The 259,620-nt window shown below is 39.8% G+C and overlaps 1 protein-coding gene and 1 non-coding gene across 3 annotated transcripts; one reads left to right on the forward strand and one right to left on the reverse strand.

Annotated features, from left to right (window-relative positions):
* Nucleotides 1-6,014: 6,014 nt before the first annotated feature.
* Nucleotides 6,015-231,749, forward strand: DTNB (dystrobrevin beta). Of its 2 annotated transcripts, XM_069495024.1 has the most exons (21): nucleotides 6,071-6,207; nucleotides 27,014-27,081; nucleotides 35,688-35,768; nucleotides 41,634-41,847; nucleotides 62,832-62,917; nucleotides 72,785-72,939; nucleotides 86,388-86,493; nucleotides 89,290-89,456; nucleotides 121,502-121,626; nucleotides 159,045-159,122; nucleotides 174,137-174,226; nucleotides 177,715-177,802; nucleotides 189,881-189,966; nucleotides 190,820-190,933; nucleotides 196,343-196,439; nucleotides 201,697-201,717; nucleotides 222,042-222,201; nucleotides 223,025-223,114; nucleotides 226,441-226,494; nucleotides 229,880-229,914; nucleotides 231,698-231,749. In XM_069495024.1, the coding sequence occupies exons 2-20, from the start codon at nucleotides 27,015-27,017 to the stop codon at nucleotides 229,882-229,884; spliced, it is 1,884 nt and encodes a 627-aa protein (XP_069351125.1). In that variant the 5' UTR covers nucleotides 6,071-6,207; nucleotide 27,014; the 3' UTR covers nucleotides 229,885-229,914; nucleotides 231,698-231,749. The 2 variants fall into 2 exon arrangements, with proteins under 2 accessions (XP_069351126.1, XP_069351125.1); XM_069495025.1 differs by lacking the exons at nucleotides 121,502-121,626; nucleotides 159,045-159,122; nucleotides 174,137-174,226; ... (8 more) ...; nucleotides 229,880-229,914; nucleotides 231,698-231,749 and adding an exon at nucleotides 105,576-105,789 and having other exon boundaries at nucleotides 6,015-6,207.
* Nucleotides 58,954-59,060, reverse strand: LOC138400379 (U6 spliceosomal RNA). The gene has a single exon (XR_011236274.1). It is a non-coding gene; the product is annotated as a U6 spliceosomal RNA (small nuclear RNA).
* Nucleotides 231,750-259,620: the final 27,871 nt, after the last annotated feature.

Consider the following 259,620-nt stretch of genomic DNA (forward strand, 5'->3'; position numbering starts at 1 on the left):
AAAGCAATATGTATTTTTCCATAACCTCATCAACAGAGTATGGGTATCCAGTTGCCCCAACATCATTTATTAAAAAGCCTATCTTTGCCTCAGTCATTTTGACTGTTCATCATCTACTGGGTTTTCATATGTAGTAGGTTAATTTATGGATTGATTCTTTCCTTCTTTTCCTTCCTTCCGTCTTTCTTTGTAGGGATGGGGTCTCACTCTGTCACCCAGGCTGAAGTGTCATGGCATCATCATAGCTCACTGCAATTTCAAATTACTGGGCTCAAGCAATCCTCCCACTTCAACCTCTCAAGTAGCTGGGACTACAGGCATGCCCTACCATGCCAGGCTAATTTTTGTATTTTTTGTAGAGATGGGGTCTTGCTCTTGCTCAGGCTGGTCTTGAACTCCTGGCGTCAAGCAATCTGCCCACCTTGGCTTTCCAGAATGCTAGGATTACAGGTGTGAGCCACTGCACCCAGCCTCACATTCCTTATAATTCACCCATTTAAATTGTACAATTTAATGTTTTTAGTATATTCAGAGTTGTGCAATCATCACCACAATCAACTTTAGAATATTTTCATCATCTCCCAAAGTGACCCCATACCCATTAGCAGTCACTCCCCATTTCCTCCGACCCTTCAGCCCCTGGCATCCACTAATTTACTTTCTGTCTGTATAGACTTACCTATTCTGGACATTTCATATATATAATCATGTAATATGTGGTCCTCTGTGACTGGCGTATTTCACTTAGCATAAAGTTTTTAGGGTTCATCCGTGTTGGAGCATGCATCTGTACTCCATTCTTTTTATTGCCCAGTAATATTCCATTGTATGAGTGGATTTAGATTTTGTTTATACATTCATCTGTTGATGAAGTTTTGAGTTATTTTCCCTTTTTAGCTATTGTGAATAAGGCTGCTATGAACATTTGTGTACAGTTTTTTTCGGTGGGTGTATGTTTTTAATTCTCTTGGATATATAACTAGAAGTGGAATTGCTGGGTCATATAATAATTCCATGTTTAACATCTTGAGGAACTGCCAAACTGTTTTTTATAGCAGCTGTGCCACTTTATATTCCCACCAACAATGTATGAACATTCCAATTTCTCCACGTCCTCACCAGTACTTGTCATTGTGTGTGGTTTCAATTATAGCCATCTGGTAGGGGTGAAGTGGTATCTCATCGTGATTTTGATTTGCATATCCCTCATAGTTAATCAAGTTGAGTGTGTTTATTTGCTAATGGTATATATTTTTTGGAAAAATGTCTGATCAAACACTTTGCCCATTTTTTAACTGGGTGGTTTGTTTTAAAATCGTGCAGTAATTATTCCTTACATATTCTGGATATAAGTCCCTTATTATAAATATTATTTGGAAACATTTGTGCCCATTCTATAGGCTATCTTTCTACTTTCTTGATGGTGTCCTTTGATGCATAAAAGCTTTAAATTTTGATAAAGTTCAATTTATTTATTTATTCCTTTGTCATTTGTGTTTTTGGTGTTGTATCTAAGAAAGCTTTGCCAGATTCAAGGTAATTAAGATTTGCACCTATGTTTTCTTCTAACAGTTCTACAGTTTTAGGTTTTACATTTACGTTGTTAAAGTCCTAATCCCTGGTACCTCAGAATGTGACTATATTTGGAGATAGGGTCTTAAAGAGGTAATTAAGTTAAAATGAGGTAATTAGAGGTGGGCCCTAGTCCAATATGACTGGTGTCCTTTTAAAAAGAGATTAGGGCACAGACATACATGGAATACAGAAAAGGCCCTGTGAAGACACAGGGAAAAGTTGGCACTCTGCAAACCAGAGACAGAACTCAGAACAACCAGCCCTGCCAACACCTTGGTCTTGGACTTATAGCTTCCAGAACAGTGAAGAAACAACTGTTCTTTGAGCCTGTACACCAGTCTGTGTACTTTGTTATGGTAGCCCTGGTGGACTAATATGTAAATCCCATTTGGTCATTCTATACTATTTTCCTAAATCATATGGGCCTTGTGCTTTTTTGTTAGGTATTTCCTTAATAACTTTCTCTATTTCTTTTTTTCTAGCATAGAGGTGGCAAACTATAGCCCATGGGCCAAATCTGGCCTGATGCCTGTTTCCTTACACATGATTTTATTGGAACCATATCATCCATGGTTGCTTTTGTTTTACAATAGCAGGGTGGGATAGTTAGGCCACCAACCTAAAACATTTACTAGCTGATGCTTTAGAAAAATTTGCTGACCCTTGCTCTAGTACATACTTACATGGGCTTATATGTATAGTATTCCTGGAGTTCTTGCATTTCATAAAGTTTTTTTTTATAGCCTTGATGCCTGAAAAACAGCATAGATAGATGGATATAAAATCCTTATCTTGCATCTTCTTTCCTTGAGTTTCTAGAAAATACTGAAAATGCTGTATCACTATTGCCTTGCTTTGTATGTTGCTCTTGAGAAGTCTGATGCCAGATATCTTGGTTATCAGACTCCATAATAAACTAGCTACCCTACAAAAATAATGGCTTCACATAATAACCATTTTGATTATAATCTCATAATCTTCAGGATGAAGAATTTGGGTAGGGCTTGGCTGGATGGTTCTTCTGTTCCACATGGCTTCAACTGAGGTCACTGAGTGGTGTTCAGCTAATGTCTAGACTAATGTAGAGCATTCATATGATTTCACTTACATCAGCAAGGATCAGCTAGGTCCTGTCCCTCTCCATGGAGTCTCAGGACCTTTCCACAGGGAGTTAGATATTTTACATAGCAGCTTAGGACTTTAAGAGCAAGTGTTTCCAAAGACCCAAGTGCATGCTTCAAGACTTCCCATGACCTAGTCTTGAAAATCCCAGGACATCACACATTCTATTGTTCAAGCAATTCAGTAAGGCCAGCCTGGATTAAAAGAAGTGATAAAAAATTTGCAGTCATCTTTTTAATGCACTGAAGCCCAATTTTCTTACCCTTTTATTTTATTTTTATTTATTTATTTTTTGTACAGATGGGATCTTGCTATATTGCCCGGGCTGGTGTCAAACTCCTGGGTTCAAATGATCCTCCTTGGTCTCTCAAAGTGCTGGGATTATAGGTTCTTACCCTTTTAAATAATTTCAATTATGTGCCTAGAGATATTGAAGGTTACTGTTATTATTTTTGTCTAATAGTTTTAATAGTATAGCTCTAGAGTTGATTATTCTTTGGCAATTTCCCCAGGTACATTTGGACCCTTCCATTATGTAGGTTTACATTTTCTTATTTCCAGAAAGTTTCCTGGAATACAGCTTCAACATGTGGAACTTCAGCTACATGTATGCTAGACATTCTCTGCTTATATTCAAATGACATTCCAAACAAAGAGAGAAACACAGAGGTATGGAGACAAGGAGAAGTTGGAACATTCCAGGACTTTGGATGGTTTGTGTGTAGGAAGCAGCAGGAGATAGAGTGGAGAGATAGGCCAGGGGTAGATTAAGGGAAGTGCTAAGCAGTGACACGAGGGGTGGTAAGTTTTTGAAAGTTTTCTCTTATCTGTAGTTTGGAAGATAGATTAGAAATGATAAGACTGCAGAAGGAAGACCACATAAAAGGCTGCTGCATTAGAGTAGGTGAGAGGGGCTGAGAGGGGCAGATTCTACAGTAGTTTTGAGGTAGAATCAATGGGACTTAGTGGTTGTTGGGTGTGGGGTGAGGGAAAGGAGAAGGAATCAAGGATGGCCCCCAGGTTTCTGCATTAGGCAAGTAGGTGGACAGTAAGGACAAAAAGTTCACATATGTAGAGCTGGAGGTGTCTCTAGGACCCCAGTAGAGAAGTCTGGTAGGTTTTTGTGAAAATGGAACCCACGTGAGTGGTCTGAGCTAGAAATGGTACACTTGGGAGTTGTTGATGTACATGGCAAGTGAAGACAAGGAGTGATTGAAATGGCCCAGGGAGAATGTGTGACTGAGACGCGAGTTGAGGACAGAATCCTGGAGACTGAGGCATGGTCAGAGGGGTTAAGAGGGGGGTCACATCTTGAACCCAGGGGAGATTCAAAAAGAGTGAAAAGTGCTCTGTGTTGTCAAATGCCACTGAACGTTCTAGTAACATGAGGACTCAAACATGGCCTGTGGCACTTAGGATCAAACAAGACATTCATGGCTGAGAGCAATGCAGTGATGTGCTGGGGACAGAAGCTCCACAGCCATGGTTTGAGGAGTGAGAAGCTGCCGAGGAGGGAGAGATGAGTGTAGACTATTTTCAAGACATTTGTGAAGGAAAATACAGAGGGAGCAGCAACTCAAGCAGAAGCTAGAGGGACAGAGAAAGGGTTTCTTTCTTTAAGACAGGCACAGTTCGAGCATGTATAGATGATGAAGGAAAAAGACAAGAAGGTAAGACAAGTTAATAACTTTAGAGTGAGAGGCAGAGAATGATTGATAGATGTTTGAAAAGTTTTCTGCGGCTGTGGGAGTTGAATACAGAACAGAGATGGAGAGATGCCAATACGAGTGAACTTAAAGCAGTTAATCCCCAGAATAGCTTACAGGAGTCTAGCCCACATATTAAAATTACTTTGGTTTCAATTAATAGGGCAAACATATTAAGCAATATTTACATATTTATTTTACATTATCTACCCATCTTTTCTCCAAAGGACAGAATCAATGTTTTACCCTTTCAATGTCTCCCACATAGTGGGTGCTCAATAATGGCAGATGAATAAACTAGATGTCTCTTACATGTATTCAGAGTATCTTAACATGTTCAGAACATAGCCAAGGCCCTGCAGACAAGTGAAAAGTTCTCGAACATGCAAAAATACTTGCATCATGTGTGAAAGGTGATGCCTTTTTCTGAGGAACCTATTTACTCTCTCTTAACAAACTTGGTTATCAGCACTTCCTTAACCATAGCAGTTTAAAAATAGGAAGATGAGAGGAGGAGGAGGAATATGTTCTAAAGGCAGGCAGGCAGGCAGACAGCAGCAGGAGGTGGCACGATCTTACCAAAAGGTGCCAAAAAAGCAGTAAAAATCAGAATCAAAGCCTATTGGCCTGGGGTCACTTAGCTTGGGGGCTCACAGCCTTCACTCGCCACTCACTTACCAATAGCCCTTAACGGACGTTGTTGTTTTGAGCCTTAAATAACGTCGAGAAAAATGACCATTTGGGCCATTAAAAAAAACTTAGCTGTTCCTAACTTGGCACCATCTCCTATATTTCACGTAGTTTGGAAAGGATTCTATAAAACGTGGATAATACTGAAAAACAAAAAGCTGGTGCTGAGATGGGGAGCCCGGCCACCCCTGCTCCTTTGCTTAAGCTGTTTCCTAGGCTTCTGCTCTCCCTTTTTCTCTCGGGACTTTTCTCTTCCTTGAAGGCTGAACACAAATGCCGCCTCTTCCAGGAACCCCTCCGCGTCTTCCCAGCGGAAGTAATCTGCGCCTGTGCCCTCGCACAGCATCTTACGGTGGCTCGGCTTCGCGCGGGTCACCGGCCCTGGTTGTTTACACCGCTGTCTCCCCGCCGAGCTGTGCGCTCCTCGAGCCCAGGGCCGTGACCGTGACCGTGACCGTGACCGTGCACCCACACGACTCCTGCCAGGGCGCCAGGCACACGGCCACTGTTCAGTGAGCTCGTGGAGTTGAGTTGATTTGGAAAGTCACTCAGGGCAGGATCTTAGGCTCGAGGCGCGGATGAATGATTCACGGGGGTGGTTCTTTGCATTCTTTACCTCGTAGTCACGTCGGGGAGCATCCAGCTGGCCGGCAGGTACCTGTGGAGTTGAGACGCGCCCCGCTGCCGGCCGCGGTGACAAGCCCTGAGGGGGCGAGTTTCCCGCCCGGAACCCCGCGGGCCCGGGGGGTGGCGGGGGCCGGTCCCGCGAGGCCGCAGGGCGGGGCTCAGGGGGACTCGGCCCACGTCCCCGCCCCCTCCCCGGCGCGGCGGAAGCCCCGCCCCCGGCCGCGCGCCCTCGCTGGCGGCGCGCGCCCGCGCCTCCGCCCTCCGCCCTCGCGCCCTCGCGCCCTCGCGCCGGGGGCGGGCTCGCTGCGCGTGCCGGGCGGGGAAGCGGCGAGAGCCGGGAGCCGGGAACGTTCGCCGCGGGGGCGGCTCCAGGCCTGAGCTGGCGCCGCAGCTGCCTCAGTGAGGGGGCCGGGCCGGAGCGGGCGGAGGAGGCTGCGGCCGCCGGAGACCTTCCCGACGCCCCCAGCTCCGGCGGGAAGTGAGCAAGGTCGGGATCTGCGGCGGCCGCGGGGGGCTGCGGGAGAGGGGACCGGGCTGCAGCCTCGCGTCCTCGAGGAGCGGGGAGGGAGCCCGCGCTGCGCCGGGACCGCGGGAGCCTGCGGGGTGCGGGGCCGGGGGAGGCGGGGCCGGCGCGCAGGGGGCCGGGGCCGCTGCACCGCGCGGGGCTGAGGCGGGGAAGGACGCTGCGCTCGGCCCCGGTAGGGAAGCCGAGGGGATGCCGCGAGCCCGGGCTGAGGGGCAGTGGGGTCGCCGGGGTCCCGAGCGCGCCGTGGGCTCGGGGCGCGGAGCCGGGTTGCGGGCGCCGGGCTGATGCTGCCGGCTCGCTGGGAGGAGGCGCTGCGTTAGGTGCTGAAGGGGCGAACGAGGCAGGTCCTGGCAGAGGGCAGGTGAGGCAGGCAGGCCCTGGCAGAGGGAAGGGAATTTATTTCAGATCACCCCAAAACACTGTTTTCTGAGGCGTGTAATAACGAACTTGTCCACCGAGGTCACCCGCGAAAGGAAAGTGTCCTGAGAGGAGGGAGGATGCAGCTAACGAATGCTTGCTGTTAAATTCCTGTGCCAGGCCTTGGGATTAGGAAGATCTTCCAGCATTCTTAGCAAACGTGTATTGATTAGCTCCCATGGGCAGAGAACCGTAGTCAGCACTGGGGCCACGAAATAGTATGAAACGCAAACATAATCTGCTATTGAGGTGCTGACAATTTGGCTGTCGAGGTATGCGTATAACGTACAAACAAGCGTTGGGTTTTCTGTCCTGTGCCCTGTTCACTTTAGGTTCCTTTTGTCTTTTGCTAGTATTGGGAAATTGGAGCCATAAATTGCTTGGTTTCGGGGATAAAGTAGGAAGGTCAAAGACGCTTGTGGGAGAAATTTGGGAGAGTTTTGAAGGCCCTTCTGTGTAGCATTTAAAGGAGGAGAGGGGGGAAAAGGTATTTGGAAAGAGAAAGGAAGTTTCCTTCCTTCCCAACTAGAATTAAGCTCCATGACTAGTCACTGTTAAATCCTCAGAATGTTGCCTGGCTCACAACAGTCGAGCCATAAACGTCTATTGGATGAATGAATGAAGGAAGCAAGGTTTTGCTACATTTTACACGGAGCGGTATCAATCGCTCTAGCGTTAGGGATGGATGGTTGATGGACTTCCCCCATTCCTCAAATTCTCCTTTCTTTTTTGCCATGTGAGGTAGTCCAGGTTCTTAGGTTTGGGCATGTTAATGCAACGGCTAAGGTGGTGAAATCCTGATTTCTTGTGGCCATGCTACCACTTTGACATGTTTCTTGCATGTTGGCTGTCAGGAGCTTGCTACTTAGACTGTTGCTTGAGGTCATTCGTCCCTTTCTGTTCCTACTCTTATTGGCTTCTTCTGTCATCTGAGGAGGAAGGAGAGTACATTTGTCTAGAGAACACTTTTTCATTTTTGTCCTTCTTCTTGGATCTTAGATCTGTGGTAAGAGAATGTTTGTGTCTCTGCTCTTCTGTAAGGGCTGGATTTCTACCTGTCTTCTGCCTTGGTTGGGTTTCTGAACTCTTGAGCTCCAGGCTGCTGTTTCAGTTCCCTGGGTTGCAGTGCCTGTTGGGTTACTTTGTCTGCCAAATTAAAACTTGACCTTTTATGAATTCTCTGAGGCTTTTTATCATACATAAGTGGAATTGCCTTTGAAGGGGGTTGTGCAGTCAAGGTAATGCTCACAGAGTTTTTGGGTGTCCACTATACCTGAGAGGCAAAATTTCTACTTAGAGTTAGAAAATTAGACTTAGAACCAGTAGAATTTCAACTTACCATTTATGTCTTCAATATTAATCTCTCAGGGCCTTAGTTTCCTCATACAAAAAACGAAGCTGATATTAATCTAAATTTGGCATTGTGTAGAAAGCATTGAAAAAGTAAATTAATTTCTTTTTTGTTTTAGAACTGGAGGGTGCAATCAGCAGGTGTCTGCTAGTTCTTGTTTTGTGGTACCTAGGTTCTGCAATTTTGGGCACCTAGTTTCAGGCTCTCTCAATGATATTTATTTACATTTATTTTAAAATCAACTTTATTGATGTGTACTTTACACATGATAAAATTCACAGATTTCCTGTGTACAGGTGGATGAGTTTTGAAAAATGTATACAGTAGTCTCCCCCTTATCCTTAGGGATATGTTTTAAGACCCCCAGTGGATGCCTGAAATTGCTGCTAATAAAGAAACCATATATATGCACTATGTTTTTCCTATACATTCATGCCTATGATAAAGTTTAATTTACATATTAGGCACAATAAGAGATTAACTTCTCTTTGGCATATATTTGGCTTCTTTTTGGCATAGCCCAATTGGCAGCATAACTAGTCTTGCCCTTTGGGTTTATTAATAAGTAAAATAAGGGTTACTTGAACACTGGCACTGTGATACCACAGTAGATCTGATAACCTAGATGGCTACTAAATGAGTAGTTTATACAGCGTGGATGTGATGGACAAAGGGATGATTTACATGCCAGGTGGGATGGAGTGGGACTATGTATGATTCCATCACACTGCCCAGAATGGTGGGTGCATAATTTAAAACTAAGAATTGTTTATTTCTGTAATTTTCCATTTAATATTTTTGGACCATAGTGGGCTCTGGGTAACCAAAACCATGAAAGCAAAACCGTGGATAAGGGGGGGCTACTGTATACTTTGTAACCAACCACTGTTCCAGTAAAGATACGGAACTTTCCATCACTTCAGGAAGTTCCCTTATGCTGATTTGCAGTTAATCTCCTATTTCCCCCTCCTTTTATTTATTTCTAATTACACAAGCATCAGAGCTGTGGCTCTAGTTGTGCAGGCTGTATACTGCCCAGCTTTAGGGGGTGCCATTCACGTTGGAGTCCCTGTGCGTGGCAGCTCCTGGAGTGGCTGTGTGCTGCAACTCTGCAAGTGGCTCAGAATGCACACTCGCTTATAAAATACTCAAGCAGTACAGACAGAATAAAAGCCCCCTTGACAGACTCCCTTCCCCACAAAACTGATTATCAGTTTGCTGTGATCCTTCCAGACCTTTCTCTATGCATTGTCATATTTATATAGGTAATACAGGAAAAAAGCAGAACCCTCCCCCCCCCACACACATACACATTAATGACTTCATACTGTGCATATTATTCAGCAACTTTTTTTCCTAACAAATGTTTTTGAGCCTTTCCATTTTGGAACATAAGGATCTACCTGAGTCTTCTTAGCTACTGCACAGTCTCTTATGTAGTATGTATTGGACTATGTAGTAGTTTATTTAATCCTCTCCTCGTTAATGCCCATTGCTACAGTGAATGAAAAATATAATTGCTGGGTCAAAGAGGTGTACATTTTAAGTTATAATTGATGGAGCTTTAACCATGTTGCTACTTGTGGATCTAGTCCATTTCTTTTTAACTGCTGAGCTATTCAGTTGTAGACTTAAATCACCATTTGTGTATCCTTTCACTCACTGAGAAACAATTGAGTAAGTTACTTTGTATAGTAGTTCTTTGATGGGTATATGTGTTGCACATGGATCCTGCAAGTCTGAGGCTTTTCCTTTCTCTTTGTTACCAATGTCTATGGTTGTATATAAATTTTAAGTTCTAATGTAATATTTATGAAAAATTTCCCTTATATGACTTGTCTTGTGTGTGTGTCTGGTTTAAGAAAATTTTCTCTACTTTGGGGTATGAATTATATATTTCTGTATTTTCTTCTAAAAGTTTTGTTTTTAATGTGGAATTTATTTCTATGCATGGTATAAGGAAGTGATACGATTTTTTTTCTGTTTGGATAACCAGTACTTTAGCACTTTTTTCATAATTTTTTATTGTGCTAAAATGTACATGACATAAAATTTATCATTTTAGCCATTTTTAAGTGTACAGTTCAGTGGCGTTAAGTACATTCACATTGTTGTGCATCCATCACCACTGTCCATCTTCAGAACCTTCCTCTTCCCCAGTTGAAACTTTGTACCAGCTAAACACCAACTCGCCATTCTCCTCTACCCTCAGCACCTGGCAACCACCATTCTGCTTTCTGTCTCTATGAATTTGATTACTCTAAGTACTTCATATAAGTGGAAGCATGCAATATTTGTCCTTTCATGTTTGCCTTATTTCACTTAGCATAATGTCTTCAAGTTTCACCCATACTGTAGTAAGTGTCCAAATTTCCTTTTTAAGACCAAATAATATTGCATTGTATGTATATACTATATTTTGTTTATTCAGTCATTCATTTAGGGACATTTGGATTGTTTCTACATTTTGGATATTGTGGATAATGCTGCTGTGAACATTGGTTCATATATTTCTTTAAGCGTTTGCATTCAATTCTTTTGTGTGTATACCCAGAAGTGGAATTGTCAATGATATATATTTTTAAAACAATGTACATAACTCAGTAAAAGTAGATCAATATAACTTTGACCAAAATGGCTGGATAGTACAAAGAGTTCCCGTATACTCTCTCTTTCCCATGCAGGTTCCCCTATTATTAACATCTTGAATTAGTGTGGTACATTTGTTACAATTGGTGAATCAATATTGATACTTTATTAACTAAAGTCCATAATTTATATTAGGGTTCACTCTTTGTATTGTATAGTTCTGTGGGTTTTGGCAAATGCATAAGGTCATGTATCATTAATGCCATTACATGGCATTACATGTAATGTCATTATGGTATCATGCAAAGTAATTTCACTGCCCTAAAAATCCTTTGTGTTCCACCTATTCATTCTTCTCTCCCTCACCCTGAGCATGGCAAGCACTGATGATTTCATTGTCTATAGTTTTGCCTTTTCCAGAATGTTACATAATTGGAATCATACAGTATGTAGCCTTCTTAGACTGGCTTCTTTTACTTAGCAATATGCATTTAGGGTTCCTTTATGTCTTTTTGTGGCTTCATAGCTCATTTCTTTTTAGTGCTGAATAATATTCCATTGTATGGAAGTACCACAGTTTGTTTTTTCATTCACCTACTGAAAGACATCTTCGTTGCTTCCAAGTTTTGACAATTATAAATAAAACTGCTATAAACATCCATGTGCAGGTTTTTGTGTGGATATAAGTTTTTCATTCACTTGGGAAAGTATCTGGGAGAGCAATTGCTGGATCATATGGTAAGAACATGTTTAGCTTTGTAGGAAACCGCTAAACTGTCTTCCAAATGACTGTACCATTTTGCATTTCCACCAGTTTTTAAAATTTATGTCTAAGCACCCTAAATATTCTTTTTTTTTTTTTTTTTTTTTTTTTGAGACTGAGTCTCACTCTGTTGCCCGGGCTAGAGTGAGTGCCGTGGCGTCTGCCTAGCTCACAGCAACCTCAAACTCCTGGGCTTAAGTGATCCTCCTGTCTCAGCCTCCCGAGTAGCTGGGACTACAGGCATGCGCCACTATGCCCGGCTAATTTTTTCTATATATATTTTTAGCTGTCCATATAATTTCTTTCTATTTTTAGTAGAGATGGGGTCTCGCTCTTGCTCAGGCTGGTCTCGAACTCCTGAGCTCAAAGGATCCGCCCACCTCGGCCTCCCAGAGTGCTAGGATTACAGGCGTGAGCCACCGCGCCCAGCCTAAGCACCCTAAATATTCTTAAAAAATAAATTGTCGTCAGACTTTTCTGGAATGAATTCATATTCAATTGTTTCTTTTGTTGGCTGCCTTTCTTAGCATTGTATCTCTTTGTGTGTATTGAAGTTTTGGATTACAGACTCATTTTGAGTGTGTGTGCTTTTGATTTTGTTTTCTTATCTCTATGTTCACCGTTCTCTGTGTGGTGATATTTTAGGTGCTTCACCTGACCTACTGGACCGCATTCTGGAATCAGATATAATAATGGTGGGTCAGGGGTCCTGCTCTTTGAGGTAATTGGGCTATTATAGGTGCCCTCACAGAGTGTGTGTCTTGATTCAGTTCGTGATCTTGAGGCTGTGTTTGTATCGTCCCACTTTTCTAAGCCCAGAGCATTATATAAACTGAAGTTCTGGGCAGAGATTGGCAGCAGTGTTTTTCAGCTCTCTTTCAGCTCCAGCATCATCCCTGGCCTTATGCAGTGAGTCTGGCTCAGCTGTCTCCGGTTTCTCCATCCTCCTTTGCTCTGTGTCTTTATTGCCCAGCAGGAGGTATGCACCTGGTCTGGACTCAGAATCCAAGCAAGCCTGTAGCCTCAGTTGTGCTCCAACTTTGTGTATCTGTTCTGTTTCTGAAACAAATGGAGGTTTATCCATTTGTTTTTGAGACTTCTATCTTTTATCAGTTTTTTAAAATTATTTTAAAAGATATTTTAATCATTACTATGTATTTGGAGCAGAGGGGATGTATCAAAGTATGTACTTACTGGGCTACTTTGACTAGAAGACTTAATTGACCAAGCTTCCTTCTCCTTTATTCAACTAATTTTTTTTTTTTCTGTTATTGCATTGCCTAGGCTCTCCTGTACAAGAAAGCAGTGATGATAATGGGCATTTTAATCTTTTTCTTAAGTGGGAATGTTTCCAGTGTTTCCCTATTAGATATGATGCTTACTGATGGTTTTGGGAAGATGTCTTCAGTATATTTAAGGAAGTTTTCTTCTGTTCTTGGTTAGTATTTTATTTGGTATTGAAATTTTTTTTTGAGACAGAATCTCACTCTGTTGCCCGGGCTAGAGTGCCGTGGCATCAACCTAGCTCACAGCAACCTCAAACTCCTGGGCTCAAGCAATCCTCCTGCCTCAGCCTCCCAAGTACTACGGGCATGCGCCACCATGCCTGGCTAATTTTTTTCTATATATTTTTAGTTGTCCAGCTAATTGCTTTCTATTTTTAGTAGAGATGGGGGCTCCCTCTTGCTCAGGTTGGTCTCGAACTCCTGACCTTGAGCGATCCTCCCACCTTGGCCTCCCAGAGTGCCAGGATTACAAGCGTGAGCCACTGCGCCCAGCTGGGTATTGAATTTATTGAGAGCTTTTTTTTTTGGAATTTGTTGAAATTATCATCTTTTTTTTTCTCTTTAATATGTTAAGAGTAGGACAGATCTTTCTGAGTTGTAGGTAACTGAGAGAAACAGATATATTGTATGTTATTTACTTATTAATTTATTTTTAACAACAACAAAAACACAACCTGTAAAGAAAACACATTTTGATCTTGAATTTTAATGTATTAACAACATTATATATAAATTAAAAACAGGACTGAAATGCTGTAATAATCAGGTTTGGACTAAACATCCTTGTAACAGAACTTCAGTATATTCAAATAGTGCTCTATAATAGTGTACTATAATTAAATAGTACATAATAATATCAGTAATGATAGCTAACATTTATTAGGCTCTTATTTGATGCCAAGGATTGTGCTAAATGCTTTACATGATTTATTTAATAGTTACCGCAGCCCTATGAGGTTATATTTAGCTCCTCAGAGCTCTTTGTTGTAGTGGAGTACAGTTATTGAATTATTTTTACTGGAACTTAGAGAACCCTCTTGATTTGTAAAAAGCAAATCTCTAAGGTTTCCTGAACATTTATTTTCCCTGGCCTTTTTTTTTTTTAATCTGAAAGAGAAGAAAAGAAGTATTAGAGGAAAGATACTTGAGAATTTTCCTGAAATAAGCAAGGAAATTAGTTGTCTTTCAATAAAGTTTGGATAGTTATAGCTAGGTATTTAATATTTATTAGTGATAATCTCAGCCCTCACTGACTTTTAATTATTTAAATGGACATCCAGAGAAATACTGACAAGGGCTTTGCAGGGAGATGGTGAACTTACACAAGAAATTTTGATACCTGGATGCTTTGATGTAGCTGAGACCTGGAAGGGTTAAGAAACTACCAAAAAGATTCAAAGGAAATGAAAGCTATTTAACACTGAAGTGCAGTACAGAGACATTCTGGAAGTATTTCCAAAGTCTTCTCTTTCCTTTAGTCTTTACCGTAGGAGTTACTTCTGCCTACAGACTTAGTTCAGTTCTGAAACACATTGTCTTCCTAGAATAGAACAGACTATAAGGACAAACAAGGGTCTAGACTTTTTGTTGCACTATCTTCTAGACCCCATGAGCTCTGTGACGTTAAGGTCTAATCCAGCACAGCAGTTTTGGGACAGATACTCCTTCCTTAGTCCTTGGTCCTTCGGTTTGCCCTGGAGGGGGCAATGTGGCACAGTGCAAAGAGAATGGGCTTTAGTGTCAAGTCAGTGCCTAACTCCACACTTTCCTAGCATTGTAACCTTAGGTCTAAGTCACCTGACTACTTAGGCTCTCAGATTTCTTCATCTACTTCTAACATTCTTAATCCTGATTTGTTCCTCAAGACTAACACAGTATTGTCTTCTCACCTGAATTTTTTAAAGAGCAACATCCTCTAGGCAGGGTATAATAAGAAAATATGAGCAATTAAGTTTTACCAATATTTAACCTGTAGATTGACAGTCTACTCCATCTGTATGTCTGATATATATCAGGTATGATAAGCTCGGGAATCTGAGAGAATCGTGGGAACAACACAACCTGGAGGGATCAATAATATGATCTTTCTTATTTGTTTGCTTATATTGTGTTAGCCCATATTATAGTTCACTCTGCTTGGTTTTGTGGTCTTTCATATCATGTTATCTGATGTGAATGAAATGAATGTTACCAAGTAGGTAAATGGCTTAAAAAGATCCTTGCAAGGAAACTGCAGGTTGAAGTTTCAGAGTCAACTGAAGATTGAAGTATTAATGCAGGCACACATGAACAGCAAGAAAAAACAGTTTGGTGTCAAACTAAAATGCATTCTTTGTTAGCAGATATTGTTGGGATACTGATAGAAGACATTGCTGAAGATTTGATATGATGACCATTATACCAAATGATAGAGTTTGTGAGAGTTCATGTATATTTGGATAAAAAGTACAGAACTTACCATATTTGGTATACTGTTTCAATAATAAAATATATGGAGAACTGCTTCCCACCTCCCCAACCCACTCAGGAAAAGATTTACCAGAGAATATACTCAAAGTAAATGACCTAAAATTCTATAATGAAATAGGACATATAAAGCATAAACAATAATATTAGTATATTGTACCTAGAACCCAGCCTAACAAATAAAAGAGAGTTGATATCCCTCTGCAGTCATGTGATTCTGCTTTCATCTCTAGAGATATTCATTTTTCTGAATTTGGTGATTATTATTCTCATGTACGTCTTTATACTGTTGCTATATATGTATGAATTCATAAGCAATATCTTTAGGGCCAGGGCTAGGGTGAGATGAGGAGGCATCTGGGACCCCAATATAAGGACACCCTCACTCTTGGGCTTGCATGGCCCCAAGAGTGATGCTTCCTTAAATTTTGCACCCCAGGTACCCCACTTGCTTCACCATCATCCTGGTCCTGTTGCTATTAATGTGTATGTTTTTGAGCTTTATATAAATGGTATAATTTTGCATGTATTCTCTTGCAATTTTTCACTTAACATTCTGAAATTGATGCAACTCAATAAATGTAGCTCTGTTGTATAGTATCGTGTGATTGACTGTACTACAGTTTTCCTATTCCTTTATTGATGGCTGTTTCTGATTTTGTGTTTACAAACAATATTGTTGTAAGCATCCTTGTATATGTCCCTTTAGGACATGGTTGTAGAAGGGGTACTTTTGGGTAATCCAGTACACACATTTTTAACTTTACTAGATACTGCCTTCTGTGTCCAAAGTGGTTATATTTATTTGTATGTTCACCAGGAGTATATGGGAATTCATGTTGGTTCATATTTTCACCAATATAATGATATTTTCAGAGTTAATTTTTTTCTTTGATGGATGTGATGCATAAATTATTATATTTTGTAAACTTTATATTACAGAACAAAACATATACTAAAAAATTATAGCTTAGTGAATTATCATACAGCAAACACTCTAATCACCACCCAGGTGAAGAAATAGAATTTCCAGCTCTCCCTAAAGCCTTTCCATATATCCCATCCCAGCCATAGTCCCTTCCTTCCCTCCCAGAATAACCACTGTCCTGATTCAGATGGTAACCACTTCCTTGGATGTCTTTGTGGTTTTTATACACAACTGTGAATCCTTAAATATTATAGTTTAGTCTTGAATTGTTATGTACAACTTTATATATATTTGTTTTCCATTTCTGCTTTCTGCTGGTTTTTCCATGAATTGCCTACTCACATCTTTGGTCAAATTTTCTTATCTGCTTGTCCAAGTTGGTTTTTTTGTTTTGTTTTGTTTTTTAAGACAGGATCTTACTTTATTACCCGGGCTAGAGAGTGGTGTGATCATGGCTCACCGCAACCTCAAACACCCCTGGGCTCAAGCGATCCTCCTGCTTCAGCCTCCTGAGTAGCTGAGACTATAGGTGTGCACTGTCACCCCTGGCTAATTTTTAAATTTTTTTTTGTGTAGAGATGGCGTTTCACTTTGTTGCCCAGGCTGGTCTTGAACGCCTGGCCTCAAGCAATCCTCCCACCTCAGCCTCCCAAAATGCTAGGATTACAGGTGTGCGCCACCACACCTGGTTTGGTGCACTTTAAAAAACAGTTTGGCAATTCCTTTTTTAGGTATGCACCCACGATAAACTCTCACCCTTGTGCAGCAAGAGACAGGTACAACACTATAGCAATGCTGTTTGCAATAGGAAAAATCCTAGAAACAGCCTATATTTCCCTCAGCAGGAAGTACATTAAAATGTAGTGTTTGGAATTATACAGCAGTCAAAAGGAATGAACAATAACATGCAATAATAGGATGAATCCTAGCAATATAATATTTGGTGAACACAATTCCCAAAGCATTATATTTAGTAAGATATCCTTTTTCTGTTTGAGATATAATTCACCTAGCATATAATTCACCCTACAATTCAGTGGTTTTGAGTATGTTCATAGAGCTGTGCAACCATTGCTATTATTAATTGCAAAACATTTTCATCACCCCCCCCCTAAAAAAACCCTGTACTTATTAGCAGTCACTCCCTATTCTCCATCTTCTCCAAGCCCTAGAAACCAATGATTAATTTTCTGTTGCTATGGATTTGCCTATTCTGGACATTTCATATAAATGGAATCATATAATATGTGGTCTTTTGTGACTGGCTTGTTTCATTTAGCATAATGTTTTCAGGGTTCATCCATGTTGTAGCATACATCAGTACTTTATTCTGTTTTATGGCTGAATAACATTCCATTGCATGTATATACCATAATTTGTATAAATATACTGCAATTTGATTCTGGCACCACTTGTTGAAAAGACTATCCTTTCTCTACTGAATTGGCACCACTGTTGAAAATCAAGTTGCCCATAGTGCGAGGATATGTTTCTGGACTCTCAATCTGTTGCCTTGATTCATATTGTTATCCTTGTGCCAGTACTACACTGTCTTTATTACTGTGGCTTTGTAGTACGTTTTAATACATTCACGGTTTTGATTTGCTAACATTTTGTTGAGGACTTTTACACCTATGTTCATGAACATTGATTAGATTTCTTTTTTGTGCTACCTCTTTTGGGTTTTAGTACCTCGGTAATGCTGGCTACAAATGAGTTGGGTAGTATTTCCTTGTCCCTTGTTTTCTGGAAGAGATCTTGTAGCATTGGGCCTGGAAATTTTTTTACAAAAGGCTTTTTTTTTCCTAAATTACAAATTCAGTTTCTTGTTATTCTGATTATCTATTTCAGCTTGTGGAAAAAAATATTTCAGCTCATAGAGTTTTGGTAATTTGTAGTTTTTGAGGAATTGGTCTGTTTTATCTAAGTTGTCATATATATATATATATATAGAATAGAATTGTTTATAGTATTTCCATAGTATTTCCTTTAATGTTCATGGGTTCTGTACTAATGTCCTCCCCTCTTTCATTAGTTATTTTGGTAATTTGTACTTTCTCTATTTTTTCTTTGTCTATCTTACCAGCTTTATTATTATTTTTAAAGAACCAGCTTTTGGTTTCATTGATTTGTCTCTTCCTCTTAGTGAATTCTTGTTTCAATCCAATGTGGTCAGATAACATAGTTTGTATAATTTTAATTCTTTTGATTTTGTTAATGTTTATTTTATAGCCCAAGATATATGGTCTTTCTTGGTGCATGTTTGATGTGCACTTGAAAAGATTGTACATTTGTTATTGTTGGGTGGGACATTCTGTAGTATCAGTTATATTCAGTTGGTTGATGTTGCTCAGTCCTTCCACTTTGTTGTCACTACCTTTTCTCCCACCCTCTTCATTGAGGTTGTTTCATACACTTGTAATGTAGTTGGATTGTTTTGTCACATTCCACAATTCATTCTGGGATCCTCTGATTTTTAAAAAGTTTGCATACATAAAAGTTCACTTTTTGTGTTGTCAGGATCTATCAGCATTGACAAATGTATAATCTACCACTATAGTATCATACAGAATAGTTTTACTGCCCTCAAAATTTCACTGTGCTTCACCTAGTCAAGTCTCCCCCATGTCCCCCAAACCTCTGGCAATCTTTGCTGTCTGTATAGTTTTCTCTAGAAGGTGATAAAATTGGAATCATACAGTATGTAGACTTTTCAGACTGGCTTTTTTCACTTATCAATATACATTTAAGCTTCCTCTATGTCTTTTCATGGCTTGATACTTCATTCTCTTTATTGCTGGACAATATTCCATTTATGGAAGTACTACAGTTTATTTGTGCATTCACCTACTGAAGGATGTTTTTGTTGCTTCCAGCTTTTGGCGATTAAGAATAAATCTGGTATAAACATTTGGTTGCAGGTTTTGTATGGACATAAAATTTCACCTCAATTGGGTAAATACCTAGCAGTGTGATTGTTGGATCATATGGTAAGACTATGATTCACATTATAAGAAACTGCAAGGTGTCTTCCAGTGTGGCTGTTTGTGCATTCTCACCAGCAACGAATGAGTTCTTGTTGCTCTACATTCTTGTCAGCATTTGATATTGCCAGTTTTTTGGATATTAACCATTCTAATACATATATAATGGTATCTCTTTGTTGTCTGAATTTGTTATTTCCTAATAACAAATGATGTTGAATGTCTTTTCATATGCTTATTTATCATCTGGATATTCTCTTTGGTGAGGTGTCTGTTCAGATCTTTTGATCATTTTTGATTAGACTGTTTTCTTGTTGTTGAGTTTTATGAGTTCTTTATATAATTGGCATACAAAACACATATTCATCAATTAGGTGTTTTGAAAATATTTTCTTTAACTCTGTGGCCTGTCTTTTTATTTTCTTAATAGTATCTTTTGCATAACAGTTAATTTTGATAAAATCCGACTTACCAATTTTTTATTTCATGGGATTGTGCTTTCCAGACTCATTCATTTAGTTTGGGTTTGGGCTTAGGACATTAAACAGCCTCTTCTAGGAACTTCCAGTTTCAACCCCTTTTAGATTTAAGAAACTTTGCTTACATTCTCAAAGCTAGGACTCTGGTCTTCTTTATGCTTTATAGACTAAAGCTATGCCCTGGTTCTTTAAGTTGTGTGAAATGAAGCTCCTGAGTAGGGTCATTGGGATCCACTGAAGATCAGATTTGTTTGAATAAATTTACCTAGTGTATTTCTCTGTATGTCCGAAGAATGAATTGCAGGAGGAAGGGGGTGGAGAGTCCTGAGATCACAAGGTCATAGGATTTTATTTGTGCATTAATGTGGACAAAGATTTTGGCAGTTGAAATGGGAAAAAGGGGTGGATATGAGAGTGATTATGAGGAAGGAAATGGCAGGGCTTGAAATTAGAGTTAGTATGTGAAGGAAATGATATTGGTTATCTCTAGATTATGTGGCTAAGGAAAGGCAGAGTGCCAGGAGTCCAAGTGGAAGGAAGTAGAGAGATGTGCTTACATTCATGGAAGTATTGATCTTCAAGGTTATAACAGGATGGCAAGGGCATATAATCAGCTGTGCTAGTGGGATTAGATAGATTCTTTTGGGTATGGAACTGTTAAAAACATAATTACAAAGATGCAGGTATTAGTGTACAAAAAACACTGGCATGGAGTCACCTATTAGTAGGCGTAGAGAAATAGTATATATTAATCTCAGTTTATGTGTATCCCATAAATTTGGATTTTATGTACTCTGAATTATAAACTTGGTTGAAATGAAATGACTTGATGTCTTAGTTCCCCAGTAGCTGACTCTTAGACAAGGATGTGAATGCAAGTATATATATATATTTTTTGGAGGTTATCCTATGAAAAACCAGTTAGGAGAGTGTGACGTGATATAGGAAAGGGAAGATAGCAAAGATAGTAAATAAAGGGTTTGTTATCCAACTAGTTACCAGAGTGAGTAACTACTAAAGTTTACTCCCACTGGGAAACTCTAGGAGCCAATGTAATACATATGTCTTAGATTTACAGTCCTTAAGGGGGCAAGATAGCTAGAGTATTTATTATGTATACTGTCTCCATTGATCATCAGTTAAGATTGTTTCCAGGAGGTGGTAGATCTGTAGTATTTTAGGCCTGCCATGCGGAGAACAAAATGGGCTCTCAAAGTTAGAGAAAGCCCTCAGGTGCTGTTAGTCCCAGTGTACAGTTTAGAGGACATGGGAGGGTACCTTTTGACTCCTTAATACCTTGCCATGCAGTTCCAGCTCTTCAATTCATTTTCTATAAGCCATCATTTAAAAAATTTATTTCAGACTTAAATGAGCCATTCCAGCAGCATGTTAGGCCTGGCTCCAGACATTGTTTTTGGAACATTAAATCCTGAGTCATGGGATTCAGTAAACTTTTCTTTACCAGCCTTATGTTTGGCCCCCAAATTCAGCACTCTCAAGATCCATTCCCAGGTATGTTCTTCTAGTTCCTGCCAATACATATCTTCAGGCCTAGCAGCTGTTCTGGTGAATCAATTCTTTTCATCCAAAGTAAGGACAATACCTCCCTATTCTGGCAATGTCAAGACTTGACCTTAGTTATTAGCCTACATGCAGTGAGGGAGATAGGGATAGATCTTGAAGAGGGTGAGCATCTTTTGAAGCATGCGTCTCAGATGAGCCCTTTGCATAGTTTTTGGACAGAGGAGACTGCCATCTTGTAGCAAGAGGAAGAGAGCCACTTCTGGCTTAGAGGGTTGGGAGAATCTTGGCTGGACTGTGAATTGAGTCTTCTTTGTGATTTACCTACTTTCACAATCAGAACTTGGGTCTAATATTTAGCACGGTCTGCCTTCAAAGAAATGCAGGTGCTGGCAATTGGAAACTGCTCAGTTATACCTTGAAAGTAGTATGCGTGATGGAATAAAGGCAGGGTCTGCTCTACCTGCTGAGTCAACAGATAATGTCAATGTTATGGCTACTGTGGAGTAACAAACTTTTTTTAAACACTGGTTTGGTAAACCTTAGGAAACACTTACTATGTGCCGGGAATCGTTCTAGCATTTGCTGTGAGTACTCACAACAATCCTATGAGAAAGGTACTCGTGATCATCACAGTTTTGCAGTTTTGCATATCATGAGTCTGAAACTCAGAAGGGTTAAGTAATTTATCCACAGCCCAAGTGATGGAGCTAGCATTTGAAATTCAGCTTAACTGACTTAAACACAGTCTTTTTGTTATTCCACATTGCTTCCCAAAGGTATCCACATCATGTCCATTTGACTAGTGATGAACTTGAGATACAGAAATTGAGTGACAGGTGAGTTTCAAGGCTAAAGATAAATGTAGTTTAGAATTCAAGATGCCAACTCTTCTGCTGTTGAATACCATATTGAACAAACTAAGTTTAATACTGGCTGCTTTTGAATTTTTACTGTATTTAAAACTCCATTAGATAGTCTCTCTCAGGGTTCTCAACCTCTGCCCTATTGGTATTTTGGACTGGATAATTCTTTGTTGTGGGAGACTGTCTTATGCATTATAGAATGTTTAGCAGCATCTCTGACCTCTGTCTACTAGATGTCAATAGCACCCTCCCAGTTGTGACACCAGAAATGTCTGTAGATATTACCAGATATCCCATGGAGACAAAATTGCCCTGGTTGAGAACCAGCTTAGTCTCTGAAGGTGATTGTGTAATGACGGAACTCACTTAGAGTAGTTTAGGAATTTGCTTTGTGAGTAGGGAGCTGTATTGCTTTAAGATGGAAGAAGCACTGTATGGTGGAAAGAGCACGGGCTTTGGAATCAGATCGAATTGGCTTATCTCTCAGCTTTGCCACTTGTCAGTCTTGAATAAGGTATTTGTCTCTGGTGTGCTTTTGTTTCCTCATTTCTAAATGGGCATGATATCTATCTGGTAGGGTTGTGGTAATTAAACTAGATGATGGTAAACATGGAAGAATGAGGGGAAAAAGAGAAAAAGAAAAGAAATATAGTAGAAGGACATGAAGGGAAGATACAGAAGGGAGTTGGTAAGAGAACAAGTGCGAGGTACATTAGGAAGGTCTAAAATGGCAAATTAGTGCCACACCTGCTATCTTCCCACTTTCCAGTCCCAATCACTAAGTCTGAAAGACAGCTCTGTGAACAGTTTCTCATGTATTCTTTCAGAGATTCTCTTTGTACACAAGCATTGAAGACGTGTGTGTGTGTGTGTGTGTGTCTTTGTTTTTAAAATTTTGATCATACTGTTTTAGGTTTAGTTCTTTAGAAGCAGAGCCTGAGTTGGGAATTCTTATGCAAGAAATTTATTGAGGTTGTGCTGTCAGGTGAAATCTGTAAGGGAGTGAGGGAAGCAGAAGAGGGCATAGGAGCAGGGCTAGGCCAGGGAGTTCTCAAAATGTGGTTCCCAGACTCAAAATGTGGTTCCCAGCATCAGCACTAACTGGAACTTATTACAAATGCAGGTTCTCAAGTCCACTGTAGACGTACTAAATCAGAAATTTTGGGGTGGGTCCCAATAATCTGTATTTTAATAGGCCTGCTAGATAATTTTTTTCTTTAAATAGACTTTATTTTTTAGAGCAGTTTTAGGTTCACAGCAAAATTGAGTAGAAGATACAGAGATTTTTGCATATACTCCCTGCATGCACACTTGCGTAGCCTCCCCATTATCAACATCCCCCACCAGAGTGGTACATTTGTTGCAGTTGATGAACTTATCTTGATACAACATTGTCATTGAAAGTCCACTCTTTATATCAGGGTTCACTTTTGTCCATTCTGTGCATTTGGGCAAGGGTATAACGACATGTATCTACCATTATAGTATTGTACCGAGTAGTTTCACTGCCCTAAAAATCCTCTGTGTTCTGCCTGCTTACTCTACCACCACCACCCTCGTAACCAATGATCTTTTAACTATCTCCATAGTTTTGCCTTTTCCAATGTCATATGATTGGAACTATGCTGTAGGTAGCTTTTTCAGATTGCCTTCTTTCATTTAAATTGCATTTAAACTTCATGTCTTTTCATGGATTGATAGCTCAATTCTTTTTAGTGCTGAATAATATTCCATTGTCTGGATATAACACAGTTTATCCATTCCTCTTGGTTGCTTCCAAGTTTTGGCAATTATGAATGAAGCTGCTATAAACATCTATGAGCAGGTTTTGCGTAGACATACGTTTTCACCTCCTTTGGGTAAATACCAAGGAGTGTGATTGCTGGATTGTATGGTAAGAATATGTTCAGTTATGAAAGAAACTGCCAAACTGTCTTCCAAAGTGACTATACCATTTTGCATTCCCAGCAGCAATTAATGAGAGTTCTGTTGCTTCATATCCTCACCAGCATTTGCTGTTGTCAGCATTCATGGTTTTGGCCATTCTAACAGGTGTATACTGGTATCTCCTTGTTTTGATTTTCAGTTCTCTGATGACATGATGTTGAATATCTTTTCCGATGCTTGTCTGCTATTTGTATATCTCTTTTGATGAAGTGTCTGTTCAGACTTTATGTGTTGCTTGATTTGAGTTTGTGATAATTGTCTGTGTGATTTCAGGATACCATCATTTTGTCAGTTATAATTAAATTTCTAAAGTATCTACTTTGTGCTTTTATTAGTTTCAGAAAGTCCAAAGACTTTCTTAAAAGAAAATACATCAAATCAAATAATATCTATCCTTAATTACAAATGAGATTCTCCTTGCTAGATTTATAAACTACTTGTGTAATAGTAATTGTAATAATAACAAAAATAGCAGCTACCATTTGATCTGTGCTTAGCTCAGGCCAGGCACTGTCTAAATGCATTACTACATTTAATCCTCTCACAAGAATGGAAGCTACATGAAGGCAAGGACTTTGTCTTTTACTCACTGTAGTATTCCCAGTACCTCTAGCTGCACCTGCCACATAAGAGCTGCTTAATGAATATTTGTCCAATGAATGGTTAATGGAGTATATATAATTTTTATGCCATTTTAGCAATGAAGAATAAATTTTAGAGTGATTAAAGCTCTTCCCCGAGGGTAGACCTCCAGTAATGGAACTGAAACTCAAGCCCATGTGAAATAATTGTTGTCATTTTGATAGTGGGGACATGCAAACTTGATTGCAGCCAGACATACGTAGATATTTAATATTAGTAACTATTGCTTTAGGTCAGATTGGCAAACTTTTTCTTAAAGGACCAGATAGGAAATATTTTAGATTTTGCAGGCCAAATGCTTTTTATTGCTACTACTGAAGTCTACCATTGTAGCATGAAAGCAGCCATAGATAATACATAAATAAATGGGTGTGGCTTTGCTCCAATAGAGCTTTATTTGCAGAAACAGGTGGCAGGTCAGATCTGGCCCATGGTAACATAGTTTGTGTAGTTTGCCAACCACACTGCTTTAGGTGATCTCTTGCCACCTTGCCACAGGTAATTACGCATGCAGGCATGGGCCCTCAAATTGCATGACAGTATTTGTAGTATGGTGGTCAACCAGATGATCCAGGATATATTTATATTAATTTTTTTCCAAGATTAATCTGGAACTAAAAACAAAATTTAGAAAATTGTCATGAAGAACTTAGGGGTCTCCAGGAATTCTTATCCCTGGAGAAGGGACAAGAATTACTTTGGAAAGAAGTACTGTAAAGGAATAGTAAAAGTAGAAAAAAAGTTTAATAAATCAGATATATTATAAAGGACATATGACATTTTCTGTTTTAATCTGTGTTTAACTTTTAAATTTGTATTACCCGGTGAGAGACCAAGATTGGGGAGAAGCATGCTTTTGAATTATTTTTTTCTTTGTAATTATAGGCTACTAGTACCAACTCCTGTTTTTTCTTTAGAATCTAGATTTTATTAGATTTTTCTGTTTCTTGTTTTTTTCTTTGACTTTCTGTTTAAAATTCTTTTGTCTTGGGGCAAATTATTAAGTAACCATCATTTGTGGTAAAGCCTACTTGGTAACATTTCAGTGATGTAGGAGAGGGCCAGTATTAATGATAAAATACTAAATACAGAATGTTAAGGAGTATATTTACATTTTTAATTTTCTCTAGGATATAACTAAACTTTTCATAAGCAGGTAACTTGCTTTAATGGATATATAATTTATGGCCATGATATAATTTGTGATTCCAACATATTTGAGAATGACTTAGAGCAGTTTAATCTATAACATTTTAATCATACTTGAGAATGGTTTACAACAGGATAATCTACTTAGGGAAATTATTTGGCTTATGCACTTTGTCTAGATATTTTTTTTCTTAATAGGGTAAGGCAAACTTCAGCTGAAATTGTCACAAATTTTGCATCAATAGGGTCCATATAATAGGCTTGTGTTCTAGCTTTTCAGGCATAGAGATTTGAAAATATGTTATCTACAAGTAACAATTACGTAAGAAGTTTAAGAGTTAGGATTCCACTCTACCACTTTTGAGTTGTGTACTCTTGAGCAGGTTAGTGTTCTTTTCTAGGCATTTGTTGCTTAATTTATAAAATGAAGATAATAATAGATGATCATGGTAATACCAGCACAAAGGTTTTGTGAGGATTAAATGAGATAATGCATGTAAAGAGTTTTAACAGAGGCATAGCCTAAGTCTGTCAACGTAAGTTATTGCCATATGATAGAAAATTTACATTTAGGAGGTCTTTGGGTTTGGGGATGAATACCTTTTTTCTTTAATATAAAAATAGGGCTGAGCATGGTGGTTCACTCCTGTAGTCCCAGCACTTTGGGAGGATGAGGTCGGAGGATTGCTTGAGGCCAGGAGTTTGAGACCAGCCTAGGCAACATAGTGAAACCCTGTCTCTACAAAAAATAAAAAAATTAGCCGGGCATGGTGGTATGCATCTGTAGTCCCAGCTACTTGGGAGGCTGAAGCAGGAGGATCCGTTCAGCCCAGGAGTTCAAGGCTGTAGTGAGCTATGATTGCGCCACTTCAGCCTGGGTGACAGAGTGAGACCCTGTCTCTAAAAATAGAAAAAAAGAAAAAAGATTTTATTTATTTTTTTTTATGTATAAGCCAACTGTTCTTATGTTCTTTATTGCAGCCTTTCATTATATTTATTTTCTAAATTGTATTTAGAAACATGTTTATCTATCAAACATGTTTATTTATAAAACAGTAATGATATGGGAAACTGTCTCAACTAATCCAGGACTCTGCAGAGAAAATAAAGTTAGAAATAAGACAGCCCCATATTTTCAGCACAAGAAGCAAGTATACAAGCTCAATTAAGTATTGACTTATTAATATTTTAGAAGCTATCAAGTAAAAGTACAATAGTCTACCTTTTTTTGTATCAGGCTTCCAGTTTATTTTTACTGATATGGTCTTAAAATGTGCATTTGCAACTTGGTTTCCTGTACCTCTTCACAGTAGAATGATTAGCACTTGGTTGAATTGTCAAATTATACAGTGGTTTATTGTATCTTTCTTTGTCTCTAGGATGATTGAGGAAAGTGGGAACAAGCGGAAGACGGTGGCAGAAAAGAGGCAGCTGTTCATAGAAATGCGTGAGTCTTGAGTGCTTCTGGAATCTTTGTTCCTGTGTGCAAGTTCCCAATTTTCATCCCATCCCTTGTGTGTCAGTTCCCAGCAACACTGAATTGGCTTTCCTGCAGATGGATCATGTTGTTTCATGCCTTTGCTAAGGCCATTGCCTCCACCATCTGACAAACTGCTCCTGCCTACCCTTCCAGACTTAGAAGAGGGGTCGTCTTTCCCATCCAGCTTTTAATGCATTTATTGAGGATCTGCCATGTTCCAGGCACTATTCTAGGTGCTTGGGTTACAGAGGAGAACAAAACAGTTCCTGACTTCACTCATTTTAGTAAGGTGAAGCAGACAACATTTTCCCCTTGCTAAAATCTTACTTAGCTAAAATCTTATTTAGATCAACATCACCCCCAAACCCCAGCATAATTACCTTCTATGGATGCCCAAATCACCTTTTTCCAGCCTTATTACTTGAATGTATTATCTAGGTATTGGATTGATTTAAGTATGTCAATTTAGAATCTAATAATCTTTCTCAACTCTTTTTTTAGTCTTAATGATGCTTAGTTTATAGATTTCTACCTAAGTAGGTAGCTATACCATTTTTTAAAGAAAGATGATTTTGAATCATCCTCCCACGTTGGCCACCCAGAGTGTTAGGATTACACGTGTGAGCCACTGTGCCCAGCCTCTAATTTATGTTGGTTTACTAAGGCCATTTATTTTCAGACTTTTTTTTATGTAAGCATTTAAGAATAAAGTTTCCTGTGTGTGTCTTTTTTTTTTTTTTTTGCATCCCAAGCATTCTTATGTTTACTATTTTCATGATGAGTTCTCTAATTTTCATTATGAATTATTTAGAAGTATCTCTTTAAATTTGCTAATAAATATTTTAATTAAAAAATCTTTGTAGCTTAATTGAGTTATGGGTCAGGGAATGAGGGATGATCTAGAATCTTCGATGATATTTATTGATATTTTATGTTTTTCCAGATATTCCATGAGTGCTTGAAAATAATGTATATATGATTTCTGCATTATTTAGATCAAACTTGTTGCATATTTTATTTAAAAAATCTTTTTTGTCCTTAGTGATTTGATTGCTTGATCTTAATTGCTGAAAGATGTTAAAAATCTCTGCTTTGATCGTAGATTTTTAAATTTCTCCTTATGTATAGTTCTGTCAGGTTTTGAAGCTTTAGTTCTTAGATGCATGTACCTTTAAAATGTTATGTGTGCCTAGGAAAGTGAATCTTTTGTCATTATATGGTTACCCTCTTTTTCTAGTAATGCTTTTTTTGCTTTGAAGTTTATTTTGTTATATGTTAATGAAACTGTGCTGGCTTTCTTTTGGTTAGCATACGTAGTACAGTATATATATTTTCATTCTTTTCCTTTAAAATTTTTTGAGTTCTTGTGTTTTATTTTGTGTCTCCTATAAACAGCGTAAGTTAGATTAGTTTTTAAAAATGTGACAATCTACCTAGTCACTGAAGAGTTTATTCTGCTTAACCTTTTTTTAAATGAATACTGATATATTTCATTTTTTCTATCTTATTTTGTGCTCCAATTTTGTCCTTTTTTTTTCCCCTTCTTTCTTGCCTTCTCATAGATAAATTGAGCTTTCTTCCTTCCCTTCCACTCTTCCTTCTACTTGGCTTTGAATTGTATGTATATTTTTTCTGTTCTTTTTGTGGTTAACCTAGAAATACTAACATCAATTAAAATGAAGTTTAAAGCTTATCAATATTTATAACTTTGTTCAAATAATACAAGAATATTAGTCTGTTTTAGAGTATCTCCTTTATGAAATATATGCTATTTTTAGTGTTATCTTTTTTAATCTCACAAATTAGATTTTGTTATTATTTTATATAATCAGTTTTCATGCAATCAAATCCATTTAGTTATCACTTTCTTTGCTTGCCATTATTTTTTGCTAAATCTAGATAAGTTTAATCTAAATCTAGGTGGAGCCAGGCATGTGTCCCACCATTTCCCTTTGTAGGAATGTTTTTTCTCTGCTTTTCCTCATTCACCCACTGAGACAGTCATCCTTCAGTGGTCATGGCTTGTACCTTCCTCTCTGATGGAATCTCTGGCTTCATCTCTGTTCCTCAGGGTTTTTATTCCTACTGTCAAGAAAAAAATAAGAAAGTCATTTATGTTACTTATTTGAACTAATATTCTTTGAAAGTTTTTTTTCTTATTGGAAATGCTTGTAAGAGTTTTCAGGCAATTCAGAATGCTATTATACTTACATCTGCTAAATGTGTAACCTTATCTCCCCTTTCCTTCCTTTTCTCCTCCTCATCCCTCTTCTCCCCATTTACATTGCTTTTTGACAAAATACACTTACTTCCTTACATCTCCCATTGGCTTGCTGAGCACTTCTACCAAACCTATGGCTCCCTAGAACACAGTTTGGAATCCTGTGCCCTACCTGAAGGAGGCTAAAAGCATGGGGTGGCTTCTCCACTATTTTTATCATCTCCCTCTATCAGCCTATCTTTGCTAGTGTCCAAAATTGTATCTATAGTTTGTTTAATCTTTTGGTATATTTTTGAGGGAAAGTAGATCAGAGTTTTTTGTACAAGGAACACAGAACTTGCCTAATTTTCACTTATTTATTCATTCATTCAGTCAATATTTCAAGTGCTAGTTTTATTATATCTTAGTTTTAGGTGTATCATAATGAACAATAACAACAAAAAATGGCCTCTGCCTTCATGGAACTTAGTTTCCTGGAAATGGAAACAAGGAATGATGAGGCAGTTGGAGCTATAAAGGGGAGGGCACAGGGGTCCAGCAGGGGTCTCGGAGAAGAGATGTCCAGGCTGAGTCAGCCTGATGACCTGTGAAGGGAGTGCTGGGACAGTAGTACTTATAGGAGCCTGGAGATGAGTGGGCTTGGCCCATTTGGGTAATTATATGTTGTCCAGACTGATTGGAGTTGGATATGAGATGAAATCTGAGCCAGACCTTTTTAGTTGAGTGGGGAAATCCTGTGTTTCCTCAACCTAGCTTGATTATAAGACTCTCTTGGGGCATGTGTTAAGAATGAAGAGTCCAGGCCAGGTGTGGTGGCTCATGCCTGTAATCCTAGCACTCTGGGAGGCCAAGGCAGGAGGATCACTTGAGGTCAGGAGTTTGATACCAGCAAGAGGGAGACCCCATCTCTCCTAAAAATAGAAAAAATTAGCTGGGCGTGGTGGCACACGCCTGTAGTCCCAGCTACTGGGGAGGCTGTGGCAGGAGGATTGCATGAGCCCAGGAGTTTGAGGTTGTAGCAGTGAGCTATGGTGACTAGCCAGGGCGAGAGAGCGAGACTCTGTCTCAAAAAAAAGAAGATTCCAGGTTTCTGTCTAGAAATTTTGATTTAGTAAGTAGATTTGGAGTGGGGCCTGGAATTCCATATTTTAATATTGTGCCCAGGCAATACTTATGATCAGATGATATTAATTAACTCTTAGAATCACATCATTATCTTCCACTGTGATTGTACTTAGCAGATTTAACTTCATATCCTTCTGCCTTCTCCTATTGCCACACACACACATGCCATACTGGCTATTACTTATCTCATATTTATTATTTATATCTCCTTACTTATAAAAAGACTTGGAAGTTGATCTTTCTTCCACATTTGTCATTTGCCTAGAACTGTTCCCCTGTCCTGAAGTCTAAGGAGGTGTTTGCTGTGCAATAAAATCTCATCTGAGATTGCATTTTTCTTCAACATTTTAACAAATAGAACTGCATCCTCCTTAGTGGAAGTATAGTTACACAAAATATAGGAAGCTGTCAGCGGGAATCAACTTCAGAGTGATATCTCAAATAAATGTTTTAGAAGTAATTGCAGAGTTTTATGAGGAGTGGCTTTTAACAAGTGGCTCAGTGCTGTTCTCAAGGTTTTCCTTGTTGCTAGAGTGGCATTTCTCATGGAATTTTAAGCTTTTGATATAAGCAGGTACAAAGAAATCCTTCCATTTGTCTCTTTGCTTTCCTTGGGATTTGATTATACTATATAACATTCATATCCCATTCTCATAAATGAAGAGATGTAATGTGGACAGAAGTTTTAGTATCTTCTTATCCTTTTCCCAAATTTCTCCCATACCTCTTGGGTATCCAGTGTTCTTGTGTTGCCCTCACTTGCTCAGTAGCTTCACTGGGCTTTCTAACTGGGGATAGAGTTCTGCCTGTGTAGTTAGTTAGTACCCTTTGTACCATTTCTTAAAAAGCTTAAAACATACTGTCATTAGTATTAACACGACACTTACTGTATTTCTTATAAAGAAGTGAAGGGTAATTATTTCTACTTCAGAAGCCCAAAGGGCTAACATAATCATTTTCAGTGGTTTTGTTTTTTGTTTTTTTTTGAAGCAGAGTCTCACTCTGTTGCCCGGGCTAGAGTGCCATGGCGTCAGCCTAGCTCACAGCAACCTCAAACTCCTGGGCTCAAGCGATCCTCCTGCCTCAGCCTCCCGAGTAGGTGAGACTATAGGCATGCGCCACCATGCCTGGCTAATTTTTTTTTTATATATATGTTTTTAGTTGTCCATGTAATTTCTTTCTATTTTTAATAGAGACGGGGTCTCTTTCTTGCTCAGGCTGGTCTTGAACTCCTGAGCTCAAAACGATCCACCTGCCTCGGCCTCCCAGAGTGCTAGGATTACAGGCGTGAGCCACTGCGCCCGGCCTTTTTTTTTTTTTTTTTTGCTGAGGGCTTTCTGTTTTCTTTTGTATGTGTCAGACTACAATATTTCTTCATTGAGGAATCAACCTGACCCTTACATAAGGAAAGTATTTAAAAAGTGAAGGCTGTCCTTAGTGGCAGTGGATGACGATATTCCTTACAGAAACCAGGAAAGATGACTGCTCTGAAAGAAGATAGACATATGGGTAGTTTTAGAACCCAATTAAGTAGAATGTTGGCACTGTGAGATTTTGATAAGGTTCTAAGATTATAGATTATATCTTAACTTTTAGAAATTATTTTGGGATTTGGATTGCCATTAGGTTTTCAGAAATTATATTATGGCCATGGTTCCCTAGAATTTCTGAATCCTGTGCCATCCCACTGGTATCTGTACCTTTTCCCCACTGGGTTTTAGAGTGATATGTTTTCAGAAGGAACAATGGCAAAAAAAAGAGTGACACTTAATTCTTGACTAGTACCTGAAACTTTAGTATAGCGATCTCTGGCAAACTGGGCTGGAGCATATGGAGTTTCTTATTTTCCTAAACTATTAGTAGTTATTTTTGAACTTGTGTGATATTTGCTCTATTTCATCTTTTGCAGTACCCAAATCTGACTCTAACTGCACTGGAGAAAGGGTCTGAAGAAAGTGAGTTTTATACCAGGTGCACTGACTTTTTCCTATAATTACTTCTTCTCCATTAGCAAACATGGCCTAATAAATGATCTGCAGTCTGATCAATCAGATTAGTAACCTTTCTGTTTGTCAGTTGGGGATGGAACTTTCCTTTCCTAGCTGTTCATATTCATTTTCTTAGTATTTCCCATAAAAATATTTCTTAAAAAATAGACATTAAAATTACCCACAGTGATTTAATGACAGATTATTTATTAAATGCCCTTGAAAAATTTGTCAGTATTTTTTCTTTAAATTATTGATTTGGTTTTTGATCTATTTATGTTTAATGGTTCCAATTTAAAATATTTAGGTTGAGATAGTGATATATTAAGAAGCTAAATGAGTAAAAGAAAATAGAACTGAATAAATTTAACAAAAGAAGTATGGATCATGTACCTAAATGTAAGAGCTAAAGCAATAAAACTATAAAACATTGTTGGAAGAAATTATGGAAGACCTAAACAAATGGAAATATATTCTGTGTTAATGGATTGGAAGACTTAATGTTGTTAAGTATTAAGTAAGGGTCAGCATTCTCTAAATTGACCTGCAGATTCAATGCAATCCTCATAAAAAGCCAAACTGGCTTCTTTGCAGAAATGGATGGGCTGATCCTAAAATTCATATGGAAGTTCAAGGGACTCAGAATAGCCAAAACAATCTTGAAAATGAAGAACAAATTTGGAGACTCATACTTTCTGATTTCAGAATTTACTGCAAAGCTGTAATAATCCAGATTGTGTGCTACTGGCATAAGGATAGACATACAATCAGTGAGATAGAATTGGAAGTCTGGAATTAAACCCATGTATCTGTGTTTAGTTGACTTTTGACAAGGGTGCCAAAACCATTCAGTGAGGAAAGAATAGTCGTTTAAACAAATGGTGCTGGGACAACTGGATATCCATATGCAAAAGAATGAATTGGACCCCTACCCCACACCATATAATAAATTAACTCAAAATGGATCATATACCTAAAGTAAGAGCTAAAACAATAAAACGCTTAGAAGAAAACATAGGTGTAAGTCTTCTTGACCTTGAATTAGTCAAAGCCTTCTTGCACATGACGTGAAGAGCACAAGTGACAAAAGAACAAATAGATAAATGGGACTTTATCAAAATGATAAACTTTTGTGCTTTAGTGTATACCACCAAGGAAGCAAAATTCCTGCCCACAGAAGAGAAAATATTTGCTAACCATGTATCTTGTAAATGACTTGTATCTAGAATATATAAAGTACCCTTATAACTCAATAATAAAAGTCAATCCAATTAAAAAGTAGGCAGAGTGACTGGTAAGGGGAAGAGGTTTCTTTTTGGGATGATGAAATGTTGTAAATTGATTGCAGTAATGATTGCATAACTCTGTGTATATAGTAAGTAGCATTGAATTATATATACACTTTAAATGGATAAATTGTATGGTATATGAATTATATTTTAATAGAGCTTTCATATTTTAAAAAAAAGAAAGGACTATATATCTACAGAAGGATAGAAATTTTGTGAGGATCAGGTGATGGAGGAAATAATTTTATTCCTGAGATTAAGATGAAGGTTGATTGAAGAGAGACTAATACACTTATTCATCTTTTGGTCAATAAATATTGCTTTCACCAAAAACGCAGAAAAATTCTTCCTCTCCCCACCCCCCACTGCCCCTCTTTACCATGAAATGAACACAAATGAGAGATGCCCTTAAATACAGGTAGAAGATAATTTGTGCCAGATCACTTTCCCCTTATTGAGTAAAAAGTTGTTGCCAGATCTTATAAAGGATAGATGAAATAAAAAACTCACACTAGGGGCCAAACCTATCTAAAGTGGCCTTAAAATTTAAGGAGACTTCATTTGCAATAAATTTTGAAATGAGAACAAGGTGTGATTTATAGACTCATGTAATTTTAGGCTTTGTTCTATTTACTATGGCTGTATATCACTTACCCCTAAACAATCATTTATTTTGTTTATGCATTTTGTGGGTCTGGACTTAAAATAGCATCCAGTGCTGATGAATTGACTTTGCTCATGATGTCTGAGGTCTTAGAAGACTCAGAGGCCCAGGGCTTGAATCAGGATCATTTGAAGGTGTGCTTATGTGTGTGTTTGACAATGGGTGCTGTCTTTTGGTTGGTAGACTCTCTCGGTGGCCTCTCTAGCTAGTCTGGCTTTCTCACAATGTGGCATGTAGGCTCCAGAGCAAGCATCCGGGAAGAGCAAGAGCAGGGCAAGCTGTACCATCTTCTATCATCTGTCTTCAGAAGTTGTACACTCTACCTTCTGTGGCATTCTATGCATTAAGGTTGTCACAATGTCCTGGTCAGATTCAAGTGGAGGGAAATGATTTCTAGTTCTTGATAGGGAGGCGTAACATACTAGAAGCACATGCAATACTGCTCTGGAAATGTCACTGTGGCCATTTTTAGGAGAATACAGGATGCCACAGACCTGGAAGGGGACCTTAGAAGCAGCTGGTCAGTTCCCTCATTTTATAGACCCGAAGTCCGAGGCTGCGCAGAAATGGCAGCATGGCCATAGTTGTATTCTCTGGTTGGTGGTCAGGCTGGGACTGGAATGTAGTTTTTCTGACTCCAGGCTAGGGTCTTCCCTACAGTACCAACCACTCCCCTTTCCTAATCATGTAGTTGAGTGGTCCCAAACCTTTTTGGCACCAAGGACTGGTTTCATGGAAGACAATTTTTCCAAAGCTTGCGGGGGTTGGGGGGCAGGGAGGCGGAGCTCAGGCAGTGATGCTAGCGGTTGGGAGCGGCTGGAAATACAGATGAAGCTTCGCTTGCTTTCACGCTGCTCACCTCCTGCTCACCTCCTGCTGTGTGGGCATCCCAGGGTCTTAAGTTTCATAGAAGACAATTTTTCCACAGATGGTAGGGGGATGGGGTACTGTGGTCAGGTCCCTAACAGGCCCCCGACCAGTATGTAGTTCATTCACACACATCATGAGTGTTCCTCCATCAGGTTTTCTCAGACTAGCTGACAGGATAGTATGGGCAAAACTGACAGCAGAGTGCTGACGTGCAGTGGGCATGCAGGAGTTTCCTAACCCTTCTTCCCTCCATTAAAAAAAATTTTTTTTAATTGACCCTCTGTTTTTGTTTTATCAGAGGAAGGCCTAGTTGATATGTTGTATACTGTGGTAACACAGTGGAATGGAGTCACTTTCTAGCATTTAGAAACTAAATGGTAAATCCAGTTGAGCATTTTTATTTGTGCTTTTTTCAGGTGCTCAGAATTTTGATGTCATACGACTATCAACTTACAGAACAGCTTGCAAATTACGATTTGTACAAAAACGATGCAACCGTAAGTGATTTCTCCTGATTTCTGTGATAGCTGGGTAGAGTTCTCAGTATTATAAAATGAAAGATTTTAATACCTTTTAATTATATTGTAATGTTAATTGAATTAATTTTGTTTCAAGTATTTATCAGAATGTAAGCTTTGCAATGGAAAGAACTTGTCATTTTAGTCCTTTGTCTCAAAATATTTAACAAACTCAATAATGTAACTAGTTTTGAAGTTGGCATAGTATTAATATTCTTTAAATGGGAGAATTGATTTTTCGCTGTCACTTTTTATTAAGGAAATGTTTTATACAAAGTTAATACAATTTATCAGTTTCTGAAGGAAAAGAAAAACAATGTTTTTGATAAAGGTATAATAAGAATTGGTTTTCTTGATTAAGCTTCATGTAACATGAATCAACCTCTTCTGTAAGTAACTGCTACCACGTGGATTATAAAATAAAGCATTGTGTGTGTGTGTGTGTGTGTGTGTATGTATTTGTATGTATGTTTAGATGTAATCTTTCTTAATTTCCATGAAGATTAACTTATGACAGAATTATTGTACTTTTCATGCATATGTGTGTGCGTGTGTGTATTAATGAAAAACTGATTTCAGTTTAACAAAACTTTAAGTTCTAAGAAGATTATAACCTTAGAATTGAAAAACCGCAGTTTTAGAACTGGTTTTGCTATTTATTACAATCAAGTGACCTTGGGCAAGCCACTTTGTATCTGGCAACTTCTACCTTACTTTAAGTCTTACAAATCCTAGCATAAAATTCTCTCCAAAGAGTTTATCATGCCATCCTAGATTGAAGTCATGGCAGTGGTTTCCAAAGCATCGTTTTTCAGATTGAGGGTTGTGACCCATTAATGCTTCATGAAATCGTTTTGGTGGGCTCTAGCCAGACTTAAAACATGTAATGGAAAACAAAGAAAGAAAAAGAAAATTTTAGAATGCAGCTTATGTGGTAAGGCTAAAAAGTGATTTATGAAACTTTTGTTTTTTTATGTATCTATTTTGTTTTTTATATGTCTAAGGCTAAAAAGTGTTTCATGGAACTTTTTTGTATATCTATGTGGTAAGGCTAAGAAGTATTTTATGAAACTTTTGTTTTTGATATATCTAGGGGTGTGTGTGTGTATGTATGATGATTTAAATACATTACTGTGGGTTGTGGTCAACAAGTTTGAAAACCAGTACTTTAGAGCAACTCTCATTTTTATAATTTTTCCCATAATTATTCTTGAGAAATAGTAGTCTACGTGTGAAATGTTGAGAGCCTGAACTAGGCTAGTGGCATTAGTGATATATTAATAAAATAAAAGATCTGTTGTTCTAAAGGTTTTATTTTGTTACCTTTCACATATGATTTACAGCCCACCTGAAATTTTTTTGAGTGTGGGTATACAGTGTAAGTAGGAGTCAAATTTCAAGTTTTTCCAGATGTGTGTTCAGTTGTCCCTTCACTGTTTATTGAAAAGGTCATCCTTTTTCTTTGCTGCTAAAGAATCTTCTCATATTCATTAGGAGAAATATACAAGAATGTTCATAGCAGTGTCCATACATGAGAAGTTCTACTTTTTGACTCTCTTGTGTTCCGTTGGTCCTTGTACCAGTAACACACTGTTCTAATTACCACACTGTTTCTTATACCAATAAACACTATTAAAGCTTAATAAGTCTTGATATTGGGTAGAACAGGCCTTACTACTTTGTTCTGTTTTTGTTTTTGAGATTCTCTGGAACATTCTTGGCCTTTTACATTTATTTTCATATAAATTTTAAAGTCTGCTTGTCAATTTCTAGTAAAAACAAAATAAAACAAAGAACTCTATTGGGATTTTTTTTTTTTATTTCTTTTTTCAAGTATAGTTTCCATATAGTGGAATTCACTCTTTTAATGTACAGTCATACTGGAATTTTGATTGGGATTATATTGCATCTATACATCAAGTTGGGGAGAACTGACATATTCCCAATACTGAGATTTCCTCCTGTGAACATGATATATTCATTCCTATATTTATTTAGGTTTTTAATTTCTGCCAGTTATACTTAAAGCCTTCTTTGTAGAGATGTTGCACACATCCTTTATTGAGTTTATTACTAGGTGTTTGATAACTTATGATATTGTTTTACATAGTATTTTAAAATGTCATTATATGTTACTCATGTATAGAAATACAGTGATTTTTATATTTTGAACTTGTTTCTAGCAATTGTTCTAAGCTTATATATAATAATAACTTATCTGTAGAGTCTTTATGATTTTCCATGTGCATAGTTTTGTCATTTTTGAGTAATGACATTTATATTTATTAATACTCACTTCCAATACTTATATTGATTATGAGTTTATCCTCCATATTTATGTTGGTCTGGCTTCAAGTACAATAGAAATGATGATAGTGCACCTTCCTTGTGTCATTACCATTATCAGAGAGAAGACTTTCAACATGTTACTATTAAGTAATATGTTTGCTGTAGGTTCTTTGTAGATAGCTTTTGTTTTAGTCTGTTTTCTTTAGCTTATAACAGAATACCTGAAACTAGGTAATTTATAAAGAAAAGGAATTTATTTCTTATAGAGGCTGAGAAGTTCAAGGGGAAGAGGCTACATATGGTGAGGGCCTTCTCCTGGTGTGGACTTTCTGAAGAGGCTCAAAGTGGTGCAGAGCATCACTTGGCGAGGGGGCTGAGTATACTAGCTCAGGCCTCTCTTCCTTCTCTTATAAAGCCACCGGTCCCACTCCCATGATAACCCATTAATTCATTAATCTATGAATGACCCAATCATCTTCTAAAGGCCCCACCTCTCAATACTGCCACATTAGGGATTAAATTTCAACATGAGTTATGGAAGGGACACATATTCAAACCATAACAGCCTTAATATGATTAAGAAAGCTCCCTAATAGTGTTTTTCATTATTTTTAAAGATAAGGTTTCTTTTAAAAGTTTTGTTTTATAATTTAATAATTTAATTTTGATCAGAGAGCATGGTTCATGATTTTAATCCTTTGAAATTTGTTGAGTTTTGCTTTATGGCTGAGGATATACATATTCTCTAGTCAGTGGGGGCTGTACTCCACACAGTGTTTATCATGCCTTCTGTGTCAGTTGTGAAATTTCATTGTCAGTATCCGTACTTGTATTTTGTGTATGTTTGTGCCATCACTAACTAAGAGAGGTGTGTTAATATCTCTCACTAAGCTTGTGAATTTGTTTATGTCTCTTTGAGGTTCTGTTTATTTTTATTTTATATGTATTGAGGCTATTCTGTTAGATGTAAATAAATATAAAGTTCTTAAATCTTTCTTACGAATGAAAACTTTTAATCATTATGCAGTGATTCTTTTATATTAATATTTAGCAATATGTTTTGTCCTACCATTTTAAAATAGAGATATATATAATTCATATACTATAAAATTCACCCTTTTAAAGTGTATAGTTCAGTGGTTTTTAGTATTCTCACAGAGTTGTACAACTATCATGACTATCTAATTTTAGAACATTTTCATCACCGTTGGAAGAAACCATACCCATTAGCAGTTCCTCCCATCACCCTCATCCCTTGCCTCCTCACAACTACTAATTTACTTTTTTAATGGATTTGCCTCTGATGAACATTTCATATAAATGAAATCATACAATATGTGGTCTTTACTGTCTGGCATCTTTTACATAGCATAATGTTTTCAAGGTTTATCTACATTGTGGAACGTATCAGTACTTGCTTTTTATGGGTGAATAATATTCCATTGTATGAATGTATTATATTGTGTTTATCCATTCATCAGTTGATGGACATTTGGGTCGTTTGACATTTGGCTACTATGAGTAAAGCAGCTATGAACATTTGTGTGCAAGTTTTTGCATGAACATATGTTTTCAATTCTCTAGGAATAGAATTGCTGGGTCATATAGTAACTCTATGTTTAACTTTTTGAGGTATGGCTAAACTGTTTTCCAAAGCAGCTGCATGATTTTACATTTGCATCAGCAGTATATGAGAGTTTCAGTTTCTCTATGTCCTCACTGACACTTGTTATTTTCCATTTAAAAAAAATGATAGCCATTCTAGTGGATGTGAAGTATCTCATTGTGGTTTTTGTTTGCATTTTCCTAATGACTAATGATGTTGAGCATCTTTTCATGTGCTTGTTGGTCATTTGTATATCTTTTTTGGAGAAATGTCAATTTAAATTATTTGCCCATTTTTTAGTTGGATTGTCTTTTAGATATTTGGTTAAATTGTAAGAGTTTTCATACATTCTGGATCCTAGACCCTTAATGAATATGTGGTTTGCATATGTTTTTTCCATTCTTTAGGTTGCCTTTTCACTTTCTTGATAGAATCCTTTGACACACAGAGGTTTTTAATTCAAATAAAGTGCAATGTTATCTATTTCTTTGGTTGCTTATACTTTAGGGTGTTTGTTCCTGATACTGAGTTGAGAGCTTTCAGTCCTTCCCCATTAAGTGTAACGTTAGCTGTGGGATTTTTTGTAGATGCCCTTTATCAGGTTGAGGAAGTTTCTTCTAGTCTTAGTTTTCTGTGTTTTTATTATGAAAGTGTGTTGGATTTTGTCAAATGCTGTTTCTGTGTCTGTTGAAATGATCATGTGGTTTTCCAAGCCCATTTTTTTGTGTACTATAAATAAAGTTACATCAGTTTTCTTTTGGTTAGAGGTTGTCATCCCAAGTAGCTGAGGCATGTGCTGTCACACCTGGCTAATTTTTTTTACTTTTTGTAGAGGTAGGGGTCTCACTATGTTACCCAGGCTGGTCTCGACCTCCTGGCCTCATGTGATCCTCCCATGTTGGTCTCCCAAAGTGCTGGGGTTACAGGCATGAGCCACCACGCCTGGCCTAGTCTTGTGTCTTTTAAGTGGTACATTAGTATATTTATATTTATTGCAATTACTGATATATTTGGATGCATACCAGCCATTTTATTTTGTGCTTTCTATTTGTGCTACTTGTTCTATGTTTCTCCACCTTCTTTTGGATTGATCAGTTCTATTTTCATTTCAGTTCCTCCCCCCAGTTCTTTAGTGTTGGAAAGTATACTTTCAGATTTTGTTTATTTGAAAATGTTTTTCTTGATCCTTTTTTCTTGAAAGTTTTTTCTGCTTAGTATAGAATTTAAAGTTGGTGGTAATTTCTTTTTAGCACATTAAAATTATTTTTCAGTCTTCTGCCTCCTTTGTTGCTTGAAGTCAAATGTCATTCTTGCTATTTCTCTTTCAAGGAAATGTCTCTTTTCTGTCTGGTTGAATATTGTTTATTTTTTTTCATGAGTCACCAGTGCACTAATGAAGATGTTTTTATGTTTCATCCAGGAATTTTAGTTATTTTCAAGAGAAGGGTAGACCCAGGTACCTAGCCCACCTTATTTCTGGAAAATAGTGGTTTACTTAATGCAGTTGTATTTTTTTATTTTTAGGGCCACAGAGAGAAACATTTGAGTTGTTAAATGTTGCTGAAGTTTCTAGGCTGAAGTAACATAAGATGAATTCAAGGTGATGTAGCAAATTTCTAAAAAGGCTAGAAGTTCTTATGAGTAGTTTTTCATCTTTTTTTCCTAATTACCTGTCGTTAGGAATTGCATGGGTCACTATTTCCATAGACCTGAAATACTAGTTGTTTAAATATGAACTGTGAAGATAGTCAGTCCCGGACTGCTGTGGTGGCTCCTTGATGTCGTCTAGGATGAATGTTCTTTATTCTGCCACAGAATGTTTTTCTCATTGTCGGCTAAAGAGTTTCTTTTCTTTAAACTTAAAAATTAATTGGCAAATTCAAGTGTCCAATTGTGAAGGTGGTACCATGCTTTAAAATTGTTGAAAGTTTATTTTCTTTGTCTCTTAGTTCATCTTGTTGATATCTGGAACATGATTGAAGCCTTCCGAGACAATGGCCTTAATACTCTGGACCATACCACTGAGATCAGTGTGTCCCGCCTGGAAACTGTCATCTCATCCATCTACTATCAGTTGAACAAGCGCCTTCCTTCTACTCACCAAATCAGTGTGGAACAGTCTATCAGCCTCCTCCTCAACTTTATGATTGCTGCATATGACAGGCTAGTATCTTACATGCCTACTTCATTTTAGGAATGCTGATCTCTTAATCATTCTGCTTCCATACTGCCTTGCTAAGGGTTGTCAACTTAGAATCACAGTTAAAAGGGAAATTATTCAGTGTAAGTCCCTTCTAGAGACTGGTTAACGTGACTTACTCTCCTGGGGTATGTCATATATTAAACTCATTATATTATGGAGTATCACAACACTTGAGATGTATTGTTTGGTAAAATTATAGGTACCTTAATATAGTTGTTATCTATCCAGTGAAATATAGCTAAGCTTTGAATTTTATTATGGGGTTTTCTGTTTGACTCTTAAGACTAATCTTTCTTCACTTTGTAATATCAAATGTCCTTAGATTATAGTATCTTATTTTCTCTTTATTTATGTCTAAGAACCTATTTAAAATTTTTAACGTAGAGCATTGTCTGCATTAAACAATTACAACAAGAGAAGAAAACTATTTAAATATACTCAGAATTAAAACAGAAATTATATGCTTTATATTTGTGGAGAATTAAGTTGATATTATAAAAAAAAACAAAAAATAAATTGTAAAGGACTGATTTATGATTGTGGAATAACAGAGATTAATGGTTATATTCTCAGAACCCAGAGTTCAGATTTCGGATACCTGCTATGCTATTGGGCATCTGATTTGAATGGGTTAATTGTCCCTGCTTCATTTTTTTCTCTCTGTAGACCTACTTTGGGTTCCTACATTTGTGAAATGCTATTATAAATATCTTACAATTGTGAGGATTCTGTGAATTAGTGGTAAGACTATGGAAGTGTCAAAGGCAAGTCATAATTTAGGCACTAACTAAATTTACAATATTTTAATAAGCTGTTATCAAGTTAGATATTATATCCATTTAATAGAAAATTATTTAAAGAGATTTGAATTTATTTATTTGTATATTTTTTAGACCAGGTCTCATTATGTTGCTCAGGCTGGTCTTGAACTCCTGGGCTTGAGCGATACTTCTGCCTCAGCCTCCCGAGTAGCTGGGACTACAGGCACATGCCACCATACCCAGCTAATTTTATTTTTTGTAGAGATGGATTCTCACCATGTTATCCAGTCTAGTCTCAAACTCCTGGCCTCAAAGGATCTTCTTGCCTCTGCCTCCCAAAGTGCTGAGATTACTGATGTGAGCCACCACACCCAGCCCAGAAATTTGAATTTTTAAAATAAGAGTAAACAAGAATCAACAATAAGTTAGAGTATACTTTAAAATGAAAGAGTGGAATTGGAATGTTCCTAGCACAAAGAAATGTTAAATGCCTGAGATGATGGATACGCCAGTTACCCTGATTTGATTAATTCGCATGGTATGCCTGTATCAAACATCACATGTACCCTATAAAGATATACAACTATTATTTACCCATAATAAAAAAATAAACAATAAATTTAAAAAAGAGTGTATAAGAGAAGAGACGTAAGTACCAGAATTCTAATGCCATCTTTTAGTAACTTAGATTAGTGACTTCATAAGGTTAATTTTATCCTGTCCAAGGATTGGCTTTTTGATTCAAAGCCCTTAGTGAAAATTATTACTCTGTGGTAAGTAAGCAGCTCTTATTATGACACTGACTCACTGAATAAATAAATTTGAGAGTCACACAATTCAAATTAATTCAAGAAACAATTTTTTAAAAAGTCAGAAATAAAAATTATCTTACTGTCTAAAAATGGTAAAGCAGAGATTAAAAACTTTGACTCCATAATCATACCAAATAAGTTAAATACTATGATGTCTTAGTTCATTTGGCTTGCTGTAACAAATACTAGAAACTGGGTAACTTATAAACAACAGAAATTTGTTTTTATAATCCTGGAGGCTGGGAAGTCCAAAATCAAGGCAGACGTGTCTGAGGAAGGGCCTGCCTTCTGGCTCATAGATGCCACCTTCTTGCCGTGTCCCCACATGGCAGAAGGGATAAGAGGTCTTTCTAGAACTTCTTTTATAAGGGCACTAATCCCATTCATGAGGGCTCTGCCTTCATGACCTAATTGCCTCCCAAAGGCCCCACCTCCTAACGCCATCACTTTGGGGTTAGGATTTCAACGTGAATTTTAGAGGAACAAAAACATTTAGACCATAGCATATGGCTAAAGAAGGGAGGGGAAGGAAGAGTGAAAAGGTACCAGAAGGGAGAATGGGAAGACCAAACTTAGGAGCAGAAGGTACAAAGATATCCTGGGGCACATTCAAAGGAAGCTAGACATGTACAGAGAGAGACAAAAAGAGTGAATGGACAGTGAATCATATGAAGGCAGATGAGTAGAAAAGCACACTAAAAAGAACTAGCCAGTACGAAAAGAGAAGAATAAGAAATGTAGTATGTCAGTAGTGTTGGGTAATTTTCAAGTCAATATGATTAAAACTTTGACCATGGTAATCAGAATAAATTATCACATCTTTACTAACCTGGAAATCTTTATAAGGGTTTATTTAGCTATCCAGAAATTTAAAATTGGCCTTATTGTACTGGAAAAAAGAAAGAGACCTGGTTATCAGAATCTCTTGAAAATCAGAGCATTTTGTTAAATATGTCAAATATTAGTCTTTTTATTCATTGGCCACTTTATTACTTAGGTTGGAGAGTTCCTTTCACACATAGAATACCTAGTTATTTATTTTAATTAAGCCTTTCAGGCTTTATATTTCATGATTCCTCAACGTTAAAATTTGAATGCAAAAATTGTTTAATCATAACTTCCAAATTGTAGTCAACGTTTTTGGCCAGATAGTTTCTGATTATTATAATGGATTAAAAGACTGTAAAACAGCAGTTAGGAGCAAATAGAATCTGAGACTTTTCATTAAGTCACTATTTTCTTAGGATTTAATTTTTTTAATACTGAGAGTTCTGAATACTTTATATTTTGGTAATGAAAAACATTGAGAAGTACAGAGACCAATATTACAAACCTCTGTGTGTAGGACCTTAGTGAAAGCCAGATGGAGTAGTGAAAACGTTCTGGTAGTTGCATTACATTTTCCTCTTGGGTCCTCCAGGACAATAGTATTGGTAGTCCCATGGTCTGGTGTAATGATACAACAGAAGGTACTCTAACCAATATAATAAGGATATCCACATTCCCAGCATGAGGGAGAGGAGGTCTTCCTTACTCTTCTGCAGCTGAGCCAATTTCACATTTTAAGGTTTGTTGCTTAAAACCCCCCTTTCTGTTTCCAGCCTTTGTTCATTGTATTTAGTTCTAAGAAATTGAAAGTCTACTCACGTGGGCTTTTATAATAACAGGGGTATAGGCTCACGTAACTGAGGGGTCCAGAGGCAGGCCAATCCCTGATCTTGGTTGCCTGGCTTCATTTCTTTTAGTGATCTTGGCTTTGCTCTCCTCCTGTATCAGCTTCATCCTTAGGCTGACTTCACAAATGCCTGCTAGCAGCTATTAAATGCTTCCTCTTTCGAGGTGAGGTAAGGGGAGAGAGTTGACTTCTTTCAACACCAAACAGAAGTACTGAGTTTTCATCCAGAATTATGTGCTTGGGCCAGGTATGTGTAGGTGTTATGCTCGAGAATTTGTGCCTGTGGAGCAGGGGGTAGTTTTGTTTTTACCTTGACCACATGGTGCCACATAGTGGGGGATGGATGGTGGACTAGGTATGAGGGAGACACACCGTGTTCACTAAGTTTCATGCAGTGCATCATGAACTAGTGGTTCTCTTTCTCCTTAGGTGTCCCCACTATCCACGTAGATCCTTGAACCTGAAACCTGAGAATCATTTATAACTCTTCCTTCCTTCTCAGTCCCCATATCCTTTACCAAGTTCTATTATTTCTACCTCTTGAATCTCTCTCAAGTCTATGTGCTTCTCTCCATCCCAGGGCTGCATCCCAGATCATCTCCATCTTTTTTCTGAATTACTACCATGGCTTCTAATTGATCTTTGTACATGTACTCTTTCTTTCCTCATTATTCATTCTTAGAAATAATAAATATCCATGCACCCATTGTCTCACGTAGGACCTTGAACTTTGACAGTGGCTTCTATTTACCTCTCTTCTCTCCTGCCCATCCCACTGACCTGCACCTAAGGTAAGCACTCTCCTCATTTTGTGTTATATTTTCTTCTTTTTAAAATTTTTTTCTTTCCTTTTTTTTTTTTTTTTTGTTTGGTACATTCCAGAGAAGGAATGTGTCAACCCCTGCAAGTAGAGGAGACCTGATTTTTTAAATTGACATAATAATTGTACATATTTATGATATACAGAGTGATATTTTGATGCATATAATGTATAGTGATCAGATCAGGGTAATTTAGCATATCCATCATCTCAGATACTTATCATTTCTTTGTGTTGGGAACATTCAGTATCTTCCTTTTAGCTATTTGAAGTGATACATTAACTTGAGTTATCCTACAGTGCTACAGAACACTAGAATGTATTTGTTCTATCTAGCTATAATTTAGCATCCTTCAACCAATATCTTCCTGTCTCTCCTTTCCCTCAGCCTTCCCAACCTCTAGTATCCTCTGTCCTTTCTTCTTAAAAAATGTTTTTTCATATATATAGGCTAAACATGTTTAAACATTAAACATGTTTAATTTTAATTATTTTTGTCAATTATAAAAAGGATGTCATGCTGTATGTAGTATTATCTGATTTACTTTTTTCATCCATTAATATATTTTAAAGATTCATTCTATTGCCTGTAGCTATAGTTCAATTATATTTTCACTGTTGTATAATATTCTATGTGTTACTATACCATTTTGGTTTTTTCCGTGTTTTTGCTTTAACAAACAACACTGTTTGCAATATTCTTATATGTGTGTCGGTACATGTATGCAAGTATTTCTCTTGGTTCTATGTTGAGGGATGGAATTGCTGAGTTGTGCGGTATATGAAAGTTCAACATTAGAAGATAATATCAATTATTTTTCCAGGTTGTACCAGTGCATAAGAGATCCTTTTGATCCACATTCTCTAAGGCTTAGAATTGTCAGGCTTTTTAGCTTTTGCTAAATGACATCGTGTTGTTGTCATGATTTGCATTTTCTTGATTGCTAAGTGCGACTTCATATGTTTATTGGCTATTTGTTTCTTCTGTGAAATGCCTCTTTGTGTCTTTTGCCTGTTATTCCAGTGTGTTGTTTTTTTTCTTTTTGTATTGAAATGTTCGAGTTCTTCATATGTTCTAGATAATCTTTCTTGGTTCTGCATGTTGTGCTTATCTTCTCCTAATTTGTAGCTTAACTTTTAACTTAATGTATCTTTTTCTTGACATGCTTTTTAAAGGAAATTTTCAAATATTTACAAACACAGAAAGAATATTGTAATAAAACTTGACATACTTATCACTCAGCTTCAACAACTATCAACACACAGCCAGTCTTATGTCAGCTCTACCCCTAGCTCTCCACCTCCCCTACCTCTTTCCTTCTTCCCTGGCTTATTTGAAGCAAATGTCAGATGTCATGGCATTGCATATATATAAATATTCTAGCGTATGCATATCTCTGAAAGATGGGACTCCTTTAAAAAATTATCTCACTTAAAAATTAATAAATATTCATTAATATCTTAAAATATCTAGTTTTCCCATTTCACTAATTCTCTTATAAACTTTTATTTTTTAATGTTTTATTTGACTTGAGATCCAAATGAGGTTCACGTATTGCACTTGGTTGATATTCTCTTAAGATTCTTTTCATCAGTAGGCTCTCCCTTCTTCTTCCTGTCTTTATCTTAGAGATTACAGTATGCAGTTTTGATTTTTTTCGAAGTCTATTATGAATTTGGTACCATTACTCTCTTTCTGCATAATGAAAAGACTATGGGATTCTTTAATTTCATTTATCACTTCATTATGGTTGTGTATTTTTATTTTATATATTTAATTTATAGGTAAATCTGTGGGTAAATTAAATGATGTTAACTGCATAAAAGAATAATAGGGTCTGCTTGATTTTAAACATATAAGTTTTGTTGTTTTTCATTCCTTCTTATATTTGCAAGCCTCCATCAGGAATTATTTTCCTTCTGCCTGAAGAACACCCTTTGGTATCTCCGTTGTGCAAGCCAGATTGTGCTACATTTGCTTGGTTTTTGTTTGAAAATTTCACCTCCATTCTTTTTAAGGGTATTTTCATTTGGAATACAATTCTTGATTGACAGTGAGTTTCTTTCATTTTAAGGATGTTGTTCCAGTATCTTTTTGCTTACATTATTTCTGTTGAGAAGTCAATTGTAGATGTAATCTTTGTTTCTTTGGTGGTGATCTCTCAATGCTCTCTGGCAACTTTTAAGATTTTGTTTTTGGTTTTAAGCGCTATTACTATTGTATGTCAGAGTGTGATTTTCTTTGTATTTACCCTACTTGTAGTTCATTGAGCCTTTTGTATATGTAGTTTGATATACTTCATTGTTTTAAAAAATTATTGTTTTCTCTTTATATGTTGTTTCTTCCCAATTCTCTCCTCTCTTCTGGGACTTTAAATACATGTATAGTATATGTTGTTACTATCGTCTCAATATTTTCTTACCATTTTTTGTCAATTGGCATCTTTTTCTCTCTCTGGGCTTCATTCTGGGCAATTTTTCCTATAATATATCTCCCAGTTTATTTACTCTCTCTTTACTAATGTCTAATCTGCTTTTGAACCCATCAAGTTCTTAATTTTAATGATTTTTTTTTAGTTTGGAAATTTATATATGGTAGATTTAACTGTCAAATATCTCATTCTTGTCTCTTATTCCTTAAATACTACTAAGCATAGTTACTTTAAGATTTGTGCTTATAATCTAATATCTGGATTTTCTGTCGTTCTTTTTGTACTATTATTTATTGTTTCTGGTTCTCACTCATAATGTCTTATTTCCTATTTGCCTTGTTATTTTTTATTATATGCCAAACATTACATAGCAAAGTTATTTTTTACTTTTTATTATGTGCCAGACGTTATATTGTAGAATTATTTGCAGGAATAATTTGAGGCCTAGGTTTTCTTCCAAAGAGGACATACGTTTTCTTCTGCGAGGTGCCTGGAAACCTTAACAATCCAGATCACCTCAGTTCAGTTTCTGATTCATTCCCTGTGAGGACCTGTTTACATCTGGACACCATTACTTTTAGGTGCAGCCTTTGGGCTCTCAACCAAAAGTACCAAGAGTGGGGTTTGGCAGTTTTACCAGGATCCCCTCTCCCTTGGCAGGTCCAAGATTCCATGTCTTTCTAGCTCTCAGTCCCATGAAAGAGTTACTGTGTACTTCAGTCTTTTTGCTTTCTCCTCTGAAATCAGAAAATCACTTGCATGGAAAAGTGATTTCATCCATTGCACTCACCTCCTTGGGCATCCAGCCTTCCCTGCATTTGGTAACTCTGTTGTTCTCATTTGCATTCAAGGAGACTTTTACAGACTTTTCCCATCTTCTCTTTTTTTGCTCAGAGGAAGAGTTGATCAGAATCAACTAGTCTGCCATTACCAGAAGCTTATTCTTTTTTCATATATCCTCTTGTGTTTTTATTTTTTGTTTTTCTGACTGTTGGCATTATCTACTGTGTTCTCTTTATTAATGTTTTTCACATATAGTTCAATTTCTTTAACTTTCTCTATTTCCTTTTAGAACAGTTTATCAGTTTATATTTCTATTTACTAATTTATTTTTCATCTGGAGCCATTCTACTGTTTATTCCATCTATTATGTTATTTTTTAGCTATTGTTTTTTCCATACCTAATATATTTGATTGATTCTTTTTCATGATTTGTGGTTCTTGTTTCATGTTAATAATGGCTTTTAATATACATTTATTATTATTTTAATTCTTGGTCGATTTGTTCTAGTACTTATACTTCTAAAAATGGTATATGTTGTCCTTTTTTTTTTTTTTTTTTTTTTTAAGTAGAGTGCCTCTATGTCGAAGGACTGGCCAACAAGTGGATATTTATTGTGGATGTGGGCAAAACTTTGATATGTGGGCTGGGAGTATCCCTGTGCAGGCATAGTCCTTTGAAGTAGGGGGTGTACTGGAGGTGGGAAGGAAAGGAGATCAGGCTTTCCCCATGTGGGAATGTGAAGTGTCTTATGATTCTAAATTTGTACTTGGCTTTCCTGGTCACTATAAAGGTATATTAATCAAGGTATAAAGTTAGGAAAGTATTCTGGTTGATAATTTGTTAGCTTGATTGATCACTTTAAATATTTAAACATATTAGACACACGGCCCTCCATTTGTAATCTTGTTGCTATAGGGGCAGGCCTGTTGGCAGCCTTTGATTGGGTCATGGTGATTTCTCAAAAAAGACTTACTTTTTAGAAGAACTATCTCATTTTAAAATGCTGTTCTAAAGTTTTCATACATTAATCCTGATAGGACATTCTTCTTGGACAGCTACTGTGTTCTATGTTTTTCACTCCCCCTGTAAGAAAGGAAAATGTTCTGTAATGCGTTCCTGAGAAATTCCTCTAATAATTTATTTCTGACTATTGAATCTTATTTTTTCCACTTATGTTTTTCATCAATTTCTGTTATATAAGTAAGTCTAAGGCCTTCACCAAAAGTGTTGGTTTGGAGGTATAATGAAATTCCACCTTAAAAATGGAACACACCTGTAAAAACTGGTATCTGATGAAATTAGGTTTGGATAAAATCTACAAAATACATGTAAATTAAAAAAATAACAAAATACAGTATTGAACACATGATTAAAAGGCCCAGGGTTATTGTTTGCCATCTAAAATAATACATAGTAGAAAACATTCTTGCTAATTTGAACAATCTAAAGATTTCTTCAGTATAAAGACTTTTGTATATCTAATTTATGATGGATTTATATGAAAAAATTTCTAGGTAGTTGCAAATATGGCTAACAGTCATTTAAAAATCTTGTTTTAGCAGTTTAATTTTGATACCTTTAAAAAGTTCCATAGTTCCCTCTTAATAGTGAGTATTTAAAACAAAATATAAAACAAATCAGAAACCAAGTAGTCCATTTTAAATAAAAGCAAACGTGTTCCTTAAATTCTGAATCTGCCCAGTTAGCATATTATGGAATGGACATAGCTGAAAAAAGATAATATTAGGTTACAGTCTTCCTCATTAGTGTTTTTTAAACAAAACTATAATTTCCTGGGAGGCACAAACATTTCATGTATTTATGTACAGTATTTACTTACATCCCTGCTTGTTCTTAGAAGAATTCAAGATGATGAGAAGAAAGTCAGCCAAATAAAATCAGAGTGCTAGTGCTGAATGGGACAATTTTCCACAATTGTAGCACATTTAACTCTTAAAAGGATCTGATCATAGCTCTTTGAGGAAATTTCCAGGGGATGATAGAGAATGAGCTAGGGGTTTTGAATGTTTTAAAATAGTGAAATCCTGAAAGAGAACCTAGTGCAAAATGGAGAAAAACAGCTGCTCTGAGGGGGAGTGGAGCCCAGCTCTCTGCACTGCCTCCCTGCCAGACTGGTGCCACTGTCCATGGATGTCCTGATCATGTGTGACATGATGCCACCGAGACGACTTTGCGGAGCTCCAGTCTACCCTAAGTGCAGACATGAGTGAAGTCGAAGTATGCATCACATATTTACTCTTTATTTTGTAGCTTTTCTCCCAGTAGAAGTCATGAGTGTGTTCTCAAACAAGAACAATTTCAGGATATGCAGACCTTGCAAAGGGTTCACCATTAGCTAATACTTCAGATTTTTTTTGGTTTATTCTTTTGTGCTTATTTTCTTTCCTTTTTATAAGGTTGTTTTTTTTTTTTTTTTAAAAGAAAGGGCAGAAAGTAACGTACTTTTTCTGAGTGTACTGCTTTTTCCATGCCTTTGTTTTTTTCCTGAAACTGAGTAGAAAGGTAGTAAGGAGTCCAGAGGCTTCTCCAGTCCATTCATACCTCACCTGCAAAGTAATCTGATTAAGACTCTATTTTCATCATGTAACTTCCCACTTCAGAAACCTTCGAAGACTCCCAGTGGTTTTGAATTAAGCTCGTATTCCTCAGTTAGGTCTGATGACAGCAGTCCTTGCCTCCCTGCTCACACCAAGCTCTAATTAAGCTCCTTGAGGCACTTTTCAGTCTTCCTAGTCTGACGTGCTCATTTTTCCCTCCACACATTTTTATCTTCTCTCCTCGACCCCCAGTTGCCGCCCCATCTGTCTGGGAATACTCAGCCTCCTTTTCTTCTTCTGTCCCAATCTTTTCTATTTCTCAGGATTCAGGCTAAGTTTTTACCTACTCTGTAGCCCATCTTATTATCACCAATCCCATTTTCATCCCTTTCATGACCGCTAGTTCTTCTTTGTACCATTTTGACTTTTAATTACATAATGTTGTCAACTGCTTCATAAGTGTACAAATTAGATTGAAAGTCCTTGAAAGCAGAGATTCTACTTTATATTTCTTTGATTCCTCAATAAGTATAATGCTAGATTCTTAATAAGTGTTTGTAAGGTTAAAATGAAAAACAGCAGGCATTCTGATTGTGATAAAATTGAATAATATTCTAAGTTGATTTTACTTGATTAAGCTGTTTGACGTTTGCCAAATGGATTCTCGATTTGCAGTTGATTATTGCATAATCCATTAACTGAAGTTTTGTAAATTAAGATTAATTGGAAAAATATGAGTTTTTGAAAATCAAAGAGAAATGCTCTTATTACTTTCAGCTACATGTGATAATTGGACTGGTAATGGTGTTTCTAAAACAGAAATCTATTTTCATGTGAGAAGCACTAATTTATGGTTGGCAGCATCCACAATTGTTTGCTAAAAATATAGAAACAGCTTGTTTTCTTAAGTAAAAAATGCTCCCCATAGTCTTGTTTTCAAAGGTAGTAATTTGAATAGCAAACTCAAAAAATAGTGTAAAGCTAGAAACATCATCCAGATTAGGTTAAATATTGAAAGGTAGGCAGAATTTGAGATTTTATTGAACTGAAACAAACAAGTTCCCATCCAGAGGGCACAGGTGAGGATTGCAGAGGCTTCTGAAGGTACCTGCATGTTAAAACATAACAGTGGTTATTCAGGGTGACTCACTGTCTGCTTAGCTTGGCACAGAGCTAATAATGGTGTTTTCTCAATGTTGGTTAATAAGAACTCTTTTTAGAGTCATGTGCATAGTTTGTTTTTCAGACTGTAAAATGATAGGTCTATGGAAATGAATCATGCAGAGGAGTCTGAGAGAGAATCTTCATGTTCCTTATTGAGGGAGGGTGCTCCCTGCAGGGCTTCTGTTTGGGTGGGGTTAAAATAACAAGTTTCTTCTCTCCTGTTATCCTCAACAAATATTACCTGTTTATCTTTTCATTTTAGTATCTTGATATAATGGTTAGTATTCATTGTTAATAGTATTATATTTTAAATGTTGACCTGCTAATCAACTCTCATAGGCCAGATTTTAAGTGAATTATATTATTTGTGATTAAACCAGGTTAAATTTTCTAAATCTTGTTTGAAAAGAATTGATTCTGGTATAAACTTGATTTTACGTTGGAAGTAGTAAAAACATGGATGTTCGTGAGGTTATATGTGCCAGGGCCAGGGTCAGCTAACTGTTCAGTTTTATATGTAACTTGACCGGTGTATACAGAATAATTTAAGATGTCTGGTGGGAAGGATCAAGAATGACTTTTTCCAAGAAGAAAGAATCAATTAGGTAAAGAACATAATCATGGGGTATTAGCCTACTAAGTAGCTGCAGTTTTCTTTCTGCTTGCCTCTAATTGCAGAGGAAGAATGCTGGAGCTCTAAAGAAACATTAGAAAAGTAAAAGTGCCACTTTCTCCTCGCTTTGTTTGGGGCAGTTATAGGAAGCTGTAGTTAGGCTTAAAGTAAGTAGACTGAGGGATTTCAATGCCAAGAAAAGTATTCAGAGCCAAGGAGTAAATGCTGAAGTTTGGCCTTCAAAGCAATTAGTTGAGAAGAGAGAGCTAAGTTTTTTTCTTTTTGAAGGGAAAGATACAAATAATGTGATTTGAGGAAGCAAGGATTTTGAGAATATCCCTTCACTAATTTTATTGGATGATTTTTTTCATGCCAAGTTATACTTAGATTTTAGAATAAGTATCTTTAATAAGTATCTGTAGCTATCTTTAAATATACCGTTTATTAATTTTGTGTATTTTTTGTTTATATTAATATTTCCTTTTGAAGAATGAATAAACCTTTTGATAGTACAAACTGTGAACCTAAAGTTATAAATGATGGTGTGATAAGTGGGGAAAATCGGTTTGAAATTAAGACCTGAGCCCACTCCCTCATTCTCAGGATGCATAGTTACTTACTTATAAATGTTCCTTTTTTTTTTAGGACAATATTTTATTTATTTTCTCTAAAATCTATTTTATTTTTTTAATTTTTATTTTTAATTATTATGGGTAGATAACTGTATATATTTATGGGGTATATGTGATGTTTTCATATAGGCATATAATGTGCGATGATCAAATCAGGGTAATTAGGGTATTCATCACCTCAAGCTTTTATCATTTATTTGTGTTAGGAACATTGCAATTCCACTCTTCTAGTTATTTTAAAATATGCAATAAATTATTGTTAATTTCATTGTGCTACTGAATACTAGATCTTATTCAGTCTATCTAACTATACTTTTATACCCATTAACCAACTCCCTTTAACTCCCTTTCCCTGCTACCCTATAAATATGTTATTATTTTTTTCTTTTTTTGATATAGAGTGTTACTCTGTTGCCTAGGCTAGAGTACAGTGGTGTCATCATAGCTCATTGCGGCCTCCTGGGCTCAAGCAGTCCTCCTGCCTATCTAGAACTACAGGCACGCACTACCCTCCACCAATCCCCCGCCCCCACCAGCTAATTTTTAAATTTTTTGCAGAGACGGAGTTTCACCATTGCCCAGACTGGTCTCGAACTCCTGGGCTCAAGCGATTCTCCTGCCTTCGCCCCCAAAGTGCTAGGATTACAGGTGTGAGCCACCGCACCCAGCCGATATATTCCTAAACATAAAGACTCACTAAAAATTTTCCTGAAATCTCTTCTGTTTGTAAATGTATCCCCCTCACTTTTACTATCATCCTTAATTTCAGATACTTCTACTTTTACCTGAACTTAAAACTCATTCAACTTTGTATGTTCTCTTTATCCTATTGAGTTACACATTGAGCCTTAGTTGCATATCCCCCCATTCTTAATAAAGCATGTGATATGAAGCACACATTCATTGGGTATCTGAAAGTACATACTGGCTGAGAGGAGAGAAGAGCCATGGTCTGTTGGATGGGAGGTTATGTGTGGAGACTTCTGTGTGGCTGATGTGAACAAGAAAAATGGATCTAAGAAATGATGTATTAAGGGACCACACATTACTGGAAACAATTAGTTGAGGGGTTAGTGAGTCCTTTTATTACAAGGGATTGTTGTATGCCTGATCTAGGTTATTCTGTAAATGAACAGACTCCTTGATCAGAGACCAGCCCTCAAGACTAGTAGTAATCCTAATGAATGGAAAAGGATATAAGTGTTTTAGTGCTGATCCAGGTTAATTGAGAATTATATTTGTTATTCTATATTTGAATATAAGACATTCTGCATCCAGGACTATTATTTGTAACAGTTGAGTTAAAGAATATTTTGAATAAGTATGCAAAGTGTTGTAAAATACTAGTGTTTCTAAAACCTATTGGCGATTAGGAAAAAATGTTGTATAAGTGCTAATTATTGTAATAAGTTTTAGAAGTAAAGATGTCATAGTACCCATTAAGACCCATTGTATGGGGTTTATGGATGGATACTAATGGGGTAAGTCTTCACTAAAGAGTTGAAAGTGTGACCTGGCTTTCTTGGTAGTATGCTGGGCTCTGCAGCATTTTGTTGTCTGTCTGCATAGATAGCATCAGTTTCTTCTCTGAAGCAAGGAATAGATATTATTTTGTCTCTTGGAAGGAAGAAAGTGAGATTTCGAGCCAGAAAGATTTATACAAACACAGTATGATTAATTTTCTTTAATTTTTTACTATTGCTTTTGATTTATCATTGTCAACACAATAAAAGCTAAAGACTTACTATTGCATTCAAGCTCTGTGTTGGTAGTTCTCAGCTCTGGATGCATATTAAAATAACATGAGGAACTTTTTCGACGCAACAAGGGCAAGATGGAGTTTAGGCATCTGAATAGTACCTTTATTCTCATACCCTACTGAGAATTTGTATGGGTTTAGAACTCTAAGGACACACAAAAAGTTGTCTTGTTGATTTCTACAAAAATACACTATTGTGAATTTGATCAGGATTTGTGAAATATTAATAATAAAAAAATATACATATTGGTCTCTGCCCCCAGTCCCTAGCACAAAGCTTCTGAAACCTATGTAATTTCCTGAGCAGTAGAGGTGGTAGGACAATCTTTTGTTATAATGTTTGATCTATGCCCAGGTTCCTGAGACACAGCTCCTAGTACCCTTATAGATAGGTGCTAGCAGAATCTTTTGTTCTAATATTTGAGCTTGGACCCCAGTTCCTTACACTGAGCTCTTGATACCTTTGTAATTTTCTGAGTTAGAGGAGCATTTTTTGTCCTAAGGAGGCTACTCTTGGTGAGCTCCTGGATAGCCTCAGGTTATGGGTCAGTTACTGGGGGAACCAACCAGGTGATTAGAGAGTTGGAACCTTTCCGCCCTATCCTTTAACTTCGGGAAGAGTAGAGGGGCTGAAGGCTGATCACCAGTGGCCAATGATTTAATCAATCACATGTATGTAGTGAAGCTTCCACAAAAGGATTAGGTTTGGAGAGCTTCTAGATAGCTGAATATATTGAGGTTCCTGGAAGGTGGCATACCCTGGGAAGGCATGGAAGCTCCACACCCCTTCCCACATATCTTACCCTATGTATCTCTTCCATCTGGCTATTAATCTGTATGCTCTTAATATTCTTCATAAATAAATGTGTAGATATAAGTGTTTCCTTGAGTTCTGTGAGCCTGTCTAGCAAATTAATCAACCCATAGGAGGAAGTTGTGGGAACCCCCAATTTTATAAGTTAGTTGATCAGAAGTATAGGTGATAACCTATTACTTGTTACTAACATCTGAAGTTGGAGGGCAGTCTTGTGGGACTAAGCCTTCAACCTTTGGGATCTGATACTATCTCCAGGGTAGACAGTGTCAGAATTGAATAAGATTGTAGGACAGCCAGAGCTGGTGTCCTCTGGAGAATTGCTTGCTTGCTGGGGAAATAACCCCCTACACATCTGATGTTAGAGTGAAGTGCTGAATAAAGTAATGTGTAAGAGAGTAGGGAAAAACAGTTTTGTTTTGTTTTTTTTTCTGTCTACTAAGAAGATTGCATTAAATCACAACAGGATTCTGATCAGTTTATAGAAGATTGGTCTCTGCTCCCATAGTCTTCTGTTAATGGACATTTTGATTACATTTTAACTATATTGAGTCTTCTGTTTTATGAACATGGTATATCTCTCTATTTAAGTCTTTTTTGAGTTCTTTCATCAGTATTTTGTAGTTTTCAGCATACATTATCAAACAGAGAAAGTTCCCTTCCTTTCCTAGTTTTCTGAGAGTATTAGAAATCAATGTGAATTTTTTTCTTCTGCGTCTATTCAGATGGTCATATTGCTTTTCTCTCTTGTTTGTTCAGATGGTGAATTATATTGATTAGTTTCCAAATGTCAAACTAGTCTTATGTTCTTGGGATAAAGCTCCCTGGGTTGTGATTTTCATCCTTTTTTTTTTTATATTGCTACATTTGATTTACTCTCATTTTATTAAAGACGTTTGTGACTGTGTTCTTGAAGGATACTGACTTATTGTTTTCCTTAATCATAAAGTCTTTATGTGTCTTTGGTATCAGAATAATGCTGGCCTCATAAAGAGTTGGGAAGTATCCCCTCCTTTTTTAATTACCTGGAAGAGTGAGTGTGGAAGTACAATTATTTCTTTTTTAAATGTTTGGAATTTTCTAGTACATTCCTCAGAATGAAGAGCTTTCTTTTTTAGAAGGCTTTAGAGTACAGATTCAATTTCTGTAAGGGATATGGGCCTATTCAGGTTATCTATTTTTTCTTGAGTGAGCTTTAGTAGTTTGTATTTTTCAAGGAGTAATTTATATCTGTCCAGTTCATCCAAGTTGTTGAATTCATGGACATAAGGGGTTTTTTGGTAATACTTCCTTATTTTTATAATGTCCGTGGAACCTGTGGTGATATCCCCTCTTTCTTTCTTGATACTGGTAATTTTTTTCTTCTTTTTTTCTTAGTCTGTCTAGAGATTTATCGATATTACTGATCCATTCAAAGAACCAGCTTTTGGTTTCATTGATTTCTCTCTATTTTTTTATTTTCAATTTCATTAATTTCTTCTCTTATTTGTAGTATTTTTACCATTTTCTTCTTTTGTGTTTAATTTGCTATTCTTTTTCTAATGTCTTAAGTTGGAAGCTTAGATTATTGACTTGAGAATCTTTTTCTTTTCTAGTATAAGCATTTTAAATATTTATAAGGTGAGAAGTGCCCACCTTTTCGTTCCTCTCTTTAGGCTGCATACTTCCCACCCTGGAGCCAAGCAATGTTGTTATTTTCTCAATATCTTTTGAGAGGTAGTTTATACATATATGAACAAATATATAAGAATATTATTTTTCTCTCTCCTTTTTAATATAATAACTAGATAGCGTTCCAGCAATTATTTTGTTCTCCATCTTGCTTTGTTTTTTAATTTTTTTTATTTTTAGCGGTTACCTTGGATATAATTCTTTATCTTTCACATATTATTTCTTATTCTTTTTAACAATAGCATAGTCAGTCTTCTATAAATGGACATTTTGATTACTTCCAGTCTTTTGCCTGTAGAAACATGCTGCAAAAAATGACTGTGAATATGCACATTTGAAGACATCATTTCAGACTTGTTGAGTGTGTAAATTCTTTGGGAAAGGAAAGGAATAGTTTTCTGCCACTTTTTCCCCCCTTCTTTTCTGTGTTTAGATAATGTGCTGTCTCTTTTGTTGAAGGGCCTAGTTGGAATAGAGAGGTGGAAATAATTGCATTTCTACACTAACTGTTCTACTTGGTATATCCAAATAACTCCAGACATATCCAGACTTATTTTCATTTTATTTTTTTTTTTTTATGGAACGCTTCACAAATTTGTGTGTCATCCTTGCGCAGGGGCCATGCTAATCTTCTCTGGGTCGTTCCAATTTTAATATGTATGCTGCTGAAGCGAGCACCAGACTTATTTTCATAATAATTCCTTTACTTAAGTATTAGAACCAACAATAATAATCACTTTCAAAGTCAATAGTTTCCTGAAGGAAGGCATTTTCTAGGTGCTGAGCTTTTCCTTCAAGACTGTTGTCAATCTCTTCAGCATTACCAATACTCTCCATATCTGCAGGTTCTGCATCCTTGGATTTAGCTAACCACGGATATGGAGGGCTGAGGGCCAACTAAAGGATTTGAATATCCTTGGATTTTGGTATCTGCAGTGGTCCTGGAACCAATACCCCTCAGATACCAAGGGCTGACTGTACATAAGCCTTAGAATCTTATCAGTTCTTGTGCCAGTGGTTTGGTGTTTACCAACAAGTAGCCTTCTATCTTTCTCTTTTTTGGTAAAGAATATCAATAAATCAACAAGTATTTATTCATACTTATAGTATAGGCAATAACTGATATTTTGTTTGTCATGCTCATGGAATAGTTTAAAATAGAGGGTTTGAAAATATTCCTCCATAAGAGAAGGGATAAAATGCAGTATATGCATATGACAGACTACTACTAGCAGAATGAGCCAATAGTATATGTAACACCATGATAAATCTTGCAGATATTAGGTTGGTAGAAAGAAGACACAAAAGTGACCACTGTAAGATTCTGGTTATTTGAAGTTCAAGAACTGACAAATCTGACCTATGATGCTAGAAATCAAGAGAGGTTACCACTGTGGAAGGTGGTTTTAGGAAGGAGGTGCTTCCGGGTGCTAGTATTGTTCTGTTTCTTGACCTGACTCTGGTTACATGGATGTGTTCATTCAATGAACTTTCAGTGTTCATGAAGGAACATTTTATGGAAGTTCACTTATGAATTATGTACTTTTTTGTATGTTCATTATATTTTAATAAAAAGTTAAAAAAAAAAGACATCATACAGAATTAACCAAAGGCATATTCACTGATCATGGTTAGAGCTTAATGCTTAATAAAACCAGAGACATGACTTACTTTTTTCTGGCCTATATATTTTCTCTTTTTAAACTGATACTTTTTTTGTTTTTTTGAGACGAGTCTTGCTCTGTTGCCCTGGCTTGAGTGCAGTGGCATTGTCATAGCTCACTGCAACTTCTAATTCCTGGGTTCAAGCGAACCTGCTGCCTCAGCCTCCCAAGTAGCTGGAATTATAGGCGCACGCTACCACATGTGGCTAATTATTCTGTTTTTTGTAGAGACAGGGTCGCACTGTTGCTCAGGCTGGTCTCAAACTCCTGGCCTCAAGCAATCCTCCTGCCACGGCCTCCCAAAGTGCTAGGATTACCCAAAGTGAGCCACTGCGCCTGGCCAAGATTCTTTTTTTTTAAGCAGTTTTTTATCAAGAAATTTAAGACATCTATAGAAAAATACATAAAACAAAGTACAGTTTAATGAGTTGTTATAAAGCAAATATCCGTATAAATACTACAGAGGTCAAGAAAGAGAGTGCTGTCAGCACTCTAGAAGCTCCTGCGTGTCCTGTGCTGCAGCCCTCCCTCAGATATACCTAATAGCCTGATTTTTATGGAAATCTCTTCTAAGATTAATTTTTACTTTTTTTCCTTAGTGGGATTTCTTGGATATTCTTGCATCATGAAATTTGTATCTGCCAAACATGTTTTGAGCAAGTTTACCTTAAAAAATGTCAATAGCTGTGCAGCAAGGCTCGATCTCCTGTCCGTGAGCACTTCTTCTTCATTCTTGCTCTGCTGGTCATCAGACACTCTAAATCCTGCTCCGGACTTCAGCAGTAGTTTCTCTTGTTGCTTCATCTTTCTGGGCCACTTTATTTCAGGATAAAAACTGTATCCATCAGAGTTCTTAAGTTGTAAGTAATAGAAAGCATCTCTGGCTAATGTATTAAAAGGATGTAGGTGATCCACAGACTCTCCAGGAAGGTTGGGAAAGTAGGCTTGAAGACTACAACACTAGGAGCAAAGCGCAAAATCATTCTACAAAACTGTCTCATGAAGACACCTCTGCCACCTCTCTGGGCACAGACATTGCTGCTTATGCCCCAAACACATTGACTCTGGGCTCTGGGCACTGCCCTAAGAATCAGGGTCTCTGGCTGCCTCAGGACACCAGACATAATAGCTCCTGTGCTGAATCCCCAAGAGGTAGATTCTTCTGGAGTTCCCGCTTCTTAAAGTGAATCATTTCCTAGTGAAGTCTAGAGTGAGTGCATCTTATTGGTGGAGCTGTGTCATGTGGCCATGTCCTAGTTTTGAAGAAAGATGGGAAAGCAAAGATATGGTTTTTTTTCTTTCTTTGTACTTTAGTAGAGACAAGTGTACTTGTCTTGTATACTCAGCATTTGGATGTTTGGTTAAAAAAAAAAAAAAAGGCCACAGTAAAAGCTCTGTATCAATCTTAGAAATCCATTCCTTTTTACCTAATGATCTATCTTAGCCACTGACTTTTCTCGTCTGATGCAGTGGATATTTGACACAGGAATACTCCTTAGCATTTCCAGGTGTCATATTGCCCTATACATGGAGCAGTATCTTTATTTCTGAAGAACTATATATTTTAAAAACCCCATCCTAATTTTAGCTAGTTGTGGGATTCTTATTTTATTTTATGAATAAACTCAAAGAGATGTAATAGTTAACAATCCTACTATAACAAACATTGGTATTTTCTGGTGATGTTTGCACAGAGAACCTTCTGGCTTATAGACCATTTGCCTTTTTTCAGGTGTGATCATTCTGTATACAAAGATAGTTTGGAAAATGAGGACCATTAGTAAATACAAATAAGATGATACATGCTTTTCAAAACCAAGGCACTATAGCTCTCTTTATTGCAAAAGTATTTTACCCTAAGTTACTATGAAACTTTCTTTTCTCTTGTTTTTTTTTCTTTTTTTTTTTTTTTGTTGAATCAAGGATGCCAAGTTACTATGAAACTTTATGAACAGAAGCTTTTAAAAATCAACATAAAAGTCCATTGTTAATTTATTACATACAATAACTTTTCACAACCAGCTAGTGGCTTTTATCTGCTATGAAACCTGGGCATAGTCGAATGGATGAAGTCATGGACATGTTGGGTCTGGGGGCCTTGGTTCTGCTGGTGGTGTGCAGCATTACTTTGGGCAACTCATTTATATTCTTCTACATTTCATCTTTCTAGTTCCTAAACAAGAATTAATATTACTATCTCTTCCCCTTCACATTTCTCACGTGGTATATGAGAAGATCTGAGACAGATGTGATTGAGCTTCTTGGAATAAACATATGGTAACATAAACATTGTTATAGTAAAAACTAAGATGAGTGTACTATAAAATCTTTATAGCAGTGTGTGCTCTGTTGTTTAGTACAGAACAATAAACTGTTGTTATAATATCCTGATATAAGGACACCTCTCTGCATTATGTTCAAACCAGGTGGCACCTCAGTTTTGAATACTTAAAAACTGCGGATGTAGATTTAATGGGTTTAATTGATAAGAAATTTGCTTCAGGTTCTTCTGTTTGGCCTCTGCCTGCATAGCCAATATAAATTACTTTACAGAATGTTTCTAAAACTCACTTCCAGATAATTCAGGTTAGCTTTAGCATTCTTCACCTAGCATAGATGAAGCCTTAATTCTACAAAGGAAAAAAAAACCTGGGTTTCTAAATGTGGTAAAATTGTAACATATAAGGGCAGGAATCAATTTACTGGTTGCTCATTATTTAGTGATACATTTGATTGCTTTTGTGGTTCCAGATAGCAATTATTTCTAATATAATTTATTTTTCAGTGAGGGCCGAGGCAAGTTGACGGTATTTTCAGTTAAAGCTATGTTAGCAACCATGTGTGGTGGAAAAATGCTGGACAAATTGAGATGTAAGTATTTTCATATTATTTGAAAAATTTCATTTTCAAATTAGAACTTTTAAATAGTTTTAAATGAATGTTTTCAGAATTTTAGATGATGCTAATATTGAGCTTTTTTTGTTTATTACCACATCACACACCATGCAGCAGTTGGCTCACAGTGTGTAAATTTTTCAAATGGAAAAATTTATTGTTAGTGTTTTTTAAAATGAGAAAAATGAAGAGATTCAGAACAGTGATGTTGACACTTTAAAAATTCTTTTTAAAGTGTTTTCCATATTATTAAAAATTGTGCTTGAAGATAATTATGTTGAGAGCTTTTAGTCAGAAAATACATTTGATTACTTATACCAGATTTGGTCAAGTTTAGCCCTTTTCTTAATCATTCCATTCTTCATCAGGTATTTGCTGTGATTAAACTCTAGTACCTTAGAGTCAGGCTCAGTTATTTAGAAACTGATAGCCTGGATTTTTTTCCCCCGAGTTATTATTCCTATTGTTTTTCTTACTATCTTGGCATTTTACTATTCACTGGATACTATCTACTATTCACGATACTATAAGAAGGTGGTTAGATTAAATCACAGGAGATGAAATTCACAACTATTTAATTTTGCTGCTAAGGTTTTTATTCAATCATTAGATAGTTACTAACTGCTGAAGGTATGCTAAGCATTGTGCTAGGTGCTTTACATATATTTTCTCTTGGAAGCCTTAAAATTCCCTTGAGCAGCAGGTGGTATTTTCTTCATTTTATAGATGAGTTAACTGAGTGGGCAAAGCTGGAATTTCAACTCAGGCTGTCTAACTTCAGAGCCCCATTCTGAGCTACTTAGTTGTACTCCACTCTGTTAGTGCTGTAATGGGAGACACACATGTAATTTCAGCACAGTGTTTAGAGTGCCATAATACAAGTAGCCATAGAGTAAGAAACTCAGTGTCAGCTTTCAGAGGGATGAGATTGAAGTTGTGGGTTTTAATGAAGTGTTGAGATACTCTGAATTTATTTGTTGAAAAAATTGGGTTGTCCTGTAGCATTTCTCTTAGACTGGATGTGGATGATTGCATCCTTGCGTTGTTCCTCTGTGCTCTACTTTTTTAAATTGAAAGATATAGAGGGTTGATCAAATTGAAGTACAAGTTTTTGGGCAAGGTTACTTCATAGGTGAGTTTGTTTTCTGTGCTTTTTCTTACGTGTTACCATGACATTGAAAGTTGGAAAGCTAGATAGCCCACTAGATATAGATTTAGATAATCTAAAGAAAGACCTTAGATAATATATTTGGCCAACTGTCATCTAGTTTATCTTCATTTCAAAATTACCAACATATTTTTTGTAATAAAAATTATTTTTTTATTTAAGTACTCCTCTGAGGTTTTTCACATGTATCTTAAAATATTACTCTTTTGGGCTGAAATTTCTTTCATATTTTCTTAATTCAGCATGATTTTCTGAGGAAGATAATAGAATATAGATGAAAAATTATATTTCATTCAAACACAAAGAAAAGGAAAGTTGGAATCTTCTCTGTTTTTTAACAACGATGATACCAGATGAAAATACATGTACCATCTTTATTAGTGTTGGGGAGACTGGTTGAAAAATACAGTAGTAGAAAATTGATTATATAAATGCATATTCTAGATGACTCTGGAGTCTTTAAGTTTCTATGATTAAATCTGCTACATTTACACAGAGCCAGTTTACCTGGCACATAGTAAGTACTTAAAATTTTGCCAAATATAAATTATTGATTTAATACTAAAATTACTCCAATTCTCTGTTGTAACTGTTAGTGCAAAAGTGCAAATTCTAGTACTGTATGAAGTATGGAAGGGATCCAGATGATAGCAGTTTTTTTGATGTGGCTTCTGAACTTTTTGGAGGAACACAAAGTGACCAAGATTCAACTGGCATGAAAGCACACGTGCCAAGGCAACATGTCAGTGTGCTCAGGAAGGCAGGTCATTGTGCACAGTGTATGGATGGATTTGATGCAAACTGTGCTAGGGTGCTTATCTCACTCATAAATTTTTCAAATGTGGTTTTGTCTTTTTCATGCTCAAAATTATAGTTTCTCTACCAACTATAGCTCTGTTTCATTATTTTTATTGTACTGTAGTTATTTTGGCTTGGGACTGAGACATCTGACATATGTAAAATTTTCAGATGTTGAAGCTATCTCTCTACTTTTTAATCATCCAGGATGGAAAACACTTTACAATGTGGTCTTTCCCTTCCATCTTAATTAGACAGAACTCTCTGATCGTGATTTAAACATTTTCTTCTCTTAGGGATGTCATTTTCTGATGCATTTAGGGCTGATCATGAAGCCTAGGGTTGTTTATCCCTTCTCCTTATATTTTGAGACTATGTTCTTTTTCAGTTCTTGAGTTTCTTGTTGTTGCTGGTGGTGGTGTGTGTCCTTTATCACTTGCAAATGTGATGGTATTTTCAGTGTAACAGTTTCTAGAAATCTCTCCTTGCTTCTGATTTACTACTTTTAATATGCTACTGACAGAGAAAACATAACCAAACTTCTTAGCCTTCTATTTAAAGTAAGGATTTAAAATTATTATGAGAGAAGCACTGGAACTTGCATTATATGATTGTCAGTTTTGGCTATTGTGAGAACCTTTTCCTCCTTCTTTTCTAGTTCTCAGTCACTTACTTAGTTGAGGTGGCTGAATAATGGTGCAGCCAAAAGGAAGATATAACACTATATTGTATCATCAAGTGATATTTGACCATTTATTCATGTTCTTCTGCCTGTTTATTTCATTGTTTTAGTTCTTAGTTGCTCCAGCCTCTTCCTACTGATTGCACTCTCTGTTATCTTTATTAATGTTCTCATTATATAAGATTTTCTAATCTATGGAATATGTCTTAGCATTTCTACTTTTCTTCTTCTTCTTCTTTTTAGATAGGGTCTCACTCTGTTGCCCCAGCTAGAGTGCAATGGTGCAATCATAGCTCATTGCAGACTGGAACTCCTGGGTACAAACTATCCTCCTGAGTAGCTGGGATTACAGGCATAAGCCACCACACCTGGCTAATGTTTTTCTCATTTTTTATAGAGACAGGGTCTGGGTATGTTGCGGAGACTAGTCTCAAACTCCTGGCCTCATGCAGTCCTTCTGCCTTGGCCTCCTAGAGAGCTGAGATTACCGGCACAAGCCACCGTGCCTGGCTTGCTTTTCTTCTTTTTACTTTGATCTTTCTGCTTTTCACCTTCTTAGGATTTCTCCTACTATTTTCTTCCCTCTACCTTTTTTTTTTTTTTTTTTTTTGAGACAGAGTCTCGCTTTGTTGCCCAGGCTAGAGTGAGTGCCGTGGCGTCAGCCTAGCTCACAGCAACCTCAAACTCCTGGGCTTAAGCGATCCTGCTGCCTCAGCCTCCCGAGTAGCTGGGACTACAGGCATGTGCCACCATGCCCAGCTAATTTTTTCTCTATATATTTTTAGTTGGCCAGATAATTTCTTTCTATTTTTAGTAGAGACGGGGTCTCGCTCTTGCTCAGGCTGGTCTCAAACTCCTGACCTTGAGCCCAGAGTGCTAGGATTATAGACGTGAGCCACCGCGCCCAGCCATGCCTTTTTTATTTGACTATTTTTTTGCTTTATTTTAGTGTCAAGACAGCATTTGAAATGACTTAACAAATATTTGTGCTTTCAGTTTGAAACATTTCTTAGATTTTTTGGATTTGTCTTAAGAGACTTTCTGTCTCCAGGTATCATTCATTTATAGAAACGGTTCACTGTTGTGGCCATTAGGAACTGTAGCCTACAGTCAGGGGTAACTTACATCAAGATTCTAAATACCAATAATTTATAATCAGAATATAGGAAACAGCTTATCAAAACTCAATAATGTCAGAAACTCAAAATGTAACTCAACCCATTATTTATTAAACCATACTCGTCAATTAATTTAATTATGGAATTTATTTTTCTAATTCTGCTATTTGTTTTCTAGGAAACTTAATCTCCTCTTATTCAAATTGCACCTAGTTGCACTAAAAAATAAGAACAAATGATTCATAAAATTTATTTTAAAATTCATTAAAAAACGATTGCTACCATTTTCAAGGGCAATTTAACAATATGTATCAGGAAGGCTGTAAAAATATTAATATCCATTCATGCAGTCTACTTCTTGAGTTATCATAAGAAATTAAGCAGAAGTGTAACACAAGTTTTATGTATATTTGTAGCAACACTTTTTGTTATATATGAAAACTTGGAGCAGCTTTAGTGCCCAAGTGAGAGCAAATTCAGTTTTGGGACACCCACGTGATAGAATATAATGCCTTTAAAAATATGTTTCAGATCACAATGTGTAAGTGTAATATGGTTTTAAACAAAAATTTGTTATGCACATAAAAAAAGAAATATACCATAAAGATAACAGGGATTTTCTCTGGGTTGTAACACAATGGTTTTATAATAATAATAATTTATATTATTTATCTTTTTGCATGTTTTTTGAATGACTACACTTTCAGTAGCCAGAGAAAGATGTCCTGAGGTTCTTTCTACCTGTTTTTGCCCAGAATGGCCTGTTCTCATTGACATTTCAATTGTATGTTTCATTAACGTACTGTAGAAGGGCCACCCTTTGAAGTTAAACAGTTTTTACTTGTTCAGAATTTAGCCTCCTCCACTATAGTCTTTTAAGCACCTGTTGCTGCATTTTTATCCTCACTGGTTTGTGTTAACCATCCCTTCTCCTCATTAGAGGGAAGTGGTTGTTGAATCTGAATGGATGATACCCATATTTACATTTTGCAAATAACTAAAATGTTTTAGAACTGGAAGCAAGTAAGAGATAAGCCCTAAATCTGTATTTAATGAATAAGAAAAAAAAGAAGAAGAATAAAAAGAAAAACAAAAATCAAGGAAGGTCTGGAGCCTTATCAAAGGTAGTTCCTTGGCTGAATCAAGCCCAAGTCATCCTGAATACCACCCCTCAACCTCATTTTGACTGAAGGAATGATATGGCATATTAATGACTTTGGGAATACAGTACACACTTGGACTTAGTTGTGTATAAGTATTTATAAACATACAGATGTGTGCCCATATTTTTGTGGGTTAGGTTACTCAGTGATAGAAAGATGACTGGAGGTGAGAGTCATTTGCCAGAGAAAGCTCATGTGTAAAAGAAAATGGCTTTCCATTTATAGGCTTGACTGTTTAGTCCAACAGCCCTATCATCTTACAAAACAAGTATATAGTTGCTCATCTGGGGATGAAAGGGGAGTGCAAATAGATGGATAGATGCATAAAACCAGGGTCATTATCACCAGAAAACAAAAATCAAAACATAAATAATACTGTTAGATCAGTGGCATTATTTTCCCCATTGCACAGAGGATAGAATATTTTAAACATTGTATACACACGTACATTTAAGGGCTTGATTGTGAGTTTTTCACAAGGGAGAAAGCTACCCCTTTTAGCTGGAAACAACTATTGGGGAATTAACATACTTTCTTTCAGAGGTGTACAAATAGAAAGAGAATTACTGGGGAAATTAATGGGGGATCTGGGAAGTAATTTAGTACCTTAATGCCAGAAGGGTTTAGGGCTTTAATTAGAGGACTAGCTTAATTTTTTTTTGATATTTTTGTTAAAGGTTATTGTTTTATTTACTTCTTTGGTAAGATCTTTTTATATGTACATAGGTAAACTATAATAACTTAGATTCATTGTTAAACTTCATTTAAGATGAAAAAATTAGCAATATTTATTATTTTTCTTATAGATAAGGGAAGCCTATCTAAAATAAAAATACTATTTAAGCCAGTATCTCAAGAAGTAATAAATTACTTCATTGTGCCTTCGATTTTTGGGTCTAGTAGTATTTCTCTTATTAAAACAAATAAACATGTTTCTGCTTGTTCTCTTATTCTAATATGGGTTTATTAAATTATAGTTTCTTTTTTATGAACTTAATTTTTTTACTATGAATCTATTAATATGACATAGTAACTAAGTATAACTGAAAATGATACTTCTTTTGTGGGGATGGTTGGTCATTTCACTATCCAATCACTCCCTTTTATTACTCTGAATGAATGAGATGTAGACTTGTTGGTGCGGGTGTATACATGTATATTTTTGAGATTGTGAAGCTATACAAATGTATATTTATGTACTTTGTAGCTGAAGTCTCCAGTCCTGAATGGCCACAAGTTAATTACTTGTCAGTTTATCAGTTATGTATACACTGAGTAGCAACAGAAAACTTTTAACTCACAGTGGCTTAAGCATATTGGGATTTATTTTTTTCATGTAAAGATAAGTCCAAAGGCTGGTCAATTTAGAGTTGGTACCATGACTTATGGATGTCATCAAAGACTTCAGTTCTTCCTGTCTTCCTGTTCTGCCATATGGCTTTCTTCCTTACGGTCATAAGAGGACTACTTTATCCCAGGCCTCATGTACTCATTCCAGGCAGAAAGAGGAAGAAAGTGCCTCTATTAGGAAGCAAAAGGTTTTCCAGAAATCCACTCCAGATTCAATGTGCAGAGGGGGCTGGGAATTCATTTTTTAAGCAAGTATACTCCCATTCCAGAAATAGGGCTCAGTTAGTGAGTGAGAAGAGGAAACTAGATATTGAGTAGGCACCTTGTAGTGTCTGCCACCTCCCATGTTGGCCCTTTGTTTTCATTCAGATTTAATGAATGGTTATTTTCTCCATTACAAGAATAACAGCCACCTATTTAAAAATTAAATTATTTATGTTCTTCCCTCCTTTGAGGAGCATTAGTTATTCATGTCATTGATAACATTTTCACAGTTCTCTATCTGCAGTCTAGAACTGTGGCCCAATACTTTGTTTCTGACTTTCTGCAGGATGATTCCACTTGAAAATTTGCTGATTAGTTCAAATACAGTTATGTTCAAAGCTAAGTATAATATCACTATTTTTTATTTGTTTATGTCAATCAGAGTTGTCAGCATTTTCCCAAGCTAGAAATTTAGAATAATCTTAACTTTTAAAACTTCTTTATTCCCTAATCCAGTTTGCCATCAACTGTAGTTCCTTGCATTGAAATGTCTTAGATTTGACCTTTCCCCATACATAGGGTCCCTCCTGTAATCCAGACTCTCCCAACCTCATTTGTGCATTTTTTTCAAGGTTTTCTAGTTGGTGTCTCCAATTCCATTCTTTTATTATTATTATTATTTGTATCAGTCATTAACAGTCTAATCTTCCTGAAACCTAGTTTTCTAAAAATTTGGTACCTACTTAAAAGATTTTAAGCCAAATCCAAATTGCTTTCCTCTTTCAAAGTTTTCTTTTAAAACAGAAGTGCTCTTATTCAATCTTTATTTTCCATTATTTATCAGTATTAATTGTCAGCCATAGAATATTCTCTTCAGTGCCCCTGTTTCCTGTTTATCATCGATAACGGTGGCACTCTATGTATTCCTGTCCTAGAGACTTTTAATCCTACTCTTATTTAGTGTCTCCCACTCCCTGCCCCCAACCTGTTTTGACCTTATCCTTTCAAATCCTATCTTTCAAGGCTTACCTTCTAAATTCTTTTCTTTTAGAACTTTCGTGACAGTTCCTGCCTGTGTTTTTGTATCTATTCTAAATTATATTTTGAAGGAGTGTGATGTAATGGAATTTATTTTGGAGTCACAAGGTATGGGTTTAAAACTCAATTTGGCCACTAACTTTTTGACCTCAAGCAAGTTAACCATTCTAACCTATAATTTCTTTATCTATAAAATTTAAGTGATTATGTATGTGAACATGTACACACTCACACCTCTTTATGAGAGTAAAATGAGATAATGTTTGGTAAAGTATGGTAGCAATTAATATTAGGGTTTGTTGCATGAAAGCAAAATCCCAGAATAATAGTGACTTAAATGATGTTTATTTTTCTCTTACATGAGAGAAGTCTAGAGGCAGGTAGTCCAGGGTTGGTATGGTGGCTTCATGTTCATCTGCGACTCAAGCTTTCTCTGTTTTTTTTTTTTTTTTTTTTTTTTTATGTGTGTGCCAGTCTAGGGTACAATTTCTACATCAAGATTGATATTACCACATAGTCCAAGGTGGCTGCTGGAGCTCCAGCCATTGTAGCTGCATTCCAGATAGCCAAAGGAGGAAGGGAATAATGAAAAAATGGCATGCTTTCCAGCTCAGTTAGCTTTTCTTTAGCTAGTCTTCTTGGAAGGTTCTACAACCCTCTGCTTATAATCTCATTGGCCAGAACTTAGTCACATGACCACAGCTTGTTAAAAGGAAGCTGAGATGTTTAATCTGTTAGTTGGGTACATTGCTGCATAAAATAAAATTAGTGGTCTGTTACTAAGGAAGAAGAGGATAATGTGGCTACTGGCAGACTCAGCATAGTTACCTATCATGATGCCTGGCACATGGTGGGGCTTAACAAGTATCTTTTTGCCTCTATTCTTTCTGTTGTATTTAGAGTAAGTTTAGCTCTTAATTCTTTATTTTATATGTATATTATTTTTTGCAGCTACATTGAAAGTTTCTTGGGGGATAAGGACCATGTGTCATACTTACTTCTTGTGCTTCAAAACACCTAACAGAATACTTGGCACTTGGACCACATAATAGGAACTTAGTCTATATTTTCTAATTAGTTGATTTGACTTTCTACTAGGACCATACTTCTCTTATTGGATCCCTCCCGTAGGGGCAGTTAATATTTTTTCTTCAACTATGCTAGCAGCTATCATGAGAGGATATACTGAAGATTTTCATTCCTTTGATAATTTCCTGTTTTCTAATGCTTTAAAAATTACCCTGTGGCGTTCATAACTTAACATTTTATCTTTCTTTGATTAATATATTTAAAAAAGTTTTTTTCTTCACCTAATGCTTTAGGATAAATTCCCCAAATTGAACTAAAAAAGTAATGTATATGTGTATATTATATATATCTATTATATAGATATAGATCTCTAATATACCTGTTCACTATGAGTATATAGAATATGAATTTTCAAAATGCTATGTTGGAAAAGTCCTCTGGAAATGATTTTTCTGGGCATATTTAACTTACTAATTTGTTTGTAAAGCAGCTTGATAGTTTGAAAAACAGCTTAGGTCACATTTCTTTGTTGTTTTGGAGCTCCTTGTTATTCTTCTTTTTCTCTCCAACTATGGATGAGAAGAGAGGAATAACTGGAGACAGGAACTCTCTGCAAGAAGATAAAGTAGTACTAGTATTACTGGAAACTTCTTTCCTGTCTGCCTAGCCCCAGTTAATGTAAAAATAATATCAGAGTATCTTGGAATAGAAGAATATCAAAATATCTTGGAATAGAAAAATTTAGATGAGTTTTTTTAATTCTACTTTGGAACTCATTAGAGAAAATATTGTAAACATACTCTGTTGTCTTCAAATTTATTCCTTCACAGGTATATATCATCAGTATATGAATATACAAATATAATTTCTTTCGTACCCTATCACCAGTATGCTAATATATTCATATACTCAAACATGCATATGTATTATATAAACAATATACAGATACTAAGAGATAAAGGTATGCTGCTACAAATTCTTCTTGGGAACAAAGTGAAGTATAAACAAATAAAATTAAAAGTTATATATCATCCAGTTATAAAAACTCAGAGTAGGTAGGTAGACATACATGGATGGTTATTGATCTGATGTTTAGTGTTAAGTGAGTGGGAGAGAGGGGCCTTGTCAACGTAGTAACCACACAGTGTTAATAAGAATGAGAATAGTTTTAATATTGACTAAAAATCATAATAACTCATGATACTTTTTGAGTGGTATACAAATGACATAGAGCCATTTATAAAAAGCTGATATTTCCTTAGAGTTTGACTTTATTTGGTTTTGTTCTCATAGATGTTTTCTCCCAGATGTCAGATTCCAATGGCTTAATGATATTTAGCAAGTTTGACCAGTTTCTGAAGGAAGTTCTGAAGCTCCCAACAGCTGTCTTTGAAGGGCCATCTTTTGGTTACACAGAGCACTCAGTCCGCACCTGTTTTCCACAGCAGGTAAGGACAGTTTTTTAGAATCTAGGACTAGAAGAGCACTCCTCCATCCTTCTGCCTTCTGACAGGTTTCACCAGATTGGTTCCAGTGTAGGATATAAGGTCTTGAATAGGGGAGGAGAAAGAGCTTTGAAGGGGGAGGGGGTGGATGAATAAAAGGGGGAATAAAAAATTCACCTGACAACTCTTTTGTGGGGGAGAGGGGATCTTTTATAAAAAGACAATAACATTTGAAATATTTAAAAGAAAAGTGTTTAAGAAGTGTTTACATTATTGCTAATAGACATATGTTACTTTTTAAAATGATTTTTTAAACTGTGAAATATAGGAATTTTGATATAAAACTCTATAACAATACTGGATCATTGTTTCCTGAGCACTGTAGACAAGGAATGCTGTGTAGCTCTCAACTTCCAGGATAGAATCCCTCAAGGGTACACTACCATTTTCATATTAAAAAAAGATAGATTGGATTTCCTTTTGTTGTCTTGACCTAGAGGATTTCTCAGGTCTTAACTGTGTCTCAGAGAACTGGGAGCAGAGTAGACACTGGCTATAGTATCCATTTATTAGGGTAGATATTACATAAAAGAAGCTTAATGTTAAACTTACTTAGAAAGTTCTGGAAAGTGGGGAATTAAGGATAAAAAATCTTTGTTAAAACCAATGAGTAAAAAATTAATGGAAACAGGATATTGACATAGTCTAAAAGTATCTCCCTATAAGATATTTATTAATTACAAAAGGAACATAGTAAACCTTACAGTGGAAAAACCTATCAGATATCACTTTACCAAGTGATCAAAGTCCCTATCACTACTAAAGGGATAAACTGATATCATACGCCTCCTAATAGGGTGCACTGAGAAGTACACAATATCACTTCTTTGGTACTCTTGCCAAAAAAGCACAACCCAAATCTAATCTTGAGGAAACATCAGACAAACGCGAATTTTTGCAATATAACTGTCTCTTATGCTTCAAAAATATCAATGTCATAAAAGATAAAAGATTGAGGAAATGTTCTAGATTAAAGTAGTCTAAAGAGACATGAAAACTGAATGCAACTCATGATTCAGGATTTTCTTTTGTTGCACAGGACATTATTGGGACAATTGGAAAAGTCTGAATAAAGTTTATAGACTAGACAATAGTATTGTCAATGAATGTTAATTTCCTAACACTTATATTTGTATATAATTATGTAAGAGAATGTCCTAGTTTTTAAGAAATTCAGTATGAAGTATTTAAGGGTAAAAGAATATCCCTTCTGCAATGTTAACATTTGAGGAATCTGGGTTAGGGGGAAATGGAAATTTTGGTAATCTTCTTACAGTCCTTCTGTAAGTCTGAAATTATTTAAAAATAAAAAATTAAAATATAAAAGGAAGAAATCTAAAGGTTTGAGAACTGAAAGGACATTGTAAACTAGATCCTGCTGACCTGTGATACTTTGATTCACATAAGAACCGAAACACAGACACACGTGTACACACACATATGTTCCTTTTTTCATTTAAAGTTAAGAATTTATGTTTCTCTGAATTCAGACTTTCAAACAATATTTTACAGTTTGTTTAGAGGTTACCCAGCTTTAGCACTGAAGGTGGCACCCATAAAAATGGACAATTATTTTTAGTAACTTGTGAGGAGATGTTCTTCCCAAATTTGTGCACACTTTGGCTGATTGATTTTGTGCAAATTTGCCTCTGTACACTATTTATTTTTTCTCTTAACATAAATGGCAATCAATATTAGCTTTTAGCATATTAAAAATATCTCCACACTTCAATTTATTCTAATAAAATGTAGTTTGTGCTTTTTCCCTGAATATACATTTTCAAATGATGTGCGGCTATCGAAACATATCCTGGTATAAGGATGTTCTGCAGGTATTTATATGCCTTTAAGGGATATAAGTGAGGATGAGTGTGATGAAGACCCTACAAACAGCTCTCTGATGTTTTTCATTTGGAGCTTGTCTCATTGCTGCTGCTTTGGTGGATCATCACCTCCCATGGTGGCCCACACGATACTCTGGGGTAATCTTGTGTATGATGTACACATGGCTTTTCACACTAGATGCTTCCTGGAGGTCAGGCTAAAAGTTGATCAAGTTCTGGAATGCTACTCTTAAGTAAAATTGTGGCAGAATGGGGAAGGGTATTTATACAAAAAGTACCAGTGAAGAACACTGACAAATGGATGACAATTATTTGCGGTACTAAACCTGAAGTAATCTTTGATTTAATTGCAATATGAGTGTTATGATGAGAACCTAATGTTAGAATAGCAGTTTAAAATGTTTAATAAATTTAAAAAATTGCAGTTATTAATTCCAAGAATGCCGTCTAGGATTCTGCAGATTACCTTATGACATTTGTGATTGCGAGGCCTTTGAACTTATAGTCTGATTGTTGCTTTTTACCTGCTTCAGATTCCTGTAAAAAAAAAAAGAAAGAAAGAAAAAAAAAAAAGAAAGAAAGAAAGAAAAAAAAAAGAAAGAAACAAAAAAAAAAAAGCAAGTCTGCATTTTGATATATGTCAAAATTTGGAAAAGTCAGAGAAGTTGATCTCAGTCCAGAGGAAACTTGAGTTTTCCCAAGTCCATGAAAAAAAAAAAAAATCCTCAGAAGAAATAGAAACTACTGCCAAGAAAGGAGACAGTTTGGATAAAGTTTCATGGAGCAGTAGTTAAATTCAATGACTTTTGGGTTTCTTTTTGAAAATGGGCTTTCCCCATCCAGAGTCTTCCTCTGTCACCCAGGCTAGAGTGCCGCTGTGTCAGCCTAGCTCACAGCAACCTCACACTTCTGGGCTCAAGTGATCCTCCTGCCACAGCCTCCTGAGTAGCTGGAACTACAGGTGTGCGTCACCACACCTGGCTAATTTTTTCTGTTTTTAGTAGTGACAGGGTCTCACTCTTGCTCTGGCTGGTCTTGAACTCCTGACCTCAAGCGATCCTCCCACCTCAACCTCACAGAGTGCTAGGATTACAGGTGTGAGCCACCACGCCCAGCCTATGTGTTTCCTTAATGTAAGCTGATTCATACGTCATCAGACAGAGAGAGAACAATGTCAGTGTAAAATAGAAATTGTGCTGTTGGTTAATGTGCAATTTTCCCTGGCATACTGATGTTCTGGGCTGAACAAAGATGGGATAATGATTAAAGAGAAAGTATGAGTATTTTAAGAAAGAAGCTGAAAATCCTGTAGTACCTTCTTTTAGTGAAAGAAGCTGGTTAGGGGGTCCAGGAGCTGCTTCACTTACCACAGTGCTGTGATGATGAAGCTGTGGGCATGAATGAAAAAGGTACGGGGTTGTTTCTCTTCCGTGTTCTAATAATTGATTGATGGAATTAGCTTTCCCTGGATCCAATATTTAGTTTTGATAAAACTGATCTATCTTGAAAGTTGTATGCTCTTATGTAGAAGGAAAAAAGGCTGAAATGTATCATCTGACAGGGCTCTTAGTGGAGATTTAATTGCACTGATACCATTATTTGTCCTCTATTTAGAAAGCCACATAGGTTTTTAGTGGTTATTTTAACCCTTCTTTTCTTATATATCTTATGTTTTATTTATTTATTTATTTTTGCTCATCAGTTCTAATTTAATAGTGAGTACATGTGGTGTTTGTTTTTCTATTCTTTAGATACTTCACTTAGGATAATGGTCTCCACTTCCATTCAGATTGTTGCAAAAGGCCTTAGTTCGTCCTTCTTCATGGCTGAAATGTCTTATTTTTTAAGTCCACAGTTTTGTGCTCTGTACAGCTTTTTAGTAATGTATGTGTTGCATTACAGCAGAAATGCTTTTTGTTAATGATACAAAGAGAATTACATATTGGTGTATTTTAATATAGTTTTAATTATTTTTTTAAACACATTTTTCCCTGAAAAACTAACCCAAAATAAGGTCTGTGAAATTATGTAGTTTAGTAGTTTTTAAAACACACTAAAAATTTAAAAGCATTTATAAATCAATTCAACGAACCCCTTTATTAGAATAGCTAATGTTCAGTTACTGACACCAAATCTTGGTGAAGATTTGGAGCATCTAGGACTCTCATACAAACAAAAGCACTTTGGAAGCTCTGGTTGTTTCTTATAAACCTGAACAGATAACTACTCATGATGCAGCAATTCTACTCCTAGGTTTTTCCCAATTGAAGTGAGAACTTATCTTTGTAAAAAGACTTTTACAAGAATACTCTTATCAACTTTATTCATAACAGCCCCAAACTGGAAGCATTCTGGATGTCCATCATAATAAAATGTTGGAATAAAGTTAATTCAAGAGATCATACTTCTGGAATTTTCTTTGAGATGATGGAGATTGGAGAGAGAATAAAAGCATAGATGAAACAAAATTAGTCATAAGTTAAGAATTTTTGAGACTGGATAGGCATATTACACTATTCTCTTTACTTTGGAATATTTTTAAGACTTTTAATAATAGGAAATTAATTCTAATTGTAAATTTGTGATTGTGATTATTGTCTGAACATAGTACAATGTTATTGTAGTACCCCAAGCCTAATACTTTGGTGAGTAGGCCAGATATATTAAGATTCTTCAGTGTTTATAAATTAACAAACTGGTGTTAGAGGCTTAAAAGTTATTGAAAATAAGCAGTGAATATATTTAAATTTCTCCCTAATTTTTCCAAATTTCAGAGTTTTGGGAAGTACTATATTTCTCCTTAGAAAGATGATTGCTATTTGTTTTATTCTTTATTTTTTAGGTCTTCATGTTAACTTTAGTTTGAAGAGTTTGACCTACCTTGCAGGAAATTTTTAATTTGATGCTTATCTTTATGAAGGGGAAACCTGAATAAACAGAGTGGAGAGAGAGGGAGGAGAAGAGAGTGAGACAGGAAAGTAGATGTATTCTTGCGGTTGGTGTACGCAGGAGATAATGTTGATGACACTTCAATGGACACTTTGCCACCTTCGCCTTGTCACGGAGAACATGGCAAGTGTGTAGAAATTGGATTATGTTATTTCCGGCTGTTTTGCAGAATAGCAAGAATATTTCATGCCTGGAGGTGTCCTCTGATTATACTTTGACAAAATGTCCTCTCCAGCCATATGCCAAAATGGCTTTTCTTCCACTTTGAAGTGAGACATTTTCTGGATATTCTGACCTTGTTTTCCTGAACATTGAATAAAGTTTGGCAAGAATTGCCTGGCACATGTATATGTGTTATTTCACAGGTATTCTAATTTATGAGATTTTACAGTCTCCATTAGCAACCGTTCATTACCATGTAATCTGGTGTAGATTAGTGCCATGTTTCATTGATTTGAAGACAGTTTTTCATATCTTAATCTCTCTGAAGTAAAGATATATTATACAGCCTATGACATAACTGCAGTTGGTTAGGCAGTGGTTATGAAGGGTTGTCATTTCCTGCACATGGTGAACTTGATCTTAGCTGCTCATATTGTTGTTACTTCAAATGAAGTATGCCCACTTTTGGTACTATATGTGTTGTCATTTAAAATGTTTTCAGAAAGAGTATACTGTAATTCAGCATTAAACAAAATATTGTAAACACAGAAAGACATGGACATAGAACAGAGAGAAAAAACTTTGATATTAGTAAAACAAATATTCATCATTACAAGAATTCTCTATTTTATTTTATTTTTTTTGCAAAGCAACAACCAGTTGCTTTACAGAACCTTTTTTAAATGGCAGATATCCAGAAACAGGTGAAGCTTTATTATTTTTTATTACAGCGATATGACCAAAATAATTTTTTGTCACACCAAAGCATTACATTCGAAATTGGACAAAACCACAAAGTTCCTCTGAATAGATAAAAGAAATTTCAGTTCAAGAGGCTGGTGTGACCAATTCACATGTCATGAAAGAGTATAGTTAATTAAGACATTGAGTTAGTTTAATTGGCTGAGTATTTTTCTTTCTTAGTGGTAGAAAAAAAATAAAAGTGCATCTTACAAGTGCATTTAGATTGGATGAAATTCAGTGTATAGAATGGGTTTTATTATGATCAGCTCTGTGCTAATGAGGCCTGTCTCACTGGCATTAATTAGATTGAACAAAATTGTAGAGACCTAGAAGTGAGGTTTTGTTCTCTTGGGCCTGTGGAGGAAAGTGTCTTACTAAGTGAATCCTTAGATAGAAACGACAGTGGCTCCAAGGTTGTTTTCTTTTTAGAGAAAGCTTTTTGTTAGTTACCAATGCTTGCTGTCCACATGCTATAGGAAAGACTCCCTCTCAGTTGTGACTCATGCACTGAAAGCAGATCCTGATGTGTTCAGTCATGTTTCTTGCCTGCGGCCTGTGGGATGTTGGGGCTGTGGGCCAGCTCCTCCTCCGTGTTTGCTGGTGGCACAGTCCAGCTGTACTCCCATTCTGGACCTCTGATGTCACCTCTGCCCTACTGTCTATGGTTTGCTAGTCTACAGGTGAAGCAGAAAAATTCATCACCCAACAAACATAAGACCCTGGTCTCCTAATCGCTGATGTAGTGGCTCAATGGCAGCCCAAAGAAGAGGACTATATCTGCTCAGACATTACTTTTGTTTTATTATTCCTTTTAATCATAAGCATATCTGAGTTTAAAACATCATTTTAAAATATAGCTCTGCTGATGTCCCTTTTTTTTTTTTTTTTTTTGGAGACAGGGTCTTGCTCTGTTGCCCAGGCTGGAGTGCAGTGGCATGATCATAGCTCACTGCATCCTCACACTCCTGGGCTCAAGGGATCCTCCTGCCTCAGCCTCCCAATAGCTGGGACTTACAGGTGCGCACTACCACACCTGGCTAATTCTTCTATTTTTTTTTTTTTTTAATTTCAGCTTATTATGGGGGTACAAAAGTTCAGGTTACATATGTTGCCCATGTACCGCCTACCCCCCCGAGTCAGAGCTCCAAGCGTACCCATTCCCCAGACAGAGCACATTGCACTCATCATGTAGGTATACACCCATCCCCTCCCCCCACCTCCCACCTCCCCGAGTCAGCACCTTCAAGCGTGACCATTCCCCAGACGGTGCGCAATGCACTCATCGTGTAGGCATACACCCATCCCCTCCCCCCACCGCCCACCTCAGTCTGATATCCGATTGGTATCATTCCCAAATGTGCATTTAGGTGATGATCAGGGAAACCAATTTTCTGGTGAGTACATGTGATGCTTGTTTTTCCATTCTTGGGATACTTCACTTAATATAATGGTTTCCAACTCTCTCCAGGAGAACCAAAGAGATGTCGTATCATCGTTATTTCTTATAGCTGAGTAATACTCCATGGTATACATATACCACAATTTACTAATCCATTCATGAATTGATGGGCATTTGGGTTGTTTCCACATCTTTGCGATTGTGAATTGTGCTGCTATAAACATTTGAGTACAGGTGTCTTTGTCATAGAATGACTTTTGTTCTTCTGGGTAGATGCCCAATAATGGGATTGCTGGATCGAATGGTAGGTCTATTTGAATCTGTTTATGGTATCTCCATAATGCTTTCCACAGGGGTTGCACTAGTTTGCAGTCCCCCCAGCAGTGTATGAGTGTTCCTGTCTCTCTTCATCCACACCAACATGTGTTGTTTTGGGACTTTTTGATAAAGGCCATTCTCACTGGAGTTAAGTGATATCTCATTGTGGTTTTGATTTGCATTTCCCTGATGATTAGGGATGTTGAGCATTTTTTCATGTTTGTTAGCCATTCTTATATCTTCTTTTGAAAAATTTCTATTCATGTCGTTTGCCTACTTTTTGATAGGGTTGTTTGATTTTTTCTTGCTGATTTTCCTGAGTTCTAAATAGATTCTTGTTATCAGTCCTTTATCTGATGTGTAGTATGTGAAATTTTTTTCCCATTCTGTAGGTTGTCTGTTTATTCTCGTGACTGTTTCTTTGGCTGTGCAGAAGCTTTTTAATTTAATCAGGTCTCATTCATTTATTTTTGTTGTTGCTGTGATTGCCTTAGGGGTCTTCTTCATAAATTCACTGGGTCTTGCTCTTGCTCAGGCCTATCTTGAACTCCTGACCTCAAATGATCCTCCCATCTCAACCTCCCAGAGTGCTAGGATTACAGGTATGAGCCACCGTGCCCAGCCCCTGTTTTTCTTAAAAAATTTCACTAATTTATTGCCTCCTGGATAAGGTTCTTAGCATGACACTGTGGCTTATCAATCCAGCCATGGCCTGTTGTTTCACCTTCATTCCTGATACTCCCATACCCTCCCACATCCTCCGTGACCTACTCTCACCCTTAGCATGCCAGGGCTCTCTTTAGACATTGTCACATTTCCTCAGGGGTTGTGCTGTTTGCATTTCCACCAGCCTTGTATAAGAGAATTTGTCTCTCCACAGCCTTGCCAACAGCATATGTTCTTACACTTTTGAATTTTTGCCAATCTGATAGGTGAGAAATGTTATCTCAGTATAGTTTTGATTTACATTTCTCTTGTTTTGAGTAACCTGCATTTTCAGTAAGTGAAAGCAGTCACACTTTGTGTATTTCTTTGTGCTGTTAGCCCTCACTGGAATGCCAGTAACCTCTTCCCCCCTCTCTCCCCTCCAATAAAGACCTCATATTTCACTTCCTTTCTTCTTTGATGTTTTTAATCTTTCGATGTAGGATTGTTTCCTCCGATGTACTCCCAGGGCATGTTACGTATATAGCTCAGTTATGCCCTGATGGGAGGGACCTTGGTCTCTTTCCATTTTATATCCCCAGTGACTGACAGTGTCTAGAAAATAATCGATGCTTACTAAATATTTGTTGGAATAATTGAATAATGATTTTAAATTAAGTATGACATAAAAAATTAGTATTTTTGGCTTGAATTCTAATTGAAAGTTTAAAGCTCACAGATGTACTTGTAACCTACTTGTTTTCATTACATCATTCCATGATTTTCCCAAATGAAATAATGTTGCAATGAGAGAAACACAGTATTTCAGAATTTCTGAAGTTTTTCTAATTTTTCTTTTAGCTATAATAAATAAAAGGATCTCTAATAAAAAGCACAGCAGCATTATATTGTAGCATTATAAATTAGTGTTATTTTCAAAGTCCAGAATAAATCTGTGATACGGATAAATTTGGTGTCTGCTAATATTTGAAAGACAGCCCCATAGCACTGGCCCTGTTACTCTAGTTAACGTATATTTGCCCCTGTCAGATAAAATATTTCTATAACTGTACATAAAAGTTTGTATAAAAATATTTTAATCTGAAAGCTTTAAAAAATGCCATTTTCAAGACTGTTAATTAAATGTCTTACATTGTGTAAGTGATAGGGCAACAGATAAGAAATATTTATTAATATATGTTACCTATAGGAAAGGAGTTTTTGTTGCAAATGATGAAATTGGAGATTGCAGCAATGATAATCTATTGCTAAATTATTTTACTTATTTTATCATGTTATTTTAGTGATACTGGATTTCTCATTTTTAAGGGATGGCTCCTTCTCCCTTTAAAAAAGGGAAGAGGTAGTCAGGGTAGAGGAAGGGAGGTAAGAATGGCATAAAAGGTAATTATCAGTCTGGAGGATTAGAGGAAAAGGAACAACAGACAGAAACACTTGTTTCTAAGAAAAAATAAGACCTCGTACAACGATAGAAACAGTCTCAATGTTTTATAGAGGAAGGCATAAATAAATCATGGTGTTTTTGCCTACTGGATCAGGCAGCTGTTAAAATGCTTAGAAATGAAGACCTTGCACAAAACAAAATGCTTAATAAAATGTTGAGTGAAAAAACAGATTTTTTATATCTACTCTTATGTTCATAAGTATGTAGAAATAGATATACCTCCGTAGGGAAATAGAGGAAAATGAGAATTGTGGTGGGAATGTGTATTATTTTCATTTTTATTATAATTTTTATTAATATTGTGCTATAAAAAATAAGGAGAAATGCAAAGAATGTATTCAACTCGAGCAAAAACAAAACAAAAAGATAGGGAGAAAACAGCCAACTACTTTTCACACAATTATTTATTGAGTCATGAAATTTTACACTTGGAATGTCTCCCCCAACAGTTCTCAAAATTTTTGGTCTTAGGATCTCTTTACACTCTAAAAATTATTGAAGGCCCCAAAGAACTTTTATTTATGTGGGTTATGTCTGTCAATATTTCCATATTAGAAATTAAAATTGAGAGGCCGGGCGCGGTGGCTCACGCCTGTAATCCTAGCACTCTGGGAGGCCGAGGTGGGCGGATCGTTTGAGCTCAGGAGTTCGAGACCAGCCTGAGCAAGAGCGAGACCCCATCTCTACTAAAAATAGAAAGAAATTATATGGACAGCTAAAAATATATATATAGAAAAAATTAGCCGGGCATGGTGGTGCATGCCTGTAGTCCCAGCTACTCGGGAGGCTGAGACAGGAGGATCGCTTGAGCTCAGGAGTTTGAGGTTGCTGTGAGCTAGGCTAACGCCACGGCACTCACTCTAGCCTGGGCAACAGAGTGAGACTCTGTCTCAAAAAAAAAAAAAAAAGAAATTAAAATTGAGAAATTTAAAAATATTAAGTCATTTAAAAATAATGATGATAAACCTATTACATGTTAACATAATGTTTTTATGAAAAATAACTATATTCCAAAATGAAAATTTAATGAGAAGAGTGGCATTGTTTTATTTTAAAAATATTTGGCTCAGTAAAAGACATGGATTCCCATATCTGTTTATCCATTCAATCTGTTGTGATATGTTGTTTTGGCTAAATTATAGGAAGAAAATCTGGCCTCAAACAACTAAGTAGTTGCAAAGGGAGGAGTCTTCTAATAGCATTTTCAGATAATTGTGGCCACATCACATTGCCTCTTGAAAACTCCACTGAACACGCACGAGAGAATGAGATTGAAAAAGACAAATAATGTCTTCATATTATTATGAAAATAGTTTTAGCCTCATGAACTCCTTGAAAATGTTTAAAGACCTTCGAGGGGTTGCTGTGATCACAGTTTGAGAACCACTGTTCCAGCCCTTGAGAGATGAGAAAATTGAAACCCAGAAATGTTAAGTGATATTCCCCAAATCACATGGTTGGTAGAAGACAGAGCACTGGAACACAGTTCTTCTAGTTTAATTCGTTATGCTTCTGGAGAACTTCAAATTATATGATATCGAAAGATAATTGTACCTCTTCATCTTGAATATTTTAAAAAACCTCCAGGGTAGGCAAACCAAAACTTTTTAGAGAAAGTAGTATTAGGATTATCAAAATAATTTTTAACAAATATAAGAAGATGTAGAAATATTAATTTAAACATTAAATTTACAATAAAGGATATGATATTTAATTTTTGTTTATAAGCTCTTACTTGCTAAAAATCTTCCTAACATCTTCTATCGCAATAATTTAAATGGTCATTATTTCACTTTGTCTTGTTGTTTATTTACATGGCCATAATACGAGGCACTTTCCATGTCTAGTCCTCTACTCAAATGTTAGGTGACTTTCTAGTTTTTAATGTTGTTCATTTATTCGTCCCAGATTCCACTGAGGTCTCAGAAACAGTGGTAACTTGAGTGCCTGCGACGGAAAACACTTTGGATAACCTTTCTTTAGTCTATTTGAGTGGGCATTTCTCACACTTTATCATTAGCACACAGCGATGTGTAGGGGACTGTGCATGCTGCTGTCATCCTCAGTCAGCCCTCTCGCATCTATCTCAGCTTCCTCCTCCTCCTAGAGCCTCCCCCCAGCCCCTGGCAGTTCTGGCCTGAAGTCTAAGCCTGGGTCTGAGACTCTCTCTCAGCTTTCCTCATCTTTTCAGGGTTTTTATTGCAAAACTTCCTGCTATGCCTTCTACTGTACCTCCCTTTTGTATTCCCTACTTGCCAGTTTCTTCTTTTGACAATTGTTCTCAATCAGAATGACTGGAATCAAAATTCTCTCAGTTGCCAGAAAGATACACAGGAGCAAGTCTGTGTAGTCTAGAGCCTTGTGTGATGCATCATGGTGGGTGAGATGGCCATCCTGGAGGCGTCTCTCCTCCTAACCAAGCACCAGCACACCTTCACTCCTTGCTTCCGGTTTATGTTAAATATATTAGTGGTAAAAATCAGAGTTACTTTGTAATCAGCTGGCAATATCTTTAGGTCAGCTCTAACCAATTTTATCTTTTCTACCTTTTTTCTCTCCTAAAATAAAGTATTTAAAAGTTTTATGGGGAAACACCCATATTTTTTATAGCCTGTTATTCACTTTAAGAAAAGTGGTGGGGCTGAGAACACAGTTACTTGGGATAGAGTGAGATGAAATTCTAGGGGTCCTTTTGGCTTCACCCCATCCCCAATCCCTAGCCCCTACCCAACCTTTGAACAGTGGGACCAAGGTGTGGAAAAGGCCTGCTTACAGCTGTGCAGCTACTGTTGTGTTTGCTTTTTTGTCTCTGCTCTTGTTTTGGAATAAAGTTTGAAGTGGGGGCTTCGTGTCCAGTTTATAGTTACAGAACTCTCCTGTCAAGTTGTATGGCACTGCATTTTCAGCTGTTTTTTCTGTTCCCTTTGGCGAAGTAAAGGTATGTTGTGGGTTGGAGAAAATAAAAAGAAAATTCATTAATTTGAAATATTGTACAGGATTTGTTCTATCTACAACATGTAACTATTTCTATCTTCTCTTTCTAGACTATTTTCTAATTTTCTGTGTCCACATGGGACATAATTATTTCAGTGTTTCACATACAGTGGAAGCTTACAATAGATTTGTTAAAAAGAAAAAGAATCAAAAAATGTAGTCTAGCTGGGGAGACGGTATGATGGAGGGAGTACTATGATGGGCGTTTGGATATTTACATTCTGATGTCATCCTTATAACTATCTCTGCGACTTTGTCAAATTACTCAACTACTCCAAGCTTCTGTTTTCTCTTCTGTAAGTGAGAAAGTTGTTAAATGGTGTCTAAGAGTATTTGCCCCTTACTTTATTATTTATTCAACAGTTACTTATTAGGTGCCTGTTGTGTGCTGGACACTATTATGAGTGCTGGAAATACAGTAGACAACCAGACAGCCATAGTTCCTGCTTTCATTGATGCTGTTTATAATCAGGTGGGGATGTCTGTCTCCCCCACTGGACAGCAGAAATAGTAATCTGAAGGACAGTCCTGGGTGTGTGTCTAATTCGTGTAGGGCCGCTATACAACCTTTAAATGCTCTGTTCCTTTACTTTCTCAGCTATGAAATGAAGACAGTAATATCTAACCTGTTTACCTTACACAGTTGTTTTAAGACTAAAATAAAATAATGTATGTGGGAATATATTTGAATATAGTCATAGTGTAGTACAGTGTGTAGTAGTGTCTATAGTAATGTAAAATACTAATGTTGCTTTAAAGTTTCACATGTAATTCATTAGAGCTTGCATGGGAAACCCCTAAATTAACTTAATCTTGGAATTTAGAGATAATTGAAAAATATAAAGTATCTTTGTTTTTCTTCTCTTCACAGAAAAAGATAATGCTAAATATGTTTTTAGACACAATGATGGCCGACCCTCCTCCCCAGTGCCTTGTCTGGCTACCTCTCATGCACAGGCTTGCCCATGTTGAGAATGGTAAGCAGAACTTTTATCGTTCAATTGCTCACATTATAGGACGTGCAGGAACTGATTATTTGCAATGTCCTTAGCTAGTCTGTCATTGAAAATCATACTTGACATTTTGCTGTCACTCTATTGTTTGAATTTGTGGTTTTGGCTTTCAAAAGAGGAATATTTATTTCTTTCAAAAAAGGGGCGAGGCTTATTACTTAGGATACAAAGAAGTAGTAACACCAGGTCATAAGACTTTGTGGTTCCAACTGTAGGCTTTTCTTTCCTCAGATTGCAGATGGTTGTTTTCTGGGTAAGCCTACCTAATTTGGTTATAACTTCCTTTTTTCCCCCTTTAATTTATCAAAAACATAGCTCTAAAAATTGGGTATGTGCAATATCAACTGCTAAAACTGTAATTATTTTGGAATAATTTAAATAAAAATAAGTAAGATATAATTTAGTACTGGATTTCACACATCTTTTATTTTTTTCCTTTACTATTTTGCCTTGAATGTACTCTTGGTGTCCTTCCCAGTAATTTGACTTAAATCTCTTTTTTGCTTTGAATTGAAATGTTACTTATCTCTGAGTAACTTCTTTATTTTTTCTGTTATTGCCATCAGTTTATCTCCTTGTTTAGGTTGTCTGAATTTATTAAGAAGAAGGCCATAGTTTTTCTGGCAACCTCCCTTCTCTCAAGGCTCTTGCCTGTTTTTCCTCATTCCACAGAAGAGAACAAGGAATAGCTGAGAAGCCACTAAAAAGCAGAGTCCTCTTTTTCCCCTTGTAAGAATGAAATATACTTTCATACAATTTTTATTTTCTCTCTCTCCTATCCATACTTTAAATTTTTTTTTTTTTTTTTTTTTAATTTCTCAGCCTGTTACCCAACTATGGCTTTAGTTCACAAGTCCCTCAGATTCAGGATTAGTTTTCTTAAAGGACCAGAATCTCTTGACTAGACTAAAACAGCTACATTTTTGAAACAGGATTTTTAATAGAGATTTCAATTTTGGGGAGCAGTGTTTTTATAGCCTTAAATATTTTAGTAGTTTTGTATGCAGTTGATTTTTTTTCTTTTTTTTTTTTTGAGACAGAGTCTCACTCTGTTGCCCAGGCTAGAGTGAGTGCCGTGGCGTCAGCCTAGCTCACAGAACCTCAAACTCCTGGGCTCAAGCAATCCTACTGCCTCAGCCTCCAGAGTAGCTGGGACTACAGGCATGCACCACCATGCCCAGCTAATTTTTTCTATATATATATTTTAGTTGGCCTACGGTTGATTTTTGTAAAAGCATTTTGTATCTGCTGTACCAAGCAGAAAGAGCCTCGTTTGTCAAGATGTATTGTTATTCATTTTATTCTGATTTTGTATGTAGTGTATTATTTATTGATTACATTCTTATGTGGTCAGTGATGTTATTTTTCTACTGAGAAATACAGATATATGTTATGAAATCATTGAAATATCTAGAAATAAAATGTCACCTATCACACTAACATTTGTCTGTATGTCTTAATTTTAATGGTGAGAAACAAGTTATAAAATTGTAGTATTTCTAAGTTTTTTTGTTATTTAGACCCTTTCATTCCTATGAAATTCATCACTTGAATTATTTTGAAGTTACTCTTCATAAGGAAAAATATTTACTTGTTCAAGCAAAGTTATACTTTGTATATTGGTTTAGTAACCCAAGTGTGTAGTATGTAAGAAGGTAACTACTACATAATGCACTTGATTAAAATCATACTTTTGCCAGAACCTGAATAGTTCTTATCTTTCTTATTTATAATTGGCCCAGGTTGATCCTTTCTTCATTCCATTTCTCAGCTTTTCTACTTGGTCACCTATTTCACTGACTAAGCACTGGCTCTTTACTGATTCAGAAGAGAATAAAAGAAAATCACATAGATATACATACTTAACCAAAATTATCATACCATATTTGATAATTTAATATTAATATACATGTATCATTTAATATTAACCCAGATTGCTTAGAATTACAAATAGTGGCTGCATGATGTTGATGGCATTGATGTTAGCTCTAGATTGACTTGGTAGTCCTGTTCTCTGGAGGAACTATACTATATTGTATAGTTTTAATTTGGAGCACACACTCTTAATTAGCACCTTCAACATGCCTTGGAAATACCTTGATGGCAAATAGCTTGAATTTTTCAGAGGAAGTTATGTACTTTGGATTTTTCATTCCTGATTTTACTTTTTTTTTAGTCCTTTGTGATCTTGTTGTTGCTTTTCTTACCTAGTGCTCAATTTTTTTTTGAGTCTTGATTCCCTAATTAATATACATTTTTGGGAGCAGGGCTAAAAATCATTATACTTGAGATAAGGTGGGGATTATATACATGATACTAGAAAGAGTTATTCAGTGAAGATTTAGATAATATACCCTTCTTTCCTATTGACTTCCATTTCTTGTGTTCAGAATTGAATTGCCAGAGGAAGCAATTATGTACCAACATTTAGAAGTATAAATAACAACCCATCATATACAGTTGTGTATTGCCCATGATAGCATATTAGAATGATTATTAGATTGGAATGTAATAGTCTTATGTTGAAAATTTTTTTCTGATTTATTATGTCTTTTCCTTTTATTCTAGTAAATGGCTGATTAGATGAACAGACAATTTAGATTCTTCAGTTCTAATTTTGTTTTCACCTTTCCTTTTATATTAATATTGTATTTGGTTTTCTTCTGTATTGACTTTATTATCCAAATGAAAATTCTACCTTTTTTCTTTTCCATCCCTCCTCCCCTCCCCTTCTCTCTCTCCCTTTTCTTCGGTCCACAGTCTTCCATCCTGTGGAGTGTTCCTATTGCCGGTGTGAGAGTATGATGGGTTTCCGGTACCGATGCCAGCAGTGCCACAACTATCAGCTCTGCCAGAATTGCTTTTGGCGTGGCCATGCCAGTGGCCCTCACAGCAACCAGCACCAGATGAAGGAGCATTCCTCTTGGGTAACTGCTTCGTGTTTCCTCTGTGTCCCTGAGTGTTCATCTGTTTCATCAGTAATAGCACATAGGCCAGTTTCCTGATGGATGCCTACCAAATAAGGATGTAGTATAATAAAATCTTAATACTAACATTTATGCTGGGGTTGCCAAAATGTTATGCTTCTTCACTTGATTTTAAAAGGAGAATTTTAAAAAATTCTAGGAGATAAAGATATTACTACCTTTGAAATGGTCCCTTTTATTCAGTAAAATGAAATATTGCAGTGCTCTCTTTCCAAAGTAAAAAGTTTCTTCTTATTTATTTTTTACCTACAGAAAGTCTTTTATTAATAGTATATTTTGATAAAATATGAAAACAACTCAAGTTCATTTTTTCAAAATTATAATGTTTTCTTATTCTAAAACCAACAAGTTAAATCATTGAAAGTATCTAATGTGTTAATATTTGATAAATGAGCGTGTGTTTTCCCCTGGTTTATAAATAGCTTAATATCTACTTTTAATAATGAAATTCAATACAGTGTTTTCAGGGCCCTTTCAAATTTGAGCTTGAAAATGACCAGTCTAGCACCAGCTTCTCAGTGTACAGCAAGTATTATGATGTTCAAAGTGATAAAGTGATTTTAAGTGTACAGTACAATATTGTTAACTGTAAGCACATATTGAACAGCAGATCTCTAGAACTTTTTCCTCTTGCATGACTGAAACTCTATATCCATAGAACTCCCCATTTTCCCCTCCTTCCAGCCCCTAGAAACCATAATTCTACTTTCTTCTTCTATGTATTTTACTACTTTAGATACTTCATATAAATGGAATCATAAAAAATTTGCCCTTCTGTGGTTGGCTTATTTCACTTAACATAATGTTCTCCAGTTCCATCCATTTTGTTGCAAATGACAAGACTTCATTCTTTTTTGGGACTATATGATATTCCATTGTGTATATGTACCACAATTTCTTTGTCCATTCATCCATTGATGGACACTTAGGTTGATTCTAAATCTTGGCTATTATGGTTAGTGCTGCAATAAACATGAGAGTGCTGACATCCTTTTGATGCACAGATTTCCTTTCTTTTGTATATACATCTAGCAGCGGGATTTCTGGGTCATATGGTAGTTCTATTTTTAGCTTTTTGAGGAACCTCCATACTGTTCTCCATAGGGGTTGCACTAATTTACACTCCCCCCAATAGTGTATGAATGCTGCCCGTTCTCCACATCTCCAGCATTTGTTATTGCCTGTCTTTTGCATAAAAGCCATTTTAACTGGGGTGAGATGATATCTCATTGTAGTTTTGATTTGCATTTCTCTGATGACTAATGATGTTGAGCATTTCTTTCTTTTTTTTTTTTATTTTACAAAATGGGATTGTATTATATTGTTCTCTCTCTTTTTTTCCAGGATATCATGAGGGTGCAAACATTTTGGTTACATTTTATGTCTTTGCCTCACCCAAGCGAGGATTAGAGGCATGCCCTTCCCCTTCTGCGTCCATTAGTTGTGAGCTTACCCCTGCCAACCCCCTAATCCCTGGAGAATATTACTACCATGTGAGCATCATCATGTTGATCAGTCAGTGCCAATTTGATGGCGAGTACATGTGGAACCTATTCTTCCTATCTTGTAATATCTCCCTTCCAATAATGGGGTCAAGCTCTATCCAGGAAAATATAAGAGGTGCTAGATCACTGTCGTTTCTTATTATTGAGTAGTATTCCACAAGGAGTTTAAGAGAGAGTATGAAAGAGAGTATGAAACAGGCTGCCAGGGCTGGTCAGCTTCGATGTTTTCCTGTTCATGCTGGGCACACACCTAGACTACATTTCTCAGCCCTCGGGTAGCTCAGTGGGACCATGTGAGTAGTTCCTGCTAGTGGAATGTGAACAGAATGATGGGTGTCTTCTCAGAACAAGACAGTTAATAGCAAGGTGCCTTCTCTGCCTCTCTGCTACCTTGGACGAGAGAATGCCATTTGGACCCAGTGGGGGGTGAAACCATAAAATAAAAGGAAATTGGGTCCTCAAATGGAGAAGAATATCCACCAACCCACATGATGGGGGCTTGATAAAAACTTTGCGTCAAGTCCCTGAGGTTTTAGTGCTAGAAATAGAGTTCTGTTAAAGCCCTAACATTTGTGGCATTGGCTTAGCAGTCAGGTGGCACACTGTTGAGGGAATGATATTGGAGAGGAAAAGACAGAAACCCATATTATGTAGTGGTAACTAATTTGGGAAATTTGTCATCTGTGATGACTTGGGAGGCACAGCTCACGCCAACTGAGCTCTAGGTCAAGTGTTGGAAAGGATCCGCGTGTGAGACTATTAATGGTAAGGTGATACAAGCAAGAGATGAGCTTAGAAAGAATTGGCTAGTTTGCAAGCTGTAAACAAAAGGAAACAGAGAAAGTTCTGACACTTTGGGCAGTAAACGGAAAAACAAAGAACTGAGAGCTGAGAAAGGCTTTAAGCAACACAGGCCTAGTGAACTTTCTCAGTTGAAAAAGGTGACTCAGTCCCATGGCAAAGATCAGATGAAAGGCATCAGTTCTTATTCTCAGCTGCTTGTCAGAATCACCTTGGTCCCACCTATGGAGTTTCTGATTTATAGGTCTGAGATATGTGAAACCTGGACATAGACAGTTTTTAAAAGTTCCCCAAGCGATCTTGTTATACTGCCAGAGTTGGGAACCACTGACCTTGTTGTTTCATGTGGCCTCCAGGTGGCTTCTATTAATTGAAAGCAAGAGGTGTGGAGGCAAAGAAATACATCAGTCTTGAGAATTATGTCTAGGAAAGAACTTTGTGTGTGGGTACTGGCACATGGAACTGACTGGAAACAAATAGATCAAAGGGCTCCTAAGTTTCTGAGGGAATTATGTTGGCAAAGAAACCATGAGCCTGGACTGAACAAGCCCTTAACTATTTGAGCTATAAAACTAGTATAAAAAGAACCCAGAACTTGCTCTGGCAGGTTGTAAAGCTGTGCAGCCCCTCAGGAGCCTGTGCCAGGGCCCACTTGGCCAAGGAGGGTATTGGTAGGGAAGGACCCCCCCCCCCCCCCGATCCTGTTCCACCATTATATATTGGGAGTGGGAAGGGGGCATGCAGGTAATTGCTGTTTTAGTGCATAGATTGTATCTGAAGAAGTTACACATGATCCTTGTGAAGATGAGGCCATGTCCAGAGAGCCTGGATGCACTGACTGAATGGGCCTTCAGATTTTCTCTCTGGGCGTGTGTGGTGTGGTGGGAGGAGCTGAGTGTGTTCTGTGTGTACAAAAGGGGAGCAAAAAGGTATCTGGTGATTGAAGTGTATTCATGTTTTCCTTTTTGTAAACCAATTCCATTGGTGAGAACTAGTCATGTGGTCCCATCTGGAGGATGGGTGATACTAATACTATATAGATATATGTGTGTGTGTATAAAAAACACTTCTCAGCCAAGGCAGTTTAAAGCAGGCCTCTCTATCTGTACCCTCCCACACTGATATACATTGACAAATGGAAAGGTCTCCAAAGCTGTGGCAGGAGCCCTTAGATGGAAGGAGGCCGGGTACCTGCTTGAGGGAGCGCAGCCCTCTGCCAGTCTGCATAGGACGCTACCATGAGCAGAAATCAGGAGTATAGGGGTGGGGAGATTGGAGATTGAATACAGAGATCATATAGGCCTTGCTGAGAAAGTGAGACTTGAGCAAAGACTCAGCAGTTGGCCAGCAAACACCTGGGGAAGAGCAGAGGTGTTCAGTGTTCAGGCCCAGGGCAGGTGTATATCTGTAAGTTTAGGGAAGGGAAGCCAGTGTGGCCAGAATGAAATGAGCAGGAGGAGGATTAAAGGAGGGGAAGTCAAAACATTAACATAGGATTCTTGACCATTGTCAGACTTTTAGTCTGAATGAAATGAGCAGTCTTTAGAGAGTTTTGAATAGAAAAATAGCATGATTTGATTTATATTTTAAAATTATCAGTCTGGATATCACATAAAGAGTAAATCGTAGGAAAAAAAGAAGCAGAGAGACCATTTAGGGGAGATTATTGAAATAATTACAACAAGATATGGTAGGATAGTAGCAGTAGAGGTTGTAGAAAGGGTTGAATTAGGATGTTTTGTAATATGGCCTAATGGGTTGGATGTGGCTTGAGAGAGAATAGCCAAGGGAGACTCTAATATTTTGTCCTGAGCAACTAGAAGGATGGAATTGCCATCGGCTGAGATGGGGAGTCTGTGGGTGGAGCACGGTTAGATGTTCAAGGGTCCAGTTTTGGACTTGTTGAATTTATGTTGCTTATTAGATGTCCATATGCAGTTGTCAAGTAGACCGTTACAGAGTTTAAGAGAGAAGTCTGAGAGAGAAGTATAAATTTGGGAGTCACTGGCACATATTTAAAGCCATGAGACTGAATGATACCCCAAAGAGAATGAGTGAAGATTAGAGAAGAGAGAAGAGAAATAAGATAGACCCCCGGAGTTCTCTAATATTAAGAGATCTGAGGGAAGAGGAAGATCCTGCATCCAGTGAGGAGGGAGAAAAACCAGGAGAGTGTAGTTCTGGAAAACAAGTGAAGAAGGAGTTTTGAGGAGAAGTGTTCAGCTGTGTCTAATGCTGTGGCTAATCAAGTAAGCAGACTGAGGACTGACCCTTTGTCTAACAATGTGAGGTCATCTGGAGAAGAGCAGTGTCTGCGGAGTGAGGGGGGACAGAAACCTGGTGAAGGTCAGTTCAAGAGGGAAAGGCAGGAGAGTTGGGGACAGCTGGTGTAGACAGCTCTTCCAGTGAATATCTGTTTCTAACACTGTCTCTAATAGTGGTTCCTATTGGGCTTCTAGAGGACCCATTAATCCCACTTCACTTTTCCCCCAGATTGTAGCCAAGAGTTGGGCGGATGGCAGTCTGTTTGAGAAGTGGCTTCAATTATGAGGAAACAGTGGACTTGCCAATAGCCCCTGAATTGAATATACCCCTACCCAACTGCCAGCCTTGCTAGCAGGGAGCAGACCCTGAAGGCTTGTGGGTCTGGGGTGCAAAGGAGAGTGTGTGCTCTCTGTGGAGTTTGCAGATCCTAAGAATAAAAAGGGAGAGTTGGCGCTAAGTGAAGCATGTTCAGTTTCTTCTCTAAAACCAACCAGTCTGATTAGGAGAGGAGCAAGTGAGGGGCAGAGAGGTCCCTCCACCTGAGAATAAGAGAGTGGACAATGTAACTCAATATTAATTTTTGTGTTCAAACGTGCCAGGATATATTAGTTGTCTTGTCTGAGATACTGGGTATATATTTGAGTAACCTTGCCGTCAAGACTGTGGTGCCCATAATGTTTCAGTGACTCTTGCTGCATAGTAAGCCACTCTAAAAGTTAGTGACTTAAAATACCAGTCATCTGATTATACCCAAGGACTTGGTGGCAGGAGTTTGGGTGGGGCAAAGGAGTTGGCTTGTCTCTGCTCCATGCTGTGTGGGTCCTTTACTGGGATGACTAAAATAGTGGGGTTAAGTTGGGGGTGGCTGTGGCTTGAATGCCTGGAGTGTTCTTCCTTCCAGTGTCTGCTGACCACCAGGGCGGGATCAGCTGGGATGGTCGGCTGGAGCCACCTATGTGTGGCCTCTCAGTGTGGGTTGTGCTTCTCAGTGCTTGGCAGCAGTGTTTTAAGAGAGAGTGTCCCTAGAGGAGGCATCCAGAGAGTGGTGGTCCAGGAGAGCTGGGGCAGAGCTGCAAGGCCTTGTTCACCTCTCTGTGGGAGATGTGCAGCCTCACTGCTGTGCTTTGTGGGTAGGAGGAGTTGCTGAGGCCAGCCTGGAATTGAGGGAAGGAGAAGTAGACTTCACCTCATGATGCCAGGTGGTTGAGGGAAGTCATTTTGCAAGGGAGCCCCTGTGAGTGGGTCATTGTTGCAGTGATCTCTTGCACAGTGTCTGTTCAGAAAACACAGTCTGCCCTACGTAGGAAAAGGCTGGTAATTTGAAGAAGGATTCCCATTTAAGTGGTTAATTTAGCCATAGCAATTATCATGGTTTTCTACTAAATTATACTTTAAAAAAGAGCATTTTATTAAAATAACTAGGTATAATATTTGCTGAGATTTTTATTATCACATTTAAATGATTCAGATTTGGAGGAATTTTTTTAAGTAAAGTATTTTGGAGATAGGTTTTTGTTTTGTTTTGTTTTGTTTTTAAATCATTGTTAGGATCTTTAACCTTAACCTTCATTTTCCTTGGTCTGGGCATCCATGCTTCTTTGATTCACTTTAAACCAACCAAGCTTCTTTCCTGCCTCCCTGTCTTCCTTCCATGCTTCTATTAATTGTGGTAAAAGATATATAAAATAAAATTTACCCTTTTAACCATTTTTAGGTGTACAGTTCAGTGGCATTAAGTACATATATATTGTTGTGTAACCGTCACCATCATCCATCTCCAGAACTCTTTCATCTTCCCAAACTGAAACTCTAAACCTTTCATGATATGTAAGGAGGGCTGGAAACAAGCCTACTTTTCATTCCCTGTCTTCCGCTGTCTTCCATTCAGATCTCTGCTTACCCTTCACTTTACCAAGATAAATCTTATTCCCACTTAGTTGTTCCATAGTAGGAAGTCTTGAGGGGTGCGCATGCGTGTGTGTGTGTGTGTGTGTGTGTGTGTTCATTTATACACTTGTACCATATATACAGTTTGTTAGTACAGTGGAGGTAATTATATAACTCTGAGGTCCCCAACCCCCAGGCTATGGACTGGTACTCGTCCGTGGCCTGTTAGGAACCAGGCTGCACAGCAGAAGGTGAGCTGTGAGCGAGTGCATGAAGCTTCATCTGTATTTATAGCTCCTCCTCATTGCTTACATCACTGCATAAGCTCCACCTCCTGTCAGATCAGTGGCGGTATTAGATTCTCATAGGAGCTCGAACCCTGCTGTAAACTGCACATGTGAGGGATCTAGGTTGCACGGTCCTTATGAGAATCTAATGCCTGATGATCTGAGGTGGAGCTGAGGCAGTGATGCGAGTGCTGGGGAGCAGCTGCAAATACAGATTATCAGTAGCAGAGAAGTTTGACTGCACAATAAATGTAATGTGCTTGAATCATCCCCAGACCATCTCCCTCACCCAGTCCCCAGTGTGTGGAAAAATTGTCTTCCATGAAACCAGTCTCTGGTGCCAAAAAGGTTGGGAACCACTGATATAAGTGACTGATTGATGGTACAAAAATTTCACCTTTCTTCCCAGCAGATGGCAGAGTCTACCTCTGAACAAAGTTACTTATCGTTGTCTTTAAAATCTTCTATGGATGAAGAAGTATTTTGGATTTAACAATCTTTGGTAAACAAATACTGGTTTACTTTTAAAAAAACAAGTGTTAATGGACAACTCACATATGTCCAGCATAGTTGTTTGGACATTAGTAGCAAAATTAAGCCATTTACTTTAAGGAGTCAGAGCTAATTATGTTGTTATAGACCTGGAACAGTTGAGATTGTTGACTTAACTTTGTCAGAAGCAATATTTATTAATAATTTTCACGTAACTAGTGTCCCTCTCCTCACATATCTTGAATTCTAAAAGATAATTTCATATGTATTCATGGGGAAAAGGTATGTATGCTTATTGGGCATGCCTCTGTCCAGTTTTAAATAATCACATCATAATTAAACAGTTACTTTACGCAAAGTACAAAACCAGACAGGAGCATTATTTTTTTTTAAGTATAAGACAATAGCCCCACTGTGGCAAGCAGGAGATAAGACATACACATGAAGAAATTAAAAACAAAATCTACAAAATTGAGTCCTTTAGCCCAGTGGCCAGCTCTCCTCAAGGAGACTGCTGAGGCTGCATCTGCCATGGCTGTTGCCTCTGCTTTTATCAGTCAGCATCATCATGTAAGCTGTCTGGCCACCCTGTCTCGTGTGACCCAGTGTTTCCATCATGGTCTGCACCTCCTGCACACCCGGCCTTCTCGTAGGCCTGCACAGCTCAAGTCCTTCCAGCGCTGCTCCTCCTTGGTCAGCAGGAGCCCCATGTCCAGCTGCCTCTCTGCTTGTTTCTATTGAAATGTGGCTGCCCTTGTCTCTAGAGCTCTGCTTATCGTGCAGCACCTTCAGGTGGTGGCTCTTTATTCTCTCACACCCCCACGTGTATTTAGGGGTTGGCATTTTGGTTAGGGTAATCATATAATTTATCATCTAAACAACCCACTTGAGAGTGAAAGGGGGCACTATTAATTATGAGGAATAACATGCATAAACTGAGATTATCTTGGGTAAACGAGGACTTACACTCATTATTTTAATTTTCTTTTGCTGCATAACAAATTACTACAAATTTAGCAGCTTAAAACAATGGAAATTATCGTCTTACTGCATGTAGGTTAGAAGTCCAGGTCTCACTGAGCTGAAATTAAAGGTGTCCGCTGATGCTGTAGTTACCCCCTGGGGCTTGGAGGTCCCTTTGCCAGTTCGCTGGTTGTTGGCAGAATTCATTTCACTGCAGCTGTGGTACGAGGGCCCCATTCTCCTGCTGGCCGCCAGCTGAGGAGGACTCTCAGCTCCCAGAGGCTGCCTGCAGTTCCCTGCCATGGGGCCCCCATAGGCAGTTTACAGCATGGATGTTTCCTTTCTTCTAGGCCAGCTGGAATGCATCTCTCTGATTTCCTCTGCAGCCAGCCAGAGAGACGCTGCTTTTAAAGGGCTCACTTGATTGGAGTAGATGCACCCAGGGTAGTCTCCCCTTTGGTTTATGATGTAGCATCATCAAAGGAGTGATAGCTTATCATATTCATAGGTTCCACCCACACTCACAGAGCATGAGATTGTACAAGGATGACATTTATTGAGGGTCTGCTTGGAATTCTGCCTATACTAGTCACCCTGATTATTTTTCTCTTTGCTTTCCAGTTTGCCACTTCTAGACCATTACACTTTGAATCTCTTAGTTAAAAAAAAAAAAAAAAAAGCAAGTAAGATACTTCTTTGAGGCTTATGCCATTTTAGCTCTGCGACCCTCCTTTTCTAATTGCAATTATTTCCTGACTATAATGGTCATGCCCCTTCACTCCGTGTGTTGGATGGATTGGTTGGATTGGTGCCAGATTCATAGTCACCTCATGGTGGTTTCAGTGTCTGTGTAGTTGAATGTTTTAATGTCCTGACTACACAGTTTCTTGACTTGTGCAGGAAATCTTATGATCTCCTCCACTAAACCTCAAACATCTGTTCCCCCATTTATACCCTGGACATTTTTACCACCTTTAACTGCTCTACTTCCAGAATCACTGATTTGACATCCCATTTTCTGTTGACAACCTGTTGTCATTATTACTGACTTGTTCAACTAAACTCACTAAGATCGTCATTTAATCTTCTTCCAATCTCTAATCTGTTGACCTATTTGCTTACTCCCTGTCCGTCAATCCTCTCTTCTTTTCTCTTCTCATCCATTTTAGATATGGTCCTTCATTCTTGTAGCACAAACTCCCTTTATACTGTGACTTTTTAAAATTCACCTCTCTGTCAATCAATTCATAAATGAACTAGTTTATCTGCTTTCCCCAGGTACTTACAAAGAAAGCTGTATAATAGAGCAGAGTCACATTACCATATATTTGTGGTCACCCATCTCAAACTGGCCCTCAGCATTGCAGTCTTGTTGAATTTCTCTGGTCACCTTGCTTTCCCATTCTTTGTAATGGTCAAAGTCCCCATTCTTTTAAATAGTCTACCCTGACTCCTTCCCTCTGAGTGGATGCTGTCCTTTATTACTACAGAGAGAAAACAAAAGCCATCAGAGAGGAACTCTCTTAGCTTTTTGCTGCTAGGTTTACTCACTTGTTAATATTAATAGTTTAGTCAACAAATGCTATATAGCAGGCACTGTTCTAGGTGCTGGGGTTACCTAGAACCAGTTAGAACCAAGTCTGTGTCTGCATGGAGCTTACATTATAAAGGAGACAGATGGATAAGAAGTATAAAAGGCAAAATCCCTAAAATAAATGAACAAAGAAGATACCAAGTGATGGTAAACTCTATGTAGTGAAGTAAAATGTAATGATATGACAGAAAGAGGACTGAGTAGCTACTTAAGATATGGTAATCAACAGACTACTGAAACTGACTTAAGAGGAAATAGAAAATCTGAATAGACCTATAACAAGTAAAGAGATTGAGTTAGTAATCAAAAATCTTCCCATAAAGAAAAGGCCAGGCCAACATGGCTTTACTGGTGAATTCTACTAAATATTTAAACAGTTAATACTGATCCTTCACGAATTTTCCAAAATAGAACAGAACATTTTTCCATCTCCTTCTATCAGACTAGTGTTACCCTAATACCAAAACAAAACAAGGATATCAAATGGAAAGAAAGCTAAAGACCAACATCTCTTGTGAATATAGATGCAAAACCTTCAACAAAATATTAGCAAACGAAATTCAGCAGCATATAAAAAGGATTATACAATATGACCAAGTGGGGATTACTCCAGGAATGCAAAGTTGGTTCAACATGCAAAAATCAGTATAATACATTATATTAATAAAGAACAAAAATAAAATGATCATCTCAATAAATGTGAAAAAAGAATTTGATGAAACTCGATACTCTTTCATGATTAAAAACAAAAACATGCAACAAACTAGGAGTAGAAGGGAACTTCCTCAACCTGATAAAGGACATCTGCGAAAAATCCGCAGTTAACATCATATTTAATGGTGAAAGACTGAAAGCTTTCCCCCTAAGATCAGGAACAAGACAAGGATGTTTGCTCTCTTGCCACTTTTATTCAACTTTGTACTGGAGGTTGTAGGCAGGCACTTAGGCAAGAAAAAGGATGAAAATGCATCCATATTGGAAACGAAGAAGTAAAACTACCTCTATTCACAGATGACGTGATCTTGTATATAGAAAATCTTAAGTAATACACATGTACAAAATATTAGTGGTAATAAGCATATTTAGCAAGATTACAGGATACAAGATGAATACAAAAATACAAAAATTAGTTATATTTCTCTATAGTAACTAACAGTGAACAATCTGAAAATGAAGTTAAGAAAACAATTTCATTTACCTAAATATCAAAAAGAACAAACTAGGAATAAATTTATCCAAAAAAGTGCTAGAATTATACACTAAAAACCATAAAACATTGTTGAAAGAAATTAAGACAAAGGAAATGGAAAGACATGCTATGTTCTTGGATTAAAAGACTTAATTTTTTTGTTTTTTTGAGACAGAGTCTCACTTTGTCACCCTGGCTAGAGTGCAGTGGTGTCTTCATAGCTAACTGCAACCTCAAACTCCTAGACTCAAGTGATCCTCCTGCCTCAGCCTCCCAAGTAGCTGGGACTACAGGCATGCACCACTATTCTCAGTAAACTTTTCTATTTTTTGTAGAGATGGGGATCTTGATCTTGCTCGGCCTCATCTTGAACTCCTGACCTCAAGTGATCCTCCTGTCTTGGCCTCCCAAATTGCTAGGATTATAGGTGTGAGCCGCTGCGCCCGGCCAGAAGACTTAATATTGTTAAAATGGCCGTACTCCCCAAAGTGATCTACAGATTCAATGCAATCTCTGAAAATCTCAGCTGCTTTTCTGCATAACCCCATAAGCTGATCCTAAAATTCACATGGAAATACAAGGGACCCAAAATGGTCAAAACAATCTTGAAAAAGAACAATAAAGTTGGAGGACTCACACTTCCTGATTTTAAAACTTTAACAGTAATCCAGATGGTGTGAGCAAGACACTCAGATTAAAATAAAGAAAAGGGAAAAAAAAGAAACAGTATGGTCCTGGCATGAGGATAGACATGCAGATTAATGGATTAGAATTGAAACTCCAAAAATAAACCCTTATATTTGTTGTTGATTGGTTTGCAACAAGGGTGACAAGACCATTCAATTGGGAAAGAATAGTCTTTTCAAAATACAATGCTGGGACAACTGGATGTCCACATACAAAACAATGAATTTGGACCCCTACCTTATACCATATAAAACATTAAAAATGGATTATAGCCTCCTAAATGTAAGAGCTAAAACTATAAAACTCTTAGAAGAAAATACAGATATAAGTCTTCATGACCTTGAATTTAGTGCCTTCTTAGATATGATACCAAAAACACAAGCAACAAAAGAAAAATAGATAAATTGGACTTTTAATGAAATTAGAAACTTTGGTGCTTCAAAAGATACCTTCCAGAAAATGAAGAGACAACCCACTGAATAGGAAAAAATATTTGCAAATTATATCTGGTAAGGGATTTGTATCCAGAATTATAAAGAACTCTTAAAACTCAACAACAACAACAACAACAACAACAACAAAGAGCTCCCAAATAACCCAATTTAAAAATAAGCAAAGGGAAAATAGAATGGTGGTTACCAGGGGTTGTGGGAAGGAGGAAAAAGGAATTGTTTAGTGGGTATAGAGTTTTGGATTTTCATAATGAAAAATTTCTGCAGATCTATTTCACAATAATGTGAATATACTTGGTACTACTGTACACTTAAAAATGATTAAGATGGTAAATTGTTATGAGTTTTTACCATGATAAAAAATGTAAGTTAACTTGGGGGAAAAATGGACAAAGGATCTGAATTGACATTTCTCCAAAGAAGATATATTAATGGCCAATATGCACATGAAAAGATGTTCAACAAAATTAGTCATTAAGGAAATGCAAATCAAAAACACAATGAGAAGTCATTTCACAACCACTAGGATGGCTAAGTAAAAAAGACTAATGATAACAAGTGTTGACAAGAATGTGGAGAAATCTGGAACCCTCATACATTGCTGGTTGGAATGTAAAATGGTGTAGCCCCACTGGAAAATAGTTTAGCAGGTTCTCAAAATGTTAAACATGGACTTACCACATGGTCCAGCAATTCTGTGCCTAGGTATATACCCTTATGAATTGAAAATATATGACTGTGCAGAAACTTATACATGAATGTTCATAACAACAAGCTATTATTCAAAGTAGCTAAAAAATGGAAATAACCTAAATGTCCATCAATTGGTGACTAGACAAAGTGTGGTTTATTGATACAATGGAATATTGTTAGGCAATCAAAAGAAATGAAGTATTGATACATGCTAAAACATTGATTAACCTTAAAAACATTATGCTAAGTTAAAAAACCAGATACAAAATGTCACATATCATGTGATTCCATTTATGAGTTGTCCAGAATAGGCAAATGCATAGGACAGAATGAAACGTACAGAACAGGCAAATGCACAGAAAGTAGATGAGTGGTTGCCGGGGGGCTGAGGAGAGGGAGGGATGAGAAGTGACTATGAATGAGCATTGGATTTCTTTTGAGGGTGATAAAAATGTGCTGAAATTAGATATTAGTTATGGTTGTACAACTCTTTGAATATGCTAAAAACCACTGAATTGTACAGTGGGTGAATTTTATGGCATGTGAATTTTATCTCAATAAAGTTATTTTTTTAAAGAAAATTGGATGGCTGAGGAAAGCCATTTTGGGGAAGTTGACATTTAAACTAGCATTGGAATGACTAACTTGAGGTTGGTGGTTATAAATTCAAAGTCAGACCAGTCAGCATGGTTGTGTGTTTTACTCCCACCACACAATGTGTGGGTAGAGACACAGAATGGATAGGATTGGGGTTTTGACAGAGGAGTATGATGAAGGAAGAGAAATGGCAAGGGGGTTGGAGAGTATGCAAAGAAAATATAATAATGAACCATGGCTTGTGGGTTGGTTCAAGAGAGAAATAAGGCTTTGAGAGAGACAGGGTCAAGATGATAGGCTCAATGCAGTATAGGTCCAATGGGGATTGAAGTGTTGTTGGAGGCAGGGTACTAGAAGGAATGGGCTAGAAAGATAGAAGTGGGTGTGAGAGTGGGTGCTTGAAACTGAGATTTTAGATAGTGTTCAGTAACTGGCAATCAAGTGTTCTAGGAGGTGACTGGAAGTGGTGGCCGACATGGAGTGGGGGGACAGTTGTTGAAGGAGAAGAGTTCAGGAAAGATAGATATATTCATTTCCTAGGGCTGTTGTGACAAATTACCACAAACTTGGTGGCCTAAACCAACAGAAATTTATTCTCTCACAGTTCTGGACACCACAAGCTTGAAATCAAAATATCAGCAGAGCCATAGTCCCTTTGGAGGCTCTAGGAAAGAATCCATTTGTATTAGGGTTTTCCAGAGAAACAGGTCCAGCAGGGGTGTGTGTATGTGATTTATTTTGAGAAATTGGCTCACACAGTTATGGAAGATGACAAGTCCCCAAATCTGCAGGGTACATTGGCAAGTTGGAGACCCAGGAGAGCTGATGATGTAGGTTCAGTTCTGGTCTGAAAACTTGAGAACCAGGAGAACTGGTGGGGTAGTTTTGGTCTGAAGGCCTGCAGGCTCAAGACCCAGGAAGAACCAGTTTTTCATCTGAGTCCATAGGCAGGAAAAAGCCAATATCCCGGTTTGAAGGCAGTCATGCAGGACTTCGGGAAGGGTCAGCCTTTTTTTTTTAATTCAGACATTTAAATGATTGGCTGACACACATTCACATTAGGGAGGGCAATCTATTTTACTGTCTGCCAGTTTAAATGTTGCTCTAACCCAAAAACACCCTCAAAGGAATAATGTTTGACCAAATATCTGAGCATCCATAGCCCAGTCAGACTGATACAAAATTAACCAACACACTGGCTGTTGGCATTCCTTGACTTGTGGCTGTATCACTTCAGTCTCTGCCTCCTTGGTCACATTGCTGCCTCCTCTTCTATCTCTTCCCCTCTGTATGTCTGTCTTCTAAGTATACTTGAGATTGCATTTTGGGCCACTCAGGTACTCCAGGATAAACTCTGCCTCTCAAGGTCCTTAACTTAATCACACATTTAGCCATAGAAGGTAATATTTACTCTTTTGCCATATAAGGTAATATTCATAGGTTCCAGAGATTAGGATGTGGACCTATCTTTTTGGAGGCTGCCATTCAACCCACTACAAGCAGATTACAAGATCAACTATGTGGCTGTTGAAATCAACAGTTATGACAGTAGTACTGTTGGACTCCACTAAGGAAGGATAATAGGGTTTTGATCTGATGACATGACATTCAAAACTGGTGTTTTAAGGAAAAGGGAAAATGATCTGAGTGGCAGTGAGGTTCTAGGAGGACATTTCCTCCACCTGGAGACCCAGCTATTTGAGGGGTATGAGAAAGAAAGCTGCTACCCCTTGAAATGGCTGCAGCAGAATCTGAGCCTTCAGGGAAAGCCAGGTTTCCTCCTAGAACCAAAGGTGAAAGCCACATTCAGAGAGGTTGATGCATAAGCTCAGCCAGAGGAGAGATTTTGCTAACGGTGGACTGGGAAGTGAAAGGGTTTTGAGAGTTGAGGCTTAGTGTGAGATGGCGTCATGTGAGGAGATGTGCAGAGCGTTAAGGAATAAGAATCCAAGTGAAAGTCTTGGATTTCTTGTGAAACAAGCATAACCTGATATAACCAGATAGTCTCCAAGGCAGATCACGGTGCTGCAGCTGTGTGAGCTGGGAGAAGGGTGTTGGTACCAGGAGCATGCAGGACTCTGGGTTCCTCTCTATGCTTCTATTGATGGTGACATGGAGGCCTGGGGAGAAGTGCTCTGAAGTTCTCTCGACCAGCAGCTGACCTAGAGGTAATTGACTGGTTTGTTGACCAAGGGCCTCCCTTTGAAATTATGGACCTTCTGGAGGCATCTGAAAGATAAAGGGAATGGGCTGGGGTATCCTGACATTTATTAGCATTTTCAGTAGGTTGCTGCGAATGTTTTAAATTGCCCAATTCTACCGTGGTGTGTGGCTGCACTATTTATTCCTAAACCCATTTACAGCTGCAAAAGTGCTGAGTTTAAAATGAGAACATTTAAAACAGACCCAGCTGTTTAAAAAGATGGGTCTATCAAAGAAAGAATTGGTGTGTTGTCTATGAAACAATAAGGCATTTTTTTTCAACTGTAGCCTGATTATTCTTAAAGAGATGACAGGGAGGTTTTTCCATTGCACAGTGTATGACTTACCCTAAACCAAGCAGTTCTTCCAATGAGCAATTTCCTCTGGCAGTTGTCACTTGCCCACAGCCCTTTCTTCAACTTTAGATCTTTGTTAATTCTTACAGATGGCCACCAGAGCTGCGCTGGAGAGTGGGGATCTTCCTCCCATGTGTGGGGAAGATCAGTGGGTTCTGTATCTTCAGCAGTGAGAATTGTGTTTCTGCATTAGCTCAAATATATCAGTGATTATTGCCTGTATATTAATACTTAGTGCTTTCTGAGATCTGCAGATACAGATTTAGAATAGAACTTTTTCTCTAAATAAATTTAATACATGTGGATTGTATGTTGCATATCTCCATTTAGTGACTACAAAATGTCCAATTTTGAAATACTCATGTGGTATTTATTCATTAAATCTTTTGATCACCTTAAATTAACCAGAAATTTTGTTTCCCAGCATTCTCTCCTGAGCTGTCTTTTCTTCTCTTTTCTTTTCTTGCAGCGCCTTATGTCTGATTGTTATAATACAGTTCCAGGTAGATGTCTTCCCCTTCCTCTGCCCCTGACACTGATAAATTTATGAAGTTTTGTTTTTTTTTAAGAGACATGGTCTCACTCTGCTACCCACGCTGGGGTGCAGTGACATGATCATAGCTCACTGCTACCTCCAACTCCTGGGCTCAAGTGATCCTCCCACCTCAGCCTCCCAACAGCTGGTACTACAGGCGCACACTGCAACACTTGGCTAATTTTTTTTTCCCATAGAGACAGAATCTCTCTATATTGCCCAAGCTGGTCTCAAACTCTTGGTCTCAAGGGATCCTCGTGCCTCTGCCTCCCAAATCTCTGGAATTACAGTTGTGAACCATCGTGCCCGGCTAAATTTCTACAGTTCTCAATTCCAGTGCATGCTTCTTGTCTGGGTCAAGACTCCTGTATTCAGTGACATTATGGACATTTCCATCTTGAGGTCTCACTGGCTTTTTAAATTTTATTTATTTACTTATTTATTTAAGTTTTTAGAGACAGGATCTCGCTATCTTTCCCAGGCTGGATTTGAACTCCTGGGCTCAAATGATTCTCCCGCCTCAGCCTCCCAAGTAGCTGGGACTACAGGTATGAGCCACCGGCCCAGCTCTCACTGGCTGTTCTATCAATACATGGCTCTAAAGGTTTTTCAGTTTCTTTTCTTGGACTTCTAGGTTGATAATTATATCATCTATAGGAAACAATAACTGAATTGCTTTATAATAGTTATACCTCTCTCTCTCTTTTTTTTATATTTTTGTATTGGTAAGAACTTCTAATTTTTTGGAAAGCAGTGCTTCCCAAATTTTCCTGAAAAGAATCATCTGGGCTGCTTGTTAAATATACAGAGTACCAGGCCTTCACCCTGGGAATATTAACTTAGTAGGTCTAAGTAACTGCTTTGTTTTGTTTTTCTAAAGAAGTGCTTCAGGAATTTTTGATCTTCAGACAAGTTTAGAAAACACTGTTTCAGAGCAGTGCTGAATAATGGTTATGATAGTCTTTTGTTGCTGACTTTTGGTGTGTCTGTACTATGTATGATATCAGTTGACTGCTGGCTTAGTTCCTTTCTTGATCTGTGGTAGTATTTGTGATAGCTTTGGAGATATTATGTGCCCTAGTGTAGTCATACAATGGGCAATCTGAGCCAGGCAGAGAGCTTTCATTCCTGGTGTTCATTCAGTAATATATTTAGTGCCTGATATGTTCTAGGCCCTGGAAAGTGCTGCCATACACAAGTACACGGGAGGTCCTCTTAGTTTGCCAACCCTTACACTCTCTTTAACACTATGATGTTAAATGCCTGTGAATCTACTTCTATAGCACTTGTATGTTCTTCTCTTTTTTGTTTTAGCTGACTAAACGTTTTATTTGCCAAAACTTGAAGTACTGGTCACACTTCTCCTTCCTAGTTGTGTTCTGTCATGGAACCTATTACCGCATTTGAGTGCCAGAGAATTATCTGCTCAATGTACACCAGAAGCAACTTCTAAAACAAAGATGTTATAACACACTAAAGTTTTATCTTACAGAGTAATGTTTTGAAAGCTTTTATAGTTATGTCTTTGGTCTGAGACTTTTATTTATATCTTTCACTCCCAGGCAGCGTTATGACAGTATTAAACTATTTGCAGTTGTTTGATACACCATATTTTCTTACTTTTATGTCTTTGAATCTGCTGTTCTAGTTGCGTTTGTCTCCTCTCCTTCCCATTCTCCAACTTTCCCCTTGTCAACCTCTTTATATCCTTTAAGAATTAGCTCAGGTATCACTTCTTTTTCTGATCCCCTAAGCTGATTTTTACATCTCTTCATGATCTGCTACAGCACACTGAATACTTCTTTCAAAACACTTACCACACTATCGTAATCACCTTTACATAATCTGTTCGTCTGTCTGTATGTGCCATTAGAACATAAGTCATTAGTATATTATTAGTCTTTATATTCCAGTGACCTGGTACACATAGTCAGTGTTTATTAAAAAACATGAAAGTTGGCATTTCCCACTTGTTCCAGTTTTAAATTACTTTTGATGATGAAAGTAAAAATATTCATTTTATGCCCACCTACCTGCAGAAAATGTAGGAGATTGATAATTTTTAGCAAGGGTGTAGACAAGAGGACTCTTGAAGATTCTTGGTAGGAGTGTGAATTGTACAACATTTGAAGGACAAAATTTAAAATGCATGTAACTTTTAACCCAACAATTCTCCACATAAGAATTCTCCCAGAAAGACACTAATACCAAGTATACTAGGATTTTTGTAGGAGGATATCACAGCAGCATTATCTGTGATCACCCAAAAAATATATATATATCCATCAGTAGGAAAATGGTTAAATTTATTATGGTATTACATACTGTGGAATTCTGTGCAGCAGTCATAAGTGAAATAGATCTACATGTACAGATATGGAAGGAGTCCATAATATATTATTGACTGAGAAAAGCAAGTTGTGTAGCAGTATATATAGTGTATGATACAGTCTCACTTTTATAAGAATAGATTTGATTTTGCATGTGTTTATCATTTTTCTTATTTATGCATGGGAAACTATCTGGAATAGTATGAAAAGGAAAAAAAACCTGTTTATCAAGTTATATTATTTAAATGTTATATTGCTGTATTTGATTTTTTCAATGATATGTAATCTTTAGTAAGTATTCATTTAATTTGTCTTCCCTTGGAATCTCTGAGTTGCCCTTTTATGAACTAGCAAGTAATTTCTTATAAAATATTTCAAGCATATAGAAAAGACTTTATTGGATTTTAGCATTTTGCTAGATTTTCTTTAGATCCTTTTTTTTTAAGAAATAAAACAGAAAAATTAGAAGTCCCTATATATCTTCCAAAACCATTTTCCTCGGAACCTCCTCAAAGATAACCTCTATTTTGAAAATGGTGTTTAGTATTTCCATTCATATTTTTATATTTTTTATTACTTATGTGTATGTGACCATTAGCAATAGTGTTGTGTGTCATGTTTTTAAACTTCATCAAAGTGGCATCATGGTGTGTGTGCCTTGCTACAGCTTTCTTTTTTCACCTCATTGTTTTTAAAATGATCTCCATCTTGATAGGATTATTTTCAATGCTATGTATTATTCAGTTCTATGAATATACCAGACGTATTTATCCTCCTGTTGATTGATATTCAGCTTGTTTCTAATTTTGTACTTTTTCATACACAGCCTCAGTGGATTTTCTGGTACAGGTCTTGTGCAGTGTGGAGAGTTTTTCTAGGGTGTTTTTAGGAATGGAATCCTGGAACAAGAGGAGTGTCCGTTTTCAGTTTTACTGGCTATTGCTAAATTGTTCTTCAAGGTAACTTAACTACTTTATACTCCTACCAGCAGTGTATGAACTTCATTGTTTATTCATATCCTCCTCACTTATAAGTAATATATTACTTTTAATTCTCTTATAAAGCAACAGCAGTCTCAACAAATTCTTTGGAAAAAAATGAGAATATGAACTGTCAGTTAAAACCCTGTAGAAAAAGGGAATGCTGTCCATGACACTGGACTGATGCTTTATTGGACACTCTAATACTCACTGCAGCCTTTTTCCCTGTTGTGTATACTGTGAAGGGTGCCAACGACCCCTCTGCTCCAACTGAATGCTTCCTACTCAGGCCAGATTGATAGGACAGCTCAATTAGGAGCAAAGTTTGTCCTTGAACTTTGGCCAAAAGCTTTGTTTTTGCCTATACGCATTCATAACTACTTTATTTTTAAACTACTAGCATTTAATGTAGCAATTGTTCATACTTCAAGGGTACCCCTCTTCACCCCAGGGTTGTTATGTGTGGAACTGTAAATACTATATTGGCTGTCATGACATACCTAGAATGTCAGTCTATTGAAGTTGAATTCCAATAAATCTTTTTATTCTTTTTTTCCTGAAAGGGCAGCTGAAGCTATTTGCTGCTCAGTGCAAGACACTGCTATTCTTTGGCTTGGCTGTTGTTGAACCAGTTGAAATAGCAGTGGCTTCTTTTCTCTGGGTTAAGGAGGGTTTGTAATTTATAAGCAAGTTTCAGAAGCCATATGTGAACTAATTATATTTTATTCTAACTAGCCATATTTTCATAATTGTCAGAGAGCTAATACTCTTAAATCTTGGAAGATTAACAAAAATTACATGGATTACTTTTCTTTCACACATTAATCAAAATTATAGCTTTACCAGTTAAGTTAAACTGGAGCTTGGCAATTCTAATTTTTCACTTTGTAAAGCAGTTATTTTGAATCCTTTTAAAAAATAGTATGTCTGCCAGGTGTGGTGGCGTGTGCCTATAGTCCCAGCTACTTGGGATGCTGAGGCGGGAGGATCACTTGAGCCCAGGAGTTTGAGACTAGCCTGGGTAACATAGTTAAACTTGGTCTCTACAAAAAAAAAATTAAATAATAATGTGATATATCACAACAGATATTACAAAATTTTCAAAGTAAATGTTTATTAACTTTAATTTTAAAAAAATAAATAGGAATTCCATTTTAAAGTGGCAGATGGAGGACATGTTACATAGCCTTTCCATCTTGTTCCTGATACATAGAAATGATAGATTTAGAATTTTTAGAATTAGACATGGTGGCTCATGCCTGTAATCCCAGCTATTTGGGAAGCTGAGGCAGCAGGCTCACTTCAGGCCAGGAGTTCAAGATCAGCTTGGACAACATTGCAAGACCTCATCTTTAAAAAACTTGAAAAAAATTAGCTGGGCTTGTGGTACAGCTGTTCGGGAGGCTGAGGCAAGAAGATTGCTTGAGCCCAGGAATTTGAGGCTACAGTGAGCTATGATGGTGCAGCTGCACTCCAGCCTAGGTGACAGAGTGAGACCCCATCTCTAAAAAAAAAGGCTACAATTTTAAAAATAATCTGCAAGTACACTAGAGGGGAAAAAGAAGGGAAACTCTTAGTAGGTCCCAGACTGTGAAGAATCTCCGTGAAAAATAAATGAGAACCATTTACAAGGAAACTTTGGTCAAAAACAAGGATAGGAAAGTATTGCTGCTTAAAGATGGGAACTGCATTTCAAGTGTTCTCACTTGGAAGTAGTTACTATGGGGAGCTGTGAGAGTCTCAGGGCAAGTGACAAGGTGACTCCAGTACTGTAGCATGGTGATGGAGATTGTCTCAGGCAGGTGTAGTATATACGGGAGCTTGGATTGGAGAGACAGGGCAGAGTTCCAGGTGCTTGATGGATTCCAGGAGAACAGGAAGCTCCTTTGCTAAGACTAGCTACAAAGCTTTTCCATGAGGTGGCACCTTCCGTCCCTCTCCACTCTCACTGAAGACAACTCCCATTCCTCCCCTCCAGGTAGGCAGTGCACACAGAGTAGAACATCTGACAAGGAAGCCTTGACTACAAAGATGACCACTTAGTTACAAATCACTCAAAATGAGAGGAACACAAGCTGAGAAGATAACAGAAGAATTTTTCTCAGAAATAGAATTAATAGAATAAGCAGAACTAGATTTTACATGAAGTATAGATAAATCCTTGGAGAGATATAAGCAGTTATATTTTTACCAAAATCAATTAAGCATTGATCTTGTAAGTTAAAATGTTGATTATCAAAATAAGAAATTCAATAGATGAGCTGATTAACAGTGTTTATAGCTGAAGATCAAATTTGTGGGCTGGAAACTAGAGCAGAAAATTGTTCCTAAGCTTATCGCTATTATAAAGTAATAGAAAAAAATTAAAGCATGGGGGATAGATTGAGGAGTATCATCCAATTAGAGTTCCAGATAGAGGCTAAAGAGAATGCAGAGAGATAGTATTTAAAGAAGTAATAGATCCAGTTTGAAGATGGTTGACCAAACACATCCTGACCTCTTCCCCCTTCTATACCAAACCCATAGAAATGATAAAGCATTAAGTTGATTAATAAATCTTCTTTCAATATTAAAAGCAAGAAATGTTCCATTCCTGAAGTTATAAGACATCTTTAAGTGAAGGAGGTGTATGTTAAATTAGAAGTTACAGCAAGGAGCTGCTTGCACTGCCTGGTGGAGGCCACTACTGTTGGGACCCTGAAGCTGCTCTGTGAACTCTTTCAGAACATATACCATCAAGGATCTGTTTAGGAGGCCGTTGTTGACTAGGACTGCAAGTAGATGGTCCTGTGGGATGTTTGCATGGCCAGGAACCACAAAAACCCAGGGGAAGCCTAGCACAACAATATAAAATATGAACATATGAAGTTTAAACATATGAAATGTAAAATATAAAGAGCTTCTCTGTACTCTAGGAAGTAAAGCAATCAGAAGGAAACTTTAGATATAGGTACATATGATTTCCTTAGAGAACCAAGGACAGATTTTCATGCATAATACAAGAAGTAGAAATTATAAAATAATAAACAGGCAGCAGTGGAAATGAAAAATGTAGTTAAAATAAACTAATTGGATAAGCTGCATAGCAAATCCGATGTGGCTGAAGAACAAATGAGTGAACTAAAAGATCAGGGTGAGAAATTCTTCCAAAACTCAGCATCAAGAGACAGGAGATAGAATATGAAAGAGAAGTTGAGGCATTTAGGACAGTGTGGAGGTTTCATTTATCTAATGGGAGTTGTAAGTAAGAAAATTGATAAGAGACAATGTCTGAAAAAATAACGTCTGAAAATTTCCAGAACTGAGAAAGTGTGAGCCTTCAAATAGAGTTGTAAGTAAGAAAATTGACAAGAGAAAATATTTGAAAAAAAATCTGAAAATTTCTAGAACTGAAAAAGTGTGAGCCTTCAAATAGAGTTGTAAGAAAATTGACAAGAGAAAATTTGAAAAAAATAACGTCTGAAAATTTCCAGAACTGAAAAAGTATGAGTCTTCAAATAGAATATGCATCATAGTTACAATGATGAAGGGAAATTCCTAGGAAACACTAGAGAGAAAAAGCTGATGGCCTTCAAAAGAATGAGAATTCCAATGGTAGATTTAATCACTGGTTTTAAGCAGACAGTAGCACAATGTCTTCAAGGTGCTGAGAGAAATAAATTTGAACTAAAATTCTGTTCTCACCCATACAATCTTTCAACAGCAAGGGTACCACAATAGCATTTTCAGAGTTTAAGGACTTTGAATGCCCTTTGCTGAAAGAACTATTTAAAGATATATTGCAGTAAGGAACAAATGAACCCAGAATGTAGTAATGGTATCCAAGGAAAAAGAGGGAAGCAAAGAAATCAGGAAAACAACAATGTTCCATCTAAGTAAACACTGGTTGTAAAATATAAAGTGATTTTTAATAATCAACAAAGTTAGCAACATAGAATTTGTGGATAGGTGGAACATAAAGAGAAATAAAACATAGAAAAGAATTCAGGAGGAGAATATAAAATGCAATTAACTCTAACTTGTAAGAAAATATAATTTTAAGTATGCATTAAAAATTTAAGGGTAACTTCTGGAAGAATTAGATATAAAATATAAAACCTTCAAACTATTAGATGAAAACAATATAAAAAAAACAGCCTTGACCAACCTAACAGAAGACAGGAAAGTAGAAAAAAAGAAAATCATGGTAAATAGAAGATACAAAATAAATTGCTAGGAATAAATTTAAACATACATATCAATTGTCAAAATAAATGGAAAAAATTAAACTCATCTACTGAAAAGTTAAAAACTCTCAGGTTTAGTAAAACAACAAAAAATCACATTTATGCTATTTTAGAGAAAGATGTAAACAGTTGACAATAAATATTACAAATACCAACTGTTACAAAATATTAACATGAGACAGAACAATTCGAGGCAGACAGCATTGGAAGGGACCAAGGGAGAGTTCAAAATTGAGCCTGTTTGTCCTGCTCTTAATGACATTGCATGTTTGTGTATATATATGTATGTATTTGTATGTAAACATGTATACATAAATTATTACAGAGGCTTTCTAAATGATGTCCCCAATTCTGCCCTTGTCCTGTCCATCTGTTCTAAATATAGCAGCTAGAATGATCCTGTTAAAAACATCAGATTCTCATCTGTTCGATATACTCAGGCTAGAAGCCACAGTCCTTACGGTGGCGTCAAAGGCCCTACAGACCTGACCCCTTACCTCTCTTACCTCATCTCCTGCCCCATTCTCCCGCACTCTGCTCCAAGCACACTACACTGACGTCCTGCTGTCCCTCAACATGCCAGACAAGTTCTCATTTTAGAGCCTCTGTACTTGCTTTTCCTTCTGCCTGGAAAGCTCATTCCTCAGATGTGCATGTGCACGCCTGCCCTTCTACTCTTTACTCTGAAAGAAGCCTCCCTGACTCTAATGCAGTATAACTAGAATCAACAACAGATAGGAAAAAAATAACCTGAACACACATCTGGAATTTAGAAAGAAAATAAACTTCTAACTTTATGAAATAAGGAGAATTTATAATCAAAATTAACAAAATTAAATGATCAGAAAAGCACAATGTGTCTAAAGCTATTGAATTTCTCAAATGATATTCAAGGGAAAAATTATAACCTCAAATGTACTTTCTAATAAAAAGATTGAAAATAAACAAACCTAGATGTCAACACTCTGAAACTGAAAGAACTACTGATAAACCTAAAGTAGAAGAGTAATAAAAATGAATGCAAAAAATTAATGAATTATTGAAATAGAAATAAGAGGTAAACTTGACCACTGTAACAAAAAGATGGTTGTTTGAAAAAATTAGTAAAATAGATATAATTTATTGATCAGTTGTAACTTTTTTAAAGTGCAAAAATAATGTCAGAAATAAAAATAGGGATTTGGGTACAGACAGTTTTGCTGTTTGTAATTATACGAACAGCTTTATGCTGATGAATTGGAAGACTTAAATGAAATGTACAATTTTCTAAGAAAATAGATATTACCAAATTTGATACAAGAAATAGAAAATCTTAATAGTCCACAAGTGAGTTAAAAATATTGGAATGAGAATCAAAATCTACACCCCAAAGAAAGCATCAAGCCCAGACTGTTTAACAGGTGAGTTCTCTCAAACCTTCAAAGAACAGATAATTTTCATTTTATACATGCCATTCCAGAGCACAAGATTGGAACCTATCCAACCAGTTTTACTAGGCCAGCATAACCTCCATCCCCAAATAGGCAAGAACAGCACCAAAAAAGAAAAACTATAAGCTATTCTCACTTAAGAATACAGGTGCAAAAATTCTACAATAAAAAATTAGTAAATTAATTTGAATATGATCAAGTAATTTGAATATGATCTAACACTTATCCTAGAAATGTAAAAACAATTCAAGTTGCATTTAGGATAATTGAATAAAAGGCCTATCCATTGTACCAGGCTAATGACTAACTCAGTAATATGATAGACTAAGCTAAATGTAGCCTCCTTTCCTTTATGACAGAGATTTGCATGTGGGTTAAATATAACAACAATAGCAACAGTTGAAATGCAGAATTGAGCTTGAATAAAAGTGAAATCCCTGGTTATCAGAATTATACCCAAAAGTGTGGTGTCTGCGGGCTCTATCAGACTGGATACTGGATTTCACCCCAGAGATTGGGGTTTAGTGTTTCCATGACATAGGGTCCACTCAAGGTAAGTAGAATTAATATTTCTGTAAAGGCTTAGGACTTTAGGTGAGCCGCCTCCTTAAGAAATAGGGGCTAGAAAACCTCACTGGGCCCAGAGAAAGTACTAAGGAATATGCAACAACAGCCAGGCTCTGAGAGAAAAAAAACAAAAAACAAAAACAAAGTCAACCTTGAAACACTGAAGCCATAATCTTTGCTATGCAAAAATGTCAAGTACAAACTTCAACTACTAGGGTGCATGGAAATTCTCAAATCAAAAAACAACTTAACTATTTACCCAAGACAAATGAGACCTCAGCAGTACTGTCCAATATGGTAGCCATTAGCTACATGTGGCTATTTGATTTTAAGTTTAAATTAGTTAAAATTAAACAAAATTTTAAATTAATTTCCTCAGTCACAGTAGCAACATTTCTAGTGCTCAGTAACTACACATAGCTAGTGGCTACCATGTTGGACAGTGCAGATGTAGTACTTTTCCATCATCCCTTAATGTTCTGTTGGATAGCAGCACTCTGGGACACCTACTGGAAGCAGACAAAAAACACCTCTGTAGCGATACCACTTCTACAACTTGGGTCAAATGAAACTTCCATACAGAAAACAATCCCTGCTATAGGTGAGCTCATTATCAAAAATTATAAACCCAATCATTAAAAAATCTATGGGGGAGAATCAGCAAATAAACACAACAAACAGGTTTCGCATGCCAAGAACCTTAGAAATGATACATTTAAAAAGTTAAAGAAGTGAAATTAGGAATAGTGACATTTAAAAAGGGAATAAGCTAATATGAATAAAGGCCAAATTGAACTTCTAGAAATAAAGAATATTAAAAGTTAAGCTCACTGGAGGGGTTGGTTAAATAGCAAATTAGAGACTGCCAGAGTGAAAATTAGAGACTGGAAAATAGATCTGACGAAATTAACCAGAGTGCAGAATACTGAACATAGAGAGAAGGAGATGGAAAATGTGAAAGGCGATTAAAGGATTTGAAGGATAGAATGAACAGACCAACCCAGAATTCTGTACCTAGCTAATCTATTCAGGAGCAAAGACGAAAGATATTTTCAGAGAAAGCCACAATGAGTTTGTCACCAACAAACCATTGCTGAAGGAATTAATGAAGGATATACTTTGAAGAAAAAATAATTTGAAGCAAAGGAAGAAATGGTATACAAGAAGAAATGGTGCATAGAGGAATTGATAAATGTGGACACATTTAAATAAGCATTAAGTGTAAATAATGACTAATTTTGGTGGGCTTTTAAGATTCAGCTAAAGTACTAAACAACTATGACATGAAACTGGTTGAGGCATGATTAGATTTAAAGGATTTTAAGTTACACAGACACTGATTAAGATTGTGGCAAGTGTTCATATTAAAATAGTATTCATATTAAAATCATTAAAGAAGCTTCCTGACTTGTCTGAGGATTTGATGAGCTTTGCACCAAGAATCCTCCACTACGATATATTTTTCTGCCTGTATCCCCTCAGACGGTGTGTGTCTTGGAACTCAGGGTGATGTACTCAGAGAGAGTAATTGGAAGCGAAAATGACGGGACTGGCCTGAAAGGCACCAATCCTGAGCTTTTTCATTAGGCTGTTAAGCTCCCAAGTGTCAGGGCCTGTCAGCATATACCCTGAGCTGAAGATTGTGCTGTGCAAGGAGTTAGCTTGGGGCTGATTGAAAATACAGTGATCTGAGCTCAAGAAAAAAAAATTTCAGAGTATCCTAGTGCTTGGTCATGGTTGTCTGAGAAACAAGAAGTCTCAACCTTGGCACAGGAACACACGCAGCAGTCACAGCACAAGTCACCTTCTGCTCTCCACCTTGGAGTCTGCCCCTCGGTTGGAAACTCTGTGTCCCTACCCCTGACTTACCGTAATGACCTGTCCCCCCCCCCAGCACCCCCAATGTGGTACTTGGTGTCCCCACACTGGGCCATGGGTGTCTGTTTCTTTCTAACTCCTTGTTAGAATGCCTCACTGTCCTGAGCTGTCTCTCCCAATCCCTGTATGTTCTTTCTGAGTAATTTTACTGGTTAAGGGGCTGTGTTGTACCATGGAAAGAATAAGACAGGCCTAGTTATATGACCTTAGTTTCTGAACTGAGTTTTAATTTCTGTAGCTATAAAATAGAGACTGTTAACATTTAATTTATAAACTATTGTGAGGGTTAAATGAGCCTGTGTACATGTGAAAAGTACCTGTCAAGTCTCTGACTATAAGTTCTGTATGAATGTTACTTTCGTTTAACAGCAACAAAAAAGCAGCTGCCAGAAGAGTTGACTCAGAGTATAATTGCCAAAAGAGGAAAATAAAATGAGAAAAATAAAACCTTAAAAGGACAAAAGAGAAAAAAATGAAATAATGGCATAATATGCCATAATAATGAATAAAAATGTGTTAGTGGCCGGGTGAGGTGGCTCACACCTGTAATCCCAGCTCTCTGGGAGGCTGAGGTGGGAGGATCGCTTGAGCTCAGGAGTTCGAGACCAGCCTGAGCAAGAGCAAGACCCTGTGTCTACTAAATTAGAAAAATTAGCCAGGCTGGTAGTCCCAGCTACTTGGGAGGCTGAGGCAGGAGGATCGCTTGAGCCCAGGAGTTTGAGGTTGCTGTGAGCTAGGCTAATGCCACGACACTCTAGCCCAGGCAACAGAGTGAGACTCTGTCTCAAAAACTTTGAGTGAAAGAAGCCAGATGTAGAAGAATACATATATGTAGGTTTATGTAGGTTTTAAACATATCCAAATAATGTATTATTCATACATAATTGCTAAAATAATAAAATCAAGGAAGTGATTAATACAAAATCCAGGACAGTGAATATCAGGAGAGGAGGAAGCACTGTGGGAATGGGATGTAGCATTAGGGTAAGGGCCCATGACAAGGCTTTGGAGTGACTGTAATGTTCTATTTCTTAGGCAGAATAGTGGGTAGTTTTGGGCATTTGTTTTATAACTTTTTAAACTGTACATACACATTTTATACCCTCCTTGTATATTTAAAAAATATAACCTGTAGTATTTTTAAGAAAATGGTAGGAAATATTTTGAAATTAGTTAAAGTGGATTAAAGTATTGAAAATGCAAAAAGATTGAAAATTATTGCCAAGAGTATTTAGAGATTTGATTTGCTAAGTTAAGGCCTCTCCATTACATCAGTTTTAGAGTCCAGGTTGGGGGAAAGTACAGAGACCTCAAAGAGCATCTCTGTCAAAGCAATTTAAATGAAGTGTGGAAGATGCCAGTTCCTGCACGCGGACTGCTTTGCTTTCTTGATCACTCCTTCTTCTCTTCCTTAAATATTTAGTCATTGACTCCTAAGTCCAGGCCTCGTCCTGGGGCCGAGTAGATAGAAGAGATGATGTCCCTGTTTTGGCACTTTTGGTATTTTTCACAGTCATACTTGAAAGCTTAGTTAATGTTAGACTCCTAAACTAACCCTTATCAAAATTCACTTCAGATCTGTATCGTGAGATCTTTTTAAGAAAATCACTTATTTATATGTTTAGACAACCTAATTGAATGCATAGCTTTAAATTTTTCAGGGTAGTATCCTTTTTGGTTTGGTTCCAGACTTTAATTAATAGTCCAATTCTTATATGTATTTATTCCAGTTTTTTTTTCCTTCCCATACAAATCAAGCTTCTCTTTATGTGGTTTAATTATTTGGAATTGACCTTGATATCAATTTGATTGATTGATTTTACCTTTCTATCTATATTTTTGAAGCTTGAAATTGGATCTAATCCTAAATCTAGACCTTGACTTAAAACAGTATTTTCAAGAGCATCACAAACATTCTGCTAGAGAATATTAGGTAGTGCAACGGCAAACATTTTTTATTTAATAGTCATGTAGTTATTTTAATGTTTATTATAAAAAAAACACATGAAACCTGTGATTTCATGGCTACTATGGCTTGGGATGTAGCTAAAGTAGTGTATATGATAATCCATCTCACATAGATTATATGAATTAATGGTCCTGGAGGTTCTCATGTATAGCAAAAAGTCATTAAATTAATACCTGAATTATAAATGTAGTATTTAGTTATAAAGAGGAATTAAGATATTCTCTTTGATGTCCTCTGTCTCTTATAATTCTCAAAATATAAAGTTGATGCGATTTGAGAAAAAGCAATCTGGAAAATTCATCTAAGCAAATAATTTGTTCAAATATATATTCTATTGTAGGGCAGGTTCTGGAAATGCAAAGATAAATAAGATGTAGATCCAACCCTTCGGAAGCACCAGTATAACAGAGATAGGCAAATAAATTAAAAATTGCAATGTAGCATGGTAAGTGAAACAGTGTAAATACCTACAAGGTAAATGGGTAGCCTGAAAAGGCAGTTGGTGACTTAGGGAACAGTGAGGAAAGTCTTCCCAGAGAAAGGGATACTTGCAAGCAGGCTTGAGAGATGAGCAGAAAATTTACAGAAGGATATGGTTGGACAAGGGAGACCTAGGAAAGGTACGTGCCAAGGTACAGAGACCTAAAAGAATGTGGTGTGTTGGGTTAACTGTGAGCTGCTCATTACGTACGCAAGTGGAAGGAAAGAGAAGCAGGAGCCAGGTGTGAAGGCTCTTGTATGGAAAATGAAGGCGTTTATTTAGATCTCATTCTATAAATGATTATCAGCCTTTGAAAGATTTTAAGCAGAAGAGTGATGTGATCTCTGGGACAGTGCAGAAGGTGGATTAAAAGGGAAGAATCAGAGTCACATTGCAGCTAGTTATTGGATAGAGGGAAAATGGAAAGAAGTTAGGAAAAAAGTTCAGCATTTCTGCTTTGTTTAGCTTTATATGATTTGCAGGAAATTAGGTTACATCTTGACTTTTCCCAGAATTGAATGTGTTGAAGGGGATAGTGGTAGGTGATTTGGAGCCAATGTGTGAAGTTTATGAAAAAATTGTATTTTTCAGCCTTTAATATAAACAAATACTAATTTACTTTGCCTATATGGTCTTAAAGGCAAACAGAGTCTTGTTTATTTTGTGTTAAAATACTACAGCAAGCAGCATATAAAAGTCAAGCGGAGACGTGGTGTTGATGAGGCGCATGGCTGCAAACGAGTTTTATTTTCCAATTAAAGTGGCACATATGGTAATAAACTGCAGAGGCAGAAGAATGAAGTATTTAAACTTCTTTGCAGTTAATATCCTGCCAAGAAAATCTCAGACAACAGTGTTATTTTAAGGGAATTGGGTGGACAATATAATCTGTATATAAAAGACTCCTTTAAATATGGGTTTTAGAAATGAATGTTCTATTTAACTTCATTGTGGTATATTGTTTACTTTTGTGCATACTTACTATTAAATCTTAGTAGTCTTTGGATTTGGTGTGTATTATTCTACCTTCCAGAGAAGTGCATTGATATGCCAATTTATTTTTGTGCCTTTAGTGTATCATAATATAGAGTCACAGTTCTGGGGCTGACTTCCTATGTGTGTGACTCTGTATCTGTCTACAGAGCCAGACGCTTAATATAAATGTTCTGCCTCACATTTGTTTGGGAATATCCTAACATTTTGGGACGTAGCTTAGTCAGCTAATTTGCTAATGTATGTAAGTCATGTCCTCTTAGCTTTTAGTATTGTAGCCCATCAAAAAGTTCTGACTCTGATTGAGGAATTAACTTTAACATCTTACCAGAAATGACTCAGAAGCATCAAAAGGGTGAGGTCATGCAAAGGGTACATAGAGATGTCCAGAAAGACAGTTAATATTACTTGATAGTGTGACTTTGTAATAGAAATGATGTAGAAACTGCAGAAATGAAGGAACCACAAATGACCTTGGAACAACTGCAGATTCCTTTCTGCAAGACCCAATAATATTGACCATTATGAAACTTGATTTGTATTTGAAAAGATACTTTCTACACTCTTGTCACCAAGTTCTTTTGAAAAGTTAATTCCTTATTTCCTTATTTTCTACTTTGACACAGAAATCCCCTGCAAAGAAGCTGAGCCATGCAATTAGTAAGTCTTTGGGGTGTGTACCCACAAGAGAACCCCCGCATCCTGTTTTTCCTGAGCAACCAGAGAAACCACTTGACCTTGCACATATAGTGTAAGTATACACCTGGATGTGGATCCTGCTAAAATGGGGGCCTTTGGATCAAAACTGAATATCACCAGAAATGAACATTTAACTTTCTGGTTTTCAGTTTCCTTTTGGGGAACTTAGACTTGAAGCGTCCCTCTCTTTAAATCACCATAAATATCTGCATGGAGACCTGGCTCCTGATTCCTAAAGCCTAAGTAATATAGTAGTTTCCAGAAACATGAATCCATTGAAGAGTAATGATTATGCTAGTTTTAGCTGGATTGCCTTTTGTTGTTTGTGTGTTATTGCCTTAAATCAGTGGTAGAGATCATTTCTTCTCTGCAGTAGTAATGCCCATAGCAACTTAAATTAATTTAGACAACATGGAAATGAAAATCAACTTAATTTGCTCTTTTTGTATGGAAAGAAAATCAGGAAACATAAGACTATATTTTACAAATAAAACTAGAGTGTTATATATATATATATTTAATTGGATATTCATGCTAAATAAAGCAAGAGTAGAGGGGAACAAAAAATTAGAGAAATAGAGAAAAGTGGAAAGATAAAAAGGAAGAGAAACAATGAAGGGTAAGATTCAGTCTCTAAACTGGTTTCTTCACTCTGAATTAAATGATGATGCTAAGTTTGCTCTGCTGGATAAAGTTGGTAGAGTTGTGGATCATTAGTCTTTATCAAGTATTTAGAAGTTTTTCTGTTGGAGTGGACATCCATTTTCTTTTACTTAGCTGTTAGATGGTAGTTTGACTAAATGAGCTCTTGGGAATCTTAATTTTTTTTCTTTCAATTATTTAAAAACCTTTTATATTTATTAAGATACGATGTGCATGTGGATTAAAAATTTAGTCATACAGAATAGCTTATAATGAATGCAATACACCCTTCCACATTTCACCGTCCTTTGGGTTTACTAGTAGTTATATCTCTAAAAAATATGTATAGAATGCTATTTCTTGACTTAGTGGTTTTAGACATTATTGGATTCCTTTTGGGGTGTAAGGAATCAACCTCATTTATAACTCTACATACCAACCCATCCCAGTTTTTCATAATTATATCACCATTTTTAATTAGTTACCTTTGCAATTTTAAGTAATATTCTTTAAACTCTATTTCTTGTAACTTCTTTCCACTTCAGCTGGGTAAACTGAGAAAATTTGTATCCTCTGTCTACTTCTGTCTCTGCTTGCCTCCTAACTTCTGCCATCCATGCCATTACTTTTATATAGTCAAAACTGATAGTATTTCTGTTTTCTTCTATGACCATAACTAAGTCTTCTGAGATTTATTCGGGGTTACATCTAAGAGTTGAAAACCAAATAACAGCATTTACAGTTAATATCATTCACTACACAAATAGTGTGCTGTGATTCTGTGTATCCTTTTGTGTAGTTCACTGTCATGATCCCTGTGCAGTTACTCTCTCATCGTAGCTCACTGGGCTCTTCTTTCTTATGTACCGTTGATGGCTCAAAATCATGCCTGTTGGTTTTCTAACTGGGTTGACTTTCTTGTACAGTTTTGTTATTGTTGTTTTTCCTTCGGTTTCCCGTTGCTTTCTTCATGTTGGGTGAAAATGCACTCTCTCGGCTCCCACTGTGTTCTGTAGTGAAATTTATCTATTGCTTATAATCCATATCTATTGTTAAATTTGTTAATCTTTTCTCTTTTTGGTTAGTGTTTAACATGTACTAAAAAAAGGCCATGCCTGCCTCAACATTGCAGTGGTTTTCTCCTTTTTTTTTTTCTTTAAGTTTTGAAGATGTCCCTTTCATATAATTTTTTTAATTATCTGGAATGGATTTTTGTGTATGGTGTGATATAGGATATCCAGTTCTCTTCCTCCCTTTCCCCCCACCCTGATTTGAATAGTAACTTGTCTGAGGATGATTTACTGGGTCCCTACTGACCTACAATCCCAGCGTTGTCAAAAATGAAGTTTCCAAGTATGCACAGGCTTGTTCCTGGGTTCGTTCTTCTGTACAAGAGGTACAGTTGTTGAGTCAAAAGTTATGTGAATCTTGACCAGAACAAGTACGCTGGGGAATCCAATAGTTTAGTGTAGACTTTGGTTAATCTCTTCATTTTCATCTTTACTAAAGGTGGATACAGTTTGGCTTGGAAAAAAAAACTCTCTTCATTTTCATTCAGGGACCCTACGCCTACCTTTACTTGATGTTTCTGAGTTCAGAGACTTTCTGATCAGTTTGACTAGAGAGTAACCTCTGGTTTCCTACTGGGCCCAGAGAAAAGTGGTCATCTGGCTGTGTGGTGTTGAGGAGTGGGGCCGGAAGAGGTAGAAATTTGATGGGAATTTGCTACTTCTTATACAGACTTTCAACCAGTCCTCTTATTTTTAATGCAGCCTCTCACCACTCTTTCAGAGGTACCAGGTGTCTCTAATTCCTGAGCATTCCTGGAATTAGAGCCTCAGGAATTAGAGTCAGGAATGTTCTTGGCTCCATTCTGCCCTTTTAGGGTGAACTTGACCTCAGGCTTCTTCTCTGTTTATTAAAAAAGCGCTTCCCATACATAGTTTCTGTTAGAGATTTAAGTGGAAATGCCGTCTGGGACTGAGAACTAAGAACTAGAACCTGAATTTTTTCTTTATTGGTTCTTATTTTATTAGATTTACCTTGTATCTTTTTTTAAAATAAAAACAATTATAGATTAGATAAAGCTATGGTCCCATATGTTCCTCTTCTTGATCTAATTACCCTTTCTCTCTCCCAGAGGGTGGCCACTAATACTTATTTGGTATTTATCACTCTGTACATGTATTTATGCTTTTACTAGATGTTTATGCACCCATATAATCAAATTTGTTAAAACTATATAAAAATGATCATGCTCTACATATCCTTCTGCAAGTTTACTACTTTATTAAATAGTATGTTTTTGAGATTTATCCAAAATCTCAAATGGTATTCCATTGAAAGACACATCACAAGTAGTATATACATTACAATTCTTATACTGATAGACATTAAGATTATTTCCAGTTTTTAGCTACAACCTGCAATACTGCTGTGATCATTCTTGTACAGAGAAATTCTCTAAGGTAGGAGGGTAACTATGGTATTCTAGGAAATGAATATTTCATAATCAGGACAGAGCAGGTAATAATGTAGTTGCAAATTAACCCCCAAATCTCAGTGGTTCAACTCATAAATGTTTATTTGTCACTCATACAGTCTGTGGACTGGATGACTCTGGAGCAGTGGACTCTGGGTGGTGATTCAGTGGTCCAGGCTGCTTCAGTCTTCTGGCTTCACCAGCTTAACCGGAGGCCTGGGTGATTGCTGCAGTGGGGAGGACAGTGTAGGGAGAGCTCAGAGCCATTCTTCTGTGCTGTGGTTCAGAAGTGACACATGTCACTTCCCTCGCAGCCCCACCTAATTTCAAGCAAAAATAGCCTTCTGTGTACCTAGGAAGGAGAGGAGAACTAGATACTGGTCAGCTCTAGTAACACGCTCTATAAGTGTCTTCAACTCTATTAGATATTACCTAGAATTCAAATTTTATAGTTTATTCATGAAGCTGAATTATTCCCAGGTGGAGAACATAGTCAGCAGGCCACTTGGAAAAGAGCTGTGATAACTTCCCTTTTAGATTCTGATGAGATTTTGAGCAATTAATCCTATTTAGCTTGACTAGATAACATTTAAAGTCTCTTTCAACTTTGAGTTTCTATGTCTTACAGATTTTTTCTATATTCACCACATGTTAAATTGTTCCCAAACTCAGCTGATATCAAGGTCACTCAGAGAGCTTTAAAATTTAGTACAGATTACCAAGTTACTTCCATTCTAAGTCAACTTATTATTCTGGGAGTGGTCTGGGAATCTACCTTTTGAAAAAGTTCCCTAGTTCATAGGATCAATTTATGGAACCACTGCATTAGAACATAAATGGTTTTATCTATATTCACAACAAACTAAGAATTAAGTATTAAGCATTAAAAAATATACAAAGAATACAAATAAATGATAAACATGTAAGTAGCAATTTTTAACTCCTGCTGAGATTCTTAATTATCCATTCATTCAGCAAATATTTACTGAGGACTTTCTGGCTACTGTGCAAGGTGCAACAGTATTCATGTAGTACTTTGCTTATTTGCAAATAGGTTTGAGTAAGAATGAGGAAGTCAGTTTTATGTAGTTGCAGCAGGCTGTTCTGAACTTAGTTCATGAGACTCTTTTAATTAAAGGTTGATCCTGTTCATAGAATTTTCTGAGAGGCTCACCAATATTTCCTATTGTGTGTAGCCTGCAAAATAAAAAATTAATACAAAGCAAATTCTGACTACTCAGAAAATGAGTGGATACTAGGGTTTGCACATGTCAGTATTTATGGATCCCAAAGCACTGGGGATTATACTTTTCCTCAGAAAAACACAGAGGTGTTGTCTTCCTCTTCAAAAAGAGTGGATGTTCTGAATCATTTATCTTCAGCTTTTTCAGATGTCAGGAAGCAACCCTCCATTTTTATGTAAGTATGATATTTTTCTACATCCAACAATAATGACATCCTAATCTTCATGAGTTTTAACTGTCTGGACACCTATAAGAAATCTGCAATTCTCCTAAATGCTCTGAAATTGGATATCTTCATTTCAGAAGCACCCTGCAGACCTAGGGAAGCTTTATTAAAAATGTTCCACTGTAATGACTTGGACAGTGCAGCTTGAAATTAGAAGAGGTGTAAGTTGCCTATTTAGTGGCATCATCAGTCACTTCAAAATTAAGTTGTATTTTTTTTTTTTTTTTTTTGGAGACAGAGTGTCGCTTTGTTGCCCTGGCTAGAGTGAGTGCCGTGGCGTCAGCCTAGCTCACAGCAACCTCAAACTCCTGAGCTCAAGGGATCCTCCTGTCTCAGCCTCCCGAGTAGCTGGGACTACAGGCATGCGCCACCATGCCCGGCTAATTTCTTCTATATATATTTTAGTTGGCCAGATAATTTCTTTCTATTTTTAGTAGAGACGGGGTCTCGCTCTTGCTCAGGCTGGTCTCGAACTCCTGACCTTGAGCGATCCACCCGCCTCGGCCTCCCAGAGTGCTAGGATTACAGGTGTGAGCCACCGCGCCCGGCCGTAAGTTGTATTTTGTATCAGATAACTGGGGCCAAATAAGTGCCTTCTAAAGAGGTCTGAAATAGTTTTACTTGAAAGCATAGCTTTAGTTAGCTTAAATGTTTGTCAGTCGTCAGTCGTGTGCCTATGATACTGTTCTGGTCTAAATACTGGGGAAGGTTAGGTATTTCTTTAAAGTTCCTAAGAATTTCTTTATTGGTGTGATAGTTTCTGACCAGTTTGAAGATTGTACCATTGTATCCAAAAGAAATATCCTACTAATCTGAAGCTCTGAGAAATAATATAAATCATATATTCAGCCTATACATGTAAAGTAGTTCTCTAACCAGATGTCTTAACCTTATGATCTGTCTTTTTCATGTTGGCAGGTTAAGCGAAGCTTTTGTGGAAAACGACATTTCCAGTAAAACCAGAGGATGAGTAGGAGTTAGCCTGTGGAGGGTGGGGGAAGACCGTCTGGCAGAGGGCAGCAGGGCCGGAGCCCCCTGAATAAGGGTTAGCTGCCTAGGCCAGCAGGGGCCACCGCAGAATGTGGGACTTTATCTTTAATTGAGGAGTTTAAAACTATCACTACCTGCTGGGTGGAAATAGGGAGTGGGACGAGAGTAAAGGAGAAAAGCCCAGCTACAAGGTTACTTCTTAGGCCAGGTGAGAAATGCCGGTGGTTTGGACTGTCATGGTCATAATGGAGACAGAAATAAGTTTGTAAACACATAAAATATCTTATGTTTTACCATTATTGTATGCCCAGAAATAAAATTAAAAGCCAGTAGAAATTTGGGGCAAGAATTGAAACTAAGTATGAGATAAAGTCCTGTATACTTTAATGTTTTGCTGTTGGCGCAGAGTAGAGATTTTTTTCAGATCCTCACAAATTTGAGATTCAAGTGTTGTTAATATTTGTTGAGACCCACAGTGTTGCAGGCCCTTGGTTCATCTCTTCTGTATACATTATTTCATTTAACCCTCATAGCAGCCTTTGCAGCATAAATACCATTAGCCTATTTAATAGATCAGGACACAATATTGGTGAGGTTGAATGCCGTGCCCAAGATCACACAGCTGCAAAGTGGTGGCTTTGGGACCAGAGTCTAGGACTCCTGTCTCCACTCAGCCTTCTTTCCATTGCACCTGTCTCCTAACATGCTGGCACTCTTAAAAAATTGTTATTACAGAAACATGCAGTAATTGAAGTGTTGTTTGAACCCCTATAGTTTTATAATCAAGACAGAACATTAAATAACTATAACTTGGTTGGTTGAATAATCCAACGGGGGCAGTGGGATATGATAGTAGGAAAACTGGATTATTTAATAAAAATCAGGAGACTGGGCCGGGCGCGGTGGCTCACGCCTGTAATCCTAGCACTCTGGGAGACCGAGGAGGATCGCTCAAGGTCAGGAGTTCAAGACCAGCCTGAGCAAGAATGAGACCCCCTGTCTCTACTAAAAATAGAAAGAAATTAGCTGGACAACTAAAAATATATAGAAAAAATTAGCCGGGCATGGCGGCACATGCCTGTAGTCCCAGCTACTCGGGAGGCTGAGGCAGTAAGATTGCTTAAGCCCGGGAGTTTGAGGTTGCTGTGAGCTAGCATGACACCATGGCACTCTACCCCGGGCAACAGAACAAGACTCTGTCTCAAAAAAAAAGAAAAATTAGGAGACTGCAGTTTGCTTTTCTGTAAAATGGTGGTAATAAAACCTATCTAAATTATCTCAGGATATTGTTTAAAGATAATGTATGTGAAAGTGCTTCTAAGAGGTTAGGATGCTATAAATAACTTTAAACTTTTAAAGTCTTTTCCTCCAAATAAAGTAAATCATATCACAAAAATGTAAACTCCACGAAGGCTAGAGGCTTTGTCTTGTTCTCCGCTGAATTCCCAGTGCCTAAGATAGTGCATGGTGCATGGTGGGCACTTAAAATATATTGAATGTATGAATGATACTAAAGATGACTTATATAAACAGGCATCTAGCTCCTCCCCCTTTTGTGAATGATTTTGTGTTTTGATTTGTTTTTATTTTTTCTTTCCGAAAGTAATGCCTGTCATGTACCTACAGTTTCCTAAAGCTTCCACTAGATGTCAGGCATATTTCCTTGTGTTGCTTTTTAGGGGGCGAAGGGGTGTTAAGAATAGTGAGTAAACAATGTTTTTCAAATAAACCTCCAGACTTACATTCTAAACAAAACCATTTCATTTATCAACACTATAGCAACTTTTCATACTTCTAAGTCTCTAAGAGAAATTAGTTGCTTCTTTTGGTCAAAACATTTTTATATAACCTCTAGCTTTTGATGTCTCTGATAGGCTTTCTGCTATCCTAATTCAAGCAATTTGCTGTTGCTTAGGACCTAATTATCTAACCACAGAGTCCTTAAAGCTAATCTCTTTAATTAGTGGTTAGTCACCCTTACATTTCAGTTTGTGGTTATTTATTTCTTAGAGAAAGCATAACTTCCCAGTCTTGGCTTAGTGTATATATTCCTCTGAATTCCAGCAAGAAAGAGCACAACAGTCTTCCACCACACACACCTGGAATTCATCTATTTTTTTAACAGAGGCTGACAAACCACAGCCTTCAGGCTAAGGCCAGCCTACCACCTGTTTTGGTATGGCCCACGATCTAAGAAGACTTTTATATTTTTCAATGGTTGAAGAGAAATAAAAAGAATAATATTTTGCAAAGTGAAAATTATATGAGATACAAATGTCAGTGTCCATAAATAAAGTTTTATTGGGACATGACCACACTTATGTATTATTTATGGCTGCTTTCTGTCTACAGTGGCAGAATTGAGTCATTGGTGACTGACACCGTATGACCCTCAAAGCCCAAATTATTTACTCTCTGGCTTTTTACAGAAAAAGTTTGCTGCCCTCTGCTTTTAAAGAAGAATGGATAAAAACTGCAAATTTAGGGTACTTTGTGCTTCTTGATATTCTTTTTCTGAATGCTCATCATCATCTTTGGTTTGATGGCCCAGATTGTTTTTCCACCCAGTGGTAAAGGTTAATTGATAACTTCTTCTGTTGAAGCACTCAGATAAAGTTTGTTACCTAGAAACCAGACTGCCTCTTATTGACAGAAACTCCTTTCTTTGTTTCTTGCTGCCTATGCATACATAAATATATAGCATGTTTGAACAGTTAAGCCAACCAATTTTTTCTATACTTTGCATCAAAACAGAATTAACCTAGACAATTAAAAAACTGTTAAACTATACTATAATTATAAAATTATAATTAAAGTAATACTTTAATGTGGCTCTAATTTGTTCTATTTTAACTGCTCTTTTTAATACTTAAACTCTATATATGCATTACTTTGATCTAAAACATATCTGTTCGCTTTGTTATTTTTTTCTTTTACCATCCTCATATTCTTTTTGAACTTTAGACAACTATGCTTTAAGCATCAGTGCTTTCAGTGTTTGTGAACTTTTTAGTATAACACAATAAATCTGCTTGTTTTGTACTTTATTCATAATGACTTTAAGCAAATCAGAATTCACCAGACCAGGTGTAATGTAAGACCATTTGTAACCCTATGAAAAACAAATCTGGCTTCTTGTTTATGTTGTTTAATTATTAAAGCACACTTTTGTGACACTTCTTTAAAATAATGGATGAATCCAGAGTTGGAAATGGCTTGTGTCACGAGGGCACTTCTGGTGAATTGCCTAGCTATTTGCATCTTTTTTTATAAGCCAAATTTGGTTTTTTTCAGAGAGAGTTATTAATTGATTTTATTGTATTCCCAAATTGTCAGATGTTATGAAATTTACAATATTCATGTGTTGGTCTGGGTTGAAACCACTATCTTCCACAGTATTTGTTGAATGTGTCTTGTGAGTAGGGCTCTGTTCAGTGGATAGAGTCTTATTTGAGAAAACTGACGGGGATACTTTCCCTCTTAGACTACTTGGTTAATCTGATGTTCTAGTTGCTTGAAAGGAGTATCGGATTCATTCTGGGTATCTTGGTCTCCTGAGAGTGAACCTATTTGGAAGATTATAACCTTGTACTGTTTCTGACAGGTTGAACATTCCAAATCTGAAAATCTGAAATCCAAAATGCTCCCAAATCTGAAACTTTTTGAGCACTGATGTGATGCTCAAAGGAAATGCTCATTAGAGCATTTCAGATTTTGGATTTGGGGATTTGAGATATTCAACTGGGGTAAGTATAATGTAGATATTCCAAAATTCAAAATCTGAAATACTTCTGGTCCCAAGAATTTCAGATAAGGGAGACTCAACCTGTACTTTGATTCTTAGATGATAGCTCATCTAATATTAATTCTATCTTGCATTTTGCTGTAATGATTTTGAAAAACCTACCCTTGGTAACATAATCTGCTCATGAGTGGGCTATTAGGGACCTAGAATTGAAGGTTTATATAATTTGACCTTTTGGAAAAAGAAAAGTTGCTTTTTATTCTCCAATTTATATTGCCTAGAATGTGAAGGCTCTTAGGTCATAGCTCATCTGATACTAGTTCTGCATTTTGCTCAGATCAGTTTGAAAATCTAGCAGCTGAGGAATACAGGATTCCCCTGGAGCCTTAGGGCTTCAGTAGGTCCTGGTTTCAGTGTTGTCTGTTTCATTCCATTTCTGTCTGAAGGTCCCAGAAATCATTCTTTTCTGAGCTTAGGGTTGCTAAGATGTTGCCTAAACCTTAGTGTGTGTGTGTGTGTGTGTGTGTGTGTGTGTTTGTGTTGGGGCAGGAGAACTTGCATACACTCATGGACCCACATGTCTAAGTATATGTGTGCCTGTGTACGTATGTGTGATAAAGAGGGATGGTCATGTGAACAGCAAATATGATGATTGATTATGGTGTAGTAAGGAGAAATAGCATTATTTAATAAACAAAACTCAGAACCGTCAAGCTTTAATCCCAGGAGGATAATTATTCACAAGTGGCTGTGACTGTCTTCTGCTGAGTGTCACTCTCCCTTGGGATTTTCTCACCCTGTTTATCATTATACTACTAGAGAGCACTCTGCTTTTAAACTCTAAATCTTACATGGCCCCAAATCATCATCCCTTGGTTTTCTTTTCTCTTTTTATTGTGGTAAAAAAAATTTAAAAAAACCATAAAATTTACCATCTTAACCATTTTTAAGTATACAGTTCAGTAGTATTAATTATATACACATTGTTAAACTGAATTCCAGAACTTTTTCATCTTGCAAATCTGAAACTCTGTACCCATTAAACAACAATGCCCTTTTCCCTCCCCTCCCACCCTGCTACTCCTTGGTAACCACCATTCTAGTTTCTGTTTCTATGAATCGGACTACTTTACATACTTCATGTAAGTGGAATTGGTATTTGTCTTTTTGTGACTGGCTTATTTCACTCAGCATAATGTCCTCAAGACTCATCTTTGTTGTAGCACAAGACAGGATTTCCCTCCTTTTTAAGGTTGAACAATATTCCGTTGTATGTATTTACTACATTTTGCTTATCCATTTATTCACCTGTGGACACTTGGGGGTTGCTTTCACCTCTTGGCTACTGTGAATAATGCTGCTGTGAACATAGGTGTGTAAATACCCCTTTGAGATCCTGCTTTTAATTATTTCATGTATATATACCCAATAGTGGGATTGCCACATCATATGGTAGTTCTGTTTTTAATTTTTTAAGGAACCTCCATACTGTTTTTCCTAGAAATCGTACCATTTTATGATCCTACCAACAGTGCACAAGGGTTCTAATTTTCTGCATCCTTGCCAGCACTTGTTAATTTTATGTTTTGTTTTTATAGTGGCCATCATACTGGGTATGAAGTAATGTCTCATTGTGGTTTTGATTTTCTTTTTCTTTTTTTGATGGTTTTATTGAGGTCTAATTTATGTACCGTGAAATTCACCCACTGTGACTATTAGGATTTTGAGTAAATTTATACAGTTTTGCAACCATTGCTATCATCCAGTATTAGAATATTTCTATCACCCAGAATGTTCTATTCATTTATAGTCAATCCTAGCTTTAACCTCCAACCTTAAAGCAACCACTAATCTGCTTTCTGTTTCTATAGTTTTGCTTTTTCTAGAAATTCATATAAACAGACTCATACAATATGTAGTCTTTTGTTTCTGGCTTTCATTTAGCATGATGTTTTTGAGGTTTTTCCATGTGGTAGCAAGTAAATAGGTCATTTCTTTTTAATTTTGAAAATATTTCATTGTATCATATTTGTTTATCCATTCACTCATTCATGGACATTTGGCTCATTTTCAGTTTTTGCCTATTATGAATAATGCTGCTATGAACATTCATGTCCTCATGCAGACGTATGTTTTCATTTCTCTTTAGTAGATACCTAGCAGAATTGCTAAGTCATACAGGGTAAGTGTATTTTAACTTCTTAAGAAACTGCCAAACTGTTTTTGAAAATGGTGGTATGTTGTTACAGTCCCACCAGCAATACATAAGAGTTCCTGTTTTTCCACATTCTCACCAACACTTGGTATAGTGTTGTTCTTTTGGATTATAGCCATCCTAGTTAGTGAGTAGTGGTATCTTACTGTGGTTTTAATTTACATTGCTCTAATGACTTGTGATGTAGAGCACCTTTTATGCACTTCTTTGCCATTCATGTCTTCTTTGGTATAATTGTCTTTCTAGATCTTTTGCCCTTTTTTTTCTTTTTTTTTTTTTTTGAGACAGAGTCTTGCTCTGTTGCCCAGGCTGGAGTGCAATGGCATCATGATAGCTCACTGCAACCTTGAACTCCTGGATTCAGGTGATCCTCCTGCCTCAACCTCCCAAGTAGCTGAGACTATAGGCACATGCCACCATGCCTGGCTAATTTTTCTATTTTTTTGTAGGAACAGTGTCTTGCACTTTCTCAGGCTGGTCTTGAACTCCTGGCCTCAAGCGATCCTCCTGCCTCAGCCTCTCAGAGTGCTAGGATTACAGGCGTGAGTGACCACACCTGGCCTTTTTAGATCTTTTTGCATTGAATAGTTTTAGATTTACAGAAAAGTTTCATAGATAGGACAAAGAGTTCCCATATACCTTGCATTCAGTTTCCTCTGTTGTTGACATCTTATAAATGAAACAATATTATTAACTGAATCCCATATGTTATTAGAATTTCATTTATTGTTTTTTTTTTTTTTTTCTCCCTGATGTTCCTTTTCTGTTCCAGGGTTCCATTCAGGATACCACATAACATTTATTCATCATGTCTCCTTGGGCTCCTCTGGGCTGTGGCAGTTTCTTTTGCACATTTTTTAATTGGGGGTGGTGGTGGTGGTGGTTGTGCTGCTGCTGCTGCTGCTGCTGCTGCTGCTGCTGCTGCTGCTGCTTCTCCTCTTCCTCTCTCCTCCTCTTCATCTTCCTATTCATCGTCATCACAGGATCTCACTCTGTCACCCTGGCTAAAGTTCAGTGGCCTCATTATAGCTCACTGCAACCTCAAATTCCTGGGCTCAAGCGATCTCCTGCCTCAGCCTCCTGAGTAGCTGGGACTACAGGTGCACGCCACCGTGCCCAGCTGATTTTTCTATTTTTTGTAGAGATGGAGTTTCACTCCTGCTCAGGCTGGTCTCAAACTCCTGGCCTCGAGCATTCCTCTGGTCTCGGCCTCCCAGAGTGCTAGGATTACAGGTGTGAGCCACTGCACCCAGCCTCTTGTCTTCTTATTACTCAGTTTTTAGAGTTCTTTATATATTCTGGATACGAGTTATATATCAGATATATGATTTGCAAATAATTTGTCTCAGCTTATGTCTTGTCCTTTCATTTTCTTTATTTCTTTTCGTTTTTTTAAGAGACAAGGTCTCTCTCTGTCACCCAGGCTGGAGTTTAGTGACTCAGTCATAGCTAACTGTAACCTTGAACTCCTGGCCTCAAGTGATCCTCCTGCCTTGACTTCCCAAAGTGCTGGCATTACAGGTGTGAACCACTGCACCCGGCCTTATCTTTTCATTTTCTTAATGATCTTTTGAAAAGCAAAAGTTTTTAATTTTTAAGAAGTCTAGTTTATCAGTTTATTCTTTAATGGATTGTGTTTTTGGTATCATATCTAAGAAATCTTTGCCTAACCCAAGGTCACAAAGGTTTTCTCCTAGAAGTTTTATAGTTTTAATCCTTACGTTTCAGTCTATAATCCATTTTTGTGTTAACTTTGAGTTAATTTTTATGTATGGTTTGAGTTGGGAGACTAAGTTCCTTCTTTTGTATGTGGATATCCACATATGTTGAAAAGACTATCATATCCTTTGCCCCATTGAATTGCCTTGCCATCTTTGTCAAAATCATTTGACTATAAATGTAAGAGTTTATTTCCAGACTTAAGTTCTATTCCATTGACCTATATATGTCTCTCCTTATGTCAGCAGCACATGATCTGGATTACTACAACTCAATAGAAGTTTAGAAATTGGATAGTTTAAGTTCTCTTCTTTTTCAAAATTACTTTGTTTATTCTAGGTCCTTTGCATTTTCATATAAATTTTAGGATACACCTGTTAATTTTATCAAAAAAACCTGCTGGGATTTTAACAGGGATTTTGTTAAATCTATTGATCAGTTCTCTTCCTTTCTTCCTCCTCATATCCTACCCTCCTCCTTCCTTATTTTTTGTTTGTTCTTTGATTTTTGTTTTATTGCCTTCTGTGTTTGCATTTGAATAGCTAATCCTGTCTAGGACACAGTCATCTTATATGTTTAACAAATCCTTAGCAGTGACCACAACCATGGATATATTCTCTTTGATTCAATCAACTTTTATATCCTGCCTTAATGATAATATTAATGAAAAATCCTTACAAGACTTTTCCAAGATGTTTCTTTTTGTTTGAACTTACAATACAACTCTTTATAACAGTGTCTAGATGTATGTAAAGAAAATTCAGGTCAGCATCATCTCTCCCCAAGGAAAAGAAAAAAAGAAAAAGAAGAGAAAATTCAGGGCTGAAAATTCAGAGCTAGTAAATTGGTTTAGCATTGTAATATATCTGTCCTATAATATAATCCAGTTCATGTCATGTTTTTGGTACTTACTCCTTCAGTGACTTCCCATTACATTTAAAATAAAAGTCAAAGTCTGTGTAATGATCTGTACAAGGCCCCATAAGTTCTGGCTCCTGGCAACCTCTATGACTTTATTTCCTACCACTTTTCCATTGGTCTCTGTGCTCTTTTGTGACAGTGGTTTTGTTTATTGCAAATACTAATTATGTTCCCATTCTAGGGCCTTTGCACCTGCTTTCATTTGCCTGAAATAATACTCATACTGATGTTCACGTGGCCTATCCCTTAAATATTAGCTTCAGGTCTCACCTTAAATGTTAGTTTCTCAGAAGGATTTATGTAACTCCTTTACCTAAGATAACACCATCAGTGCTACCCTGTATCCTCTTATGTTGCGTCAGTTTCTTCATGGCACTTCCCATTATGTGACATTATTTTATTCATTTTCATATCTGTTTATAATCTCTTCCCTACTAGATTGTAAGCCCCTTGAAGACAAGGATTTTATCTTGTTTCCCGCTGTATCTCCAGATATAGAATGAGACTGGCAAATAGTGGACCTTAAATAAATGCTTATAGAATGAATGAATGCATGTATATGTTTATGTGTCTATGACTTACTAATAGCACTGACACTGAAATGAAATCAGTATATCAGGAGGAGACAGCCTTTATTTCCTATATTTTTACAGTGCTAGAGCCACTAATATAAAAATTGGGCAAGAGGTTGAGGCAGAAGGATCACCTGAGCCCAGGAGTAAGAGGGCACAACTGTGATCATGCCATTGCACTCCAGCCTGGGCAACAGACCCCGTTTCAAAAAAGATGCGGTGGGGGGAGGTTGGAAACAATGGTTCTCCATAAAATAATTATTATGATTATTTTTTAAATTCTTGAAAGTAATCATTCTTCATATTGGAGAAATCTGTTTTCTTTGAGCTTTATTTCTTCCTTATCTAAACCTAGAATATACCTGTTAAGTAATTTATATAATTTCTTGCAGACATTGAGCCTCAGAATTATATTATATTGAGTGGAATTTCTTTTTTTTTTTTTTTTTCCTTTTTTTTTTTTTTTTTTTTTTGAGACAGAGTCTCACTCTGTTGCCCAGGCTAGAGTGAGTGCCGTGGCGTCAGCCTAGCTCACAGCAACCTCAAACTCCTGAGCTCAAGCGATCCTCCTGTCTCAGCCTCCCGAGTAGCTGGGACTACAGGCATGCACCACCATGCCCGGCTAATTTTTTCTATATATATTTTTAGCTGTCCATATAATTTCTTTCTATTTTTAGTAGAGATGGGGTCTCGCTCTTGCTCAGGCTGGTCTCGAACTCCTGAGCTCAAACGATCCGCCCACCTCGGCCTCCCAGAGTGCTAGGATTACAGGCGTGAGCCACCACGCCCGGCCCGGGTGGAATTTCTTGATAGGATTTGTATGCTGTAATTTAGAATAATCTGAATATTTCTTAGCACCTTTACAAGTCTTTATATTGCCCACTTTTGACTGGTACCTGAGTTTAGATTCTACTATATTAGCCCTTTTCATTCTTGTTAAAACTCTAATCTGTTTACATAGTTCTAACAAATTAATCTTCTTGACTCACTGCTTTTGTCATATTACTTCCCTATTTAAAAATATACAAAACCCTGCTGCCTATAGAATTACAGAGGCACTCCTCATGGTGGAATTCAAGGCCCCTGTGTAATCGGGACCCACCTTACTTTTTGAATCCTATCTTCTGCTACTAATTAATACAGTACAAAGCCTCTGCTTTGGCCAGAACTGCCTCTTTCCTACCTTTTAAAAGTTTTATATCCTTTCCCACTGAGCTGGCTCCTGATATCCCAGCCCAGCTATCCCCTTTCCTGAATGCCCTGCTTGCTTCTTTCAGGTTTTTACATGTTTTATATATCTATGAGTCCAGCTTAAATTCTGCTTCATCCAGGAAGCCATCCTTAAGTCCTAAAAGTAACTAACTCATATGAATCTCTTCTTTCCGTTCCTAAATTCCTTGTGTTATTGCATTCCTAATTACCGTTTTTTGTTTTATCAGTCATTTGAGCACCCAATAAAATGCTGTCTCCTTCTTTAAGGATTTCTGGAGTATGTATTAAACCTAGACTTCTTGAAGATTATAAGCACCTCCGTTGTACCATCAACTTCTTAAGGGCTGAGATTGTATATTCTCAGTGCCTGGCAAATTCCTTGTATTTGTGGGACTGAACTTTATACAGACTCAATTGTAAATTCTAGTTGAATTAGGTTAAATTTGGCAACTTTCTTGTAGTCTCTCTCCAAGGTCACATGATAGGACCTTGCTTGTTTATTTGATATTCCTTTGCTGATCTTACTGAAGCTTTGGAAAGCAACCAAAGAGAAGTTACTCATATTGTAAAAATCTGTATTTTTTATGAGTTCTTGGAGAGTTCTTCTGGTCAAGATAAGTCAGAATAAGACATCTTCCCCTTTGGTGTAAAGTGGCCCTTCTCTTTTGTCTTACTACTTTTGCCCTTTGGACAGTGTTAATGGAATAATCTTAAGCATAAAACTGGATACGTTGGCTCCAAGCATGAATTTAAGGAAATATTCTGATAAATTGTATTAAATAATCTGCCTCGTTGGATTTTCACTTGTTTAGTAGAATTCTTTTTGGAATTTAAGGGGACTTCTTATTTCTCTTTAGTCATTTCTTCCAAGCTATTACCATCTCATGTTTAATTCTGTGTAAATCCAGCTGTTATTTTTCACTCATTTCCTGTGTCCAGTTTATCACAAGAAGCATTCTTTTTAAGAGCTTTTCCATAGAGTTTATTGAGATGAATATTTAATGTCTTCATTTTGAGAAATCACTTAAACTGCTATTAATGTTACCTGTCTGAGCTCAGCCCTTTTGAAACTTAAAAATCTAAAACTGGTATAATGTGGAAGGATAAAAAAGGTATCCCCAAAATTGAATCAACATGAATTAATAAAACCAATTTGTATTAACATTATAATATTTATTTTACACATATATGAACAAATACAAATAAATGGTATGATGCTGAATACATTTTAAGCATTTCTCCATGTTTTCACATGGATTTAGGACATTAACATGTACTATTCATCTGATTCTATGGGCATTTTAATTTACAAGTTGATCATTTTCAATTCCTTCCCACATTTGCCAAGTTGTCAAGTAGGAAACACAAACATTTTATTCCTGACCCTTTGAGAAAATGAGCAGTTGGAGCATAATTTATAATTATAAGGAACAAGGGCTCAGAAGAGAAATTCCTAACCACAGGCCCACCTTCACAAGGGTTTGAAACCAGAATTTATACCATTGTTTTGGACCCAAAATCCCAACTTAAAAATTAAACTTAAAGTTGTTATTTTGGGCCAGGCGCGGTGGCTCACGCCTGTAATCCTAGCACTCTGGGAGGCCGAGGTGGGCGGATCGTTTGAGCTCAGGAATTCGAGACCAGCCTGAGCAAGAGCGAGACCTCATCTCTACTAAAAATAGAAAGAAATTATATGGACAGCTAAAAATATATATAGAAAAAATTAGCCGGGCATGGTGGTGCATGCCTGTAGTCCCAGCTACTCGGGAGGCTGAGACAGGAGGATCGCTTGAGCTCAGGAGTTTGAGGTTGCTGTGAGCTAGGCTAACGCCACGGCACTCACTCTAGCCTGGGCAACAGAGTGAGACTCTGTCTCAAAAAAAAAAAAAAAAAAAAAAAAGTTGTTATTTTGGGGTAGTTCTCCCAGAAACCTGTCATAAGCAATCATAAGTTCTGTTTGGAGGAATGTGCTTAAAAATCTTAGCTTTGAATAATCTTCACAGATAAAGATCTAAAGAACTTGAACTCACCCAAAAAAGAAAAAATAAACTGGCATGAGTGAGAATTAACAGAAATAATGCATTAAAGTCCCACAAGAGTTTTAATTATCAAATACAGAATATAAAATAAGTACCTTTTTTTTTTAAAAAAAGGAGTATATTAAAAATATAAAGAAACAAAAGACTGAAAATTTGAAGAAGAATCACAATTTCTAGGAATTGAAAAATAATTCAGAAACCTCAATTGGATAAGATAAATTTTAGATTAAACTTTGATAAGGAGAGCATTGGTGAACTGAAAGATAAATCCAAACAGATCATTCAGAATATAGCACAGAGAGACAAAAAGATCTTGTACAGATAATTAGAACTCCAGAAGGACAAAACAAAAAAATTAGAGGTGAGGCAAAAAGATAATGAATGCGAGTTGTACCAAGTTGATAGCAAATGTCAACAAATCACAATTAAGATTTTAATAAAAGAAAATCCATACCAAGACACATCATAGTAAAGCTAGAGGACAGCAGAAACAAAGAGAAGATATTAAAAACAGAAAAAGGATAGATTATTTGCAAAGAATTTACAATTTCACAGAAAGTTGTCTTTTCAAGAACAACATTAGAAACCAGAGGACAGTTGGAATACTATGTTCAAAGAACTCAGAGGAAAATAACTATAATCCTACAATTGTATACCCAGTAAAAAATATCTTCCAAGAAAAAGAAAACAAAAAACATTTGCAGATAGATAAAAACAGAGTTTACTACTAAAGGACCCTCACTAAAGGCATTTCTAAAGGGTATACTTCAAGGAGAAGGAAAATGATGCTGGACATTTAACAGAATTCAACCGTCATTCATGATATCTTTAAAAACTCTCAGAAGACTAGGAATTGAGAGGTCGGGTGCAGGGGCCTGTAATCCTAGTACTCTGGGAGGCTGAGGCAGGAGGATTACTTGAAGTTGAGTTTGAGACCAGCCTGAGCAAGAGTGAGACCTTTCTCCATAAAAAATAGAAAAAGTTAGCCAGGACTGGTGGCATATGCCTGTAGTCCCAGCTATTCGGGAGGCTGAGGCAGGAGCATCACTTGAGCCCAGGAGTTTGAGGTTGCAGTGAGCTATGATGATGTCACTGCACTCTAGCTGGGGTGACAGAGTGAGACTCTGTCTCAAAAAACAAACAAACTAGGAATTGAGAATAATTTCTTCAACCTGAAAATGCACATCTATGAAAAATCTATACTTATTGGTGAAAGACTGAACACTAATATTGGGAATGAAGCAAGAATGTCACTCTCAATATTTCTATTTAGCATTTTACTGGCAATCCTAGCTAATGCAATAAGACAGGAAAAATAAAGGCATACAGATTGGAATGGAAACATTAAAATTGTCTTTATTCACAGATGAGGTGATTGTGTACATAGAAAATGCTAAAAAAATACCTACAAAACAAACTACTAGAACAAAAAAATGAAGTTAACAATATTATAAGACAGAGGTCAATATACAAAAAAATTAATGGCATTTCTACATATTAGCAAAAATGAAATGTTAAAAATCAATACCATTTATAATAGCATAAAAACATAGGAATAAGTATAATGAAATATATGTAAGAACTATAAACTAAAAACTATAAAATATTACTGAAAGAAGTTTTAAAAGACTTAAATAAATGAAGAGATATACTATGTTTATAAATTGGAAGGCCAGTGGTGGACCTAGCATATACAATATCCAGAATGGGTCATATTTAACAGTCCTTTCTTCTGTATGTCAAAATTATTTTGAGGTGTGCTGTGCCACATGCCTGTAGTTTCAGCTACTCAGGAGGCTGAGGTAGGAGGATTGCTTGAGCCTGGCAGTTTGAGATCAGCCAGGGTGACATAGCAAGACCCCTTCTCTGAAAAAAACTTTAAAAACATTTTTAGTAACTACAATGAAATGAAATAAATAATTACCGATTTCTGCTTTTGCCTTTATTTTTTCGTTCCTAATTTGGGGGAGATTTTCTCTGTTTATATTCATCAGATATTTATTGAACTCTCAATATTTCCAGATACCACTCAAAGAAAAACAGACAAAAAAATCTTTGCTCTCATGGAGCTTGTTTTCTAGTGGTAGGAAACAGACAAAAATCACAATAAATAAATAAATTATATAGCATATTATTCATAAAAGGATAAGTGCTATTAGAAAACAATAAAACAGGGAAAGAGAGATGGAAAGTACTAGAAGTAGAGCGGTTTACAATTTTTAATGGGATTATCATTTTAGGCCTTAATGAAAGGTGACATTTGAGTATAGGCTTGAAGGAGGTGATGGAGTGACCCTTTTGGGTGTGTGGGGGAAGAATGTTCCTTGAAGAAGGAACAGGTTGTGCAAAGGCCATGCAGCCAAAGCATACCTGGTATGTTCAAGGAGCATCAAGAAAGCTGGTACAAAGAAATAATGTATACATTATGAGGACATACTGTATCTAACAAGATATACTGTTAGACTCTTTGATTCTGTAAAATTAAATTGTTATCAATGATAAAAAAAAAAAAAAAGAAAGCTGGTACAGGGGGTGCTAAATTAACATGGAGGAGATGAAATCAAAGATCTTATAAGGGCTTATGGTGTAGGGTCTTACAGGTCATTGTAAGAACTAAGTGAAATGAGGCCACTTTTAGACAGTTTTGACTCATCTGACTTCTATTTTAAAAGGATGCTTCTTCTGGCCACTGTGGAGAATAGACTAAAGGAGGGTCATGATGGAAGGAAGGAGTCTAGTTACGCAGCTTTTGAAAAAGGTGAGAGATGAACTTGGGTGGACTAGGTGGATAACAGAAGAGGTGGATAACAGAAGATAACAATGAGAATTGATCAGATATAGTATCCCTGAATATATTTGGGCCAATGGTATTTGCTGACAGACTGGATATGGAATATGAGAGAAAGAGAAGTCAGACAACCGGAAGGATGGAGATGAGGATTACTGTAGTTAGAACAAGTTTGCGTAGGTTAAGAGCTCCATTTTGGACATGTTGAGTTATTTTTGAGTTATGTATGGTTTGGAAATATAAGTTTGGGAATTGGCAACTTATAGATGGCATTTAGATAGAGAAGAGAAGCCATGTAAAGACCAAACCCTGTTACTATTTAATAGTTTCTTATTTCTTTAGATGATTATTCAGTTAATTGATTTTTAAAAATTCTTTTTTTCTAATATGCATGAATCCAGATTGTAAAGTTAAGGCAATTTTTTAAATTTCTAAATACATGAGCCTTTTTTTATATTCTTTGATGCTGTCTGATATTATTGAATTTTGGTCAGAGGTGATATTCTATATGATAATTTTTTTTAAGAGTTTTCTTTCAGGGCCAAGTATCTGAACAATTTTTCTAAAAAATTGTGCTTAAAAATCTTCTCAAATGGTTAAGTGCAGGGTTCCCCATATGCCCATTACATCAAGTTTATGTGTGTAAAAAAGACATTTTAAAAATATTTTTTATTGATACAGAATGTTTATATATTTTGGGGGGGTTACATGTGATATTTTTGTACATTCATAAAATGTGTAATGATCCAGACAGGGTACTTAGGGTATCTATTGTCTCGAATATTTATCATTGCTATGTATTGGGAACATTTCAAGTTCTCTCTTCTAGCTATTTTGAAGTATACAATACATTTTTTTTTAACTGTGTAGTCATCCTGCTCTGCTACCAAAGATTAGAACTTATTCCTTTTATCTAACTGTATGTTTGTACCCATTAACCAACCTGTCTTCATCCTCCTTCTTCCATCCACACACCCTTCCCAGCCACTGGTAACCATCATTCTACTCTTCTGCCTCCATGAGATCAACTTTTTTAGCTCCCACGTATGAGTGACGACATGCAATATTTCTCTTTCTGTGCCTGGCTTATTTCACTTAATATAATAACCTCCATTTCCATCCACGTTGCTGCAAATGATAGTATTTCATTCTTTTTCATGGTCAGGTAGTATTCTATTGTGTATACATACCACCTTTTCTTTCTATTGACAGTATTAGATACAGAAGAGTTGTTTCTAAAACAATTTGTACAGTAAAAAAGATGATGTCCTGTGGAAAATTGTTTGCTGACTCAGAGAACTTCTAGTCATGATGAAGACACTGATGTCAAAGATACATTTAAAGACTTTGGATTAAATTGAATCATGAAACTGAAATAAAGCTGTATTTCTAAATTTTTGTTATTTTAAGTGTTATCAATAGCAGTAGAAGGCAATGAACACTATTCGGGTGATGGGCACACTAAAAACCCTGACTCAAGCATTATAAAAGATCTGTGTAACAAAAACATTTGCACTCCTTAATAGTTTGAAATTAAAAAAACCATTAGCAATAGAAGGAAGAAGAGAAATAGGATGCAGTAGGAGAAGTACAAGTGGCAGCAAGCTTTTAATTTTTTTTTTTAAATAGAGGACACAACCCCTAAATAGAAGATAATCTTTCCCAGGGAAGGATCTCTATAAACTCGACCTTGTAAACCTTTAGGGTTCTAAATCAATTGAGCCAAATGTCTCATTGATGTGGGTGCACTGGAATAAGTTACAAATGAAAAAGTATTGGTGGATCCAAAATTTACCATCTTCAAAATGAAAAACACCCTCGACCCCTTCTAACATACCATCAAGTTCACTTTCAGCTTTCTGCCTATGGTAGCATTCTTCAGCTTCCTATGAATGCACTCATTTATCATTTTCCCCAACCTTTAAATGGGGACAGGAGAGAAATAGCAACAGGGAAGACCCAGAGTGGAGAGACTGTAAGAGTGCCATTGTCAGCTGTACTTCCACTTTGGACACTCCAACTGACAACAAAAATGAAGGGGCAAGGTGTGAAGTGAGCTCACAGCAGTGACAGCGATGCCAGTTCAGACAGTTACTTAGAAAAGCTTCACGATCTGTTGGTCAATTTTTACACAGTATTTAGGCTTAGAAACTTTTCCAAAGCCAGTAATTTCAGATGTTAATTATGGATTTCTGTGTTACTGGATAGAATAATGGATAATTTATGAATATCTCTGAACCTTTAAACATAAAGCAAACTAGCCCACTTTGAAATTGGGAAGTATGTATTTTCCAAATTTGTTCTTCTTCTGGAAGATGATTTTGGCTATTCCATGTGTCTTGCATTTCCACGTGAATTTATTAATAGAATCAGCTCATCAAGTTCTGCAAAAAAGGTAGCAGTAATTTTGATAGGAATGGCATTGAATCAGTAGATCAGTTTGGAAAGTATTGTACCTTAACAATATTAAGTCTTCCAGTCTATGAACAAGAGATGTCTTTTCATTTATTTAGATCTTCTTTAATTTCTTCCAATGATGTTTTATAGTTTTCAATATACAAGTCTTATACTTTATACAAATTTATTTATAGGTATTTTATTCTTTTTGATACCATTGTAAATGAAATTGTTTTCTTAATGTTCAGATCACTGCTAATGTGTACAGAAAAACAGCTGATTTTTGTATATTGATTTTGTGTCCTGTAGCTTTGCTGAACTTGTTTATTAGTGCTAATAGTTTTTTTGTGTGGATTCTTTAGCGTCTTCTATATGTGAGATCATGTCATCTGCAAATATAGTTTTACTTCTTCCTTTACAATTTGAATATCTTTTGTTTCTTTTTCTCATCTAATTGTTGTGATGTACCCTCACTCTTTTTTTTTTTTTTGAGACAGAGTCTCGCTCTGTTGCCCGGGCTAGAGTGCCGTGGCGTCAGCAACCTCAAACTCCTGGGCTCAAGAGATCCTTCTGCCTCAGCCTCCGAGTAGCTGGGACCATAGGCATGTGCTACCATGCCCGGCTAATTTTTTTCTATATATTTTTTTAGCTGTCCAGATCATTTCTTTCTAATTTTTTTAGTAGAGACGGGGTCTCGCTCTGGCTCAGGCTGGTCTCGAACTCCTGACCTCGAGTGATCCCCCCACCTCGGCCTCCCAAAGTGCTAGGATTACAGGCGTGAGCCACCGTGCCCGGCCTAGCCTCACTCTTATATGATAATTTAACTGGATTTTAGAATCCAGCCAAAATTTATTTTCCTTTCCTTCTTTGAAGATATCACTCCTCTATTATTTTGTAATTAGTTTTGCTGATGACAGTCTGATTCTCCTTCCTTTTGCTAGTAACTTTTAGGATTTTTTTTTATACTTTAATAATCTGAAGTTTTACTATAATCTGCATATAAGCTTTTTATTTTAAGTTTCTTTCTATTAAATTTTTATTTTATTTTTAAATTTTATTTTATTTATTATTTTATTTTATTTTATTTTAGAGACAAGGTCTCATCTGTTGCCCAGGCTGGGGTAAAGTGGCATCATCATAGCTCACTGCAACCTCAAACTCCTGGGCTCAAGCAATCCTCCTGCCTCAGCCTCCCAAATAGCTGGGACTACAGGCATGTGCCACCATGCCCTGCTAATTTTTCTATTTTTTTGTAGAGATAGGGTCTCGCTATGTTGCCCATACTGGTCTCGAACTCCTGGCTTCAAACAGTCCTCCCACCTCCACCTCCCAAAGTGCTAGGATTACAGGCATGAGCTGCCATGCCCAGCTTTAATTTGTTTTAATACTCCAGATTTTTAGTCTCTGAAGTCTCATATCTTTCATCAGTTCTGAAAAATTCTCAGCCATTACCTGTTCAGATATTATTGCCACTCCTCCATTCTCTTTAGTCTGTGTGGAACTCTGAGATAGACACTTTAAAACTTCTGGATCTAGGTTTCATATTGCTTAACCTTTTTTTTAATGTCCCACCAATCTTAACTGTATCCAGATTTTTTGTTTCAATAATTATGATTTTAATTTTTAAAGTCTCTAATTGGTTACTTTTGGGAACGCTTTATGAATGCTGTTTCTTTCTTTAGGTATCCAAGGATATTAAATATACTCATTTTAAAGACCTTTTTAGATGCTCTGTTTTTCTCTGTTTGTGGGGGGGACATGGGTGTAGGAGGACAGAACTTAAGGTCTCCTCGCCTCCTCAAAGGTGACCTACAGTCCTTGTGTATATCCCATGGCTCCTGAGAAGCAGCCTTTGCTGACCACTATAGCTTCTTTATTTTCTTCCTTGGAGGGTATGTCTTCATTTCTTTATAAGGAGGAACTCTTAAAGAAAGTTTCCTTTTTTGTTTTTATTCTAGCTATGCATGTTTGAATTTATTTTTCTATCTTTAAATCATTTTTCTTGGTACAGAAGGATGAGCTCTCAGCATGTGCTCACTCTGCTACCTTGAACCAGAAGTCTCTGGACTACTTCTGCAGCTGATTTAGTTATAAATAACAGTTCATTGTCATAGCACTGTCTCCCAAGGTCTCTGTGTGGCCTTTTCAGCAGGAAGTTTGATACACATTTGAATGAAATGGTGTGTGGTTCTTTATTCCCCTGGCAAATTCCCTAATGTATTAGGGCATTTAAAATTACTTTTACATTCTTTTGGCCCTGAAATTAAATACCAGAAGTGATTTAACAGCATAATTGGCCTGATGTGTTTGGTACCTATGAGGAGCCCTGCTGCTTCCAGGTGTTTGGGTGCGCTCCTGCTTAATCATTGTTACTCCTCTTGAGAGTTTTGCCATCCCAAATGGCCTGTTGGTCTGCTAGCTTTCTGTGAATTCCCTGTCTGGACATCTTTTCCATTTAAAATTCAGTTCACCTACTGGTGAGCCTTTCACCAGTAGGCACTATTGGGCTTCAGCTCCTATATTGTTTGAAGTAGTAAGAATCATAAAAGCTCAGCTATGAAAGAGACTGATTCATTTTTGAATGAATATTTATTGAGCGCCCACTATGTTCCAGTAGTGTTTTTAGGTATGCAGTATGAATACAATGAATATAGAGGTGATTTGTTCCTGCTCTCTTGAAGCTTATAAGCTTGAGTGAAACCAATCAACAAATAAACATTAATGATATGTACTTGCAAATTGTGAGAAGTACTATGAAAGAATGGGATACTATGAAAAAATATAACAGGGACTTCTAATTTAAATGTTATAGTCAAGAAAGGAGTTTTCAAACTTTTAAAAAAAGCAGTGGAATATTTTATTAATATGAAATCTCATGTGGAATGGGAGTGGAGCTACTCTTTTGGAATGAGGTTGGGGCCTGATGCCCTTGTTTGTACCCCTTGCTCTCCACTGTGATTACTGAGGCAACTTGTGGCATCCTCAGATCCCCAGTGAGCAACAGGTGAAAATCACTGCTCTAGAACCAGCCCTGACATTTCACAGACCAAATTAGCTGAGGCACAAAGGACTTCATTGTCCACAGTCAGGCAGGTCCCATAATCCACTTAGTATCAGAGTTGGAGCAAGAGCCCAGTTCCAAACTTGTGTTCTTTCCACGCTTTATTGTCCCCTTTTTCCCTGTCTATGTGTTTTTATTAAAAATTATGGTATTTCAATCTCAGACATTCTGTAGGTTTTTTCCTACAATTGTTACCCATTGTTCATACTACCTACCCTTCACATTCTGTGCTATGTCCCTCTTGTGTATCCTTAAAGTTTGTAGCATGTTATTTTGTTTTTGTTATATTTCTGATATATGAATCAACTCTTTCATTTTCTGCCAAATATTCTAACACATGCATCAATTTTATTTTTTAGGGCTTTATTTTTGATATCAAAGTGTTTATATTAACCCTCACACTAGTTAGCTAAGGTTAAAATGTGTTGGGTTGGCTTTTCTTGCCTCTTCATTTATCTAAGTAATAATATTTAGTACAATTCTTTCCCAGTTACTTAGGTTTTTAGTCCATGTTTCATTTTGACTTCCTCTGTTTTTAGTGTAAATACTTGTGTAGCTTTTATCATTTTGTTTTTGTTTCATTGTGTCAGAAAATTGCAAGACCTTTGTTTGAACAGAGTAGTCTGCCCAGAACACTTAGAAAGTGTAAGGAAGTGGTGAAAATTAAAATGGACCAAGAGGCTGCGGCTATACTGTCCAGGCAGTGACTGCACAGAGAAAGATTTTTGTCCTAATCTGGGAGACTAGTGGAGAATTGATGATTTGGGGCAGAATGGTGACATGATGAGAGCTGTGCTTAGAAAAGTATTTTTAGCTGTGAGATATTGGGTAACAACAGAAAGGTTCTCTGGACACCCATGGACCACTGGAAACCTTATAATATTAAGTAACGCTAGCCAAATGAGGGCTGCAATGTGATGGTAGCAGTGGGGATGGAAACTGGAAACACTGATTTAAGAGCTGTTAACTAGATGAAATAAATAAGAGGCCACAGAATGATTCTGAGTGGCTGAGACATTCTCATGTGTCTTGTCTTGCCAGAGGTGCCCTTCAAAGCCTGCTCAGCAGCTCACACTATACACAGCCCTCTTGTTTCAGCTGCCCTCTGATGAGCTGCCTTTATGAATTAAGGAGCTCTTTGCATCAAAGTGCTAGATAGACACCATTGTCCTATTTTTTCACCCTGCTTTCATTCCCGTTAACTCCTCTTCAGCAAAACAAAAAATCAAGCCTTACTAGTTCCCCCTACCTCCCGATAGCTATCTACCTAGATTGCTTGGCAGACACAGTACTGCAGGCTACTCTTTCATCAGGTAGTTGGCAATTAAGAGAGGCCCTTGGAGACAGGTGGAATGCTCCTTAATGTCCTCATCAGAATGGAATTGCTGGCTGGGTTAATTGGGTTGCTGATTTGCAGCAAGACGTGGATTCTACTGCAAGTGAGTATGTTTCATTTTTAAGCTTCCAAGGAGTGTTACCTACTCTATGTGCTGCATCTGTCTTCCTGTTATTGGCTGCATTGAACTGCTTTGTGGACCTGCTGTGGAGTGCAGACATGTTTGTCTTCTAATGAGTTGTCCTCTTACACCTGCTCTTGCCCAAAATGCCCTGTGGGGTAAACTACCTTGTAGAGAAGATCCTTTGTCATGTGATTGTTCTGTTTCCTTAGAGACAACAGCAGCGTAGTGCATTAAATGCCAGATCCCTAGAGAAAGACGATGCATTTGCTACAGAGCGTAAAGGTTTGATAGCTTTTCTTTGCCGTTATGTTTTTGCTGCTTGAGCTGCTGGGCTGATGATGATTGTATTTATTTTTGGCAAGCTGCTAGAACCCCCGGAACTTCCCAGGGAGTTAGTAGAAAAGGGGCAGCCCACTATTATCTTTTCCTATCCAGTAAAAATACATGAGAGTCAGACTGTCTTCTATAGCAATGTATTTGTTTCCATTTTTGAAAACAGATTTCAGCTAATGACAATGTGAGCAGGTCAGGAAATGGCATTGCATTGTGCATTTCTTTGACCTCACTGTGAGCAGTAACTTGAAGCATTTAAGTTGCCATCTTTTCCCATCTTTCTTAAATACAGGAGTTAACATCTATATAAAGTAGGGACAACTTTTTCTCTAAGTTTCTCTAACGGAACAAGGAAGGAGGGATTCATTGTAAAGGTTTTTAAAATAAAATAGTACATTTCTGTTGATGTGGTCATCTGGTTTGTAAAACCGTTGACTGCTTTTTCTTTTTTTTTTTTTTTTTGAGACAGAGTCTCACTCTGTTGCCCAGGCTAGAGTGAGTGCCGTGGCATCAGCCTAGCTCACAGCAACCTCAAACTCCTGAGCTCAAGCGATCCTCCTATCTCAGCCTCCCGAGTAGCTGGGACTACAGGCATGCGCCACCATGCCCGGCTAATTTTTTCTATATATATTTTTAGCTGTCCATATAATTTCTTTCTATTTTTAGTAGAGGTGGGGTCTCGCTCTTGCTCAGGCTGGTCTCGAACTCCTGAGCTCAAACGATCCGCCCACCTCGGCCTCCCAGAGTGCTAGGATTACAGGCGTGAGCCACCGCGCCCGGCCCGTTGACTGCTTTTTCAACATAATTATGTTAAACTAAGCATTACTATGAGGTCGTTAATTTGCTAATTATTGTCTTGTTTTACAATTCTGACCCTTTCTAGAGCTAGAGAGAGATACCTGGATTCCTCTGCATGTCTCTAGATACTGTCTGACACTGTCCAGTGGTGAAAGTATAAGAATGAGTTTGTGGTAAACCTTTCCTTCCTGAGAAATATTTCATTAAACAAGTCTTATAGTACACATGGCTATGCTGAACAGCTAGAAATGTAAATTGAGGCATGTGAGTCTGTTAATAGGGTTTTCTTAAAATACATTAACAAGTTGGTTAATTAATTATAAATAATCAATATAGTAAAATGTACTTCCTAGAAGTCAGAGAAACCTCATTGTTAATATGTAACATGATATTTAGGCTACATTTAAATACCATATGGTTGGTTATTTTTTTTAACCTTGTGGTTTTCCAAAAGGTGTTTTTTGCTTGTTTGTTTGTTTAACTTCTTTGCTTTGGCAGATAACCACAGAACCTAGTGAAGTAACAGGAGATGGTTGGTTCAGTTACACAGAGATAAATAAAGAGCAAAACATCATGCTGCTCAAGGAGGATAAAAATGATCCACACTTGTCATAACCTTGCGTAGAGGTAGGGTGCTCTCTAGAGAATGATAGAATCATAGCATTGAAACTGCTTTTCGAACCTGCCCTCCTTAATATTTCACCAGCACTACTGTGTGCCAGCATTATAGATCAGTGTAAATCTCATACGTCCTCTTCATCATAATGGGAAATAAGATAAACTGGTTTTCTGTATAGGCAGTATATTGTTTCCATTTGGGGATCCATGAATAGGTTTATAGACTACTAAATTTTGGAGGGTAGTGACTAAGGAGAGAGGAACAAATACCACCTTCATCCTAAAGCCTTGTGCAGCAGAGATACTGATGTGCCTGCATGCTGGACACGGCTTTTGGACACTTTTCTTTTGAAAAAAATTAATCTTTAAATATGTGAACATTTTTTTGTTGATTTGCTCTGCAACCTTCCTTTTTTTTTTTTTTTTTTGGAACAGTGCTCTCTTATTTGGAGACCTGGTCTTCTCCCCACCCTAACTGTTGTTGTAAGAGGACTATCAGTCAAAATATTGGGCCTGTTGTCCACCGGAGTGGGTGGATGATTCAAGGCAGGTCAGAGTCTTTGGTAGGAATTTTCAAATTGGAATGAGGCAAGAGTTTTGTTCTTCTCCAATGGTGAAGCTACAAGATGTTAGAAACTGTTTCTTCTTAAGTGTAAAAAGCTGTGGGTTCTGTGTAGAATCTGATCCAAAATGAGATCTCAGCAAAGATAACAGTGAATGGCCTAATGACATTCCAGTATTCTGGAAGCTAGCTTCACCCCTACTGTTCTAGTTATGAATTTAGTTTTCATTTAGTTATGATGCTCAGTAAATTCCTTTTTTTCCCCTTCTAAACTACTTCAAGTTAGATTTGAAGCTAGTGGTCTTGAATTAAGGCAGTGTTTCTCAAACTGGAGAACTCATTGTGTTCTGAAAATTCTATTCTGAAAAATTCATTTGGATAATAGAGATGCCTGAATTAGGAGAATGTGTGTGGGTTTGTTTGATCTATACAGTGGCTTTAGAACCAGACAAAAGTGGATTCCAATACTCGTTCCTACCATATGAACTTGAACACATTGATTATCCTCTTTGACCTTTATTTCTTTATTTGTAAAATAGAAATACCATCATGAGTAGTGGTGTGAATTCAGATAATGTATCTGAAGGACCTGGCTCAGTGCTAATGCATTGCTCATACTCAATAAATGCTCATGCAGTATCTTCCCCCGCCCCCAGCTCTCTGCAGTGTTCTAAAAGCAAAGAAATATATGCAAAATACACAAGTCCTGTAACAGTTAACTTCATAGGATTTTTCATATTCTTTTGCTGTATTGGTCTTTGTTTATATCAAATAAAATAAACTAAGTTATAGTTTTTATTACAAGTGATCTTATATGTTTTTGGTTGTACATGATTATCTTCAAGTAGGATTTGATCTAAAAATTGTAATATGTTAAGCTAAAGCTTAAGTATCTATTATTGCTATGACTGATGATTATGTTGATTGATTAAATTGTAAACTTCTTATGGGTAGGGACAGTCTTCACTTGTTTTTTTCTCAAAGCTCCTAACAGTGGTAGGCATGAATTGGCCATATATTTTTATTTGTTTGTATGCTAAGGTCCATGTTTATTTAAATGGAGCTTGTAATCTGAGGGGCTTTCTAGAGATGCTGAAATTTCAGGAGCTGTTTTTCTGATCAAAGAAATGAGAAACTGTGTAACCTTAGCAAGTCTGTGAAGAAGGACATTCCAGGATCAGTACCTGGATGAAGAGTTGAAATGTAGGGGCTTAGAAGAAGCAAAAGAAGATAAAAGAATGAGGTAGTCTATGGTGTGGGTTTTGCATTTGTTTTAAAGTGTGATATCTGCTGCATGACTTAAGAGAAAATTATGATCCAAGCAAGTAGAGAATATAATTTCAGAAGTAACACAGGTATCTAGAACTGGAGGCACAAGAGCTGGCTACAAAAAAATTAATAAGAGATTAAATATATTTCACTAAAAGGGTTACCTCTTATGTAATCTCTTATGTAAAGCATTATTGTAGGGAATACACAAAAAGAAATCAAGCAAATGAAAGCATTAGGGCATAATAAAATCTTCTTCCCTTTCATAGCAACAGTAATAACCAGACCAAAAAATCTGCTAAAGATCCCCAAGTTCGTGGCTGACAGGTAGCTCACTAGGTAAAGGGAATTGCAGGGCACTAACCTTAACCTTATGAAGAAGACCCCAAAGGCAATCACAGCAACAACAAAAATAAATAAATGGGACCTCATTAAATTAAAAAGCTTCTGCACAGCCAGAGAAACTGTCATGAGAGCAAACAAACAACCTACAGAATGGGAAAAAATTTTTGCATGCTACACATCCGATAAAGGACTCATTACTAAAAATAGAAAAAATTAGCCAGGCGTGGGGGCTGGCCCAGCTAATTTTTTCTATTTTTAGTAGAGATGGGGGTCTCGCTCTTGTTCAGGATGGTCTCAAACTCCTGAGCTCAAGCAGTCCTCCTGCCTCAGCCTCCCAGAGTGCTAGGATTAGACGTACGTGAGCCACTGCACCCAGCTGTAAGCATTATTCTTTAATGATAGCATATCATCCTATAATTAGGGATATACTGTGGTTTGCTTTTTCTTTTCCCATATTTGAACGCTTAGGTTACTTCCAAAATTGTTCTATCCTAAGTAATATTTCCCTGAATATTTGTTAATATAAATCTATTTTTATATTTGTAATTATTCCTTGGAACAGATTCCTAGAAGAAGAATTACTGAGTCAAAGTGTTTGAATATTTTTTAAGATCTTTGATGGACATATTGCCAAATTGCTTTCTAGAAATTTGGCTTGACTTTTTACTTTCACTCTTCAGTAGTAATAAATTAAGGACCTGTGTCAGTAAACCCTCTTCAGGCTTAAGAATTGCCTTGAAAAAAAAAATCATTACTTTATAAGGGAAAATGGTCTGTTTTTAAATAAATTTCTATTGAATTATTTGTATTTTCTCTTTTTGAAGATGTATTTCACTTTGCCCACTTATCTAATTGAAATCCTAATAATTTTCTTATATATTTGTGTGAATCGTTTATGTATTAAGGCATTTAATTCTTACTGTGTCACATTTATTTGGGTAGTTCCTCATGTTTGTTTTTTTCTTTGCTGATATTTTTAACAGTTCAAATTAGTCCTTTCTTTCCTAATTTTACCATTGCTTTTAAGATTAGAAATCCTCTCAGTTCATACACCCATATATTTTCTACTAATTTATATAATTAAACATTTATATTTAACTCTTTAACACCCTGGAAATATATTTTTCTTTATGAGGTGAGATGATCTCAATATTTTCCTGTGGCATGTAGCAGTTTTTCTTACTTCTATTAACTATATTGTAATTATTTTTTCTGAATTTTTATTCTTTGTAAGACTTAAGTTTTCATCTTTTTAATTTTTATCCCCAGAAGCTAGCACAGTGCCTACCACTTGATGGAGACACAAAATATAATTTGATAAATGAAAAAAGTACACAGGTTCTGTCCTGAAAAATTTTTAAAGGCATGAGTTGTTCATCATCTATTCTTAGAGATAATTTTAAAATCCTTAAGAGAGATTTTGTAGAAATTTTAATTTCAAGTTAGTCTGTCTTTCAGGGTATCCACAGAATGAATTGAAGTGGTCTGATCACAAGGGAAATGATCTCTACCACTAAGCTAAATTTTTACCTTGTAGTAGTGTGTCTACCCAATAACTAGAACTTCTGTACCCATTTTCTAAGCCGCCCTCTTACTGGATGTTTCCACAAACCTATCCTACTCCATCTAAAAACAGTAAATATAAATGCACCTTTATAGTGATCAGAATACTCAGATAAATAGCTATTATTTAAATGATGACACTCAAATATTTTCAAACTCAACATTTCACCTGAGTTCCATTCTCCTATTTCTAGCTGTTTTCTAGACATTCACTTACCTGTACTTACCGATGGCACTTCAAACTCAACAATTTCAAAACTAAAATCCTATTCACTCATATCTACCTGCTCATTCTGTCCCCCACCAATCCAACACAAGATTCCTGTTTCCTACTCTGGTGTTTCCTAATGAGGATATTGACATCAATATCCACCGAGTAGCCAAAGTAAAAACCTCAGTTATTCTTTACTCCCCAACCTGTGGACTTAATCAGTCACCATATCTTTCCTTTTGTCTCTACCCCACCTTTACTACCACTGTCCACCCTCATAATCACTGATCTGGACAATTGCCATAACCTCTTACCTGGCCTCCCAGCTTCCATTCCCTCCTCCTTCCAAATCTATACTCCATAAATGATTTTTAAATAGGAGTTCTTTAGAAAGAATCCCCTTTCCCCTAGAAATTCAGATTCACTAAACTGAGGGTAGGCCTTGGGTATCTTATTTTACAGAAAGCTTCCCTGATGATTTCTATGCGTACTCCTAATAAAAACCAATATTCTACAAGCTTCTAGAGTTACCTTTTTAAAAACCCAACTATAGTCACATCATTTTTTGGCTTAAAAATGTTCAATGCCTACAGTGTAAAGTCCAGTTTCTTAGCTTGTGATAGAACAAGCTTCATTCACATCCTGGCCCTAATCTACCTTTCAAGATGCATTTTCAACTACTCTCCTCCAGGTGCCTTTGAGTCTAACCAAGTAAGTTAGACCCAATATGCCATGTGCTTTTGGATTTCTGTGCTTTTTTTCATACCATTTCTATGTAGGGTGCCCTTAACTTTTTTCCCTTTATCTGGAAAACTCTTCTCCTCAGCATTATTTCACCTCTGAGGCTTTCCCTGACTGCTCTCCCCTATCATTCCCCCAGGCAGGAGTAACTGCTCTTTATCTGTGACTCCTCAACACGGTCTGTACAGTCGTCCCTCAGTATCCATGGGAGATTGGTTCCAGGACTTCCATGGATACCAAAATCCAAGCATGCTCAAGTTCCTTATATAGAATGACATAGTATTTGCATATAACCTTTGCACATCCTTCCATATACTTTAAATCATCTCTAGATTACTTACTATAATGCCTATTTATCACTTCATTTGTGTGGATTCAACATAGTACTTGGCACATGGCATTTCAAGTTTTGCTTTTTGGAACTTTGTGGAAATTTTTTTCCCCCAAATATCTTATATCTGAAGTTGATTGAACCAACAGATATGGAGGGCTGACTGTACTTGTATTGCTGTGCTCATTACATGGCATTGTGATGATTTGTTTGCATATTTCTTTCCATCTGTATATAGTTAGGTCATTGAGATAAAGATAATATTTTATGAATAAGAGTGCCTCTTTCCCTTTGATTAAGAAGTAACAGATTTTCTCCAAGTCTAAAACCACCTCTTCTGACTAGCAAATTACCTTCTGCCTATATTATCTATCTGCTTCTATCTCTTCATTGAAAAACAGATTGGCATGTCTTATTAACAAAGAAGGAAACTCCCAAATTTCTGGGCCAAGTGATTTTTGGTGGCCATTTGGTATCATGGAACTCATTAGTGTTTAAAGGTACCTTGCTGAGATCTTCACCAAAGGAAGATGATGAACATCTGGTGACATTTTCAGTGTATTCAACTGGTCTTAAATGTTAAAGATTAACAAAACTGATCTGATGAGTTATGCCAGTTCTATCTTTTTAAGTTTCTATAACTTATATCATTAATGTCTACATTACACCTGGAAGTATTCTTTTTAGCTGTGTCTTGCAAGAACCATGAAGTGGTTTTTTTGAGCCAGAAGTCATTTTTGGTGTGTTACACTTAAGAATGCATCTGAGCTATTGGCTTGTACAGTGAATTGTGGCTCTAGTGGAGATCCTATGGTAAAGACCTTTAAGTTTGCACATGCCTCTTTCATCCTGAATTGCAAACACACACCTGTCCCTCCAGCAAAACATGGTAGGAGTTCAGAAAGGGTATGACATTTAGGGGCAGTTCTGATGAGTTTACAGTTTACAATGTAATCATTACTGTCTGGTTTTGAATATGAAAGAAGAGACTTTGATATGTATGTGCTATGATAGTTGAACATGATTTCTGCCAAGAGATGGAGATAATTATAAAAAGTTTTGTGGCATTAGACCAAACAAAATGTTACACATCATGAAATTTTATTACATGGATCCATGTTTAAGGAATTAAAAAAAATTATTATCATTTTTTCCTCTGAGGATGTCAGAAAGGAAATTGAATGCAGTAGTATCTTTAATATTGAAATATACTAGGTAACTGTATTAGATCTGAAAGCAACATGAAAATATCCTTATTTTGAAAATGGGTTGCTAATAATAATATTTAATAATACATTAAAGAACCAAAGCCCATTCTATTTCCAGGACCAGAAAGCTGTTATGATAGATTTGGTTCTTTCATAGGAATTGTCTCCTTGTTGCAGTTGGACAATTAATTTAAAAGAACCAAGGCAAAAATATAAATTTAGGACTAAAAGTAAGCTAATCTCTGTATTCACTTCCATCATTAGTCAACCTAAAACAATTGATTAATTGATTATAACTGAGCAAAGCCACTAGCATTAATAGGCCTGAAAGTTTGGGGACATAATTGGATATCTGTCTGAAAGACAGGTAGTTAGATAAATAACTTAGAATTGAATTCTAGCCTAGAAAGGCACATTTCAATTCTGAATGTCTTACTTAGGGACTTGTCACACAAAGGGAGAAATGAAGAACAATAAGTGTTAAGTATGGCTTAAAAATCAAGAGACCTAAATCTGTTGCCTGCAAATTACTTTCCATCTTGGGTCATCTCCATTAGATGGGAAATAATTTAAAAACAAAATCCTAACTGGAAATGAAATTGGTTATATTTTGAGAAATGCATTATTAGGCAATTTCGTATTGTGGGAACATCATAGAATGTACTTACACAAACTTGGATGGCATAGCCTATTACACACTTAGGCTATATGGTGTAGCCTTTGCTCCTGGGCTACACACCTGTGCAGCATGTAACTGTACTGAATTGGAGGCAATCGTAACAAAATGGTATTTGTGTATCTAACCATATCTAAAAGTAGAAAAGGTATAGTAAAAATGTAGTATTATAATCTATTGTATGCAGTCCATCATTGACTTCACTGTCATTATGCAATGCATGACTGTACTTCTTCCAGTTTAAAAGAGGAAGTGAGAGATTTCCCAGGAGGAGTATTTACCAATGGTCATGTGGCTTCCAATGCAAGACAGAAACTTTTCTAGTGTGGAGGGAGAGGGGTTGAAGAATGGCTGGAAGGCAAGATAATAAGCTCCTTTTGATAATTTGGATTCTTTTATTCAGGGGACATTAAGAGGGAGAAATAGACCCTGAGTCCAGAAAATCAGCAGCTAAAGACAAGTTACCAAAAGTGCTTACCTTCAAATTTAAATTTGGATTAGGTTATAAAACACAGCATTCTAATTAGGGTATAAGTGTATAATTTGGATTCATTGTTAAGATTTGAATAAAGGATTGATAAAAGCTTGTTTGTTTCAGAGTCTTATTTTTGAATTTGATATTTAACACTTCAATTATTTTAGTAAAAAATTTGCAAAGTAAGTCTGAGGGAAGGCTATGAGCTCTAACCAAATCTTGGGAAAAGCATGCTCCTTGATATTAGGACCTTTGTAATGTACAACAAATGCCAAACAACTAGTTATCCTGTACCTAAAATGTAGAGAAATTAGCTGTCTCAGAATTCAGATTCTTATGTACTAAAACTACAAAGCAAAAGCCACCCACGTTACATCCTACGGTAGTGAATTTATAGTTGCTTCTCCTGGTGCCCCCCAGCGCTATGGTCCTGTGGCTTTGTGAGAGAGAACCCCTTCTTGTTGAATTTACTTAGGCTTGAAGTATCGATTTCCACCCCTGCTCCCCGAGGTTCACACTGTGCTTATCGGGAATGATAGTTGGTTCCTTTGCCCTTATCACTTTTTCATTTGTTTCCCTTAGTCATGTTGGTAATTATTAATATAAGGTAAATGTCTTTTCTTTCAGTCCTCCTCGCCCTCTGACTAACATGAATGACACCATGGTTAGCCACATGTCCTCTGGAGTGCCCACTCCCACCAAGAGGTATGTATGTCTGGTGCCTCTGAGTTGGGTCTAGGCCTCTGCTACTGATTTGCAACCTGCCCCCCTCAGAAATGAGGCCTGAGAAGCAGATCGTTCCACAGGACAAAAAGAACTGGCTTGCTTTTTCTTCCCTTGACTGTCGTTTAATATTATTTTCTACTTTTTAATCTTCCCTTTTTTCTCCCACTGACTCATAAATATAGCAATTGAAGTTTGGCTTTGAGTGGTCTCTCGGGTGGAAACTTCGTTTGTGACAAGCAGTGAACAGAGTGTCAAAGCAAATTAGGCATGTTTGACATCTTTTTTTTTTTTTTTTACCTTAAACGATATTTTGATAATCATGAGTTTCAACAGTTTTTCATTTGAGTTCTTTGAGTGTCGAAGATCATTTCTGCTTTCTGATTAGACTATGTAAATTGAATTAATCCCTTATAAAATATTCTCCTAAACCATTCTGTATATGAGTCATAAACATTTAAGTTGAAGGGCCTTTTGAGTCCCACTCTCTAAGTATAGGGAGTTTGCTTTAGGGTCCTTCAAGGAATGAGAAATGTGTACTTCTTTCTCCTCTTTATTTCATTTACTCTTCTCCAAAATTCTCTTAGGCAAGACTTAAAAAGAATGATATGAAAAGGCTTACTTTCTATTTGATTTAAGCTGTTCCATGACCAGAGCAATGCAGAAACTTCCTCAAGGGCACAACCATTAAAGAATTCTTTCTAACAGTCATCACTCCAAAAGAAGAAAAACCACAAAAGACATTCCAACCCACCCAAGTTCTTCTTGGGGGGGGAAAAACACTTTGTTTTGTGCCATATGTCCTGATTGCTTTGGATTAATTCAGCTGTAGAAATGTCATCTGCTTAATGATATTTTGACTTAGTGTATAGTACATAAGACCAACAATGTTTATTCTCATTGGCTAAAACTCCTAGAACAACGTTTCTCAAACTTGACCCTGAGAAGACTCACCCAGGTCACTTGTTAAAAACACAAATTTCTTGGGACATCAGACCCAGTGAATCGGAGTCTCTAAGGATAGGATCTTGAGAAGCCACATTTTTTCTTTCTTTCTTTTTTCTTTTTTTGAGACAGAGTCTTGCTCTGTTGCCTGGGCTAGAGTGCCGTGGCATCAGGCTGGCTCACAGCAACCTCAAACTCCTGGGCTCAAGCAATCCTTCTGTCTCAGCCTCCCGTGTAGCTGGGACTATAGGCATGCACCACCATGCCCGGCTAATTTTTTCTATATATTTTTAGTTGTCCAGCTAATTTCTTTCTATTTTTAGTAGAGACGGGGGTCTCACTCTTGCTCAGGCTGGTCTTGAACTCCTGACCTTGCGCAATCCTCCCACCTCGGCCTCCCAGTGCACTAGGATTACAGATGTGAGCCACCACGCCCGGCCAAGAAGTCACATTTTTAACAAGTGTTTCAGGTGATTCTTATCATGGAGCAAGTTTGTGAAATAGCCTTAGAAGAAAGCTAAGGAGTAAACTAAAGGGCTACCCTGGAAGAGAGGGTTTAAGTGGGACTTAATAAATCAGAGTGACCTGATGGTACAGCATTATCCACATGGAGACTCGAGCTGACCAGGTAAGAGCACTTGCCTGCAGCCTGGTCAGGACACTTCTAGCAGGGAAACAGCCAGCTGCTGCTTTGGGCACAGTTGAGTGGTACAGTGCATTAGAGCATAGAGTTTTTTTTCCCCCTTCTCCTGGTATCCAGCACTTAAAGATGGAACTGGTGGATGGGAAGCTGTTGGCACTGAAGATATGACACCAAGGAGCGTAGACTTTCGAGCCAGGCTGAGTTTGAGTCCTGGCTCTCACCGGACCTTGAACATGTTCTTATCTTCAATTCTTTATCTATAAAATGGGAGCAAAAATAATATCTACCTTGTGGGATTTATATGAGGATTTAATATTTTTATTATTTAGTAAGTAAACTGGAATGAAAGAACAAGTGAGGAAGAGACAGAATGATTTACGAATAATACCCTTTCAAGGAGGAACAGAAAATTTGTGGAAGAATACAAAGCAATTAAACCTGTCCCACCTACCTAGATATTATAATAATATCCTTGCTGTCCTTGGTCTTTAGTTTTTTGTGTTAGACCCAGACTCCAAGTCAGGAATGTTTCCATTTCAAAACCAGGCAGGTGAGGTAGATTAGTGAAAGAATTCAGCACTTAGGTTTTATGTTAATTTTAAGAACACTGTCTATTAAGTAGGGTTTTACTGAGTTCTTCTCATCATTTACTCTGATGAGAATTGTTTTGTCACTCTAAGTCACCTAAGTACATGAGAGTCCTAAGTGCCAGTGATGGGGCACCATATGTAATATGTGCTACACTGAGTGACCACAGCTGAATGTAGCTGCTGACGGCTGTTAGAGGGAGTACAACTTTCTGGACAATGTTTTATTGCTTAAGAAAACTAAAAGAAGGGACTCAGGAGCATTAATAATCACAGTCACCTCTGGAGAGGACTAACCCTTAGGCTTGCTATATTAAGCTCCAGGCTTAATTATAAGTGGCCAGCTGTGATTGTCAGTCACAAAATGGTATCTGCCAGTTTTGAAAGCTGCTTCAGATAATCTAGTATAGCCTAGATTAAGATTTTATTTTAAATTCAGCATTTTAGCTAGCACCTCTTTCTAGATGGAATTAGTCAATCCTAGAGGTGGTTATCATAGCCTATCTAAGGACTAACCAGGTTGAGCTCTGTAACGGATCAAGAAGAGCAGTGACTTAAGTAGGGGCTACATGGGAGCAAGATGCCCCTACCCTACCAATGCAGTCCTTAGGATTTTAGATTTCATTTCTGTTCAGGATGAGATTGTGATATACCATGTGGACATTAATTACATAATTCATAGACTTGGCTTTTCATGGCCCCAGTAACCAAATAGTATAAGTTTCCAGATAGCATTCTATTTATATCTTCAGGGACACCTCAGTTTGTCTTCCCTCCTCTGAATGTGGTCAGACCTGTGTGTCCAGAGTCTGCTGCCTGTGAGCGAGGAGCCTCACCCTACTGAGGCAGGGATCCTCCAGGGGGAAGAGCCATTTGCCAGAAATAAGAGGCTTCCTTTAGAACTCATCATGAGACATAAATCACTGAATTGCATAAGAACATGCACAATAACAAAGGTGCAGGAAAAATTGAAGAGATCCAGTTTCTACCTTTTCAATAGGCAGTGTATATAAAAACATTATAACCTCAGTGGTCAAAAGTAATGCTGTATTAGTCCAAATGAAAGACGATCTCAATGTAAGGGTTCCTTTTTACAGAAGAAGACCTTATAAATGGCAAAGATGCTAGCTATCAAGTGAGATCCTTCTGAGGTTCTACTCTAGGGATTTGCCCTCCATAATATATATATATTTTTTGAGACAGAGATTTCCTTTGTCACCCCAGCTAGAGTGCAGTGGCATCATCATAGCTCACTGCAACCTCAAACTCCTGGACTCAAGCGATCCTCCTCCTGCCTCAGCCTCCTGAATAGCTGGGACTACAGGTGCATGCCACCACACCTGGCTAATTTTTTCTGTTTTTAGTAGAGACAGGATCTCGCTCTTGCTGGTCTCGAACTGCTGACCTCAGGCGGTCCTCCTGCCTCAGCCTCTTAGAGTGCTAGGATTACCAGGCAGGCATGAGCCACCACACTGGCTCATAATATTCTTTAATATCCCCATATTGATATTCTATAACTGAAAAGAAATTTTTTTCTTTGCCTTAAACTAGTTTCTTGAAATTTACTTTCTTTTAAAATCATCAGAATAGTACATTTAAAAACAAACAAGAGAAAACTTACAAAGCTTTAAAACACAGCCTTAAAATCCTCCTCCCCTAACTTTCTTGTAGGCCAGAGTCTGTCCCTCTTTTCCCCCAATGTTCAGAATGTGAATGTGCTACTATGTGCTGTACTGTTGTATTATTCTAAGTCGCCTCCTATTCAGATCACTATGGAAAATGATGCTAATGCTTTTGTATTTGTATTTTTTAAATGTCTTCTAAAGCCTTAGCTTTCATTATTTATGTATACATAACCCTTCACATTCTGTGGGAATTTCATATAACTATGGCAGTAGCAAAACCTTCGATATAAAACTTTGCTTTATGCATTCAGTTGGTATATTAGTTACAACTCTTTTAATTTCAAGTATTAAAATCTGACTTTAAAAGGCACAAATTCATAAAGCAAAGACAAAAGCAAAAAAGGAAAGGCAGGAATGTACAGAGATCACAAAAGCACTTGGAATGCCCCAGGCTGCCCTTCCTCTCTGAGCTGATTCTCTGAGGGTGCTGTCTTTACTCCTTCCCAATGCAGAACAGTGCTGCTGGTGGCTTCAGACGCATACATAGCCTTTCCACTTCAGGGGTTGTGCTTTTCCTCCCTTGCATTAGACAAATCCAAGGAAGGATTCTTGTCTTCCTGGCTTGTGTTATTGCTCATCCTCGTGTATATGGTGGGCCATGCCCATGAAACCTGTGGTGTCAGAGCAGAGGGAGGAACTTCCCCAAGAAGGGCATACTGTCAAGAAAAGAAGAGAAGCCCTGCATGCTGGTGTGTGCCTGTAGTCCCAGCTACTCCAGAGGCTAAAGCAGGAGGATCACTTGAGGCCAGCCTGGGCAACATAGCAAGACCCTGTCTCTAAGAAAGAAAATAAGAAGAAAGAGATCCTGGGAAAGAAAAATAACAGGTTATTGGCAGACTGCTCTTTTGCTACCCAGCTCACAGATGTGTGCAAAAGTGAGTACACATGTATGCACACACACCTTCTCATACACATTTTCACTTCCAGAATTTTCCTTCTTCACAAAAGGCAGCTCTCCATGTAAAGGTACACATGTGCCCACCCCTTCCTGGGAATCTTATCCACTTGCTGTGGAAACCGGGGATCATCTGGATTAAGTCTAGGTATGTCCTTTTGTGATTCATTAACCCATTAAACCATGGACCAAATGATACATTTTAAGCACTCACACACCCAGTATATAAAGGTAAAGATTTGCAAATAGGATAATTGCAATTTTTAAAAGCTGGGAAAAGGAAAGTAACAGGTAACAGGACATATTAAGCCACATTTGCCTGTTTTCTCCTGAAATACCACTAAAGTGACAGTCAAGAGATTAAAAACAACAACAACCAAGACAAAGAAATATGGAAGAGGATACAATACCAACAAAATTTTGGAAGCAGCGAAGCAAATGGATGAGTGGTAACTGTTTTAACCAACGGAGAAAACTAAAACCTAGGCTGACAATGAGAGAAACCCAGAAGAAAACCAACCCCAGAAATTAGGAGGCTTTGGAAATGAGGATTCAGAATGATTGGCTGACAGTCCATGGAGAAGGTATAGGTTTTCAGAAGACACAGCTATAGGCTGCTTTTTTGTGTAGTTCCTGAAAAAAAACTGTTAAGTTTATGTGTAGGTATTAATATATCACACCTCCATTTGCATAGATTTGTTTCAAAAGACCTTTTTTTTCCTCTCTACCACCTCATTTTTATTTCTCTCAAGGGTTAAATAATACTTTCTATCCTGTTTTGTCCCATTTTTGATGATGGTCTTGTAACACCATCTTTGGGTGGGTAACTGGGAAATATTAGAGCCACCAATTGTAAGTAGTCTTAATTGCTAGGAATCTTAAGGGCAAGGTTTTAGGAGTTAGAACTTTTTTACTTTAACTTGTACTTCAGAATCAAGAAAAGTGGTTTTTAAAAGCCAGAAGATGCCACAGTATAAAATTGTTTCTGGACTATAGAAACATGACCAAATGAAGAGATGAGTTAGCTAGATCTGGATAATTTGCTGTAGCTTCTCCATCAGCACTTGCTGCTTCGCCTTACACTTTTATGTATGGAGACAGCTTCTTTTCATAAACCTCATGAATCAACCTCATTTTTTTTTCTTCTGCAGCTTCCTCACCTCTGTCAGCCTTCATATAAATGAAGAGAGTTAGGGCCTTGCTCTCTATCAGGCTTTGGCTTAAGGGAATGTTGTGGCTGGTTTGATCTTCTATCAGACCACTGAAACTTTCTCCCTATCAGCCATAAGGCTGTTTTGCTTTCTTATCATCCTTGTGTTCACTGGAGTAGCACTTTTAATTTCCTTCAACAACTTTTCCTTTGCATTCACAACTTGGCTAATTGTTTGGCTGAAGTGGCCTATAGCTTTTGGCCTATGTCAACTTTAAACTTGCCTTCCTCGCTAAGCTTAATCGTTTCTAGCTTTTGATTTAAAGTGAGAGCTGTGCGACTCTTCCTTTCACTTGAACACTTAGAGGCCATAGTAGGGTTATTAACTGGCCTAATTTCAATATTATTGTGTCTCAGGAAATAGGGAGGCCCAAGGAGATAAAAAGAGAAAGTGGGTGGAGCAGTCAGAACGTACCCATTCTTTGAGTTTGCTGTCCTATATAGGCTTGTATGTTCATGGTGCCCCAAAACAATCACAATAGTAACATCAAAGATCACTGATCACAGATCACCATAACATATAAAAATAATGCAAAGTTTGAAATATTGTGAGAATTACCAAATGTGACACAGAAACATGAAGTAAGCATGTGGTATTGGAAAAATGGTGCCTATGTTATAGATTTGCTCCACTCAGGGTTGCCATAAACCTTCAATTTGTTAAAAAAAAAATGTGAAGTGCGATAAAGTGAAGTGCAATAAAGCGAGATATGCCTGTATTAAAATGGCTTTTTGCCTGGGTGCCAATGTAAAGAGTTTATCTTGTTATCTGCAGAATACAGTAGAATGACAAAAATCACAATCCGCTCATTTCTTAGACTGAGAACAACAGAGATGTTGGGGATCTTGAGAAAGGAGGTAAAATGAAACTGGTCAAGCCGGAAACAATCCACATGTGGACTCAGTGCACAGATGGTCTTCCTCCCTGTGGGATGAGAAAAATCAAGTTTGTTTGCAAAGCAAGAATTAATGAGGGTTTCAAGAAACGACTAGCATGTACTAATTCTTTCTCAAGTCAACACAAAATTTTTTTTTCCTCCAATTTTTTTTGAAAGATGGAAAAGCAGAGTAAGTGAAAATTAACACATAATCTTAGGGAACTGCAGTGTCCTTGGTGCTGGCAGATTTCCAAAACCTATGTGATAGCCTGGGCAGACTGCCAGTTTTCAGCTGCTTCTAGGTTGGGATTAGATTCTGTTTCCATTCAAGCATTTAAGGTAAACCTTTCACCAATTCTAACTCAGATTAGTACAAACAAAGTTTGAGTATTTCCAAGTGCATACTTAGAAACCTTAGTTTGAAAAATTGAAGCTGACACAAGCATAGTAACCAGTAAGTTATTTCTTCCTCTCATTGGACAGAGGTCCTGAACATGACCAAGAGTCACAACTATTATGTGCTGTTAGCGGAGCAGAGTGGAAAGAACAGGTTTGAGGAGAAAAACGATGGGTTCGGTGTTGTCATGTTCAAATTGAGATGGCTGGATACTAGGAGTGAAGACAGGCTTTGTAGGTTTTGGATGTGGGGAGCTGAGGAATAGGGTGGGTAATTTTCCAGATTTCTTCATGGCTTGAATTAAAGTACTCTTGGTCAAAACACAGGAGGAAGATTTGGGCAGGAAGATAGCAAGGTTATATTGAATTAGGGGTGCCTGTGGGACACCAGGAAACCAGACCATAGCATGAGTTTTTGTAATCCGGATTCTTCCAACTACCTCAGATTCATACCAGCAAAGGAAATGCAAATACTTAGTCCCAACAAATGACCAATAGAAGATACACTTGTGCACACTCACATACTCACACTTACTTTTTCCACCACCATCCCCCACAGCATACTCTTCCTCTCTATGTGCATGTCTCTGTCTCCCTCTGATACACACATGAACACACACAAACATATTCTTTTTTTACACATTTTTACATGTGCTCTGGAGGTTTTTAACTTAAATGCCTCTTGACCTTATCTCCTCTTTAGAAGCTGACTCAGCATAGTTGCTGCTCTCAAGTGATGGTGGTGTACCACAGCCTTGCTTCAGATGACAGTTTCTGTAGCAGTGGTGAAATCCCCGTGGTGATCCAGCCTGGACCTACTATGTTTAACCATAGATTTTTTTTTTTTACTCCTTTTAATATCAAACTATTAAAATATTTCAGGTTACTTCAGCTAGTAAAGCAAATATTTAAAGCAAATTAGTGCTGTGGACAGTTCTTAACTTTTTCATGGATCGTATTAGGAAACCTCCAGTCTCCTCCCCACTTCACCCCCAATGCAGTCTTTTCTTTGCAACCAGAGGAATTTTTTCTGAAATGCAAATCTGATTATGTTATCCTGTTTAAAACTTTCCAATGGCTCTTTTCTACAGCACTTTCTAATCGCATGGAAATGTTTTGTGCTAACCAGTAGAGAGCCACTACCCACCTGTGGCCATTGAGCACTTGAAATGTGACTAATGTAGCAGAGAAAATGAATGTTTTATTTTATTTTTTTGGAATTTAAGTAGCCATATGTAACTGGTGGCAGCACAATTCTACAGGATGAAGTCCCCGTTCCTCAGTGTGGCTCACAAGGCCATTTCTAAACTGACCCTTGCCAGCCCCTCCAGCCCCACTTCATCCCACTCTCTCTGCTCGGCATCCATGCTTAGAAGCCCCCCAAGCAGAGGGCTGTGGTGCCACTTCTGCCTGTGGTGCGTCCCCATCCTTTCCCCTGGTCCTCCTCTCATTGTCATCTGATTCTTCCTTCTCGGCTTATCCTTGACTCCTCCAGGAAGCCTTCCCTGGCACCCTAAAGTAATACTAAGTGTTCTTCCTCTGTGAGCTGGAGTGTCTTGTACTCACCATTGTATTGTGGTTACCTGGTTGTTCGATGCCCTTCTAGGTAATAAGCTCCTTGACGGTGAGGACTCCCCAGGCTTTATCCAGAAACTAATTAATTCCTTCTCTCCAGATCTTCCTGCGGCTGCCCCTTAATCAGTGCTTCCTCTGCTAGGAAAGGGATTTTCTGTTCCAGTTATTAATATTTCAAATAAATAACATAACATTGCCTGCTTGTTCCATTCAGAGCAGAGAAATAAAGAAGAAAGCTATTATTTTTCTGTTATATATACATGTAATATTGCATTGCATTTCATGTGACTGTCTTGTAGGAAACTGAACTGATTACTAGACTTTTATGTACTAGACTTGATTGATAGGGGGCCCTTACCTCACTGAGCTTATTTACTTAAGAGAAAATATACATGATGCATGGATGGGAGAGGTGGGGGAAGAAAGCAGAAGAACTATATAAGTTTTCATTATGATTTCTATTTGGCAAAGATTTTTGATGCATTTAGTATTGGGAAGGAGGTCATTTGGCAAATTGAGATAACTTCATCACCTCACCATCTCATCAAGATGAGATTCCTCTCGATCTATTCATGTAGGAAAGGTGAATGGTGGTGGATGGCTCTTACAGAGCCCTATGTTACTCCAGCCACTTAATCCTGTCCTTACTCTCTACAGAGAAACTGTAGCGAACCTGGCACATCAGTGGGCTTATTTGTCTCTCTCACAGGCTCTCACTGAACAGCATAATTTTTTCTCATTCGCTTGTAATACAGTGAGGACACAGACTGCACTCCTTCCCCGAAACAGAGTTGATTGAATCAGGCTGTAGCCCATAGGGCAGAGAGCTGTCATGAGGATGTCTCCCCCCGACTCCTTTCCCTCTGTGTAGGTTATAGTCCTTTGGGGAGGGTTAATCCAGACAGATCTCTCCACACTAATGCCTTGACATTGTGGCTTTTTTTAGTGACAGAAGAGAAAAGAAACTTATTTGCTCTGAGAATTATTTATGGTGTGCTGCAGGATCACATGTTAAAGAAGAGTGACATTTCTTGCCCTGTGGATCTGAGTCTCAGGCATTTGGAAACCAGTTAATATGTTTTACTACACATTAATAAATGTGTTTCTACATATTATATTGATATAACAGGACATAATGTGGCACACTGTGATCCAAAGCCATTGTCTTCTACAAGAACTCTACTTTAAAAATGCCACTTTCAGTGCTAATCCCTATCCTGTATTCACTCACACAGGATTTTCTTGCTAAAGTCACCGATTTTTCTGGGTGTTTAGATTTTAACTAGAATCTTTCTGTATTTCTTCCTGCTCCCTTGGTGGGTCCCACCACAAATTTCTCCTGCTGTGACAAGACTACTGATATCTCCTCCAAACATCAGGACTTCCCAGATTCAGAAAATTGTCTTATAATTTACTGTTGGAATCAGCTGGCTTTGCACATTTATTGTAGTGGACACTGAAATGCTCTCTGAGCTTCTCACATAGCATTTCTATTAGATTTTCTGTGTGGTGTCTTCCTTCAGGTGTCTTGGTTTATTTGAAGTTTTGGAGACCAGTCGATGTGAAAGGTGACAGTGGTCTTTTCTCCTCCTAGTCTTACATTTTAGCAGAGGGAAAAAGAAAAGAAGTAGATTGAAGTTTAGGTTGAAATAGACTGGACTGAAAGGGATTGCAAGTGGCTGAAGTAACCCTAAATTCCAGTGTGGAGCTAATGTTTGGTCTCTTCCTTCCTGGGTTTCCTAACTCTTGTCTTGGGCCTTCTTCCCTACGCTCCCATTTTAGTGATCCCACATCTGATCTCCTACCCAAATCAGTCTGTACTACAAATTACTAAAAAATGGTCTGATGTAAGAAACAACTTTTTTAAAAGAAATTAGATAATAAGTAGTGTAGGATTGATCCCTGGGGGAAGGGAAGCAAATGAGGAGACCTCTATGATTGTTCAGGCTTCCTTCCTGGAGGCATTTGCCAAGCTCTAGTATAGAATACAGGCAGAGCAAGACAGTCTTGCTGAGATAAGAACACAGAAATTGGAGTTTGGGGAGGCTGGAATTTCCCAGGCATAATACCAGAGAGGAGGAAGCTATGCAGAGGATGAACTCCATAAATCTGCGTAGAGGTCCCCTTGAGTCTTTTGCTGAAAACTGAGCTATATTTGCGTAGAACAAGACTTGACAAGACCAGGTAAAGAACAACTTCCTGGGAAAGAACAACTCGTGGGGAACTGAACACAGAACAACTACCTGAGTTCACACAGATGTTTGAGTTCCAACCAATCAGAGTAAAAAGACATCATTGAATACTTGGGACATTCAGTAAAGGCCCCAGAAAGGCCACACCTTAGGAGCAGGGCCAAAATAGCCCTAGATAAAGGTTACTCTAAAGATGTACTAATGAAGCTTAAACACACGCCTCAAAAGAATCAAGCTGGTCCGCAAGTAAATTAACTGACTACTGGATTCTTTAAAGGAAGACAACAAAATCCAGATATTCAACAACATAAATTCACCATTTCTATCATCCAGTGAAAAGTTAGAAGACATAGGAAAAAGCAGGAATGTAGGACCTGAAACCAGGAGAAAAATTAGTCAATAGAACCAGGGCCAGAAATGACAGACATGATGCAATTAGCAGACATGGACTTTAGAATAGCCATGACAAATATCAAGAATGTAAAGGCAGATATGAACATAATGAGGAGAGAAATGGAAGAAATAAAAAAGAACCAAATGTAAATGTAAATAGGAATTTTCTGCATACATGTTCTACTTCAATAAAAATTTTAAAATAAAAAAATGGAGCTCCTAGAGTTGAAAGGGATAATATCTGAAATGAAAAGTCAATGGATGGACTCAACAGTAGATCAGAAATTGCAGAAGAAAGGTTCACTGAATTTAAAGGTGTAGCAATACAAACTATCCAAAATGAAGCACAAAGAGAAAAATGGCTGAGAAATGAAGAGGCTTGTTGACCTGTATTTCAATGTCAAGCAGTCTAACAGGGGAGAGAAAAAAATATTTAAGGAAAAATGTTTTCCAAATTTTCAAATAAATTTTTACGACTTTGACAAAAACTGTAAACGTACAGATATAAGAAGCTCTCTGTGTAAGCAGGGTAGACACAGAGAAAACCATACCAAGACACATCAGTATCAAATTGCTGAAAACCAGTGATAAAGAGGACATACTAAAAGCAGCTAGAGACAAAAAGACATGTTACACATAAGGAAGCAAAGATAAGAATTATTGATGACTTCTCATTAACAATACAAGCCACGTTCTCACTTATAAGTGGGAGCTAAATCGTGTACACATGGCCGCAGTGTATGGAATGATGGACAGTGGAGACTTGGCAGGTGCAGGGGTCAGAGGAGGTGGATGATGGGAAGTTATGTAATGGGTACGATGTATGTTATTCAGGTGATGGATACCCTGAAAGCCCTCATTTCACCACTAGGCAATCTATGGATGTAACAGAATTATACTTATACCCCATTAATTTATACCAAAAAAAGAAAACACAAAAAACAATGCAAGCCAGAACAAAATGAAATGGTACCATGAGAGCACGGAAAGAACTTATTTTTCTTCAGTTTAAAATGTACATTTCCTAGCTTTATCTACTGGAAAGGCCCAGAAGCAGTGACAACCTAGGAACAGTGAGCACCTTAGTACCCTAATTATGGTCCCTAAATATTCTTTCCCAGTAAAGGGAACTAGGGATCCTTAGAAGAATGATTGATTCCCAGTCTTGGGCAGGATACAAGACAAAATGGGGGCATCTTATTGTGCCAGAAAGGAAGAAGGCTAATAAGGTCTAATGGATATATCAAAAGAACACAGGAGGCTACCAACAGGGGCTCCCACTGGCTAATGGTAGGATAATTTGAGCATCCAAAAGATGATTGGAATGAATTGAAGCACATCAGATGTATAAAAATTCATGAATTCATAATGATACTTAAAAAATCTTTGATAACTATCGGATGTTACTAGTGCACTAACTCATTGTTCTGACTGTTGTTAAATAATGGGAAATATCAACCATCTATTTTACCTTTCCGTAATGGGTAGTATTTCAAGATAAACAAATAGAGGAAGTTAATAAGTGCATAAAATTGGAAAAGTCAGCATTTTGTTGCCCCTAATGAAATAATGAATCTAGGCAAGAATCATCAGTAAATGGTAAACCCATTAGGTGAAAAATTGATGGAGGACTTTATAATGGGTAGATGTTGACCAATAACATCTGAATCTACTGGTCAATATTTATATTACATTACATTATGTGCCTCCTTTTTGATTTATAAGTATACTGTATTCCCTGTGACAGATTCTTGCCACTTACCAAAATCAAAATACAGATGGTCTCCAATGTTTCAATTTAGGATTTTTCGACTTACAGCAGTGCAGAAGCAATACACATGTGATAGAAACTGTACTTCAGGTACCCATACCATCATTCTGTTTTTCACTTTCAGTACAGTATTCAACAAATTGCATGAGCTATTCAACACCTTATTATAAAATTAGACGATTTTGCCCAACTGTAGGCTAATGTAAGTGTTTTGAGCACATTTAAGGTAGGCTAAGCTAAGCTAGGATGTTTGGTAGCATTTTAAAGATATTTTCAACTTAAGATGAGTTTATTAGGATGTAATTCCATCATAAGTTGAGGGGCATCTGTAAAAGCAAAAACTGTAGTCAAGCATCTAGATCTAACCACAGGGGATAGAGAAACAAGTTAAATGACACCATAGGAAACAATTCAAATCCAGAATGTTGGTTAGTCTACAAGATAACCTACTTTCTTTACAAATAAATGACATAAAAGAAACAGGGAAAAGAGAATGGTTATAGGTTAAAAACAGAAACATATCAATCAAATACAAACATAAAAGAACCTTGTTTAGATTTTTTTTTAATATTTGTTGTACACTTTATTTCTATTATTACATTGTAATATATAATGAAATAATTATACAACTCATATCGGTTGAAGACCCTTGCTCTAAATGATTAGGCAAGTCTTTTAAAAGCTGTCTCAGTCCAGTGCTTTAAAAGATACCATTCATTCACAGCCACAAAAGTAATACAAATTAGTATTTTAAGGGAGGCACAATTTAGATTAAGTAAAAATAGAACAATTATTCCTCAAATGAGACTACTTATGCCTTAGTTTAAAACATTGCAACCAAATAGATCTTGATTTTAACTATAAAAGGACATTTTTTTAAGACTTGAGGACAATTTCATATGGACTGGGATATTAAAACATTCTTGTCATTTTTTTTTTTTTTTTGGTGTGATAATGGCATTGAGATTATGTGAAATGTTTTCACTGTCTGAGAGAGGTTCAGGCTCCAGTACTCCCTGGTGAAATCACTGCCTGGGATCCGCTTTAGCTACCCTTCTCTGCACAGAAAGTTAGGGGAAGGAAGAATAAATTAAACAAAATTGACAAAATGTTGATATTCATTCAAGTTTCATGATGGGTACATGAGGAGTAGTTATTAGATTACTCTCTCTTGTGCAGATTTTAACATTTCTGTAGTAAAAAGTTAAAAAAAAAGACCATGTGCTTAAGGACCTTCCATATATTATAAGAGAAAGCTCACTCAGAAAGAATAGTGTTATCATACAATTCTAACGAGTTTGGGTCAAGTACCAATTATGTGGAAGAAAATAGTCTGATGCTAAAGACTATTTTATTTCCTTATAGAAATAAAAATATTTAACTGGTAACATAATACTGAAAATTCTTAATATAGAGAAAAGCTATAAAGGCATAACATTAGGGGATTGTAATATATTTAACAGATTCACTGTGCCTCAGTTGTCCTGCCAGAGGGCATTCCCTTAAAAGTATATCCATCACGGAGCCCAGAACCTGGACAAAAGTGGTAAGTGAAGCTCCTGGTGACTCCTTAGGAAGTCCTTCTCAAGGACTGTGATGTCATTCAGCCAAAGCCATTCCTAAAGGACTGCTTTTGTCAAAAGATTTGCAAGACGGATACCTGATGGTGTAATATCATATTCCATTATGCATTTTGGTTTTTTACTGTTTTCTTTATCATAATTTATTTTTTAAATTTTTCTTTGACATTTGCTCATTTTAATCCATGTTCATTTCTTCCTCTGTGTTTGTGTTGCCCTTGCTGTCTTTGCCTCCATTGTTCCTAGGTTACAGTATAGCCAGGATATACCCAGTCACTTGGCCGATGAGCATGCGCTGATAGCCTCCTATGTGGCCCGTCTGCAGCACTGTGCACGGTCAGTGGTGGTGCAGCAGCAGCAGGCGGGTAGCCCGGGGTTGATCAGAGGGAGGGAGAGCTATGTTGCCTGGGGTTGCCAGCTGGAAAAATCTCTGCATGTGGGGTTTTTCTTGAGCAGCTACCAGCTATGTTTGGCAGAGTTAAAATAATCGCTAAAACATTAGCTTCTACAAGAGAGGGAGCCTTGCCAAGCCCAGGCACTTACCTAAATATACAGTCAGAAATTCTCCCTTAAACCAAGGTTCACTTCCTTAAGCTTACACTTAAAGAGTACATCAGCCTCTGAGAGAGATCTGCAGTTCCAAAGATGTAACATTCACAGAGGTATTTGATGCAGCCTCTTCCTGTTCATTCTTACCTAAATAATGAAATCTTTCTATTGACATTCAAAGGTTGATCAACTCACATATAGCTCACTTTTTCTAATCTGGGGGCTTTGTTACCATCACTCAGCAGAAATCTGTCATTGTTGATTATTTAAACCAATGATTCCCAGCAGTGGTATTGGATCATTGTTACCTGAGAGGCTTTTTTCCCAAACTACATATACCTCCTTCTATTATAATAATTATGTATATTATAATAGCTCCACATACCCCTCACCCTGAAAACTACTATGGTAGTGACTCACTGTTAATATGGGAATGTGACTGATTCTTCAGTGGGTTGGAATGGAAAAACATTTGATAACTGTTAACTATAGTAAAGTTAATCCTTTTTTTAAAAGAGTTAATACCGAACAAAGTGCTATTCCATTTAGGCAGACCTTAAGCCTCCTGCCCACTCTATGCCCACACCCACCACCATTCCTCCAGGAGGATGACAGGTAAAGTTTAAATAACTAAAGCCATCCTTCCCCGTAACAGCAAAGAGGAGTCACGTTGCCAAACAACCTGTAAAACCCTGCTTTAAGATTCTTATTCTTAGAGAGAAAAACATAATTTATAACCTACACACATAACAGAGGCTGGAGCCTTAAATTTTTATCTTAGTTTTGTCCATAGCATGCCATAACTCCTTAGGGAAGTCATCTGACCTCACTCCTACTCCCCATGATAACAGAAGAATAAATTAATAATCAGTGAGGAAATATACATGTGAAAAGGACTTTTTAATATTATGCATTGTACCACTTCCCATACTTTTCCCAGTATACTGAATAACATCATTATTCTGGGGCATTTAACCTATCCCTAAAACCTTTGAGAAATTGTAGGTACTCTAGCATCCCAAGTATGTTTAATAGGCTTACCCTATAGGAGGGAAGGAAGGGGCTGATAATTGTGCAATGTAGCAAGAATGCCTCATTATCCAACAGATGATTTTTGTACACGCTGTCCCAGCCTCTTGGTCTCTAGGAATACAGTTGTTTCACCCCAGGTAGGACAAATTATGTTTGCCCTTACTAATTAAAAGTTTCCATGATAAAAATAGCAGTAGAATGTTTGACATTACCTAGTAATTTAGCCCAAGAAGATTTATGGTAGGTTTAGCCCAGGTCCTCAAGTCTTACCTAGGCTCCCAGAGCACAAATCGGTGGCCAGTAGGAGAATATGGTGAGTGGCCCTGGGAGAATATGATGAGTGGGTAAGTATTACATCTCTTCTTGATTTATAGTCTAAGGACCTGAGCCTCACATTTCCTCAAAGAAGTCAGAAATTTCCTAGTTAACTATTCTGAAAATGAATGTCAACTCAAACAGAAGAATAAGGAGCCTTTCTCATTGCCCCAAAATAATTTTTATTGGCCTTAAAACCTCTCAACACCACACGGTTCTAGTTTCTGGCTAGAAAGCATAGCCAATTAAAGCAGCCATGTCATCCATACTCATGTATAGACAAATAGGATTAACCTTCCTAAGGAGATGGAATGTGATAGAGAAAAAGGAGCTCTTTTGCACAGAGGAACCTCTTGCATCCCTTATCAAATAAGAGAGGTCAGCCACTTTAGGCCCCACTTCGTAGGCTACCAGTCCCTCTATGATATTATCTACTTATATTGTTAAACATTCATTTTTGTTGTTTTTTAATTTAAAAAATAAAGATAGGTCTCTTATTTCAGACAGACACCTTTAAGGTAAAAATATTATAGTTCTTCTCTGACCTTGGTGGGGACTTGACCCATCAGTACTCAAACCAACTGATGGTAGCATGTTCTTATTACCAGGTCATCTTTTGAGAGGATGATTATACATGCTGGAGACTGACATTTGCACACCTGAAGTTATAGTGTTGACAAATGTCATAGTCAGAAAACTTAAAGCACATTTTTAAAAGTTCATCCTTCAACTTTGACTAAGTTAAGCTTAAAGAATTAGCCACAGAGATAAAAACAGGGAAAAAAATCTAGAAACAGTACAGCCAATTCTCTACATGAAAATGTCAGCCAGCTCTTTATTGATTTAGCCTCACCCTTCCCAGATTCCCTCAGTAATTATAACAAGGTTTGTTGAGTATTGAACTCATGTCTTTACATTTTTACATATTACTTGTCATACTGCTAAATTCTGATCAAGGGATTTTAGAAACTCTAAGAATGTAGGGCCAAAGTAGAGGCAAGCCACAACAGCCACCTCTGATCAGTTGGTCATCATCATCATCACGATCACCTTAAACCATTTGCCAGTCTTAAACGAAGAGAATCATATAGCCATAGTCCCTATTAATCTAGGACTGCCTTGATATAGATAAATAGCACTTGACATAACATACTAAATTAGTGAGTTATTTCAGAATCAGTGAAAGGTTCCATATTAACATCTAGTGTACACAGAGCAAGCCTGCTACTCAAGAACTCTTCTTTCATCTAGGTGCCACATTATCTGATGTTCCATCTGAGGGAATCTTTAAATTTTTAGAGTGCTGATACTCTTGCTAAAGAGTAATGGATTAAGCTAATTCACTCTAAGATGGGGCTATAGTTGTAGAATAAGCATAGCAAAAAACAAGAAAGAAGCATTAAGAGGGAATCTTTGATACCATGGAATCTTCTCCAACTGTAAAATATGTTTGGCTTGCCCTGGCCAGGGTTCCCGACTTCTCCTCAGCCAGGGTTAAGTATACTTTTTCTCAGCCCTCTGTTTTTCATGATGCTTTAGTTTTCTCTTGGTCTTTTTGAATTCAAGATCTAAGTCTAAAAAGTCTAAGTGTAGGTCTAAAATGTTTTCAAAACATTTGGTTAGAAATCCCTGTCCCAGACTTTGTGGGTACCCTGTCTTTTCTTGGCCCTTCCATTAAAAAAGAAGTACCCCCTTTAATGGTGGGGTAGCAGTGGGGATGTGCTGCTGAAGAGGAATGACACGTGTGGCCTCATCATTTCTCTAAATCCCCTTTTATCTCAGAAGAATATTAATACCTATGACCCAAGCCTCCATTTCTTTTGTTATCACTCTTTTTTACAAGCTTTTCTTCATCCATTCTTTCTAAGAATGGAGCATGGATAGGGGATGTTTAATAGATACCTGTTGAATTTTTATTTCCTTGGCAGTGTTCTGGATAGTCCTAGTCGACTGGATGAGGAACACCGGCTTATAGCTCGCTATGCTGCCCGGCTGGCTGCAGAAGCAGGAAACATGGTAAGTAAAGAGAGGATCCTAGCAGAGTAGCAGAAATTAGCATTACTTTAATATGCAAATGGTAGGGGGATAGTAAACATGAAGTTCAGGAGAGTGGGTACCTCAGGGACAAGAGGAAGAGGGGAATATGTTTAGAGAGGAGATTGAAGGGCCCTTTTGTGTTCTCTTTGTTTAAAAAATGAATCAAGAAAAATCAAAGAGTCAGAATTTAGTTCTTTAAAAAGATCAATAAAATTAATAAACTCCTAGCAATACTGATAAGTAAAAAAAGGAGAAAATCCAAATTACCGATATCAGGAATGAAAGAAGGGATATCACTATAGATCCTGCAGGCGTTAAAAGGATGAGAAGGGAATATTATGAACAACTTTTTCCCAATAAATTTGACAACCTTGATAACTTCAATTTAGACAAATTCCTTGAAAGACACAAATTACTAAAACTGACCACAAGAAGAGATAAAAAATCAAATAGTTCTATGTCTGTTGAAGAAATTGAATTCAGGCTTGGTGCAGTGGCTTACTCTTATGCCTGTAATCCTAGCACTCTGGGAGGCTGAGGCAGGAGGATTGCTTGAGCCCAGGAGTTTGGAGTTGCAGTGAGCTCTGATGAAACCACTGCACTCTAGCCAGGCGACAGAGTGAGACTCTGTCTCAACAAAAAATAAATAAAATACTATATCAAAAGGAAGTAACTAAAAGGAGAAATAAAGAACCTTTCTAACAAGAACTGAGAAAGGTCACAGTAAGATTTATACTAAAAAAATAATTCTTATAGGTGATATTTGTTGACTATTTACTCTATGCCAGTCATTATTCTAAGTGCTTTGCATAGATTAGCTAACTTATTATTCAAAACAATCTTGTGAGGAAATTAAGCCTCAGAGAGACAAAGGCACTACTCAGGGTTACATGGTTTGTAAGTGGTCAAGCTGAGGCTGGAATAGTATTCTGTCTCCTAACTACTGAGATTTAACTACTGAAGGTTGTAGTTCAGGAGGAAAGGTATTAAACCTAGAAACAAAGAGTGAGATGGAAGGAGGAATGATCTGAAGCCAAAACAAGGGACTGTGCCAGCATTAACCACATAAAGAGAATGGAGTGTGTGCCCAGTTGGGTATTTCAGCATATGTAAAGGCCCTGAGGTTGGGGGTCACATGACCTGAAGATGGCACCGTGGCCAGAGCACAATAGAACACAACACTCGAATGAAGAGAGGCACGCCAGCTCGTGCAGGGCCATGTTTTACAAACCCAGAATGTCAGCTTTAGAAATGTGTATTAATTTATGTTTACTTCTTCATAGGGAAATAGAGTTATGAAAGCTGCAAATGGGGATTCTCGCTTTGTTTCTCCTCCCCCCCCCAAAAAGTAATTTATCCCCTTGGGTTTGTTTAAATTTCAAAATCCTTTTCTTGAGAATCTCATGTCAGCTCACATATCTGACTCTAACATCATAACTCTAAAGGTTAGTGAAGTGGAACAGACTAGAAAAAAAAGTCTGAGAAAGAGAAAGGAAAGCACTATTTGATTAAACTTTACACATGTCCTCAGTCACAACTGTTCAAGTTATTTTAGAAATTAAAATGTATAAATTTGTTGAGATAGGCCATGCTGTGATTGAATTTTTAAAATTAAGTATATGTAATGCCTTATCTGGTCTCATTGACTTTGTATGGTACTTTTTCAATATTCTAAATGAAAGAGCTTCAAAGTCATTTGACCTTGAAAAAAAGATTCCAGTACTCTAGTACTGCAAACAGGATGAGTTTCTTTATACCTGATAGTTTCTGATGCCAGTTCTTTTATTCTTACAAAAATGATCATTGATAGAATGATCTTGAGCACGAATACTGATATAGTCCTTTCATCTTCAGTTTATTTTGCAAAATGTAGTTATCTTTTAAATATTGGATCTCAAAGGATTCTTCTTGACTAAGATTCATGTTAAACAGAAGACTACTAATCCCCTAATCTCACACTGATACAAGTGCTTTGCATAAAGTGGGTGTAGTGTTCACAAGAATTTATTTATAGCCTTCCAGATAAGCTTGATTTTTTTCAAAAACCTTCTTCCACACCATCACATCACTTGAGCAGCCAGCAGTGCACCCTGTAGAGTGCCACAGCTTCTCCCTAGGTGGGAGCATGGCCATGGAAACCTCTTCAGGCTGACCTTTGAAGAAAGACATTTTAGGTTGCTTACATGAGCCAGGAGAGCTAATTTGTTTTCCTGAAGTGCCAAAGTTCCTTTAAAAAAAAAAAAACCAGAAATGTGTGGTAAATCACTATAGTAACAGCAAATTCATAAAGCTTCATCACAAACATCACCAGCATTGGATGTGATCAGATATTTGGTTTACCTTTAAGGTAGTTTTTTTTTTTTTGTTCTTTATGAAAACATTTAAAACTCATTATGGGAAAACTTGGAAAAAAGGTGAAAGAAAGGAGAAACCATCACCCATTGTCACATTACCTCACACTTGCACGTTTCTGAGAAGCCTTCTTTCAGAGAGTGGGGCCCCGGCCTTCACAGCCCCTTCATCTTCTGGATCATGTTCCAGCTTATCCTTCTGGCATGCACCATCCCAGAGGTATCCTCAGAGCTTCCTGGTATTAAAGATCAACAGTATTCTGTGGTGTTTTGTACACATTCAGTGACTCCAAACCGCACCCCCAGAATAGTCATTGTTAAACCTGGCCACATATTACGATCATGTATGAAGCATTTTATAAAAACATGCAGATCCTTGGCTTTGCCTCAGACCTACTGAATCAGAATCTCTGGAGTCAGGGCCCATCGATCGTTATTGAAAAAAAGAAAGAAAAGAAAACTCCCAGATTTATGATTTACAGTTAGCTCGGGAACCACAGCCTTAACCAACATTATTGCATTTTTGAGAAAGAGAGTAATAATCCATAGCCCTCCAGTTAGCCCAAGTAAGTTGGATGATGGGCAGACTGCCGCTGAGATGTGAAGAAAGCCTAGTTGATACCAGGCACATCTCTTTGGGACGCATCCTGCCGAGTTCATACAGATGGGAGCCTCCAGTCTCTTTTGGGGAGGCTCCCCAAATGCATACTGCTGGCTTATAGTTTGCTGACTGTGTCAGCTTTCCATGGTTTGATATCATTTTCCCAATTTGACTCAAAGGGGCCTTGTTTCTTATCCTGTATTTTTTAGATGTGTCTCCATTTCATTAAAGATGATGGAGCTCTGAGTGCATGCTCGTGTAACAGGGAGAGTTAGAGACATGTTATCCTTCTTAGGATTAAAGGGACTTCAACACCTTATTCTCACGCAATAGGAAATGGGTCTCCCTCTTGGGTGTCTTTATTCTCAAATATTAAAGCTTTACCTCCTAAAATAAGGCCCTCTGATCCCTGACATTTTTTGCCCCTCATTGCTCTGGCCTTAATTATCTTTCCACTCAACAGTTGCATTCATTGTTATGGTACTTGATTATTATTTAACTTTTAGATGATCTCTCATCTTTTGTCTCCTAAACTCATCCAGCTTATATTTCTATGGCATTTAAGAAGTCTTTCCCTTCCAGAGGTTACCCTGCCTAAATACTTTGACCTAATAATAAAATTAGAAGTAATAGCTACCATTTTGAGAGCCATTTATATTTATGACCTTGTGCTGGATGTTTTAGAAACATTATAGGTAGGTTCTCACAGCAACTCTGGAAAATAGGTAGGATTTCTAATGTGACTTTACAAACGAGGAAACTGAGGCATAGGTTAAATTACCTTGCCCCAGGTCCCCCAGCTAGACTTGAGATTCAGATACAGGTCATGTGACTTTATATATGGGTGTAGTTTCCTTAAATACTCCTCTAAGGTCACTTTCCATATTTACAGTCAATTAGATACACGCAACTGGTGTTTGACTTATACATAACCAGTGTTTTTGGTATTTGGTGTTAAGTAAATTGGTCTGCCTTAGATGTGTAGGAAATGTTCTATAGTGCCCCAGTTTTGTCTGTTTTGACACAAAGGTAAAGAACTCTGGTTGCTTAGAGCACTGCTTCCAGCCTTGGCTGCACATTGAAATCACCTAAGAAGTTTTAAATACTACTAATGTCTGAGCCTACTTCTAGAGATCAGTTTAATTGGTCTTGAACAATAGAGCCTGGGTGCTGAGATTTTTAAAACTCTCCAGGTGATTGTAATGTGTGGCCAGATTGATAACCACTGACTGAGAGCAATGTTTCTAAACTTGGGATAAGCCACAATCCCCTTAGCTGAGAGCTGTTAGTTTTAGAGGGCACAAGGCAATCATGTTAGTTTCTCTATTATCCCTCGAGTTCCTCTCCATAGTCTGCCCCTGGCTGAAGCACTTGTACTTTTACTCTTTCTTGCCACATTTTGCCCTTCAGAAGGCCTCTCATGAGCTCACCTTGGACTAAAATATACTAAATGTTGTTGAGACTTTAGTTGAGCTTACCAAATAAAAGCTACATCTCTGAGCTTATTTTAAAAGTTCAAAAATCTAAATCCTGAAGTTTCCTTGATTTCTGAAACCTGGTTGGTCTGGAATAGGTTGAGGGGGAAAAAATCTATTGAGGAAAAAAATCTGTTTAGGAAAAAGCTGAAAAGGTGCATGTCATCATCTTCCTAGCCAGAATGCAGATTAAATACCATCTCTATCCTAACTTTCTAGGAAACCTTATTTTCATTTTCACAGCTTAGCAATGCCTATTATTGTTGTGGTATGCCTATGATGCCTAAGTGTCTTTGAAGAAAATATTTCTGGTTCTTTCATAGGATTTAGGTTTCACTGATTAAAAATAACTCTGGCTTTGAATTTGATATAGGCTTGCAACTTTTCAGTTTTGTAAGTTTTGTTAAGGCCTTGATAAATTTTTTATTACTTCAGAGATGATCAAGAAACTTCTTGAAAGAACAAATTCTACTTAGTGATACGAGACCTACATGAAGGAATTGATTGGATACTCCCAGACTTCCCCATTCTCCACTGCCCTAACACATGATATTGAGTTGCTAATGTCCACATTTGTCACCAGAAATAATTCATTATCACATGACATTGCCTCATTAAAGTTGTCGCATAACTTTACCAAATAGGTTATATAACAGAGATGAAGTCACTGGTATAGAATAATATTCAGAATGTGTCATTAGAAAATCACAGTAAGCAAAATATTTTTTATGTTGTTGAATAAAAGAATATTGAGAGAATTAAACCCAGGATCTGGAAGCAAGTGAATTATCTCTATGATACCTATGAGTAATGCTACTTTTGCTGACACTGCCAGATTGCAGGGCAACCATGAGTCCATCCCTAGGGCTATTCTGAGCTCCTTGGGAAATGGTCCCAACTGGGTTTTTCCAGTAAACCTTAGTTTAATACAGAGTTGCCTCAGAATGTTCACTAGTAGTTTACGCTGGCTCTGGATTCTCAGGAAAGGTTCAAAGAATAGGCCTGTTACATGTGTAGTTTCATTTTAAGGATGAAAGAAATACGTTTTGTGAAGTAATCATTGAATTGAAGTTTCACAACTGTCCTTCCACATGAATCAGCAACAGTTCGGAATCTGGGAATCAGTTGACTTGCCTTGGGGTCTTCTAGATTGGAGGAAAGAGGGAGGCCCCTAGTGGAATGACTTGGTGCTCAGTAGAAGTTCTCTCATCTGAACCAGAGGGTGGTCAGCTAATCAAAAACTAGTTTAAGGGCCGGGTGCGGTGGCTCACGCCTGTAATCCTAGCACTCTGGGAGGCCGAGGCGGGTGGATCGCTCAAGGTCAGGAGTTCGAGACCAGCCTGAGCAAGAGCGAGACCCCGTCTCTACTAAAAATAGAAAGAAATTATCTGGCCAACTAAAATATATATATAGAAAAAATTAGCTGGGCATGGTGGTGCATGCCTGTAGTCCCAGCTACTTGGGAGGCTGAGGCAGTAGGATTGCTTGAGCCCAGGAGTTTGAGGTTGCTGTGAGCTAGGCTGACGCCACGGCACTCACTCTAGCCCGGGCAACAGAGTGAGACTCTGTCTCAAAAAAAAAAAAAAAAAAAAACTAGTTTAAAATATTTAAGGAGATGTCTACTGAAGTGTGTAGGGGTAAATTGACATTGCAGTTTTCAAGAATTTGTATAAAAATACTTCAGCAAAGAAAAAGAAGATACAGAGTAGATGAAGCAAATGTGTCAAAAATCTTTATGGGGTGGGGAGAGGGGATGGGTGTATACCTACATGATGAGTGCGTTGCGCACCATCTGGGGAATGGACATGCTTGAAGTTCTGACTCATGGGGATGGGCGGGACATGGGCAATATATATAACCTGAACTTTTGTACCCCCGTAATAAACTGAAATAAAAAAATAAATCTTTATAACTATTGAAGCTAGTTTGAGTATATGGAAATATATTTTTTCTCCTTTTGTCTATGTTTAAAACGTTCATAATACATTTTTGAGTTAAAATAGGGAATCATAAAAATGATACATATATCCTTTAACATTTCTTTGTATCTAGTCATGCATATTTTGATGTGGGACCAAGCCCATGCATGAGTTTAGGTCCTCTGGAGCTCCAAGTCGTCTCCTCTGCATGAGATGCTGTCACATGATGCAAGTGCAGCTTCCATTTTCAGTCCTTTACAGTGGAATGAGAACTTAAAACTCTTGTGATACATGGGTACAGAATTCCTCTTTATAATTTTTCCAGATCTTTAAAGTTGTCTCACCTTCAACTAGTTCAGCAGTAGTTTATTTTAGAAGCTTATCTCTATTGAGTCTCCAACTCATTCAACTTGGTTTTCATACAAATAGCAACCCAGTTTTCATCCTCATATTTCATTGGCTGGCGTGATATTTAATTAAATTACATAATAACAAGTACAGGCCGGGCACGGTGGCTCATGCCTGTAATCCTAGCACTCTGGGAGGCTGAGGCGGGAGGATTGCTTGAGCTCAGGAGTTTGAGACCAGCCTGAGCAAGAGCTGGTCTTAGCCAAACAACTAAAAATAGAAAAAATTAGCCGGGCATGGTGGTGCGTGCCTGTAGTCCCAGCTACCCAGGAGGCTGAGGCAGGAGAATTGTTTGAGCCCAGGAGCTTGAGGTTGCTGTGAGCTAGGCTGACACCATGGCACTCTAGCCTAGGCAACGGATACTCTGTCTCAAAAAAACAAACAAAAAATACTAACAAGTACAACTTGGAACAAACAACTAATCTTGTCAAGCATGCAACTCAACTGATAGAAACAAACGTGTATGGGGAATACTAAAGTATAGGCTGCTAACCATGAACAAGGGCAGCAGGTACTGTTTTCCAGAGGGAGTGGAGACTTTCCAGTGTACCTGCTATGTTCACTAAGTAGAGGTCAGTTAAGAGACCTTCGCCTGTAGTTTTTTTCTGGGCCTCTGCTGCTCCAGTTGCTACAAGATCTGAATTGTTCATTGGGTCTGGGAGCTTCCTTGAGTTTTAGTGATGTGAACATGATGCTTTGACTACAGAGGTCCCAGGGTTTCCCCAAACCCCAGAACCATATGCCCTCCTTATGGGTAAGCTTCACAGTGTTTATTTATTTTTAGTTACTTATAGTTCTGGCTCTGATGCTTGTTAGATTTGTACACAGAAGGCATATAATAAGGTTATTAAATAAAATTTTATTTTGAGTTACTATAATCAACATTTCTAGAGCATTGTGCTTCCTCCTACATTATATCATTAAATCTTCTCCATATCACTGTCAGTAAATATTCCCATTTTACAGGCAAGAAAATGAAAAAATTAAAATAACTCAAGGTCATATGACCAGTAAGTAGCAAAGCTAGTATTCCTAACTAGTCTCTCTACTTCCATTCCTATTCCACTACGGGAAATTCTCCATTCAGTAGCCAAAGAAATATTGTTTGTTTGTTTTTCATAAACTTTATTTTAGAACAGTTACAGATTTACAGAAAAATTTCAAAGATAATTTAGAGTTCTTTATATTCCATACCCAGTTTCCCTTATAATTAACATCTTACATTAGAATGGTACATTCATTGCAATTAATGAACCAATACTGATACATTGTTATTAACTAAAGTCCATCCTTCATTCAGATTACCTTAGTTTTTGCCTAATGTCCTTTTTCTCTTCTAGGATGCCATTCAGGACACCACATTAAATTTAGTTGTCATGTCCTCTTAGGCTTCTCCTTGGCTGTGACAATTTCTCTGACTTGCCTTGTTTTTGATGACCTTGATAGTTTTGAGGAATACTAGTCAGATATATTGTAGACTGTTCCTTAATTAGGATTTGTCTGACATTTTTCTCTTGATTGGACTAGGGTTATGGGTGTGGGGGAGGAAGACGTAAAGTGCCCTTTTCATTATGCCATACCAGGGGTACAAATTGTTGAGATGATTTGTCACTGTCGTTTGTTGGCCTTGATCACCTGCCTGAGGCAGTGTTTTTCATATTTCTCCAACATAGTATGAAGTTACTCCTCCCCCTTTCCACACTATACTCTTTGGAAGGAAGTCACAATGCACAGGCCACACCTAAGGCCTGGGGAGTTAGGGAGTTAGGCTGTACCTCCTTGTGGCTGGATTCAAGTAATGTACATATATTATTTGGAATTCTTCTGTATGGGAAATCTGTCTGTTCTTCCCCATTTATTATTCAGTCATTTATTTTTATAAATGTAGAACAATGTTTTCAAAATATATAATCAGATTTCATACTCCTTTGCTCAAAATCCTACAGTGGCTTCACACTGTATTCAGAACGAAATGCAAACTCCTCTCTGTGGCTCAGGGACCTGTGTGATCTAGGCCCTGGCCTCATCTCCCCCTGCATCACCCACACTGTCACCATAGCTCATGCCCTAGACCTGGACATCCCAAGTCAGAGCAGCTGCAGGGCCTCGGCATTTGCCCTTCTTTCTGCCCAGTAGGCTCTGCCCTCAGATTCTCACCTGCTTTGCTTCCTCACTTCATTGCGTCTCTGAGAGACCTTTCATAACCTCCTCATTTGAAAAGTCTTCTGTCCTGATTCATTCTATTTCATTACCTATATTTCTTCATTGCATTTATCCCTGCTGATATCTATATTTATTTGGGTTTTTTTTTTTTTAATCTTTCTTTCAATGTAATGGAAGCTCCATGAGGGTGGGGACTGTGTCTTATTCACCTATGCACCCCTGGCTGCTAGAACAGTGCCTGGCACATAGCAGGAGCTCAGGAAATATTTGTTGAATAAGTGAATGCACAAACTATCTATTTTTGAAAGAAATCATCTTCAGGTCTCTTCTGGCCAAAGTATCCTATGTCTTTATGAGCTAATAATTCCCTTTCTGTCTTTTTCCCTTCAGTGTCCTGGAGGCATTTTAGAAAGGGAGACCTGGCTTTTTTTTTTTTTTTTTTCCTGAAGGAGCACTATGGTGTTTAAGATAGTAAATAAATAAAATCCTAAGTTTCTGTGTTATTTATATATACTTGAGGATGTTCAAAGTTTGATTAAGTGAAATAGGCCATCATTAGATCTCACCACTGGGGAGTTCTCTGTTATTATGTCCAGGTGGAGGGAGCTCAGCTCTGCTCTGGCCCCAGTGACTCCAGGTGGAACTGCTGCCTTAGGATGGAATTGCCCTCCACCCCCACTTCTTCGTACTTGAGCTGCCGTGCTTCTCGGAGCCAGAGAATCTTACCTGGTTAGGAATCTCTGTTGATAATAGAGACTTTTAATTTCTGTATTAACCTCCTCTATGGAAGATGCCTCAGCTTTGCAGTCAGACACTCAAAACTGGAAAGATTCATTAGACACTTCCAGTGAAATACCACAGGGTTTCTGTTTGTTTGCCATCAGCATGAAGCAGATTCCTTTCAGAGCTCATGTCATCATCTATAATTTTCCCTGGTCCAACTCTAATAAGGAGCCATTACTTTTAACTTTAGTTTTTTGGAATTGCAAACTCATCATTCACAGCCAGGTTCAGTCTCGAGCAAGCCATTTTTCTGCGGCTCAGCCCAGGCTCTCTCAGACTCTGAATACAATATAGAAATACAATACAACATGGCTGCCCATCCATGCTTCTCTGGAGAAAGAAAAATTATCTTGTTTTTACTTTTAAAAAAAATATTTGGCAATTTGGTAAAAGGCCTCCTACCCGGAATTTCTATGCTATTTTGCCCCTGCTTATTTAGAAAATGCCACATGAAAAGAATTACCAAATCTTCAAGCTCGAGACAGGAAGTAAGGTGTCTGCTTCATGGTAGATCATGTTTCCAGCAGAAGCAAGAAGATACAGAGTGAAACACAGCCGTGTCATAGCCCTCGGGGAAAGTTCTGAGAAGGTAACAGAGTGAAGCACAGCCGTGTCATGGCCCTCGGGGAGAGCTCTGAGAAGTTACAGAGTGAAGCACAGCCGTGTCATAGCCCTCGGACAGAGCTGCTCTTCTTGTTAGTAAAAAGGAAACGTCACTTGGTCATCCCTTTTCCTATTTTCTGTTAATTTGCTACCATATTCTTAAAGGAGTTAACAAGGGTCAGGTACATCAGTGGATATGTGAATCACAACCACATAATTTCTCCAAAAAAGATACACAAATGGCCAATAAGTACATGAAAGTATGCTCAACATATTAGTCATTAGGGAAATACAAATTGAATCCACAGTGAGATACTACTTCACACCGACTAGGATGACTGTGATCAAAAAGACAATACAAGTGTTGGCAAGGATGTGGAAAAAGTAAAACTTTCATGAATTGCTGTCAGGAATGTAAAATAACACAGCCACTTTGGAAACAGTTTGGCAATTTCTCAAAAGGCATTTACCATATGACCTGGCACTTTCACTCCTAAGTATATACCAAAGAGAAATAAAACCATCTCAACATAAATGTTCATAGCAGCACTATTCATAATAGCCAAAAAGTGGAAACAACCCAAATATTCAACTGTTGAATGGATAAATAAAATATGGTATATCTATAAAATGGAATATTATTCAGGCAAGAAAAATAATGAAATACTGTTACTTGCTACATGAATGAACTTTGAAAACATTTTGCTAGGTGAGAAAAGCCAAACAAAAATGGTCATATATGATTCCATTTATATGAAATATCCAGAATAGGCAAATCCATAGAGATAGAAAGTAGAATAGTGGATGTAGGGTAGGAAAGTGACTACTAATAGGCATAGAGTTTCTTTTTGGGGTGATGAATATATTGGGAATTAGATAGTGGTGATGATTTCACAACCTCAAATACACAAAAAAACACTGAATGGTACACTTTAAAAAGGTAGATTTTATGGTATACAAATTATATCTCAATTTTTTAAAAACTCACTATTAGGAACTTCACACCCACTAGGATGGTTAAAACCAAAAATACTATACCAGGTATTGGTGAAGATGTAGATAAATTGGAACCCTCATTCATTAGTGTGATTGTAAAATGGTACAGCCACTTTGGAAAACAGTTAGACAATTTCTCAAATGTTAAATGTAGACTTACCATATAACTCAGCAATTCCACTCCTAGGTATTTACCCAAGAGAAATGAAAACATGTATGGACACAAATACTTGAAAGTTCATAGACGCTGCATTTGTAATAACCAAAGCTGGAGACCATGGAATACTAGTCAGCAATAAAAAGGAAAGAACTACTGGTTCATGGAGCAACATAAATTAACCTCAAAAACCTTATGCTGGCCTTGAACTCCTGGCCTCAAGCGACCCTCCTAAGTGGAAAGTAGAAACCAAGGACTACATGTTGTATGATTCCATTTGTATGAAGTTTCCAGAAAAGGCAAAAATGTAGACAGAAAGCAAATCAGTGGCTGCCTGAGGTTGGGAGTGGGAGTGGCAGTTGACAACAAACCAGCATGAGGGAATTTTTTTTGTGGTGATGGAAAAATGTTCTAAAATTGGACTGTGGTGATTGGTTGCACAACTGTTTAAATTTACTAAGACTTGTTGAATTGTACACTTAAAATGGGTGGATTTATGGTATGTAAATTATACCTCAAAATCTGTTTTTAAAAAATCAGTCAGTCTAGGACTCTGGATATATTTGAAGCAGGAAAAAAAACTACTTTCTCCCCACTTTAGACTCGTCCTCCCACTGACTTGAGCTTTAACTTTGATGCCAACAAACAACAAAGACAGCTTATTGCCGAACTGGAAAACAAAAACAGGTAAGAAGCAGGGTCAAACCTGTTACTAATGTCCAGGATTATCATGTGAGTATCTGATTCTCTTCCTTGCCTACTACATGGCTTTTGACCATAAAGGAAGATCCTGCCTCAGTAAATGTAGGCCAGCCCAAGTCCACTAAATGCCCTGGATGCTAACTTGTATATATCTGCATGCTGTTGATTCTGGTAGTCCAAAACCGTGCTTACGTGCCTTGAGGTGTATTGTTTGTCCCAGGCTTCTTCCCACCCACCAGTACGTTCCCCTGTCGCAATTGCTTTCTCCACTCTCCTTCCTGGCAGCACTTTGCTCTATCCAGCCATCTTGTCCTGACCCATTATGCTATGTGTGACTGTCTGGTCTCTCATAACAAAGCCATTTAGAAACATGGAGACCAGACAGCACACTGTTATACCTGAAAGGTAGCAGCCAGGACAAGGGACCCAACCTAAAGTAACAAGCATAGGCTGTCAGTCAGTCAGAGGGCCAGGGCCAGGGAAGGCGGGATGGGAGAAGTCAGCACAGGGCCTGCATTAGGAGATTGCAAGTTCTCTTTTCCTTCCCCCAAAGAGAAACAGTAAATCAGCCATTCTGGTTGTCATTTTCCTTTTATGGAGATTTTTCAAGTTCTTGAGAAGAGCAGTTTTATGACCTTTCCTACCACAAAGGATTGTTTCATTCAGGGAATGTCAGGTGAAGCAGTATTGAGAAGGTGTCCATTTCACATCTTGGTCATCCGGAAGAAATCAGAGCAAGATTGGTAGAGGAGGCACTGCTAGAGGGAAAACCTCTAACAGGAACAAAGAGGGAGCTCTGAAGCCCTGTGCAGCCATCTTTCACTCATCCCTCCTCTAGAGAGATCCTGCAGGAGATTCAGCGCCTCCGCCTGGAACACGAGCAGGCTTCCCAGCCCACTCCTGAGAAGGCCCAGCAGAACCCCACGCTGCTGGCAGAGCTGCGGCTGCTGAGGTAAGTAGGGCTAGTGCACCACTGTCCCCAAACTGTAATCTACCACAGCGGGAGCTTCTCTCTCAGGAAAACAAACAAGTGGGGTAGAATCTGTTTATCAGTATACCTAGTCTTGTTAGAACAAAAATGGCTAAGAGTTCTACCCATTCTATTTTTGCTTCACATGCTTGGGTTCTATTATTAATCACTCTGAGAAAATCAGTCATCCTCACAGAACTAGGTAAATAACAGTGTCAGCTACAGGATAAGCAGAGCAGTGTTTATACTTCTGTGATTGCTTTAAGAAGACCATTGTACTGCAGTCCCTCTTCTTATCTTGCTAATTAATCTGACTTTAAAGACTCTTGGCAGGAATAATGCTTTCCCTTTCCTATTAGTATATTCTCCTGGCACTTCATAGTCAGAGCAGGACGCCACTGAAGGAGAAGGATGCTTCCTACGCTCATTCTCTGAGACATGAAACCAAGTGGGAATCCCTTGCACCGTGGCTATGGTAGCTTTCCACTTGTACATAAATATAAACTGTCTCAAGGATCAAGAAACTAAGGGCATAGGATGAACAGGGGTGGAGCAAGCAACTTCAGCTCCCAGTTTGATGCTGTTTTGGAAGGAGTGGGGATATCTTCCCAGAAGAACATAACATGAGCGTGAGCTGACCTGTTATTAGGGTCTTATGTCCTGTCAATCTTAGAAAGATGTGTGTGTACTCTTCTATAAGTAAAGACATTATGGAAACTAAGTTTAGTGACTTGATTCTCACCAGATCTCTAGATTTCCAAATAGCGAGTTCTTTCTGTTCAGGTCGATTTTTAATGTGTAGCTGAATATGAATTTTTTTTTTTTTTTAGCTCTTTCTTTAGCTTAGGTAATTTAGTTTCTCAACCATGATTTCTTTTCCTAGAGAATGGAGATTATTGTTTCTTCATAGGTGTCTTACTGTGTAGATTTATATCATCAATAATTAAGTAATTTAAACTATGCAGATGAAAATCATTAGTGGTATAGAGATTCCAGTCTCCTAAAAATTTATTTTAGTTTCCAAATTTAGTTGGGATGAAATATTGGTTGCTCTGTGATTCATAGCTGCACATTTGTGATATTAGTACAGTTCATGTCGTGCTAGGAAGGATGGGAAAATAAATGCTGCTAACTTAGGCAGAGTATAAGTCTAGAGTATCAGCATAAGATACACCTGTTGTCTGTCCCCACCTCAGCTCAGGCTCAAGTGACTATTTTTATATTTAGAAAAGAAAAAAAAAAGAACCCTGTCATCCTTAGTCAAACTACTAGTCTGTTGCTGGAACTGAGATTGCTAAAAGTGCTCAGGAAAGCTGGAAGGATCTAAAAAATATATTAATAAATTTAGTAGGCACAGGATGGAGTCTAGGGATATCACATAAGTCAGCAAGAAGCAGGAATTTAAGACCAAGGAGGGTCTACAGTTTGAGAAATCAAAGTATTTAATCTCAAAAGCAGCTTCTATATCACTGAAGAAGGGGGACTATTTAATAAGTGTGCTGGGACAGTTGTTTATGTATATGGGCAAACATACTGGCTTTCTACCTCACTAACATATGTAAACACCAGATAGATTAAACATGAATACAAAACTTTAAAACTTCTAGAAGAAAATGTAGAAGAATTTCTTTAGGATTTTGGAATAGAAAATAATTTCTCAAAATTACTAATCATGAAAGAAGTTGGGAAATTCATTTACATTAAGAACTTTTATCAAAAGACACATAAAAGACAGGATTCATTTATGGGTATGTGATATCCTTCTGGTTTTGATCAATATATATGAGTCCACTATAATTGACAATAAGTTAGGGTATACTTTAAAATAAGAGTGGAATTGGAATGTTCCTAACACAAACAAATGATAAATGCCTGAAGTGATGGATACCCCCATTACCCTGGTTTGAGTAGTTTACATTGTATGCCTGTATCAAAACATCACCTATGGCCGGGCGCGGTGGCTCACGCCTGTAATCCTAGCACTCTGGGAGGCCGAGGTGGGCGGATCGTTTGAGCTCAGGAGTTCGAGACCAGCCTGAGCAAGAGCGAGACCCCACCTCTACTAAAAATAGAAAGAAATCACATGGACAGCTAAAAATATATATAGAAAAAATTAGCCGGGCATGGTGGCGCATGCCTGTAGTCCCAGCTACTCGGGAGGCTGAGACAGGAGGATCACTTGAGCTCAGGAGTTTGAGGTTGCTGTGAGCTAGGCTGACGCCACGGCACTCACTCTAGCCTGGGCAACAGAGTGAGACTCTGTCTCAAAAAAAAAAAAAAAATCACCTATACCCTATAAAGTAATACAACTATTATGTACTCATAATAATTAAAAATAAAAAAATTAAGTATATATATATATATATATATATATGTACATGAGTCAAAAACTGCCAATACCCAGCTAGTACAATAAAACAAGATAGAGAATTTCATCCACAGGATTAATGATTATGACTCTTGACCACCATGGTTGTCTTTTCCCCCTTTATTATTTTTTAATGGCATGTTTGTTACAATAACATGTGTGACAAATGTATAAAGATACAAAGCATAATGATAAAATGAATACCTATAAACCTACATCCAATTGAGAACTGGTATATTGCTAAAACCATGTCATCTGTTTAAGTGCCCCTACCTTACCCCGTTTCCTGCTTCCACCTTCCCCACAGAGTGAACCTCTCTCCGAATTTGGTTTATCATTCCCTTGTTTTTTAAGCAGTATTATCACATTCTAATCCTATATAATAAAGTGTTTAGTTTTGCTTTTTGTTTTTTGAGCTGAATAGATATATAGTGTTCTTGGGCTTTTCCCCCCCTCAATTTACTATCTAGGATCCTTCCATGTTGTTGCATGTAGCTGTAGTTCATTCATTTTCACCTTGTATTATAATTGTGCATAGCACAGAAAAAGAATCCTGCATCCAGGCATAGGAGTTCAGGGAAGGAAGGCATCCTAGAAAATTGAATGAGTCTGGGCCGGGTATGGTGGCTCACACCTGTGATCCCAGCGCTTTGGGAGGCCAGGGAGGATTACTTGAGGCCAGGATTTCAAGATCAGCCTGGGCAACATAGTGCAACACCATCTCTACAAAAAAGTTTAAAAATTAACCAGGCATGGTGGCACATGCCTATAGTCCTAACTACTTGAGAGGCTGAGACAGGAGGATTCCCTGAGCCCAGGACTTCAAGATTACAGTGAACTATGATCAAGCCACTGCACTCCAGCCTGGGTGACACAGTGAGACCCTGTCTCAGAAAAGGAAATTAAGTCAGATCTTCCTTATCAAGTATATAACTGCACTGGAAATTTAGAGAGTATGAAGACTAGATCACGGTGAGTCTATCCTAAAAACTTATTATCTAATTTTGGAAATAAAACAAAATAATTTGGTAGTTAAATAGTATTATACAGTATTATACAATGTCAATAAGACAATGGATAAGAAAATTCTAGGTAGGGAAAGATATAATGGGGTGGGGAACCTGTAGCCTTGGGGCCACATGTGGCCTTCTGGATCCTTGAGTGTGGCCCATTGACTGAATCCAAACTTTGCAGAACAAATCCTTTTCATTGGAAATCCTAGGAGGGTTTCAAATCATGATTTTGTTAAGTTCAGTAGATGTTAACTGAGCACATACTGGATATTTTCTTCGTCTTTCAATACATGCAAGGATGAGTAAAGTTCATCCCTTGACCTCAAGGATTTTGCATCGTGGTAGGAATGGCTGCTATACGAAGTAAAGTAAATTAAGTGCCACAGAGAGCACTATATTGCTGTAGGAATTAATTAAGCTGGCCCTGCTGAAGTAATCAGGAGAAGCTTCCTGGAAAGAGTGATATTTGGGACAGACATTAAGGAATGAATAAGATTTGGAAGATTTGGGAATACCTGTGAGTCAAAATGATGGGGCCTGTTTAGGGAAAAGTGAACCATCAGCTGGAAGTCCCAGCACGGAAGGGAATAGGAGGTGAGGCACTAGGGATAAAAATGTAGATGGACTCTAGGGCAGTGCTCTCTGATAGAAATATAATGTGAGCAACATATGTCATTAACGATTTTCTAACAGCCACATTGAAACACTAAAAAGAAATAGGTGTTATTAATTTTAATACTATATTTTAGTTTATCTGCTATTTCCAAAATATTATCATTTCAACATGTAATCAGTATTAGAAAATGATTAAGATAACTTGCCTTCTTTTTTCCACAGTAAGTCTTTGAATTCCAGTGTGTGTATTACACCTACAGCACATCACAATTCAGACTAGCCACATTTCAGGTGCTTCATAGTCACGTGTGGCTAGTGGCTATTGTGTGGGACAGCACAGGTCTAGATTGTACAGGGCAAGGGTCAGTGATGCTAGAAATTCTGGTGAGATCATCACACAGAATGATGAAATGGACACCTTTGCTTTGAGCAGCATTTTAAATAAAGTTCATAGAACACTCTCACATCTATTATCTTATTTTGTCCTCAAAGTATTGCTGCTATTTGTTATTAGTCCCATTTTAGAAGAGAGAAAGTTGAGGGTGACTTGTCCAAGGTTGCATATTTAGTAAATGCTAGGGCCAGCACTAAACCTCAAGCTTCTTGATTTATATTCCACTGCTTTTCCTCACCCTAAAAGCTGAAGTCAGGATTAATCATGCTAGGAGACTGTTCCATGTGTGAGATAAGTAAGGAGCTCCTGGACAAAGTGAGAAAAGTGAGAATAGAAAAATAGGCATATAAATTTTCTAAGAAAGAATCATCTGCATTGAGTGACTGATTGAATATAGAATATAAAGAGGAAAGTATCAATGAGGACTGAGTTTTTCAGCCATGACACATGGAAGAAAAAATAGCAGAGAGAGGGAAATTGGGAAAGAGAATCATTTAGGAAGAAAAGTCTTAAGTCTGGTCTTGGACATATTAAACTAGAATAGATGACATGAAATCTGTCCTCAGGGAAAAATCACTTCTCTTAGGCACAGGGAGTCATCCCCATCTGTCACCCTTCTTGAATCTGATGTCTAGTGCTGAAAATACTGACTACTGAACCTTTTTTTCCCCTGGGCAATTTGATATAATTTCTCCACTATTAATTTAAATTGGATTAGTTTTATATAATTTTCTAAATAATACATTTTCCCTATATGACATGTATACTTTCCAAGGTACTTTTACCTATCATTCTCACAGTAGTATAGGAAAGCAGGCAAAACAGATAACACCATTTCATACAAGAAGTATCAGAGGTTAAATGGACTTGCTCAGCATCTCATAAACTGCTAAGTAGCAGAATCAGGTCTAAAACCCATTTCACCTGGCCTCTCAGACCCTTCTTTGAGGGTCCCTTTATCTTTGAAGTTTCATTTCTGATGGGCTTTTCCTCTGGGGCAGGCAAAGGAAGGATGAACTGGAGCAGAGGATGTCGGCACTGCAGGAGAGCCGGCGGGAGCTGATGGTGCAACTGGAAGGGCTGATGAAGCTGCTGAAGGTAAGAGCTTTACAAAAGAGCAAACTCACCCTTCCTCTGCCTTTTTGTTCTATCCAGGTTCTCAAGGGATTGGATGATGCCCACCCACATTGGTGAAGGCAGATCTTCTTTGCTCAGTCTGCTAATTCAAATGCCAGTCTCTTTAGAAATACCATCACAAACACACCCAGAAATAATGTTGTACCAGCTACCTGGCTATCTCCTAACCCAGTCAAGTCAACACATAAAAGTAACCATCACACAAACCAACCTGATCAAACCAATTCTAATCAATAACTTTACTATATTAGGAATAAGAGAGCATATTAGCTCTAGGTTTTGTATACTGGAGACCTGAATAAATCAAGAATAATTCAGTTCTATTTTTGTTAAAAAGTATATTACAGCCCCTACAGAAGCAGAAAAAGGCATGCTTGGCATTTGAATATCTTCACCTGAACGATTTTATTGGCACTGAAAAGAAATATTTACCTAGTTATGTAGTGGCAATACCAGAGCACTTGCTCGTGATGTTACTTTTTCAGGTCCTGTCTATCAATACTGAGAACCTACTGCATTTGGTAGTATGACACAGAGTTAACAGCCAGAATGAAAATCACAAAGTATGAAGTACCTCAAAAGCCAGGCTGAGGGGGTGAGTTTAATACTGTGATAAAAGGGAGCCATTGAAGGTTTTAAAAACAACAGTTTAGGAAAATATGCAGGACACATTAGAAAGGGGAAAAACTAAAGGATAGTAGGAGACTAATGTAATCCTCTAGGCCCAAGGTGACAAGGTCTTAACTAGAAGTGGTTAGCCCAAGAAAATATCAACTTGGTAAACCATCCCTTAATAATGAAGCTAGTGAGTATTAGCAACTTGGATAAATGCTGTATTTGTGTTTTAAACTGATTTTTGATTTGCTCAAGCCAATTATTTTTTTAATCTTTTTTTTTTTTTGAGACACAGTCTCCCTCTATTGCCCTAGGTAGAGTGCAGTGGCATCATCGTAGCTCACTACAACCTCAAACTCCTGGGCTCAAGTGATCCTCCTGCCTCAGCCTCCCTAGTAGCTGGGACTACAGGCATGTGCCACCATGGCTGGCTAATTTTCTATTTTTAGTAGAGATGGTCTCAGTCTTGCTCTTGCTCAGGCTGGTCTTGAACTCCTGGCCTCAGGCAATCCTCCCACCTTGGCCACTCAGAGAGCTAGGATTACAGGCATGAGCCACTGTGCCCAGCCAGCTTTTTTTAATCTTAAGCTGAGTTTTTTTTCTAGCTTTGGTCTTGGGTATTTGGGTTGTTTTGCGTGGACGTGTTTCTACATTAACCCTATTAGGATTTCTCCTCAGAAGTATTTTATGTCTAAATGGGTCTTGTTTAAAGAAATAAGGTTAAAAAAAAAAAACCTTATGCAAAAACCTGGCCCACATCCCTCTAATAATTGTCAAATATCCAGCTAAGCAACCCAGTCACCCACTCAAAACATTAGAAATATACTTAAACATATGTGGGCCTGTGTAACACCGGGAGCCATGTGTGGCTTTAAAAGCCCTCCTGTTGTGGAGCGTTAGTATACCTGCAAGACAGGAGATGATAGGGGATCCACTCACTCTTCTCTGGTTCAGACCTCCCTTTTAGAAAGATTCTGTCAAATCTCACTCAAGCACAGGTGTCCCAATGTGGTTTTTGTAAAAGGCAAAAGTGCATTTCCCCTACGTAATACAGCATACTTTGGGTTGCCTTAGCACTCGCTCAGAGCCCCATGCATACCACTGTGGCCTTGTAGCATACCACTGATGCTTGAATTCAGGGGCTAAACAGAATGAGCTAAGGCCTGGAAGTGTACTCCGAAACCCTGAGTTTCTTTTTATTTACAACTATTGTCTCGCAGTTAAAATTTCAGTAAAATAAACAGGATACTGCCATCCGTTTTATAGGATCCTCTGCCAGTTTCTTAAATGCCTTATCATTTTATACCCCTGACAGACTGAGGCCATTCAACTGGGAGGAAGGATTTGTACACATAAACCCAGAAATGTTGTCTTTTTATCCACCGAATAAAATTCACAGTTGAAAATCTCATGTCTTTAGTGTCCAGCTTCCTAAAAGAATTATAGCAACTTTATTTGTGTTTCATGTGCATTCCTAAAAAGTCATACATAGGAATCATTGACTTCTATGAAAATTCCAAAGATGTTTTCCTACTATTAAAAAAATATATTCATCAACCCATAAAAGTACCCTTTAGAATCCTGTTAATAATTTCAAAGAACTGTCCTGCTTTCATTGATGTTCAGTCTGCTAGCATTTAATTCTCTCATAAAACAACTGTAAGCAGTTAGTCAAATGGACAATCAAGCCACATGGTCTGGGACACTCATAAATTAAAATATATCACACATTAAATTTCTATTTCACAGGGAGTTCTTTCATTCTGCTTCAGTAAAATGTTACGTATTTTATCTTTTTATATAAGGAGTGGCTTGTTGTTTATTAATTCATTCAAGAAAATCTTAGTCCTTTTTTTGGAACAAGGCAGGGAAAAAATTAATCGTTTGTTTATTTCACAAAAAATACATTGAGTTTCTAAGTGTCATGTTCGGTATTTGGCATATAATGGTGACTAGACTCAATGCCTGTCACTAGGGGGTATCAGGGACCTTCTTCTTTGTTTTTTTAATGACATAATGTGGCTAACACTCAGGCATCCATGTTTCTGTGCATCTCTTTTCCTTACAGTTTCCTCTGATTATTGTGTAGGTAGATAACCTCTGCCTCAAACTTCTTATTTAATCTAGAAATGGTCAATATTGATGTTTCTAATTCATGTTCCCAATATTTTTCTACTTCATTTTCCATTTTCCTGATATTGCGTTACCAGATGAATTCTGCAGTTGTGAATTTCAACCTCATTTGCAAATGTTCACCTAGTTTGCATGTAAATTTTTATGTAGATAACTACAGTGGTTGGGCCATTGCTTTGGCCATCTCTCCAGACTTTCCCTGTGTGGAAGAGACTCATGTGTTTAGGTGACATAAGCAGTTCTAAATTTCCACTTTATAATTAAGGTATCATTACCCCTTTTAAATTAAATTGGCTATATCCCTGTCATCAGTCAGTGTTACTGACCCCAGATGACTAATTGAAAACACAAAGGTTCCAAGACCTTAGATTTTACCTGTTTACTGTTGACAGAGCCTCAAAGGCTTTATATAAATAACTTTTGTGAGTTTAAATTATACAACACCATCCTAGGCCACACTTTGCCAAAGTCCACCCTCTCTCAATGCAATACACACAGGAGGCCTCTAAGTCCAGAAAGCGCTGCCCTGGCCACTGTCCCCATCCTAACCTGACATGTGTGTCTACTACAAATTGTAATGATCTCATGTCTTTGCACAGAATCACCAAATGTGCAAGCATGAAACATTACTTTCTGCAATTTCTCTATTCTACTGAACCAAAGTGACGTCTCTTAATACCAAACCTGGGGAAAACAGTGAAAACAGGGAGGTGTCTGAGAAACAGTGCTAAGAAATTACATACTAGTCTTTTGACCTCAGATACAAGTTCAGCCTGTTAGGATTGCCCTTTCCCTCCCCAACCATCTCAATTTTCATGTTAACACTTAGTGCTGGCAATAAAAACACATTTTTAAATTGTTTTATAACTCTGCTATGGCTGTTTGCCTTGCCTAGTGAATGTAAGAGAAGCACCCTGTCCCACAGGGAAGTCTGGCTAGGAAGAGTAGATCACCTCCGAACTGTAAAACTCTTACCCCTTCTGACTGAGCTGTATGTGCCAGGTACAAAAGCAGAAGGGCTCTAACTCCTTGAGGCTGCCTGAACCAATGCGCAGGGCTCTCTGCCTGGGCTCCTGTGAGTTTAGCTTTGGTCAGGCATCCAGCAGCTGGCTTTGATTATGAAGAGCACCTTCCTGCGCTGAGTTGGAGTCTCTTCAAGAGATTTCTTGGTGCACATTTAATTTTTGGTCCATGTCTCTCCCTTGTAGGTATAACCCTCTCCCTTTTGTAATCCCTTCGGTTTCCTGAGCTCATTCTTGCCATTGCACCCAGATCTGCAGACTCTGTGAGAGCAGGAGCACTTAGCTAGTCCTAAGACTTCCCAGACATGTGTTTCCAATTTAAATAGAACCATTGTGCAGCCTTTAGATTTACATACGGAGCCAAAGAGCTGAGGCTCCCTGACCGTGGTGACACATGGTGAAGCACAGAGTGGCCAAGGAGCAAAGGACTGGGGAGAGAGAAACTCGAAAGTGTTTATCTCATCTTCTTTATGCTTTTTTCTACAGTGTCTGGTGGTGTGTTCATTTGGGCAGTCAACTGATATTAATAGTGAGCAAGTGCCTGCTCTATGTACCATCACTGTAAGGTTCTAAAAGACAGAGACCGTTTCTTTTTGTTTCCCATGCCTTATGCATAAGAAGTACTAAATAAATCTGTGTTTAATTAATGAAAAACTTTAGTCAAGAATTCTTTCTTGAAAGGCCTTCCAGGGTCCTGATGCATTTCCCTGTTATTGGGGGAGGTGAAAAAAATGACAAAACAGCCAGAAAGCAAGTGGAGGTGGGTGCAGTTGCAACACATTTAGTTGGGGGAGAGGACCGAATAAGAAAAGAACCTGTGGTCAGGGGAAATTGCTAGCTGGGAAAGTATTAGAGCAATGGTTCTGAAATTTGTATGCATCAGTATCAGCTGAAAGGTTGGTCACACTGTCCTACCCCTAGAGCTTCTATTTGGTAGGTCTGGGGTGAGGCACAAAGTTTGCACCTCTGACAAGTTTCCAGGTGATGCTGATGCTGCTAGTCAGTGTTCCACACTTTGAGAACCACTGGCCTAGATAAATGTACCTAAATAGATGTGAATATTGTGAATGGCAAAATAGAATGATTATTAAAATTTTAAGTCATGATTGAACTTCCTCTTTTGGTTTACCCTAAATAGTTGTGTTCTTAAACAGGTCAGGCACTCTAGGCCTCTTTTATCTATAAATAAGAAAGTTGGACTAGATGGTTTCTAAGGTTCTTTCCTTCCAATTATGGAAGTTAGCATTGAATTAATTGGGTGGGCTGAGGCTTGCCATTTTCTTTGTCCTGCTGATGTTCCTGTGGTAGACAGGGCCTTTGACCTCCAAACCTATGGGCCTCGCCTGGTTTGCCCAGGTCTTCTATCATTTCTTAACAATGTTTGTGGTGATGAGCATTAATTTGTCTCCTTTTTTCCTCTGCCTTTTTTTCATCCTCAACACCTCTAGGAGGAAGAACAAAAGCAGGCAGTAAGTGAACTTCAGAATTTTCCTCTGGGCTATTGCTCCTTCTGCATGTTCTTCCTTTCTTCCTATAAATGTTACATACTTTCTCCTCTCCTACCTGCACATCATCTCTTAAGAATTGGTTATGTGCAAAACTCTCAGTAGTTCTCTCCATGGTGTTGTACAGTGCCCTAAAAGTTCAAGTCATGTTTACCCAGTAGAGCATGTTCTTACTTAAAACCAGAGCTTGCAGGATTTTTTTTAAAGTACACATCTGTTGTGTTTAAGTATGCATGATTAGCTAGGCTACCATTGCATTTTCCTGCTCTTTCGTTCTCTGTTGTTTTGTGTCTAAAGGACTTTAATTGTTTGAAACAACTTTTTGGGGTGGTGGGGGTGACCTCATGAATGAATGAATGTGCATGAAAATAAGTAGTTGTTTTGATAACTTTAGATGCCCTTCAGTCTTGAATAGGCTTCTGGGTGCTCTGGCTCCACTGGCCTTTGTAACAAAATTACTGATGACAACAGAGAGACCGAGTACCCTTTAAGTGATTTTCTGTTCAGAGCCTATTCCAAAGGGAGCTAGGGGTTTTCTGAGCTGTATGACTGTTACATGATGTTTGGGGAAGGTTTATGTTTGTCTTTATTTTTTTCTGATAGCCACTGACCCACACAAGAAAATCAATTGTGAGCCTATCCATAATAGTAAAACCATATGTTTATATAACATAGTAAGAGTTCAAAGCATACATTTTTTTTTACACAAGCTAAAACTGAGTTTTAGTTTACCTCAGGGGCTTTTTATTTCAAGGCAGAAATATAAAATTAATTCAAAAATTTTACTCACTTTTTTAAAACACAAATTTATCCATGTTTTAGATTAAGGCTAGGCATGTAAAACCTTGTACTTACTATTTCCAGCTAGGAGAGCAGTGGCATCCTAGAGCAAAGGGGAGAAGAAAGGAAAGAAATAGAAAGGGAAGGGGCGGGGTGCAGTGAGGAGGGGACAGACTGTGAGAAAAAGGTGAAAGAAGACAGGGCATAGCCTCGAGACAAGGTGACAACCCAGCAATCTCAAGGACTTCCGTGGAACAGAAGTTTGGTTTTGCTTTTTTCTTCATTCACACACAGTTTATTGCTTCCATCTATGGCACTTCTGCATCAATAGGTACATTTATTATATATGAGCCAAGCAGAAAAACAGTATGGAAAGTCAAGCTCGGCGATTAAATGCTTCCTCCAGGAAGTGACGTGAATCACTTCCACTCCATTTCATTGGCCAGAGCAAGTCACATGATCACACTTCACTTCAAGGGCACTGGGAGATGTAACCCTCCAGTTTGTTCAGAAGTAGCAGAGAAGCAGATATTGATAATGCCTCCTACAAGTAGGGGAATGAGTGGGACTGTGGTGGAGGGAAAGGAAAAAAACCATTTATCCTTCCTGCTCCCTTCTCCCACTCGTTTCCCTGACAGTCTCATCCTCTTCTTTATTCAGGTTCTCCTTCCTCCTGATCCAGGGCATCACCTTAGCTACAGCTGCGGACCACCAGGGTTCCCCCTCTCGTCATCCCTCTGTGCCCCAGACATGCACTTCACAGCCACAGCCACTTGCTGGGGACTTACTGCCAACAATCTGTCCAGGCTGGCATAGCATCTCTTGATCTCTCTCTGATCGTGCCAGCTCAAAGTGAAACACGAATTGGCAACAACCTACATCTAATTTGAGAACTTTCTTTCAAAAGAGGGCAGATGTTATGGCTATTTATTTTAATGGTAGCACTAGGGCTTCCAGAAGACATTTCATTTTTAAAATTTTTATGGATTACCATTGTAATCCAAGACATAGGAATTGCCACCACTGTGATGTTATTTTGCAGGTCAATTTTAAGCTAATCTTGAGCAGACAGAGGATTAAATAACATGTTCGTTTCAGTGACCTTTCCTGATGTGAGATCATCATCCCCTTGAAGGTGGCAAAATGAGCGACTAGGCTACTGAAGCCTGCCTCTAATGAACCACCGTGTGTCTGTCTTGGAAATTCTGCATGGCCCAGGTCCTGACTCATGTCCTAGTCCTCACAGTCTCATAGGACTGTCCATAGCATGAATTGGTACAAATTGTTCTTTCATCAGCTTTTCCCACCATGGTATGAGTTTAAAAATGCTCTGTTGATTTAGCTAGAAATATACTTCTGTCCATTTCACAGGTTAAAACTGGACCCACCTAACCTCAGCTCTGAGGCTCAAATTTGGACTGAATGACTTTACGCAATTCAACATTTTTAACATGTACAGCTGAAAAGACTATAAAGCTTTAGAACTAGAGCTTCTGTGTAATCCATATCATTACTAGTACAGACAAAAAGACAGGAGTATTTAACGCAGAGCTATGATGTAACCCTTTCTTCCTTCCAAGTTCTTGCTGGTGTAGTTTAACTTCTTTCCTATCAAAATGTATTACCCTAAATGGGTAATAAAATAATTGTAAAATACTTTTGAGATGTATTCATTTTACTAGATATTTATTATTATAGATATGTTTCCCAAAACTGGCTTTATAAATCCACTATAGAGAACTTTTCGTATTACCCACTTTCTTGCTTCTTTCCTCTTTAGGGATTTACTATTAACTACTCCTAGGATCTCTTCTTACCCATAAAAGACTTCTAACACCAACTGTGTGGGTTTTTTACACCAAGCAATTCGATTCTCTGCAGACACCAGCTGGATGCCCTATACTTTAATTCAGACACTACCTGGAGGTAGCGCAGATTCCACAGGTTGAGGGCTCAGTCCCACAAGACTGCCCCCCACTTCAGAATTTCAAGTCTGTCTGACTTGGCTATTAATCAGAGGTTCCCACAACTCCTTTCTCAGGTCCAATAATTTGTCATAACACCTCATGGAACTCAGAGAAATATTTTACTTACTGTTTTATTATAAAGGATATTATTAAAGGTACAAATGAACAGCCAGATGAAGAAGTATATAGAGCAAGTTCTAGAAGAGTCTGAAGCATAGGAGCTTCAGTCCCCATGGAGTTGGGGTGTATTACCTCCTGGCACGTAGATGTGTTCACCAACCTGGAAGCTCTCTGAAGCCCTCCGTTTAAGCTTCTTACAGAGGTCCCATTATGCAGGCACCATTGATTAAAATCACTGGTCGTTGGTGATTAGCTGAACGTACAGCTCCTCTCCCCTCACCAGAGGTCTGGTGGGTGGAGCTCAAAGTTTCAACCCTCTCATCATGCTTGGTCTTTCTGGCAGCCAGCCCACATCCTGAAGCTGTCTAAGAGGCCCCAGCCCAACTATTTCACTGGCATACAAAAGACACCGTATCACTCTGGAGGTTTTGGAACCTCTTGTTCCAGGAACCTGGAAGGGAAGACCAAATAGATATTCATATCACACTATCACAGGATTATTTTGGCTTTGGAGGAACTTGAGAGGAATGGGTAATAACTGTCACCTTAAAAGCCTTGGTGCTGCAGTTCTGTCTTCAGCCCCAGCCACTTTCCAATGCTTTGAGTGGCATTAGTACCTCAACTGGCATTCCTCTGTGTTTCCTCTCTCCCTCCTTCCCTTCTTTTTTGTCGGACCTAAGGGTTATAATGAAGGGCAGAACTGCCTGGCTATTTCAGATAAGACTTCACTTAGTGATCGTTCAACTCACAATTTACCCTGTAATTTAACGGGCTCAAGAATTGGATTGTCTCAGTTGAGTCAGGACTAATCAGGCCCATGGCCATCATCAGACTGTAATTAAAGGACTTTGTCTGCCTTTCCTACTGTCTTATCCCCACACAGCCTGCCACATGGTAGGTGCTCAATAAATGGTTGCTGAATGAAAACCAGTATTAACCACATTTATAAGATTTTGACTTATAGACTGTATAAATTAATAATTATATTAATTATAGGAGACATAACTAGTTCAAGGACCTGTGGCAGTGATTTTGCTTAAGATAGTCCCATATAATAGGTAGATCCATTCAGGAGATTAAATTACGGCTCGGAAATATCCTTTATAAAAAGGAATCAGAAAAATTTCAGTGTTACCAAAAGAATAGGAACACCAAGCTAATATATTAGTATTATTATTAGCTCTATTATTATTTCTATCTAGAGAACAGATACTGATTATGTAGAATAAAATCTCCCTCTCTTTTTTAACACTGATAATCTATAAAATCCAGGTTATCTATAGTTATTTTATGACTTAAAAATATTTTCAACATTGCTCAGTAAAGAACAATGCCTACAGTCAGAAATACGGTTGTAGGATTCATTAGCATGTTACAAAGGGACACGCTAGGGTAACAACAGACTGATTAGGTCCCTACTGGCAGTGGTGTTTTTATGACCATTGGTGCACTTGAGCTATGCGCTACTCCAGTCTAGATCAAACAATATCCCCAGTCCTAGTCTGGAAGGACTTCAGATATACAGTTTCGTTCTAGGAACATCTCAGGGTTCCATTTTTCCCAATGACTCAGTACATCATAAAATTTCACTGCTGGATCTTTAACACCAAATAAAATGAGCCATCCAAGCAAGGGGTTCCATTTATTCATGAAGGATGTGTTTCCGTGAACATTTCTCTGCTTCCTCCTATTAGAAGATAATTACCTTTTATATACAGATCAACATCAGGCTTAAAGACTAACTTCACACAGTAAAAGTTATATGAGGATAAGAGGCTCCCACAGGGTGGCCTTGACCCAGCTTAGTAGTGGGGTGGTGGTCCAAAAGGTGACATAGCTGGCACTCTGAAAATAATGGAATTAGAGGAATGTTAGAAAGTCTGCTAAGAGAATATTGCCACATTTGGGACCTCTCTCTTTCCTTCAGTCAGTTGGGCTGTCAGGTGGGATCTTGCCCTCACGCCCTTTCTGATTGCTAAGACCCAGACAAGTAGCCAACTACAGCTACCCCAGAGAAGGCATGGTTTGGGCTGGCTCCAGGAAGCCCCCATTTCTGATCACTGCTCTACCAAATATGCCTCAAAGGAAGGACACTCAGTATTTAGTTGGCCATAATCAACCCATAAGGGCTGCCACAAACCTCATGAATACTAACTTTGTAAGTTTAAGAGAAATTACTTAAAAAAAACAAAACCTAGGCAACAACAAATAAAAACCTCCTCTTTGTCCATTAAAGGGATTGTTAGTGACCCTTGATGCCACATGCTTCAGGGGTCTTGTTCCTCCTGGTTCCCTTAATCTTTGGACACAGTCTCCCTGGTAAGGGATTCAGATTCACATGCTTCTGAAATCTGGGCTCCCTGACTCCACTATACTCTGAAATAGAAGCCTAAGTCTACTTTTTCATGAAAGGCAAAGGATTGCCATTCATTTGTTTATCCAGCAGTGTTTTACTACATATGTTCAAGGCAATGAGCTTGGCCTTTTAGAGGATAAAAAAAGAAATCTTACACAAATACTACTCTCAAATAGTCTGAAAGTTATTTAATGGACATGATATCCTAAATGCAGAAACACAAGCTGGGTCAGCGATATCCTAAGCCTCGGGCACCACTGCTGTCCATCTAAGTTTGCAAACTACACAGATGTCTACTGGGATGTGAGGATCTCTGTTCTGTACTGTATGACTCTCCCACAGACCTCCAGCCTGGGCCCCAGTCCTAGGATATGTACATAGACTCCCTGCCATTACCGGCTGCCCGCAGATGGCCTTGTGAGAGTCTGCAGGGTGTATTCTTTCATCAGTCTTGGCACCTGTGCCCACTGTAGGGACCTGGCAGTTTTTTATTTGGTTTTGGTTTTCGTTTTTCCAAAAAGAGGAATATCATTACAATATTAAAAATAGAGTTTTTTGTTATTATGATTCAGTATAGAGTTTATTCAAGCCCAAAGTTTGAGTATAGCCATCCAGGAGCATAGATTCAAGTTGCTCTGAATATACACTCTGATTAGCTGCAGTTACAAGTAAGTTTTTAAATGAAGAAGAATTTACATTAAAATAACATAAGCTATTGATTGTCTATACGTTGTTCTCTGTACCACACATTCCAGAGACTTGAAGATAATGGGTGAGGCAGCTAGTGTGGAACAAAATGACTTTAAACAATTGCACCTGGGCATGGGAGGGGGCCCATGACTGCAGTCCTATACTCACATCTCTCTGGGCCTGATAAATTTTGCATACCTCACATAGGTCAGACTGCTCTGGGCTATTTTTCTTTTCTCCCCCTTTTTAATCAAGACCTTTGGAGGAAAGCATTGAAGGGGAACTCAAATAGTTTGGGCTCCTTTTATGTTCAGGAGCTCAGTCTCACATTACTATGAAGACTCATTCTTGGAAGGTCCTGTCCCACATTGGGGGAGGGGAGGATAGGTGTTTGTTTTTCACTCCCCCTAAACTCCTTGAGCACCTAATAGGAGTTTACAGTCTGAGGATACAAGGGAAGAATAGCTTTGGGGGCTATGCAGTACCCCTAATGTTTTCCATTACTCTCGTCAGTGGCAAGCTGAGAGATTTCCTCACCTACTTTTTTATTTCCCTCCTGTACTGTATTTCTGTGTTTTCTTCTCCTGACTAGAACGTACACAACAAGTGAAAACCATTCTCCAGGGTCTCCAGGAAAACTTGCTTCACACCAAACTGGAGAAATTCTCCTTCCACTGGAAGAATATTGAATTCCTAGGACACACTATCTCCCCTAGATTGCTACGTCTGAATCTCAGCAAAGCAATAACAGAAAAGGATGAGTGAAAGAAAACTTCTAGGTTTGGAGCCTGAGAACCTAGGAAAATGATGGGTGTCTGACAAATGAAATGGGGAGATGATCTGGATTAGGAAGAGGACTTTGATCTAATTTTGGACATACCATTACATGGAATAGCCAGGCAGTCAAGCAAAAGGTCTGCTAGGTATTTGGAGATGTACAACTGAAATTTCAGTGGACAAACAAGGCTAGCAATATAGATTTAGAAGGCTTCAACATAAAATGAAGGTTTCAACCATAAACATGAGCCTTTAGGGAAAACCCATTGTAGACAAAAAAGAAGAAAAAGGATTGTGGGATCTCTTGAAAGCCCAGAAAGTTGCAAGAAGGAAGCCCTTGAATTTGACAATTAGGAAGTTATCAGCAACTTTAGGAAGAAATTTTTCAGTAGAATAGTAGAGTGCACACGGCACTGAAAAATGGGCTTTGTCCTGTCCAACTCCTCAGCCCTTTCCACTGATGACCTCACCTCCATGAAGGAAGATCTAAATCTTAAATCTGCTTTAGTGCACTACATATGAATGGATTGCCCTTCTCACTAATTGAGATTTGTTGGCTAAATCTCATTTCTTTTCCATCTGTATGGGTACATAACATCGGTTTCCTCATCTATAAACTTCCAGCTCCACAATTCTTTGACCCTTTTGTCATTAATACCAATGGGTGTATTGGAGAAAGGCTATAAACCAAGAAGCGTCTACAGAAATCCAGTTGGGTTCATCGGCTTCTCCTTTTGTGACTTTGAAACCCTCTGGCCCTCACTTCATTGTCTGGGCTCTTGTTCAATAACTCCTTCCTCAGGGTTTATTATTGCTAGCCTCCCACCTGCCACTTTTCCAGACAAAAGAAAGCATCCCACAAAAACATCAGCTGCTTCCCTGATGCCCTTCTCTGGCTCATCTCTGTGGTTCTTGGCCATGTCTCCAGCAGGAGGACAGGATTCTCTAACACTCTTCTCTCTTTCTGTAACCCTTCACTTTGAGAGTGTCTGTAGGCATGTCCTCAAATCATGAAGCTGTACCAGTCTCCAGGATAACAGGTTTTATAGCTGAACCACGGGCTGGTTCTGATGTTCCATATTAATGATAACGCTGAGGTATGGTGTATCCTGGCCTAGAGCCCTTAACTGAAGAGAACATCTGCGTAGTTTCAGCTCAAAGAAGCATGTTCTAAAGGGTATAGTAGACTGTTTTACACTCTTTTCCATTACTGCTAATCATTGGGAGTATGCATTTGGAGCTGCAGTACAGATGCCCTAATGTTTAAAAAAGAGTAAAAGAAAAGTAGGAAGATGTTTTATAAAATTAAAGGCAATGGAGTTAGCTTCAACTAAAGTGGTACCTTTAATAAGAATCCAGGCCAACTCACCACTGCTCTACCCAGATGGCTAACCATAAACCCTTCTGTGCTTGTGTTATTATGTATTATTATTAACTTAAATGTATATAAAATTCACTATGTATTAATTTCTTTCACATAATTTCAACTTCTATTTTTAACCCACCCAGTCCTCAGAAAATCAAGGGAGAACCTAGGAGAGTCTCAGATCTGTAACTGCCCAGGACATCTCCCAAATGGGCAGAAGATGTGATGATCTATTCCTGGGTCCCTTGAAGGTTCCAACCTAATTGGAGGCTGCTGGTCACCTGCCCTTCTTTCCACAGTCCTGGACAGACCATCCTCTGTGGGATCTCATGACTCTGAGTCACCCTCAGCCAGGTTTCTCATTCTTAGCACTAGTGACAGTTGGGGACCAGATAACTCTCTTTTTTTGTGGGAAGTTGTCCTATTCATTGTGGGATGTTTAACAGCATCCTTAACCTCTACCCACTAAATGCCAGTAGTAGCCCCAGCTCAACCCAGCAGGCAAAATTTCCCCTTCTTAACTGGAAGGCTTGCCCTGAGCCTCGAGGACCTTTCTCTGTGATACTAGGATGAGCCCCCAAGGCATTCTCAAATCCCTTATTCTGAGATTTGGCTAAGGGATGGACGGAACCCCACAAATCCCTGCTGTGTCCATATTTCCTGCTTCTGTTAATGTCATTGTCAGCACTCGTGTTTATGGTAGCGATGTCCCAGGCTCTTGCTCTTTCCTCTCAGTTGCCAAAGTCTAGTCAATTTTTTCTCCAAAAGGTTGCTTGTATCTCTCTCCTCCTTTCTATTCTTACCACAGCTGTTCGTTCCAGCTTCCATTATCTGTTGCCTGGTATTGGAAAAGCCTCCTTATTAATAAAAGAGCTCCTGGCTCTTGTTTCTCGGTCCCTCCCTCACATTGCCCAGAGCAAGACTCCTGAACACAGACCACACCTGACCACATCACTCCCCTCCTCGGAAACCTTCACTAGCTCCCTCTTGCCATTGCCTATAGTAAGGGTCAGTAAGCTTTTTCTTAAAGGATTAGATAGTAAATATTTTAGGCTTTATGGACGAAACCAAAGATATTATGTAAGTACTATATAACTGTTAAAAATGTAACCATTTAAAAATGTGAAAACCATTCTTAGCTCATGGACTATAAAAAAAAAAAACAGTGGCAAAAAAATAAATAAATTTTTTAAAACTGATAGAGAGCTGGGTTTGCAGTGGGTTGTGTAATTTGCCCCTCGGTGGGCCAACTAAATAACTCGGTGGCCATTCGTTTAAGACTGGCTGACTGTCACCCACACTCCTCTTTTCCCGCACACACCTGCCGCACACCCCATACTCCAGCCTTACCACCACTTCCTACCCCCAGATGCAGCCTCCTCTCATGCCTGGTGCCTTTGTTCATGGTTTTTCCTCGCCAGGTTGCCCTCCCAAGCCTCTTCTGCCTATTGCAGTTATACTCCTCAAGATCCTCTCAGCTGCTGCCTCTTTTATGGAACCTGACCCTGTTCCATAACATCAGCTAAACCTTCTTGTGTCTAGCCTGCCCTTTCTTTATTCCTCTGCTATGGCGCCTCTTTCATCCCCTCTGGTATGCTAGTTGTGTATGTGCCTGATTTCCTCAGGAGGCTCTAGGCCTGCTGAGAGTGAAGACATTGCCTTATCTATGCAACCCCCTATCCCCAGCATCTTTCAAAATAGAATAATGGCAGGTGTCACTCTATTAAGCCAAGTGTATGGAGCATTTCATGTTCATCCTCACAACCTGTCTGGTAGCTACTGTTAAACCCAGTTTACATATGAAGACTCTCAGGTCCAGAGAGGTTAGGTAAGATGCCCAAAATCACACAGCTAGTAAAGGGCAGCTGGAATCCAAACTTGGTCCATCCACCATGCTGTATATAATAGGAACTTATTAATAACAAAGAGTAGAATGTCATTGTTGAATAAGGGTGCCATATCCCACCACACAAGTTTTGCTTACCTATAAGTAGTATTTAAATTAGACTCATTGAATTTTAAAACATCACTGATAGGTTCCAGCTGCCTTCTTGGTAATTGATTTAGCTGTCTGAATGAGGACCACACCCTCCTGGGAACCTATCCTAATTTTTGTTTCTAATATGCAATCTGAGTGTTTGGTATTCATTTTATAGGGTTTTTCTCTCAGTGAAGTCTCTGATCATTTTGCTGAGAACTGGCTTTGAAATCCTGCAATGAGGACTAATAGGGTACCATTTTCCAATAAGCCTGGGCAAACTAGGAGAAACAAACAGAAAGAAGGTAATTCTAATCTTGGAATTTATGAGTTTCCCTATCTAAAAGTTTAAATTTCAACTTTCCTTTGATCTGTGAGTCTATGGTGGGTTTTTATAGGTGATTCTTTATCCCAGAAATAATGCTGCTTCCTCCTTCCACTAAGAAAGATAACTACACACCTTGCCCCCCACTCTTTAAGTCCTAGAGTAAGATTTGTCTTCTATATAAAACTTGAGTGTGACTTGAATAGGGACAGAATCATGAAGCTTGAGAATCATAACCTTCTACCATTGTCAACAGTGTGATCACAAGATACCCAGCAGTCCTCGAATAGCTGCTTCGTATCTATTGCAGCATACCCCACAAGCCACCATGCTGAGTGACAGGTTGTGTGTGCACCCTGAGATTCCTGACGTGACAGGGAACAAACAGGTGTCCACTCTCTGCGGAGGGTCCATGATAGATAAATGGATGTTAATATAGTAAGAGAAGAGGGACATCATAAAACTCTGTGGCCCTTCTCTCAGGTGTTCAGAAGCCCAGTTTACCTTTAAAGGACTGTGCTGAACTTAAGCGTGCAGCTGGGCATCTTTGCTGACTCGGGAATGTGTCCCGGCATGTTCTTACCTGCTACTCTGCTCACCGCCATTTGGTTGTCTTTCTCCTCTCCTCCACCCTCATTCTCCATTGTCTGAGAGGTTCCTAACCACTGACAGTCTTAACTTTTGTCATGCGAGGCAATTATTTCCAACTCTTGCAGCAGGATAGACAGTGCAGCATCAGATAATCCTGTCACCTCTCTCTCCTTTTACTTTCGCTTTGATGAGACAGCTGCATCTTCCTAGCACAGTCACCACCAGCACCAGCTCAAAATAGTATGTGGGTACTTTTACCTCTTTTTGAAGAAAAAAAATGTACAAAGTCTGTTCTTTATACATCCCAGTTCTCTGTGTGTTCACAGCGCCTTGCCTAAATTTCAGACCTGCAGCTTCTTTCTCCTGTTGTTGTTTTGTTTTTCTGAGAGAGCCTCTGAAAATCGGCAGCAAAGAGGCCACTTTGTTTAATTTAAATACACTGCAGCAAAATGAAGGTAATTGTCCACACAGGCCATCTGCTACCTGGCAGGTGTCCATGAATCAGAGAGATAGAAATGGAGACTGAAACGTCTTCCATTCGGTTACCATGATAACAGCTTAGCTCAGAGTTTCAGTCGGAGGGGGTGCAGTTGCGAGTGCTCCACAGAGGGCATTAACTCTTAAATCAGGCTTTTTGCCACAAGCCTCTCTGGGCCTGATTACCTGCTGTAACGTGTGGCTAGGAGATGACAAATTCTTACCTGTTCCATGAGGAAAAAGAAGGGAAGGAAATCCTATTTTTGGAGCCCCTACTATGTGCCAAGCACCATGCTGGGGATACCTAAGCACGGCCAAGAACAGTGCAGTGTCATTTTCCTACTGAAGACAGCGCCTTTCTCTCTGTGCAGCTGGTCTTCTGGCCAGTTCTTTCTGCCTCAGCATGTGGGTCCCTGTCTCTGCTCAGATGCAGGGCTGCTGAAGGATCACCCGTGTCCTCAGGGCACCTTCTCTGGCGTTCTCTCTACCTGTTTTGGCTCCAGTATGAGATTTATATTATAGATAAGAGACTAAGTCATAATCCTTGCATTCCCCTTTCTCACATTTCTCACTCTTACAGGAAGTGAAATTGGCTGTCCTGTAGAAAATTGTAGTTAGCTTCAGTCATGAGAAGTCCTGACTGATCCATGTGCCTTTTGGCTTCAAAAACATCGTGCTATGATCCTACCATGCTTAGTTTTCTTCTAGCAGTTTGAGGTGATTAAAAGACCCAGGTACCAGTCCTAGCCTTTCTACTGATTTTTGTGTGTGTGTGTGACCCTTGTGACCTCTCTAGGCATCAGTCTCCTCAGATATAAAATGAATGTTGGACTAAAACAGGCTATTTTCCTGAGGTCATGAACCCTCTGAAATTATAAGCATGATTTCTGAACACTTTTCTTAAACATGATACCTTTCTTGGGTTCTCAGTCTTTGCTAATTTGAAAAGTGAAAAGGCAGCAGTCTAGAGAGCTTCTCAGATTGTATGTTTCTCCACCTCTGCCTTTCCAACAGAATTGTTTCCAACTACAAGGGACCTCTGTATTCAGAGAACCTGAGATACAGGGCATTTATTGTGTTTAGTTATTGGTTAGGCACATAATTGGCCTATGCTGTATTCAGGCCCTTGTTATAGGTTGTATTACAAGGTCCCACTGTCCTTGTGTCAGGAAACCTTAAACACTGGCATGTTGCAAAGCTTCCTTGCTCCACCAGGGTAACTGCCCTCTCCTGGCAGCTGAAACCCAGGAGCACAAGATTGTTTTATGCCCATCATTGGACAGCTTATCCTCATCCTCCTGGAGCCACCTGACTAGTTCCTCCACCTTCAGAGATTTCTGTGTGTTTCTCAGGTTTCCCATAATCTCAAGGTGCCAACTGTGATGCCCTCCCAGCCTCCCACTGTGCCGCTTATTCTCGATTGGTTTGCATTGAGTTGAGCGCTTGGCAGTCTCCATGGAGAAGGCCCCATCTCTCTGAACATAAAACCCATCTGTGCTTTTGAGACAAGATGCAGTTGCACAATGTAGTGCTCCATCTTGATTTTTAGTGAATCTTTCTGTCCCGAGCCTATCAAGTGTGAACAGAGAATGAACCAACTCTAACCAGATTCAGAGGTTACTGTCAGCACATTGAGGATGTTGCTCTGCACTGCAGGCATTGTCTCAAACTGCATGTGCACCACATACTCCGGTTTGTACTCAGGCAATTATTTCAAACTCTATCTTTCTTGAGGTAGCATAGCCTGCTCCCTGCGCCTGCTCGTTGGTGTCATTTGCACGAGGTCTGAATGGGCAGCAGCTCTGGTATGGACTCTACTCATGAGGAAGGGAAGTTGGAGCAAGTGGAACGGGACCCTGAGATGGCTGCCATGACCCTCAGAAGAGCATCCTTCGCTGACAGAGTGGATGGCACTGAAGCAAAGCTTCAGTTACTTGACATTTCTGTGTGAGGTTAACTTGGTGACGATCACAGGTCACAGAATTGTATATCTGAAAACTGCCTCAGATGTCATCTAGTTGGATCCCTCAATTTACAAATGAGAAGACTGAGCCCCAGAAAATACACTGTGTGTGCTGCACATTCAGAAGAAGAGACTTGGTCTCTCGACTTCTCATTCCATGCCCTTTCCCTTGAACCACACTGCCTCCTTAATGGTCACCCGCAGTGGTGGTAAGAGATAGAACAGAGCCCAAACCTCCCCTCCTTTTCAGAGTCACTGAATTCCCAGCTGAGAAATGTCTCTAGGTCCTTGCAGTTATTGACAAAAGAAAGAAGTGGAATCTTTCAGTGTCAGGACAGGCTGATGTGCTCAGAGCCCTCCATGCATTCTCAGATCAGGAAAGTGTTTTCTGGGTTGTATATCCCTGCCTCTCTTCTCATCCACAGGTCTCTTTCCTGGGGTCTTTGCCCTGTCTTTCTGAGAGCCTCTGGTCCTGGTCTCCCATATCTCAAAATTCCTCCACCATCTCTCTGTCAATCAAATGTCATCATATGGGACTGATCTAATAATCTATTTTTAAAAATTAACCTTAGCATTTGAGTTCCCTATTGCTGCATAACAAATCACCCCAAAACTTAGCTGCTTAGAACAAATATATATTACCTAACAGCTTCTGTGGGCCAGCAATCCATGGGCTGTCTTCCTGGGTCCCTCAGCTTAGCATCTCTCACACAGCTGTAATCAAGGTGTTGTTCAAGGCCACAGTCACCTCAAGGCTCAGCAACTCGCATGGTTGTTGGCAGGATTCAGATCCTCGTGATTTGTTCAGTACTGGCTGATGGCTAGAAGCTACCCTCAGCTCCTTGCCACAGGCTGGCTCCTGAGACGGCAGCTGGCTTCACCGGAGAGAGCAAGAGTTTGTGCACAAGACAGAGTCAGAGTCTTTTATAACCTAATCTTGGAAGTGACCTCTCATTTGTCTAATTTATTTAGAAGCACGTCACAAGGCCCAGCCCACAATCAAGGGAAGGAGATCACACTAGGATGTGCAAACCAGGGGAGGGATCACTAGGGGCCATCTCAGAGGTCTGGCTACCACATTTAGTTATCCAGTTAAAGTAAAAAGATTTGCTGGTCCTGATAGATTTATTATTCCCTGGAGATTACTGCCTGCTCTGGCTACTTTCCCACTTTCTGTTACAAAAGAAAAAGGGTCAGAAACTTGATGCACTTCATTGTCATTTAACAGGTATTTAAGAATTTACCTGTGCTAAGCACATTGGTGCAGAAGATGAAATTTAAGAAGTGAGATAGTGCTGTGACGGGGAAGGACAGGGTTCTGTGGGAGCATCTCAGAAAGACCTCATCTCATCCTAGAGGAGGTGACAGCAAGGCTGATACCCAGAGGACCAGTAGGAGCCAGTCAGACAACACAGAGGAAAGTAATGCCCCTGGCAGGGAGAAGAGCAAGTAGAGCCCTGACAGCAGGAGAGAACACAGTCCTTTCAACAGATCGAACGAGGCTTTGCCAGTCCTTTTGCTTTTTTGTCAGAACCACCCAGTAGCAGATTTAGTTGACATCCCTTGCATAATGTAGACCTCATCCAAGATCAGCTTCAGTGTCTAGGCTCCTGAACCCTCAGCCTCAGGCCTGGCTAAGGCACGTGCATATTGGTGGGCTATAACTTGTGTCTCTGACCCACCCAGGATGCCAAACTGGTATACTCTGCCCAAACCAGAATTTGCAAAGATGCCCTGACAGCTCTGTCCTAGCATCATTTTAATTCTGTGTGATCCTAAAGCCAAGGGCTGGGTAGGAGACCCAGGGGAAATGATGCCTTCCTAGCAGCCTTAGCTTTTCTCTTTCAGCTTCTCTCAACAAAGGCGACTTCTAGAATCTGGTTTTCATCTTCCTTAGAAGGCATGTGCTGGGCAGTGATCCCAGGCAGAGGGTCTGATTATTTTCAAGCTGAAGGTGGGTAGTAGGTTTCACTTCCTAATCCTAGAGTTTTAGCCGCATGTGGCTGTCTACCCTGCCCATCCCTGTTGTCTCATCCCCCTCATCATTTTCATATTAAAATATTTGCAAAGGTTCAGTTTCATGTTCCTCAAAAGCAGCCTGTATGTTCACCTTGGGTCTTGTGACTCTGGCATGCAGCCCTCAGGCAGCAGTGCCTGGCCCAAGTCATACAGAGGGAGATTTATGAGTACTCACCATGTACTTAACGCTGGCCTGGTCCTCGGAGGGGACAGCAGATAACTGTGACACAGTGAAGCAAGTTTAAATTTCACAGGCCATTCTTTTTCTTCGACTGGGTTTAATTTCCATCTTGCGTTCTCACTCTGTCTGAGCTGGACACTTAATCTAGGCATTTCCAGGCAAACTCTGAAGCCAGTCCCTTAGAGATTCTTATCCCCCTTCCTGTGCCCTGAGAGTGTACTTCGCAGACTTGTACTGTGGAACTGTGGCTTCAGTGGAGGCATGTCCACACCTCCAGCTTGATCTGTGCTTGAGACCTGGACCACAATTGGTTGTCCAGTCATGTCCTTGGTTGTGGCCAGGCCTGATTCTTGCAGGCAGGACTCCTCGCTCCGTGACTGCAGCTTCTGAATTCACAGGCTGCCCCAGCTCCCGGGGTCCACATGTGATCCCATCAAGGCCCTCACCCCTCTCTGAGACTGAGAGACCACTGGACTCACTGCATCACAGTCACCCTCATACCATGGTAAGACTATGGGAAAATCACTGGCTGCTGGGGTGCAGCAGTCTTTCCTCGAGGCTGCCCGAGCAACCCAGGCAACCACCTTTTTCTGCTCCATTCAGCCCTCAGAGGCCCAGGAAGGGCCCTGGGCTCTGCCAGTATCCACCACTTTAGTGATCTCCCGCATCCCAAACCATGTAGGCTCGTGGGACTTTCCTGCGAAGCCAGCCCACTACAGTGGGCTCTCTTGCCCTCTCTGCAAATTCTCTCACCTCTCTTCCCAGCTTCCTTAGCTAGTTTGGATTGGGGCTGAAACCACTAGGTCTTGCTACTTATGTGCCCTTTCCAACTCTGTCTTACACCTGGAAGGCCTTAAATCTTAAAGGTCGTGAATTTTATCCATTATTATTTGCCCACTCTCCCATAAAAATGGACAAAAAGCAAGGGGTGATGGGGATTATAGGATAAAAGGTCCCAAAAATACAATGATTAGTATGTGATAATATAGTGTTATCTGGCCAAAACAGGATTCATGATATGTTGATTAACTGGGAAGAGAAGATACATAGCCTGAAAAAGTAAATAATAATAAAATGTTTTATAACAGCTGACAAAAATAAAAGAGAATATTTCACAAGATAGAAGAACATATTTGTCAATGGAAAATTATTATAGAAGTTAATAGTAAAAATATGTAGCAAAAACAGATTCCATAGTATCCCATAGTATGGATATATCACATTTTGTTAATCTATTCACCAGTCAGTGGGCTTTTGGGTTATTTCCACTTTTTGACTATTAAATTGTTGCTAATGAACATTTGTGTATAAGTTTTGGGTAGACGTGTTTTCATTTCTCTTGGGTAGATACTCAGAAGTAGAATTTGCTTGGGTATATGGTAAATTTAGCTTTAACATTTTTAGAAACTGCCACACTGTTTTCCAAAATGGTTGTACCCTTTACAATCTCATCAGCAATGCACAAGCATTAGTTTCTGCATATCATTGTCAGTCTTTTTGATTGTAGCTATTTCAGGTGGTGTTAAGTGGTATTATATTGTGTTTTCAGTATCCATTTCCCTAATGACTACTCATGTTGAACATTTTTCATGTAATTAGTAGTCTATTTGTACATCTTCTTTGGAGAAATGTATATTCAAATCTTTGCCCATTTTGTAATTGGGTTGGGTTGTCTTCCTATTATTGAGTTGTAGAGGTTTTTTGTTTGTTTTTTATTGTTTTTTTGTTTTTTTTAAGAATTCTTTATATGTTCTGGACACAAGTTCCTTATCAGATATAATTTGCAAATATTTTTCTCAGTCTGTGGCTTATCTTTTTATTTTTCTTAATGGTGTCTTTTTTATAAGTTTTATTGGCATATAATTCATATACCATACAATTCATTATTTTATAGTATAAAATCCAGTAGTTTTTAATATATTCACAGAGTTGTGCAACCATTATCATAAACAATTTTTCAACACTTCATCATCCCTGAAAGGAATCCTTGTACCCATTAGCAGTCTCTTATCCTTCCCAAAACCCTTATGCCATCCCCAGATAACCACCAATCTACTTTCTGTCTCTATGGATTTGTCTATTCTGGACATCTTGTATACATGGAACCATATGATACGTGGTCTTTTGTGACTGGCTTCTTTCAATTAGCAAAATGTTTTCAAGGTCGATCCATGTCATAGCATGTATCAGAAAGTATTTCAGAAATGAAATACTTCATTTCTTTTTATTGCCAAATAATATTCCATTGTATGAATATACCACATTTTATTTAAATCATTCATCAGTTGCTGGACATTTGAGTTGCTTCCACTTTTTGGCTATGTTTAATAATGCTGATATGAACATTTGGGTGCTGATTTTTGTGTGGATGTATGTTTTCAGTTCTGTTAAAACTTTTGAGGAACTGCCAGACAGTTTTCACATTTCTACTAGCAGTATATGAGGGTTCCAGTTTCTCCACTTCCTTGCCAGTATTTATTATCTGTCAATTTTATTACAGCCATCCTAGTGGATATGAAGTGGTGTCTCGTAGTTTTGATTTTCATTTCCCTAACACTTAATGTTGAGCATCTTTTTGTGTGCTTATTGGACATTTATATATCTTCTACCTTCTTTGGAGAAATGTCTATTCAGACCCTTTGCCCATTTTTAAATTAGGTTATTTGTCCTTTCATTATTGAGTTATAAGAGTTCCTTATCAGATATATAATTTGCAAAAATTTTCTCCCTTTCTCTGGGTTGTCTTTTCACATTCTTGGTGGTTTCCTTTGAAGCACAAAAGTTTTGCTTTTGATGATGTTCAATTTGTCTAGTTTTTCTTTTGTAGCTTGTGCTTTTGGTGTCATATCTAAAAAGCCATTGCCTAATCCAAGGTCGTAAAGCTTTCCCCCCTATTTTCTTCTAAGCATCTTGTAGTTTCAGCTCTTACATTTAGGTTGTTGATCCATTATGAGTTAATTTGTTCACGTTATTTAATGATGTCTTTTGAAGAGCAAAGTTTTTAATTTTGATGAAAACCAGTTTATCAATTTTTTCTCTTACATATCAAAGTTTTGGAGTCACAGCTAAGAAATCTTCACCTAACCCAAGGTCACAAAAATTTTTCTTATGCTTTCTTTGAAAAGTTTTGTAGTTTCAGCTCTTAAAGTTACTGTGATCTATTTTGAGTTAGTTTTTATATACGACATGACATAAGGGTCTAAGTTCATATTTATTTATATCATAGAAAGATCTCAGAAAGTATGCTAAGTGATGATAAAAGCAAATTGCAAAATGATATGTTCAGTATAATACCATTCATGCAAAATTTAAAAGCATGAAATATATATTATTCATAGTTATATATGTACACTTAGGTAAAAAGTTTTCTACCAAAATCTTTGATAACAGTTGCCTCTGAATAGATAGAGGAAGGAATGGGACAGGAAAGAACTGGTGATCAAAGAGGTCTTTAGATTTATCTATAACATTTGGTTGAAATAAAATCGACACAATATTTATAATTATTAATTTGGAGTGGGTTATTAGTTTTCTGTATTTTTTAAATTTCTCACAAAATGATTCCAAGTAAAAACCACAGAGAACAATCCGTTTCTGTTCAGCTCAGTGCCCACACGGCTGCAGAGCTGAGGTGAGCCTTGTGCATTCAGCCTGTGTGCCTACTTGAGGCAGATTCTGTGTGTGGTGGGGGGGGGCGTTTCTGATCTAGATCCCCGGAATGATAACTATCTTCATTTGAACTCAGTCTCACACTTTGGCTTATATTTTCTGTTTTGCTTCTACAGAAAACCCCAGTCTACCTGCCACACTCAGTTCCCCTTGCTCTGAGGGGAGCAGCGGATCCCAAATCTCAGGGAGCTGCCCTGAACTAGTTTTTTTCTTTTATTTATTTTGTCCCATTGTTCCAAGCTTTCTCTAAAACCATACCGGGGCCTTCACAAGGAAAGTTCGGTTTCTACTTAACATGTCCATTCTCACCTCGTCCCCACGAGGTGGCCCATGGAAAACCTCGCTCTGTGTGTTCAGCAGGTGCAGTGTGCCAGGCCTTGATGCCCCACTCTTGGGAAGCGGCCTGCAGCCGAGGTCCCGACACACACTCTCGGGAGCACATTCCGGGTGACATGGGAACTGTGGCTTGCAGAGCGCCTGCCGCTGCCGTGGAGTCGTAGGGGTTATTCCCATGTCTCCCACAGGCGAGCTGTGCTGCCTGACACAATGCTCTTACTCTGTTCATCCTTGTTTTTCTTCTATAAAATGGATATAAAAATATATGCCCTTTGTACCCATGGGTTGTTGGGGGACCAAATGAGAATGTGTACACGAATGTGTTTGCAAGCAAACATGAAAGATGTTTGTGTGTTATCTCTCCACTGTATGAGCCAGCCCCTCCCAGATCCCCAACCCAACCACTCTGCTCAGTCTGCCCGACAGTCCTCTTGTGTTAGCCTCTTCTTTCCCTCCCATTCTCGGTCTATTCTGTGGTGTTCTGTCCCCCCACCCCGCCTCTTGCTTTTTTCTCTTTTCTTCCTCTCTCCAGTCCTGGAGGCAGCCTGACCTCCTTCTTTCAAACATGATCATGTACCACTGAACTGAGAGGCCTGTTGGCTGGCTCAGACTGACTGAGAAAAAGGACTTTCTCCCTTCCTCAAAGAGGTCAGATACCTGAGAGAATATGTTTTATCTCTTTGAATCTCCCAGGCTCAAGCCACAGGGTCCCCACGTACGTCTCCCACTCACGGGGGCGGCCGCCCGATGCCTATGCCGGTGCGCTCCACGTCGGCCGGCTCCACACCCACCCACTGTCCACAGGACGCGCTGAGCGGAGTTGGGGGAGACGTGCAGGAGGCCTTTGCACAAGGTGAGTTTCTGGATCAGAGTACAGTGGGAGCTGAAGGGGCTTGGAAACATGTACAAGGTTCCTGCTGAGATTTTTCTAGCTTCTTTTCTTTTGTGCTCTTAGATTTAAATGATCAGATTTTCACAGACAGTATAAATAAGTCAAGTGCTGGCCCCTTCTCCTAGACGGGCTGGTCTTCAACGGGAGGTCTGCGGGCTTTGTGTATGTGCCAAGAACAGGCCTCCTGGGTCCTGTGCTCTTCTTTCTAGGTTGTGGGAAGCACCTTGTCCTTTGGGCTTTGCTTCCTCCAGAGGAATTGGATGGAATAATTCCCAAAGTCGTGTATTTGGCATAGAAGGTCTTTAGAACAAGCGTAAGAAGAAGGGGTGGTACTCCAAATAGGACCTTGCTGAAGGCACAGTGAGCATGGAATTGCCACAGCCGTCTGAGGAGCTAGACACCAGCAATGCTAAGTCACTGGGTGGGGGTTAAGAAAGAAGTCTTGTTTGGGTTGGGGACAAGGAGGTGGGAGGTGTGCTGGGGAGGAAAGTGCCACCTGAGGCTGAGGAACACTACGGGGGGAATGCCTGTTCTGGAACCCAAGTCTTTTCATTGTATGGTGGCTACAAAGCATGGAGTTGACAGGTCCTGCTCTTCAGGCCGTGAGGCAGAGGGAGAGAGCACAGTGGACTTGGGTGGCTCGTGTTCCTGCTGTGCCTGGGGGCAGGTGGAGCTGCCCCACCCCCTTAGGTCCACAGGCCTGGCAGAACTGAGGCATTTGCTGGGCCATCTCTCCTCCATGCCCACCCACCCCGGCATTGCCATCTGCTCTGACTCCCCTCAGGTACGAGGAGGAACCTCCGCAATGACCTGCTGGTGGCTGCTGACTCCATCACCAACACCATGTCATCCCTGGTGAAGGAGCTCCATTCAGGTGAAACCCAGAGCTCCCGCCCAGTCTCCCCTTCAGCACCCACACCCTTCTCCCTTCCTCCCTACACCAGCAGAGCCTCACCACCTGGCACACCCCCTCATCTCACCACTCAGCTGTTGCCTTCCAGGAGCACACTGGACATCTCCACCCCAGAGCCCTTCCTGCACGGGATCGCATAGAGACGATGATGCGTTCAGGCTTGTCTTAAGAACGCCCTTATGGAGCAAACACAATGCTGAATTTAAAGAAATCCAGCCTTTTTAAACGCAGTTAGGCGTCCCCCCCCACACTCTGCCCTCCATCTGTGCTTTGTCCACAGCCGCTCTCTCCCCAGGCCTGACTGCCCGGCTCCTTCTGAAGCTTTCCTGGAGGTCTGGAACCAAATCAGCCACAAAAGCTTCAGGACTTTCTCCCAGCTGCCTTTCTGCTCTCTCCTCTCTGATTTGGTTTTGAAACCCTACTCCCTCCTTTTGTCCGTGACCAGGCTCAGATTTCACTCGAAGTCCCTGATCCGAGTCTGTCGCCTCTGCTGTGCCTCATGTTCGGTCTCACCTGTGACTTCTTTCTCAGCCTCTCCATCACTCAGCCACTTCAGAGACTTCCCAGAGACCTTCACCTCATGGCATGTCACCTTACATAAAACCTAGAAAAGACAGAGAAAATAAAAGGCCATTCACGTATCATCATACCTCCAAGAATCCCTGTGACTCCATTAATTACGTAACTGCCAGATATTTACTAATTATTTTACAGTGGGGGGATTTCCATGTTATGTATTAAACAAATGGCTTCCCTTCCTAAGTGCTATAGTGCTTTTAAATACCTTGAAGTAGCTTAACAGGGTTATTACATAAAAATACAAAGCAGCTTTTCCATGGAGCATTTAAACACAGACACTCACTCTAACACTCTTAGGGAAGGTAAGCCTTGGGTGTTTTTTCAGACCTTTGTAGGAGAAAGCACATGGCTTTAGGGTTGTCATGGGACCAGACCAAGATCTGGCCCACAGTTTTGCTCTCAAGATTGCCTAAGAGAATGAGTGTGTGGCCTAAGTTGGTCTTTCCAGTTAAGGTAAGATGCTGATTCTCTTGCCTGGGCAGCTTTATGGTGTCACTTCTCCATTCTGGTAGTTTCTCAACCCCCAACAGAAGCACAGCCCCTGCCCCACACACATAAACAGAAAAGGTCATGGCCTTAGGGAATGACTTCACAGGTGATTAGAAGGTCCCTTCCCCATAGCTCCCTACTGATGCCAGAAATCTCACATTGAGGGAATTTCTTAGGTGATTTCTGGCCATGGAAATTAACTACCCTTGTGCCTCATGGCCACTTAGTAGGGTTTATGCAAACTAAGCGGCTTATGAGCTCATCACACGAGGCTGAGAGGTAACTGGACATCATTAAACATAAACACATAGAGAACAAACAGCTTCATAAAAATTAAAAGTTCATAGGGATACTCAGCAATCTCTCATAGTAGAAAAGGATTGTTTTAACAAAACTATGGAGTCTAATTTGGAAGGTATCTCAGAGATCACATTGTCCAGTCCCCTTAACTTTAGAAATGTAGTGAGTAATTATCAGAAAAGTGATCTGCCTAAAGTCGTGCAGCTTGAAGGGGCAAGGCTGGTCCTAGAACTTAGGTCTTCAGAACAGTAAGCCAGTGTTTTACTCCACCTACGACAAGATGTCACACCCAGAGTCCCACAGGGGCCTCTTCCCCTGATGCTCTACTCTTCCAAGCACTGAATCCACACATGGCACAGGATCCCTGTAAAATGCAGAAATAAACTCCCTTGACATGTGAGAGTGACCATTTCTCAATGAATGGAAGAGCCTTGCCCAACACCCACACCTTTTTACTATCTCCTTGATAGTATTAATAATTTTACAGGTTTTTTGTTAGGATGAGAGTAGATATTCAGATTATCTTTACATATATTCTTTTTTTTTTTTTTTTTTTTTTTGAGACAGAGTCTCACTCTGTTACCCGAGCTAGAGTGCTGTGGTGTCAGCCTACCTCACAGCAATCTTAAACTCCTGGGCTCAAGCAATCCTACTGTCTCAGCCTCCCAAGTAGCTGGGACTACAGGCATGCGCCACCATGCCCGGCTAATTTTTTCTATATATTTTTAGTTGTCCAGCTAATTTCTTTCTATTTTTTAGTAGAGATGGGGTCTCGCTCTTGCTCAGGCTGGTCTCGAACTCCTGAGCTCAAACGATCCGCCCGCCTCGGCCTCTCAGAGTGCTAGCATTACAGGTGTGAACATATATTCTTTATAGTATACACATGCTATATATATCCATAGTTTGTCCTTCTTGTTTTTAAAAAATATTTCACAAATAACAGAATCCTAGAATTAGAAGGGGTCTTAGAAGTCACCTATCCAACTTGCCACCCAGTATAAAAGTCCCTTGTTTGAATATTTCCAGTGAGCTCATTCATGACCAGCTCTAATCAGTGGAAAGTTGTTCCTTAATTGAGAGCCAAAATCTGCCGTTCTGTAACTGATTTATCCTTGTTCCCCTCCTTGAAAGCTACCCAGAATAAGGTCAGTCCCTGCTCTGGAGGTTAGCCTTTCGAGTGTTTGATGCCAGATGGCATGGCTCTTCCAATGTCTTGTCTTCTTTAGCCTCCTATACCCAATTCCTTTAGCCATTCTGAATGTGACGTGATTTTCACTTTACCGTCCTGCTTGACCACACAGGAGATGGCCCAGTTTTCCAAGGCCCCAGTTCAAAGTGAGCGCCCAGGCCAGAGCACACTGCTGTCTATCACAGGGGATCTCGTCCCTGCAGCGCCCGGGGCATCTGTGGCCCCTTATGTAGGCCCCTGGGAAAGCACCTTAGATGGCATTAGCTTTTCCTACACAGCCACTTTGCACTGTGCAGTCATTTTAAGGTTGTCATCAGCTATAACCTCTGGATTTTTTTTTTTTTTTTTTTTTTTTTTTTTTTTCAGAAACCAATGTTAATCTAGGTATTCTCCCACTGTGTACTTTTATGGTTTTGCTTTCTTGAACCTGAATACAAGATTTTAGATGTCATCGCCTTAGGGAAAACAGGGATAGAGTAGAGGCAAGCACCCCTACACCCCTACCCTGGTCACCTGAGCCAGCAGCAGTGGACTCAGGGCTTATGGGCTTCTATTCAACAGTGCTGGGGCATGGACCACACAGGTGCAGACTGGGTGAGTTTGAGCACCCTTGGAGGCCTGCAGCCACAAGCTTTTAGATGGGGTTTCATCCCATGCTTCAGAAGTTTCCCTCCTTCTATGCTTGTGCTGTGCTGAAGGGTCACTGGCCTCCTTGGACTTGTTTTCACAGCAGAGGAAGGTGCAGAGGAAGAAGAAGAGAAGATGCAGAATGGGAAGGAGAGAGGTAAAGGCAGCTCAGCAGTAGCCCTAGTTTGAATGGGGAGCAATGCTATGTAGCCCGGATGAAACCCTTTATTTCTGCATTCCTTCCCGCTGCCACCTTTCCCAAAGCTTTCAGACCCCCACAGTTCCTTCTACCTGCTTCTCCCATATCTCACGGTCAAGTCTTACCCTACGAGAGGTAATGTCAGTCGATCAACAGAAGCTTCCTGATTTCCTGATACCGTGATAGATGGTTGGGATACAGGAAGTAGATACAGTAAAACACAAAACATGACCCCTTGCCTCAAGGAGTTTATAATCTAGTTAGGAAAGCAAGACTAAGATATGCAAAATAAACAAGAGATAAAATGAAATGACAGAAAAAGTTAATCATAAAACTGAGTGTTTAATACAATAAGGGTTTCTGAAAAGGAAGAGATTATTGTGAGCTAGAATAGCCAAATGGTTTTATGGCTTCATTGAAGAATGAAAGAAAGTTGTCAGCAAAGGACAATAATGCCTTCCTAATTTCATTTTATATAAAACCTTTTAATATGTGTCACATAGGAAGAGCACTGAATGATGTTCATGTGTGAGCCTATCTAATCCTTAACAACACTGTGAGATAGAGCAGAATATTCCCATTTTACTGAAGAGGAAACAAGCTCAGAGAGATTTCGTTCATGTAGCTATTACACAGCAGAAGTTGGGCTTGAACTGGGTCTTTCTGACTCCCAACTTCATGCTCTTAATCTTCATCCTTCTATGTTATACTGAACAGATAACAAAATTGTCTTTGGACGTTTGAGAGTCAGCTATTCTTTCTATCATTAATGTGTCTGTTGCTGGATTCCTTCACAGTGTAAGGTCCTTAAGGTGGAGACTTTAGTCTGTTTTGTTCATGTTGTATTCCCAGTGCCCAGAACAGTGCCAGGCACTTAGTAGGCTGTCAGTAAATGAACAAATGGAAGGAAGTAAACAGGGTGATGTGACAGAGAGCTCCCTATCAGGGAGGGGAATGGAGTTGTCACCCTAAGAAGGCAAAGGTAAGGAAGAGGAGGAGGGGACACGAGCCCTCACAGGTGCCTGCCTAATGCTGAGCACGTAACACACCTCCTCATCTGATTTCACAGCCCCCTGAGGGAAGAATTCTAGACTCGGCTTCTAGGGGTGAAATCACCTGCCAGGGAACAAATGGCAGAGCCTGGATTTGGCCCAGGTATCTGTAGCTCCAACGCCCATGCGTTAGTCTGCGCAGAACTAGTAGACTAAGTGGAGTGGGAAGGTCGTAAGGAAGGGAGAAGGTTGATTGGGAGATGCGGGTGAGGACTCTGAGATGGAAAGAGAAGGCCTGCAGCGTTGCTGGCCCAGAGGGGCTGGTGTGGATAACAGAGGGAGGTCTTTGGAGTCTCAGGGGGCAAGGAATTTGTCGGCAAGGGGCACTGGAACCGCTGAGGAAGACACCGGGAGAAGAGGAAAAGCATCCTGCAGGTGCTGAACTCATCTAGTGCATCAGAGCCAGGCCTGGGGAAGGTGGACAGCAGCTGTGATGGAGTGATGAGAATGACATACTTGGCAATGATGTCAGAAGGTAAAACGAGAGCAGCAGTGTTGCAAACATCCAGAAATGCTGCGTAGAAATGTCGAGATGACTGACGTCCCCATGCAGACAGGAAAGAAGGCAGAAGGGCATGAGGTGAAGAGGAGATACACAGAGATAAATTTATACTATGTAAACACATGCTCCGAACACATGCACACAAGCACGCTCCAACCAAATCCCAGCATTCATGTGGAATATTCTGTCTGAAGACGTAACAGCTGCTGCTTTGGCCTCCTCTCCCGTGCACCCTCCCTTCCCTGGTAGCTTTGCCCATGGCCTCTCCTCAGTCTCTCTCCACTCCCCGAAAGCAAACCTAGGACTCTGCCTGTCACTTAGGCCTTGGCCCTGGCCCCAGTCTGAAAGTGGGGTGCATCTCACACATGAATTGGGTGTGGTTTCCCCTGCCAGGCACCTCCTGGCCCCAGGGGTACACCCAATTTGCCTGTCAGCATCTCTTCTCTGTCTATGCATCTTGCCCTTGGATCTCTCTCTCTCTCAGTGCACATACCAGAGTACGTGTGTGTCTACATGAAACCTTTTCGTGCAAATGCCTGAATTTTTATTTCTGTGGCTTTTTGGTGTCATCCCTAAGGGCAAGAATGTTAAGACTTGTGGTGAGAGATAGTAGAGTTTTAAAAAATATGTTTGTTAACATTATATAGGTCCTAGAATATGTCCCTGAAGCTACAATTTAGCCCTTAGGTGGGTGTAGTTACAAGACTAAGTGTTTTTATGGGTGGACTTTCTGATTCTCTGCCATAATCTAGGCATGAAATTTTACTGTAGACTGATCTAGTAGTAACTACGGTCATCTGGGCATTAGGGATCAATTACTATCAAGCATAAAGAAAGAGGGAAAGAGAGAATATTTGCTTCTTTGGGGTTGAAATCATGCTGACTTAATTTAAACACAACCTGGTCAGCACCCGGTCAGGCAAACATTACTCAGTACAAAACCTGTGAGAGCCAAATGGGCACTTTTTAAGAGTTCAGACCAAGCCATACTTTCCAACCATATTCACTCCTACCTCATGCCTCTCCCTGTTCTACCCTGGCTCTGTCTGGCTGCGTCCTGGGGAATGCTTCTGCTCCATTGGGGAACCTTCCTCACCCTGAGTGTAAGCAGGACTCCACAGATGAAGGATAGACTAACACAACTTAACCCTCATGGCCCTAAAGTCATCTCGGCTACTCCAGAGCCTCCTTTATGCTCCTGTGTCCTTCAGAATCTCCTCTCCCAGGAGCCCATCCCCAGTGTTGGGAGCTGTAAATGCAGTTTGCACACTTCCAGAACCCTGGTGCGTGTCTGCACAGCAGCGGCCCTCTGTGAGAACAGACACAGGCTCTTGAGGGTCCAGGCAGTGTTGAGATTCCAGGGTGAGCTAGAGCGTGACTTGGCATGCCGCAGCAGACGCGTCTGCAGGAGGGAAAGACTGCCCCAATCAAAGGCTCCCTCATTTTCACTTGGTTAACTTTCAGAACCAGATGACCTTTGCCCTCCGAGGTAACTAACTGCTCCCTAAGTTTAAGGGGGCTTTGTTTCCACTTCATTATTATTGTATCAGTTTCCTTCTCTTCCTCCATCTCTGTCCCCGTGGCTACTTTCTGGCAGTTGTAGATAGTATGACTGTACCCCATTATCATACCTGGTCAGGAAAAGTCAACATTCGAGTAAAAAAGGGGAGAGGCAGGTCCAGAAGTCCCTGGGGTGGGTGGGTCAGGAAAGCCCCCTACGGGAAGGTCCAGGCGGTGAGAAGACCCTGGGTGTGACCTTGGTGTGTTGTTTCTGCCCGTGCTGCCACAGGTTAGCGGAGGAGCCCAGACCAAGAGGAAGCTTGGGTGAGTACACAGTGTGTCCCCGCCCTTCCCCAGCCCTCTCCCTTCTTCCTTAGCGTCTTCATTTCCCGTCAGTCATGGGTCCCAAGCCAGGGCGATCTGAACAGCTGGTGATGCAATTAGGATTCTCTTCACAGAGCCCACTGCACCTTCCCCTCTGCCCCAGCCCTGCCAGCCTGCCCGCCTTGCCCTGCTTCCGGGCTGGGGCCATTCTGCCCTGCACTGTCTGTGGCATGATCTGGTGCCCCCTGTGTTGGTGTGGCATTGACAGACCTGACACTGCTGGCTGAAACAGGCCCTAGTGGCTGATAGCGGCCACCTCCCTGGCTGCTCTGCCTCCCGTGCTCCTCTCCCTCAGCCAGCGCACCTCTGGATTCTGTCGCCCAGCACTGCACCCTGTCCTAGTCCCTGGCCCACAGACACATTTGAGTCATGCAGGATCACAGTGACTGCAAAGCTGACCCCCGGGCATGGGGCCTAGCCAAGCACCTTCTCACTTCCTAAAGAATAAATGAATAAAAGTGCCCCTTGCCTTTAGGAATTAGTCATTCCCAGTTTTCTATCTCAAGACCTTAACTCTTTCCAGTCCCGATTCCAAGATACTGCAACTTCTGGGTCAGCTCCCTAAAAGGAAGAGATGAAAGTAACTGGATGATCAGTCAGTTCATGACATTTCCTTTAAGTATAGATTCCTTTGGTGCAGCCATAAGGCTTCTCTTCATTTTTATATCTTTTCTTTCTTCCCCTCCCCCACTTCTTATTTTTTTAAATTAGGCAGCTGCTTCAGGGTTAAAAAAAAAAAACAGGGCCACAGCCCCACTATCCAGAAAAGGAACTTTCTCAGACCCTTCCAAGTAGTGTTATCCCAGTAGAGCCTCTAGGCCCTCCCCCAGCCTACCCCTCCCCTCCGCTTGCTCCCACCCCGACCTCCCTGCAGTGGCAGCCTGTGCTGACTTGGGATTGTGCAAGCCCTGGGGTGGGCAGCACCTGGGCAACACACGTTCCCTGGAAGTCACAGAGCCTCAGGGGCTTGGAGAGAGGCTTCTCCCTAAACTCACTGTGCACATTCAGGCAAGGCCCCTCCCCACAGCAAGCCTAGGCTGCTGCAGCCAACTAGGGAGATCAAGAACTGACTCGCCCTGCAGGAGCCTGTGGGAGTCCCTCTTGCGCCCTGGGGCAGAGAGGAGCTGGGGTGTAAGGGAAGGTGTCAGAGCCATCTTGCCCACCCACCCCCTAACCTAAGGCCCATACTCGGGAACTTGGTGCCGGGACTGGGATCAGCTGGGTCTTCTACCTCCTAATTCTGTCCTCTGACCCACAGTCAGGCGTTATGAGAAACCATCAGTCAAGAGTCACATGAAAAGCATAAGAACTCAGATGCCTCAGTTTCATGGACTTTCCATTCTACTCTCTGCTGGCCTGAGGCTAAGTAAGGCTTCCTTCTGGTCCTGTCAGTATTTATAGGCACATCTGGGTCCTCTTTGCCCTTCTCCTGGGCCACAATTCTTCTTCTCAAGAAACCACCACATTCCAAACCTTGCATTTCAAACACCATTCTGTTCATTCTTCCATGGAAACATTTCCTGACCCACTGACCTAAACAATGACTGCAGAAGACCGTAAGTACCACAGGGAAGAGAGGATGCCCCTTCACCCCCACATTCAAAAGGTGCTGAGCATCCTAGCAGCCCCCTTCTTGCAAATCCTCTCGTTCCCAGCAGATGTTTAGAGGCGTTTGCCCTGAACCTCAGCAGTGCCCATGACTAACGTTAGCTGTCTTGCACAGGCACAGAGGACGAGGAGCAAGCTGGCACCAACCTGATGAAGGCAAGGTCTTCCCCCAGAGGCACATTCCTATCCATCCTTCCGCTGCACACCTGGACCAGGCTTGCAGGCAGACGTCACTCCACCCGCCAAGGAGAGGGGAGCCAGAGCGGTGGGAAGGTGGGGGACTGCGAAGTGCAGCTGGTGGGCCTTCCCCTATAGCCCTGCATGTACTAGCATTTCCATCACTCCCCTCAGGGCATGGTCTCACTTGTGCGTCAGGAGCTTACCAGGACGTTGAAAAGAGAAAAGAAAAAGCACTATGCTCTTGTGTGTTTGTGACCTGATGGATCTCTTCCTGGCGTCTGGCCAGCACGTGGGGTGCGCCCTAGCATGGGGGCACGTTTGCTCCTTACCTTTGACCTTTAAAAACCAACAGGTTTCTTCTATCGTGCAAAGAAGCGTCAGGCCTTGCTCATTTCTATAGACATTCACACCCTGGCCACAGTGCTAAAAATAGCCACACACTGGTTAGGCTTCCGCCCGCCCGGAGGATGCAGCCGCTGCTCTGCAGCCCGGGAGGGAGGGGCGGCCGGCGGCTTCCTCCGCGGGAGGGGGCTCGGGGAGCGGAGCGGGGCGGCCGGCCGGGCACACTGCCTGCGGCCGCCAGGGGGCGCTACTCTCGCCGCTTCTCCCCAGGGGTTCCGTTCGGCTCGGGCACACGTGATCCTCGAGTCCGATTCCCGGTGATTTTCATTTATTTTTTTCTCCTCCCTAGGCTCCAGGATGTTATTTTTAGTAGAAGAACTGCTATAAATATTTATAAAGGGCAGTGACTGGAATGAAGCGAGAGGCCCCACAGCTGGCTCTCCTGCACCCCCCACCCACCTCTGCAGACCCCTGCCCTCGGCTGGAGGAGGCCTGTGCAGAGCCCGTGAGCGCGCCCCGCGGCCGCGCGTGGGTGCAGTCCCTTGGAGACCTGGGAAAGCAGCAGTGGGGTGAAACGAGGGGTGGAGCTCAGTCTTCCCACCCTTTCCTCTCCACCTGTCTCTTGGCCCTGTTACTCCCATTCCTAAAGGAGATCAAGGCCGGTGGTGTGGATGTGCCTGTGCCCTGTTGGGCCCTAGGCCCTCAGTGTCCTAAGTGCTAGATGTGAGGGGCAGTTGCAGCTTGGATCGGTCCAGCAGTGTGAGGACAAGAAGGAAAATGGGAGACGGGCTGGCTCAGGTGTGGAGAAGAACATTTAACCCTCCGAGCCTCCGGATAGAGCCCTGCCCTGCTGGAGCCCGCCCCAGCCCGCACTGTGACCCGGCAGTGAGCTGAGGCCCTGGAGAGCCAGCGGCGGCTCCCACCCACTCAGGAGACAGGGATCCTACTTGCCTGGGGGTGGCCAGAGAGGGTGAGGGTGAGTCTGACCCTATGGAAAGTTCTGGGACACACTGCCAACCGATGGTGAGGTCAGGTATGTGGGGGGTACAACAGGTCTCGGAGGTGACACTGGTGACCCTATGTTCCCCTAATTCTACCTTCCCACACTTTACACTGTTTCCTGAGGACAAGGCAGAGTGTCCTCTCCGTTCCTCTCATGAGCTTGTTGCCTATTCAGGGCAGAAAGAGCCAAAGGAACAGACTAAAAGCACGAGTGGCTCCCAAGCAGCCGAGTGCTTGGGCCAGCTGAGGTGCTCAAGGCTTGTGGGCAGTGGGCCTCGCCCTGCAGCCTGGGCTCGGCAGGTGCTCTTGCGAAGGAGGAACGTTAGCTTCACCCACAGGAAGGGTGCAGAGCCCTGGCCTCTCACTGTTCACCAGCACCTGGAAGGTAGTGAGAAGAGGGGAAAGAGGGCCACAAGGGTGGGCTCTGATGCCAGCATTTGGGTACGTGGTGTGTTCCGTTGTTGTGTAAGTTCTTGCTGATGGTTGGTTTCTTTTAGAGCTAGACTATCCACGATTATCTAAGGCTTCTGAGGTGCCTGGTGACATGCTGGCATCTGCTTTAGGACCCAGATGTTTGAAGGTAGGTACCTTTCCCCAACCCTGACCTGCAACCCAGGTGGTCATCTGGTACTGGATACTTCCTTCTTAATTGCTCTGTGGCCATTTAGGAGCCTAATTTAACCTAGGTAGGTGATTTTTTGAGAGATATATACCGACAGTGTTACTGTGCCTGGGTGGGCCAGGCTGCCATGTGGCACCGTAGCCTGGGCTGGTGTGTTTGTAGCGTTAAAGACCTCTGGGGCGGTACCAAACGCAACCTGGGTCCTGAGGAAGCAACAGCCATAAATCCCAGCCATCCTGAGCTTCCATTTACGGTCACAGCCCCTCATCTGCTGGTTGTGCTTTATCCACTGGCAGACTCTCCTCGTCTGCGCTGCTTACTCCCTGCTCCTGTAGTCCATGACAGCTTCAGAAAGATACAGTTGCTATGGTAATACCTACAGCCATCAGAATTCCTCCTGCCCTTCTAGAAGAAAATTGCTCATGAAGAGGCACTCAGTGGATTCCAGATCTGGCCTCTGCCCTCTGCAGCGTCAGGGGTCAGATGATAGGCTACGTGCTGGAAGTGTGGGAGGTAGGTAGCCTGTCTGCCTTGGGAAGACACTCTCTATAGCTGCAGACTACATGCACCTGAGCAGATCAGAAAACTAAATGAGGTGTCTTACTTGGGTTTCTTAGGTAATACAATACCGGTGGTTCTCAAACTTAAGCATGTATCTGAATCCCCTGGGGACTTGTTAAAATATGGATAGCGTGGTCCTACCACCAGAGTTTTTGACTCAGTAGGTCTTAGGTGGAGCCAGGGATTTGCAGTTCTAATAAGCTCCCAGATGATGCCGGTCTGAAGACCACACTGTGAGAACGACTGTACTTCATAAGGAGGAAAAACTCAGATCAGTGCAGGAAGCCATCTCCAGTCAGGTGGAGAAAGGCCAGAGTCAGTCGTCTGTTCTAGAGGGAGAAAGAGAGGCCTCTAAAGTCCCATTTCATGGCCAGAGGCCCTTGGGGATGTGTGCTGGGACTAGTGAGCCCTAGGCTGATTTCTTTTGGTCCCCAACAATCAATAAACACCTTCCCATTCATGAAGGTGGAGCAGCACCAAGGCAAGACCCTTAAGTTGCAGAAGCCCAACATCATGGCTGCCCAGTGACTGAGTCACTGCTGAGTCGAGAGTCTCAGTGGTGGGGGTGCCGAAGGCCTGCCTGGCTCAGCAGGGATGACAGAGGGTGACTTGCAGGCACCTAACCCCCACAGCTGGAGCTTTGACACCAAGATGCTTTCCCCAGAATGCAAATACCACCTTCTACACTAAATAATATTCAGGCCCAGATGGGCTGCTTCAGCCTACCTGAGGCTCCATCTCCCATGGGTATTATTCCTCTAAGAGAGAGAGAATGATGCTGGGGAACCTAAGATGGATGTTACAGGCCTAACTAGTGATGAGTAGCAGATCCCAGGGATTCTGATGCCCTCTCTGGACACTTAGCTTGGGAAACCCAGTCTCTGTAAGTACCAGGCTTGGCATGTCTCCTGCCTCATGCACAGGTGCGTCTGCAGACAGGCAGGATGTGCTGATGCCATCTTCCCACTGCATCCTACTCCAAGGGGGACAGCTGGGGAGGACCATGGTATAAAAGAAATGAGCATCAAATCAGTTTACCAGTTCCAAAATGCAGTATTAGTCTGCCAGCTCTGTGAAGGTTTGAATGGGTTGTGCTTTTATTTTGAAAATTTAAAGTTTCTAAAGGACATCATGAGGAAAACTATTACAGAACTTGCTTGGCAGGGGCAGAGGGGATGAAGAGATAAACACCAGGTAGCCACCTGTGTATTCCTGAAGTAAAAGGTGGAGATTGAGAAGGGACGTGTAGGCTAGAGGTGGGACTGTCATTCATTCAAGAGGATCCGTAATGAACGTCAGCTCTGTGCTGGGCACCACACAGGTCTTCAGGCCTCACTAATCCAGGGCCTGAGAGGTTAAGGTGGAAACCTGGTCTGGGTTTATACCTACGGAGTGAGGGGTGGGCTTGGAGGAACTAGACTGCCCTCTTACCTCGTCAGACTCAGGATGCGGGTGCAAAGTGAGGCCATTTGAGGGAGGAGTCTATTCCAGTCACTTAGAAGTGTTGGTCCTTGGGCTCACGAGTGGGAGGGGAGCCTGGGTAGAGTGGGGTCTGAGAAACCAGGGCTGTGTCCCTGTGAGCTTGTGAGCCGTGGCTAACATAGACTTTGTAGCCCCCAGGACCCAGCTCACTGCTCACTAATAAGGAGTCAGTATCGCTCATTCAGTGACATCTGAGTCAGCTTCAGCCCCAGCAGGTCCTCAACCAGGTAACAGGAAAACCTGTCCGAAGGTCGGCCTACAGCATTGCCACACCGCCAGTCGGAGTTCATGGGCCTGAAGTCTGTGGGGGGCTGGCAGGGCAGGTGATGCCACCTGTTTTGGTAAGGGGCACAGTGAATCTTCAGGGTACACGCATGCACGTGTGTGCGCACACACAGACACACACACCCCCGAGGGCCCTCTGGCTTAGGCAGCTTAGGCTGCAGGCACTACAGTCTCCCCTGCGGAGGACAGTCATCACTGCGGCCCAGGACGAAGCTTTAGGCTCAGCACCTGACTCTTGGAACAAGTGGAACCTCCCCTCGACTGGGCCTGAAGGTCACCCGTACACATTGGGTCTTTCATTCGGGCCTCAGCTCACGAGCTGTGATGTTTCCACCACCGTGGGCTGGTCCCAAGACCTCAGTTGCTGAGCCTCTTTCCCTCCCCACCAGAAAAGGTGTCCTGCACCTCAGATATCCGTTCCTAACTGAGGGACACTCAGTCTGGGTCCTGGGTCTGCAGCCTCCACAAGCACTCTCCAGGGATCGTCCAAGCCCCAGGCCACGTGCTTCCCCCACCCCACCCCCAAGCAGGCCCCAAAGCTCCTTCCTCTCCACCAAAGCCAGTGGCCAGCAGGTGTGGATGACAAGTGTGTCCTTTGCTGGCTGAGGAGCCTGCCCTCCCTGGCCCCTTGGCCTTCCGAGTATTACCTCTTGGGGGCTCCCCTGATGGGTTGATCTTTTGGAAGCAGGAAATGCCTCTGGGGCTGCTGAGAAGAAAGCCTTGCGGCCAGGAGGCAGGGCGGCAGAGGAGGAGCTCTGGCCAAGGGGCAGGAGCCAGGCTCAGATGGCGCCAGGGGAGTCTGCTGGGAGCTACTGCAGAGATGGCCCTCACTGTCTTCTGGATCAGCTCCTGGGGTGGGTCAGGCTGGGGACAGTGGGGTGAGGGTTGGTAAGAAGGTGTCCAGGCTTGGGTGGGACCCAGTACCCTCCTCTGTGGGTTCCTTTTTTTTTAATCTCCTGACTGCTGGTTGGTGTTTGCCCTACTTTCCTCATTGCCTAGGCAACCATCCTGGGTTCACCCCTTGCCACCCAGCCTACCCTGGGAGCCCAGAGCCCGGCTCTTCCCACTCTCTCAGAGGAGAACAAAGAAACAAGGAGTGCAGAGAACAACAGCAGGGTGAAGTGAGGGACACGGGGGCTGGAGATCCAGGGAGAGAGGAAAGGGAGTGAGGGCGAACGGGACACGGAGAGAGGTAGAGCTGAAGGCGAGGAGGGTGAGCTGTGCACTTGGGGACAGTGGCTGGGCTGCAGGTGTGAGACCAGGGAAAGGTGGGAGAGGACTCAAGGAAGGGCGGCGGAGGGGGAGAGATGGGAAGGAGGCAGAGTTGAGGTAGATTCTCTCTAGTCCTGTGCCCTAGGCTTGTGGTAATTAATTCCTTTGTCCTGTTGTTGCCACAGCTCATTAGCTCTGGATTCTACCCTAATTAGATCCCCACTTGCTTTCCTCCGGGATATCCCAATTAGCGAGGGCCAGGGACAGGGCTGCACGGGCCCTTCCCCTGGGCTCCCTCACCCCAGCCCGGCCCCTGCCCCAGGGGCAGGTTTGCCCCGCCCACCTTGTCCACCCCAGAAGCCTCTTATCTCCCAGCCTGCCTGCTCTCCACACCCCACCCTCACCCCAGCCCAGTTTATAGTGTCCAGCTGCAGCCTCAGGGGGGCGAGGGAATTTCTCTGGGCTTGTCTGGCTCAGGGAGTCCAGCTTATCTGCTGCCTCCAGCCATCACAAGAGGAATTAGATTGGGGTCATCAGGGGGCCTCTGGAGCCAAACTCTGCACTCTGGGGTTTAAAGCTGGGGTGGGGCTGGGAGAGGCCCTTGTTTAACTGTTTACTGAGGCCCCTATACTGACCTGTGCACAACCCCCTCACCCAGCTCCTAACTGGTCTTTTTCTGCGCCTGTTTTATGATAGAGATTGGGTCTTTATTCTCCTGCATATTCTGTTAAGGAGAGACAGCTCCCTGGACAAGGTCACCCTCGAGCTGTATTGTACATACTCAGGCACACCCAAGACAGGAACTCACTTCCAGTGGGACCTGGGGCAACTTAGAAGCTCAGAAACCACAGGCAGCCCCAGGCCCCCAGCACCTGGAGAGCACTGTCCAGGCACTGTGGAGAGGTACAAAGGAAGAAAACGGACTCCCCCTGGAGAAGCCAGAGAACAGAGCTGCTTAAAGACATCTAGAAGGGAATACATGAAAGAAAAGACTAGAACAGAGCAAACAGCAAGATAATTGCACACAAGATCAATTGTAGCTGTTCTGTAAGATGTGTGTACATGGGGTTGCTGAAGTCACTGGCTACCAGAAACAGGTGGGTTTCTTCAAGAGGGCTTTGCTCTAAAGGAAAGGGAATGAGCACGTATTAAGTGCCTACTGTGTGCCAGGTGTGCTTACTTCGTGATCTTATTTGACGTCATCTACTTGACAAAGCTGCAATGTAGGTATTATCAACTCCCAGAGGAACAAGGCTCAGAGGTCAAGTACCTTCACACAGTTAGGAAGTGACAGGCCTCATCTGTCTGCTTGACTCTGCTGTTCCTCCATTTCCCACGATGTCATCTTGTTAATGTGATAGTGTTTCAGCGAAATTTCAAGGAAGAGGAAGACTATTCCAGGCGTGGGGGAGGAGAGCAGGGACATGGCTCGAGGGAAGAAGTGGAGTGTTGAGTCAGTCGGCTTAATGGGAAGTTGGCTTAATGGTTGGCCTGCTTGGAAAACCACAGTGGGGAATAATCACCCAGATTTGCTGATAATATTTTTTTAAATCTTAAAACATCCTGGGGCTCCTCATCCTCCACCCTGGCTTTGCAGGGCAGGATTAGAGGTCTTTGGGGGCCCTGCTCCTCTGAGAGATCGCCCAGCCCACCTGTCACTTCTGATGAAGGCCTCGCACTAACTAGACTTGCCTGGTTCTGCCGACACCCCCAGGTGGGAGAACCTCCATCCCAACCCCAGACACTGGGGGGGAATCAAAAGAAAGTTACTCATTAGCCCCCCAGAGAGGCTGTGACATTCCCACTGCCACTTGAGGGTTAGGGCAAGTCAGAGAGAGTCATAGAATTTAAGGGTGTGAAGTAGCCATACTGACAGCTCGGGAAGCTGAAGCCAAGGAGATCAAATGGCCCAGAGCCAGTTGGGGGAGTGGGGAGCTCCTGCCAACTGTTCCCCCTCCTTCCAGCCAACGAGCAGCAAGGGAACTGGTCTTGCCACTTAGGATCATCCTGAACCTTAGGACAGGGTGTGTAAGGACATTCCTCCCTGCAAAAATGCCAGATCACTCACTTTATATCCTGGCCTTAGGTTAAATGAGCATTCGTCCCGCCCTCACTGCTGAAGTCACCTCCCACAGCACCCTCACTCCCTGGGTACCAGGCTTTCCCGGCCACCTGACGCAGGTCCCCTCTACATGTGGTACTCATCCCCCCAGAGCAGGTCGCCCAGTGACTGATCTGAACTAATCTGGCCAGACTCTGCTTCTTTTAAGTCCCTTACAAAATTAGAGGGGCACGTGGGTATGCATTGCATTGAAGTGAAATAGAGTTCTTGCTGTCCACACTAGGAGCACTAGGTCCTGTAGAACAAGTGCCCTCGGGAGGCTGCAGCTCAAGGCGAGAGGTGGCAGGAGGTGCTTGTAAAAAGGCAGACGTACAAAGTGATGCCTGTTAATCACCAAGCCCAGGGTACAGAAAAGCGCTAAGGGAAGAAGAGTCCAACCATGAGTAAATGGTAGCAAACTATGAAATACCAGAAACCATGCTGTCTTGTCACGTGAACAGCCCTTCACTTGCTCACACAGTCTAAGACTGCATTTAGACAGAGCTCCAGTGAGTTCTTTTACTGTTTCCTACTCTTGGAGGGTCTTAAATGTGCCTGGTCAGCTCCTTTAGTGTCTTTGTTTTTTAAAAAACATATACTAAAGGAACTATTTTTGAAGCAAAACCTTCCTCCTCGGATGAAACCTCGCTTCACTGGCTCTGGCTTTTGAAGCCAGGCTTTCCCTGTCCGAGCCAGCGCGCGCCTCCTCTGAGGTCCCTTTCAGTCTGAGGCTGCGGTGATGTCAGTGTGCCTCAGCTGTTTTCAATTAAACCCGAGAGCCGAAGCTGAATAAATGGCTTCAGCAAGTTGATTTTCCAAAGGGTCAGTCTTATTTGGAACCAACGTGTCAAAACAAAATCAACTCAACCTAAAACACATACAAAGTAAACAAATACATCTCTTCGTAGATTTACCTTAAAAATTATAAGAGCAAAGCAAGATGCAGAGGGCCTCTTGAAACCCAGCCCACAGTTTCCCTGGGGTGAGAAGGATGGGGCTTCTGTTAGTATTTCAGCTTCCCCTAAGCAGGAGGCAGCACAAACCAGTGTCCTGGCCTCAGGGTGGCCAAGGCCAGGCTGGTGCCTGGGGTGATGTGTGCCTCCTCGCCACCTCGGCCCACATTGGAGCGTGCTGATAAGGAAGCATCACTTCACCTGGCCTGGGCCACTGCAGGCTCAGGGTGGTGGTGTCTGGCCCTAAAGGAAGTGGGCCGCAGAGGCAGGGTAGGGCGATGCCCACTTCCAGCCCTTCGCCCACCTGAAGCCTCCCAGGGTTGTGTTACCGGTGATCCTGCGCTGACGTTGGCACTTGCTCCTGCCCCGTCTCATTTGCGACTTAGCTCTCTGGGGAACTGTCAGTCTCAGGAGTACGGCACCCAAGGGCCCAGGCCGGATTGTTTGGACCAAAGAGGTGGACATTCCACTTGCTGTTTTGGGTCCCAATTGGAGGGTAGAACAGAGGGTGGCCCAAAGTCTTATTTTGTTTGGCCCAGGAGGTGTTTTTAAAACAATTTAATAGGTTGCAAATGGTGAAATATCAGAAGATTTCACAGAAAAATCCAGACTTAAAGCTTCTCTGAAAAAGTTAGACTATTTGGCTCTGCTAGTCCCACAATTCTCCATGGCAACAAGTCTGCTGAAGACCCTCAGACGCCCCCCCCCCCCCCCCATTGGCCATGCCTGTGTGTCTGGGCAGCTGCTCGGGGCAGCTGCAGCCACGAAACTGGCATTTTCCTTGCTCCTTCTGGAGCCCCGGCCAGAGAAAGCCTTCCCTGGCCATTCCCAGGCAGCAGCCGCAGGTGGCCTCCCTTGGACTCTGAGGAGAACTAAGAGCTGATACCGAATTTCTGGGGAGCACAGATTGTGGGACAACATCCACACCCACAATTATTCCACCCCCTTTATTGTGTGGCTTCTATGCAGAGCCAGAGTTCTGGGACAGAAGAGCCAGAGAGGGGCCTTGCTGCTGAGTCAGAGACAGTCCCTTTGGCCTCAGCCAGCCGCCCCCAGGGCCTGCTGTCCCTGTGCCTTCTACTGCCATCACTCAAGGGCAGGGGAACTCCAGTGGCAAAAGCCCCACACCCCCAAGCTAGATCCAGATTGCAGTATTTTGCTCATCAGTGGTCTGTGTAAAATTTGCATAGGTAATTGCCAAGTGATGGTGTTCCTGGCAGACAGGACACCGGGACACCCCTCAGTGATGGTGGGCCCGCCGAGGACTGTCCGAGATGCCCAGGGCCATAAGCGGGAAAGGAGAGGTAGTTTTAGAGAAACAAGCAGCTAAGGAAGAGGAGGAGAGGAGACCTTAAGTGTGGTCACAGCAAGTTACCGTCCACCTGGCCCAGTCTCTCCTTTATGCTTTACCACTCTCCATTCATTCAGCACCTTGAATCTCACAGCTTTTTAGCTCTGCTCCTCTTGTCTTCCTGAAGGGCTGTAACTGCCTGAGGGCAGGGATGCTGACGTCCTTCGGGTCTCTTCACGACATGTAATACTATGGTCTCCAAGCCCCCTTGGGACTAAGATGAGTACTTGTGGACAAATACCTAAAGGGCAAATGATCTATTAAATACAGATAGGGATAATGTAGATAATTAAATTTCTGCCTATTAATCAACACTCATGAAAAGATAAGTGTCTGAACTAAGTTTACAAATAATACCAGTTCATTGCTTAAAACAAAAAAGCCACCTACCATTGTCTGTCTTCCTGAATGACACCCCACCCACCCCACCCCGGCCCAAGGCTCTTGTGCAGAGGAGCTGGGCCTTGATCTCAGGGCTCTGTGAGCCGGCTCCAGCCTGGAGCCTCTTCCTGGGCAGGTGGGAGACAGTTCAATCACCATGGCCCTGGCCCACAGGAAGCAATCTTTCATTCTGTGGCAATGACCACTGAGGATATTTCTTCCCATTTGGGGACACCCAAACGAGATATAAACCTTCCCAGACACCCCCACCAACTTGGAATATGGGAAAAGGAACTAGAAGACAAGAGTGCCGGGCACACAGTGGGTGCCAGTTCTGAGAAAGCAAATGACTAATGTTTAGTGACCCAGAGGGTGCACTGGCCCAGAAATGAAACTTCAAACCTAAAGATTATGTAGACTGGTCCTAACTGAAATGGGTAAAAGACTGCTTTTTAATGTGGTTAGCGAATATATGGTTTAAGATGATGCAGAGAGTGTCCATCTATAGAAAAAACTCAGAGAGGCCAAAAGCGGGTGGTAAGATCACACAGCCAGTAAGAAGAGGGCCGAGGCAGGAGTCTGGTCCGGGTCTTGTGACCACCTGGCGAGCTCTGCCCCCCAGCTGCCTGGAAAAGACAGGGTGCCTGCTGTCCCTGCTCCAGCTCTCAGATCTCAAGTCCTGCTTGGCTCTGCCTCAGCCCCGTCTGCACACTGCCCTTCAGCTCACTTGCCCAGCTCCTGGGGGCATTTGCCTGTGTGACTCCTGCCCTTGTTCCGACTTTGGTCATCCAGTCCTGTTGGGGCACCTTCAGCTGCCTCGGGCTTCCCCCACGACCTTCCCAGACCTAGCCTAGATCTGCCACCCCATGCCTTGATTTCTCCTTTTGATTCTTCTTTCTTTCCTCTTCTGGTGAGCCTGCACCCTGCAGGTCCTTGGTAAGCACCCTCCTTGTGCCACTGTCTTTGCTCCCAAGTGTCCTCACCAAGACCAGCCTTCTTCTCTGGAGTTGTCATACATATATATATTCTCTCTCTCTCTCTCTCTCTCTCTCTCTCTCTCTCTCGCCTGGCAGGGGTCCTGCTCCTAGGGAGGCCTTCCATGGGCTCCCTGCCCCTGTCTTGCAGGGCAGCCCTGGGCTTCAGTGGAAAAACATGGCCTCTGGGGGGCAGCCATGCCTGCATTTGAGTCCTGAAGCTTTTCCTCTCTAGAGTGTGACCTGAGGTCACAGCTCTATTCTCTGCATCCATAAAATGAAGATCATTCCAACCTATATAGTTGTTTCAAGGATTGTATTAAAACATGTAAGACACCTGGAGCAGGTCTGGGTGCATAGCAAATGATGAATAACCCTTACTTTCCTTCCTTCCTCTCACACGAGTGTCTGCACCGCTGCTGAGCACCACAGGTCCAGGCACACTGGGCCATGCTGGCCAGGCCCTTCCTGGACTCCGAGGCAGGAGGCAGTGATGGGGATGTGGGCACCTGGTGCTGCCAGGGCTGAGCCCCCATGCCCAGCGCCAGCGGCTGAGAGTCACCCCGGTGGAGTCCCAGGGCCGGCAAGCGTGCTCAGGCTTGCAGCGCTGATTTGTCTCCCCTGCACAGACATGGGAAGGGCCACCTTCAGAGGTCACAGAGTGGGGTCCAGAGCACTGAGCCAAATCTCTTCCCTGACTGCAGCCTTCAAATCACAGGAATAACCATTTCGGGGGCAGGGGGGAGTCTGGGCTTGGAGTACCAGGTAAGCATCCAAACAGGATGGGGAGGGCCACCTCGCAGACCTCATCTCACCACCAAGTGTACACACACCCCTCCCCTGGGACTGAGTGAGTGAGGTGGTGTTTTCAAGTCTCTGGAATACCAAGGTCTTGTCCCAACCTTCTCCCAGGGGAAAGGGGCTAGTTTGCCCTGCACCAGAGAGAGCCCTCTCAGAACACCGTATCCTTCACCATTCATACTGGGCTCTGGGCATGCTACACTTAGAGGGAATTCCAGCAGGGAATATTTCTTGAGCACCTACTATGTGCCAGCCATATTCTAGGCCCTGGGGAAACAGAAAGAACAAGGCATGGTGCCACCCTCAGGAAGCTGACATTCTAGTATGGAAGATGGACAATAAACAACTGTATAATGTCAGAGAGAAAGCTCTGGGGGGAAGAGCCCAGTGAAGGTTTAGAGTGAGTCATGGGGGAGGGTGGTGTGGGAGCTCCCCGGTGTTCTCTGTCTCTGCCCCCACTGTCCAGGAACTGGCAACTTTTTAGGTTAACAAACAGAAAACACACAAATTTAGTTAGCAAGAAATTTCCCTCGTAGGTCTCCAATTCAGAACAAACATTTTTGCCCTAGCAGTGATGACCTTCTGGGTCATGTCCCACCATGGCCAGCCACCTGGGCCAGACTCTGCATGCAGCTCACCCAGCCTCAGACACCTTCCTGCCCCCTTTCCCCTTCTTCCCTCTGCAGTCTGCACCTGCACTCTGGACGACAGCCGTTGGCTTCACACATTCGGGTGTGTGTTTATTTTGCCAGTCCTTCTTTAGCTACTATCTCCAGTGACAAAGTTTTCAGTCCCCCTAACACATCCAATCCCAGAGATGGCTTTCAATCTGGGGCAAGAAAAAAAATATTCTGGAAGTTACACACTCTCCAGTGCTTTCCTCCCTACTCCAGCCGCCCCAGGGCACCCCTCAGCGCTGCACCCCTCCTTTGGCTCCTCTAGGCCTCCCCACCCTCGCAAGGGACCCTCCCAGGCTTCTGCAATGAGATCAGTTAACGTCAGCAGCTGAGCCACTGCTGCACTCAAGGCGACACTTCCTGTAAACTCCCAGCACCAGCCACTTCGTCAGTGCCCACAACAGAGTTCTTAAATGTTCCGCTCACTGTCACCTCTGTCTCTCCCACTTGTCTGTGAGCTCCTCGAGGGCAGGGGCCATGTCTGTTCTCTTTGCTATTGACTCCAATAAACCCCGTCCAATGCCTGCCAGATAGTGGAAGCTTAACAAACAGTTGTCAGAAGTGCAAATAAGATGCCCCACAAGTACAATTATATTAGTAACACTGATACCACATTCAAAGATTAAGAAAATGAAAAAGGGAGATCTGTAGGTCCTAGAGACCTAGACCTTAGCTCCCTTATAAATAAACGATGTATTTATTATACATAGGTCCCGCCAAGGATTTTCCCTGGTGTGTAAACATGAGGTGCCTTATAAAGGAATAAAAAATGGAAAACTCAGTTAATTATACACTTAACAAATTGCCTTTATTAAAAAGAAAAAACATGAAATTAGGATTGTCCTTAAGGAGTGAACACACCCAGGGGACATGCCACAAATGTTCTCTTTCTGTGTCAAGTAAGCCAGCCTCTCCACCCCCCTTGTCTCCCCAACACACACACATTCATCTCTCTTCCCCGCTCAGCGTAGCTCAGGCACAGTGACCAGGTCCCCTCCTTGAGACCTGCTAGGAACGTGAAAAGAAAGTGAGACTGAGCCCAGCCAATCAGAAGTCAGCATTTCTGAGGCCCCGCCCTCCCGTGGGCTACAAACTCGAGCTCCGCCCCCGCTAGCGCCACCTAGAGGCTGAGGCGCGCAAGTGCGGCGCCTGCTGAACGGGTCCCGAGCCCCGCCTTTGCGGCCAGTGGAGACGCTGCCTCTGCCCTGGCACCCCGCAGACCGCGGAGCCGCTGAGGAGCTATCAACAACGCGTTTTAATCTGTTACTTAAGTGACTTTCCCCACAACTTTCACCTGATTCCAGTTGTAAATTATCCCCACTTGACCTAAACAATGGATTTGATGGGGAAAAATGGCTCAGAAAAGTGACACAATGGTGGTTTTAGATGCTCAAGTGCATCTCTTTAGGTCCAACCCCCATTAAGCAGAGTGGATGCCTGGGATCAGGAGGTGGCACCCTTTTCTGATCCACAGTCAGTGGGGCAGGGCCTGCAGGTGCTGTCCCCACCACCCAGCTAGTGGCCCAGAGATCCCAGGAGGGGCCCAGACTTAATAAGTGTGACAGCCAAGGGGTCTTCAGCCCCCCCACCCCGACAGTAGGCCTGACTAGAAGGCTTCAGTCCCACTTTCCCTCCCCAGGTCAGGACACAGAACTAAAATAATCATCTTTCATGTCATGCTCCTTGCTCCTGATTTAAAAAGAGAGCTAGGGAGCAGCCCCCCAAAAGACACTGAAGACTTTTTGGGCGGGGGGCACAGTCTCACTCTGTCGCCCAGGCTGGAGTGCAGTGGTGCAGTCATAGCTCACTGCAGCCTTGAACTCCTGGGCTCAAGTGATCCTCCCGCAGCTAGTTTTTCTTATTTTTTGTAGAAATGGGGTCTCACTATGTTGTCCAGGCTGGTCTCAAACTCCTGGCCTCAAGCAATCCTCCCACCTTAGCCTCCCAAAGTGCTGGGATTATAGGTGTGAGCCACCGCACCTGGCCAACACTGAAGACTTGCTTGGCTCAAGGTGGATTTTCCCCTCAAGTCACTCAGTGGCCCTCAGGACAGTCCCTCGGGTGCTACCTGCCCTCCCCTGCAGAAGAGGTTTGTCCTGGGGGAGGGGCCCATACAGGCTGGGGTGGCAGCAGGGCAGGTGGGTATCTGCCTCCCGCAGGCCCCTGTGCTTTGGGAAGTCCAGGTGCTCGCATATAGGAAAGTGGGGGAGACAGGAGTGTGCAACAGAGGAGTTTTATTTTATTGGGCACCTACTGTTGTGCCACATACCATATTGAATTTCTGACCAGGACAGCAGCCTCCTCACACAGGCCAAAAAAATCTGGTTTTAAAATATATTTATTTATCCTTCGAATATCGGATACTAAGTTTACACAAAGGGGAATAGCCCTGTAAGCTCTTTTCCACCCATTGTGGCCCTGCCCCTCTCTTGTCTGTGGCCAGAAAAAGTTGGGGAGGAGAGTCGGTGGGTACAGGACAGAAAGACAGGTACGCCACCAAAATCCCCTGAAAAGGGAAAGAGGATCGGGTCTGATTAGCACTAGAGGAATTATAGGGAAATGCAGACCCAGGCCTCTCCCTGGCGGGTGAGGAAGTAACCCGCTCTGGAAACTCCAAAGTGATTGTCCTAGTCAAGCCGGGAAGAGGCAGAGCAAGTCTTTGCTCAGAGCCGGCTGCTGGGATGGCCAGGAATCCAGGGGCGCCTGAGTCAGGGCTCCAGGGGCTGGGGGAAGCCACCTGTCCAAGGCCACTATGGGTGGTCTTGGGGCCCCAGGAGAGGACTTGCTTCTTAGGCACCCAAGTTAGTCCCGGCAGAGCCAGCAGACACCCCAGAACCTAAGACAGGCCCTCTCTGCCACTCCCTGGGCGAGAGGCCCAACCCCCAGGTCCCCGTGGTGTGTGCTGGGGGTACACTGAGGCAGGCACTGCATGGGAGGCAGCCTTTTCTGTGCTAGCACAGCTGAACGCCCAGCCTCCATCTTTCCCTAGTTCCTCTGTCCCCAGGAACGTGCTAACCTCAGTTTTCCTCAGGAAAACTGGCTCCCCGGCCTAGGTTCTCCTCCCCTCCTCTCCTGAACTCCCTCAATCTCCCCGGGCTACAGGTCACATCCAGCTCCTGGGAATTCATTAATTGCAGAAAGAAAGGTCTCCAGTGAAGAGATTTCAAGATGTCTGGGCACACACAGGTTTTGCAAGTGCTCCTTGGATGACGGGCACCTGGGACGCTGTGGGGTCTGGGGGTACAGCAAGGGGAGGGCTGGGGCTAGACCTGCCGAGGGACAGCGCTGTGAGCCCAAAGTCCCACAGCCAGCATGGCAGCAGGTGGGCAGACAAGCTGGGACCTGGGTCTCAGCCATCCTCACATGCACGAAGAGCCCTGGTCCCTCTGGGAAAGTCTATGCGGGCAGAGAGCAAGGCTGGGAGTCTGGGTCTGGTCCCAGCTCTGCCACTGACTCACTGAGAGACCTCCCTGGGCCTCAGTGGCCTCATCCTTAAAATGGACGCAACAATTGCTGGCCTGTCTGCCTTCAGGTTTGTGACTAGGATCTAGTGAGAGCTCCGTCTGAAAGGGGACTCTTCCTCATCCCTCCCTTCCCTTGTGAAATGAGGAAGGCGGGTTACAATGGTCGTGTTAGCTGAGGTTTGTGGAGGGCGGGCTGTGTGCCGGTGCCGTACGAGGCACTCAGCACCATCTCATTTAATTCTCCCCACAACCCTGGGAGTCAGGCACGATCGTCACTGCCAACGTCAGCGCTGTCAAGCTCACCACGTCTGGGGAGTGGGCAAGCTGGTCAGCAAACCCACATCTGCCCTTCACCTCAGCACCATCCTGGGACAGAAATTTTCCTGCAGGAGACCCCCCCCCCCCAAGGCCAGGGGAAATGTCTGGAAGTTTAGTGCTCTGCTCCAGCTTGCTGTGTGGACTTGGGGAACTTACTTAACTTCTCTGGTCCTCCATGCCCTCTTTTGTCTAACAGGTTTGCTCTCTGGGAGTCACTTTTATCATCCTGGGCCCTGATCCTATGTTGGGTTAGAAAAGGACTAAAAATACAAAAAGGAGACAGATCTGGATTCGAGGGTCAGTGCCCTGAAGTGGGCCTCAGGATTTCTGCCCAGCTCTTAAGTAATCCCATCTGTGATCTGGGCTCAACCACCCCGGAGGGTGGCAGGGAGCCTGCTACCAAGCCCATGTTTCAGAAAACTAAGGTCAAATAAAGAAAAATGACTTCTCGGCTGGGCGCGGTGGCTCACGCCTGTAATCCTAGCACTCTGGGAGGCCGAGGTGGGAGGATCACTTGAACTCAGGAGTTCAAGACCATCCTGAGCAAGAGTGAGACCCCATCTCTACTAAAAATAGAAAAATTAGCCAGGCATGGTGGTGCATGCCTGTAGTCCCAGCTACTCAGGAGGCTGAGGCAGAAGGACTGCTTGAGCCCAGGAGTTTGAGGTTGCTGTGAGCTAGGCTGACACCTCGGCACTCTAGCCTGGGCAACAGAGTGAGACTCTGTCTCAAAAAAAAAAAAGAAAGGAAAGAAAGACTTCTCAGGGTCAAAGAGCAAAGTAAAGGCAGAGCCAGAGTTGGAATCCAGGGCTCCCAACTCTCAGCCTGGCTCCCTGGCTCAGGCCCCAGCTTGCAGCAGAGGGGAGGGCACAAGAAAAAGAGCAGCAGCAGGCCGGTGTTCCTTTCTGAAAGCTCTAGGGCAGAATCAGTGTCCTTGCCCTTTGCCAGCTTCTAGAGGCCACCCACTTTCCTTGGCTTGTGGCCCCTTCCTTCATCTTTAAAGCCAGCAACAGTGGTTTGAGTCCTTCTTGGGTTGCGTCACCCAAGTTGCGATACCAACTCTTCCATCTTCCTCTTCTGCATCTAAGAACCCTTGTGATTACATGTGACCCACCTGGGTAATCCAGAATAATCTCCCCATCTCCAGGTCAGCTGATTAGCAACCTTAATTCCCTTTGCCATGTGACCTACCATAGTCACGGGTCCCAGCAATTCATAGACATCTTTTGGGGGGGCATTATTCCGCCTATCTCCATATGTCCCTTGTCCCAAAGGGGACTTCTATAAATAGTTCTGCTTCTTGCACCTGACATGTGGGTTGAGGTGGTACCTGCTACTCGCCTGCACACCCCCCCACAAAAGTCCCTGTCCAGCCACAGCCTCGGCCCTTGAAGATTTCCCCTTCGTTCCATTTCCTGCCTCCTGAGCACCCGGGAAGTGTTCCCTGCAGAGTGCCAGCTCCCGGAGCCCACCTTCTCAGCACTGTCTTCTGTCTGTCCCGCTCATAAATGGACACGGCCTCTGGGAGGAACAGCCCTGTAGCTGCAGGGGCATAGGAGAACGGGCCCCAGGGTGCCGGCCAGGCTCATGGGACTGGGGGCTGCTGGCTGTGGCAGCTGAGAGGGTGCCAATCCTGGGGCGCCCCTCCCCCCACGGCCTGGAGGGGCTCCTCCTCCTCAGTGAGTGCAGAGGGCAGGCCAGGCACTGTGCTCACGTGCTCCTGCAGGGGCACTTTGCAGCCATGGAGTCTCGTTCTTTTTTTTTTTTTGAGATAGAGTTTTAGCTCTGTTGCCCCAGGTAGAGTGCAGTGGCGTCATCGTAGCTCACAGCAACCTCAAACTCCTGGGCTCAAGGGATCCTCTTGCCTCAGCCTCCCAGTAGCTAGGATTACAGGCACACACTACCACGCCCAGCTAATTTTTCTATTTTTAGTAGAGACGGGGTCTTGCTCTTGCTCAGGCTGGTCTCAAACCCCCGAACTCAAGTGATCCTCCCGCCTTGGCCTCCCAGAATGCTGGGATTACAGGCGTGAGCCACCATGCGTAGCCAGTCTTGCTCTTTTATTCCTGGCTCTATTGGGAATGGGGACACCAGGGGCACACCCAGGCAAAAGACTGAGCTGGGATCTTCTGGGAACTGGTGGAGGCTCTGTCTTCATAGTTGGGGTGGAGGCCCTGAGTGTGTCTGTGTGTCCATGTCTCCCTGAGGTGCTGGGGGCAGCTGGGATTTCTGTATCTCCGCTGTCTCCCTCCATCCTGTCTTCTGCCCCTCAGAAGACACTGAGGGGCACTGTCTTACAGGCCACCTGGGATCGTCCTAGGTCAAATCTAGCTACCTTGTCTTTGCTCCCTGTTGTAGGCAGCTTCTAAAATGGCTTCCTGGTTGCAGACCCTTGTGTAATCCCCTCCCCTTGAGTATAAGCTCGTCCTACTGACTTGCCGTTAACAGACAGAATGTGCAAGCCTGAGATTTGGTTATGAGACTGTCTCTTCCATCTCGCCGCGCTCTCTCTGGCTTGCTTGCTCTGGCGAAGCCAGCTGCCACCTTGTGTGCTGCCCTGTGGAGAGGCCCACGTGGCAAGGAGCTGAGGGTGGCCAGAGGCATCAGCCAGGATGCAACTGCAGCCCTCAGGCCAACAGCCCACCTGTCGACAACCACCACGTGAGTGGGCTTGGAAATGGACCCTGCCCCATCCACCCTTGGGACGACCGCAGCCAGACACCTTGAGAACAACCCGTGAGACCCCGAGGCAGAGCACCCGCTAAGGCACGCACAGGTTCCTGACACACGGAAACTGTGAGACAATACATGTTGTTGAAGTCTCTAAGATTTGGGCTAACTTGTTATGCAGCAATAGATGACAGATACACTCCTTTCCCCTCAACCTCAGTGCTTCACTAATTCTGAGTCCCTTTGTCCTTGTCCTTCATTCACTCCTCTGGTTCCCCCCTTCCCTCCCTGAGCTTCTTTCTCTCTCCTTTGTCGTCATCTCTTTCCACCCCAAGTGTGGTCTACCCCGTCATCTCGCTCTGTACTCCTGAGAGCCCGTCCATTCGTGGCTGCGGTCACGAGTAAGTGTCGCGTCAATTCCACCAGCTCATCTGCGTTCAGTCCCATTTCTCCTCCGGCCCCTGCATATATATTTTATCTGGATGCTTCTACAACAGCTCAAGTCAGTTGATACTGATTGTTTTCAGCGAGCAACAGATGTTCCCGTTGAAAGTGGCTTACAGCTCCCCCAGCCCCTTGCCAGAGCGGGCACAGATGCCCTGGCCTCCCTCCAACTCAGCTCCACCTCCCTTAAACACGACTTCCAAGGCATCGATTATCAATGACTCTCAAGTCTCCATACATCCCCCTGAACCTGGCTGGCTGATGTCCCACACGTACCCCCACACGACTCTGGCAAACGCCATTTCCACCCTGTTCTGCCTGTGTGCCCTGGTGCAGCTGGTTCACTCGCTGACTTCAGCTTCCTAAGCTGTCGTTGAAAACTGGAGACACCTCGGATGTCCTTCAACAGGTAAATGGGTAAACGGTGGCACATGTATGCCATGGAATACAACTCGGCCACACGAGGGATGAACTACTGACTCATACGATGATCTGGTCGGATCTCCAGAGCATTATGCTGGATGAAAAAGCCAATCCAAAGGTTACGTACATATGATTCCACTTACATAACATTACTGAAATGACAAAATTATAGAAAAGGAGAGTGATTAGTAGCTGCCCAGGATTAAGGGGCGGGCAGCCAAAGAGTGGCTGTAAAAAGGGCAACACGAGGAACCCCATGGTGATGGAAATGTCCAGGTCACTGTCAATACCTTGGCTGTGACAGCACACTGAAGGTTCACGAGATGTCACCTTTGGGGGAAACTGGGAAAGGGGTACCTGGGATCTCTTTGTAGTGTTTCTTACAATTGCATGAGAATCTAAAATGATCTCCAAATAACAAGTTCAATTTAAAAAATGATACCCATTTACTGAGTGATATGGAACTCAACTTATAACTTAGGGAATATATTACCTAACAAAAGAATATGAATTTTTTAAGAAACCCATCACTGTTTTTTACCCACTAAAATGTTTGTATCTAAAAAGTAGTAACACAGGCATGGGCTTCTAATCTTTCACTGTGAAATCAGTGCACCCCACAGAAAGCTGGGTGGGTGGTGGGATTTCTCACCGTGATCCCCAGAGACAGCTGCTTGGTGCAGATTAAATGAGGGTTCAGTAGGGGGCAGCTCCTTTCCCTCTTCCCTCTAGGGGAGCAGCGGAAGGGGGGGGACATAGATGAAGGGAGGGTGCGGAGTTAGGGAGGTTCTCTAATGCAGGATAACCAAGCCTGAGGTGTGGGCCAAGGGTAGCGGGAGAGAGAATCAGGGGCAGTGACCACAGGCATCCCACGTGCACGCTCCTGCTGTATTGCCCCGCGAGCCCGAATGCCCTCGCCTGCCAAAACCAACCACTCCTTGGACCCAGCTCAGATCCATTTTCTTCAGGAATACTTTCATTCCAGCCAAGATCACTTCTTGTTTGAGCTCCACGGTTGAGCTCATAATTAACTGCTAACACTGGCCTGGACTTCGTACAGGCAAAGAGCATCTCATCAGGCTCCTTGGCACAATGCTAGGCACAGAGTACACAATACAAAAATAATTGTTGCCTTCTATCAGTCAAAGGGAGAGCCTCCTCAATTCATAAAGAGGTCATAAAAATCAAGAAGAAAAAGACCACAACCTGATAGATAAATTATCAAAAGATATAAACTGGTAGTACTCAGTTTACAAATGCTAATGGTCCCTAAACATATGAAGAGATGTTCAACCTCCTCATAATAAGAGAAATGCAAAAGAAAACATACAGGAAGAGACCACTGCTCACCTATTACATGTGCAAAAGTTCAAGAGTTTGACAAGATACTCAACTGTCCAGGCTCTCTCATATACATTCCTGGCGGGAAGGCAAAATGCTCTAATCCCTGGGGGTAATTGTTAAAAATTTTAATTTAAAACAATCTCAGGCCAGGCACAGTGGCTCACACCTGTAATCCTAGCACTCTGGGAGGCCAAGGGGGGAGGATCATTTGAGGCCAGGTGTTCAAGACCAGCCTGAACAAGAGTGAGATTCCATCTCCACAAAAAATAGAAAAATTAGCTGGGCATGGTGGCACACACCTGTAGTCCCAGCTACTTGGGAGGCTGAGGCAGGAGGATCACTTGAACCCAGGAGTTTGAGGTTGCAGTGAACTATGATGACACCACCGCACTCTAGCCAGGGTGACAGAGCAAGACCTTATCTCAAAAAAAAAAAAAAAAAAGAAAGAAAGAAAAAGAAAAGAAAGAAAGAAAAAAAATCTCAACAGCTTACAGAAAAGTTGTAAATATGGTACAAAGTACTTATTTTTTTCTGACCACTTGTGAATAAGTTGTCAACATATAACCCCATTGCTCCCCCCAAAACTTTACTATATATTTCTTACAACTAAAATTTTTTTTTTCATAATTACAGTATAAACATCAAAATTAGGAAAGTAGCATTGACACATTGCTACCATGAAATCCTCCAACCCCATTCAAGTTTCTCCAATTGTTCTAATAATGACCTTTATGGAAAAAAATATCTGGTCCAGAAGCACACATTTAGTTTTCATGTGTCCTTAGTTCCCATCAATATGAAACAGTTCCTCCATCTTTCTTTGACTTTCATGACCTTGTCACTGTTGAAAAATGCAAGCTGGTTAATTTGTAGGACATCCTTCATTTTGGGGTTGTCTGATGTCTCCTTGGGATCAGATTCAGGTAGGCATCTTTGGCGGGAACATGACAGAAATGATGCTACGTCGTTCTCACTGCATCCTGTTAGGTGGCGCACCATTTGGATTTGGCCCATTACTGATGACATTGACTTTGATTTTGGTCACTTCACTAAAGTGCGTCTCAGGCTTTTCCATGCTAAAGTTACCCTTTCCCTTTTGTAATTAATAAGTATTTTGTGGAAGATACTTTGAGACTATGTAATTATCTCATTCCTCATTAAACTTGCTATTTATTCATTATTTCTGTCAGTGTGAACCCTATGGCTTATAATCTGTTAGAATCATCATTTATTTTGGTGCTCAAATTGTCCTGTATTTCACTGTGGGAGCCCCTTCTGTATCCCACCATTCTTTGAGCACTTCCCTCCTCTCACATGTGACAAGGTCTGGGCACAGCTGGTTCCTTGCTTGTCTCAACTCTGCAATCTGCCATTTCTCCCAGAAGGTCCAGTTCCTTTCAGTAAAGAATGGTATTTAGAAACCAAGATCTGAACTCCAGGTGTGCTCATTGCTATGGAGGTTTCACGGCTTCTAGGTGCTCTCAGGGGCAGAACAAGGCAATATATATATTCCTGAGGTATCTGCTTGGGGAAGGGGCTGAATCAGCATCTAGGAGTGGGGGGACATTTATGGAAGTTGCTATGGGAAATCCAATAAGAGGATAAAAATAGTTGAATAAAAGGACTGTTTATTGGCACATGTAAAACCATACAGAATGAACTTGAGTCTTCATGATTTTCTTTGTGAATGAGGATGATGGTGTCTTATGGGTTGCAAAGCATTTTCATATCCACTCTGTTTCAGTGCTCATGGTGACCGTGAGGGGCAGGCAGCTTTGGGTCTTCGGAGGGCTAGTTACTAGTCCCTGGATTCCCGGGAAACGAGCTGGCTAGCAGCTGGCTGAGGCTGTAAGGAGGTGACATTGCAATCCCGAGACCCAGAGATTGCTCAGCCTCTGGAGGAATCCCCAGGGAGACGTGACCATGTCAATAGGAAGCTGGTCCTCCCCAGAGGGGACTTCTTCCCTTTAGATCCTCAGATGCAGCCTTGGAGGACAATGACCCAGGGAGATCGTCCCAGGAAGTCAGACCAGGACCTGGCTCCACTGCCAAGATGAGAGCCTGGCAATCTTACTAGCAGGGTGTCCTGTGGGCCATGGCCTGGTAACCTGTGTGCTCTTCCCCTGCTCCCCTCTCCCAAAGTCAGTCTTCCCTGTGGATAATCTATTTCTCTCCACCATTGTGTATGTGATGTTTTGGGATGGTTGACTTTACAGTTTAACCACAGGGTACAGGATAATAAAGAAGCCTCACTGAGACCTCATGGAGAGGAATGCGTATTGCTCAGCGATCCTGATCTTAGAGCTGGCCGGGACTTGGATTATCTTTTTTGGTGAGGAAGGAGAGTAAATGCATTTTTAGTTGTGGATGGGGTGGGTTCTTTATATTAGCAGGAGCATTTTTAACAATATCTTTTTAGTGAGATGACATTCATTTAACATTAAATTAACCACTTTAAAGTAAACAATTCCATGGCATTTAGTACAGTCACGATGTTGTGCGACCAACTCTGGGGGGAAAGGTACATGTGCCCGATGCCGCGGAAGCCAGCGGGTGGCATCCCTTGCATTGGGGAACAGCCCTGCCCTGCGTCATAGGGTGCTGGCTGGATCTGTCCATCCCAGTGCCACCTCTTGCACCCACTTATGGGGGTGGGCAGGTAATCCATGCTGTCTCACTGGCCTTAGACTTGGTTCAGGAAGGGCTTGTGTAGCCAGGCGCAGTGGCTCACGCCTGTAATCCTAGCACTCTGGGAGGCCGAGGTGGGCGGATTGTTTGAGCTCAGGAGTTCCAGATCAGCCTGAGCAAGAGCGAGACCCTGTCTCTACTAAAAAATTAGAAAGAAATTAGCTGGACAACTAAAAATATATAGAAAAAATTAGCCGGGCGTGGTGGTGCATGCCTGTAGTCCCAGATACTTGGGAGGCTGAGGCAGGAGGCTCACTTGAGCCCAGGAGTTTGAGGTTGCTGTGAGCTAGGCTGATGCCACGGCACTCACTCTAGCCCGGGCAACAGAGTGAGACTCTGTCTCAAAAAAAAAAAAAAAAAAAAGGAAAAGAAAAAAAGAAGGGCTTGTGACCAAAGCCAGAACAATTGAAGTAATCTTGGGGATTTTCTGTTAGAGATAGCTCCTTGAGTGAGGGTGACATTGCAAAAATTAAAATAAAACCCAAAACTGGGCAATTGTGTGTCTCAGACCTTGAGACTCTTGAGAGTCGGGTGGGGGATTGTTAAAGGACCTGGAGCTTCATGTCCTGGGGCATTAGGGACTTTCTGAAGGCAAGGAGAATGATAGTCTTCCACCGGGATTCTAAGCTGGGAGAATGTGAACCTGAGATTGCCGGTCGCCATCTTCCAAGGCTTTGTGGAGTTTGTTTAAAGTAGCAGGGAAAGATGCCAACGTAGTGGGAAGCACACTTGAGTGACGGTGAGAGAGAGAGAGAGAGAGAGAGAGACAGACACACAGACTGTGCACTCGAGCGCACTCTGGAGCTGCCATCTGAACCATGTGAGCTCCTGGATTTTCCTATTCCTGAATCCCTGACCCTGGACTCCCAACTGTCTACACTCTAAGCAGCTGAATCCCTTTGTTTAAGCCAGTTTAGGCTGGGATTCTGTCATAGCAATGGAGAGTCTTGACTGACACGGCAACCTTCCCCGGAAGGTAGGCGCAAGTATCAGCGTGTGTTATAGACGAAGAACCTGTGTTGATGGGGTCCAGGATGTAGTTCTCTGGCAGGTGTGACACAGAGGGAATACTGAGATGACTGGGGTGGTGAGTCATTGTGGGGTTGAATGACTCGAGCTGGGTGGCAGGTGAGTCAGGTCTGGAAGTCAGGGAGGATGGAAGGTCACCTACTGGGGCGAAGACAGATGCAATGGTTTGAGATGAGGATTGAAGGAGAGGACACAAGGTGTGTCAGGGTGTTGGGGCCAAGGGCCTGCCTGCCACCACTTCTCCCATCTGAGTCAGGAGGGTGGGAGCCGAGTCTCCTGCTGGGTCCTGGGTAGAGGATGTTCGTTAGAGGAACGTGTGGCCGCCGCAGGGGCTGGAAGGGCCCAGTGGCAGGCACTGGTGCTGACTGCTGGTTTGCCCCGCTCTGAGGCCCATGGTAGCCCTTGCCTCCTGGATCCTTGTGGGTGACTAGAGCTACACAACTGCCTGTAGTGACAATAGCCTACTGTCAGTGGGACACCCTCCAGGGCCCTCCTCAAGATGGTGGCTCTTCTGTTGGCCAGGGTCCCTGAATATTCACCGAGCAGAGCCTCTATCTCTACCTCTCTGCAGACCTGCGATAGACATGTGACATGAGCAAGATGTCACATGTGGTTCTTTGCTAGTCTATTTAATAAATTTAATGTACAGCTGACTATGCTGTATTTTTGTATTGTGGCAAAATATACATAACATAAAATTTACCATTTTAACCACTTTACACATACAGTTCAGTGGCATAAGTACCACCACCTCCACTGTCCGTCTCCAGAGTGTTTTCATCTTCCCAGACTGAGACTCTTCCCCCATTAAACACTCACTCCCCGTGCGCCGCCCCTGGCTCCTGGCACTCACGATCCACTTCTCTCTCTGAGTTTGACAACTCTAGGTGCCTCGCGTAAGTGGAACGCTGCAATGTTTGTCCTTTCGTGCCTGGCTTATTTCACGTAGCATAATGTCTTTAAGGTTTCCACATGTTGCAGCAGGTGTCAGAGTTTCTTTCCTTTTTAAGGCTGAGTAATATTCTAGGGATGCGCTACATTTTACTTACCTGTTCCTCAGTTGCTGAGCATCTGGGTTGTCTCCACCTTTTGACTATTGTGAATAATGTTGCTATAAACATTGGTGTACAAATATCTATCTGAATCTCTGCTTTCAATTCTTTTGGATATATACCCAGAAGTGGAATTGCTGGGTTATACAGTTATTCTATGTTTAATCTCTTTGAGGAACCACCATATTGTTTTCCACAGAAACTTTGTGGTTTTAAGTCACCGAGATTTGGGTTGTTTGTTACCTCAGGATAACCTAGCCTATCCTGACTGATTCTGCCCCAGAGCCTAGATTATCTAAGATCAACCAAGATTCCGGTGAGGCCAGTTCACAGTGGGGTGAACACAAGTGAGGGGGTGTAGGAGTCCAAAGGCTAAAGCAATCGGAGCTGGACCCAGCAGGACGTGCGGTGACAAGGGTTAGCCAGCACTGACACAGCTCCTGCTGGGACCAAAGCCATTAGGGCCAGGGTCTGGAACCAACCCTGCAGCCACATGATTGCTCCTTACTGGACACAAACCCCCTAACAGGGCCACCTTGGGCCTCTTGACCCCAGCAACACAGACATTCAAGATCACGCTCTTCGGAGGCTCCCAATGATGTCATCATAAATAGCCCTACTGAACAGAAGTTTACACTTGCCCGTCGTGGCCCTGAGAATTTCAGCTTGTTAAGAGCAGCCACAATGTTTTCAAGGGGTGGTATGGTGACTTCAGAGTCAGGTGAAACCTGGTTTTGAATCCTGGCTCTGCCACTTCCTAACTGTGTGGCTTTGCCTAAGTCTCAGTTTCTTCATCTGTAGCGTGAGGATGGTGCAAACCACCTCACAAGGCTGGCGAAGACAAGGGAAGAGCGCCATGTCTGGTGCCCGGCACATGGCAGACAGTGAACGGCTGCTGCTATTTGAGGGCAGTGTTACGTAAGCTCTTGTTGAAGGTAGAGGTAGACAGTCATCGTTCTAAAAATGGTCTTCCCCTCCACCAAGCTGTTTTTGGATGGCCATCTTGAAGTAGAAAGCAAGGAGGTTAGGCGCCTGCGGTCACATATGAATTCAACCAAGGTATATGGAGAACACACTATGTACCAAGTGCCAGACTACAGAGATGATGGATGTGGTCCTTGTCCTCACAGAGCATCATAAGTCTCTGGAACTGGCCAGGTGGAGATATATTGTCAGTAGCATTGGGTGGCCACTTGAGTGAGGGAGACATTGAAAAAGGCCAGGACAATTGCCTGGATAGTGGTCTCAGACCTTGAGGCTTAGGGGTGGGATGGGGGAGACTGAAGGACCCGCATGCATTTGAGGGAAAACCTTCCCTCTTGGATGAAAGGTCGGCTCTGGGTCCCAAAGAACTAGGTAACTCTGTACCTGTGACCCTCAAAGGGGTGGAGTTGCTGGGGGTGAAGGATGCTGCATGAGGAGGGAAAAGTCTGACCATCTTCAGCTGCAAAGGCCTGGGTGCCATCTCCAGTAGCCCTGGCCCACAGGTGGGAGGGCAGGCACCTGGGGAGGAGGCTCACCATGTGTGTGGGGTTCAGGGCACTGCGACACAGCTGGAGGGCTGGGTGGGATGTGTCTGTTGGGGCGATGGGCAGAAGGAGGCTGGGGGTCAGAGCGCCCACCCCCAAGTCCTAGGGCTGGCTGTTGGAGGAGAGTGATGAGCAGAGGGTGGCTGTGCTGGT

The sequence above is a fragment of the Eulemur rufifrons genome, chromosome 19 (assembly GCF_041146395.1).
Source record: "Eulemur rufifrons isolate Redbay chromosome 19, OSU_ERuf_1, whole genome shotgun sequence".
In the NCBI taxonomy this organism is placed as follows: domain Eukaryota; kingdom Metazoa; phylum Chordata; class Mammalia; order Primates; family Lemuridae; genus Eulemur; species Eulemur rufifrons.

Excerpts from the sequence above, each read along its gene's own strand:
- DTNB (XM_069495024.1), top strand. The coding sequence starts at position 27,015 with ATGATTGAGGAAAGTGGGAACAAGCGGAAGACGGTGGCAGAAAAGAGG. Across the intron at positions 196,440-201,696 it reads GGCTGATGAAGCTGCTGAAG|GAGGAAGAACAAAAGCAGGC; the intron begins GTAAGAGCTTTA and ends CAACACCTCTAG. Across the intron at positions 222,202-223,024 it reads GCAGGAGGCCTTTGCACAAG|GTACGAGGAGGAACCTCCGC; the intron begins GTGAGTTTCTGG and ends GACTCCCCTCAG.